The 228,134-nt window shown below is 37.9% G+C and overlaps 2 protein-coding genes across 8 annotated transcripts; one reads left to right on the top strand and one right to left on the bottom strand.

The window, feature by feature from the left end:
* Window positions 1-12,869: 12,869 nt before the first annotated feature.
* On the bottom strand, window positions 12,870-175,369 carry AP-2alpha (adaptor protein complex 2, subunit alpha). Of its 6 annotated transcripts, XM_083123673.1 has the most exons (22): window positions 130,571-130,688; window positions 128,163-128,215; window positions 78,873-78,970; window positions 60,201-60,412; window positions 57,352-57,440; window positions 55,418-55,522; window positions 54,679-54,910; window positions 52,971-53,079; window positions 49,646-49,796; window positions 44,158-44,326; window positions 43,133-43,270; window positions 40,632-40,814; window positions 38,184-38,315; window positions 35,021-35,218; window positions 32,504-32,674; window positions 31,388-31,593; window positions 29,445-29,522; window positions 26,930-27,059; window positions 25,361-25,499; window positions 24,198-24,342; window positions 19,350-19,554; window positions 12,870-15,370 (listed from the first exon to the last, which is right to left on the bottom strand). In XM_083123673.1, the coding sequence occupies exons 2-22, from the start codon at window positions 128,168-128,170 to the stop codon at window positions 15,293-15,295; spliced, it is 2,976 nt and encodes a 991-aa protein (XP_082979799.1). In that variant the 5' UTR covers window positions 128,171-128,215; window positions 130,571-130,688; the 3' UTR covers window positions 12,870-15,292. The 6 variants fall into 6 exon arrangements, with proteins under 6 accessions (XP_082979799.1, XP_082979795.1, XP_082979797.1 ...); XM_083123669.1 differs by lacking the exons at window positions 128,163-128,215; window positions 130,571-130,688 and adding an exon at window positions 175,137-175,369; XM_083123671.1 differs by lacking the exons at window positions 128,163-128,215; window positions 130,571-130,688 and adding an exon at window positions 175,137-175,369 and having other exon boundaries at window positions 49,646-49,793.
* Window positions 154,161-226,315, top strand: LOC145988636 (short transient receptor potential channel 4-like). Of its 2 annotated transcripts, none has more exons than XM_083123676.1 (14): window positions 154,161-154,521; window positions 169,371-169,582; window positions 187,940-188,118; window positions 191,519-191,712; window positions 192,597-192,770; window positions 196,036-196,186; window positions 197,246-197,393; window positions 199,315-199,472; window positions 200,325-200,445; window positions 206,640-206,840; window positions 209,635-209,854; window positions 217,693-217,884; window positions 219,402-219,503; window positions 226,099-226,315. In XM_083123676.1, exons 1-14 carry the CDS (start codon window positions 154,270-154,272, stop codon window positions 226,195-226,197), a joined length of 2,403 nt encoding a protein of 800 aa, XP_082979802.1. In that variant the 5' UTR covers window positions 154,161-154,269; the 3' UTR covers window positions 226,198-226,315. The 2 variants fall into 2 exon arrangements, with proteins under 2 accessions (XP_082979802.1, XP_082979803.1); XM_083123677.1 differs by lacking the exon at window positions 154,161-154,521 and adding an exon at window positions 156,795-156,867.
* The last annotated feature ends 1,819 nt before the right edge of the window (window positions 226,316-228,134 follow it).

Below are 228,134 nucleotides of genomic sequence, written 5' to 3'. Positions count from 1 at the left end.
TTATGTGGGGGCAGAGCCCCCAAATAATTTTGATAAGAGGATCTAATGTATTATTTTTCTTCTCTTGTAAAGTTTATTCTGAATTGTGCCACATGAACTTAACTTTAAATACATATTTGAAATGTTCTAGACCATCAACTTTGGGGGGGCTATGACCGGAGACAGCAAAACACATGACTTAATTACTTTATACTAAGTATATAATTATTATTTACTATTTTACATATATTAATCAGACACATAATGAATTTAGCCAAGGACTTGTTAAAGACTGTTTGGGAATCCCCTAAAAGAATGAAAATATTATTGATGTGAATGAGAAGGCTGGCCATACTGAACTGCGTCCACTTTGCCCTCGTCGGTGGACGTTGAGAGCCTCCAGTATGCAACAGTTCTTAAGGAACTATGAAAACCTTCTCAAATTTCTTGAGAAATTTTCTGAAGAAGATTCTACTGACGCAGCATCAAAATGTGCTGGATTCCTGGAGACAATGCTTCACTTCAAGACATTTTTCTTTCTCTCCCTCTACTGCCATGTGATGGGTCCAATAGAAGAGGTAAACTGTAAGATTCAGTTTCCACGCATTGGTGCTACAGAAGTGGAATCAAAACTAAAATACTTGACTGACATCTTTCAAGAAAAGCGAATGGGTTTTGAGCAGTTCTGGCTGAAATGCACAGAGGGCAAATCAAGCCTCCTTGATGAGCCACAATTGCCCCGGCAACGTCACGTCCCTAAGAGACTTGAAAATCCTGATGCTGCCAAACATCACAACTTCTACACTCCAAAATAGTATTATAAATCATCATACACTGACGTGTGTGACACAGCAAAATCATGTGTTAAACAAGGACATGAATGTACAGGACTACAAAAAGTAACAGCCATAGAGAAAGAATGCATCTCATCTGTGAACAGTTGCACAACAAACTTTCAGCAAACGCGAGAATTCTTTCGGCAAGATTTGGATGCCGATAGGCTCTCCTTACACATGTCCATGCTTGGTGTTATCGCCGAACAGAAAAAAGTGGTTCTAACTACCATGCGTGACATAAGGAAGTTTCTTTTGCAAGATACCACCCTCCAGGAGCCAAATTCATGATGGTCCTCCGCACTGTGCCAGTGACGACAGCCACAGCCGAAAGGTCATTTAGTGCTATTAGCCGACTAAAGACATATTTGAGATCTACAATGACGCAGAAGAGACTAAGCAGCTTGGCGGTACGAGTATTCCACATACATCAAACTGTGCTTGATAATTTGGACCCGAGACTCGCTCGTTGATGAGTTCATAAAAAATAACCCACTGCGTAGAGCAACTTTTGTTTTATTTTTAAATCATGTTCATATGTTTTTGTTGTTTATGTCACTCTATATCTTAGTGTACATGCTATTTTTTTTATTATTACAAAATTAAATTTAAAAAGTAATATATTGTAGCAAGAACAAACAAGTAAAACTATTTTCCTGCGATTTGTGTTAGCATTTATGTAAATAATTAAATAAAACTGTTAAATATTCATTATTTGCAACCCATCACATGTCTGTTGCGGACATTAAAACACACCCATGCCCTCGCCGGGACTCGAACCCGAGACCTCTGGATCAAAGCGAGTTGAGTCGACCACCCAACACGCTCGGCTACCGAGGCCGGCATAAAACTGTTAGGTTGGTCTCTTAATGTAAATACATACTTTTCAATAAAAATGTTAATTGTTATCTAAAAAACAAATGAGCAGACACAAAAGACATAAAGAGACTTTGAAACATTTTCTAAATGTTTTTCCTGTTACATTTCATTTGCATGAGGAATATAATAGCTGTTTAAAAACTGCTATTCGAGGACGCAATTTTTATTTTTAAAAAAAGGGAGTGAGTGAGTCATTCATTCATTTATTTATTTCAGTGATCAGAGCCCCCCCAATAATTTTGACAAGTCGGCGCCCCTGCCCCCCCCCCCCTCCTCGAAAGTTCAATTTGCCTTTACACTTTCCGTGCCTATGGCACAAGTGGTTTCCACTCCGATTGTCTCCTCCCATAACCCGACGAGGTGAGGGCAGGGCCAGCGCTGGACATTTTGCCGCACTGGCCGGTTGAGGCAGATGCCGCTCACTTTCGATGCCCTCTTCATTACGTAGCAACGGGGAATTGAAAATATATTTTTAAATAAAACATTTAACTATAAAATAAATAATTATTGCAATACTATACCACTGACTATACAGAACAAAGTGATGTCTCTACTACAAGGGGAGGATTGCCCCACCTCGGACGGGAAATCGATTCTAGGGGAGGCAAACATTGACGGCAAAGTGCACCTACAGGGGGTACATAGGGACAATCGCTCCCATCGATTTCAAATTTTTATGCAAATTAAAATAGGCTACATTGCATAAAATTTGACAGTGTCTGCTGCCACGTTCTTTTTCTGCTGAAACCTCAAAAGAGATGCGCGTGGCTGCAGACTCGGTCTTTGTTTTATCGTGATTTCATCATGCTATGTATGCAATTACGTCTGTAACACATGCTGTGAAGTTGTAGCGATTACTTTCACAAAAATGTTTTAAGATTAGGTGCCTTTGCAACTTCTAATAATAAACCTAAATGCTCTCGTAGTTAGGTTAGGTTCTGTTAGCATTAAAATAATATCGCTAAATGCTTTCTAAAGAAAAAAGTTTTAAATTACTTGTACATTCATTCCCACTAATCACGAACTTGCATTTTTATCGTCTTCTTCTGTTCTTAAGACTTGTAACATCCTCTTAGCAGACGAATTACGTAGCAGGAGCAAATTTGACGCTTATTCTTACTGCTGACACGTGCGTGGCAGCAGACTCGGCCATAAAATTTTCTTGCTCGCAATCACAATACCTGCTTTTCTTGATTCAGAGCCCTAGCTAGGGTCATAGAATATTCTATGCTAGGGTTTGGGAGCCGACCGATCTAAATGAAGAAAGTTGTAAAAGAGAATGCCATGGTGGCCATGAAATTATTTGTGCCATATTAAATCAACATTGCTTTCAGTTTGCAAAAAATTGTATCTGAAAAATGTCTTGATCGCTTCGCTCGCAATACATTATTGTTTTCTCTAATGCATTGTAATAATAAGAAGTAAGACTTCTATTAATTAATTTTGTCTTAAATGCATTTAACAATTCTTGTAAGGAAAAGGAGCACACACATATTTGAGAGAAAATTTATATAGTTTTTTGTTTATTACGAGGTTGATGAATTGATTATGTATTTAACCCTTAACCAACACATTAAAACCCAACTTTGTATTTATTTTTATGTTCATAAAAATTTGGAAATATCCTATATTTGTTCATCATGCTGCCTTGAAATGTGTTTATTGGTAGTTGAAACAACAGTATGTTCAAGAGATAAAAATAAATATTCACACTAACAAATAGATATCTTTTGATAAATATATTTACATCATGACAAAATATGAATATATAGAAATGAGTGTCTGAAAAACTATCTGCGTCATTCTCTCCAATATTCATATGCGAGATACCTTAATGCGCCAGTAATTAAATGCTAATTATATTAATTATAAAACATAGAAATAAGAAAAGTAACAACTACAGTTTAACCAAAGCCTCACTGCGAGAGTGCTGGTATTGTATCTTTCTCTAGGCGATTTTTCTCTTTTTTCAAAACAATTTAGGCAATGTATACAGGTTTTTACCATAAAAGAATTAGATTTGTCAGTCTTACTGCCATATTCAGCTTCTTCGACATTGGCAGATTCACCTTCATTACCATCTTCCTCTATGCTTTCCCCTGTATCTCATTCATGTTCATGGCAGAGTGGTTAGCACATTGTGCTAAAATGCCAGGGATCCCGGGTTCAAATCCTGGCATGGGCATGGATGTTTGCGATTGTCCATTCCTCAACTCATTACTCATCTGCAACTTCGCAAATTAGCCAAAAAGTGGCACAAAAAGCTGAGTAAAATTAAAGAAATCAATCAATCATTCATGTTCACTAACCTCATATTCCTTCTCAGCACCACTGATAATCGTTAATATCTTTTAGGGGATTATTCAAGATTGCATGGATGTATTTTTCTTTCACAATGCTTGATTTAGCTTGGTCGATGAAAAAATAATGTTAACGCAAAAAGTAACACTAACCACACTCCTGGGCCCTGGGGACCCAATGTTGGAGGGAGAGAGAGTGTCTTAGTCCCACCCTCCTCCCTCTCCACCTTTGTTTCTTTATCTTTCTCTCTCTCCTCTTGACAGAAAGAAAAGGAAACTGAAGGTGAGAGAAAGAAGTTGATTGTGGCACATTTAGTACCCACACAACGTTGACGACTCCATTGGCTCAAAGAGAACAAAGGGCTAGGACACTACTGTGCCAGTCACTTAATTGCTGCCAACCACTTCATAATGTAGGGCAAAATAAATTTCATTCGGGTACATAGGACCCAGCTATGTCGGTTAAGGGTTAAATAATATACACTGCTCAAAATAATTAGGGGATCAGGCAAAAATAAGTAGGGGATCAGACCAGATATGTTGTCAACACCTGTATGAGCTACAATCAGCTGCTGAAGCCCCATAAACGAAAGTTCCAGTGCCTTAAACATGATGTAACCTTTGCACTGGTGATATCAAGGGGTAGAGTGGAGGAGTGTGTGCGTGCTGGTGTTGTATGCTAGTCATCTCTGGTTAGCGATACAGTTCAGTTGGGGAAGGCAAAGGTTCAGGTGAGAAAGGCAATGCCGCACCAACGTGATTTACCGGAAGCTATGGCTTGGAGAGCCATAGGAAGTATTGAAGCTGGGCAGTCACAATGCCAGGTAGCACACGCCATTGGAGTGTCGCAAAGTGTAATTTCCAGACTATGGAATCGTTTTGAAATGACAGGAAGTATTCGCAGAAGACAAGGCCAAGTTCGTCCACCACCAACAACATCGAGGGAGGACCGTTATCTCTTAATCACAGCCTGTCGGAACAGGAGGCAGAATGCAACACTACTGCAATGTGCCTGGCAAACAGCAACGGGATGCAGAGTGTCATCGCAAACTATCAGGAATAGTTTTCATGAAAGTGGCCTCTATGCACGTAGGCCCATGGTGTGTGTTCCAGTAACGTTACAACACCGTAGAGCCCGTAGAAACTGGGTGGAGGAACATCGTGGTTGGGAGAATGCAGAATGGAGGTCCGTTCTGTTCTCTGATGAGTCGTGATTCAGTTTGGAACCTGATAATCGACGTGTTCTCATCTGGTGGGAACGCGGAACACGAAACAACCCAGCTTTTGTGCACGAAGGCTCCCGATATGGCGGCGGTGGACTGATGGTGTGGGCAGGAATCAGTATTGGTGGACATTCGGACCCGCACATCATCCGCGATGGTACTTTGACAGCTCGAAGGTAGAGAGACTAGATCCTCCGACCTTATGTCGTGCTTTATGCTATTGCCATTGGTGATTCTTTCTGTTTCATGGATGATAATGCTCGTCCACACCGAACTGGGTTGGTGGACGACATGTTGGACAAGTAGGGTATCAAGTGTCTGCCCTGGCCAGCTTGCTCTCCAGACTTAAATCCAATCGAGCACATCTGGGATGCACTAGGCCGACAAGTTGCAGCTCGATTAGCACCTCCCACAACTCGTGGAGGGCTGGAAATTGCCCTTCTGGCAGAGTGGCGACGTATCCCCCAACAGCTCATTGATTCCATGCCACGCAGGTGTGCAGCAATATTGGCCGCTAGGGGGAAACATACACCGTACTAGAGGAGAGTTGCTGTAGTGTTTGTGTCTATTTTTGTGTGCTGTTCTACTGATGCTCTAATTGTCATATCTCGTCACATGTCATTAACATCAGGTATCATGGCAGCATATCTTGCTGTAACTTATCTCAGAATGAAATAAAGGATCTGGTATTAGTATGCCTACATGAGCTTTGATATCTGGTCTGATCCCCTAATTATTTTGAGCAGTGTATGTTGTACATATATGTATTAAAGAAGCTTTGAATACGTACACAATTAGTGTTAGCATATTACACATGTAGTTTCTTATTTTACGTCACTGCATGTTGTGTATGTATAAAACACGTGTTGTACATGCTAGTTATAGGTGTAAAAAAATATTCAGAAGGCATTTATCATGGATTTTCTGTCTTTCAAAAAATACAGTTTGTGCGCTTGTTTTCCACTATTAATATGAAATTGAAAGTTTTGAAAATAAAATTCAGAGAGTTTGTGCCAACACAAATGCTTTAGCACAAACTTCTACCCCCTTTTTACATGATTTACGAGGATAATAAAGTCTTTGATACTACTACAATAATACAACGCTGTTGGTATTATTATTATTATTGGTACGTTTATCCTGGTACTTGTGCCCCCAAGACAAAAATTTGTGGTTGTGCCTCTGACTACAGGCAAAGTTTTAAAAATGCGACACTAAATGCAATGTATCTCAAATGTAACAAGTATTAGGAAAGCAATGCTTTTAAGACTTCACCTCATATTTTTATCGTGGTAGGTCTATGATGATTGAATTTTTTTTAAAAAAAATACATGTAATATTCTTTTTCGCTCTCATAATGCAATCTTGATGCTGACAATTTTGATTATAATACAGTTCTTAACATAATAAAAATAAACGAACGTAGGTTTTAAGTGTAACTAAAGCGTAACAACAGATCCTATTCTAATTTTACTTTGACCACTACACTAAAATATACTGATAAATAACTATAGTTGTTAAACATACCTTAATTGAAGGGAACTTCTCTGGCGTTGGCAATAGCAAATTCCTTGACCATATCGACGTAATATAACCTCTCAGCCAGCTGGTGTTCTATAGATTGATATCCTCACTAGACCACTGAAGCATGTTTCAGACATGGTTGACCGAATATAGTTTATTAGCAGCTTTAGTTTCGAGAAACTTCATTCGTCACTTCCCAGTTACAGCAAAGTTAATAAAATTTGAAGTGCAACACTCACATTAGGTGGAAAATCATGACCCTGTTATGAGTTTTAAGGTCTCCTTTGGTGTAATTGTGTTTTATTATAGTCGAAAGCACTTTGTAGCTCATTTTTTTAAATCAGTTGGGTTCATATCTTTAGAGCCTAAGTGTGTTAATACACAGTTCAGACAAAATATCAGCAGATGGTATGTCTTTAAGCTTACTAATATCATACAAGTCTTGCACTGTGGCTGTGCAGTCTAAGGTGGCTGACTACAGGACACGTGCAGGTTTGAGTCTCCTGGGAAAAAGCATTAATAACTTTTCTCCTGATATTTTGGCCTGTGTATGGGACCGATGGCCACCCACCATTCTGAGGAAATGGGAGCTATGAATGAGTAGCTTCAGCCGGTCATGGAAACCTACATGTACTGGGGGTTCATCTTGCTGACTACGCGTCACCCCATAACTGCTTGGATGATCTTCCACCTTGGCAGGTGGGAGTGAGGTTGGCAGTCAGTAGGTAGGCCTCGGCCCTCTCAGGCTGTTGCACCTCGGGTTATTTTTTTAATATAATTAAAAATCGAAAAATTCACTATGTTGTTTAAGCTGCTCAAATCTTCCTCTTAGAGGTAAAATAATCATGTCTAGGACCCGGTTATAAAAATCAACTTTGTGGATCTTCCAACAGTTTCGTCCTCTGCTTCAGACAAGCAGTTGCTTCAGTTGATTTCGGACCTGTATAGTATTGCCTATCTTTGGATCGTCTATTTCTAAATTCGATGCAAATTCTTTCGCATCAACTAAGTAATTTTCATCACTCCTGCTCAAAGCGTTCATATTTTGGAAGTGGTGAAATGGACAAGTCCAATGAGGGGGAAGGGAAGCGGGAACAGAAAGAAACTACCAGATGAATGGGAGGAACTGCACTGTTGCTACATTTATTACGTTTATTGCCACTGTAACGATTACATCAACGGAAACCAAGTTTCAAATCATTCACCATTTACTTATTATTGTGACTATATCGAACAAGTTTTAAACAGTAATACAGGGTGTCCGACACATTTTGATTATTAATATATCAGAAACTAATGACGATACAAACTGGTGGCAATGATAGGTAAACTCAAAAAGTTTTATGTCCTATATCAATACACTTCTATATGTGCTCCTTTTGGTGGCCGCGGTGGCTCAGTAGGTAACGTGTCTGACTACCATGCAAAAGGTCCCGGGTTCAATCCCCGGCCGGTTCAAATCTGGGAACTTTTCTAATGATGGAAGCGGCCCCGGTGCCCACCCAGCGTCGAATAACATGGGTACCTGGGGGGTAAAGGCAGTCAGGGGCATGATGCTGATCACATCACCCCCACTCACAACCAGATCAAGAAAGTGTGGGGCGTTACCCCCACACCCCCTATATGCCTTCATGGCATGGTGCTTTGCACAGGGGAGCATTTTACTTTTTTTTTTTTTTTTTTTTTTTATGTGCTCCTTTTGTCACACTGAGAATGTCAAGACTATAATCGATCTCTTCCCATGTTCAGGTCAGTATGTCGACATCCACAGTGGCTATCACATTGTTTTTTCTGGCTTTCAGTTCATCATAGTTTTTGTTTTGGAAACAATGTCTGTCACATGTTCCCAGAGGAAAAAATCCTATGTGATTGTGTCAGGTGACCTCGGGGGCCAAGGAATCTGAAGCATTCATCTTTATTGCTTGTCCTGTAGCATCCTGAGTGCTTATCACACACTCCACGTTTCTAAAACCCTTTTTCTTCAGTGAAGGATACTGGTTCTAGAAGGAAGACATTCTGGTCATGTGTTCTGAAGTTTATCTGCGTTTGTGTTACCAACTTTGTTTCCAGAAACCAGCACACAGTACAGTAAAATTTCCCTGGTAGCCTAGTCTGTGGACTCACTTGTGATATGAAAAGAAAGAAAAACATTTTGAGTTTCTCTGTTGATTAATACCAATATGTACTTCGCTTGTACCCACATCTAGGCTGTTATTATTCAACACTGAAATTGTCACACACTTTGTATACACCCTTTATTATAACTTCCAAATTTTCAGTAGGCTTATTTTCCCCTCTTTTTCAATTTTGCCACCCTCAAAATTCGCTACTAGAAAAAAATTCCTTCAAATTGAAATTTTTTGAAAAAATTGAAATCTGAAATTATACTGAAATTTTAGAATTGACAAGACTTTAATGATTTTCACCAGGTCTTGATCAGTGGCCGAGATAATATATTTTCAGGAAGTATCTAAAAAGTACCCTCAAACAAAATGTTAGAAATCAATTTTGAGCCATCCAGAAATTGTAATTATAAAAAATTGTGGAGCATTCATTTTACCACTTTGTGTAGAAAAGCACAATTATAATCACTTACCTATTTTAACTTGTGCTTTTTCTCTATTTGGTGAAAGGCACGTTCAAAAAAGCAAAAGTCTTTTTCATAACCTGAGGTACTGCAGGTGTGTCCGACAGCTGATTTGTCAAGGAGAGCTCAGACTTCATAGCAACCCATCGGGGGTTCTTCCAGGAAATTTGTCATGTAGGACCACATGTGCAGTTAACCCCTATTGTTTATGGTGCTGATAATATCGAAGTAGGAGGCAACACTGATTTTTATCACCTGGGAGAAGTGAATGAAAATAGGGTGTAGCTTTGAAACAGCCGCACGGCACACTAAAGCACTAGGGTGGTGGGGTAAAATAAGGTTTTCTTGCCTGTAAATGGGGAGTAAAAGAAAATTGCTAAAACTCACCCCGGGAGGGCAAGCTAAAATGCCACAAAAACTGAGGCCATTTGACCAATAAAAAGTGTGTTTTTGCATGGATTTCATGCCTTCGCAATGAAAATTAATCACATTTTCGATTTTCGAAATTGAGGTCTTGCTATGTCAAGAAAGGGGGTGTACCAGAAAAAATCATCCCCCTTTACTGGATTAAGTTAAAGCAGCAGTTTTAGCAGGCCTCCAGGAATCTGTCTTCCATGGTGATAAAATATCTCTGAAACATCATTTGAACAAGTGTACTGATATCAAGGAAAAATTTAATAATATGCAAGTCCTTATTTATAGATCATTTTCAGAAATTTTCAAATTACCTCTCTCTGCATATTTGACAGTATTTGTAGCACGCTACTATTAATGCCATATTTCCTTTCTTTCAATTAACGTATCTGAAAAACACTCATCCACTTTTAAACATTTAGTGGACAGGAGCCTCTTCTGTGCGCATGGCCCCTCTGGATGGGAACTTTCGAAACTTACCGAAAAGAAAGGATTTTAGCGGAAGTGAAATTTATACATTGTACCATCCAATAACGACAGTTAAAGGAAGAAGAAAATATAAATTTTACAAAAAAAAAAAAAAAAAATTGTATTAGTCATGATCCCCTGGGCAACGACAATAGACCAAAGTGAAAGAAAAATGCAGCATGTAGTGGTGTTGCCACAACCATGCCAAGTTGCATTGAAAATAAGCTGATACTACTATGGGAAAAAAATAATGTGTAAGCAAAGCATTGTTGCCGGCTTGCTGGAAACATTTTCATAAAATTTCTAGCATTGGCCCCATGACACCGTATGGACCTAATTTGAAGTGAAGCACAACAAAAGACCACTCTTTGAGCACATGTAACGCCCATCCCTCCATTTTGAAAAAGAAAGAATAATAAAAAAGGAAAAAGGTGCAAAATTTTTAGAAAACTAATTTTCGTAAAGATGCAAGATTTTTAGAAAACTGTAATTTTCGGTAAATTGCGAAAATGGAATGTTTCTCACTGCACCCCTAATTGTTGGATGTTGTGAACAAGTTTGTATGCTTTCATTACATATAAGAGTAAAATATAACATCAAAAAGTTATTGTCAAACATTACAGCTCATTTATTAATTCTATTTCATAATACTCAAGGGGCATTGTCAAACTGCGCTTATTAATAGTAAAAACAAATATATTAATTTGTGATTCAAGTGTATGTATGTATAAAGATGAACAAAAAATAACTGAAATATCATGGGTAGTTTTGAAGACGACACATTAATTGCTCCCACGTGGAGGTAGTAAACACTATCCCTTTGGTGAATACACATACCAGTCAACATAGCTAACTCATACGGATAAAGGTTAAAAAAATAATCTAAACTAAAATTCATGGTGCAAACTAATTTTCACAAAACAGATTCACCGAGTTCTCCAGTAAACTTTATGACTGTTTAGTAGCATTTTAACTTTGACTCCACTCTGTGTATCTTGGGAGAGTCAATATTACTGATTGACAGATATTAAATTCTTGCCGATACTGATAATATTGCACAATGTTCGTTGATGAATATCAATGATTCATTAATGTATGTAACTAGATGACTGGAATAGGTTTTACTTTAAAAAATTAGTGCATATGAATTATGTGTTTATGTCCATTATAATAATAAAACAGAACTTTGCACCAAATTAGAAATATCAAATTTGTAAAAATATGCCGATATCGATAGAGTAGCAATTACTCTGTCTCATCCCATGTACAGTGCCTTCTGATGGCGCAGTGGTAGCGTCGTTGCCTTGTAATCAAGGGGTCCCGAGTTTGATACTCTGTGGAGGCACAATGGTTCGGATCCCACTTTAAACTGTAGGTTCAGTCCCGATTATTATCATCATTTATTTGTTCAGCACAGGATACATTTCCCAATTATGTTGAACATAACACACTGTGAATAAATAAGAGAGAAAAAAAATAATACATGAAAGTATGAGCGTCTATGTATACAATATTTACATCAATTTATGAACTTATTGTTGATTCTTTTTTTTTCAGCACACTACGCGAGTCTGAACATATCGAAGTCTACAGCTATACTGTGCATAAACATAACATAACCCACAGCGCTACAGCACCTTGAAGGGCCTTGGCTTACCTACCGACTGCTGGTCTCCCTCCCACACTGTTCCTCCGTCACCTGTTATAGCTTGGAGGTCTCAGACCAGTATTACTGTGCATAAAGTGGACTTAAAACACCAACTCAATCAATCAATCATCCCATGTACATATGAGAGTCTGCGGTTGCAAGGAACATTTTTTATTTTACATTTATTACTTTTAATTACAAAGACCTATTGCATCAATTATGAGTTTTTGAATATGGGATAGTCTAAATTCACTGCAAGTGCAAGAACTGTATTTTATATTCCTTGACTTTTTACACCATCAAATTTCCAGGTTAACAGGAACAAAGTGTATTTCTTTCAAATAGCTCCTCAATTGTCCTCATAATGATGATCAACAAAATTCTGGAGCTTTCACTGGGGATCGAACATGGGACCACTTGCACCAAAGGCAAGAACATTAACCACTTGGCTATGCAATATTGCCAACAAACTTCAGTGGCATGAATGCAATTGCAACTTATAAAACTACAACAAAAATATATGGTATCTGGAGCATGTATACATATTTTCAGGGTGAAATAACTTTTATGCTTTAGACATACAACAGTTATTTAAGCAAAAATTTTCATTTCATTTACAAGCTACAGGAGTGATTTCATACTTTCCCCATCTATACAGGATTGGCACTACTGTCTGTGACTGCCTTACTAAAGTTATTTTATCTGCACATGACTTTAGTATCATATGCATAACTGGTCTATGAACATCTGGTTTGAAAATACAAGATTGATCATTTACACGAATAAATAGCAGTTTGTTTTGAACAGGTCATTTCCTGACTACAAATCACAATACAGTGAATATGTATAATTCCCAACAAAAATTGATCCCAAGTATTATAATCTTTTGTAAATATGAAATAGCCTTCACAGTGGAAACCAATACAAGGAGGGGAATTTCAACAATTCTGTTTCAACCAAGTGAGCCACATTTAGCCTCAAAAGGAATGCAAATAAGAAGATATACTACTGCCGTGAACCTGTATTTCTTTGTATATTTCAGTAGCACACAGAGCACATTTCCACTAGTCTTCAGCCACATTTGTAAGTACAATGAATTTATCTACACTTCTATGCAATTAAAATAGGTTTTCTTCTCACAAATGCAGAAAAATAATACTTGAAACAGTTTAAGCATGTAATGGGAATTATATTACTATTACTCTGTTAAAGGATCTCGTTATTGTTTCAACCATTTTTTCAATCCATTCAAAAAATTACTACTTGACACCAAAAGCTGTGATATTTTCTTTTAATGGCATATTCTTTCTGTATCTCACACTATACATATACTCGAGAAACTTTTTTTTTTTAACATTAATTTTTGAATTCCAGTGAGAATTGCTGAAAGTGATTTTCTTCCATAAATACGACAACTGATAACAGTGTACACATTTATTATTTTTTCCTCCACTGAATAGTACAATTACTCCCCCTTGTTTCTTTATAAGACACAGAGAGCCTGATTATATGTCATTTGTTCCTCTGCCAATACGCTGAAGGCAGACAGCAAAGTCTGCATTGTTGATACAACACACAGGGTGGAACCCCACAATGTTTTAGAACAAGTCTTCCACGTTTAAACAGCTACACTTTTTGCATCTATGTCTTATTACATTCAACCTGTTTATGGGGAGAAACAAATACAAGTAACACTGATACGACATTCGTATTGTGGATCAGGCTTTCAGTTCATTTTGCCATGCATTTGCGAACAGGTGGGCAAGCACCTGTACATACACAAAAGCTGTAAATTTTTAAAAATACAATAGATGTCCACAATTTGAAATAAGAACAAATTTCATTTAAAAAAAATAGTAATGTGTACAACCAAGATCTTACACTATGATACAAGAGCTCAATTCATATGCCAATATATATCTTTCTTACTGTCAATACAAAAAATAAACTTAAATACTACAAGATCATTTTTCAATTGTATCTAATTACATTCACAGCTAATGTAATACTGGAGCAGACAAGCTCTCTGATGGTCTTATGCACAAGAAAGATTATACAATACCTTTTCTTCAGGTAGTGCATAAAATATTATTGTCCCAAAAAAATTGTATTCTTCTTTTGTTAAAGTTTCTCACAATATGGCAACAACTGGAATTATATATATATATATATTTATATAATCTCTATATATAAATCTTGATACAATGGTCTACACCAACAAGTTACTGGTTACTACCAAACCATCTTTGGAACCTACGATCCTCCATGTCTTTCAACAAGCACAGCACAATCTAACTTTGATGGCAGCTTTGTGTATTTACATTGAAATCCGACAAGCCACTTTCCTCAGGAAAAGATAAATCAAAAATGGAATGTACTCATATTTATTTGCTATGGACTATCTGTTTATCGCAACTAAGTACTTTGTGTGGAACACTATTGTGTGACCTAGAGGGACTGATGAAAGAATTGCGAAAACAGTCCGTAAAAGATAAACCTTGCAAATGTTGGGAGGAAATTTGCAACGTGTACCGTTTTTTTTTACTTTGGCTGCATTTCAACTTATTATGACGAATTCATTATGTCCTAATGAAGCAAGACGAGGATCGAATCCCCAAACTTTATTCTACCACAGGGAAAGTAAGTCAAACACAAGAGCATTGCTACTATTTTAAATAATATCTTCAGCTAACATGAGATACATATATTTTTTCAACTGATATGTAACACACGAAAGTCGGCTACAGCTAGCACACACACAATCTCTCCTATTTCACACATGCATATGCACTCAAGACACACACACACAATCACGTTTTTCAGCATTTCACTGCATTGACATGCAAAATGCAAACAATTGATAAAGACAGTCAAATTAAAAAAAAAATATCGCCATCACAAATATATATATATAATATATACACATCCACATACAGGCATCCGACCAAACCCAATTCGCATGAGCGCAACCTTATTGCTACCCAAATATACCACATCTCCTGTACAAAAATGAAATAACAATGAGCATTCATAATATCCATGACCTTTCACGGTTTCAACATATTGGGGTATTACAATTTCCTATGAATAACAAAAAAAAAAATCACAAACAAAAGGGGAAATTCTGCTATCTCCACAAAAAAAGAAAGTCATTGAAATCAAACTGCTTATTACATTGTTAATGACACATTACACTTGTTTCCCATGTGTCAGAATTTGTCTTCAACATACACTGGGTTTTAACAGCAATGTTTCACCTCTCATAGCGATATCTTCACCTCCTCAAGCTACTTACACACACACACATTCTTAACAGTTAGCTCATCAGGTTAACAGAATGTCACAAAAACTAGCCTCATCTCTTACAATCTGGCTACACTTTATGTAACAATAGAAAACACGAAGTATGTTCACATTGAAGTCCGTGTTTTTTTTAACTAGAATTGGTCTGCCAATAAGTCACATACCTCTTGAGACACTGTCTCCTTGCTTGATCTTACTGTCAATCTATACATCTGGGGGAAAAGGATAAATTATTACATTAGCATGTAAACAAAACCCTCTACGAGGTCTGGCTAAAAGAAAAAACAAGACTGGTGGAAAAAGTGTGGTTTATTCCCACACTTAGCTGTGATCCCCTTCAACGTACTCCCCTGCCCTATCAATACACCATTGCATACTAATTTTCCATTGTTGGAAGTAGTTGTGAAAGTCTTCAGGTGTCACCACCTTGAGCACAGCCATCGTTTTCTGCTTTACCTCTTCCACAGTCTGAAAATGAGTTCCCTTCAATGCGAATTTCACCTTTGGAAAAATAAAAAAATCCACATGGTGCCAAATCCAGCAAATAAGGTGGGTGTTCTGGCACTGGGATCTTATTATCTGCCAGAAACAGTTTCATAATCAAAGCATTTTGCAAAGTAGCATTGTCGTGACGCACAGTCCATTCATTTTTTTTTTTTCACACATTCTTGTAGCCTGGTCAGAACCTGCAGGTAATACTGCTGATTCACTGTCTGACCAGGTGGTACCCACTCAACCAGGAGCACGCCATTGATATCAAAGAATACGAGCCTGGCCTTCACCTTCGAATTGCTCCTGCGTGCCTTTTTCATTCGAAGTGATGACAGAGTTTTCCAGTGCATGGATTGCCTTTTTGTTTCTGGCTCGTACTGGAAATCCACATCTCGTCACCAGTGGGGATTCTGTCTAATAAATCTGGTCCTGCTGCCAGACATTCCGTTGAGTCAATGTACACGTGCTCCCGCCAACACGATTGCGGAATCCACCTTCAAGCACAGTTCACGGACTAACTACCAGTGACAGCGACCCAGGGTTCTGTCGTCAGCTTTTCGAAGATTCAAGGTATTACCCACCCATGCAGTTCCCTCTGCTGGATGAATACTTCGGACAGGGTTGCCAGTCTAGTTTTTTTTAGCCAGACCTTGTAAGTATTACATCACATCCCTCGAGTGATGCTAGGGATGTTGAAAATATCAAGGTACTGAAACTGGTAAATTTAATTGAAAATTCTGGTAACCATGGTATTTAAAGCAAAGACGTTTCATTACACTGAAAATGGTTATTCACTGCATTATGCCCTCTTCAGTATTTCCATTACTAATGGACAGATGAAAATTTAACTGAGAAAGTACTGATGTAAAATTTGACAGTATTAACATTCTACATATTTGATAAAGTGCAAATGTTTCGCAGTGAACACAGATAAAGCATTAACCTCTTTAATTAATATAGTGGAACCTCGATTTCATGTTCCCACATTTTACATTTTCCTGCATTACACATTCAATCTTCATGATCCCAGTAGAGAAAAAAGTTTATTAAAAAATCCTGGATTTTACATTTTCTGCATTTTAAGTTGATCATCTCTGTCTGCCTGAAAAACGTAAAATCAAGGTTCCACTGTACATATAAAACTATGTGACCGCAACAGGACCTCAGAAAATGGAACTGCATTTTGACATTTACTTTAGAAAACTAGAATATGTGAATTATATCTTTAGATTCATGAAAATGGTTACAAAATGCCAAAATTTTGCACTCAATTACAGGTTAAAATTTATACACACATCAGTAACATTAATTGGTAATTTTACTGATGAACAGATACACTACTATATCTATATCGACCGATATTGATTAATCTGTCTCAACTTTAATTTTCATTTGTACCTTGTACTTAGATGCCAAATATTTAAAAAGGTAACACGTGTAGTTAAAAATATCAACATATGAGGGTGGGGGGGGGGGGCAGAAAAGTCCTCCACCTGACCCCCTTCCCAAAACATGTGTAATTTTGTCATTGTCGCAGTAAAGTGTGATTTTTCATAGCATGGTGTGCCGATTTGCAGGATCATAAAAAAAAGAAAGAATAGTGTTAAGTCATTGAAGGATCTCTGGCAATGAACTGTAAGGCATCATGAAGTTCCTGTTTGTGGAGAAAACTCGCATGGAAATTCATGTAGCATGGAAACATTTGTTGACCATTGACCGTCATATTCAATGATAAAGAAATGACGTGCCATCTCTATGCATGAGGATTTTTCAACTGATGACGAAAGATCTGAGAAGCTTGCATCTATGCCAACTCATGAAATTGTTAATCTCATTTGCATGATTTAGGAAAATCTGAATATCACTTCAAACAACTGCTGAGAATATACAGATATCCAATGAACGTGTTGGATTCTGGAATGCAGCTTGAATGATATGTTTTGGAATGACTGTTCTTGAAATATGGCTGTACTGCCATGATCCCAAGACCAAACAGCAGTCATCAAAGTGGTGTTGGGTTTTATGGTTGGGGTCTCCACAACCAAACAAATTCAAGGCCCAGAAGTCAGCAGAGAAGGTCACGGTCATGATTTTTTGGGAGAAGGAAGTAATTTTATGAACAATAGGACCAAACAATTACAGCATTGCACTTTGGTGAATAAACTAAAGGAGTTGCTGAAAGAAAAGCCAGAGAAAGATGTTCTGATTTTGCTGGACAATACTTCCTCACACAAGGCAGGCAAGGCATGGAATGTTTTGACAGATCTGGGGTTTCAGTACATAACAGTTGGGCTGAAAAGTTCGTAGGCTAACATAGTAAAAAATATTTTTTTGACAAAATTCGATTTTATTATTCAATATAGTTGCCTTCGAGGGCGATACAATGATTATAGCGGTCATACAATTTTTCGATGCCATTTTTATAGCACGATTTACCTTTAGCCTCAAAATAGGCCTCAGTTTCAACGATTACCTCTTCATCAGTGCTAAATTTCTTTCCAGCGAGCATTCTTTTAAGGTCTGCAAACAGGAAAAAGTCACTGGGGGCCAGATCTGGAGAATATGGTGGATGGGGAAGCAATTTTATTACGGTTGAATACCGCTAAACATTGCTCCGAATCATCAAAACGTTGTTCCTTTTGATCGATTGTGAGCACGCGCGGCACCCATGTTCAAATATTCATGCACAATATGTCCAACACGTTCCTTTGATATTTTTAAATCTCAGCTATCTTGATCAACTTCACTTTACGATCATTTAAAATTATTTTGTGGACTTTCTTGATGTTTTCGTCGGTAACAGCCTCTTTGGTGCGTCCACTGCGTGCATCGTCTTCGATGCTCATTTCGCCTCGTTTAAATTTAGCAAACCACTTCTCAACGGTTGATTTTCCTGGTGCAGAGTCCGAATAATGTTTATCAAGCCAAGCCTTGGCTTCAACAGTAATTTTTTTCGCCAAAAAGCAATGCTTTATTAACACACAAAATTCTTTTTTATCCATTTTTTCACAGTAACAAAAGCTGCTTCACTCACAATGCTATATCTCACGAACTAATTATCCGGCAGCTGTGAAATTTATACACGTATCTTTTGAAGGTTAGTACTAAGTAAAAATCACATGGATTTAATTCTAGTAACGCCATCTATGAGTCAGCCTACAAACTTTTCAGCCCAACTGAAAACCATCCAGCCTACTCACCAGATTGTGGTGTCCTGATATTACTTGTCTGTCAACCTTAAAAAAAGACACCAAAAGGACAAATTTTGCAAGAATTCAGAAGTCATAGCAGCAGCAAAGCAGTTTTCTTTCAGACCAGAAAAATAATTCACTAAATTAAGCACACACAGATGATGATGATTTCACACAGGTAAAACAGCAGCAGCGAAATATCAGGCAAAACCAGGCCGGCTCAGTGGTAGAGCAAAGGCATATTATGCCAGAGACCCAGGTTCGAGTTCCAGTCAAGCCTGCATTTCTTGCTGAAACTTCTACAGAAAAAAGAATGTGTTGAGTTTCAAGCCGAGTAAATGAAACAGCAGGAAAGAAATGGATAGTTATCTTTTGTATTTTGGTATCCAATAAATGTTAAAACCCAGAATCTAAAAGGTACTATATATATCAACTCCCATACGGAGGAAAATGCAAAAAGAACAGGTACTCTAAAATACAGACTGGAAAGGAAATTATTATATATTACCTGTGCTTGCTTGTTAGGTTCAAGCCGAAGAAGGCAACCAATCTGCTGGGTCCGTGTATGGATGATCCCTGCACACACAAAGTTCTCTGGGTTAGGATCAATGCCGTCAAGAAGTTGCATTCCAAATCCAAGCAACTTTGTGCGGGCTGCATTTATGTCCATGGGCTGAGTAGCTTTAAAGATCTTCTGTGACCTTTGTTGGTTCCTAGGGCACAAACACAAAATCATTAATACACATTACTCTTAAGAAATAAAAACACCTACAGCTAGCTGCAACAACTCTCTAATATCGGGGGAGATGGTAATATGATCAGATGACTGCAATAGGTTTCATGAAAAGAAAAAGACAATTGCATATTTAGACATTTACTTACAATTGGGTTACATGCTAAAAAAAACCACAGGATTCCATTTTAGGAATCTTCAAACCTTTTTTCTTTATTACGTACTGGAGGCGAGTTATATTTACTCGAATGTTGCACAACATTACAGGCTATTCATATACCGTATTTACTCATGTATAATGCGCACTTTTTTCCAAAATTTTTGCCCCCAAAAACTCTGGTGCGTATTATGCACGGAATAATTCAGACACCCAACATGAAACCGTACAGGGTCATTCCATGATTTTGGGACACTTGCATTGATTTTTCATGTTTACGGAACCCTATCATGTTATATATCTTTGTAAAGCTTGAATCTTGCAGTTTCTGAATATGCGAATATGCAAACAGTATTCCATACAAGATAACGACACTAATGTGAAATGCGGTTGAAATGAGTTCATCAAAAAATGAAGAAACGTTCTGATTTTTATGGTACTTTGGATGAAAGAAAATGTAAGGAAAAAGATAATAAAAATTAAAATGTATTACTGGCCAAATAATATGACATACATGGAGTGTGTAAATTCCTTAATGGAAGAAATCTTGTGCTGCTAACTGCTATTTGGAAGGTTCTGAATGTGCCTCGTATAAATGTTACATTAGTCATGGAAAGAAAAAGTATATATTTTGAAAAAGAAGGAATGAGCAATTGAATGGGTATGACGTCATTTACTCTTGATCAGCATAGCAACAGATTTACAACCTACAACTAAGAAAGCAATCATTTCTTGAAACTGGATTGTACTGCGCATTATATACGAGATATAATTTTTTGTCACTTTTACCCATCCAAAACCAGAGTGTGCATTATACATACATGTGCACTATACATGCGTAAATACAGTAAATACCAGATAGCTAAAATGACTGGTAATTTTACCAACAGACCAACTCTGTTCCTTTCCTAGTTGACTCTTGTAAACACAAGAAAATACAATGGAGAAAAAAATATCTAAAAGGATGAACTGGCCAAACTTCCGCAGCAATACCATGGTGAACCTTCAGCTTTTGTATGTAAAGTTCAAATCACAAACCCTGAGACCTTCTGTAAGCAAAACCACCTGCATGCAGAAAGCATTGCAAACTCATAGAAGTAAAATAATCCACTCGAAAATCCAGCGTTGTTACAGGATTCATTACGTAAGGTAAAACAATGGCCAATTTGTAGTATGGGATACGCTGCCGCAAATGATGTCTCACTTTAAACCCAATACTCTTTCTTTTTTACTTATTGCTTCACCTTTATGGTTAACTCTTTGCACCAGTAATCATCTCCCATAAATTTGGCTTCTTTCTTGCATGTGAATTGAATATATTTTACTTGCATTTTTTTAGACAAAATGATATAACATGGTAATGTATATTTCTAAGGATGATATAGATAGGAGTGTATTTGAAATTTGTTTGTAGATTTTATGTAAATAAAATATATAATGGGCATAAGGAGCCATATGCCTTGCTGTAAGTCCAATAAATATATTGATGATGATCAAAACAAGACAAAAAGTTCGTAAATTTATTGCAGTTGGAAACTTTGACAAGCATCCTAATAACGATTTTTGTTCCGCCAAATATAGTGCACTTCGTAAAATAACTTGGTGACATGGCAAGGCAAGATAAGTGTGAACATTTTGTAGTAATATGCATTGTAACTTTCAATGAGCTTAGAGATTTGTGTACATAATGATATTTTATAACATTGGTAATTTTCTAAAAATAATCATGTGAACAGCAAGGAAGTAGTGCAACTTAGTAATATTGCCTGACTTATCCTTAGAAAAATAACATGCAGAGTTCTATGCATGCGGGAAAGTCTCAGTGTTCGCCGAGCTTGTTTTCAAAACACCAGCAAGGACAGCCTTTGAAAAGGGGTGAGAAACAGATTCTACTCAATATTTATGTAACGTTCTGTTAGTGGTATCCTGAGAAACCAGTAAATGAAGTGGTTAAGTTCGTATCCCAGTGTAGTGGTGTGTCAGTGTCTGCAGTTTTAAGGGTTATGAAAGAGAGAATGACCGGGAGAGTAACAATGTATGCGGCTGCATATTCGTCTGATGTTTTGAGAGCGGGTTCTCACATTCAGAGGCTCTTATATAAAATGTATAGGTGTGGCGAACTATGAGTGTAACAGCAGATGATTTCGATCATGAATCAGCTGACTCGGAGTGATACATCGAATCGGTGAGACAGTTTGTTTACAGAAGGTCTCAGGGTTGGTGATTTACACTTTAGTACTAAAAGGATTTTTAACATTCCTATGGATATCTACTTGTACATTTTTAACATTGCAGTCTCCAACATGCAAGTGTTCCCGTCTCCAAATTATCCCTGAAGAAGCCAAGTGAACTTGGTGGCATACAGGACTATAACCATATGACATGCCAAGGTGAGTACCTTTTATATTGTTATGTATGCGCATGGCTTGAGTCAAGCTTTAATTACCAGAGTTTTGCTTTAAAAATACAGGATATTAAAATAGCTATGAATTATGAAACTCCATATTTGCCACACAATAAATGGTGAAAGTTCAAATAAAATTATGGACACCAGAGAAATATTTACTGACATCAGTGGTTACATTTGAACAGATTACCTTCCTGCACAAGTTAGGTGTGTATGGGATGACACTTTGCAAACACGCTCGAATATCAACACCTCTTCCAACCTAGACTGCATTTTGCAGACTAACGAGGATCTGGCATCTGAACTCAGCCAGTATAGCTTGTGTTCTGTCTCTGTTTGATTGTCCTTTGATCAATTTTTGGCAGGAAAGCAAAGTAAAACAAAAGAAATCAATCAATCTAGAATCAGTTAGTAAATGTGATACTTTCCAATATTGATGATTTATAACAAAGGAATATTTTTTAAAACCGTTAACTACTATGAATAGTCTCTCAGACCACTATGAATTTATCTTTCTCAAACTCTTCTCCATACGTTTCAGTTGGGAGTGTTACATGCTGTCAGTCAGGAGGTCTTGTCATTGTTTGTTCAAATCTTATTGAATTCTACAGTGCCTTTCACGGCTGAGTCTTCCGTGAAGCAGCGGCTAACACACCGGGCAGTGGGAGGACGTCTCCCAGCATTTCGACCCACAGCTGTACGCTGACCTTGGCACTGGAGACGTCAATGCTTCAGTGAAGTGTTAAGGTGTTATTAATTGTTTTAGTTGTTTTGTTTTAGTTTACATATTACTGGTGCTTTTCTGCTGTCTAATAATGCCACGTACAATTTAAAACAGCACATTTTTATCTACGACACTTACGTCATTACGTATTCTTGTAGGGAAGTTGGAAGGCGTTTGGCAGCAGAATTCCCAGATGTTCCTGTTCCACACAGAGACAATGTTCCAGAACTTATGAGCAAATTTAGGGAAAAAGGGTCTGTTCTTGATAAGGAGCGAATGGTGAAACGGCGTGTGCTTACTGGGGAGAAACTAGACAACATTGGAGAACGATTGGAACATACACCTAAAAAATCCCTCCGACACCTTAAACCATACATTAGATGAATTGAAGAAAAACATCACGAGAGAATTTGAAGTAATTTCGGAAGAACAACTTCGTGCGTAACTGAAAATTTCCTTAAAAAATGCCGTAAATGTGTGTATGCAGGAGGATATCATTTCCAACACCTCTTGTAACAAGGTACGTGCTCATTTTAATTTTAACTGTCTGTGTAATTGTACGAGCTTATTTCATTACATAGCTAGCGGTTCCATTTACACAGATGTAGCATCCACTTTGCCAGCAGATGCACTCCCGCTGCCCGGTGTAACAGGCACCACTCCGTGGAAGACTTGGCCGTGAAAGGCACTATATTTTCGGCGAGCGGTCTAATAGACATACAATAGTAGTTATGGTTGCTTTTGTTACGTTGAGATTCAAATGGCTCACAACTCATTTTCAATTTCAGCAAAATATTTCATATTACGTTGAACTCTCCCTTTTTTGACAACCTAAAAAATGTATGTATTTTAAGAACGTGGAATTTAAAAAATGAAGGAGCCGTTGTTGAAATTCTTCACTGATTTTCTTCCCCTTTGTATAAATTACATTATGTTCCTTAAACTAAACAATAATAATTAAAAACTGCTTTACAATATTCTTCTATATCATGTCAAGTCACATCAAACGAGTCTGAATCGACAATAGCAAAAAAGCCTAGTTCACAGATCAAAATTAAAACAGCAGTCTGACAGACCCTTTTATAGTAGTTGTGTGATTACCAATGTCCATAGTAGTTAAGGATTAATATTTCCATGCTATTATATTTGAAGGTCTGTTTTGCTATTATTGTCTCCAGATTGGTCGAATGCAAGTTGAAATTACCACTTTCTTTTGAAAGAAAGAAGCACAGAAATATACACATCTCTCTCTTTCATTGCCTGAACTTTAACTGGTTTATTTCAACAAGCCTCATGTATGCATTCATAGGCAACAGAAAGGATAAGCATACTAACCCTCCGAGATTCTTCCACCTGGCAAAGAAACTCTCTCCGTTCATCTCAGTTGGCTCAAAGAACTTATTGATTGTTAACGGCAGTTTTAAGTTAAGCTTCTGTGGAACATTGTTGTACAGAAAGGTTATCACCATTGTTGGTGCATCTGTTGAAAAGAAAGGAAAATATATCAGCGGTTGTAGCAAGATAATAAAGGCATCAAAAATATTTACATTCGTGCTCTTGCATTGTACTTTAGTTACATGTCAGTCCCCCCTTCCCAAGAGTTAATGGTGCTGCATAAACATCACTGGGGTTCACCCAGCCTCTCATCAAAGGGTCTGTAGAGAAGCACCAGATTGGTAATCTGGCAGTTCTGGAAAATGCCAGAATGACTATCATTTGCATGGTTTCTTGATGGATACATGTGTCACACTTTTGTAGATTTACTTGCAAATTTTATGTATATCTTGTCCAAACCAGTCTATCAAATTAGATTTATTACTATTTATTGCAGTGTCATACAAAATTAGTTAGTCAGAGCATGGGTAAGATATTTTGTGATTCAGTGTCAATGAGCAACGTAATACCAAACTGGCCTGGATCAGTGGGAAGACTTCTTCAAAGCTGGGCTGCTGTTGGTTGATACAGTCATTTCTCCCCACACCATCACAACAGCTAAGAATTATTTTGTAATAATTTTACACCCTCTTAAAATTTCGTTGCACTTCCCACTCAAATTCTGAACATATTACTACCTACAAATGCTTCAAGGTTGGCTCCATGTCGAGTACTGACTCGTGATTTCACCATCGATAGGTCCCCGTTTAAGTCCTCGTGTGGGCATGAGTGTTCCTTTATGTCTCGTCATCATCATCATCTCACCACAATTTATCCTCGTCAGATTAGCCAAAAGTTGCAGAAAAGCAACAAAAAACCACAAATTCAAAGTTTACAGAGCAGTAGACAGAAAAGGGTGGTTGCTCCAGGCATGAAGAAATTGTCGGTGGCAAAGACGCAGATCTAAAAAGTTTGCTTGCTTGCTTCACTTATAATTCTAGTTTCTGAAAAGTTTAAACATATTGCCTAGAAGACGTTACTACTGTACACGGTTTGCTCACAATGGTGTAATAGTTATGAAGTGATGACTTGTAGATACACAGGGTCATTCTTTTGAGACTTACCTACGAAATCATCTACACACTCAGCATTAACTAACTGCTGGATCTGGGCACCTGCTTCCAGTACTGGTTCCACAGGCTTCACCTGAATATTCATTTTTGCAGCTAAGTCACCTGGGCAGGAGATGCTTGGCGAGAAATTCTGGAAATGAAATTGAGATATTTACATTGTTAACTTTTGATACGGCTAGTTCTTTTTTGTTATTAGATATGAGAAAACACTTTACTTTCAATAAGCATTGAAATTATACATTGTTCATTAGCAACTGAGATAAGGTTTAGTTTAATTAGAGACATGTTCTCAATGTGAAATGGTTGAAAATGTATTAATTCCACTAGAAAACAACGTGGAAAAAACATAAATGAATGTGGGAATACTGCAGAACAAGATTCTGATTCAACAAGATTGTGAAATTGCAGTACAATAAAATAATGAAGACATGTAAAAGTTTATAACTTTAGTATACTCTTCATGAACAATTTGACAACACTTTCAGATGACATCAGGATAAAGTGCCAAAATGTCCAGAAAAATAACATCACAATAAAGTATACTAAAACATATGATTGAATTTCAGATTTAAATCCTGTACATAGAATGATCTCTTTGGGATTTGCAGAAAGACAAAAAATTGGCAGTCATTTTCAAAGATGGTGGCTGTAACCCAGCATGCATGCAGAAGTGTTGATTTTTGGTATTTAACCAATATATTTGGGGGTGGGGGGGGGCAAGCACTTCCCTTTGCCTGTGCCAGGTTACATCTATGCTTACCTTCAAACGTAGTGAATAGAAATTTTTGAATATTATACCTTCAAACATATTGAACTTCACACTTTGTGCTAAATACATAAGCATTTTTAATAAGATTATCTTTTAATGTAATTTGATGCAAATGATTTTTTTACCCCCCTCTCTGAACCGCCCATCCTGATTTCTTCATCAGGCATTAGTACATACTCTGAGCTACCTATATATAAAATTTGGGAAAAATTGAAGGGGGGATTGCATGAAATTTGGTGTTGAAATTAGTCGTTTGTTTTTCTAAAAAATACATAAAAATACATGGTTATTGATACACTCACCTGAAACCTTATCTAAATGAAAGCTTACACTATTCTGAACAAAAGAAAGCAAACTTGAGGGTTCTACGTCAAACCTGAGGGAAGATACAATAATTTATAACTTAATATGCGTCATTCATAGTGGATCCGCTTGTGGGGTACATGAAGATTTTAAAAAGTGTGTAAATTCTGAACACCTTGAACAATCTTTTTTTTTTTTAAAATAATAATAATAATAATAATTTTTGTAATCAGCATCAAACGTTCTATTCGTATACCGAATCTCATCAAAATCAGGCATGGTGGGTGACATTTCCAGAAAATTCTGGATGATTTGACATGGAATGGTCCGTGACATTTTCAGAAAATTCTGGATGATTTGACATGGAATGGTCCATCTGCTCACTACTGTACTTGAATTAATTCTCAAAATTAATTATTCTGATCTAAATTTACTAATAAAGGTTCTCAACTTAAATGACACCTCTGTGGAAGAGAAAACATACGTACCTGCAATGTAAATGAAGTTTTGTTCCCATAAAACAAGCCAAGCCTACCCAAGTTTTGTCTAAATTCAGATTTCACTCCAATCTGTATCAAGTCATTTTCAAATAAAACACCATTGTTCTTGCATATGAACCTGAAATATATCACAAAGAGAGTTTCTGTTTTAGTTGGAATTCCAAAATTTCCTTCCCACTCAACCACCAATTCAATACATTGACATTTATTTCAGTAATCTATCAGTATTGGCCCATACAGGTGTCTGTGTATGAGATTACAAGTGAAACTGCCGATAACTTTACTTATCTAATATTTCTATAAACATCCTGTAATTTGTATGAAATTGGGATACTTTTTTTATTTTTTATGAGTACCCAGATAAAAACTCATGTGTGATTGTTTTGTAACAATTTCTAAGGCAAATCTATTGCAATCACCTAAAATATAATAGGCGCTGCTTCCCACTGCAGGTGATTTTTTTCTGGCTTTTGAGACAGGAGTTCATTGCAAACACTGATTACATATGAGAGGTTCCGAGCACAAATGGTGTAACTCCACTTTTTGTGGAAATGGAGTTACATGTATAACTTAAAACTGTTCAGCATTTCAGTGCTAGAAACAAGTATATGGTAAAATAATTCTTGAATCTTTCCTGGCAGCGAATGTTGAAGGGGTTTTCTCGGGCAATCAGCCAGGTGATTTCCGGATAGGCTTCCGAGAGCTAACATCACTCTCATCTTCAGGGATTGAATGAGATGTGACGTTAGCTCTCGAAAGCTTGGAAGCCTATCCAGAAATTGCCTGGCTGATTGCTGCTCCAACAACTAAACATAGTACTAAGTTATTTAAATGTGCTTTTCTCAAAACTGTCTTGAATTGAGTTACACCACTTGTGCTCTGAACCCCTCATGTATTAAAGAGTTAATTAGGCAGCCAAATTCATGGAAAATTTGCAGTTTTACACACAAATAATTTAATATTGGCTATCATTACTGGTAAATATAATTGTTACTATAGAGTCAGCAAATGTTAAATCTTTGCACATTATCCATTCACAAATAGAATACAAAAGTTTACTATGTGAAAAGAATAAAAATACCCTTGTGAGATTTGAGCTTTCCAAATACAACAAATTAATATTTACAATATTAAATCAAATACACTTACTCTATTACTTCTTACATACCTGCACTAATTTCATGAAATAGACTGTAAATTATGCACTTCATTTCTGTCAATATTTACACTGTACTACTACATGTAAAAACAAGCCATTATTCACAGCTGATTAACTAAGAATATATTGACAGTATGCCAAACTTATAACATTTAATCCTACAATAATAGTGCTTATCCTAAAAATAATGCTGCATATTCAGCTAGAATGAGAGCAAAATTAAAATAATTTTTCACAATAAAGAAGCACCTGGCATTGAAGAAGAGGTTACGCTAGTAAAATAATGTTCTATTTAATTGCACTCAACTCCAAACTGTGATGAACTGAGGGGCAGCACAGTGCAACGGAAGGCAAATAAAACCTAGGCTTCTTATTTCTTCAATACAAGAAAGTAACAATTCTGTTCTAGGTCAGTTCAATGATATCTATCGCTCATTCTCATCACATTCACGCATGGTAAAGAAAATTTAATATAAGTACAAAATAATATGTAGAAATAGGCCAAATTAATCTGTATACTAGTTATCAGCTAGCATATATGTATATCAGTGTATAGGTTAAATTATATCTTCAAATAGCCTTTAACTTAGTGCAAGATTCTGCAATATTCTTGTTATCTTTATGGATATAATCAATATAATTCATGAGCTATGATTCTGTAAAGGTGTTAATTTCTTTTTGAATCACCTGTATCTCTTATAAACGTTACTGTACCAAAATTTTTAACATTCCTTAATTGCTTGGAAGTGAATGGAATATGTAACCTTACCTGTTAAGAGCAAATGACACACCATAATGCATGAAATTAAAGGTGTTTAGGAAATTTTGCATGTGTGTCAGGATAAAGGAAGGGAGAAGTGATAAAAAATGTACAGCTCTGTCAACTTTTCATTTTAATACTTTGTGGTTTGCAGTACTTTTATCCACATTTGAACAGTGATACCATCATATACTTTTCTGTACAAGGCAAAATACATTGAATTGAAACAATGCAAAACACTAACATTGTTAATCAGAATACTCCTCTATGCTTGAAACTGTTCAATTACAATATTTTTATTTATCCGAACAATCACTTGAGATTTGGAAATATTTATATTCACAAAGCACACAAACACACAAGCAAACACATATTCCCCTCACACACTAAAATTAACAAAATAGCCTAGTACTGTAGGTCAAGCATGCAGCATGGAACATGTATTCATTGTGTGCACACAAGTTTACATGAACTGAAAAATTTATCACGCTGCTGCAAATTATTGAAACATGCCCAACTATAGAATTTTTACCACTATCCATTCTATTTTACTACTATGTTGTAATAATATTTTCATACTTAACTCTTTCTCGACCATGTTATTAAATATGCACACAATTTCAGAATCCTCATTTTGACTTTCTGTTCGGACGAATGTAACTCTAAAATATGAAAAATAATTTTTTTCAAGAAAGGTTCTTTTCTTATATTGAAAGAATTTGTATTTTCAATATTCATCTTAACGACAAGCAATATTCTTATACAAGGTAAAATAAGTAGTCATTTTTTTAATGTTATCAGTAGGTATTAGCATAGCTATTACTGAAATTATAACTTTACTGATTCTATTTCCTAGTTTCCAAAACAATTATTTTGTGGTTATTATTATCCTTTTCAAAAGAAGACAACTTAATTGTATCCATGAAGGTTTTCTGTTTTTTTAAGAATTTATGTAAATGTAATAATTGTCTTTCACAATTATGCTTTAAATTATTGTGAGGCATCTTGTTTGTGCATTATAGAGGAAGCTTTCACGCTAGATTTTAAGAGTATGTATAGAACTCACAAGTAAGCAAGTTCAGTCTTCTTAATGTTGCAAGTAAGGCTACAAATCTTATTGAGAAGTACCACCACAGTCAATTATTTTGTGGACTGGTTGCATTGTGTCACTGTGGCGCACAACAGTGAATAGATAGTGCCATTTCAGTTCTGCTCTCATCCAAGCAAGCTGCAGTTGTATACATGTGGTGCATGCAGAAAGAAGGAAGTCACTGTTGTGAAGGGTAGTTATCTGTGAATGGCAGAAATCGAGAACAACACAGTTTGAACAATAGGCAAACGTTAAATTCTGCCAAAAATTAGGCAAATCTACATGCTGAATGGTTGATATGAAGGAAGTGTATGCGAAGAAACCTTGAGCTATAGTGCTAGGTTTAGGTGGCATGGACATTTTGCACAGGGGAGAGAATTTGGAAGATGACGAGCATACCGATTGGCCAAGAGGAGCAGGAAAGAACTAAAGATTTAAGTAGTTGCAACAGTGGTGTATGCCAACCACTCACGAACAGTATAGTAGGGATAGTAGTATAGCAGCACCAGTAGGGATTGGACAATGGTATCTTGTAATATGTGCCCCAAAACTACAGTCCATGAAATTATTGACTGTAGTAGTAGTTGCTTGCACCTTTAAATATTAACATGTGAAAAAAGAAACATACTTCAAATTTTTTGTGTTGTTAATGTGTGAATTTTTGTCTATAAATATAGTAAAAAAATGTAAACCTATCCCCACTGTGCACTGCACCATGTTGTGAAGGTTCTTAAGGGGTGTAGATGTAGAGCCTGCCTGGCATTCTCAATGAGTAGTAATAGTAGTACTCTCCAACTGCCTCCAGGTACCCATTAATTAGAGGTTATGTGAGCCACAGAGCCACAATATGCAGTGTTGATGGTAAAAATTCTCACCCATCTCAAGAATCGAACTTGGATCTCTTATATGGTAGATGTCCTACTAACTGTCCCTGCAGCCATTTTCAATATTTGATTTTTCATAAAGATTGGGGGGAGGGGTTTAAAAATTACTTTTGCACAAAAAAATAATTAAAATGTATATAAAATGTGAGAGAAGAAAGCGCAACTTCTTTAACTCTCACACCATTGCCAGGGTACAAAAATGAACTTTATGAAAATTTTAGTGTTTAATAACTTGGGGGCAATTACAAATTTCAGATAACTGTACCCCATTTCCATTACAATGAGCTTTTCATTAGCAAAGCAGAAGTATGCAGCTCTATTACTGGTACTGCTGTTTTAAGGAATTTGTCATCCTTATCAGCTTACGTCCTCTGTAATCCTTTACAATCTTATCGAATCAAAATACAAGTATAGAGTGAATTGATTATTCAACGTAATTCACATCAAAACAACAAATTGATAAGCAGGCACAACAACATGAATAGCAAACTAACATTCAACATACACTCAATGTGATACTCATTTTAAATGAACACATACAGAAACAACTTACTTTTTAGCATTGTATGTTGGCTGCGTTGGACCTAGGCTGTTGATATTGTTGACATGGGGCTGGTTGACTGGGGTTGGGGAAGAATTATAAATGTCACCCAAAACATCCACTAAGACGCCTGTGTTTCCAGGTGCTGCTGGCTGTGATGCAGGCGGTGTTGACAATCCCAGCAAGTCTGTCGAAGCACTGCTGTTGACATTAACAGCCTAAGGTAAAAAAAAAAGGGGAAATTTATTAGATATCTTCTACTTATTTATAATTCCTAGTATGTGATGAAATTATTGAACTATGTCTATTTTGACACAGGAAACTGCTACATCTTGTGCTGTCAAGCACATAATTCACTATTTAAATTACCCAGCACATTGTGAAACTTTACTTGTTATAAAAACAAACTTCTCATTTGCATCATTAGACGCAAAGAACTTAAAAAAAAATTGTCATGGATTCCACAGTCTGCTGAATGAGTTCCAAGATGATTACTTGACAATGTGCTTTGTAAACTATTACAAAATATAGTAAATATTATTAAAGTAATTTTATTCTTGTAGTGATGTTTCATACTGTTCGTCAGAACTTTTTGAAGCTTACACTATCAAGATAGACCCACACATGACATCACATGGCTAGTAGTGTAGTGATTGTATGCATTCTTAGCTACTAACTTGTAACATCAATAGGCTACTTAATAATTTTACTCAAAGAACAATAAAATAGTAATTGAAATGGCATAATGCAGAAATTTCAAACTATTGTAAAAAGCTATAGTTCTTTTAAAAAATGTAAAATAGTTGATAGTTATGATGCTGTAATGTAAAATTAACTTTGTAAAGTGAACAACTGAGAGAATATTGTACTTGAACTTACTGGAGGAAAACTAAATACAATTACAATTTCACATTCTCCCTGTAAGTCCTTTGTAAGAGTCAACATTACAATTGTTGCATAATATAATGAACACAGCAAAGTCAAAGTACTTAGAAATGGGATTTTCTTATCTTTGTTCAACATTTTGGTCATCAAAATTTTACTTACTTGAAATGGAAATGAAAGTAACAAACTCGCAACAAATTAAATATGCACTGACAAACTTCTTCAAATGACTCACAACTGTACCTGATTCTGCGGACGCTCATCCTGCTGGTGGTTGACAGCGCTGATTGGAGCAGGGCTCTTCCTCTCCTTGGGCTCGTTCTCTGGGACTCTGCCAGGCTTTTTCTTCTTCAGAACAGCCAGAATAGAAGACTCCCTCTCGGGGAAGGCTGGCATCTCCTCTAATACTGTTGCCTGTACATAACATAACACGAAATGTGAAAACATCAGGAAAAGCAATTCACTAGTGCATACTTGTTTAAAATTGCAACATTCAATAAATGCAGTTATGAGAACACAATGGTCAAATGGAATACCGCTGAAGTATAATTGAAAACTTTGTAGTTACAAGTTTCTACACTTCCATTGCACAATTCTTTCAAACAAGATACAGGATTTGGTCATCCCGTGTAGTATGGTGTAAACATGTTGTGTGGTATTATAAGGGAACCTTGATCTGACATTTCTCTCCACTGTATATTCAATCTTCATAGTTGCAATGAAGCCGTAGGTTTTAAAAAATCCTCAATTTTACATTTCCCTGCATTCAAATGACACCAAAACTTACACCAAAAACAAAGTGACATTCATTTTGCATAGACTACATAATACTTTGTTAAATTTTAGTAATTATACATATTGTATAAATTAGGGATGGGACAGATTAATCAGTACTTTATCGGTATCTGTTAATATAGGCGTATCGGTGTATCAGTAAAATTACTGATTATTCTACCGATCCCACGTATCTATAAATATCTCATAATTTAGTGTAAAATTCTGCCATTTTGTTTAAGTTTCCATACCCTACTTTTTCAAAAAGTGACTGTCTAAATATGCAACTTCTTTTGCACTGCAGTCACCTCAACACACACATTTATTAAGGAGGTCAACGAACCATTCAGGTCCTTCAAGAACCATTTGGTATTTTACATCGGATCGGTAGAATTTGGTTATTGGTAAATTTTATATTGGTACTTTATTGGTATCAGCCAAATTTGATATCAGCCCATCCCTACTATAAATGTGCAATGGCTCAGCCAGTAGGACGTATGATGCAATGTAGGAGACCTCGCTGGATTATCTCAGGCAGGAATTTTTCCAATCAGCAACTTTACATAACAAAATCTGGGGTTCATCCAACCTCTCATCAATGGGTACCCTGGAGGAGGATATCGGTGAACCATCATCTACATGATAACTAAGCTTGAGACTATGTGGACGGTGGTATGGCACAATGCCTGAAGGAAAACTTTATTCTATTAAGATTGAAATCCTGCAATAGTAATTGGGAAGGTGGGGGGAGGAGCTGTAGACAATTGCAAGAAGGAAGTGAATATATTACAATCACTGAGTAATGAGCCAGCATTGTAACTGAATGTAGCATGTGTATATTTGTCAGCAGTAACAATTACCAACACCACACAGGAACATTGTATTGTTGAAATTATCAGGAAGACTAGATTGAGAAAAATGGGATTTGGATGCGAAAGGAATCTTTTGCTTGGTCCTGTTTTAGGAACTTTGATATCAGTCCTCAGCCTTGTTGTGCATAACTGTGCATCTGTCTTTACCTACAAGGAGTACTGTGGCTTGCTTTTAACCACTGTACTTCTATTTTTATACATTGGCTTTTATATATATACACCAACCTTTGAGACTAGTTTGTGGTAGTGTATTGTGTTATGTGGTCATATGCAGGTAGTCAGTGAACACAGGATACATTTGGGCAAAGCAGTCAATGTGGGTGGTAATGCTTTGGAGGATTATTTAGTGGTGGCCAAGGTTCCCCCTTATTTAGTAGTCTGGGCAGGCAGACTTGCTTTGATGATGTGGATCAGTGCAAAGCGGAAGGCACAATGGCATTAGCATTAGCATAAATAATATTAATGTTAAAACACTTATTTACTTCCTACTATTTCTAACCTTTATCTTAATTTTCTTACCTTGTAGAATGATGTAAAGCCAACTTTGTTCAGGAAAACCGAACAAATTTGGTTCTTCACACTGGAGCATTCTTGCCAATGTCACAGTGAATTATTGTAATAAAAAAATGGTAAATAAAGGATGAATCAAAGAAAAGCAAGGGAATCCGTAGAAAATTCGCGGAACTGACACCCTGGGTTAATTTTCATGTACCAGGGCATTAGCGCATACCTCCGAAAGTAGTTTGACTACTTTTATTCGTATACATAAATAATAATCTTTCTATGTAACCATATCTTGTATACTGTTTAGGAAAATAAAATTATTTGTATTCCTTTAGCAAGAAAGCAGAATGCTAGGGATAATAATTTTGCCATGGCCAAGCCTCCACCATGTTAAGAATTAGTCAGGGTTGCCACCGAGTAGTCAACTTAAAATTACTTGTGCAATCTCTTCCTGTGCACCTTATGTGCTCAATAGTTTTAAGCAGTGGTTAGAAATCCAAGCAACATGGATAATTAATACAGAATTTTGTTACACCTGTAAGCATTGACATTTGGCGAGAAGAAAAGTTGCCAAACCTATTTTCAATCCTCGAACATTGTAAATACTTACCAGAACATCTGTAGATGCCACTATGCTTAGCTGGAGATATTCCGAAGCTCTCTGCTGAAGTTCTGCATCTGCACTGCGAAGGTTGCTATGCTGTCTGAACACATCTTGAATCTGTTGCTTGATTTCAGGGAAAAGGTTGACAAACTTTATGTATGTTGACAGCAGGAGAGCTCTTGTCATGGGTGAACATAAATGGTACTGCAAAATAAACATTTGTATATTTATTGCACAATATTTACGGCTACACTAGTACAGATATCGATGCATACAATTTGTTATTAAAGCATAGCATACACCTAGTGCCAATGCTATTACGGATAAATAATGTGTTTTTTTCTCCTGCTTACTTTTATTGGCATTTCTGCCACATAATTAAATACAATATTTTAATTACATCAAAAAGTATTCATCAGGTGAAATGGCAAGATTGTTAAGCTTGCCCAGCTAAAATTTAAACATCAGTTCGAATATTATATTTGAAAGTGTAAAAAACATTATTTATTCATAATTTTTATTCTGGTAAATTAAAATTATTCAGAATAGTTACAACTGGTAGCACATAAACATTACACTGGAACAATGTAATATCAATCTACCATTTTACATTAACATATGCATGGCAGAATTTAAAGATTGCCAAAAAGTATATGCCATTGTCAGCAGTCAATGCAAGAACACTAACAGAAATTTAGGTGAAAAATGCAGGCTGAATGACGTTGACGGTGCCTAATATCTTCCAGTGTGGAGCTACATGCATTACATCATCACCTGTGTGTGCCAAATTATAAGGTAATACAGTGGAACCCCAATTTTATGTTCCTCACGTTCACAGTTTCCTGTATTATACATTCAACCTTCATGGTCTGAAAAGAGCAAAATGTTATAACATTTTTCTGCATTTTAAGTCCTTTCACCTGAAAAACATAAATCCAAGGTTCCACTGTATAGAGCAGGGTACTGCATTGGACCACTTTCGCTCACTCAAACTCGATCGAATCTCCCACGTTCGAGCATGCTATGCTCGAACGCTCGCTCGTTGTGGAATGATTGGCATCGTCCCGTATTTCAGAGCCTAATAAGCAGCACTGTCAAAATAAAATCCACACATGGAAGGAAACCACTCTATGCAATTAAAATTCTAAATAATAATTTTGTATATTATGTAAAACTCAAATACAGCACATATGAAAGTACGCAATATCTACAGACCGAAATGTAAAATGGATACACATGCTGAGAGACCTGTCTAAGCAATTATAAATATTGCATCAGTGCAAGAAGTACAGGTACATCATTGTTCACTTACCGAAAAGGTTAATCATATTCTGCGAAATAATAAAATGCAGTAATAACATTCAATCGAACATCATTTCAATGTGAAAATAATTGTAGAAACATAAAATGTCAGCCTAGGTAGTTTCAGCCCATAATCATCTATTTCATTTTCACATATCTCGGTAAGATACACAAACCTGCATTTTAACCTGGAGATGTTATTTTTCAATTTCACTTTGTCTTTTACTTCACGGTCCATATTTGAGGGCCCAGTACCATAGGTAATGACAGAAACATGTGTACTAATAGGGTTCGAGAGTTCGAGTGTATTTAGTTCGTTTGGTCGTTTTTCGCTTGAGCGGAAGAACTATCAATTCTGTATGCCGTCTAGCATTGCCCGCGCGAACTATTTGCTGCTCGAGCGAAATACGCTCATTGCAGCACTCTAGTATACAGCCTCACACTGGGAGAGAAATGGCACCATTGACTTCATCAATGTTTAAAAGACAGGCAAAACAGTGGAAGCGAAAAATCAGGTGAAACCAGGGCAGACTCTGAACAGTTGGTAGAGCAATGGCATGGTATGTCGGAGACATTGATTTCTTGCCTAAGTTTCTACAGAGTGGTCACAAAGTGGGTATACCCTGCCCTTCATTTACAACACTACGATGGTTATGGTTGAATGCTTGATATGGAGACAGTCATTTTCGTAGCACAGCTGAATTCTGTTCCCATCCCATGTTCTAGCAGATGTTTTGTGGAGATTAATACGGAGTCACGCAAGTGAAGGCATCTTTCACAGCTGCTCGTAACTCTTGTGTTGTATTATATCGATCATTTCAGACTGTCAGTGATGAACCCCCAGAGATGAGGTCGGGACTTCTTGGAAGTTAGGTTAAGGGAGCTGGGTAATCTTCAGAACCTCTTTCCCAGGAAAGGTCTTATTTAGGTAATGACACACTTGCAACTCAAATTGTGCCAGAACATGGAACAGAATTTGGCCATGCTACTAAAACGACAGTCTCCATACAGATATTCCGAACTCAAAAAATATCAAGTATGTGTCCACATCAAGCATTCAACCATAACCACCGTAGTGTCAAAAATAAAGGGGGGTATGTCTACTTTGGAACCACACTGTACATACTACATCTCTTGTATGTACCAAATTAAAAAGGTAAGAATACTTGCATTTAAGGGCTAAAGGCATAACTGCTGGCTTCCTGCCTAAAGAGAAGATGGCAGTAGGGGGACTGTGTCGGTGAAAACCAATCACATAGGCAAATCAGCCACTGCCAAAGCTTGCCGCACCCTTCTTCAAAAGTTCAATGGTCTCCGTACATTATGGCTCTCTTCCCTTACTGGTGCTGTGTGACTCAAAATAGAATACATGTGTGATATGGAAGATTTGTTTGTTGTGCTTCTGGGAGGCATGGAAGAGGTTTACATTCGGATGCAAGGGAGATAGTGCTGAATGTGCAAAAGCAAATAGAGAAAACACTGTACGATTGATTGATTGAATTAGGATATTTTAAGTCACTTTTCTGACACTTTTTGCTAATCGTGACAATGAGGATGACTAATGAAATTGATGAAGGAACACTCGCGAAGAACGCAAGTGTCCAAATGACAGAGCACGGAGTGACAGGAAGCCGGTAGTTTTACCTTTTGCCCTATAGCTTAAATGTCTAATGTTCTACTGGATGTGAATGGAGGCAAGACATTAAAATTATGATCACCAGTGAGAAGTGTGAATAATGAGAACAATAAAAGAACTGCCACACTGTTCACTTAATTACAGACAATTTTCAGAAATATTGAATCAGTAACATTATCAACAGTGTTATCACCTGATAATGATACAGATATAGCAGGGCATGGTACCTACCTTGGAATGTAGAAGTTGGAACTGAACTAAGGGTGAGGAACGCTGATCGCCAGCGATGAGATTTCCAAACTCCCCAAGAATATATCCTCCGACTTTGACCATGTTCTCATGGCATGCAGGAGCTTGCAAAGCCTGAAATAAAACAACATTAGTGGTTTCAAGGCCATAATAAAAGTAACATTTATTTCTATATCTCCAGATATCAACTTTTCACATGTAAATTTAATAATTTTGTTAGTATTCCCACACATGCTTTTTAAAATGAGAACACATACAGGATGTTAGGAATATTTCCTTCCCTGAAATAAATTTTTTATAATATGTTGGCACAATGTAATTTGGCAAAATAAAGATTTTTAATTTTTTGCACTTTTCCGTGTAAGCACAGTTGTCATTTGTTGAACACTGATTTCTATATAAATAATGTTCCTTCTCTGGTACAACTTTTTATATTATCAAATTTTGATGCCACAAACTTGCATCTTTTTAAAGAGATTATGCATTTACTGGTAATACATTTTAACAATATGTACATCCTTATATCTTCACATCCTGATATTAAATTATTATGAAACACATTTACAATGTGTAAACTGTAGGTCCAGTCTTGACTAGCCGATCTCTGCATAAAGTGGACTAAACATTTACAAGGTAAAACAGGATTGTCCACATTGCATATATTTACACTGAAGAAATATGGTTCAAAATAAAGTTCCATGGTATAGAAGTACTAAGGCAGCTCACATAGGGGTACACATACCAGAATACCATTAACGACATCACAGCAATATAATCATTACACCAGTGACCACACAAGAACAATTAGTAATTTATCACCACTACATACTTAGGCATATAACACATGAAAACTAGTACTGAACTTGCTTCTCATGGCTGCCTAGTTGAAGCAGCTCTGAAGCCTAAGTTCAAAGTTTAAGCCCACATTATGCTCCGATAGGCTAACTGGGAGTGGTTGTCAAGTTTAAGGTGGGATCTGAACCTCTATGTGCATCCACCAGAATCCTTCGATTACAAGGTGATGGCATTGCCACTCCCACCCAGGAGGTCCAGCACAGTATCGGTTTCGAGTTGTGAAGCCTGACTTAAATTAGAAATCTTACCATTTTTAGTCCAGCAGTTATGCTCACTGATTAGCATAAAACACAATAAAAGGAATTAAAATAGCGGTAACACTTTACTATACTGGAGACGGATTTCTTCAAATTTACAGGAGAAAGTACTTACGCAAATCATTTTCTGTAGCGTTGTTGATGTTCGGGAATGTAGTTTTGATCCATTTTAATGCGAATGCATGTGGTTTTCTACGAAAATCTATTTCCGACGCGCTATTGCTGCTGCTACAAGATGACGTGTCGAGGATGCATCGTGAAGTTGTTGCCGGGTGTGGAAGATGCTATGGAATTTGTAATTCCGATGTTGTCCGTATAAGCTAAATTGAACGAAAGGAGTGCTAATGGAACCTAACCTAACAGGCCTAACCTAACCTAGTAGGCATACCTCGTCCCCGTGATGGTTCGTGGGGCTATCGTATGTAAGAAATAGACATTATTTTCGTTAGAAATCCATTATTTCACCTAAAGAAATGTTACGCAATGCAGAATAGTACGTTAGCAATGTAAAAAATTGCAAAATAAATCATTGATAGGTGTCTCCGGTATAGTAAAGTAGTACCAAAATAGCTTCAGTCAGCTTTCGACTGCATAATTCGCATATCATTACACACATATTTTCTATACAATTTGATTTCTATTCATGTCTATATCGATATACTGATCTGTCATTCTAATTACTTACTGTGTATTTCATGGGGAATGATTTTTGTAGCAGTAAGCAGCCGTTCGTTTACTATCTTCAATATGGACTACCATTTGCAAAGTAAGTGAAGTGTTGCTTCATTATAATACTGCTTCTTCTGTATTCTGGTTATGTAGGGTCGCTTTTCTGCCACTTTTGGTTAATTGTGACAATGAGGATGAAGGATAAGATAAAATTTATGAAGGGACACTCACAAAGAACATCCATGTCCAGACTCGATTCGAACCTGCTTCCTCTGATAATACAACTCGTATAATCTTATTTAAATAAGTTAAGCAGGTCAGGTTTGGGGCACTGTAGTCACACCCACCCTTATTTTATGCGAAACAAATGCACTTCTACTAGTTACATGTTTCAAGTAGGTTAGGATTGTTAGGTTCTATTGCCTTTGTATTTCATCTTCCTTCCTCTCCTGCACTTGAACAGGACATTTTCCATGTGGAAATAACACTTGAGATGGTGGTGTCATTGGAGCACAGTTGCTTGAGAGAAAGTGTGTGTGTGTGAGAGAGAGAGAGAGGGGGGAGGGAGAGAGAGGAAGGACAATAGGGAGACAGAAGGGGGGGGGGTCATAATGAACTATATTGGACATTCAGGAGAAGAGAAACTTACCTCGAACACAGTCTTGGCAGCATAACCCTGTACGTCATCTCTATTGATCACAATTTGAATAACCCTGTACCAGACCTCTTCAGATACATAGTCCCCAGCTATCCTTATAAGATTTAAGATCACATCCACATACCACGTGTAGTCTGTTGCATATTTTTCAGCCAAGATGGCCACTTTCAAAACCTAAGTATTAAAGAAAAAATATGGCATTTATATAATATTGAAATACTAAATACACACACACATTACCAGAGAACTGATATTATGAACATTACACAAAGAAGTATATCTTAGATAGCAACATTTTACACTATTAGAACTCTACAATCATTTCTGTTGACACAAGCAACACATTACAGTTTACTGAATGTTGTAATTAAAGAATTCATTCATACAACGTGCATTCAATAAATAACCGGAAAAGTAGTATAAAATATCTAAAATACAAGAGTGAGTTGTTATTTTGTGAAGGCATCTGTAAGCTATTCATAGCTGGGGCTGGCGACGCTGGGAAACAGTTATGCAAGATGATGGCACCCTTCCAGGAGTGCTCCAAGCCGGAGCAGCAAAGTGTCGTGAGATTTTTGTTGAGTGAAGGCGTGAAACCAACAGACATCGCCACATGACAGTTCAGTATGGTGACAACTGTATGAGTCGATCACAAGTGTACGAGTGGGCTAAGACAACAATGGAATGGCGACATCCTTCATCTCCCAGACCACAAGGGGTCAATTCTTGAACATTACATGCCTAGAGGTCATAATATAAACAGTACCACCTACTCCAACCTTTTGCGCAAAAAACAAAACAGCCATTCTGCAGAGGCGACGTGTACTGGTGTCCACTGGTGTTCTTTTGCTCCTTGACAATGCAAGATCACACACTGCCAATGTCACATTGCCTACCATCGAAGACCTAAAGTTTGAGTGCTTAACCCACCCTCCATATTTGCCTGATCTCGCACCTTCTGATTTCCACACTTTGGGCCCACTGAAAGATGCACGAAGTGGATCGAGGTTCCAGAATGACGACGACGTCCAGTCAGTGGTTCAAGAGTGGTACCGCACACGTTCAAAAGATTTGTTTTCCTGTGGAATCCGTGCCCTTTTGCAACATATTTCCGGTTATATATTGAATGAGCCTTATACAGGCATACATTCAGAGAAAAGCCTACTGAGAAGAATATGAACACACTCAACTTCAATTTGGTATAAGAATTGAATAAAAACTGGAGACAAAATATTTTATGACTTACTTAAAATTCACCTGTGTTGTTCAAGTGTCTCCCTCCTCCAACAGTGGTACATATTACCTTAGAAAGTAATTTTATGTTCTGAACCCACATGTACCGCTGATGGTACATGTTGTGTCAGTTTTTTTAATAGATCTTAAACTTTTTAATTGCAGCGACTATAGTGTTAACAGGAGCTTATCTTATGTTGGTATTCAAAAATGTAAATGACAGGATTTTAGTGTTTGTCAATATAATTCAGACGCTGGCTCAAAATATGTAACAACAAAGTCTGAAAATTTTGAAGAAGCTTATGTCCTATACCCACGAATATCAGTGTTACTACGGATTTTTTTTCTTTTTTTGTAAGATATGTATTCCTTTCTTCAATATCTCTGTTCAATGGATACAAAATATCATTAGACACTTTTCCTGCAGAAGAATCAACATTCCAAAACAGATGACCTGACAACAATTGTTGATTCATTTGTCCACCTCCTGTTAATTAAACATGATCAGTGCGCAAGGAATGGATCCGATCACTTACTGAAATGAATCCTTCCATCCCTGATGTGAAACACTGAAAACAGTGTCTCAATTCCTATGCTGTATTTACGAAAATGTATATGTGTGTGTTCTTGTAAAACATGGTATTATTGTACAGGCATATATGGCTTGACTAAAAGAAACAAGGTTATCCTCACAAAGTTTGTAGCCACCAGCAAGTTTCAGATAAGGCATTCTTTACTTGCTAGGCAGCTGATGTTGGTTCCATATTGAACGAGTTTGAAACTTTCACGTAGACAATGGACACATGAGGGTGGGGGTTACTTTTGAAAAGGAGCAAGCTTTGCATGGCTGGGCATTTGATAGATGTGTACAGATAATCATAGTGTGTGATAGGAGTGTTGTTGTTGAACCACTGTTCTCTTTATATTGCCAACTGAGAATTGCTCACTGAAATCAAAATCGTAGCTCCAAAAAAACATTTTAATTGTTGTACTGTCTGCAATATGGGAGGTTAAAAATAATAGCCATTATCTATTCCTACTGTCTATTGTGAGTTGGGCTGAGTGAATTGGTGAGGGAGGAAAGGAATGGGTGCTAGAGGTATGCCAATTGCTATCTGGCATGGAGTTAAATGAAACCTCTCCTCCACTGAACTTATAACTTCGGGCAGATAATATGTATTACATTCTTCACAAATACCCAGCCAATTAAAGCAGTGCAAGTAACCCAAGAAAAAAAAAGTTGTCTTACAGATACTCACCATTTCTTCCCTAATTGAGTAGTCAGCTGTCTCTAAGTAATTCAACATCTCTTGTACAATTTCCTCAGCGTTACTTTTATCACACATAGCATACAAGAGGTCCACTGCTTGCTGCCTCACAGAAACATCTTTCTCCATCTACACAGAAGAGAAACAACTTTAAACCACAATAATAATTAAATAAATTAATAGTAATTATAACACTATTCAGGAATTATACATTTAGGGGCACAGTTCATTCAAGACATCAGATTAATCCTTAGATGTGGAAACAGTTTTCTAACATTTTGACCTCAATGTCAAACTATTTTCGGTATAAAATTTTAAATTATGTACTTCTCTAAATAAAATTTTATATTGTGGAAAGTAAGAATGGTAAATTTACAAACCATGCCTAGTTTTGTTCAAAATGAATCCAGGTTCCAAGGTTTTGCTCCTACAAGCACATATTTTAGTAATGACAAAAAAGTTTGCTTTCCTTTTTAACGAAATTCAAAGTTTTTTCACAAAATGCTAGGGAGAGATCAATGTGAAATATTTACCGCTGCAGATAAAGTACAAATATAAAATTTCCTGACACCAATAACCGATATTCTACTCATATGAAATAAAATTAAAAATGTTCCATAATGATTTAGGTTTATTTAGACATCTATTTTACAAAACCAGTATATACCTAGGTATGAATTATACTTTTAAATTCACAAAAATACCTAATAAAATTATATCAACCTGTAACTTGGTGCAAAAATGTATCAAAACAGGAAAAATTATAAGTAATTTTCCTGATAAATATGTACACTAATGTGTCAATATTGGTTGATAACCTGTTCCATCCTTACAAAACACTGAAAATGTGCAAGAAACACATTTCAAAAAGACTAAATGAGAGAAGGTAGTGGCAATCCTGATAATAATGTGATTACCTAAATCAAGTGGGCTTTACACTACGCTATACGTCAAAGCAAAGAGGATAAATATCTAGTGTGTTACACAGCACACTCCAAAACTATGAAATCACTTACCTTCATGGAGAGAATTACTACTTCTTGATGTTTCTTCACTGCCTCGTGGGAAAACTCTGAAGTTGCAAGAAGACACATAGATTCCAAAGCCAGGTACCTTAAGTTTGTTTCCCTATTTGAGAGGAACTGTCCCAACTGATTGCATGCCCTAACCAGCAAGTTTGGTTCACTGAAAGGAAGATATAAACAATGTTTAAGCAAATTTTACTGTTGGCAATTTTCAAACTTGAAATATACTTTGGAACTTATTCCAGCCTACCGTCTTTCCGAAATCATTTCAATCTGTTTTGAAATTCAAGTAGTTATTAGTAACATTTGCAAATTAAAACAATATTACAGTGAAAATGAGAAACAGACTTAATTCACCAAACGTATATTGCTTCTGAATGACTGCAAAGCTTAAAATATACAAAACAGTAATTTTGCTTGCGACTATTGCACCACAATTTAGAGTTCTGAGTGTTCATAAATTTGTTGATTTAATTAATGTGTAAAACAAACAAGCAAAGAATGAAAAACTTGTACTGAATACCCAAAGTAAAAAAAATTACATTTAGTGTGCAATGGCAGAGAAGTGCAGGTTGTTGTCTGGTATTTGTAGTATGCAAAATCGCCAACAGATGTATCTTGTCTGTAATGCAAGTAAAATGATAAAATTTTAGTTTGCAACATTTCCAATTGTTGAATATATGTGGCCATTAATGTGGATAGATGCAAACAGACATTATCATTGTACTACACATACTTAAACTCTAAATAACTTATTTTATCAATCCCGTTAATATCATTGATGTTACACTTATGGTAATGGTCATTGTGATATTTCATTCTGGCAAACTATATCTTGCAAATTGTACATGTGTATGGTACAAATGCATTTAGAATGTTTACACTTTAATTCGGAGGTAATTGGTTCATGAATGATATTTCGTTCATGTAAAAGTGTAAATAAGAATTCTATCTCTCGCATACAAGTGTAAATTGTAAAGTTTCAGCTTTAATTTAGTGAACGAGGGTGAGTGCTGGCGGAAGTGTTGTGTAAAAACCTTCGACAGGGATAGAGGAAAGACGTGGGAGACGTGGAAACAAGTCTCATTATTGTTCCTAGTTATCACGGAGATGTATAGTGAACCTTGAACATTGTATTTTCGTTATTTGTGGTCCCAGGAGTGAACCGTTGCTGAACGAAGTTTGCAGAAAAAAGCAGATTTGCCATAGCCACCATTGTGAGGTAACAACTTTCGCCTCCATTAAAAACAAAAAAAGTGCAGACAAGAAATTATTTCACATATAGTAGATCTACCGATTTTGCTTACGTTACTGAAATAATATACGTAAACGACGAGAACTAATATTAGTTGCTATGCATAGCCAACATGCGTGTACAGTTTGTTGCTTTTTTGGCAGCCATATTGAATAGGCATTTTTAAAACAACCGAAGCAGTTGCGAAGTAAATTTGACATGCTTATAATCGCTTCGAGAGTATTTCAGTGATCACTCAGGGTGGCTACTCCAGGACCATGATAAAATTCAAGTATAATTCCCAGTTTTCAAGGGAATCTTTCTCCATATCAACCATATGTATAACCATGTCTCACCACTCTCACACATACAAATAATATTAACAATATAAAAGATCTGTGCGATTCAAATATATTCAAAAATTCTAATTCAATTAAACGGTACACACACAAAATTTAAGGTGTGGAGTTTAAATTTGTCATTTCACATTTTCAGACTAAATATATCTGCAATTAAAAGACACAAATGTTTTGGGCCATACTAATATTAGAAAAAATGTTACTTTTATATAAGAATTTCAAACTCAAATTTACTTCAAGGTATATTATCTTGCAATAATCTTCTGCCCGTGAGATAGTGTGTGCTTCAAAGGACACTAATGAACTAAACGGATTGAGAGATTTCTATTTTATTTTCCACACAGCTTTCTTTTTCTTCCTTCATAGAAATTAAAGCTAAACTGTGAAAAAATATGTATAAATTCAATGGGATTTGAATTAATAAAGTTGCGATTATTCATGTCTACGGAGAAAAATGTACGCAGAATTCCCGGAGCCAATAATTCACGCGTAATTCCCAGAATTCAAGGAATTCCCAGTGAGTAGCCACCCTGTCACTGCTACATTTCATATGATATTCACATTACATTTAAACTAAATTCAGCGACGTCATGTGACATAATTATTGCACAGTTCGCGTGAAGAAAGTAAGGAAAAGGAAGTATACGTTACATTGCACGGACTGAGTAATAATTTGAAAATTTACACAACATTTTGTGTAATCCGAAAGATGTAAAATCTTATTATTGTTTGAAATTATAGATGTAAAGATTGTAATGTTGCTACATAACATATATCATATTTTTTGTAGAAAATTAGAGTCTAGGACAATGTTTAAGAATACATTCTCCCTCATCAGCATTATGTAATTTGTAAGAGTACATTGTAAGAAATTGTGCACCGAAATCTTGTGAAAGATCAAAATTGTTCACTGTGATTCTATACATATTGACTGTTCACGAAGCATTTATATAGAGAAATGTTCATACTAGCCACTTAAAGGGCTTATACGTGATAAAAACTTGTGGATTTTGTCATGTAATTTCAAAAGAAAAATAACATTCCAAAGGTGTAAAGGACTTTATGCTGTAAGATTTGAAGTTTAAACTGGTTCAAAATACGAGGCATATTCGGAAAGTAAGTACCGAAAGGGTGTAAGAAATAAAAGTAAAATAGTTCTGTACCTTTTTTTTTATTTGCATTGCATTCTACAGACCTTCAACTACTTTTCTACGTAGTTTCCACCATTTTTCAAGCATTTGTCATAGCGTGGCACTGATTTTTGTATCCCATCGTCATAGAATGTTCCCGCATGTGATGAAAGCCATCCATGCACTCCTGCTTCAACGTCATCATCCTCGTCAAAACGCTGACCACAATTTTCGATATTCCAGGCGATATGTCACAATTTCATACAGGACTGTTTTCTTGAAATTTGTGGAAATTCCATGGAAAGCAACGATATTGTGAAGCGTCTGTTTTCACGAATTTCCGCGTCGACAGTGCACACCAAATTCTCGGTCACAACAGATGGCCGACCACTCTTTGGCTCATCGTGAACTGTCTCACGACCTTCTTTAAACATCAAAAATAAAGACCTCTCACAGTTGATGGTGGATGTCAACGGTTTCACGTTTCTTGCATTGAGAAAACGAATCAGACCGGACTTCACAGTCGGCGGGCAGATTGATTTTCTTGAATTTTTCAAACCTTCATAAACCTACGAAGAAAAAGCATGACCTGCTCCCACGACTGCCTGTGGCTTACTAACAGATGAAGGACGTCAGTGAGAACTCACACGGTCGCGATTGCAGCGCTACAGCGGCAATATTTGCAAACGGTACTTACTTTATGAATACGCCTCATAGATCAGTGGTCTGCACTAATGCATTACATTTTCCCCAGTAAACAATGGATCATGCTTTCTGGATAGTAACATTGTAGATATCATTGTACTAATCATGACATAAACTCATAACTTATGGTTGTGCAAATTACTCACAATTACAGAACAATACATATTCTTAAATAATATTTAAAAATACTAAAACTTATTGTACTTACGATAAGTGAGTATATATTATTTCCGAACAAAGATTCACGAAACCACTGTTCCCTTCATCAGGTTCTATTTTGACTATCTAAAACACTCCATAGCCTTGTCAAGTCAATTCAAAAGCCAGGAAAAAGGATATAGGTATGACTCTGGTAAAGGAGTAATTTAGAAAATTTGCCAAAACCTATTAAAACTTTCATTCCCACACTACTGTTTAAAACCACAAAAGTTAAAAAATCAATCTAAAATAAGCATTTCACTTCCCCATGGTGACTTCAGAATGCCTTCTCGCTGAATGCAGGAACTTGTCTGCTTTTTGCTCCCCTCTTACATACTTCCCCTACATTTCCCCTTCCTGCTTACGTCACGTCGTATTCAAAGTTGTGTGTTTCTTGAGCCTCGCGAATTACGTCCGGGGTAACATGAAAACCTATTTCTTTTTACTCGTGCTTTTCCCATCTTTTAAACATCCCAATCAAAATCTTGTCCACATTTCCATCCTCCCTGTTCAATTTATTATCCCTAACCTTGCAAATGTAGGCAGCCTCATACACATTCCTACTAATCTGTTTATTTTCATTCCGAACAACCTCCCGTTTCTTACATCTCCCTCTTCAATAATATGCTCAGACAGCCCTGTTCTAGGAACTCCCTCCCTTATATCTTTGTCATGTTCTCTCCATCTTATATCCATACTCCTACACGTTTGTCCGATATAATGCAATAAGGAAGGCATTCTGAAGTTAACAATGGAAAGTGAAATGGCACGTGCCTTTTTAACTTTTTAAGTTGAAATGCTTCTTTTAGATTGATTTTTTAACTTTTGTGGTTTTAAACAGTAGTGTGGGAATGGAAGTTTTAATAGGTTTTGGCAAATTTTCTAAATTCCTCCTTTACCAGAGTCATACCTATATCCTTTTCCCTGGCTTTTGAATTGACTTGACGAGGCTATGGAGTGTTTTAGATAGTCAAAATAGAACCTGATGAAGGGAACAGTGGTTTCCCGAAACGTTGTTCGGAAATAATATATTACTCACTAATCGTAAGTACAATAAATTTTAGCATTTTTAAATATTATTTAAGAATACGTATTAATCATGACACACTCTTTCAGTGGGGGGAAATGCCTGGGTGTATATTGGATGAAGGGACATGTCAGTCCCATTATTTGGATTTAAAACTATACTCTGAAATCCACATTCATTACAAATTTGCTTCAGAGCATGAATCTGTATGAATTTCCAGCAAAGTGAGAGAAAAGAGAGGGGATAAATTTATAGTTTATATAAATTAGTTCCTAAGTACGAATGTTCATTATGTTGGAATTAATTGGTGCTAAAGGTGCATTTGTAGATTACCTTGTGTAATTCACTGATACAGGGTGATCATAATAAAGGGGACCAAATTTAAATTACATTATTTTTATTTATTAATTGTGAAATATTACAGGGGGCTTGTTTTTACTTCCGCTCACTAGCAAATATCACTGTGAAACTGCCATGTCACGGAATGGTTGTTAAGTGAAATTTGGATTGAACTTCACTAGCAAAAAATGTAGACTGAACCAAGAGTAATAGTAATACTTTTTGCAGAAGGCATAAAAAAAATTAACAATAATAAAATTATTTATTTCTGTTGACCCATATCCATGGGTATGGAATATGTCATACAATACAAAGTTTGTAAAAAGAAAAATACAATACGAACAATACAATACAATAATCTATGTTCTCACATACAATCATGTTGCATGAATTCTTCCATCCATTTTTCCATTACCTATTTCTATTGGTTCAGTATAGATACTACATGTGATAATTATCAAAATTAAAGTTACCACAAGATACTTGCCTGTCATTGTGAATGATAAGACTAATAGCTTCAAAAAGAACAGCATTTTTAGCATTGGAGTGCTGCACTTTTTTGGATTTGGGAGGTTCTTGTGCTTTATTGAGTATTGTTTCCAAGCATTCATTCAATCTCCCTCGAACACCAGGATCTTCTAAAATAAAATACGTGGAATAAAGAAGGAAAAAATGTTATTTTTTTTAAAACAATATTCTGAATGAGATGAATAACAACATTAATGTACTGACCAAAGCAAGTTGCAACAATGCTAATCAAGTAAACCACACAACTCTCTTAATAGAATAGAATGCTTTATTAGTCATTAGATAACATGATTGCAATAGACTTCATCATAATAAGTATATAAATACTAATATAAAAATTACAAAAGAAAAGAAAATTAAAAAATGCATATTAAAATATTACACATTCAACAATACAGTTTGCAAATTAAACTACATGTTTTATTACAGCGAAAGCAATTGGAAAATAGTACTCTATTTTGATTACAATACAAGTCATGTACAAAAACCCATTTTACAGCTCTGTGATGCATTATGAGTAGACATTTACATTTTACAGGCCCTGACGGAAGTGTTCTTCAAATTCCGTGACACTATATATACAATATCGTACTAATATATTATTAATGTGTTTAGCAAACTGCTTTTTTTTTTTAAATTACGTATAGAAGCTGGTAGCAAATTGAATAATCTCATTCCATTGTGTTTAAAATTTTGTTGAGTCTTGCATAGTCTAGCGTATGGCATTTCTATATTCAGATTGTGCCTTGTATTATAGTCATGTACATTAGAACGCAACCTAAAACTGGGGAGGTTTTCCTTTATGTACATTAAACTATGATAAATATTTATAGAGGGCACTGTCATAATACGGTATTCCTTGAAGAATTCCCTACATGACTCCATATCCTGTACTCCTTAAATACAAGGTATAGCCTTCTTTTGCCATTTAAAGACTTCCTTTGCACCTGTAGAGTTTCCCCATAGTAAATTTCCATACAGTAAGTGTGAATGGAAAAGAACGTAGAGATCATCATTTCCTCACTTACATACCTTTTTAATTTCCGCAATGCATATAAGACACGGGCAAGTTTCTTACATATTTCCTGGGTATGAACTGACCAGTTTAATTTTGTATCTAAATATATGCCCAGCAATTTTACATAATCCAGATTATTTAAGGTGCATGGTGGGTTATTTAAGTACAAAAAGTGAGTTTCTGTTTTTGTCTTATTTAACACCAAGCTATTTGTTTTAAACCATAAAGAGGAAGCATTTAACATTTCTTTATTTTTGATACTAAGGTTAAGAATACTATGATCATTTGTAATAAAGGTAGTGTCATCAGCATAGATAGCTGTTTTATACAGTAGGCAATTAAGTAGGTCATTCATATAAACTAAAAACAAAAATGGACCTAATACTGATCCCTGGGGGACACCAGACAAAACGTAGAGCTCATCAGATTTCTTATTATCAAATTTTACTATCTGTCGCCGATTAGTGAGATAAGACTTAAGAAGGGATAGTTCGATACCCTTTATTCCATAATACTGTAGTTTTTTAAGCAAGATTTCATGTGCAACTGTGTCAAAGGCCTTACTTAAATCTATCAAAGTAGTACATGTATATGAGCCAGACTCGAAACCATTAATTATCTCATTTACGACCATCTCTACCGCATTATAGCCCCGATCTGAATCCAAAGTGGGCTACATTAATAAGTGAATTCTGTTCAAAATAAGGGGTCAATTGCTTTTTTACACAGTAGTCTATAATTTTAGAAAACACTGGAACAAGGGATATAGGCCGGTAGTTACCAGGGTTATCTCTATCACCCTTTTTGTGGATAGGGACTGTTATAGATATTTTTAGGTTATCAGGAAAAATACCATCATTTAATTTCCCATTAATAAGATATGTAATTGGAAGTGCTATTATGTCAATTATATGCTTTATAATAAATGTTGATAGACCGAAAAAATCTTCACTATAGGAGTTTTTCATTTTTGACAATAATTAAAATTTCATCCGTACTAATCTGTATCCACTTAAAATTTATATGATTAAATTGGGGGAAACTTTGCCTACCAAGCTAGCCATTAAGGTCATTGTTGACATTGTCTTCATAGTTCACAGGCAGTTTTCAGACCAAAATGACACCGGCAACACCAGCTCCTCTCATCTGTTATGAAGCATTCACTGCACATGGAGGACCAACAGACTGATGGTACAAGATGAACACTATTGAGAAAAAGGCCCAGCCCAAGTGACTCACAAGCAACCAGTGCTGGTATGAAAGGTTGCATTTATTTTATTTCCAAGTGACATGTGTCAGTTGCCCAAACTTTCGTCTGAAAGCTGCATAATGAAGATAAACTGGATGTGTGGTTTTCTAAAATATGTGAGCAGAAATAGTAGTACTTGAATTCAACTAATGAAAAGTAATGTTAAACAAGGCTGTAAATCAGTGACGAAAAGATACACAATAATTCTCTGGATGTTAGTGACAATGGTTCTACATTAGCATGCAATATTAATTGGATATTTTCCATTGTCTAGTGCTTTAAACTATACTTATTCTAACATTACATTTCAAGAGGGCACCTCTTCTCTTGTCTTCAGGTGAAATTTATTTTTCTGGTGGTGGGAACTAAACCAACGACACACTTGTATTTTTGCTACAAATCCCATTGCTCTAACCAACTACTCCACGGTGCCTGCTAGAATTCTGTACTAATTTTTTGCTTCATTTATGCTGCTATTTGTAATGTTTGAGGGGAGACCTTATAAACTATTGTTTTGGGAACTAAGGAAAATCAAAGAATCACCCATCATAGCAATGGTCCAAAACCCTATTAGTGTAGAATTCAAGCACATATGGTCCCCTCTCCTCAAAAATTACAAATAGTAGCATATATGGAGGAAAAAATTAGTACAGAATTCTTGGGAGTGCTGTGCAGTAGTTAGTTGGAGCAATGGGATTTGTAGCAAAAATAACAGGTCTGTCGTAGGTTCAATTCCCACTACCAGCAAAACAAATTTCACCTGAAGAAGAGAGAAGAGGCGCTCTCTCGAAACGTAGTGTTAGAATAAGGATAGTTTCAACACTAGACAATGGATAATGTCCAATTAACATTGCATGCGAAACCATGCATGTATACAAACAAAATAGAGAGAAAAAACATACAGTTTGACAGGCAAAATGGTTCCATTATGATTCACTGTTATGTTCTCAATATGAAGCATTCAGTCCCAACAAAATAATGCATTCATATCATGCTACATTGCTTTATTCCTCATACCTGGAGGTGTGTAGTTTTGTAGTAAACGTAAAAGTTTTACAGATAACCATGGAGCAGGCACAAAATAGTACGTGTAGTCTTGTAGATCTGTATAGCTTGCAGTAACTATCTGAAAAAATCAAAATTAAAATACATTGCAAATTACTGCCCTTCATTACAAAGAAATATTACTCTACCTCCAAAAATAATGTAGTAGAGACTTGAATACACATTCTTCAGATGCCTGTTGCTAACAACTTAAAATGGGGATAATGTGGGATATATAATGTGGGAAAATGTAAAATTGTCTTTCACTATATTATTTAGAAGCAAAACTGCCAGTTTGCTGAAACCTTCACTGTCTGTGCCAATAGGAATCTCTAACATCTTTATAATCGGGATCAACATTATTTATTGGGTTGTAAAATTCTTTTCGGAAGGTGCACTTAAATGTCAACTTCTTTTTCATGTACATTCCGAAAACAGCATTGTTACAGGCTAACAAAAATGTGACACATGGACCAACAGCCAAGATAATGAAACGGGAGTTCATCAAAAGTGGTACACAAAATGACAATTTGGTGCTAAAATGGTGAAAATAATCCCACATTTGATTTAAAAGCTATATTTATTACACAAAATAAATACTTCCTTTCCAACAGCACATTTATGCAGTTGTCAGAGTATTAAGTTTATTATTGTGTAAAAAGAATCCATTTATGTTTCTCAAATGTTTACAGAAGAATTAATCAATTTTCTGCTTTGCATAAATCACAGGATAATCCAGACTTTATGAAGTGTTCATGTTTAAGAGTTTATTTCGCATTTTGTGACAAAACATGGTAGGAAAATACGAGGCATATTTTTAAAGTAAGTTCAGTTTTGTTATTACATCAACAGAAGGACACATGTTGTAATAATTCTATTTTTACTTTACATGAAAGCCTGGGCCTACGTCTACTTTTCAACATAATTGCCACCTACAGTAAGGCACTTATCATATCATGCGACCAGCTTCTGAATGCCATCTTCATAGAAATCGGCCACCTGATGTGATAACCACTGCTGCACCCACAGTGATGCGTATTTTTAATTTAAGGGTACTGTCACAATTTCATACAGAACGACAATTCCGGAAACTCCGTAGATAAAGATGAAATCGTAAAGCGTCCGTGCATCTTTAAATGTCCTCACCCATCTTCTTACCATGCTATCGCTCATGTCTCCATACACTTCTGTAATATGCCGATGGATTTCGGCTGCTTTCATGTTTCTTGCACTCAGAAAACGAATGACAGTCACACTCCGCGGGACTTTCAATCCTCTGAGGCATTATAACCACACCTGAACAACTGCCTACTCAGGCAAACTGTTGCATACTGCCGTTTGTGGCAAGCCCATACATGCAGGTCCTCAACGTGCATGTGCGAAACTGCGACTAATTGCAAAACGGAACTTACTTTAAAAATATGCTTCGTATACCTCACGCCTTGAAAAATGAGATTCCACGTTATTTCACATTTCATGTTTGTCAAAAACGAAATATGCATGTCTAGCCATTAGCTATCAACTTAGTTAAATGCATATTTTCCCATTCTTTAGTGTACACACATCTACCCTCTTCTGATAGGCATCACAGATTTTTCAATGGCAATAGAAATTCCCAGGAAGGTAAAATCATTTGCAAAAAATTAGAACTTACAAATACCTTTGCATGAGGGACACTTACCCTGCTTAACCTGGAGACTGCTAAACTAACGCAACCTTTATACTCCTCTGGGTTCTTCTTCACTAGGGCATCTATTAAGCTTGTAGCTGCTGTCACTACACCCATATGCTGGTCATTTAGTAGATGTATAATTCTCGATGTCCATTCGCCACTTGGAATGATTTCTTGTGATGTCCTAAAAAGCCGTAACAAACACAGTCCAGCCGACTGCTTCACTACATCCATCGTGTCCCTGGGAAAAGAGGACATTTTTTAAATGTAAATTAAAACTACGGGCAAAGGTATGCGGAATCCAGAACTAAAGCTAAATTTGATATTCATGGGGAAGATGGGGATGTTTAAAAAACACTATTTCAGAAACCTCCTAGTATAAAATACAGATAATTGTCTGTATGTAAATAAACATGTACATGTATTCTAAAACACAAGACTTATGAGTAGTAATTTTGTACCAAATCATTAACATTACTATTATGTTTCTCATTTTATAACTCAACTCCTTGCTGAACATCATCCCCGATCTTTATTTTTACTCAGCTCCTTTTCATCAATACAAGAATTATCAGCATTCCCACTTTTTTTTTTGTTGTTGTTTAGCAAAACAAAGGTGAGAGGTTTTCCTGTCACAAAGTTTATTCTTACATATCAAGCTGGTACATAATATAAGCCTGTTGCCTCATTTGCTACTGTTTATGCTTCATAATTATCACACATACACACACGTTAAATTAACACTTACCCTGAAACAAGTAATTTGGGGATTTCATTTCCAAAAGCTTCTGCCATTTCTTTGCTCCCTATGTTTGCTATACACTGAAGTGCTAAATTTACATGAACAGGGTTCCTAGGGAAGAAAATATATATATATATATAGTAACAAAACTGGAAGTACGAAAGAAATATTCTAAGCAATGGAAAATACAGAGAAACTGTTGGGAATGTTCACTGACAAAAGTCTTTACAGTCTCTGTTAACAAAACCTACATATATTCTGGTCTCTTCTAATGCATTTGTACAGCTTTCCAGAGTAAGCACATAAGGACATTTACCTATACTGACAAGTGTACCTATTAATGAAAACAATTGTGTTGCCTTAGGAGAACTACATATTTAGAAGTGTGGCTACATGAAAATTATCCTTTGTATTAACAAGAAAGAATACTACTAAATTGACAGAATTGTAAATAATAGCGGTAATTATGCAGATAGATATTCATATGCCATTATATGCAAATGCTGAAGGGTAGTGATTAATCATATGTTATACAGATACGAGACATGTTGGATATCAGTTTTGTCACATCCCTACCACTACTTTATCAAATGCAATGAAAACTATAAACAAACAAGGACAGTGGCTGGCATGTGGTCAGCACAGGGTGTCCCATTGCTGCAATCCTCAGACTTTCTACACTGAAGTTTGTTACTATTTCATTCAACTAGCTCGCAAATTGTCCTCGCAATGCTGCATCAACATTGATATTTTGGAGCTCCCACCAGGGATCGAACCTGAGAGTGTTCAAACAAAAGGTGATTGCACCAAGCATTAAGATAAGCAGAAGCTCAAAATTGATGGGGCACACTGACTTTTAAGACTCAGCTGGACTGGGGCAGCTTTTTATCGAATTTTCCTCTTTAGAAAAACCGCTATGATATTCCGGAATCTGAAAAATTGCATCTGCTTAGAATTTCTTCTAGAGCATTCACGTGAATCTTCATGCAACTTTCTTCTGTTGTTGCCTGGATATTATCACTACTTCAATAAGACTTACGTACCCATGAAACTATTGAAAATATGTAGGCAAGAGCAAAAGCAAATTATAAAAGAAATTATAAGCAGAATTGTTCAGATTCTGGAATATCATAGTGTTTTTTTGAAAGGAGAGGAAAATTTGAAAAAAAAAAGCTGCCCCAGTGTCGGCCAAATGCCAAGTTGAGCCTTTAAGGGTATCAACTGATGCATATTGGTGTATGATAAATTGACAATTTTACCCATCCAATATGTCTTTGAATATCCTGTAATTGAGGGTACCATTCTACCATATTCCTTTTTTTTTATGAATATCAAAAGTACGGATGGGACAATTGAATTCGTATCAGCTAAAATGGGCATATTAACAAAGTTGTTGATAATTGTACCAATATGATATACTTAGAAATAGCCTACTATTAAGCTTAAAAGTGCCATATTGAAATTATTATGGATATAAATACATAATATGTGTCTTCGTTTTGTAAAGTAAATGTCTAAATATACAGTTTCTTTTACAAATCAAAACTAACTACAGTCATCTGGTTACGAATATTGACGAGGTTAATCAACCAATTTTCAAGGAACATTAGCAACATTTTATATTGGATCAGCAGAATATTGGTTATTGGTAATGATAAATTTCATATCAATTTATCACTAATAAAAATTGCATCTGATATATCCTGGTTTGGTAAATTAGGTGCCTAACATGCAGTCCCTTTTTCTGTATAAGCACTTATTAATACTGGCAAAAGTACTAATGAACTAACACTGCAATAACATTGAAGTTAGGAAACTCTGCATTAAATCATCAATAACAAGTATTTCAACTGTTTTTATTGCAAACTTATGAAGAAGTAGTGACTGATCGTGCAAAACTAAAGCTGAAACTTTTTTTTTAATGATGAAATGTGTCTTACCTGGATGATAAGTCATTCTTGATGCTCTGGATGATTAACTTTATGAGGTCACTATTTGTATTTACTAAAACTGAAATAAATAGGTAGCCCTAAGGAACAAAAGAATTGAAAACATTAATACATGTACTACACTCTGAAATTACTTCTAGACAATAATTCAAGTCATAGACCAGTGATTTATACACTATGTGGAAGAAAGTCATTGGACACCACATGTCAGCGGATACCATCAGTTTTCTTTCAATCAATAGGAGGTCGGTCCGCCTTTGACAGCGATAACAGCAGCTACACATCGTGGTAAACTGGCCACAAGATTGTGTAGTACATCGAGTGGGATATTCCGCCATTCCTCCTGCAGTACAGTCACCAACCCTGGAACTGTAGAAGGGCGAGGCGATCGCGACCTCAATTGGCGCTCCAGTTCGTCCCATAGATGTTTGATAGGGTTGAGGTCAGGGCTCTGAGCAGGCCAATCCAGTGGGTGACATTATTTTCTGCATACCACTCTGTGGTAGCCCTGGAAACATGACAAGTCAAATTATCATCCTGGAACACACATTCTTCGTTTCCATGGAAACGCCACAACATGGGGAGCATGGAGTTGTCAAGAATATCTTGGTAGGATGCAGACGTCATGTGGCCATACACCAGTACCAGTGGACTCACACCATGCTAGCTGAAACAACCCCAGAACATGATGCCACCACCACCATATTTCACTGTGGGCACTACACACTCGGGTAACAGATGTTCTCCGGGTAATTGCCATACCTACACTCTCCCATCTGATCAAAACAGTGTGAAGCGTGATTCATCGCTCCATAGGACCTTCCGTCATTGCTCCACTATCCAGTATCTCCGCTCTTTACACCAGCGTAGTCTCTGCCGTTTATTGTTTTTTGTTATCAGGGGTTTGTGGGCAGCTGCTCGACCATGATAACCGAGCGCATGGGCCTCCTTGTGAAGTGTCTTGGTCGAAACAGTCAAATTGGTCGCACTTTGAAACTCTTCTGCAATCGAATGCATCGGACGGGTCCTGTTATTCCGAATCTCCCTCTTCAGCACTCTCCTGTCCCGGTCGTCCAATTTCGTGGGTCTTCCACTTCGTGGTGCATTGCTGCAGTGTCCCTTTTCCTTCCACTTCTTGATGACAAAGGCTGCAGTTGATTTAGGGACCTGTCGGGCATCAGCTATGCTACGTATACTCATGCCTCATATGGAGCAGCCTACTATGATCCCTCTTTCAAACATGCTAAGCTCTTTCCTGTCCGTCATTTTATCTGCGATTGACTGAGAAGCCTCCTCCTGCCGTATATATACCCGTCTGTACTCTCTTTTCCATGAGGAGTTCGTTTCAGAGTTGAAACCGGGGTGTCCAATGACTTTCTTCCACATAGTGTATAAATCTCCCTACCATCTCCAAAATTTTTTGCAACACCCATCTCCTATTTTTTTTTATCATTTCATACACCTAAAATGTATTTATACTCTCCAGGTTGAAAATTCTATTGAACAAATGCTAATTATAACAATTTTAAACAAAATATAGGATAATTTTAAAATTCAGTCAAGTTGGGAGTTTTCAACTAAATTACAATCCAATACATTTTGGCACAAATTCCTGGATTCATTAATGTGTTAAATTGCACTTTATACTCAAGATAATAAAGTATATTCAATATTGTTAAAAACAAACTAAATAAACTAAAAAATCTATATAGAATATCTCCCATCAAGAAACTGATTGAAGAAAAAGTTAAATTTATTTTCATTCTCAAATCCTGGCAACTACATAAAAGCATTTGATTTCCCTTGACTTTTCCAGGTTTTTCAATGCATTTTCAAAATTCCCAGACTTTATCAGGGTTTCAAGATAATTAGGAACAGTGTAAAAACACTAAGTTAGAAACTAACACAAGTCTTTGGAGACACATTAATGGATATTTTTGCCCTCTCCCTCACAAAGACATCCTTCATTCCTTGATGTATTGTGCACAGCCTTACATGAATGCCAGCAGGTACAATGGAACCCCGACCTTCAGTTCCCAGATTTTACACTTTCCCACATTATACATTAATTTAAGGTGTTTCACCTTGGTTGACTGAAAAATATAAAAATCGGAGGTTTCACTGCGTATGCACACTTTCTTTTGGTTCACGTGTTCACCTTCTAATAGTACCATCGTTATGCAGAGGGGGCAATTCTTGCAAAATGTAAAGACAATAGCAAAAACACTGCGTATTTCACAACTTATGAACTGGCATTCAAAGCACAGCTTAGCTGCACATAATTACATTATAAGCAACTCGTTACATGAATTATACAAAATTAAGCGGATGGCCAGGATATATTCAGTATATTTGTCAGCATCAATTATTTTTTTGCTATGCATGTTACAGTTTTTCTTTATGCAATAAATTCTCCAACAAGTTATAACTTAACTTTGCATGACTGTAGGCCCATAATGGTAAGATATTTTATTAGCATTCTATTCACTTTGGTTAATGTGTATAACACTGACTGCAAATATTTCTTTGTACATTTTACTTATTCCTTTTTCTTCCCGGGAAGGCAATTTCAAAATTGTTCCTCACAAGACTGACACACACTCTAACAAAAAACTTCACAGTTGCTCTTGTGTGGCGATAATTTTGTACATAACTGCACATTTGATAAGTAGACACTTGAATCCCCTCCAGAGTGGGGTTTACACCACAAAGAGAGATGTTAAGTCCACTACAGGCGGCTAATGTCACTGCTCATGAAAGTAAAATAATTTTAAAAAAACATGCATATTGTCACTCAATGTATTTTAAAAACTTAATTCAAAGATATTTCAAGAACTTACTATTTGTTTTTCTGAATATTTATTTGAAGACAACAAGTTAACAGCCTCCATGTGTCCAAAGTCGATGTCATGTCCCAGGAGGAAAATAAATAATAATTTACATACATATTTCTTCTTTTGGTATCCATCTAAAGTCTTGTCTCCTTTAAATTTACTTCTAATATTTGCTAATTCTTTATTTATCCTTTTGATTTCAGCTTCTTTGCTTTTACCTGAAAAATAAAATAAACTGAAAATTGGCAAAGATAAATCTTTCACAAAAATTCATACATCAGTTCAGACACTTAGTAAACAATGAACCATATTATCAGAGGAAAATATTCATTTTTAAAAAACTGTACCTGCAGTGGAATCCTGTTTTACAATTTTATTCCCGATGAACACTTTTCTTTAGATTATCAATGTGATGAACTTGTTTGTTAATAAAGGATCCAGGTTAAATGTTATTGTTATTTTGTTATTATGAGCACAGTAACATGGAAAACTGTCAACATTTTTAATAAATATAAAACACAAAAAACAACCAAGCTATATCCTATGAATTGCAGCATGCCATGAAGTCAAATCAGGGATGACTTGATGACAGATTTTCAATCTTAGCTATACTGGAGGTGAAGTTATCAGCACCATGTCCTGACTGCTTTTATCCCCTCCACAGTACAAATTGAACCTCGCCCACGCAAATAAAGAATTTGAATTTGAAAAAAAAAAAGGCTGGGTAAACCTCAGAGCACATACATGCATGGACACTGTACGAAAAATTCCCAATTGGGCACTAACGTTCCAGACACCCCACAGCTTGGATTGTGGTGGAAACCCCCATACAACCCACACAACTAATATTATACCTTACTTTAAAACTTGTAATACACAAAGTATGACAACATAAAAGCAAATCGAATGAGCCCAACAGACTGGAGAACAGGAAATATCCTAAATTTTAGTAAATACACAATCTTGTGAAATATTAAGAAATGAGAAATTCAATCTTTCCCTTTTACATCACTGTTCTATCTGGGATAAGTGGTGAACAGTGAAAAGGATGAAGGGACTAACAAAATAACACAGCCATGCCTTACTCAGAATTCGAACCTGCAACATGTGGCTTTGCATCTGTTACGCTAAACATTCCATCATTGAGACCAGCTGGCAAAATATTATTTATTAGTACAGTATCATGAAGAATTATTTTAATAACTTGCATTTTAAAACTATGAAGAAAATCTGATAATACTATTTCCAATTTTTGCAGAATACTGAAAATATAATCTTCCAATAAAAAAAAGTGGCATAATGCACTTTATGAAGTTTAACAGAAGTAAGTTATTCAGATTTAAGCTAACAATAATCTATAACTAACCATGCACATATTTTGACAATGTGCTGTGAAGTATCATGGGTACAAGAGTTTCATGTAATACTGAAGAATATGGTGAACAGTGAGCTAAGTGACAAGAAAAACATTATTGTTCAGAGTACACCTGAAATGTTATCATATGTTGATCTTATTTCTGCACACTTACGGGAGGAAATGGTTCGTTTAAGACTTCCAAGTGGGGGGTGAGGTCGACCATTTCATGGGGGGAGGTCGCCCATTTCACACATCAAAGTGGGAGGGGAGGTCGCCGTCCATTTCACACATCAAAGTGGGAAGGGAGGTCGCCGTCCATTTCACACATCAAAGTGAGGGGAGGTCGCCCTCCATTTCACACATCAAAGTGAGGGGAGGTCGCCCTCCATTTCACACATCAAAGTGGGGGAAGTCGACCATGTTAGACAAAGTGTGGAGTCTGTTTATATTATTAATCTAAAAAGAGAGAGGACGATTGAATAATTTCAAAGCAAAAAACTTGGAAGGTGTTGACTTGAGATAAAAAGGAGAGAATACATTTTATTTGGTCTAAAATGGAGGAGAGCTTCAAAAATGAGCAAAATAAAAATAATGAAGCATAAAACCTGCAGCGAACTTAGAGTCGGAAACGTACAAAGAAGCCGAGTGCAAAGAGGGAATCGGCGTCTGAATGGACAAAATAAAGAAGGTGGAAGGAAAGTGGTTTATTTATGACGTTCGATTAATACGAGGCGAATCCAGAAAGTAAGTTTCCCTATTTTTTTCCCCGTGAAAGTAAACATAATGAGCCGTGTAAATTGCGAATGCGCAGCAGAGCTAAGACGTATCAATCATATGCCAGGCGGACAGATCCCGCCCGGCGTCAGTAGCGAGGCAGCAGTGGTCCGAAGTGGAAGCTCGTATTCCTTCTCCCTCCGCATGCGAGGTTCGGTCGGTGATAAAGTTCCTGAATGCACAAAGCATTGCGCCAATTAACATTCATCGTCAGCTCTGTGAGGTCTATGGGCCGAACATTATGAGTACGAGGGTGGTTCAGCATGCTCCGCCCCTGACATAGAAGGAACCCTCGTAGGAAAACCAAATCACTGTCACTTTTCAACATAGTCCCCTGCAACATTAACACACTTTTCCAATCGGCCTTCCAGTGCTTCAATCCCAGGAGAAAAAAATTATTTTGGTTGGTTCTGCAACCAAGCATTCACAACATCCATAACCTCGGAATCACTGGCAAAATGTTTTCCACAAAGGTATTTCTTCATGTTCGGGAACAGGTGGAAGTCACTGGGGGCCAGATCTGGAGAATAAGGGGCATGAGGGACAATTTCAAACCCTGCTGCATGAATTGCAGCAACCGCAACTTGGGAGGTGTGGGCCGGAGCATTGTCACAATGGAACAACACACCACGGGCGAACATTCCGCGGCGTTTCTCCTTGATGGCAGTACGTAATTCTTCAATTAGGGTTGCAAAATAAACACCTGTGATTGTCTTTCCCTGTTGGAGATAATCTATCAAAAGGATTCCTTCTGCATCCCAGAACACAGATGCGATCACTCTGCCCTTTGATGGTTGAACCTTGAATTTCATTGGGGGTGTTTCCATTGCATGCTTTGGCGTTTACTTTCGGGATCGAAGTGGTGAACCCACGTTTCATCCATTGTAACAAATCGCTTCAGAAACTTTGGCTTGTCAGCCTTTATTGTCCGCAACAGGTTCTGACTTTCACACGACGTGTCCTCTTTTGGTTGACCGTCAGCATTCTCGGGACCCAATGTGCAGAGATTTTTTCCATTAACAATTGATGATGAAAAATTGAATGCACACTGCCAGTTGAGATGCCACATGTGTCTGTTATATGGCGGACAGTCACTCGCCGGTCTGCCAAAATCATGTCATGCACTTTTGTAATCATTTCTGCTGTGGTCACCGTTGCAGATGAGCCACCACCATGCTCATCTTCACAGGTCTCCCGACCACATTTAAATTCACGGCACCATCTCTTCACTGGATCATATGAGTTGCTAGAGTCTCCAAGAGTTCACACCATATCTGCATGGATGTCTTTCGGTGTTAGATTTTTCTTGAGTAAATATTTTATCACTGCTCGGACCTCAGATTATTCCATTGTATCACATGTGGCTACATTTCTTACTGATCATCAACGTGTAACAAAGAGAGAAATTGTTGTAAATTCTTGAAACTTTGTGGATATTAGTCTCAAGAATGAACAATGTTACATATAAAATTACAGGTCTCTACTATCAATGGAAATGGGTCAGGGGCGGAGCATGCTGAACCACCCTCGTAAGCAGATGGTGCGTCGCTGGTGTCGGCAGTTTTCGGAAGGTCGTCAAAGTGTCCATGATGAAGAGCGCAGTGGGCGTCCGTCCCTCATCACTGATGATCTGGTTGAGCTGGTGCGGCAGCGCATCGTAGAGAACCGTCGCTTCACGATTACGGAGTTGAGTAGCCTTTTTCCGCAGATATCGCGATCCGTGTTGCATGAGATTGTCACGCAGCCAATCCTGATCTGGCTCCCAGCGATTTTCACGTTTTCTTGCACCTCAAGAAATTCCTGTCCTCCGGTGAGCGTTTTGACAACGACGAAGAGCTGAAGACGTCTTTCACACGCTGGTTCAATTCAAAAAATTGTGTGCCAGGTGGGTGCCGAAAAACCTGACACCCGAACACAAAATGAAACGTTCAGGAGCAGCACTGACATTCCTGCAACGGTACCATGATGACGGCGATGATTTCCTCGACAGGATCGTCACGGGCGATGAGACGTGGATTACGCACTTCACCCCGGAAACAAAACAGCAGTCAATGCATTGGCGGCATAGTGGATCTCCGGTCAAGAAGAAATTCAAACAGACGCTGTCGGTACAGAAAGTGATGTGCACCGTGTTTTGGGACAGGAAGGGCATTTTGCTCATTGACGTCCTCCCCAGAGGTGAAACGGTGAACGCTGAGCATTACCGTGAAACACTAAGGAAATTGCGACGTGCCATTCAAAACAAGAGGCGTGGCATGCTTACTGCAGGTGTTGTTCTCCTCCATGACAATGCTCGTCCACATACGGCTCGGCGCACAGCAGCTGCTTTGACGGAATTTGGCTGGGAGTTGTTTGATCATCCACCTTACAGTCCTGATCTGGTTCCCAGCGATTTTCACGTTTTCTTGCACCTCAAGAAATTCCTGTCCTCCGGTGAGCGTTTTGGCAACGACGAAGAGCTGAAGACGTCTGTCACACGCTGGTTCCATTCACAGGCGGCAAAGTTCTACGACAGTGGGATCCAAAAGTTGATACCACGATACGACAAGTGTCTCAATTCTGGTGGTTGCTATGTTGTAAAATAGCTGAACCTTTGCTGTACCTGTTGCCAATAAATGGTTTCCTGAAACTGTTTTTTTAAAAAAAAAATTAAAAAAAATAGGGAAACTTACTTTCTGGATGCGCCTCGTAATTAATTGTTGCGTTCTCGTACTACTTTCATCACTTTCGTGGTCAACATAAACCCTTTCCACATGACCTCGCTTCTGCCGTCTGCACTTGCTCACTCCCTGTAGTTTCTTTTATGAGCTATTACCCAACCCATAAGGGTTTTTTCCTCTGTAAACACGTATAACTTAACTATTATCAGTGCTCAAGAGTGACGGCGCTAGATGGGACAGCGGAGGCGGACGCTTCTCGGTCGACTACTCTCCCACTCGCAGCAAGCAAGAAAAACTCATTAAATAAACGCTCTTCTAGTCCAAAATTAGCATTTTTGTATGGTACATTAAATGTCTCCCCACGAAATATTTCCGCCCCCACTATTTTTTCTGTCGCAGTCACATGTCGAAAATATCCAGAAACATATACTCAAACTGTTTCCTCTTAGCAAATTTTGTCGTGAGTCACTCCATGTCCGCATTGGCTAATCGAGACGATGTACAGTTCACACTGGGATCCGAACGATTGTGCAATGTGTCCTTACTGGTAATTGAACTCGTTACCCCCCCTCAAAACAAGGTGACAGCGTTAGCCACTTCACTATCATGGAGGCCCACCCTTCTTCTATGATGGAAAATATTGTATACAGGTTGAGACACTGACGTTGTAACGGGATAATCTTTTCGAAACTAAAACAAAGTACATAAATGTTCAACGTCGCTGCATACAATGCAGAGGTTGATTATAAATGTTTACTGGTTACGGTTTAACAGATCCCTTTATAACAAGCGACATTTGAGAGTAAAATTTTTGGTACAGGCAAACGTTTGGGAGTGGGTGCTTTCTAGTTCACAGATTTTTAAATTTATTTTTTTTATAAAAAAAACTATTGTTTGAAAAAGCACTTGTGGGAAATCATCGACACTAAAAAATACATCCATACAAATTCAAGTTTATGTAATATCTTTTGCCGGTTCCGAATTACTAGTTTCTGGTCTACACGGTAGAGTACCCGACTGCCACGCGGTGGACGCAGATTAAATTTCATCTCAAGTGGGAATTTTCCTGTTCATGTCCCCGCGTACCAGAGGCGACCATGACGGTCAAGGTGGCCGGAGCGTGTCGCTGATCACAGCATCTCCGCTATGGTAAAAATCGAGAATGTGTGGAGCCCCGCCTCCACGCCCACCATCTGCCTTCGTGGCACGGGGCAAGATAAAGGGCACAACTTTCCAATTAAAGTATGAATCATCTTTTACAATGTGTGGGTGAGGGGAGGGAGGGGGGTTTGTTCCAAATCGTTTATCGAAAACTTCACTGGCAAGGAAACAGAATTTTTTATACGTGCCTGGCATCGGTTAGCTCTGCTCTGACGTAGCACGCAGACCGATCAATCGTATTTAAGAGTTGTATTAGCCACCAAAGAATACATGTTTCTGAAACAATGTTTATACCAACAGGAAAGGAAGAAAAATATGCACACTAACACATCTCAATAGTACTGTTATGTAAATGTTTGATACACCTTGATTCACTCAGTCGTCAATGACGTGGTTGTACGGATTAAGTAGTTAAAAACAATTTGATGACTCGCGCTATGCTTATCTCACGAAAGGCTTAGCTGTAAACGTCAGTGAAGCTGAACAACAAACATATTAGCGCTGCATTCTACAGACAAGAATTCGCAGAATTTATGCCACTCAATCTATCCTAATCTGGGGTGAATAAGCATGTTCGTAACAATAAGTAAGACGTCAACGACGGTAAGACGACGAAGCCAAAGTTCAATTTATGGTCAAACAAGTTAATCGGGGCTGGACGTACAGTATAAAGTGGGATCCGAAGCACTGTACAATGTGCCTCCAGCGCGGATCGAACGGATCGAGCCCAGGACCCCTCGATTTCATAACGAGAGCATTAGTATTTCCTTAGGAAGGCCCCAAGAGTAAGATGAAAAAGTTTGTTTTACGTTCCTTTTATATTCAGACTGACTAATCGGGAACAGACATACTGATTCGTATTCAGTACCACACATTCAATTTTGGGGATTTCTTCCCCATAATTATGAGAGGAAATCAACATTAAGCAGCATTTCCACATTACAAAACACGCAAAGCGTTCATGACCGACTTACTTTGTCATTCTCGTCGCTTTGCTTAATCGCAATTCGCAACGATGAAAATAATTAAAGCACAGTTACAGACACGTGGACATAACTGTTAAGACAACTCCCCCCCACACACACACAGAGGATTATACTGGCTGAGAGCCCAGATTGCACACCCTTCACCAGGGTATACTGTATGGAGGAGAGGTTGACATCTGAGGTCACTCAAAACCCAAAGCTCTGATAACAATTGCCTACCTCAGAGCCAAGTGGTTAACGGCACTTATAGCCAGCCTATCATGTATCATAAAGTTTATTTGCACTGTTAGGAACTCCCCTACTCCACCTCTCCTTTAGCGCAACCGCTGTTTTCGTATTTTTAGATACGAGGCGCATCCAGAAAGTAAGCTTCCCTATTTTTTTCCCCGTCAAAGTAAACATAATGAGCCGTGTAAATTGCGCATGCGCAGCAGAGCTAAAACGTATCAATCATATGCCAGGCGGACAGATCCCGCCCGGCGCCAGTAGCGAGGCAGCAGTGGTCCGAAGTGGAAGCTCGTATCCCTTCTCCCGCCGCATGCGAGGTTCGGTCGGTGATAAAGTTCCTGAATGCACAAAGCATTGCGCCAATTGACATTCATCGTCAGCTCTGTGAGGTCTATGGGACGAACATTGTGAGTAAGCAGATGGTGCGTCGCTGGTGTCGGCAGTTTTCGGAAGGTCGTCAAAGTGTCCATGATGAAGAGCGCAGTGGGCGTCCGTCCCTCATCACTAATGATCTGGTTGAGCTGGTGCGGCAGCGCATCGTAGAGAACCGTCGCTTCACGATTACGGAGTTGAGTAGCCTTTTTCCGCAGATATCGCGATCCGTGTTGCATGAGATTGTCACGCAGCGCCTGCTGTTCTAAAAATTGTGAGCCAGGTGGGTGCCGAAAAACCTGACACCCGAACACAAAATGAAACGTTCAGGAGCAGCACTGACATTCCTGCAACGGTACCATGATAACGGCGATGATTTCCTCGACAGGATCGTCACGGGCGATGAGACGTGGATTTCGCACTTCACCCCGGAAACCAAGCAGCAGTCAACGCATTGGCGGCATGGTGGATCTCCGGTCAAGAAGAAATTCAAACAGACGCACAGCAGCTGTTTTGACGGAATTTGGCTGGGAGTTGTTTGATCATCCACCTTACAGTCCTGATCTGGTTCCCAGCGATTTTCACGTTTTCTTGCACCTCAAGAAATTCCTGTCCTCCGGTGAGCGTTTTGGCAACGACGAAGAGCTGAAGACGTCTGTCACACGCTGGTTCCATTCACAGGCGGCAGAGTTCTACGACAGTGGGATCCAAAAGTTGATACCACGATACGACAAGTGTCTCAATTCTGGTGGTTGCTATGTTGAAAAATAGCTGAACCTTTGCTGTACCTGTTGCCAATAAAAGGTTTCCTGAAACTGTGTTGTTGTTTTTTTCTAAAAAAAATAGGGAAACTTACTTTCTGGATGCGCCTCGTATATTGTTTTGTTTGCAGAAATGAATGCACTTAAAAACTTCTATTTTTTAAAAAAAAATGTGAGGTTGAGTTACGGTACCCTACAGCGGAGTGTTGGAAACCAGTTTTAGATATTAAAAATAAAAAGTAAAGAAAAGTGCTTCCCTGTGCTTTGCACCACGCCATGAAAGCGTATAGGGGTGTGGAGTTAGGGCCCCATACTTTTTTGGTCACGGCCGACGGTGGGGGTGATCTGATCAGCACCATGCTCCTGGCCGCCTTTACCCCCCAAAGTTACCTCCAGGTACCCACTTTATACGGCGCTGGTTGGGCGTCGGAGCCGCTTGAAAAGGTGGAAAAATCCTGGTTCTCCCCCCACCCGCCGGGGATCGAACCCGGGTCTCTCGCATGGTAGTCAGAAACCCTAACGACTGAGCTACCGCGGGTTATTAAAAATAAGAATGTTTAAAGCATATATTTATCTTTCATTTGCACAACTAGCGATCCGCTCGTGACCTCGCTAGCATTGTACTAGATGTATACATCTCCCAGCAAAACGTAACCAGATCGAGATTAATAACTATAACTCGGATTTTTGGGTTCCTAAAATAGGTTTGAAAAACCCTAAAATAGGTTCTAAAAATCCTAAAATAGGCCCTAAAAATCTTAAGTTAGGCTCGAAAATCCTAAAGCAGGTTCAAAAACCATTAAAATAGTTCAAATTCCTGAAAAATACTGATTGGGTATAGTCACCGGCAAAGGAAATGGGACACCTATATCCTGAAATAAACACTATCTTGCATAACGTTGTGTGTGTTGCCTAACCCTACGGCGATTGCAAAACTTACACTTGGAAATTTGCTATTAAAATCCACTCATCACCGTATAGTTAAAACAATCGTTTTTCATGTTTTCCAGTAAACTCCGCAACTTTGTCCGAGGATCATCTTAAAAAAAGGTAAAGTAAAGTGCTTCCCTGTGCTTTGCACCACGCCATGAAGGCGTATAGGGGGTGTGGTGTTAGAATCATCTTATATTTTGAAAATAATCTTTCAACACACGCATAGCCAGTGGTGCAAACTTGCAATGCTGAAATGATAGTTTGCAAGGCGTGAATGCCACAAAGCACCGAAGTGACGCGAAAGTGAGTAAGACCACATGGATCAGAAGTTTGCGCTTTGAACTGTGCAAGTAACAGTGGGACCAGACATTTTACTTTGTTTAGAGCTTTGAAAAATCACAATGAACTTCGAGGAAGGGAAATCGACAGAGAGTAAGTTTGAAACGGGTTCGTCATTGAATGTTTTCGTGACCAAACATAGCAAATGCCTCTACGCGACATAACAATCCTGTAAAACCTTTAAAAAATATATAAAAACCTAAACAAAAAGGCTTCACTTAGGCACATAAACCTAAAATAGGTCCTAATACGCAAAATAGGTTTTTTAGGCATAATAAAACTTCATCAGTACTTTAATGCTTCTAGGTCGGGGGGAGGGCGCTATAAACGTTAGGGATTGAATTTTGGAATACCCTTCCTAGGAGATGCTTCCATTCAGTGGCGTGGCCAGAATGTTGGAAAGGGGGAGGGTTACGTATACTTACTTATTTTTTAGTAGTCTGTCCTCATTTTAACAATTTCACGCATTAAAAGTTTTTTTTTCCGGAATACTGGGCCAAAGGGAAAGTTATGACCCCCATCTCCCCCCTCCCCTTAGGTATACCACTGCTTACATCATAATAGGAAGACACACCTAAACTTTCAGGATGTGTGTTGTTGAGTCAGGACTAACTCTAATTTATGTAAGTTACATAAATATATATTTTGTTTACTACATTAACCTTAACGACTATAAATGCACTTTGTCGATACTTGCTTTCTAGTTCTAAACAAGCTTTTCTCTTAATTTCTGCCACCTACAGCTCACTTTACACGACGTAAGATAACATATGTGTCACCAGCAAGCATAGCTAATCCTCATATCACTGCTATTGTTGACTTATCTCGTCGCAAGCCCAGCGTCACGTGATTTTACGCCGGTTTCTCTCTCCAGCAGAAACACGCTTGGGCTTCGGGAAAGCTGATAACGACAACGCCCACCTCGCAACTATTCCTGGAGCTCGGTTTACACTTCCATTCCGCTAGTAACAGAAGAGAAAACAGAGCAAGTAATAAAAATTCACGACTCCCTTCCGTTATGGGGCAGCTCTAGACGTCAGTCTACCATTTCAGAGTTCCCACATACCTTGAGGTCAGTACATGTCGGGAACTACTTCTTCCAGTCGAAGTTTCCTTCTTGCTGGGAAGTCTTTTCTTCTCTGTCTCTTCTTGTGGTGGCTTTTCTTTAGCGTCATTTTCCACGCTACTTCGGAGACCTTCATGCTGAACACTGAGGCATTGATCTCTACGTCCAGACTCTAGAGGAAAGCAAGGGTGTGACGTTCCCATGAATGACCTCAAATGTCAACAGCTCTTCACACAGTACGCCCTGTAAAGTTCATTTTTATTGCAGGCTTATGACGACAATCCTCTGTGGGGCGTGTGTTTGTTCCTTATCCTTCTCATCACCATTCATCCTCATCGTCGCGATTAGCCAAAAATGGAAGAAAAGCGACGTAAAATAAAGTACATCAAATGTACGTCTGGAACACGAATATGGATATATGATGTTCAAGGCACTTTCAAAACTGATAAAAATATATATCTGTGCACTGCATAAAGGTACATGGGGTACGAGATGAGAAGATAGGCCGCTACGCATTCTCGATCTCGGTTCTGCTGGAGGTGATGTAACCTGTACCAAGTTCCAGAAGCATTGAAAGATGGCGCCCCTACCTTGATGACTACAGCTTACATTTTTAATGAACATTAAGTATGAATAGCGATCGACCTTTTGACGTCATCTGTAATATGCATAGTAGGTGACAAACGGCTCATCTTCCCGCGCATCGAGAGCAACCCGCAAACCTCTGTGGCAGAGTGGTTATCACACCGCGTTACGACGCCAGGGGTCCCGGGTTCGAACCCTGGCATGGGTGTCTTTGTGAATGTCCCTTCATCATTTCAATCAAATTACTCATCCTCATCTTCGCTTTTAGCCAAAAGTGGAAGGAAATCGAAGAAAAATAAACCCAATCAATCAATCGAGAGCAACCCGTAAGTCGCTGCTTTTTTGCCTTACAACAGCTCCTGTGACCGAGGGCGGTGAACGGTCGCTCCACAATTCCGAAACAGAAGGTTCCAGGTTAGAGTGGCATGACTGACTCTTCCTTTATAATTGTCCCGTTTAATTGGGTTAGGCCTTACAGAGTGCACGACAAATCTGTTAACGTTGGGCAAGTGAAGCACGTCCCAGTAGCATCTTGCTACGCCGAGTGAATTTGTCACATTAAATATAAACTAAATAATGATTACAGAGCAACTGTTGAAAAAGACTAACACCCCTGTCTCTCTGCCTCTCCCTTGGGGGGAAAAAGATTCCTGGACCTAGAACTGATAGTTTTCTTCGAATAATAATGAATAATGTATAAATATATAAAATACCGTTTTTGTCGAGGCGAAAATTACACAATCCTCTGTCTGCATTATGGAATTACAGCGATTAATTAATGTAATGGATGATTATCTTTTGAAATATTTAGAATATTAGAAGTTAATGTCTTTTTATTCTTAGAGCATAGAAATTAGGGTTCTAGTTATTACATGTATTTTTGACAAGTTTATCTTACACACGCGTGCATTCATTATATATATATATATATATATATATATATATATATATATATATATACACACACACACACACACACACACATAGGATGACCACATATTTGTTGACCAAAAAGAGTATAGTCTATAGGTTGAAGGTGCGCATGCACAAAACATAAAAAGAAAACTAAAATAATGGTGGCTAATTGTTATTGCTTCTATTATAGCCCCTATAAAATAGGCCTACACTCTACAGATTCAAATTACTTATGGGTCTAATGTAATTAGCTAATTACAAATACTCTCTCACCAATGGCCATCGTCATTCATACTTCTGGGATGATTTTGCTTTCTTGAGTATGTTTAAATCGTCCTTAATTGTGGTCATGTCCACATTAAATTTCACTTTCATTACTTGTTCGAGTGTTGACACCAGGAGTGTACGTTTTTCCTCTCGCCAAAAAGTTTTAATAACACTGAAGAGTTTTTCACAGTCAACATTTGTACCAGGCAGAGTAGAGTAAACAAGAATTTTATAAGAGGCACACTGACTTTTAAATTTGACCCAACCTGTACTAAATCTTTGTACACTGACCTCCACTTACCCATCATTGCTTCTTTTCTCCCCCCCCCTAATCTTCAAGATGTTTTTCAACGGCTTTTGAGATTGCACAGTAAGTGTCAAAAATATAATTATCATTAAATTCCAATTAATTTGAAATATGTTTTGCTTGTTGATGGATATATGAAAATGACTCTTGAAATTGTTCATAGGAAATTCTTGAGTCAAGGAGTAAATACCTCAGTTTCTTGACATCTTCAAAAAAAACGAAGTGACCATGTTTCTAAGTATTTTACCACTTCATAATACGGTAAAACCTATTTGAAACAGAGTATGCATATTCCTCCTTCATACTCCCTTCTTTTACGTGTTTCATAAGTGAACTTTTTGCTGAGAATGAGGAAAAGTTCTGTTCTATTCTGTAGGGAGTTGAAAATATTGAACAAACTTCAATTACTGTTATATCACACCTTTCAAATTTTAAAATAGTATCATTAAACAGGAGTAGCTGTGCATGCAGAAAATATAGCCATAGTTCACTTGTATCATCTTGAAAAAAATTGACATAGCAATTGGGGCATTTTCCTCACTCAAAAAATAGGCCTTTATCGCTTCATACTGACGTATAATTAAAGTAAAGAGAGGAATCTTATCTTTGAGTGGTATAAAAGACCCTCATAATGGCACCCAATAAATTCACAGAATCTTTTCAAATTTTCTGTTCTCACAGTAAAAATACTAAAATGATTGTATATTTTGAAAACCAAGTTCTCAACATCTATGGGTATTATTTTCGCACAAGATACAGAAATTGCATTATGTAGAATATGAGCCCCACAACCAATAGGCAAAATATTTTTTTCTAATCTGCACTAACTTTCTGTGCACATTTTTATTTCCTGATGTTGTCTTGTTTATGCTACCAAAATTTAATGGTGCATCCAACAACCTTAGTTTCCAAACCATATTGATTTACTGTATCCATCAATACACTTGAAGAAACTATCCAACTTACGTGTCTCAGAAACCGATGAACATTCTGTGTGTGACTTTGATTTTATATGTTGTTCAATATCATATTTACCTTCGTTTTTATGGAAAAGAGTATATTTTGGGATTTTTGCAAATTGAAAAGAGTATATGAACCTCTAGAAGAGTATAATACTCTTAAAAAGAGTATGTCTGGTCACCCTATATACACATACACGTATGTATACATAAGACAGATGTCGACAATCAGAGAAATGGTGACGGATTGAGTTCTATAGTTGATTCTTGGTGGAAGTCCACGTTCTAAACACTGTGCTGTCTGACTGAACAAGCAGAATTGAATTTTGTTTTTTGCGTTAGCTTGGTCTTGCAGCACAATGACAGGTAAAAGGGAAATAATAAAAAAATAAAAAAAATGCGAATCCTTGAACTCTCGACACACGATGACGAAAGCGAGACTTTTTTTTTTTTTTTTTTTAGGAGAGGGGGGATATCATCGAACATTCAGTGAAGACAATTTGAGCGATTTTCTCTCAGCGCGTAGTCTCGAACTTCTTTACTTCACTGACGCGACACCGTATTATAATAGTCTTCTATACTAGACAGTGGCGTTGTTGGTGCGGTAACAGGTTGCGGGGATGTTCCTGTCAGACTTCACACACAAATGAAAACGAATTATTCTATCTGAACTTTTCAACTGGCTAAGCATATTTGCTGTTAAGCAACAAGTCCTAAATGTAAGCGAATGTCTTCGCTAGAAAGCAGCTAACAGGCACACATTATTAGTAAATACAGGGTGATTCAAAAGTATCTTGGCATTTTAATCAAAAAGCATCATCGTATTGACAAAATTGACAGTACTGCTGAAAAGTACTCTAGAATAGAAAAACTCAGTACATTTCAATGTGGTGGCTCTAAGTCTAGGCACAGCGTAGGCTCTTGCGTAGACCGGAACACATGCTCCAACATAGCTGGCGTGATTTCCCCTGTTGATGCAGCTATTCGCTGGGTCAGTCGCTCTATGGTGTTGATCTTTACTTGGTACACCCTCGACTTCATGGAGCACCAGACAAAAACGTCTAGGAAAGTCAGGTTTGGGAGCGAGCCGCCCAAAGTTTTGGCGAGCACGGCCGATCCACCTATCGGGGAAGGTGTGAGTGAGGTAGTCCCGAACGATTGTTACGAAATTGGGTGGGGCACCATCTTGACGGAAAACAACAGGGTCTATTTTTCCCATCCTCAACACCATTAATTACTGATAAAAGGAAAATGTCAACAGACTTTTGAATCACCTTGCATACGAAATTATACTCTTCAAATTGCTGTAAAGAAGTTAAAGAATGTAGGCTTTATATCAACCAGACTACAGCACAACAATTTTTGGTTGTTCAATCTTACAGTCTATACGATAGTTAAAACTATCAACTATGACTTCTAACCCTTTCTTCAAATAACAATATATTTTTCCTTAGCCACGAGAGAAAATCTGTATCAAAGTTTAAAGCTAGTACACAAGGCGTACTTATATTAGTGCCTAACCTACAGACTGTCATTGCAATCAAGATTCTATCTGCCACTTCATGCCTCCCCTCCTCACTCTCCTCTTCTTGCCTTTCTCTCTTCTTGTCTATTTCCTCAATTATTGTATACCTTTCTATCCCTTTCTCTCTCGTAATCCACTACTATACTCTACATATCATAAATTATTTGAAGATGTGGTTTGTAAGCTTTCTGGAGGGAAAACTGAACGATACAATTTTATGGTGGGTCAAAGCTCACCCTTGCGTGTGTCCCCCGTGGAGGCGTCCCTGGTTGGACTTACAGTTTTGGAAAATATTAAGTCACCTTCTAGTTATTCCTCAAGGCGTTTCATATTGAACTACTACAGAAAGACATTAACTTATGTGAAAAAAATAAACTCATTTTCCGTTGGGAAAATGCCTAAGACGACACACTCAGGTAAAATGACTTAGTGTCTCTCCCTCTCTTTAGACACTGAGCGCCGATCGAAATGTACACTCCTGTTCACAAAGCGGCACATTTTATAAGATTAGACAGTTGAACAAGGGTTGGACAAAATTAAAAATAATTCAGGTGCCAGCTCCTCTTTCTCAGGAGCCAGCATATTGTTTTGCACACACGGGTTAAGGAAGTCTCGAATCCAAGGTAGTTAAAGTTACGCATTCTGAAATATGAATCTCAAAACATTAAATTTATTAATTGAAAGGCTCGGGCGGAACACATGGTAAGTGACATTTTGAGTTACAAAGTAATGTGTTCCATCCTTCAATTTTCGACTGAAATTGGTAAACACAACACGAAAACAATTTATCTACAGTATAGCTTCTCCTTTTTCTTATCGAACTCAGAAATGACCAAAATGTCACTTAGCATGATTTACACCCGAACCCTTCAAATAATACAAGCCTGGATTAAAATTAATTAATTCTTGCGCCAGCGTGGCATTCCTAAGGCAACTGGTAACAGTATGAATAACAATGCAATACATTCTAATATATGGCAGACTCTACCATATCGTTGTAGATTTTAAAATTCGGGTTGCAACAGTGCAAAAATTTATGGCATGTTTATTATTCAGACACATGATACAGAAAAACACACATGGAAAAACATATGCTCTACTAGTCATTAAAAAGGAAAGTAATAGAAATTTCCGTAAGTAAACTTGAAACATGTTTTTAAGAACTGGACTTTAAAATATCAGTAGCCAGTGCAAAGAAAATTTTCAGGCGCCCTGTATTTTTCTACCCCTGAATTGAAGTATGTGCCACTTTATCTGAACAGGAGTGTACATTATACTTCAATAGTCGGCTTCTCAGTCAACCTACTGAATATTCTTGCATGGCGATCAGGAGTGACGAAATCAGGACGGCGCAGACAGAATGAACGAGGAAGAGACTCCTCGAAGTAGCCAGGAGGGGAGAGGGACTCGAGCTGGCAGCGGACCAGAAACCTGACCAGCGCATGAACAGAGCAAAATAGTAACGAGGTGTCCTCGAGTAAAAAAGCATTATTTTTGCACGGATGACGCCAACTTCCTGTGGACTCTGCAACTGGTTGTGTAACTGCATTTCCGAAAGTCGTTCGCCGACTATACTTCGATTGGAACCTTTTAACTGACACGTAGAGGGACATGCTCTTGAAATTCTCTCTGGCACAACAAGGTGTTTACGTGGATTATTTAACCTTTCGACAGCGCAATTACACACGCTCGACCTTGGAGGTACACACAGTCAGGTCCAGATTTTGGGGTGCATCCATTTACAAAGGAGCCTCCACTGAGAAAAGGCTCTGCAAAGGGCCCTCAGTACGAAAAAATAATAATACTGGTACGAAATATGAGAAAAATACATAACTATGCACATAACTGCAGTATTTTTCAGTAGCTCGTATGATTAACTTTGCAACAATTTCTGTTTTGCCTATCTCCATTTTTGGTTATTTTATATCGATTTTTCTACCTATTGAGTTAATCGCGACGATGAAGATGAAGAATGTTTTGATGAAATTATGACAGAAAAACACAATGATACATAGATCTGACCATGTTTCGAAACTGAGACCTCTGGCTTCTTATCGTGTTGTGCTGACTATTCTCGGTGGCCGAGGGTGTTAAGTGGTCAACTTTCAAAGTCATCACCGTAGTTCCCGGGTTCGAGTCTCGACCTGGGCATGAGTGTTCTTTTGTCACTTCAGCAATTTCATCCGGTCACCACGATTAGACACAAGTGGCAGAAAAGCGACGCTAAATAACAAGAATACAATGCTGACCACTACTCCACGGAGTTTTTGGTCATTGTAGAAACCAACTTATTTATGAAGCGTGATCTCCCTCAAATACATAAAGGGGCCTGGAATGTTGCTAGTCCCGGGATTATAATTGTGTAAATTCTGATCTGACAGCCACAGAATGTCTTGTATATTTGCTCCCGTTCGCACGGTTAACTTCCGAGTACCAAAGGGGGACAAAATCGGAAATACTTTTGTTTGAAAACGCGATGTTTGCGCCAAGAATAGTAACGAAAACGAATTCCCACTTGTTAAAATGTCAAGGTTGTTGAAGTAGTTCAATTACACTATTTCCACTTTCGTTATTTTACGTTGTTTTTCTCCATTCTAGCTTAATCGTGACGATGGGGGTGAATGTTGGACTGATGAAATACACAATGGGACAAACACATCCATGATGTATCCAGGACCACTCTTGTGGCAAAAAATAGTAACCATTCGGCCTTGTACGCGGAAGCTGAATTGCGTATTATCATTTTCTTTTTGTACAAGGCGTTTTCTTCAGTCTTTGCGTGAACTATTATTACTATTATTAGTCTAAATGCGGACTCGAGACCTGAGGAAGACGTTCCAAGACGTTACTTAAATTCTATTTTTCTTTACGCTTTTCTTTGTTAAAAAATGTCCTTGCTTTGTTCCTTTCACCGATTGATTTAGTATGTTTCACGTCGCTTTTCTGCCGATTTTGGCTATCATGACGCTGGGGATGAATGAAATGGATGGAGGGACAACCACGAACCTATATGGATGAACCAAAACGAGCCTCACAAAGGATTATACTGGTGTTATGTCCAGGCGCCAATGCATCCAGGGATTTCTACGTGGAAGAGAGGTTGACATTTGCGTGTCCCCAGAAAGGGTTACTCCCTAATTTCCTTTGTTCCTCTCATCTACACGATACATTATATATATTGCATTTGCAGCATAGGATATTTGACGTACTGGCAGCACTACACATTAATTGCGGTTCACAATATTCGACGATTGCGTAGCACTTACAAATGTAAGCATACATCGCACCTTACTTCGAGTGGCAATATCGATTGATACGTTAAATCGTGAACAGCTCAAGGATACTGAGGTATTGGATATGAGCAGCGACTTTATGACTAATGCTTCCAGCAATATCTGTGTATCACTGCGTCAAATGTTGGTTACGAAACAATACAACCGTTTAAATTATCTACAGAAGTTCAGAGGAAAGATGACTACTTACAGTTTCGGATGTCGGAGATGAACACTGCGAGGCCTCGCATCCCATCTCCCCTGACTGCCGGCATCTTGCCCCCAGCCTCCCCGTGGTCCGCTCGCCACCTGTTATGGAAAAAGGAACTGTCAGTTATACGTACACAACACACAGACACATACTTAAATACACGCAGAAATGATGTAACAAATTAGGTTTTCAAAATGTTAGTTTGGTTTTAAAGAAACAAAGTATCAAGCACTCAGTATTTGTGTTACCTTTATGGAGGGCCGCCCTGTATAATAAGCTTCCTCTGAGCTCCGTTGGCCACCAGGGACTTGGACCAATTCGCGGCGGATCTGCCAAGTGTCGTCGCTCCATAAGAATCTGCGAAAAGCCAGGCAATTGTGGCTCCTCGTTTTTTTACATAGGTTTACCATTGGCCTATTTTTCAAATCCTTTCCCTCCCATATTTTTCAATGTCTATTCACACATGGCTTCTGAAGTTCATATTTCCAGCAATGATTTTTCTTCTTAGCTTATCTGTAACACTTTCAGAAACGAGACATAATGTCAGCTCTATATACTCTAGTTGTAAACTAGCAGGAATGAGATGCCTTATAGAAATCATATTATAGATTCAACTGAATCTTAATTTAATCTTCGAGTTCCCATTCGATAATCCTGGTGTACAAAAACTCTTCCACTACACGAATCTATCTTTTACAATGACCAGGCTCTGTGATGGATCGGTCATCGTAAAGCGCTACTAAGCCAAAGGTTCCAGTTTCGAACGCTTGGCAAGGCGTGGGTGCAACACGTAAAATAAATTTAATAGTAGAAAAACTGAATCTTAGCGCTGGCGTTTTCTTGCCTGAACTGTCTGCTTCCACCATGTCCAATTTAATAGCCCGTGCCAAAACAGCCTTTAAGGACCAAGGCGTACCTACCGACTGCCGGCCTCCTCACTCCCACATGTCTCAGCAGAGGTGGGCGATCATCCAAACAGGTACGGGATGACGTGTGGTCAGCACGATGAATCACTAGTTGTCGTAGGTTCCCATGATCGCGTTACACTGGTCATTCGTAACTCCCCAATTTCCTTTAGATGGTGGGTGGCCACCAACCCCATACACTGGCCGAACTCTCAGGGAAAAGGTTGTTACGCTTCCCCCGAGGAGACTCGAACCAACGCCCAAAGCCTTTACTTTAAAATATTGTATCTGGAAACTTGAGAACTATTAAACGTCTGACCTGCCCAGAATTCGAACCCAGGACCTTTGGCTTCGTAGCGTGATACGCTAACCAATCCGCCACGAAAACTGGTTACTTATAATTTATATGGAGGTGCGAGTAAAAATATACCCATCTCCTGGGATCTCTAACGCACTAGAACCAGGGCCGGATTAAGGTGGGTGCTATTGATGCTGCATCATTAGGCCCATTCCTGAAATAGGCCCAGATGAAAACAGACGAGAATTTTCCGAAAGCTGAACAGTTTTCTTTTGCTATATTAAACTGTAAATAAATCTTAGAATGAAATTTGGAGCCCAAATTTCGGACACCTAGACACAGCGTTACTTATTATACAGTTACTATTATTCTTTGCGCTGTGACGTAACTATAACGTCGTTCAAGCATCAGGCCCAATTTCGTCTTAATCCGGCCCTGACTAGAACCCATCAAGAAAACCTTCAAAGCCACGTCAGTGGTGCATTAGTTTTACGCCAACCATGTGTGAATTTACCATGCCATGCGTGGCTCAAAGAACTCCACTGTTGTATCTGTACGTGAAACGATGCCTTGTTTTCCAGTTTACTCGAGGAGAGAAAACCACTCTTGATTTTCTCTTCCACACGTGCGCTGTGATAAGTCAACCCTGCTTCTCTGGAAATATCAAACAGGAAATTTGCAAAGAGTCTATGTTGTTGCTCGGCCTTGCAAAGTTCCGATTCCGTGTGGATTTACTCAGAATGAGTACATGATCCATACAATACAACCTCTTGCAAATGAATGCGTTTCTCTCTCGCACAGTGAACCAAGTGTCACAAACTTGTTTACTTTTATACCTGAACATCCTTTACTTTTCCAGGAACCCCAGGTTAGTGGGAACGCCGAGATTTTATTACGGGTACATATATAATGAATAAAAATAGAACTGGGTTCGAACCTGAATCCAGAATTGCCAAGATGGAAGAAGAACAACAAAACAAGATTTAACATTCCAGTTGAGATTTGTTATCAGAGCAGAGGGAGGAAATCTCGTTTGGAAGAAGAATGCAATAAAATGTAGGGGAAACCATTTGTTGCCTGGAATTTATAGAAGTAGTGCTCCTTCGGCATCGAAACAATCTGGAACTTACTGGCTTCAAGGCTTTCAATGTACTTTCGAATGCATATAGAACCAAAAGCCAATCACGGATTTTTCCTCTTGAAAGTACGTCACTCATATTCTCGCACGCTACCTTCCTTCCCTTTATCTCGTGTGCACTTAACAGTGCAGGGTTCATTATCATGTTCGAAATAGTATCTTATCGTCTTTTAATAGCAGCAGGCTGCAACTGTAAACGCAAGCGTCATTGGTGCCTTCTTTTTTATCTCTGTCCTGGAATTTTTGTTCCGGCGTTCTTGTATGGTTATGAGAATCTCTGTCTAGACGTATCGTTAAATACATTCTAATTAGTTACTTCAAACATGTGAGGGTTTAATTGGTCGTCATTTAGCGTCGCCTTTTTGCCACTTTTTGTTTAATTGCCCAGACGAGGATGGGTGATGATATGATGGAATTGATGAAGGAACACTAACAAAGAACACCCACACCTAGGCCGGGATTTGAACCCATGACCCCTGGCGTCATAGCGCAAATGTGCGAGGGTAAACTACGAAGCTGAATTTGTAGTTCGTTCATATAATTTCAATCCATTTGTTTTTTTTAATCTTACAAGCCCCGTCTAGTTCGCTGGACTTTTTGACACACTGTGCAGTGCTGGTGTATCCAGTGTCAGGGTGGTGCAAGGAAATGACGTTCAACCAATTAGACGGAAAGCGGTGTTCAAGTTCAGAAGATTCAACAAATGCATGTGTGCTGCTTTAAACTGTCATTTGATTTGTTAGTGCTCACCACGTGACCGTACACCACACGTACACCGGTTCGGACGGTAGTGCAAACACCAAATACACTACTTGACTACAAATCAACGAACTAGCCGCTTCGGTGCAAAGAGTGTCAAGATGTGCAGCGAACTAGATGGGGCTATTATCTCAAAACAGGCATTTGAAACTATCTGACATTCGTGGACAGTTGCAACATCAGCTTCAACACTTATAATTGATTCATTTGTCCTTAAGTGTATAAGTCGAGGATCTGTATGCAGCATATATATATATATATATATATATATATATATATATATATATATATATATATATATAATATATATATATATATATGAAACATGTGGCAAAATATGTGGTTACACATGTAAAAAAACAAAAGCATATTGTACAGTCACGGACACTTCTGGGTTGTAACGATCACACTGAAATATTACAATCCAGCTGTGTCCGTGACTGTACAACCCCACTCATTCTCAATATTTCAGGGCCGGTCTTATAGGCACGGGTCCCAAAGCACATAGTGTGCACGGAGCCTACAACTAAAATGCTCAGTTGAACTCAGTCGATCTTAAAGAGTGGTGTCCCATATTATGCTAATGATATAATAAATAATATATTTAATAAACTATAACCCCCCTTTTCGTTTACCACTGACGCCAATTCGATACTTAAAGAAACTTGGACCTTGTCTTGCAATGCTAAGGGCGTAAAGAGTTTAGCCACATTCAGGATATTGCAAATTCATGTCACGGACACCCACGTGTATACGTGGTAGCAACACTCCACATCAACACTGAGGAAGATAAGTTCGAGGTTTTTTAAGTTTGTCCAGAACTATACATAGAATCCTTCCTTCAACTCGCGCCTGCTCCATACTATAGATCCACCAATCCATCTGAAACCCTGGCGTGGGAGCAGTGGCGCTAGTGTCGCTAGTTAAAGTTATGGGGAAACCTGTAGTTCGCATATTTTCCGAGGTTTCAGAAAACTTGGTTGATCTTTAGATTCGTCAGCACATAATGAATTTATTGGATTTTTTTTTTTAAAAAAATAGTGTCTATTTCACGCTCTGAAACATGGAAGCTTTACGCCTGAACCTTTGAGCAAACACTCTTTACAATTACAAAACCAGAGCTACGCTAACGAATTGCACGCTGCATCCGCATGAACAAAAATCACCAGGGTAATACACAGTGGTGACTCCTACAAACGGCGCTGGTTAGCGTTTCATTGCCACCGGAAAATTGCTCGTTGAAATCTCAACGCAATTTCGCCGCTGAAAATGCACCGCACGAAAAAAATAATTATGTAACACCGAGGGAGGCAGGCCAAGAACCCCCTAGCCAGCTCGTGGCACAAAAGACACACGTTCACTTATTCCCGCATTCTAATTATAAAAGCTTCAAAGTAACGGTGACAACTCACTAGATATTTCCGGACTGCCATGCGTTGTGTAGATGTACTACGTAGTTCTGCTATCGCAAGCACATGTCACCGTGCACTAGTTTTGTATTTCGGTTACTTTAAGTCTCCTTTGTTTGGGCCAATCATGACGAGGTTTTTATTTATTTATCTAATGTCGCTTTTCTCTCTCTCTCTCTCTCTTCTAAGTTAATGACGATGAATGACAATTGGATGAAACTAGCCGAAAAATGATTTATCTCACAGATATTACTTCTTGACTGGAAATTACGAGTTTCTAAAAATTAGAAAACTGTTAATTGCTAATGCAATGCCTCTGATTTAAGCGTGGAGCTAGAACTGTAAGCTTATAAACTAGAGAAGCAACCGTCAAGATATGACTGCTACATAAATAATTAAACTATCCATCCCAAAATAAAATTGTAAACACGTCACTTCCGGAATCGCAGCTCGCAAAACCTGACGATATAATATATGTATGTATGTGTGTGCGTGTGTGTTTCACTGAAATATTTCCGAAATGAAGCAAGCAAGATACTGATGGATTTTACTTCGCTTTTCTGCCACTCTTGGATAATCGCGAAGATGATTGATTGATTGAATGTGTTTGAAGTCCACTTTATGCACAGTAAGGTTAATCGGGACTGGACCTACAGTTTAAAGTGGGATCCGAACCACGATCTGTCCCCACCGAATCGAGAAGAGGATGAGGGATGATACGATGAAATTGATGAAAGAACACTCACAAAGAGCACCTATGTCCAGGCCTGGATTCGAACCCGGGACCTCTGGCGTCGTAGCGCGCTGTGCTAACCACCACGCCACGGAGGCCGGCACAAGATATTGATGTAATCACTATTATTTTCATATTCAGGTTTTGTAAATAGCCTGCCCCCCTTGGTGAAAATATGTGCATTTGCTGCGTGGGAACAACTAGATTTCCCTCTCCAAAAGCAAAAATCTAACTGACCCACTGCTTTACAGATTAGTATGTAATGTAATTACAGATTTACAGTTTCCATTTTCAGGAGAACTACCTCGACGAAAAGCAAACAGAAATCCACTTCGTCAATACAATGAACGCAGAATGATTCATGTTTGCCGGAGTCGTGAGACAAGACAAACTACACAATCGACGTGACGTCACGTGTGTGTTCGTTTGCTTATCGTCTCAAAGGAACGGAAGTCGAAGGCTGAATGACAGGCAGCTAGCTCCTTGTTGCAACAGCTGTCTGTACCTCTGGAAAAGGCAGTGGAAGTGGATGTTCCCCACCAACATAGGCGCCGACTCCATGGGACTTGGGGTGGCTCGAGCCCCCCAATGTTAATGATGTTGGGGCAGAGCGCCTCAAATAATTTTGCTTAAGAGGATCTAATGTATTATTTTGCTTCTCTTGTAAAATTTACTCTGTATTGTGCCACATGAACTTAACTTTAAATACACATTTGAAATGTTCTAGACCATCAACTTTGGGGGGTCTATGACCGGAGACAGCAAAACACATGACTTATATACTAAGTATATAATTATGAGAATTGCTAACATTTTTACTAGAAAGAGTTTCAAAATAACGAGGTGATATGACAATTATACCAATATGTTGTTTAGAGAATTCTGAACAATTTGAGGTCGTAAACACAACTTTCAGGCAATATTGATATGTACGATAGTTAGTTATCCTCGAACTCTCTTCCTCTAGTATAAAGAATAAGGGGGAAATAATTCTAAAGTCTTTTGAGTTTATTTAACACTGGCTTGCAGTAAAGTACGCAAGGAAAGCTTATGAAAAGTCTGTATTGCAAAAGTGGGAACGGCTATGATCAAATGCATTATTGCTAAAGCACGGTTTGCTATGTGTTTTTTTATAATTGCAAAATTAAATTTAAGAAGTAAAATATTGTAGCAAGAACAAAAAAGTAAAACCATTTTCCTGCGATTTGTGTTAGCATTTATGTAAATAATTAAATAAAACTGTTAAATATTGTAAATATTCGTTATTTTTATGGGTACATCAATACTAAGTTTATTTGCACCTGTCACATGTCCTTCCTTTACAAGTCTGTTGCGGACATTAAAACACACCCATGCCCTCGCCGGGACTCGAACCCGGACCTCCGGATCAAAGAGAGTTGAGCAGACCACCCAACACGCTCGGCTACCGAGGCCGGCATGAAACTGTTAGGTTGGCCTCTTAATGTAAATACATAGCCTACTTTTAAATAAAAATGTTAACTGTTATCTAGAAAAACAAATGAGCAGACACAGAAGACATAAAGAGACTTTGAAACATCTTCTAAACGTTGTTCATGTTACATTTCATTTGCATGAGGAATATAATAGCTGCTTAAAAACTGCTATACGAAGACGTAATTTTTATTTTTAAAAAAGGGAGGAAGGGAGGGAGTCATTCATTCATTTATTTCAGTGATCAGAGCCCCCCCCCCAATAATTTTGAGAAGTCGGCGCCCCTGCCCACCAACCTAGTTATCCCGACTTTCCTCGGGCGCCCGTGGAGGCTTTTTCTTTTTTACACTTTCCCGAATAAATTTAGGCAAGGTAACTTTTCGTGTAAAATTGTTCATTATCCCGAGAAGACACTAACTCCACGGTGGAATACAGTTAATGTCTGTTTGGCAGCAGAACTTTCATCGGGAGGGGCTGGTTTTGTAAAGGTGGATAGTAGAGGCCTAGGAATGGGTGTTCGTTGGTGGGGGGGTATGATAAATAATACTCATGCCAAGGCCCATTCCAAATGAGGGAACAGGGTGGGGGGGTTTGAGAAAGAAATTATATCCCCCTCACCTCCCTACGATTCGAACTCTGGACCCCTTGATTACAAAGCATTGTGGGGAGAAGGGAGGGTTGGGAATGGGGATGAGGGGTAGAGATAGGATAGGGAAATTGTCACATCTCTCTCTCTCTCTATCTGTTTTCGGGAGGAAAGCGAGACAGTGTACCAGAGACGAAGGGGGGAGCGAAAGCAGCAGCATTTATAAATATGAATTGATGGCCTCCTCTCTTTTTTTCCGGCTCATCGGATCCCATTGACAAACACATTCGCCCTTACCCCCACCAGTTGATATTCATCCAGGGGTCCGGGGTTCGAATATCTTAATGTGAGCTCCCCTTAAAATGGCCTGTACCTTACCCGGGGATCGAAACGGGACCTGTTCTGAGGCGCAAGAAAGGAGGGAGGGAGGGAGGGAGAACTAAAAGTGATGTTTGTGTGTGCATATGTGAAGACAGAGAAAGAAATACCGAAGCGACACACACTCTCTCTCTTTTGGGGGGGGGGGGGCAGAGGGGACAGTGAGACAAAGAAAAACTCGTGCCAATGCAAATACGATTTACCGTCCATCACCTTCCTAGGGACGGGTGGATCCCAATAACTGAAAATTCGGATATCGGATCCGGAAACTTGGATCCGACGTTCGGATTAACGAACTCGCTGCCAGGGTCACGGCTTACTGACCACTTTCCACATGTTGATGGTCTCTTACGCATCAAAGTCCATGACACTACACGCAATCTCTAGTTTCTAAAATTTATAAAAACATTTCGAGGAAGCAGAAACATTGCCTTCATTTCGAGGAAGCAGAAACATTGCCTTCATTTCGAGGAAGCAGAAACATTGCCTTTATTGGGAATAATTGGCTCAATTATTACCAATTGAGTATACTATTTTATGGTTATTCTGAAACTAAGTTATTAGATGGACCATGAACCTCCCCCCACCCCCTTTCGGCCCAAATCGAAAATTGAGAATTTTACAGTATTAAATCGATCAAGTCTAATTTTCATATTGAGGTTAATTATTTGATCCCCTTAATATCGAGCACATAGATTTTCAGATACTGTAATGCTCTATTTCTTTTCTGGAGGGAGTAACCTGCCTTGGCTCGACCTGTTACTTGTTTCGTTACTTCCCCAGGCAAAATAATTAGCACAACACTTAAAAAAAACTAACAAAAACGGTTCAATCGATTTAAAGACATAGAATAACTACCATATTCTTTACCATGGATATTAGGGAAAACTCACTTCTATTTTCTTGTATGATAACTTGACGTTCAGTTTAAAAATATATAAAAATACTATTTATTTCGTTGATTAAATATGTACAAAGAATCATATGAAATAACCACCACGTAAGAAATGACATGATCCTCTTTAATTGAAACACTGTAATGTGTGTGTGTGTGTGTGTATATATATATATATATATATATATATATATATGAGAGGTTCGTAAGCTGGCATAGACCAGCAGTACTAGTTCAAAAATGTATCTAGCTTGTCACTAGCATACATGACATGTTTCTCTAACTCACTCCCTTTCTTGTTTACAATGAATATTGCCTCGCAAAAAGACAAACTTGATTTGAATTACAACAACTAATTATGCGCTGTTCTTGAAATTATATATATATAAAAAAAAATTCGGTGATTTTATTTCTACCCTGTCACAGTCCCTTTAATCCCAGATTAAATAAAACCCGGACACCTTGACAAGTGTTGAATCTACAAATTTAAACTAATTTTCGCGCAACAAAGTACTTTGTTGTAATTAAACGCGTCCCTTAATTCCCTCGGATACGACGTATCTCTAAGAATAATACAGATGTCTACCGAAACTAAGCGTTGGCTTGTCACCAAAGGAATCAAGAAAAATTGCGGACTTATCTATGCATTTCGATGTAAGAAAATGTTTGATCCGTGACCGCTAGCCATTTGACTAGCCCCGCTACTCTACCGGCACCGAAGAACCTTCCAAAGGTCTCCTCCTCTTGCCCCCCCCCAAAAAAAAACGTTAAGAATGACAAACACCGTTACTCAATCGGTTCCCTTATATAGGCGATTCGAAAAAAAACCAGTAAACTGGGCTTTGTCCACCCCCTTCAGGATTGAAAGGACAAGATTTGGAAACTACCCTCCTTCTGCAAGCTGGCTTTCACCGTCACGTAGGCCAGCCAGAAGTATGGCTGTCACTAAAAAAATAACATTGAACATACATAAAAACTAATAATAAAAAAGGATCATGTACTGATTCTATCATTACAATACGCATATTATTTTCTTTAAAAAATGGCAGACAACAAAGGCGTTAGGAAGCATGGAAGTAATTTTATAATGCTTGACCAACCAGGCATAGTGCGGGTTATTTATGAGACCACTTGCAATTCGAACACGAGAGAGCACTGAACTAGTTAAGTAACTGATACGTCCACTCAATGAGCGAAAATTCTGTACTGTTCGGATACGTTAATTGGGCTAATGCCCCACCCACTCCCGCCAACAGCGTCAACCCTCACTGGTTGCAGAGATCTCACTATCTTCTTTCCCACACTTCCTCCTTCCTACGAAACAAATTTGCATAACTTTCAATCAAACAACGACTATGTTAGATGCTCTTACAACTGACTCCTATACTGTTCAGCTTAGTTGCGTGCATGCGTAGTGTAACATGACTACATGACACGCGCATTACGCACGCACACATTTTGAACTGGAAGGCACATCAGCGGTACTAATTTCTGATCGACCCAGTGTACCATAAAAATTCAGAGTTGTTACTGAACACGCACAAGAATTTTATGGTGAAAACCAGTAAAATCCTAATAGATACAATGTACTTTCATTATAATAAGACTGCTTTATATGGAGTTGCGGTAGTGTGGCATAGGGTGCCAACGAACAATACAAACTATCACAGGGTGTCAAGTAACGTTTGTTTCCAATGCTTAGTTTCAACGCCAAGCTCTCTAGGGGGTGGGGACTTTTATCCTGTACATATGCAGTGATGCATCACATTTTCGCGCAGCCACTGGTTGAACAATGTACAGAGTGAGAAAAAAGTCAGGTTACAAACAAATACCTGCGTACGAACACACACATGACTGATATGTAATTGTTACAGTACATGTTCAATGTGCGGACCATCTGCTTGAATGCATGCTCCCAGTTGCGTAAGACGTCTGCAGAAGACACCTGGGATCCTTTCTTTGAGGTGGTCCAGGATCTTAATGTTCTTAACGTAGAGCTTTACATCCCCACAAGTAAAAATCCAGGGGAGTTAAGTCTGGCGAGTTCGCCAGCTAGCATGTCAGCAACCTGCATCAAACGAAAACTATATGAGCTATGTAACCTGACTTTTCCCTCACTCTGTACATAGTACACTACGCAAACTATATCAAATCTGGAAATATGATGTCGTGGAAAGGCGGAGGGATTTATCCCCCCCCCCAAACTTGAATTGTGCCTGTATCAACTCCTACATGTATTTTCCAACTATACGTTGTTAGGATAGTAGAAGTGGCTCAATGGCAAGCTTCTAGCCCCGGGGCCAATTATTTCCCTTCTTTCTGCCTCTGTTCCAAACATAGTGACCGGGCTGCGAGGTTGCCAGTAGCACAGTATTCTCACCATAAAAATCTGTCCTTAGTTAGACTAAATTGAGTATATACAAACAAGTGAAAATTGTATATTGCACAGGAATATATTCATTCACAGCAGTCACAAGTCCATTTCCAGTTTCTAAAAAGGTTTCAATTCCGTTCAGCAACCAGTTACGAAAAAACTAATATATCGAGCGGAGGTGAGACGGTTACAATTTGCAGATTCTTTTAAGGCGGGAAGCAAGAGAGCATGGCCTTCACTCGACTAAGAATTCGTAACTTTTGTCCAAAGATATTCACACTTAGAGACGTTCCTTTCTCTGTTGGTTACTTAGTCTCTTCATGCCATAATACAGCTTTATTTTTTTACAGTCCAGGAGGGGAAAAATAAATCAGTGCTAACTGAATCTCTGTGCATGTCCTCTACACACTGTGAAAGTTTGCTGGTGTTGGTGGTGACGTGAATACGTAATTGTAAATTAATGTGAAGTAACACTTCAAATCCGCTTCTTAATCTCAAGGTATAATCGTGTAAAGAGGTAGACGAGGGTCAGGTAAAGTCACAGTCCTGTAAAACTACAATGCTTCTGTAAAATTTTATTTACTGAACATTTTCTAGTGCAGAATTACAGAAATCATGCATTTCATCCATTCACGGTGAAATATCTGACATTTCACTATCACTGGAGCCCTCACTATAAAAATCACCTTCAAAGTATTAGCATAAGAATTTCAGAGGGAACGGGGCACACAAAGCGGACAATCGATTTGAAAGCTTTCGTGTGAAACTTAAATATACAGCCAGATCCAGAATATACATGCAATGTGGTCGACTAAGAGGTTTACACGATGAACATAGAAGTGTGGGATCGGTCGATACTAAAATGCCTGGTTATGCATATACGATCATGAATGAATTAATTCATCATGCTGAGAAATACGCCATGTTTACTCTTAGAAGAAACGATACAAAGTCCGAAAGCAACATTGCGAAATAGGCCGAACTCCTCCACTAATCTATTTTGTGAAATCCCGACACGTCATGAGCGCACTGATAACTTTAGTAATTAATTACCATGGATGTAGTGACTAAAGTGACTTATCTATTCAAGTTCATTAGCTTGGCGAAAGTCAGTTGAAGGATACGGGTTATTTCTTGTGGGTTGTAATAAGAAGACGACTTAGTGACATCGGTGTAAATCGAAGGTGACGCACGTCACTCTCTCTTACAAAGTTTCAAGACAAAACAGCTCCTATTATCTTCAGGTCAATCTTATTCTCTTCTACTTTGCCCTGCGGTGGGATTTCCAATTTATAATATTTTGGATTGCTGATACAGTAATATACAAAAGATTTGTTTACAACACGTTGCCGAGGTCAATGCATCATTATTTTACGTCGCTTTTCTTCAATTTTGGTTCATCGTAACGAGGATGGGGGATCGATTAGATGGAGCTGACGAAAGAACACTCGCAAAGAACGCCCACGACGGGACTCGAACCCAAGAGACAAGCATGGAATGATAAAGGATAAATTTTAGCTTATAATTTAAGCAAATATCCTTGCTTGTCCCTTCTCAGTAAGTAGTACAATGTCAATTCAAGAGGAGGAAAATTTGTTCGCGAACACTACGCGACTAGGTAATTGTCAAGCAAATTAGGAAAATTATTATATGAAGACGAGACAGATTTTCACAATGTGTAAACTATACAGAGAAACCTTGAACTATGCTCAACTACGGATGCAAGTGCCAAAGTCATTCATCTAGTGACTTGCAAACATGATTTTTAATGCCATGTCTGTTTTGAGGCCTGACTGATCGAGTGATAGCACAGAGCTCCCCTTTTTTAGCGTCCTTGAGATTGACTCATTCTGTAAGAATAATTGCGAGAATGTTATAATCTCCCTGCAAAAATGCAACTGCAGGAAACCGATGCTTTGATTAACGACCCAAAACTGATTTCATAGTTTCATATGTACTGACAAGCAGAAAAAAAAAAATGAACAAACGTTCTGAAGATTTGAACCCTTGGCAACTTGGGAACTTTAGCAATGAGTTCTGAACGATCGAACTTTGTTCGAGTTTCCATGTTTCACAATTCCATATGGGTGTACCCAGTAACCCCAAGGTGTAGTTAAGCGTGTTCCAACCTTCCTTTCTGGATCAACCTACGTTCAGGTGTGTGGAAGTTTATATCTTCATGATGGTAAGGAAGAAAGGAAGTTCGACCAAGCCTCGAAATAGTAAGATATAAAATAAATAAATAAATACATATAAAAATGAACTTATAACACACTCCCAGGGAGTCAAATGAAAACTTTGTATTTGTTTTTATGTAAAGGGTGGGGCACGGGAACCGGACGAATTTTAAAAAGTCACTACAAAGTTAATTTTTGCTGGAAGAAAAAAATATTTACAGAAACATATAGTGAAGATCATAGCATTTTATGCTATTCATGTGCGGAAATTTACATCGGACAAATTGTGTCCATTTTCGCGGATGCAAACTTGAAGGCGATTATGGAAATTGGTCTCCACCTTCTCCAGCATATGTCTGTCGATTTGGCCGATGGTCTCAACAATAGCCTCCATCACCTGATCTAGTGTGCATGCCCCACTCTCGTAGACGTGCGTCTTCACGTACCCCCATAAAAAAATCACACATGGACAAGACTGGGGATTGAGAGGGCCATGGAACATCACCAAATCTGGAAATGACGCGGTTCGGGAACAGAGCACTAAATCTGGATATGACGAGGGTTCGGGAACAGAGCTCGAAGAGCACTCATTGAGGCTCTGGCTGTATGAGCCGTGGCACAGTCTTGCTGAAACCACACTGCTCGACGAGTACTCCTCCTCCTCCGTAATTCAGGTATCAAAAAGTTGTTTAATATCTGCGTTGAGAGTTGCAGTAACACTTTTGTCCTCAAAGAAATAAGGACCGATGATGTCAACCTTACCTACAGCGCACCACACGGTCATTTTTGGGCTGTGGAGGGGTTTGATGGAGTTGTCGGGGATTTTCCACAGCCCAGTAGCGACATTTCCGTTTATTTACAGAACCATTTACGTGGAAGTGAGCTTAATCACTCATCAACAACAATATGTCTTCATTCTCTTCACACCGTGTAAGCATTCCCTGTGCGAAGTTCACTCGCTGTTGGTAACCCAACAGAAACAAAACTGCTAGTAACTACTATTACAAGAATATTTGAATGTATATCACGAAATGCTACGATCTTCACTATATATTTCTGTAAATATTTTTCTCCCCAGCAAAAATTAACTTTGTAGTGACTTTTTTCAAATTTGTCCGGTTTCCGTCCCCCACCCTGTAGTAGATTTTAGCACAGATCTTCATGTATTTGAAAGTCCGAGTTAGTGCCTGTACATTCCACGAAAAATCTTTGATACACGTTCAGTCACTCATCATGAGACACTTAGAAGGTTTTCCCGCCAACCTGTTGAACTTCCTCCTGCATTCGTAAACTTGCATGTATATATATATATTGAATTTTCATTTGCCGGGAAGTTTGAACCTTCCAGAGGGCAAGAAACCACTTCTCTCCACTTGTGCAAGTGTGTGGTCGAGGCACCATCTTTAAAATGACATCAGTGTTACAGCCTTCTGCTCGTTTTGTAATAATAGTTGATATGTTCATGTAAATTTAAGCTGTATAGTCTATTCTACAATTCTTCTCGGACTTCAAAGGTTTTCATTTGACTGTTGTAAAAATAAGTTCTTCCACTTAACTAACACAAAATGTAGGGGAAGACACACTGAACTATTGTCTCTAGATTTCGTAGACGTCTGTCTCGTTCTCGATATCGTCTCAATATTATCAAAGGTCCTAGTTTCCTTCTTGGAGTATATATATATATATATATATATATATATATATATTAGTTAAGTTCACTTTATGCGCAGCTAAGCTAACCGGGACAGACTACAATTTAAAGTAGGATCCGAACCATTGTTGACATGTGCCTCTACCGTGTATCGAACCCGGAACCCCCTTGTTGGGTCTATTTTTAAACAGTGCCTATGTTATCACGCCTGAAACTGATCAAGTGCAGAAAATTACGCTAGAATCTCGCAATATTAATACAGAAGCATGAAATATTTCGTCCGCCTTTAGTTTTACACCGGTGCCAGTCAATTACGCCCTTGTTTGCTGCATGGGAAGATTTCAACCACGAAATTAGCCGCCTCGGTGGCTGAGCAAATTCTCGATCTTGCCACCGAAGGTTCCACGTTCAAGTCCCGGCCAGGAGACTTGAATCATTCATCTGCATCGTCCCGATTGGTCCAAGGAGACAAAAAATCGGTACAAAATGCAAATACAAGCAATGCAATCTTCAGCTTAGTGCATCCAGTATCACATGGACACACGTTACTACATTACAAGTCACGGGGGAGGAGGCACTCCCACGCACAGACACACGCTCTTACCATGCTATTGTCTTCTCAGCCTTTTCCGCTACGAGATTTGGGAAGCTCATATTCCCACTGTTTCTCCCAGGCGACACGTCCTCTTTAATGCTACATTGACGTGGCAGGCGACATCATGGTTCACAGCTTGCACTTCAATAGACACAGCACACAGACGCACACACTTCGACGCCACCGTTGCACGCACAATCATAGCACAGAACACACAACCACCTCATTGCACTTCCACCGAAAAATACGCACCCCGTTCCTTGAACTCGCGACAACTAAACGTCTGAGCATAAAATGATCTGGACGACTGCCTTCTTGATGACGTCAAGCATTAGTACAGACCGACGGACGATTATGTAATCCATTTTATACCAGGCTTAATGCCCCCGAATTGCTTCTCGCTAACCCGAAGAGCCTCTTGAAGAATGCACCGCCTCTTCTACGGCTCTTCAAGAAACACACTCCGCTCGGTGCTAGCTCGGACACGTTCTAGCAAGAGCTTTTTTTATGCACGCTCAGCTTCCTTCAACGAGGCAAAATAACTGACATCGCCGAGTTCACGGAAACAGTGCTGCGAGACGAAACGGAAGCCAATTCTCCCACCCATAAAAAGGCTCCTGCATTCCGTAACATAAAAGCGAGAGTTTAATCCCCCGCGCAAAATAATGCAACGTTCCTGCGCCATGTTATGAATTGTTCTACGGCTCCGGGGGAAGGGGGGAGAAACAGTTAATGTCTTCCACGGGAAACAATGGTGAAAAACACATCACGGCGAATAAAATGCCATTGCTATTACACGACTGCGTGAACAAAAGTCGAGCTGTGAACGTCTGATCACCACAAAAATATCCATTTCCGAATAACCACTGCATGGGTCATTGACTTCCGCAAGAGAAAAAAGGTGCAAAAATGCACTTTCAGGAATCGTAAAACTATTTTTCTCGCACCAAATAGAAATGCAAGTCACAAAATTGCGCAGCACCTCAATACGCGCTCCACTTGTAGAAGTCACGGGCACTTCTGGGTTGGAACTAACCCATTGATTTTCAATGGTATTCTTACAACCCAGAAGTGTCCGTGACTACATAATGGTATGTTTTGCAAAGGCAATGGCAAGGCTAACGGGAGGTAAGGTGGACAACGCTCCCCCCCCCCCAGAAAAGTTTCCATCTGCCCCATTTTTTTAGAATTGATATTTTCATTAAATGTGTAATTGTAATAATTACCACATGCAACTTAAGAATGTTTGTGTACCCCTTCAGCCTGTGCCTGCACCTTCCTCTTGTCACTTGTGTTCACTTAAGGAAATTAATGTTTGCTAACTGCAACCTGAATTCCGGATTTGCAACTGTGTTTAACGTATTCCATAACTGAGAAAATAATCGTTAACATAATTTACATAAAACTGGCATTAAATAAACTGCTGTAACGGCAATTACCTTGCATTTAGTGTAAATACCAAAGACACATTGAACAATTTACAACGCAATAAAAACAAGGCAGATTAGCCGGCCTAAAAAGTAAATCCTGTCTACTCTAAGTGTCAACCTCAGTCATTACAAAACTCTGAATAATATATATATATATATGCATGTGTGTGTGTGTGGAGTGTACTTTTCAAACGGAGTGAATACGGGTGGGGCTGCACACGTTCTCAATATCAACCACGGTGGATCTGTAATGCTGGGGATGGGAGACTTGTTGGTGTGGCCCCGTGCTGCTTCTGCGGGGATATCGACGGGAAAAACCCTCCTTAAGATCACTTGCCTTGAGAATCAAACTTGAGTCTCGAGGGCGCAGCAGTCAGACGCCCTACCGACTGAGCTCACCGTGACTCACGCCACTTCTTAGAAGCAAAGAAATTCTATTAAATCAATAAGTCCGATCCCCCCCTGCAAAGGCAAAAAAAAAAAAAAAAAAAAAAACCTTGCTCAATTACACACGCGTGTACGGTATTAGGAATATAGAATATGTCCACTTTGAATGCTGTCTTCCCACTTTTTCTTGCAGCATTGTCACTGAATCATGAGCTGTCAGTTGCCGGCTCTTATTTGAAGATCACCCGAAATTAATTTCCAGTTAAATAATCACCTTGTGCCATCCAATATTACTGCATCCTCTTAACTGCAATTTACATCGCGTTCACAATACTGCATTTTGTAATCAAGCTGCTCGTCATTAGTGTTAATGAAGCAACTTGACAGTGGGGCTTCCATACAGTTATTTCAAGAACATTAAATTTAGGTAATGAACATCCTTCACTAATGGTGAGGGAGTTTACATGGTTGAAACAAAAGTACTTCGGAAAAAACCAACACTGCAAGGCATATTTCGTTTGGCAAATTAGCATATGATACCCTATATAAGCAGCGGTTAGCGAGGGACGCTGAAAATCGCGATAACCTCCACTTCCGGCAAGGAAAGGACAACTGTCATCGCGGCCGTTCGTCTGTCCTCATCGTTGCGGTTCATTCAATGGTGTAAATATGCAACGTACAAATGGCACGCTTTTTTAATGCAATGCAAGTGCATTGATATCGTCAGTTAATTAGTCCATTAACGAACATCCAGAATTGATACAACGAAAAAAATATTTACAAATTTCATAGAATTTGTATATTACCGTCGCTTTCATACGTATTTTGGTTAAGTGTAACGAGGAGGACGATTAGATTAAATAATCTGCAATTAAACAGCCAGGTCCCACTTTAAACTGTACGTCCAGTCCCGATTAGCCTATCTGAGCATAAAGTAGACTTCCGCGAACAAGTCGTGCAAGAACGTGACCGAGACAGACAAGAGAGATAACACATTTCCCGTATTGCCTCTCATCTGCCCGGTATCATCTATCCAACAAGGTTAGAGGGAGCGGAAGTGACGATAATAAGCGACGGAAGTTAACTAAGCGAACAACATATATTGTAATATGAGGAATTCATTCCCAGTTCAAGACTTAATATAAGAAAAAAAATATCGGGTATTTGGATCGTACTGCTTTCGAAACGAGCGTACCCATCAAAGCGCGCAACTTCTCAAATTTGCATTCTTCTACCACTGGTGTCGGTAAGATCACTTAGGATAGGTTAAGAAGAAGCAAATAATCCTGGACTTAAGATTGTACAGAAGCCTCCCCGATGGCGCAGTGGTAGCGTCGTCGCCTTGTAATCAAGGTGTCCCGGGTTCGATACCCGGTGGAGGCAGATGGTGATTCGGATCCCACTTTAAACTGTAGGTCCAGTCCCGATTAGACTTACTGTGCATAAAGTGGCCTTAAAACACCAAATAAAAAAAATTGTACAGAAACATGTCACTGTCAGATGGATAGATCGTTTGTAAAATATATATATGAAAACTTCACAAGTGACGAGTAGTAAGAGTTGGTGAAAAATGGAGACTATTTTAAAGGGGAAAATTTTACTCTAAACATGACAAAGAAGGGAAAATTATTGCCGAAAAAAGGAAATTAAAAAGGAATAGTTTATTTTTGCACTCCAGTACAACATATTATTTTAAATGAAAGCAATATACCATTCATATATAAAAAGGGACATATTATATTTTGTATGAAGTAAAAAATGCAAGAATTTTAATGTATCCCTTTTTATATATGAATGATATATTGTGCTTTCATTTAAAATAATATGTTTGTGGAGTGCAAAAATAAATTATAGTCGTCCTATATCATTTCCTTTTTTTTTAAGGTAAAGTACATCGAATAACCATCTGTTTTTTGCTGTCGCAAGCTTTCCTCTAAGATGCACCAAATAGACAATTGTTGAATGTTTTGTTTATGAAAAATGCAGTCGTACAAAATATTTGATATATTTTCAATAAAGGAATCAAGGAAGATCTTCTCTTAAAGGAAAAAAGAGGGAATGTAGACTGAAAAACTAGTCAATAAAGCGACTAGAAAGGAAAATTTATTTAAAAAAGGAAAGTCAAAACCATATAATCTTGTTGATAGAAGATAATTATCAAATTGTTGTTGTTTATTCCATGATCCTGTTGAAAAATAAAAGGGATTACCTTTAAAATCCCGTCCAGTGATAAAATTAGGAGAAGTATAATATGCAAACTGCACCCTACCTCGCTTCTTATTTTAAATTGCAGGTGCGAGCGGTTCCGGGTTCTATTCCCGATGGGAGTCCCAAATCTCGGTGTTGACCCAGCATCGCGAAGGCAACTGGGGAGCTACTTGAAAAGAAGTAGCAGCCTCCGGTCTCGAAAGCCAGAAACCCGCAACGATGGGAGCCGACACAGCAGCGTCACGCAATTAAAAAGCCACATGGCAGACCCTGCGCTTAGAGGGCTGTTGTACAGTCAGGGACACTAAAATCTGTAGATTTATAAATATCTACGTATTTTACAAGTCAATACGTATTCAAATTTAAATATACAAAAGTCAAAGTCTGCAAACTAACGAATTCTGCACCGAGTTCACCTCATACACTAATAGGGAACCGACCTAGAGTTTCCAGTGTAATCCGAACATAACACGCACACCATTTCGGTAAAGTTAGAAAAAATTCGATACGAAACACTGAAGTGTGTCCTACCAGAAATCAAACCTTAATACAAGGCGACAATGTTAGCCACACTACGAAACCTGGAAATTCCCCCATGGGGAAGCAAGTTTCATGCACAAATATGTCAAACACCAGGAAATCGATTCCCACCTTCTTGCGCTTGAAGAAATTCTTTGGGACGCCGAAGGAAAGAAGAAAGAAAGAAAAAAAAGGAAGAAATCTTTCTTTCTTTCCTTCTCCATTTCTCTCTCTCTCTCTCTTTCTAAAGAAGGAAGGAAGGAAGGAAGGAAAGAAAGGAAAGCTCTCTCTCTCTCTCTCTCTCGTGAGAGAAGGAAAGAAAGAAAACGCCTTTCTTCTTCCCTCTCTTTTCGAGAGAGAGAGAGAAGAAAGAGAGGGAAAGAGAAGGAAGAGAGAAAGGAAAGAAACTTCTTTCTTTCCTTCCTTCTTTCTCTTTCGAACCCCCCCCCCCTCCTCTCTTTCTCTCTCGAAGGAAAGAAAGAAGGAATATCTCTCTTTCTCTTCCATCTTTCCTTCATTCTAACTATTTTCTCTTTCTCTCTTTCAGAGAAATAAAGAACCGAGACAGCAGACTAAGAGAGAGAGAGAGAGAGGGGGTAGGGGCATTTCTGTCTCTTTTCCTTGCTTCTCTCTTTCTCTCCCTCCCCCTCTCTCCCTGAAAGAAGGAAAGAAAAAGAAAGGAAAGATGGAAAGAGAGAGAAAAGAGAGGACAATTCTTTCTTTCCTTCGAAAGAAAGAGGAGAGAGAGAGAGAGAGAGAGAGAGAGAGAGAGAGCGTGCATCATCATCTTAGCGTAACATTAAACTTTTTCTGATCTGAGTTTTAACGGAAAAACAGCCAAATTTGACCCAATCGTGAAAATTACGCTGATTTCGAATTGTTTAATGATCAGTTTAAAATAATTCTTAGAAAACAAACATTTTATATCCCAAGATGACATTAGTATGCAACAATGAGATGGTTGTCATTTAAACTATGCATGAATTCCTGTTAAATACTCAATATTCGCTTTTGTATGCAACATAGCTAATAAATGATGCAATGATCTGAATACATTTTAATTTTCATAAGCAAAATTACAACAATATACAGGGTGTCCACAAAGTCCTGCTAAAGTTACAATGAAACTTAACTTCTAAACTATATGAGATAAATACATGCAGTTTTTTGCAACGTGTTCTACAGCTCTCAAAGTTTTATGTACAATTACAACACTTCAACCTGTTCGAGAACTTCTGCAATCCGTGTACGAAGTGTGACAAGATCTGGAACAGGGGTTTCGTAGACATGATCCTTGACGTACCCCCAAAGGAAAAAAATCCAAGGGAGTGATATCAGGGAAGCGCAGTGGCCAGGAGATTGGTCCATTGCGGCCAATCCATCTCCCAGGGAAATGGATATCCAAAAGGTCCCTCACATCTAGAGACCAATGAGGAGAAGAAACACGGATTGCAGAAGTTCTCGAACAGGTTGAAGTGTTGTAATTGTAAATAAAACTTTGAGAGCTGTAGAACACGTTGCAAAAAACTGCATGTATTTATCTCATATAGTTTAGAAGTTAAGTTTCATTGTAACAGTAGAAGGACTTTGTGGACACCCTGTATAACAATGTGATGCAATAATCAGATGACTGTCTTTTAGCCCATCTAGCATTCCCGATTTTAGAAGTTCAATATTCATTTCTGTATGGAATAGAGTTTAGAAATGGTACAATGATTTGAAAGTAAACCGTGGAAGAAATAAGGAATTACTGTGACGTAAAATGCAGTACAGTGCAATGTAGAATCACCCTTATTCTTCCCCATGTGTTTTTTTTGCAGACGAACTGTCATATTATTTGCACACGTACTTAGTTTTCGTATTCTTACTCATGTTACAGGTATGACAGCGTCGTCTCTTCGTTGATACTGCCTCATACCTCTCCGAGTGCTGCATGGTGTTTTCGTCTGTAGTGAATCTGCACATTACTGTTGCTGTTTCGATATCGCTTGGTATTCTAGGATTTTTGTATCATTGTGCTGTAATGGTGTCATCAGTTCACGAGCAATACTCAATAAAAAATTATTTTTTGTCTTTCTCTGGCAGTTATCCTTCCAGATGATGTGTTGTCCAATTCATTTGTAGCAAATATAAGAATTATCAGCAACACCGTACACACAGTCAGCATCATAAGCATATTATTTCTCTGTAATATCTTCTCATCTCTAACAGCATTATCATCCTTACACAATTAGTTTATTCAGAATACGTTCAAAATGTATAAGAGTATTTTTATAGGTTGCTGTTGCTGTAACAACGTAACTCACAAACATACCAAAAATATAGTAACACGAAATGCGCCTGGGGTCAAATTTGATCCCACTCACGGAAATCCCTAAAATGTACAAAAACTGTAATCGGCAAAAACACAAAAACTATTATGCTGACTTAATGGATAGTTGTGAGAAAGTTACGAAATTTGGTGTTAGGGTGAGGTAAAAATTTTTAAAAAATTACCAACGAAATGCTATAATCTGGTTTTCCGCATCCGCTGTTTTAAAGGCGGAATCACGGAGCTGGATTTCCAGTAGGAATGTCCTAGTTGGTGCTGGACTGGCTATCTGGCTGGAAATTTTGGCTACGAGACTGGTTTTGACGACTAGAGGGTGTTCTAATTGCAACTGGCTTTCCCTGCTAGATTCTGTGTAACAGCCCATCAAAGAGAAAGTTTGGTCATGTGAAGACAATCTGCGAGTTTGGCATGGGAGAGTTCCTTTTTTTCTGCGTTTTTTAATGTTTGTTGTTTTTGTTCGCTACTCGATGAAAGAAAAGGTAGCACAGACGATGTGCATTCATGTTCATTAATATTTAGGGATTTATCAAAAGCGATGAGATTAGCCGATAATAAAGTCATTATTACCGGTATATTAAATGTTGAACATAGTTTGTTGAAAATATTTTTTTATGAATGAATCTTGCGAATCTTATGAAAGAATACATGCCAGATTAAAAATCTTGTTGAGTGGACCTTGCACCATACTTTTTTTTTTTTTACTTTTAGCAGTTGTAAAGAAAATAGCAGCAACTATGGACTAGAAATTGCCTCGAAAGAAAATATGGTAATCAAATCGTTCATCTTTTTAGCTTATCTGCTCTGCACAATGCCTTTTAGGATCAAAAGCATACCGACAAGTACGGTTATTTAATCTGTGGTAACAAGATCGTATGAGGCGAAAACTAGCAGATGAAACAGTACCACACAACTATTATCCATACCAGCTAACTGTAGACCAGACGAACGAGAAAAAGTCTCTGCGCAAGTAGTGATGCGAGACGGCTCCACCAATGATCAGAGAGAGAAACAGGATTGTGTAATGGGCGACGGGAGATTTCCCGAATTCCTCCCCATTTCCTCCAGCGTTGGAAACTTTTGAAAAGGATAATACCGAACGCACATGGCAAACGGACCGTATTTTTGTCTCCAGGTCCGTACGATTTGTTTAAGAATTTTTTAGGGAAATATTAGGGATAAAACTGCAAGAGCAAATTTTCACAAGCCGTGCATTTAGCGTACGGACTAAGGTCTGGACCGTACATCCGTACATGTACGGTCAGGATCGTACTGTTGGCAACGCTGCACTTTCACCACTCAATTTTCCTCTTCCTCCTCTGCCGATATGCGCGGCCCTGCTCTACAGTTAGCTGGGACAGGATATAGTGCAAGTCAAATGGGAAAAAACCCAGCCTCGTGTAATTCAGGCATAACTTTTTGTTAATACCAATCAGTTACCTATTGCAATTTTTTTCTAATAAGACAGCCTCGAACGAGACAAGACTAACTAAAGTGTGTGTCGTCAAATCAGTTTTCTTTTTTTCAAAACGTGGTCTTGGTGCCATTATTACGCCAAAGTTAAGTATTTTCGAGAATTTCTCGTAAGGTGTAAAAATATGAGAAATGCGTCTTGTTGAACTGTTCTGACACACTTGAACGCACGAATTTTATAAACCATACCCGACAAAGGCAGCAAGCGTTTAGTTGTAGCCTGACATTAGAGCCGCCTGATGACCACGCTTGTTAACAGCGTTCCTCACATTTTACGAGGTCCGCTATGTGTGGTAAAATCCTAATTCGGTTACTTTCAAACAGGACTAAGAGGTCATTACAGACAGAATTCGCCATGACGAAGAGGAAAATTTTATTAGCTGTGAAGCGTTTTCGCTTTCCTTTGCTGAGACTTGGAATAACAAACAAAAAAGGGTAAATTGTTTATAAAATACTATTTAGTGTAGTTTCCAGTTATCCAGTTTGGTCAGCTTGATCACTGCTTAGTTCTTAAAATGTTTCTTGTAAGTCCACTTTATGCACCGATAGGCTTGGACCAACAGTTTAATGTGGAATCCGAACCACTGTGTCTCTCCACCGGGTATTGTGTCTCTCCACCCGGGACCCCTTGATTACCACTACGCCAGCAGGGAGGCCATGATCACTGTTTAGTAAATTTCCTTCGTGTTGGCGATAGCAAAATCTGGTCAGCCTCCGACCCACTCGTTTCGAAATTCGATTGATTGAGTTTGTGTTTCAAGTCCACTTTATGCACAGTATGGCTAATCGGGACTGGACCTACAGTTTACAGTGGAATCCGAACCACTATGTGCCCAGTCTCGAAATTCCCCCTCTTCAGAACCACCCCTACGTTTGATATTAATTCTGTAACTCTCAATCTAATGCAAGATATCGTCTCAAAATACATATACTTTATGAAGCCTTAAAAAGATCGCTTCGCAGGCTTGCAGCAGACGACTTGCTCCCTCGGCCTGTTTGTTCGGCTGAGGAGCATACGACACTGGAGTATCGGCAACAGTGTACGAGCGACGTCTGCTGTTAGCCCGCGAAGCGCTCTTTCTAAGGCCTCCTGCAGTATAGTACATTATACACTAGGTAATACAGGCAATCAACTTTTCTCAACATAATATTTTTCTCTTCTGAAGCCACGTTTCGACGGTACGTATTAGATAATATCAGATGTATCAGCTTTGTAAACAAATCGTATAATAAAGTAATTTTGGTTCAGAAAAAACTTTTAAGCATCGAACAAGACAGAGCGTTTTTTTGGTGCACTTTACGCACAGCTAAGGTAATCGGGACTGGACCTACAGTGGTATCCGAGTATCGAACCCCTTGATTACAAGGATACTACGTTACCACTACGCCATCGGGGAGGTCCTAAAGTCTCGAACGAGATCCCCTCACAAAGTATCTACTCTGCATCGTCCTAGGGAATGGGATCACAGGAAACAAGCATTATTATTCTTTAACGTATACTGTAGGTCTGAGAAGGTGCTCACTGCTCATGCTTCATGTAATCCCACTGGTCATAAACCTTTCTAAGCCTCGCACGCTATCATATAAGCGTTGCATAATTCATGATAGGTCGAAATCAACAGTCACAAAGTTAGAGACTCTTTAAATAGATAAAACACGACTTGGAAATTAAAGTAGTACGAAAATATAAAATTAAATCGCCTCTTCAAACAACTGAAAAAGTTGTACAATAGAAAGTTGTTTACCTGTGCTTCTGCATCGACTATTTGAGGTGATTTCTTCTATGGTTCAAAGCGTCATTATTATAGATGAGGAAATTGAATATCATAAACCGAAAACCGCATTTAGTCTCTACAGCACATGAGGCATCTTCAAAACGTTGCAATTACTATGGCAAGAGCTTTTATGGCCTAAACTCACCAAAATATGCAAAAAGAAAAATAATTTATAATTATTAAACTGTGTTTTCTTATATGACTTACGTTATGAAGTTTTGTGGGTCATTCGTTTTTCCCAAATAACAATACTATATTTTGGGATATTTTCACATACTACCTTAAAGTTTACTTTATAAATATAAATGATAGTAGTTGCTAACCAACAAACCCATGTTCATAGAAAAGCTTCTTTCCACCTCGATACACACAAGAGGAACAAATTCAAGGCCGTTCGTATACAGAAAATAAATTGAATATCATCGAAAAATGGTTAAAATATACTCAATCACGCAAATGGTCAAACATGCATGCATATGCCCCAACAAAAAACATAATTAGCTTTTTCACAACACAAATATTTTATATACTTCAAGGACATAACATATATAAAAAAATTAATGGATGAAAAACCCAGCACAATTATTTACTACAGGTTGCTTGATTTATCCTCAAATATGTAAACCCAATGCGAAAGGTTTGACGTTTACAGAAATTTGATTTTTCTGCCAAAAAGCTCTGTAGGATTACATTATATTGCTGTTGGATAAATACTAAATTTAAGTAGGGCCATATGATGCAGTCAACCCCAAGGCATATGTTTTTTCTTATATAGCTTACTCCACGCATTGATTTATTTATGTAAGAATAAAAGACAGAGAAACAAGTAAAGAAGTATGAAATTTGAAGATTTGAAATTTGACAGGACTCTTTAAGGGAGATGAAATTTACACACTTTACATTCCAATAAGGAAAGCACTGAAACTCCGATTGTTAGTCAGTGTGTTGAAAAATGGCCGGAGGGAGGGGGGGGGGTGCTTTGCAAACATTTTGCTAGCTGGGGGATACCGCTCTTCTCACTTCCAGTCAGTGGCGACTCGTGGCTTTATTGAAGTGTAGGAAGAAGTTAGGTAAACTGAGGAAGGTTTGAAAAATGCGTTCAATTACAGTCGCACAAATCGCTCGTACTATCCATTGCATTTAGAATGTTACCTGCAGGCCCACACACAAGGCACCTTCCCCCTTGTGAACCTATAAAAAAACGAATTTCGATTTTGTCCCCTCGCCCTGCCGTGTGGATTGAGGATAATAAAAAGTGGTGCTTAAACTCAAATAATGATAAATGCTTCTAAATTGTGCTAGGATTTATTATTAATTACTTTTTCTGATAACTACAGTTTTAAGTTCAATTATGCATATATTTTTCGAGTTTTGAACTTGCGTCACTTATTATTCACTACACAAAATTGTGTAGAATGGCTCAACAAACGTGTAGAATGGCTCAACAAACGAAATGGGTTGAGCATAGAACTTTAATTGGTTTGAGAAAATGGTTTGTTTACCGCCAACCTTCTATAGATTTACTGCCGTAAAATCTCCTCAGGAACAAAATCGACAGGATAAAGAAAATATAGAGGATGATGGATCGTCGCATGGTTGTAAAAAAAGCGTGTCGCTGTGTGTGCATACTTCCTTTTATTTGAAACAAGTCCGCTGGTGAAGTATAAATAAGATTTGAACGTAATTTTATTTCAATTTCCTGAAAACCTATTCCTTTGAATTTATTTCCCTTTCCCAGGGACTCGCGTTTGCAGGTTATACTAGATTTGACAATTATGCCAAAAGCAGGATGCTAGGGGCCAACGAAGATCAAACTGTGCTACGTTTAGTACCATTTTGATGGGGTTGGCACCACTGATGTAGGAACCCCTCGATGATTCCTCGCTGGATGCTTTAAATCCGCAACCTTCCCCCTGCCCCTTTACCAGCGAGGTTCCTCAGGTGGGCCAGCAAAGCGTGTGTGTCCATCGTCTTTTGGCTGAGGCTGGAAGGAGCGACACCAGTCAACTCTTGACAGTAGCTAACCTAGTCAATTGTACGTACATTTGACTCAATTTTATAACGCGCATTATTAAACTCCTAAAAACTAGAGAAATGGAAGCAAGTATAAATGAACTGTAGGAAGTTCCCCACTTCGAGGACTGACTAGAACAGAATATTACGAACCTTTGAACCTCCAGCCATCCACTGTTCTTACAAATCAATTTAAAAATGCTCCAAGGAGGGAGGGGCATGGGGGAGAAAATTTGCTTAAAACATCCACGATTTGCACAACCACCTGTTTCACCGTCTCCATGACCCCACACCTATTCTCCAACTCAACCAAGTGTCCGCTCTAAATCTAAATAGAAATTTCTACTCTACTTCCTGCACTGTGGGCTACAATTGCATTTTGTGATACCAAGAAATAATATTACAATCAAACAGAACAACATACACCGAACATCCACCTTCTGAGAGAGGAGAATCCTCTCATGCATGTGATATGATGGTACTAGCAGAGCATGTAAGCGGACAGTGCTTGTAGCCATGGTCATTGTGTCACTATCTTCTAACATGTGGCAGAGTGTGAAATTGGACGACAAAGTGAATGGGACACGATTGTTCCTATCCGAGTTACACGCGATACAGAATTGCTACACGTAGTAGGTTGTTCCTGACTGAGCAAAAACCCTCCCAGCAGCAAGTCATCTTTTGGTCATAGAATGTAAATGAGAGGGAACAGAGCAGATTTGGGAGGATTGTACAGGTCAATCGGACCTAGCACATCACAGCACATTATATGTTGAACTTTAGCAAATTTACTACATTATATACTCAATAAAGTAAGAAATTGAGTGTAAATAACACCATCAATAAATTACTTACTTCATCATTACACAAAACTAAAACAAACAATGTTACTGCATTCTTGACTACAAAGTTCGTTACAAATTAAAAGAGGTAGCCACCCACTAATGTTTGGAAAAGTGTCTAATGTGTGCAGATGATGTTAAAATATACAGAGAAACTTAAGATATTACAGATACTAGGAAATTACAAAATGATATAAACAGGATTCACAGAGTATAGAGAATCTCAGGTTTAATATTAAAAATGACAAAAGTTTAAATGAAATATGCTATTTCTGTATGCTCTATAAATATTTAGTTACAAGTAAATTAGAATATGGTTGCTCTGTATGGGTGACAACTTGTAAATCACAGAAAAGTAGGATTGAATGCATAGAGGGGGGAAAATGTGAGATTTTTATATTATACAAAGCATCAAATATTGAAAATGATTAGGGGCATGCATATTTCGTTTTTGCATTTTTTCATGATTTTGCGAGATGCATCTTGCTACCATGTTTTGTCATGAAATAATGCGAATGGATGAATGGCAAATGCGATACTTATGGTTTATTTACAGACGCGACAAACTTCCGAGGTCTGAATTATCCTGTCAGTTATGCAATTCATGGAAAATTGATTAATTCTGCTTATAACACCATTAAGCCTTGTTTCCATTATATTGAAAAAATATAAATATGCTGACCAAGGCAGTAATTTATTTTATTAAAAACAAACTAAACGTAACGTTTCAACCTTCTAGCAAGGTCTTCATCAGACTCTGTATCAAGTACAAAAGTAACAAGATACCAAAAACAGGGCATTATATATACACGAAACATTACTCCCTCCAGACTATTAGAAAGTTGTTTTGGAACTTTCTAGCAGGTGGCTTTCACTATTGAAGTGTACTTTCACCTAAAATGCGAAAAATATATACTTTCATATAGAATGTGGATTGGGCTTTGTATCTCACGCTCTTTTTCCTTCATTTTCTTCCTTCTCCTCTTTCTCTTGTCCTTTCCACTCTTTCTAACACTTTCTTCCATTCTTTGTTTAACTTCAGTCCCCCATTCCAGTTCATTGTGTCTTCTTCACCTTTCTTCTCTATTTCCTTGGCTTCCTTCCATTTTCTCACTAGCATTCTCTTCTCCCTTCCTATCTGCTTAGCCTCATCCCACTCTATGTCATGTCCTGTTTCTCTCGTGTGTTTAAATATCGCATTTCTCTCTCTCTTAAGTCGTACATCATCCCTATGTTGTTTCAACCTATCTTTCAGTCTCTTTTTCGTTTCTCCTATGTACACACTCTGACAATCTTTACATTTTACTTCGTAGATAATCCCTTCCTCTTCCCTGTTTTCCTTTTTCTTGTTTGCATTCTTCGCTATTCCTAAGATGCTTCTCCCTCCCTTCCTGTAAGTTTTAATGCCCGCTTTCCTAAGCACTTTGCATATCTTTTCTGTGGTCTCCCCCATACTCCTTATTCCAAACCACCTCTTTTTTTTTCTCTTCATCTTTTTCTTTCTCTTCCAATTCTCCCCTTCCTCTTTTCTTCCTTCTTCTGTTTATGTCCAGTCTATCCTGTTTCTCATAGCCATTCTTTTCCAGCTGTTTCCATAGGCTATTTATTTTGCCTTCTTTTTCACATTCCTTCGTGCATATTTTCGTTATTCTGTCCTCCATATTCTTTATGAAATTTCTTTTTGTCACCTCACTTACATTACTTCTTTTGTGGCAGAATACTCCTGCTGCACACTTCTTCTGATGCCAAGCGGTTTCAATTTTTTTTTCTCCTCTCTTCCTTTTCCTCAATATATCAAGGTAGCTTAACTTGCCTTCTTCTATTTCAAGTTCCAATAAAATCCCTCTTTCTTCATCATGTATTTCTTTGTCAAAAATGTCAAGCTGCCTCTTTGTTCCCTTCCATATGCCAATACATATGTTTTGTGTATATATCATGCCCTGTTTTTGGTATCTTGTTACTTTTGTACTTGATACAGAGTCTGATGAAGACCTTGCTAGAAGGTTGAAACGTTACGTTTAGTTTATGTTTTTAATAAAATAAATTACTGCCTTGGTCAGCATATTTATATTTTTTAATTCTGCTGTTAATATTGGAGAAGCAAAAGTGGACTCCTTTCCACAAAACTAAACTTAATACTCTGATAACTACATAAATGTGCTATTAGAAATGAAATGTTTTTGTGTAATACATGTAGTTTTTAAATCAAATTAAGGATTATATTCACAATTTTAAAACCAAAATGTATTTTTATGTATTACTTTTCATCCAATTTTTCACCATTGTAACACCAAAATTTTATTTAATTTACCACTTTTGAACCCAAAAGCGACTGTTTTTGTACCGAAATTTTGCTGTTTTACCAAAATTATGTGCCTCTATGAATGATACTTAAAATATCATAAAATAATTTGTTAAATGAATTTGATTTTGTAATTCTTTCAAATGGATATGAGGGTTTTCTGTACAACGTAGGTGGTTTTATTGATAGTTGTACTATACTAGAAAGATTTTTCATTTGATTATGAGTTGTTGTTTTTTTACATAGTGTTGCTTTTTCCATGTGTGCATATATTAGTGTTAAAACACCCTATGCCTACATACACGACAACATGTGATGCAAAAGCCTATGGAGAGCCAACGTATGCTGAGGAGAAAATAGAGTGGGATTACTTTTCTTTGATTTTCTACACCACGCTCTTTCCTAGATGGGGTAATTATGTCATGTACAACTTGGTTCCTAGTTGTAAAAGAACTAGCAAGCACTTAACAGATCTTCCCTTTACCAAATTTTAAACTCTCCTCCTATACTTACTGTATGCACTAAGAAACAGGGGTGCCCATCCCCCCAAGGCCAATGGCACATTCCCCAAAATCATGTAATGCATCCCCCCCAATCATATCATTCGTGCCCTCAAACCATATCCCCACGAAGTATTTATTTACGACAGCGTGTCTACCAAAAGTAACTTTTTCCTTAGCTTTCCTGAACACTATATTTGATCTGTCTCCTCCCTAAACAAAGGAGCCCATCATCACTCAAGACCGCCCCTATAATCCATCATAATCCCCCCAAAATAGTTTGGATGGCTACATAATCATTTATGTCTATATGAATGAAATACCATGCTCAACTGTCCATATTTTAAAATTGTTCGATTTTCGAACACATTGATTGATTAAATTTAGTAAATGAAATTATGTAAATATGCGTATGAATAGTGTTTGTGAGCGGGTTTATAAAACTCACGATTTGAGTATTTAACACAAATTGTTACACAACTTAAGATAAAGATAGAAAATTCAACCTTGGCAAACCAAATAACATGCTCCAGCCATATGATCAATTCAATTATTGTTTCATGAGACATTACAGAACCCTACCTACAAATTCTTAAGCTATGGGCGATAATATGGTTCCTCTTTCAAAGAACCCTCCCCCCCTCAGTTTTCTTGGAGTAAATATAATTATCTTAGAAACCCACAACAATAATTACATGAATTTTATCTTCAGTGCAAATTTAACTTGTCAAAATCAAATTTTCCTGACAAGAAGTTAGAAATGCGGATACAATATATTTTTGTTCCACATGATGCACCTGTTTTAAATTAAGCAGTTATTGTTATTAATGAATATCGAGAATATCTTATGTCCTGTAGTGCAACTATATAGTAAAAAACTTCACATTCACCTCAGTAAAGCGCCAAACAAACACGCATTCTCGCAACAAAATATTGCGAGCAACAAAAATTGTTTTGAATCCATTTCTTTGCAGGTTTTCAAGAATATTAATGAATTTATTTATTTATTTGTCTTTATTCCATAGACCCCTGCCTGGTGAAAGGGCATGGAAAGCATCACTTACAGAGATTGTTACATTATATATTTTTTTCTTTTAGTGGAAATATTACCTTGTATCTATTACACATATATTCTCAAACATCGATAAAACTACAGCTAGGAACATTTTAGGACTATAGATTTCCAATACAATGGAATGTCAATATTTTCTTAGGGTCCCGAGATAATTTAGTCTTTTTCAGCTTCTTTTTTGGTACGTTCAGGGTTGAAAACGTGTGGATACCATATCACAAAATACTGCCTCCAAAATTTAATGTTCGAACTCTGTCTCCACTACGGAAGTCCTTTGACAATTTAAGAATTAACACTTTATCAAGAGCTTCCTATCTCCCCCTTTAAATTTAATACTCAATGCTACCACCAAAATTTCCATGCCAATTTTAGACTTACTGTTGATATTGATGAGTGGATATTGCCTCCTCCAAAATAATAATTCTTAGTCCGTAACAGTCTAAGACAATAGTAATACACAAGAATTGGATAGCCCCCTTAATTTAATGCTCAACCCCCTCTAACTAAAATACCTGTCATAATCTAAAACCTAAAGTTGGATACTTTCCCCTCATCCTTTAATTCAGAATCCCCCCTCTCAGAACCCATGTGTCAATTAAGGCCTAATATGCAAGAGTTGGATATTTCTCCCCCTCCCCTTCGATAATACTTTCTTTTCTTCATCTAAAGGATTAAATATGGTGCATTTAAGGTGTAAAATTCTTACATATATTTTGGAAAAATATACAGCTACCGGCAGAAAAAGCTGACTGTTTTGAAATGTGTATCTAAATAAAACAATTAATGTAATGCAAATTTTAATAATCAAAATTGCCACAAAAATAATTGCCATTTTCAGTACTTATATTAATATTTCTTTGTTTTCAAAATTGTGTCCGATAAATTATGACCTCCATTCCTTACACATTCATGCAGTCTTGCCTTTAAGTTGGATGTCGCCCTCACGAGCATTCCATTCGGAATTGCCGCTATTTCGTTGTTGTTTTTCAAATGTTCAAAAATGATGTTTACCTTTGACACAATTGGATTGTTGTGTGAGGTCTTTCAGTCGGAATATGATACTGCTTTGGGTCAGAACTTTTTGAGAGAGAGGGTCGTCTGAAAAAGAAATCCACAGGCCGTTAGCGTACTGTTCGTACACCAGAAAATGTGGATGCTTTGCATCGGTCAGTTATCAGGAGTCCACGTCACCCTGCCTCACAACATGCCACTGCTTTGGGCATGTCAGACCATAGTGTTAGAAGGATGTTACACTTGGATCTTCATTTCCACCCATACAAAATGGTAACAGTGCAAGAGTTGAGTGAACGTGACTTCCAAACCCGAAGGGAGTGTGCACAGTCAATTTTGAACATCCTGAATGCTGACCATCATCCTAATGTCAGTCATTTATCCCACACAATTTTCAAAACAAAGAAAAATTCATGTAAGTACTGAAAAAAGCAATTCTTTTTGTAGCAATTTTGATTATTAAACCTTGCATTACATTGTTTTATTTATATACACATTTCAAAACCATCAGCTTTTACTGCTGGTCCCTGTATAAATGTTGAATTTCATATTATTTGAAGGGAAAAAATTCCCACAAAAATCTCGATGGCGCCAGCCTTCACCTTAATCTCCCCTGTACTGCAAACTGATGTTATTGTACAGTTACTTTCACTATGCCAGAGGATATCTATGAGCGTGAAGGCATAAGTAATGGCAACTATTTTTTTTTCTCAAGGATGCAGGACCAGCACAAAAATTCGAAAAATATAATTGGAAGAGACAGACTTCAGAATATATTACAATCACCGTGAAACTCTCACCTGATGAGGAGGATGGTATTAGACACCTCCTACAATGTTGGCAACGTGTTGTGGATGCTCTGTGGGAGTACTTTGAGGGTTCATAGTGTGCTTTGTTTGTGCCTCTATTTCTGTACTGGGGTCATTCCATGTGGTGAAATCACCCAATTGAAAGACAAAAAGTTGCTTCATAGTCATGGATTTGCTTCATATTTTTTTTTTACTGATAGATACTTGGTCCAATATGACAGTATGCAATATTAAACTTGTCCAACAAATATTTTGAAAGTTACGAATTTTTTAAAAATTTTAAGATTTTCACAAATTGGGTGGATGAACGAACGCACCATGTGGCACAAAACATGCCATCTCTCTGAAACTATGTGGAGTATTTTGATGATTTAGGTATTGTTGGAGGAGAAGGACATTCCTAACAGAAAATTACTATATCAGAAATCTAACCTACTCAGAAAGTAGAAAAAAACTTTAAATAAAGTAAAATGTTGTGATGAAAAACACTCAACTTCAGGTAATTGTTTGATAGGGAGTCCCAGGTTTTACCACAATGGAAATTGTTACATGGTATAAACAATACATGTCAAAGACAATATTAAAAAATCAGAAAGGTAATATTTTTCATAGCAAAAGTTTCACAGGTTTCAGTATAGGGTGTATGAACCAATTTTCCACTGGCATACAGCTGTGTTTTTGACAAATGGCCCCTAAAACACACAAAAATTACCACTAATATGAGTACGGATAATATTATTAGAAATGTTGAATAAGTGACAGAAGGATTACTATGATGTTCATCCACTTTTGGTTCATAAAAATTGTACTAAGACCAGAAATTTTGTCCAGAATGCATATGGGTCAATTCATACAGAATGTTCCAGCACTGGTTGCTTGACCACTTCTAAAATTTTCAATACTTTTGTTGTTTTAACACACATGCAGGGTAGTTCAAAGCAGGCATTATTTTTCTAAAACTTGACTTTGTTTAAAAATGTTGGCCATTTTTTGTTTCACGACTTCAGGTATTTTTGGCTCTTGCAGACAGTTGAGATAATTATGATAGCTCAGCCAAGAAATATGATATAAAGCTGTACTAAACAATATTGTTTTCAGTACATTTCAAGCATTACTTTTTCTTGTGCATTTTTGCACCATCTCTAATGAAAATGGCTGGAACTTAAAGCAAAAATTTACATTCAATTTTGAACAAAAGTCTTAAGTTTAGGATTCGTTTAGTAGGGAAGTAATATAAGAGATATATATATATATACCGTGCGTCCATTTCGATCTGCAGCCGAGAGATCGGGAGAAACGTGGCGGGCGGCGCTGACGGAGATGCCGACATTTGAGGCCTGTAATGCTCGCTTATTTTTGTGAACATCTTGCAAAACGAGCACTAACCTGTGTTATAACACGCAAAAGTTCTTCTGTAATTCTTCCAAGTTCCACCCTTATATACACAAATAAATACGCTTTAGAAATTATATTAAGAGCCACAGATAATACTCTGTAAAACATTTTAATCATAGTTTTGACCAGTAACGTCCTGCTTAAGTTTATATCCTTGAAAGAGTTTTGTGTCGATGGAGATCGTTTGGAGGTTTCGAATGTGCAACACTGTATCAAGATTATGCTGCAGACGAACCGTTAAAAGCTAATGGTGTTCGTGAGCTTCCTTGCAATCCGAAATCTCCTAGCTCAAGTTTTTTTGTTCCTTCGCGACTACAGAGCTGTGAATATAGTGGCAGGCAGATGTAAACCAAGAGCGTGTTAATTTCGTACTGTGCGTAAGAGTGTTATTCTTGGTTACTTGCCGTTACTTGTTTGTGTTATTGCAGTGTGTATGTGTGTTGTGTCAGTCAGACGATTGGAATGCCAGCCGCAAGGTTCACGTTAGAACAAAGAATTTTTATGTATGACACTTACGTGAAAACAGACTCGTGTCGAGACGTGTGTAGGTGGACATCACTTTGAACAACTCTTATAACACAGGTTAGTGCTAGTTTTGCAATATTTATATAAATGTCTGCATATGTCCATAAAAATATGCGGGCATTATAGGCCGCAAATGTCGGCACCTCCGTCAGCGCCGCCCACCACGTTTCTCCCGATCTCTCGGCTGCAGATCGAAATGGATGCATGGTATATATATATATATATATATTATTTATTTTAGATAAAACATATGGATCCAAAGTTTTGGCAGAAAATATCTGAGCTCTGCTACTGGTTTCTTCTTCTAGTTAAAGCTCTTTGAAAATGCTCAATTTTCATTTTTTTAAAATTTTCAGCCCCCTGTGTGTCTGATGCAGGAACTAAAAAAAATATTTTTATTTGCAGCGTAAAGTGTACTCTGAGAAGTACCTAAAAAAACAACACTAATACATGAATCCAGAACAAAACCTTTGTATTTCTTTTTATACTTTCCTACCAACCCCTGGTACACATGCCCTGCCTTGTTCATACATTGTTCAATTCCATAAAGTGTCCTCTTCCATTTGTATATTTCGAATTTTTGTGCCAGTCCTGCATTCTCGAGAAAGAAAAATTCTTGCCATGACTTATATTTATATATATACTCATATAAACTATCTCAGAGAAAATATGCCCACCAATATTAGTAGAAAATCTGAAAACATGCTGCACAACACTAAAAACTGTCAAAACATGTTTGACGTTAATTTATAAAAAACATGAAAGTAAAGTACATACATTCCACATTAGAAGCATGTCTACATAAAAGTGTTCTAAGATTATAAAAAAAAAACTTTTATTACAAAGAAAGGGGATAACTATGACCTCCTTTACTACAGATAAATGTTTACAATAAAGCTCACTGATATGAATGAATTGAAAACGGCTATTTTAATAATTTAACCTCTAGAAGACGACTAAAGCACGTCCCTATGGGTTAGCTTCTTGAGACTGGAACTTTTCAGATGTACACACTCTCACACAAAAGATAAATAAATAATTGTAAGAGAACTAACTGTCACGAGATAAAATCAATTTTCCCCCTGAAATGATAGGATAACTATCAATAAGAAAAGCAGTGCTGGCACCTTACAGGAAACAAATTACACAAAACTGTTCTAGCTTCAGCCCTATCAATGCTGAATGGGCCAAACTTGTAAGGGAGCACAGAAAAAGACCACTCTTCAAGGACATGTAATGACAATCAACAGAGTTTGGAAAAAATAAAAATAAATGAAAATATGTAACTAATTTTAGAAAAATCTAATATTCCAGGTGATTTTGAAAATTGAAGTTCTCCCACTGGATGCATAATTGCTGCAAGTTGTGAACAAGTTTTTAAAATAATTTTTGTTATAATTACATGTAAAAGTAACACACATAAGCAAGAAACAGCGGTTGAAGAACAATACCTCATTCATATGTTACATAGCATAATTTTAGGAGAAAAAAATCACATTTTTCAAAATATGTTTGTTAAAAATAGTAACAACAAATATATTGTTCATCATTCCAGTACGCCATACCATTATGTGCATATGTGAATTATCAGCTGTAGTTTAAGAAATGACAATTAATTGCTGCCATGAAGCATGTTATTTGAGGATATAATCTGAAATCAACCACTACCTAAAGGTTAAAAGTGGCGGAAATAACATGATAAATTTTCATTCATTCATGTATTGTTGTTGCTGGTGCTTGTCACATTCTTGGCTTAAGATGACAAACTAGTTAGTTTGTAACTATTTACTAAGGACCAAATTAAATTTGATTTTCCTGGGGGAAAAGCTGATCTTATCATCAATTTAAATTAATGTAAAATAGCCCATATTACAATTATCGTCCATAAATTTGCCAAAATATACCAGGTAGAAAGAAGTCAATAGAAGGTTTGTGTGCAAATTATTAATTCTAATCAAAATACTAATATTAGCAATCCGATACATGTTAAAAGAATTTACATGTATTTTTAATAATATATAATAAACACCGCATATTACTAGGTACTATTACTCTGACAGTGTTCAATTTTTTGGTCATGATTTATAGATAAAAAGCTTGTCATTGCAACTAAGAAATAATTCATAGTGAACACTGAACATTGGTCATGTTAGAGTTCGAAAATTCCTTGTCAGAGATGAGATGGAATCGTCACAGATTCTTGCAGTAAGTTAGTACTTAGTTCCTGGTCACTAACTGCATCATCAGAATTACTCAAAAACTCAATTTTCAAAGCTACACAGTTATAAATGCACCACTTTTATCACAAGAAATTAACCAGCAAATGTCCACCAGGTTTATCCAAACATACGCTAAAAGATCTGCTTTACCATGTGAATATCATCTATTGAGGAAAATTTGGTCACACAAAATGCTTGCTGACATGAAGTCTTTCATGATATAAACGAAGTTTTGAAAATGGTCCCAAACACACAAGATAATTTGTGAAAAATATATTTGACTGAAAATGACACCAGACTTCACTCAGAATAAGTACAGCAGAGAGTTAAAGTTTCAGAAACCGTACTTAACAACAAATTTTATTGTGAAGCGAAACAGCAGCAGAATCAATAACAAAAACAAAGATGGCACAGGAAAAAAAAAAAAAATTGAAAAGTTACATATACATTGCTAACTACTGTCAGAAACTATGTATATTCTGGCAAGAAAGTGTCAACATTTGGTGGTAAATTATAATTATTGTAAACGTGCAGATGCCTATACAAAACAGACTACTGTAGAAGTACGACCCTTGTGGTGGGATTGTGGTGTGGCATGTGGGTACTCAAAGATTAAATTGAATGCAAAATTCAGTTTTCATTTTTACCATTGATGAATGAATTCAGTTAATGAACAGTATAATTCCACATCTCTGTCAATGCTATTCAAGAATAGATGTGTGTGTGTGTGTGTGTGGGGAGGGGGGGGGGGTGATAGATCGATCAAATGTATGTACGTATGAATTCCATCAATGTTTGAAATTAAACTTGGAAATGGATCTTCCTGGTTGACAATAAGATTAAAAAATCTTTCAACAGAACAAATGCATAGTTTTGAACATTGCAAAATAACAAATACAATCATGATTTATTAACAGCAATCACTCAAGCTGTTAGATAGAAGCAATGTCATCTCTTTGATCGGAAAGCTTCCATTTATAGCAAAATGGGCCACAGTAATCCAATCTTAAGACAGTTTATTGAAGCCACAATGCACTGCATTTTACAGACAATCCACCAAATTTTAGTTTTTCTAGCTCTTGCAGCTCTACATATTCTGAAGTGTCTGAAAAATGATTGACTGATTTGGTTTATGTTACGTTGCTCTTCTGCCACTTTTGGCTAATCTCAAAGATGAGGATGAGTAATGAAGGGGCACTCACAAAGATGTCCAGATCAGGATTCCTTTGAACCTGTGAACCCTGGCATTGAAGAATCTGTATTGGTTTCAGACTTCCACAGATAGAGGGATAAACTGGGATATTAGGTTAATATTTGGAAGGTTTTTGAGCACCATGCTTTAAATATTTTATACTGTGGCAATTTCCAAGGTATTGACTGTATTTTTAACTCCACCTTACGCAGAAAACGGGCAAACGAGACTGAACCTACCTTTTAAGGTGATCCAAACGACTATGTGCCTCCTCTGGGTATCGAACACACTCCTTGATTGCAAGGCGATTATAGGTTTCAGAGATAAAGAAGTTGGCTGACATACAGATAACAATCATCACACAAGGATACAGCTATGCCATAAAACCATATGTTGGGTGTGGAGCTATGATCTCCACACACTATTCAACTTGGCTGTAGTGGAGGTAATGTGTTCAGCACCACACTTCCACCACCTACCCATTCATTAGAGGCTGCACGAGCCTCAGAGCCACTCTACGATGGGACATTACCAGACAAATTCCCACCATGGATCACTCATGCCAGGAACTGAACTCTGATTCTGGGCTCCTGTATGGCAGCCATAAGACTTACAGACTGGAACATGGCTCCACTAAGGATATATATCTGATTTATTTACAAAATGGCCCTGATGTTTTCTTTCGCAAACCTATCACTAAGTGTGAAGCACTGCATATACTGAATTTCATTGGTTGGTCCTCAAGAGACATATGTCACTTCAGTGAAATGTGCCTAAAATGTACACTCCTGTTCATATAAAGAGGCACTTGATAAGGTTGAACAGTTTCATTATGTGCCACTTTATCTGAACAGGATTTTACATTTGGCACAAACAGCAAGTAATCTGCTACCGGTATCATCCTTTGATGTTAGATGTTGTCACTAATGCAAAAAATGAGTTTCGAATGCCAGATGAAGGATTTCACATGCAAATAGTTTACAATGACATGTGAAGTATTAGGAGACACACAGACAGAAAGGAAAAGCAAACAAGAAGCTGAAAAGTATGTACAGCAATGAACATTTGCTTCATTATTTGTGAAAAAGAAGCATGGCAAACTGAAAAATCAAACGTTGTTTTATGTAAAGTACTCACATCAAGATGTTTGCAGCAACTGAAACATGGGTGGAAAATGGATTAGGTGAGTGCAATACAAATAATATAGCCTTTTGATTGAGACACTCAGATACTACAACTAAATCAATATTCAGTATTGGCTGCAACTTGCTAGAAACCAAAATTTAACAGAAAATATATCAACCATTCTTACTTGTGCATGCGGCAATCTTGCACTGTGAATGCAATCCCAAATTTAAGCCATTCATTTATTATTAGGTACATTGTGTAAATACCTTAATAGACCTAACACTTAAATCGCCACTTCACCCAAGTGTAGAAATCTAAGTTTCTTTTTGCACATGCTATTCCAGTGACAGATTTAACTTTCAATATATTAATAATTTAGAACGTTCTTCCTTTTCGATATTTTAAACTTCCTCCATTCCAAAATATGGAATAGAAGTTAGTGTAAGGTGGTATTGTTCCATGGAGAAAATCTTTGGGTATTCACAGTCATCCTCAAAAGTAGATATTTTTTTATGGAGCAAATTCAATTAAGGCCAACCACTAAACATGCACAAACACTGTGCGTCCAATTCTTTGCAAGATCGAGAGTTCGGTAGAAGTGCGGCAGGCGGCGCTAGCGGAGATGCCAACATTTTTGACCAGTAACGTCCTGCTTAAGTTTACCCTCGAAAGTATTTTGATTCGATCGGAATAGTTTGGAGGTTTCGAATGTGCAACACTGTATCAAGATTACGTTGCAGACTAAACAGTTAAAAGTCAATGGTTTTCGTGAGCATTATTTGCAATATGAAAGCTCGGAGCTTGAGTTGTTCTTTCGTTTGCAACTACAGGTGGCCTGGACAGAGCTGTGAATGGAGTGAGGAACAGACCTTGAACCAAGAGCGTTAATTTCGTACTGTGTGAAAGAGTGTGGTTTTTTGTTACTTGCCATGCTACTTCTCTGTGTAATTGCAGTGTGTGTGTGTGTGTGTGTGTGTGTGTGTGTGTGAGGTGATTGGAACGCCAGCTGCAAAGTTAACGTTTCAAAAAAGAATTTTTATGCATGACATGTGAAAACAGACTCGTGTCGAGACGTGTGTAGGCAATTTGCACAGAAATTCCCTGGCGTTTTACCTCCAGGTAGAGAGACTGTTAGATGTCTTGTCCTTACATTATGAGAAAATAGTCTACCGAAAAACCCTCATAGTATCGACGAACTAAAAGACAATATAAGGGTAGAACTTGCAAGAATTACGGAAGAACTACTTTTGCTTGTGAATCAAAATTTCATCAAACGATGCCAGGAATGTGTGAATGTAGGTGGACATCACTTTGAACAACTCTTCTAACTCAGGTTAGTGCTAGTTTTGCAATATTAATATAAATATCTGCATGCTAAAGATATGTCCATAAAAATAAGCAGGACGTTACTAGTCGAAAATGTCTGCATCTCCGCCTGCCACACTTCTCCTGATCTCTCGGCCTCGCAAGGAATTGGATGCACTGTACATACATATGCCTCTCACTTTCCACACACATGGACATGGGTGCATGTGCACTGGTTTAACAGCAACATTGACATTTCACTCGTCATTGTTGCAATCAATCATCAGAGGTAGAAATGCTACATTCAATACGAATACAAATACGAAATTCATACCTGACCAAAGTGACATGTGTGCATGCCTTTAGGATTATCCAGTGTGTCTTAAATTTCATAAAAACAACAATCCCTGACCCAGGTCTTTAACGTATGCAAGAAAGTAACTATGTTTTAGAATAACACTCACACTTAGAAAGTTTGAGAATATAAAAGTAATAATGAGAAGAGGAAACTGGCAAGGGGATAGGGGACAATTAAGAAGCAATAGTGAGCTTTTGTGTGTTACATGCCATCAAAGATTTTTTTCTAAATATTCATAATAATTATATTGTAAATTACACACACTTGGTAATATATTTATTTCAAAACTATATACCAAACACCATGAAAACTACAAGACAAAAATGTCAATAATCACATGTGGAAGATCATACACTCTTAACAGTTCAAAATATGATCCTTTTCCTTGAGTACTTAATATAAAATTACTATTCTTATTCAAGTATAGTTTGTCAACAACTTTGTTGACAAATGTAATGGCAGTCAAAAGAACCTGAAAACAAAGATCTATGTGGTAATGTGGAGTCCACAAAGCACGAGCTCCAGAAATAAGCATGTTTCTCACTGGATACGTAACACCTGTTGCAGCGAATGTATCCATGGTTGCTATGACTTTTAACCCGGGAGAATGCACATGGCAGGGATTTGACCGCAAATTTATTTCTTTGCTTGCCTCTTTCCCTCCCCCCGCCCCCACCTTATCCATGCAGGCCATGTGTTGGCCAACCAATTTTAACAGTGGCCTTCTACCATTTAAAAGGTGTAGTTCAGTTTCATCTGCGGTGCTTTTGACCCTGTGCCTTTACAAGTTATAGATTTAACAATAGATCTTTATTGGATTTTACCCTATAATTATGTGTACCATATAAGAAAATATGATCATATCCTCCAGACACCGAATCTTTTACAGACCAAAACATCTAAAAACCTATTCTAGAAATTAAAATTGAGAAGGGAAATACAAGACTACAAAACAAGGGGAAAATCAAACCTTGAGCTTCCAAAGCACACATTAGTGCTTTTCAAATCATCATTTACATATTCAGCTGCAAGAGTGTAGAATGAACTTCCTCCTTCCATGACATCCCTCACTAACCGCAACAACTTCAAAGACAAACTAAAAACTCTTATTGTTATATGAACAATATCTGTGTTTCAGCACTCGCGAATAATAGCTCTCATTTCTGAACCAACTTCCTAAAAACAAGGATTTTCATTTTGCTTCTTTACTTTCCCCCTTACATGTTGCCAACTCTTGACGATATATTGTCCTTTCTCGTATATTAAGAACATTCAAATGTTTTTTACATAATATTAATTTGTATCAGTCTTAACTATATCACACCAAGCACAATTATTTCAATTAATTTGTGTATCCCTTGTGTATTTGATTTCAATCTTTCATTTTATTTTTTTGAGTGTGTAGACGAGCCTTTGTTCTCAATTTTGTATTTGTTCTTTTTGTGTCTTCATTGTTTGTTTCTTCTTTGTTTATTATTGTACCTAAGTCTACCTAAATACCCTAAAGAATTTGTCTGTGTTAAGATTGTAAATGATATTTTTCCCTAGGGTGCTACAAGTAAAATCTATGCCTCAAAAACAAATCTGGAAACATTTAGTATATAGAAACTATTTTATTTAGTATGTGTATGCATCCATTGGGGTTAGGTGGTAGAACAGCCACAGGCTGAACCTCGCCCTTTAATAAAGAAAAATTGAAACTGAAACCCAAAAGAAGAAGATCGAATTCATAGGCTTCGAGGAGGAGGAACAATGTGATAGAGAGCTTAGAAGGCAATTTGAAAGAGTAAGATGACACCTTTTTGGCGATGAAGCAGACTCTACGTCTGCTATGAAAACGTTTTTTAATGTGTGGAATTCACAAATGGAAATCTTGATGGTGATGAAGTGGATCTGAATTTTGTTCTCTCTAAAACCTTTGCATCAAACTTATGTAAAATTATGTTGTTTCATAATTACATTGTATTCTTACAATAATAAAAATGAACAAGAACAATTACATATTAAACTTCTGTAAAACCTTTCTTTGCCTCTTACATTCTTACAAAAATAGAGAACAAAATACTTTATTTAAAAAGTGTATTAAACTTTCGAAAACTCACCAGCTTTATTTATTGTATTAAAAATAAAAAAATATACAAAGGAAAGAAGGAAACAAAAAATACAAGAAAACTAATTTTGAAATACGATGGAACAAACTCAATAGACCTAAATATTCAAGCGTGGGGCATGCACATCCTTATGTAAGATGTTGCGATGTGCATTCTCCTGAGTTAAGAAGGTAGATTTTTTAAAAAAAAGAATTCCCCCCTGCTTCTTTAAAAAAAATTGAACACTCAGACCTTTCCTAAACTTTCCTGACTGGAAGACACCTAGATGAATGAAGAGTGTTGAAATGCAATGTTGGTGGTGAAAACTAAATCCACTCTGCATACATAGCTTATCAGTGTACTGTAGTTCTGAGCATCATAATGTTGATGGACAACAGTATGCCACCTCATTACCAACGCTGGTGTTCCAACAAAAGCCTATCGACAATCAAGCTAATCAAATCTGAATAGAAAGTCTGCAGCTGCTACAGCTCACGATTTTAACATCCTTCCCTGGAGTCTTGTAATATTCCAGTAAGAATTAAATATATTGCTCAGTCATTTTAAGTTTATACACAGGATAAAGAATGAAATAACTTATGTTGTGTAAAGGAACTACTGGTAATAGAAGGCATTAAACATTAATATTCATAGGGGTTTACCTAGTGGCAATGTTGTCTCCTTGTAATCAAAGGGTTCCAGGTTTGATACCAAATGGACAGGGATGGTTTAAGATAAAATTTTCACCCGGGCAAGGTGGATTTTTGCTTTTCACTCCCAATAAAAACCTGAACCACATTACATATTTACGGTTTTAAATAAGAATAGCTTTCATTTAATTTTCACTTCATTTAATACCTACATAATATCAAAATAACAGTACTCTCTTATTGCTACATGATTTTGCAATGCGTGTATTGTGTTATGCAGCAGTAAATTCAAAGATTTCTTCCTTGGATGGGTGGTAGCATTAAATGTCATTGAGCTGTGCTTCTGCAGTGTAAATTCTTACCTTGTTCAATATTTCTTTGCACATGTCTAACAATTAACTATAAATTAGAGCTTTTTGAATGATGAAAAACACTTCTATTTTCCTTTCCATCTAAAATCTACTTTTGCTTCTATATATTTTTTACATCTTTTTACTTCAACGAAATCAATACTTATCTTCCAACAATTTATTTATATTCTTTCACCTTGTGCTGCCATCTATTTTTATTTTCCAAAACTATCATTCAATCGTGTGTTATTGTTTCCATATGGAATACCTGGTTTGTACCAACCCTTTAAACTGTAGGTTCAGGCCTAATTAGTCGATCTGTGCACAAAGTGGACTTAAAACAACTAAGACATTAATATATAGGAGAACTATGTTTACACACATGTGTATTCTTACTATAGCTTACTATTGACTAGCTTTTGGCGAGCGACCATGTGAAAGTACATGCTGGGTTGAAGTTGGCAACAACAAATTCTGTTATAACGGTATTTCGCCACATACTTTGACAACATCTACCACTGGTACCACATCAGTTCAACGAAATTGGTTCTGTATGTAGCTGTCATGAGATGCAGCTTCCCCAGGCAAATGACAGAAGGTTCTTCCTATTACTGCGCTACTCATCAAGTTATACGAATTGGTACAGTTCTGTGTAGACAGGCAAGCAAACACAGAATACCTTGAATGTGAATCTTTGTGATGCAAGTACACTGAGTTTTCATGCTAACAACATTCTAATATGATAAATATATCAATTTGTTTCATTCATTTATAATTACCCTGTACATTGACATTAAAAGTAAAATATTTAGTTCAGTGTATCCCAAAGTGTGCGCCAAGGTGTCGCTCCAAACTGATCCAATATTTTCACTGAAAAGATATGGTTGTTCCAAATATGTGCTTATTTAGTACCTTTTACACATAAAATGTTCCTGAATTTGAAATGTGTGTTTATTTTTTAACTTAAGGCAAGCAAACAAACTGAGCAAAAGTGTTAGATACGCCTACATTCTGACTTGGGCACCGCGGGACAATCTTGAAACACTAAGGGTGCCATGAAACAAAAAAGTTTGGGGGCCCTGATCTAGTGAAAGTGCAGAAATGCTTTCATATCAGGCTGTCTAACCAAAAATTACTTGACACATCACACGAGCATAATTTTACTGCCTCCTCAGGTTGGTATCTTGCAATATATTCTGGTCACAAGCAGACTATTCACTGGATCGATAGCAGAGCAATTTTTTAAAGTAGTTTTTATTTGACTATGCTATAATAAGTGGACCGACACTGATGAAATTCAAGACAATTTAACTTGGAACACACATCACGTGATGGGTAAAGTAACTGAAAGGATTAGGTAGTGAAATGCTACTTTCTTATGTGAGTATGAGGTGGGGTGGGGGGGGGGTTGCTCACCATTACACCAAGGAAAGCTCATTTCCATATCATGTAATAATTATTTAGGGCAACTATAAATGATTCATTCGATTTCAAAACATTGTATTTTCCAAAGTATTGCACATACAGATATGAATAATACATGAAAATAACTGCAAACTCACCAAGTTTTCCACAGATTCTACAAATGTTCTGTGTGTGCCCCTCAGGCCACACAACACACATCCAAGTGGTAGTCAAGTTTCACCCATACATTTTGTAGCAATCCACTGTCAATGGTCATAAGAGAAGCATTGATGCGTTCCCTGAGCTCTACCAGTGTCCCAAACAGTGGCGTGACTTTTAACGGCTATCAGTACGAGAATTATGCCTGCTAGATGTCAATCCAGCCTTGGCTCTGCAGTCTTCCTCTAGTTGCTTCACAGAAATGGTATTCCTATTTTAGGTGGGATTTAGCTTTTCTGTCAATCCGATGTGACAACACTGCCTGATCCGGTAGGTCTGAATGGCAACAGGGCCCCTTAACGGGCGTATGAATAACCCCATAGCACACTATGCTCCAAAATCCTTCCCCACTCTTCCCTTGCATTGGGGTCCCCTTCTCCCTTGTTGCCTCTTCAGGGTAGCAGAATGACCTCCCCCTTCGCTTCTGCCGGCTCCAGAAAAAATGTCCTAGGCAATATCTATTCGACGGCATAGGTGTTCATTAACGTATTTAACAATGTTGTCGCCCGACCCTGTGGCCGAGTGGTTAGCACATTGCGCTGCTACGCCAAGGGTCCCGGGTTCGAATCCCGGTCGGGCTTGGTTGTTTGTGAATGTTTATTCATCAATTTCATCATTTCATCACTCATCCCCATCTTCGCAAATTAGCCAAGAGGCACAAAACGCGAAGTAAAATAAACTAAATCAAACCAAACCAAACAATGTTGTCATTTTATTGAAACAAGTTTTAAATTCTTTACATTTTCCTGTTACCTGCGGTAACACAGGCTACATGCACACCACGCCTCTGGTCCAGAACAAGGTATCTTCTGAATGCACATTCAGTGGCAAAGCATCCTATGAGGCCAGGCCTACCCACGCCATTACTCTTTTAAAGGTGTATTTACTTATTTCGTCAAAACATATGTAATGCAATGGTAAAGTTCGGAATTTTCATTTATGATAATTACAAAAAAATTCTAACTGTTCAGTCTCGTACGAACATTCCACGGAGTTAGGCACATTTGCTTGGGCCCCTTCTCTTCACATTCCGTCGTACGGTCGTATATGCGGGAAGCCTAATCTTAAGGGAACTGTACGTATGCTTATAACGTGCTCGTGAGGCCGGCCTCGCCATGTTACCCACTAGGACAAACAGAATACCAGCAACACTGCATTTCCGCCAGGGTTGGAAATTTGTGGTGTACTAGCATTTTTTATAAACATTAGCCTGTGTTCGTGCAGAGAGATTTCTATTTCATTGTACATTTTCCATATTTTGTATGAAACTTAAGTTTTCCTTCCTTTCATCGACAAGTGTAAGTGAAAATTATGCAGTACCGTAGTTCTGACTGTTTTCTGGTGTCAGAAATTCATTAATGTAGAAAGCCAAGACTAGAATTAACTACAACCATTCCTTTAGTTAGACAACAGATAACAATGATGTTTTCCTAGGTGCGAGGAAGTCTTGCTAAAAAAAACTAAGTTGGCAGCAGTAGAACGTACCAAACTGACAGTCGCTGAAAGTGCAGAATTCTGTCATCTGCTCACGGCACAAACGTCAGACTGACCTGAAAATTACGGGGTTCTTCTAGCCCTTTTCACCTCAATTGCAAAATAAATAAATAAATTTAGAAAAAAAGTGATGAAGAATTGACAACAGGGCACGAGCACTATTCGTTGGATATTCATGATTGGTAGTTCTTTCTAGAGGTGTGTGCATAAATCAGGAGTTGAAAAAAATACAAACAAAAAAAAAAGCCGAAATGAACAAAAATCTAGATCGATGACATCTGGTGGGCGGGAGGAGACCGTCTAAGACATAATTATCATAATGATGGCCGGTAACAACACTTTTGAAAACATCACGAAACTGGCAAGTAAAGAAGTGGCCTGGAGAGACATTGAACCACTCTCCATGACATAGCCCCCTCCCTTTCTTTTTACAGATTTAAGCAACTAATGGAAATATTTGTGCCTACCCTGCTAGGAACTCGACGCTTCACCACTGTGCACATTGCATACACAAAAACTATTTTCTTGGTTTGCCACCATTTTGTACCGACACTGTACTCGTGCTGACAACTGGTGTGCCACAATGCAAACTTTGTGAGTTTACAGTCATTTTCATGTACCATTCATATCTGTATGTGCAATACTTTGGAAATACAGTGTTTTGAATTCAAATGAATCATTTATAGTAGCCCTGTATTAAATAAACTGCATTTCTAGATTTACAAATGTCCTAAAACCAATGGGGAAGTTGACTTTCTCTGAAGGCAAAATTACAAAGGCAGGCTCCTGAGAAAAAGGTGCTGGAGACTGAATTGTTCTTAGTTTTGTCTACTCCTATCTCGATAGATATTGGAATTCCTCCCAACTGCAAACATTTTGTCACACTAATCTGATTACTTGCAAATATAAATTTAATTCACTATTTTTTGGCAAAGACTCACCTTCTCATGAGGGTAGGACCTGGGCACTCTCCTTCGAGTCACCGCTGCAAACACTATGAAAGCACCATCACAAAAATGCATGAGCAGAGTTGAGAGGTTATTTTGAACATATTACGTGAATTTCAAATGGCAAAGTTCATCAGGTGACACACTATTTGACAGTTCTCTTAATTCCAAACCAATTCTGTGGGGGAACATTTTTCAGTTTCAACGAATAACTTCCCAACGTGCTAATATTTTTCAAAACAGAACAAAATGCAAAAACTAGTTTAAAAAAAAATTGTGGTGCCATAGGGAAGTACCATGGAGGCACTTTGGAAATTTTAAACATGAAAGAGGATCATCTGACAACACACTGAATTGGTCCCTTAGTATTAATATCAAGCAAATAACATAGAAAACATTTGTTGGTTGTGTGTTGATTTACAAACACATCCACTTGTACAGTCGTGGACACTTTTGGGTTGTAATGATCACATTGAAAGTTAATGGGCTTGTTACAACCCAGAAGTGTCTGGGACTGCACAGCTTGTCTACAAAGGCCCACAAAATCGCAGTTCAATTTCATGCACATAAAAGAGTGTATGAATGACACACATATTGTGTGCAACTATAAAACCGTGGTAAAAAATCATGTAAGTTTTCAGACTGAACTTTGTAAAAAAACAGTGCCTTTGCATCTCAATAGTTCATGTATGAAATTTTAACATGATACTTTAACTTAAGACCTGCCACAAAATCACTTTCTGTATGATGATACCTACACTCACAATACATACCCAGATCAACTCATTCAATGGCAATTGTGTGCAAAGAAAATATGTTATTTCTTTCTGCATGATCACCATACAGTGGAGATTTGTAGAACTGGCCCTCACAAGTTATCACATAGAATATTAATGTATTCATAGTTATAATGGAATTATTAAATATGAAACTAAATACATATTGTGAACCCACATAGCCAGTAGCATGTCCAGCATTTTATTAAAGGGGGTATGACTGCAAGGGGACAATGTCTATTTTAAATGTCAGTGCCATTGCTATTCATCTTTTGAACATTATAGAATATCCTTCTCAGGATGTTACACAACTCCTGCCACTGCAAATGCAATTTGTTAATATATTTCAACAATTTTAGTCACTATTTTCAATTACCAAGACAATGTAAAACGATAGGTCAAAATTTTCTATGGTTTTCATGTTAGTCTGTTCAGGTCTGTATGTTAGACAATATTAATTTAGCATCAAGATGATTATTTAATGCAAGTAAATAAATAACTCATCTCTCAGTTTAGTAATACAATTTTATAGCATGTGCTGTCACCATAACCATTATGACTAGTATGAAAAGCAATAAATGGAACTTGTAACAACTGTGACATGACTTGACCTTCAGGTAGTGTAAATGCTGTAATTAATTGTATTGTATAACACTTTACATATACATATTTAAGACCTGGAATTTCATACAATTATGTGTCCGAGGATCACTTCATGCTAAATGTCAGTTCAAATACGTCAATCGGTACCAAACGATGATAAATGCATCTGGACAGAGTAGGTCAAGTTTACAAAGATGTGCAAGATAAATCTTCACGATTTAACCAATACAATTGTCATGCTACCACAAAGATACTCGATATATCTACAAAATAATAATGCTGCGGTTAATGTCGAATTCGGGTAATGTATTTAGGAGAAATATTAGCTCACACCTACGCTCTCCATCAATCGAGTACTTCTCATCGGATGTTATCAAAGCCTATCGATACGTCATTCGTAATTACAAGACCTACAGTCATACATTCAGTCGTCACACGAATGTATAATGCATACTTTAAAAAATACATAATCTGATAAACATTGAAGTAGACAATATATTCAAGCTTGGAAACTAAACAAATCTCCATTTCAAGGCGACGAATTTGGGGGGCGTCTTTGAATAACAAAATTATGCTTTGCAACAAATTATTTTGTCAACAATGAATGAAACTGATCACACCTTATTTACAGAAGATTTATCTTCCAATCGTTTACATTACTGCATTAATATTAGCAGAAACAGCATTGCATTAATACAGAATCAGCACTTCCATCAATCCCAAGCCATCACTTTTTTTTTCGATCCGTGTAGTGTAAGGACAAATTTACTGCCAGTTCTATACAATATACACAATTTTGAACTGAATGATGTGAGATGTATAGCTACACTCTCATAGTAAATGGTCATTACACTCAAATTTCGGTTGAACCGGTAATACTAACAGTATAATTCGTGTCACAAAATTTACACCCTTCAGAAAAACGAAGCCGTTCAAGCAGGAAATCCAAAAATTGTTAACACATTGTCTTCCCTAATATAAATACAAATTATGAATGTTGAGAGTCCTAAAATAAGAACTTACCAAAAATTAGAGATGATAGAAGATATGAATTACGTAGAACAGCTAATCAAAGGACGTGCAAAAATAAAACTCTCGGTCAACACCTCACTGTCGCCATTTGCCGACATACAATCAGCGCACCTCCCTCTTCTCCGATACACATAGTGACATCTATGAAGATATTCTGGAACTTCAACAAAATGTTGCACAATGTGCCAAGTCTGCGATAAAGCAAAATGAGCAATTATATTGTGGAAAACACAAATGATGTTCAGTACACATTCTTTAAAACATGAATGTAATTTTTCAAAGTCTTATTCACACTGTATATACTGTTAAAAGAACCTATTTCCAATTCACTCAATAAAAAAAGTGTATATTATTTATAACTTACAAGCACTATCTTCCTTACCACAGGGACTCAAACCATTGTAAACTTATTCTACTACATTTTGTGCTAGCTACTATTTAGTTCATTGACCTGTGTTCTTGGAAACCTCTTTAAGGATATGAAAATTGTTTAAAATGTGTGTGGAACGATGGAATCAGGTAAAGCTTACTCTCAGAAAATCACACTCCAGAAGAATGCTCTTTTGCGTAAGGGGGGGTACTCTTCATCAGAAGAGTATATGGCCGACCTCCTTTTCTTTCGTATTTTTCAAATGGAATTTTCAGAAACGAAATACTTACACAAACGAGACGAGACACGACAGACGAACTTGGAAAAGGGGGTGGGGTACAATGTACTCCTGTACCTCACCCATAATTTTCATAGCTTTGTAAGAGGGTGTTCGGAAAACTATACTTAAACCTACATATTAAGAGATTTTTTAAAGTAGAGATTGTACTGAGACAAGAAATGTCTGCGTTTCCTCTCAATTTTCTAAACGAGACTGAAATAAATATCTGCAAAATCAAAGCGAGACAATCTCGTTCGAAACTCTGGTATCATATGGAGAAATTGCTTAAAATAAATTAAAATTACTATTTGTCTTATCCAGACATATCAAGCATATCTCTTATTGATTTTTTTTCAAGTAAGTTGTATATTTTGTTCACTGTAATTGCAAAGTTAATCCATTACTGACAATTGCGAGCCTATGCTGCCCGGTTTCATCTATTCAGGATAAAATTCCATATTTCGACGGTTCGCAGCGTCGAAACAAGACGTAAAGCAGAAACACGTTAAGAAAAGTTTTTCCTTTAATGGCGTATATACGTTGTGAAACTTTGAGTGGTGACACAATGTATGTGTTGCTTATACTAAACATTTCATGGTTCAGGACGAGATATCTTGCCTTGTAATTAAGGGGTCCACATGCACATTGCTTTGGATTTCACTTTAAATTGTAGATACAGTCTCGATTAGTCTATCTGAGCTTGAAGTGAATCTAGAATAAGTTCTAATAACTTCTGAGTGGAAATCGAAAGACAAATAAGCACAAGCAAGATCGAGAAAGACCTCGCCACACAAGAGACGAGTTGAGGCTGTGACAGTTCTCCACTAGTTGCATCGCGATATCATTGGACATTAATTGCATAAAATCTAATTTTTATATCGAATGCAATATAAACACAACGCCATTTTAAGATAAACTCTAAAGTCAAATGTAAGAAAATTACATTAGTCAGATGAATGCACGAGATAAATGTGACCCACTGCAGGTTGTATGGTTTGCCAGTTGGCTTGTCAAGAGCACTGTGATACTTAGACTTTATAATTTCTTGCAAATATTTCTGCATGACAGCAATGTACTGGGGATCTAAGGAAAGGAAAAGTAGGTTTAAAACTTCTAAATTATTTCTCTAATCAGTTAAGGTTAGGTTTGTGGCATTGAATCCGCTTTCACATTCCGCTATGTAGATGTTGGATTGGATTCACAAGATCTTTGAGTGAGATGGGATTGTTTGATTTGATTTATTTTACTTCGCATCTGCCACTTTTGGCTAATCGCGAAGATGAGGAGGAATGATTATATAATGAAGGAACACTCACAAATAACAACCATCCCAGGCCGGAATTCGAACCCGGGACCTCTGGCGTCGTAGCGCGCTATCACTCCTACAAGAAGGTCGGCGAGGTGGGAATGTGTTTTGGATTTTCTTTGGAGATGTGAAAACCTTTAACTGTGACGCGCACATGCTTTTGCTTACATTATAGTTCACCTTTTCACATAAACTAGGAATTGACATGTCACCCTAAAACACACGCATGTATCTGCAATTAATAATACTACATACGAAAATAAACCTTGACTGGCTGTTATGTCCTAATATTTATGACATAAACAGAAATAATTATCTCAAGATTGGAACTTTATAATTAATATATTAAAACTTGTAACAAGGTTGATTACATGATTAAAACTTAAATCATCCATAAGACACAATAACAAGATGCATAAACGTTGCTATGCACAGACTATGTACATTGGCCATAACTGCTAGTTCACCACATACAATAATGTATTTTATAATATATATCAATCTTCTCCCCTTCTAGAGAAAAAGTTATGAGGGGTAAAACACTCTTGGCCTTTTTATTCTTTCAGATTTCCTTCTTACAAAATCACTTCCTCCCTTCGAAGACAAACTTGTTCCTGGACCAATTCTGCTCGCTTCCTTCGAAAATGAGCTACTCTCTTGCTTCGGAGACGATCTCTGAGCATTGTGTTCTTCACTGTCGCTTAGTTCCTGCCGATGCATTTCATTTTTAATTGGAGGATATGGCCGCGGTGGCTCAGTCGGTAACGCGTCTGACTACCATGCTCAAGGTCCCGGGTTCGATCCCCGGCCGGTTCAAATCCGGGAACTTTTCTAACGGTGGAAGCGGCCCCGGCGCCTACCCAGCGTCGAATAACATGGGTACCTGGGGGAAACCCTGGGGGGTAAAGGCGGTCAGGGGCGTGATGCTGATCACATCACCCCCACTCACGACCGGATCAAGAAAGTGTAGGGCGTTACCCCCACACCCCCTATACGCCTTCATGGCGTGGTGCTATGCACAGGGGAACACTTTCTTTTTTTTAAATATGCATGATATGCACTATCGTCATATTCCTTGGATATTTCTGACTGATTTGAATCTCCTCCTGTTTCATGAAGAATCTTTAAAAATGAATAGTGTACATTTCTGTATCTGCCACTTTCTACATCTCTTACTTTATACACAGCAAAACTGCATCTTTCAATAATCTCTCCTTTTCGATATATCTTTCTTTCAGGGCAGTAATAATATACGTTACTTCCAATTGAAAATTTCTCACATTCATAATGAACATTTTTAGTGTCATCTTTAATGATTATATTACTTGCAGTGTTGTAAGAAAACATTAATGAACTTGGAGATGTTCCAGTTGATGGCAATGAAGTGTTGTTATGCCAGTGTATTACTGTACGCAGTAGTGATTCTACTTCAGTATTTAATTTTCTAACATCCCCTTTTGGAAAATCTCCTATGAGGGTTAGATACCTTTTCACGGTATTGACTGTTCTCTCAGCCAACCCGTTTCCCGAAGGTTTATATGGGCAGGAATGCTTTAGTTCAATGCCCAACCTTTGGCAGAACATCTTAAATTGTTCACTTGCAAAGGGTTGTCCATTATCTGAGACTAACTCTTTTGGAGAACCAAGTATGTAAAATTGGCTTTTTAAATGTCTAATTGCTTCCTGAGCCGTTAAATTAGAACATTGCCAAACATTCAAAAATTTCGTGTGAGCATCAACACACAACAGGAATAAATAACCATTGAAATAGAAATGATCGACATGTACACGTTCCATGGGCTGTGATGTCGGTGTCCATGATGTAAATTGTCGTTTTGCTGGAGCTCTTGCATTCGTCTGACAAGCATCACATTTTGCAACAAAACTTTCAATGTCAGAAGTCATTTTTGGCCACCAAACTAAATCTCTGCAAATCTGTTTTAATCTCACTACTCCACTGTGCAGACCATGAATTTGAGTGAGAAACTTGCATCGCAGTGTCTCTGGCAATACAATTCTATTTCCCCACATCAACAATCCATCTTCTGTTGACAGTTCCAGACGTTTCTTCCATAAAACTATTGCTTCCTCATTCATATGTGGATCAATTCCTCTTGGCCAACCATTCTTAACGTAAATTGTTATTTTAAACAACAATTCATCGCTTTTTGTATGCTCCTTGATCTCAGATATGCGTAACGGTTGTAACTTTTGTTCTAGATCTGCATACGCTGTTAAAACAAAATCTGATTGCAATTCTTCAGGTAGTGGTAATCTTGACAAAGCGTCTGCTATTGGAACCTTCTTAGAATACACTATTTCGTAATTCAGAGATGCCATGAATATTTTCCACCTCTGCCAACGTGCATTGTGTTGCATTGGCACTGGTGTATTAGAATCAAGCAAAGATTTCGCAGTCGTTGAATCAGTGTATATTGTAAATTTTTGACCTGCCAGATATAAGTAAAAATGTTTCACAGACGAAACAATGGCTAATGCCTCTCTTTCTCCCTGACAGTAATTCTTCTGAGCAGGTGAAAGTGTAGCTGAAAAACACGCCACTGTTCGATGTTCGCCATTTATCTTGTGCCCTAATCGTCCTCCAACACCGTAGCAAGAACTATCCGTTTCTAGGATTATTTCTTTTGAAGGATCGAAAGGAATTATAGCAGGTGTCTGAACAATCTTATCTTTAACAGCCTTAAATTCCGATACACATTGATTAGACCACAACCATTTTTCGCCTTTCCTCAGAAGTCGATATAGGTGTGGTATTGTAGATGACAAGTTGTGTAGAAAACGGCTTTGAAATGCAACCATCCCTAAGAAACTTTGCAGTTGTACCTTATCCTTTGGCTCTGGACTTTCTAAAATAGCACGCACATGCTTTTCAGTTGGTGTGATTCCATTTGCCGTGAAACGTCTTCCTAAGTAAATCACTTCTTGCACTAGGAATTCAGATTTACTTAAATTGACTTTAACATTATAATCTTTAAAGCGCTCCAGAACTTGTTTTGTTCTTAGGAAACATTCTTGTAGACTATCTCCAGAAATGATAACATCATCAATAAATGCTGCAACTCTTTCCAATCCTGTTAAAATTGAATCAATTACCTGTTGGAAAAGCTGAGACGAAACATTTGTACCAAATGGTAAACGTTGCATTCTGTACAAGTGAGAATCATAATTTAAACACAATATGTTTTGTGAGTCTGGATGCAAACTAACTTGTAAAAATGCTGAACGTAAATCAAGCCTGGTGTAGTACTTTCCTATTTTAACTTTTTGTAAAATATCAGGAAAATCTGGTAGAGGATACACTAAACCATCGGTTTGAAAATTGACCGTCTTCGAGTAGTCTACACAGACACGTATAGAATTATTTGATTTCTTAACTGGCACAATAGGACTAGCCCATTCTGAATGTTCTATAGGAGCTATAATATTCTGCTTACACATATTATCTATTTCTTGTTTTATTTGATCTCGTAATGAATACGCTATTCTGTACGCTTTCCTGAACACAGGCCTAGCATTCTTCTGTAAAGGTATTGATACCTTGAAATCTTTAATGGGTGTACTAATATCCTCATTAAACAATTCTGCAAAAGATGTCAGTAATTGTGAACGACAGTCTTCAATGTTCATTTGTTTTACATTACTTGAATTATGTACGTCGGCTTTACGTTTGTTCATAATCATGGCTTTGCTATTTTGCCCTTGCACATTTGATGTTCGTGAACATTCACCTATATCATCAATCCTTTGCTGATGTACCTTTGGAGTATCAATTATGCTTGAACGCTGATTTTTCGAACAAGCATCTGGTAGCGAATCTTTTGATTCAAGACCTAAGCATGCATGTGTAGAATCTTCCTTTTGAACATAATAAGTTTCAGGAAACTCATTTAGAAGTTTGCTGCGCCAATCACCAAATAATATGTTCATTCCAACTCTACCAATTAATATATTTGTATTGATATTATCGCCAACAACAAAAGGCATCATGTACATTTTGCCATGATAGTAAAGTTTTAAGCTTAATTGGCCTAATAAACACAATCTTTCACCTGATATCGAAGTATATGAATTTAATAACGGACTCAGTGTGAAGTTGTCAATAATATTAGTTAACAAATCTTTGGAAATGAAATTAGCAAAACTACCAGAATCGACAATAGCTTCTAACGATTGGTCTTGTATTATAATATCAATGTACAAAGGTAAACGTTCATTTCTCAATGAAATGTGATCAGATGCGTGTTGCAAATTAGAAATAGATTCGTTTGCTTTTTTATTGCACATTTGTTGCGTGTTTGTAGTTAAAAAAGTATATGCACTATCTTCTTGCACAGAGAATAAGCTATGTTGAGAATTGTATTCTCCATAACCATTAGCTTTGGAATCCAAATTACTGTTTCTCATTTCACAATTTTCTTTATACATACTAGATAAATTGACGGCAGGTTCCTTGCATTGTTTATTTCTATCGAAACATGCAGCCAAGAAATGCCCTTTCTTCTTACAGAAACTGCAAATAGCATTGAATGCAGGACAGTTCTCTTTGAATGTACAACCTAACCTTGCACAGCGTTTACATTTTATATCATTTGCCTGATTTTGCCGTGATACAAATTTTTGGCTAAATTCAGTATGGGGTTTAGATTGTGTCTTGCCTTTGGATGCATTATTTGTTCCGAATTTTGATTCTCTTGTATCTTGTTGATTCTTTGAAAAATGAGCTTTAGCAAACGAATTGTTTGTACCGAATCTACGTGAGCCTTGTATTTGCTTATTTTCACCTACCAAAAATGCATTTTGATTGACTTTATTTTTATTTGTGCGTATTATCTCATGTTGGAGTACTACATCACAAACCTTTTCGAATGTGTTGGGCATGTCTGACAGTAATCTATCTTTTAGTATACTATCGGGTATTCCAAACACAAGTTTTTCTCTAAGACGAGTGTCTAATTCATCTGTTGTAAACTCACAAGTTATTGCAGCAACTTTTAAACGATTTATGTACGATGTAGCTGTCTCACTTTGCTCTTGCTTTATTTGCATAAAAGCGAATCTTTGAATCCATTTATTAACCTGTGGTGCATATATTTTTTGCAGTGTATCAAAGAATTCCTCCAAGGTGCAATCTTGTGGATCCTTTGGACTTAATCTGTGTTCAAGCTCTTGATATGGTAAACTACCGATTACAGAAATAAGAGTAAACACTCGTTTCCTTTCTTGTATATCGTTAGCCTCAACAAAAGCCTTGAATCTTTTAATATACGAATTTATATCCTGGCTTGGGTCATAAGCCTCAAATGCAGGTATAAAACTTATGTGTTTTTCCATACTGGCTCACTTGGACTTAATTACTATAATTCTACTTACAGTAGTAATTATTTATCTTCTTTAATCCTCGTCGCCATTTTGTTATGTCCTAATATTTATGACATAAACAGAAATAATTATCTCAAGATTGGAACTTTATAATTAATATATTAAAACTTGTAACAAGGTTGATTACATGATTAAAACTTAAATCATCCATAAGACACAATAACAAGATGCATAAACGTTGCTATGCACAGACTATGTACATTGGCCATAACTGCTAGTTCACCACATACAATAATGTATTTTATAATATATATCACTGGCTCTTCATACTGTCCACCAAAGATTGAAAAGAAAAAGGAACTGTCGAGCGTATGGTTTTCCTTGCTTGCTCCGAGATCTCAACGATTTCGATTTGTACATGAAATGAATGATGCTGTAGTTCTTTCAGTGCTTGAAGAGCGTCATTAGGTATAGCTAATTATATTACAAATAAATGCTTGTCAAATGTTTTACAAATATTCCAAAGTTAGACCTCTTACGAGTTGATCGGGAATCATCTCGACTCATTTTTTGTTTTGTTTTATAATACAACGTCCTCTAGATGTCTGAGAAAATACCGGCTTCTAAAAGGCATTGGATGTGGTACACATCAGACAAAAATGGTTTACATATATTTTTATGTGTACCTAGGTAGCTATGGGACTTTAAAATTACAATGAACTGAACTGAATGGAACTATAAGTGTGATATATTCAATAATATGGTATCTATATCCAGTGGGTTGAGATCATTAATTTTGGTTGGAATGACTCAAGATAGAGGGGAGAATCCTCATTACTCCCTTTAATCTCACCCTGCATTAAAAAAATAGATTTATCTTTGTTCGCAATTTTCACATTTCGAACTCTTGATTTTCAGTTCCGTTAAATTCAAAATGAGCAAAGGGTCCAGATCTTCATGTTTCGGAATTGTTATCTGGTCTTAAGAGCTGTTTTTAAAATAACAATAAATTCTAAGAAAAACAAAGAAATAAAAATTACATTGCATTTATGCATTTAAAAACAACAACAGGAAATTCGTGTGTACTGTCCATCCATGCCCTCACATTATACCTAGGTATAAGCACCTGTGAAGTATGTGTGTGTGGGAGGCTGAATTTTGTACCCCCCCCCCAAATGAAAAACGTTCCTGCGACACTGCTTTCACGCACGTACCTAGAAATATATTTCTGGAAGCTGGTGCCCACAGGAGGGATTCATGACGCGCCTGCGTCATGGGAATTTTTGGGGGGATCGTTTAGTTTGACTTGTCACTAGTTTGATTTTTAGTTATGGTTATTAGTTTTTCTTCCTACCTGTGAGTAATCGCGGCAATTGGGTTCAAATAGAACAGCACCTCTTATGCCTTTAGAATCGGTTTGGAAAGGGGGCGCTGTTCACATCAATACAAGGTTAGTCAAGCAGACAAACTATTAAGAATAAGGTTGATTCAGTATACTAACAATGGCAGTGAGCCTGGGCAGTTCTATGTTAGCAGACATGGAAGTGAGCCATGCTTTTTCTTTCTTAATCTTTTAATTCCAACTGGAATGAAAGGATTCGAATTTCATGCGCCTTTCAATTGGCATCTTGACCAGTGCTAAACTATCTGGTGTTCCTTTGTGGTAGTTCCGAGTCGGCTCGGAAGTTCCGACACGCGGACTTCAGTTTTGTAATTGTAATTTAGTAGTGTTGGATGATTTCAGGCACGATTTGTTTCGCTTGTATGTGTTCCTGTGCTACGACTGACTGGATAATTGTAACATACTGTCAGCTTTAATTGTTTAAAACATAAGTATTTCGAAAATTTATTATTTAAAAAAAAAAGAGAATCAAATTATCGACATTCAAACAAAAATCAATTACTTCATGTTTATCCAAACTATATTTGTGTGTGTGTGGGGGGGGAGGTATGATGAATAATTCTTTTGGGGGGATTTTGATGAACGATTTGGGGGGATGCGTCCTCGGCCTAGGGGGGGGGGATGGGCACCCCTGCCTGGGTCCTCGCACATTAACTAATCTTATTGTATAATAAAGATAATATAATTAAGAATGTAGGGCCTATGAATATTATTAATTACACTTATTATATAGGGCATTATTTTGTTATATGAATGTCCATAAATATTCACTTAACCAAATTAATTTCTACTTAAAATCTCTAAAATTTGTGAAAAAACATCTGTTCTACCAAGGAATTTATCATCATAATAGAAAAATTGAATGCCTATTGTCTGAGGCATTGGCGTTCGTCGATTGTTTTCTCGGGGGGAGGGGGTGAACTTGGATGGTGCATGTGTGCGTTCAGTGGTACAGGAAATTTCTTCATCTGGGGGTACAAAATTCACCCTTCATATAATTTTGTAAATAAATAAACACACACACACACATACATATAATGTAGGGTCATGAAAAATTCCATTTTAGAAGAGCACACACTAATTTCCTATTTTTTAATAGAAAGTTTTTTTTTCAGAATTTCTGGTTATTTTAAAAACAGATAATTCCGAAACATTTAAAGCTCTAGACCTCGTTTTGGGCTCATTTCGAATGCGATGGAACAGAAAATCAGAAGTTTGTCATTTGAAAGAATCTAACAAATATTCATCTTCTATGCAGGGTGCGATTTGAAAGGACGATAGGAGGGATTCCCCCTTGTTTATAAATATTCTGGTTATGAATTGCACATCTCAATCCTCGGATCATTATTTCCAACCCACTTGTAAACTATATCGTAGCTACTTATGGTGTTCCAGTTGGAATTCAATTAACTGTACTGCACCAAAGGTACATACAAAAATTTGGTAACGCAATTTATGGCGACTGTGTACAGTGGCGGCAATTTATATGGGCCCGTGAGGCCCGAGCCCATCGAATAATTTTTGTGATTTTTTGTGAACTTATAAATTCAAGTTTTTGTGTCCACCCAATGTTTTTGAAAAGTTGGGAGCCCCTGGCAATAACCAGAGGAAACTTTCCATCACGCCCTTTATTTCGAGTACCATCCTGTCAATTGTGAGCGAGTTTTGTTTTAGGTCCACTTTGTGCACGGATAGACTAATCGGGACAGAGCCTGCAGCTCAAAGTGGGATCTGAACCACTATGGGCCTCCACCCCTTGATTACAAGGAGACGATATTACCACTATGCCATCGGGGAGGCATTCTCAAACGCATAGGCGGAGTTCTGGAGGAGCCAGGGGGGCCTGGCCCCCAACTTAAAAATACTAAAAAAATAACATGATTAAGTTCAGTTACTACATTTTTTATATGAAGCCATACCGCAAATCTTGGCGTTTGGCATGATGGCATGTGCGGTAATTGCGCCGCAATAGCGGGTCTTAGACGATTTGATTGATGTGTACAGTTTGAAGAAAGAAAAACGTAAAATGACTTTGTATTGAGTCAACAGTTACTGCTGAGGCATCAAAAGAACTTTTCAATTTAATTTTTCTAAAATTTCTGGAGCTTACTATTGTATAGTAACTTTTTCTAAAGTAATACGAGTATTGTATCAATAAAAAATTAATGAAATGCAAAATGCAATAAGCGTACTGTTTTGCTTATCTTAAAACTGACAACCAATATCCTAATTAATATTTGTTTACTTAAGCGAGAAAATTTAACATTTTCAAATCTAAAAGGCCTAGAACTCTGTGTTTTTAAGTTGTTGTGTTTTAATTTCTGGGGGAAGGTCTCCGGACCCCTTATAAGTTAGGAGATATTCAACGACCCTCACGTACATCATAAGCTTCTCCCAGAGTCTGGCTCCCCCAAAGCAAAAGCTCAAACTCCGCCCATGCTCAAACGATTTGACCTGTAAACAATTTCATGAATTATTCTTGTAACAAGAATATGAGATAAAAGTCAAATATTGTACGTTTAAAAATTCTTAACTGATTTCAGTCGGGAAGACTTTAGTATAACAGGCATGAGGCAAATAACTTGAGAATAAAATGGTAACACTACGTATTGCAAGGTTGTTCAAGGTCAAGGAATTTAAGTAAATTCAATTCCGGTCCAGGAGAGAAAATCGGCAACCGTAAATGGGTTCTGGATCGTATTTCAATTCTGTCCAGGAACCTTTTTTCTCCGGATCAATTTAAATATGATTTGTTCCAAGTTTCGTAATGAAATGTAACAGTACGCAACTTGTACCGAATTTAAATTGTGCGAGAGAAAAAGAAGGTTAACCCAATTACAATTTATAGGCTCCTGAACCTTTAACAATCGCTGATATACAATGCGTTGGTTTTGGCTCTGGGCCGAGATAGAGCGTGAACAACTTTGAACAACTCTTAAACACAGGTTAGTACTCGTTATGCAATATAAATATAATTGTCTACATGCTAAAGATACGTGCGTAAATAAGCGAGACGTTACGGGACAAAAATGTCGGTACCTGCGCGATGTCACGCACTATCTCGACCCAGAGAGGGTAATTAATTGCCTTTTCTTGCGGGGAAGGCTGGATATGCAATAACGTATTTTAACCATTGCTCTGAAAGTTGTTCAAGGACAAAAATGCTAATTGGATGTCATTTTAAGGGTGATAACTTGATTGATATGTTTGACTTTGGTAACGTGATTGATTTTACTTCGCTTTCATGCCACTTTTGACTAATCGCGAAGGTGAGGATGGATGGTGAAGATTAAATCAGAAATGTGTGATGGGTTAAATTAGATTAGTTTACGTCGCTTTCCTGCCACTTTTTAGCTAATCGCAACGACGAGGATAAGCGATATGATGAAATTGGCTAAGGGATACTCACAAAGAACACCCAGGCCAGGATTCGAACCCGTGACCTTTGGTTTTACAGCACGCTGTCGCTGTGATAACCACTCCGCCACGGAGGTCGACAAATGATGAAGGGATAATCACAACACAAATCCCACAGAGGATTACACCAGATAATATAAAACTAGTAGTTTTTATCTGATTATCTTGGCTGAGTCTCCAGACGCCAGAGCATTGCTAGTATGCAAGATGCAGTCAAGGGTATTTTCCGATTTGGTTTCTTCCGTTCACTTGACAGTTTTAACTTTCTCAAAATTTCAGGAGGGGCTGTGACCTCATATGCTTCCCCCACCCAGTGCCTACAGAGGAAGAAAAGCGACGTGAAATTAGAAAAATACAATTAATGTCTTACAGTAAATAGCACCTAAGAACGACCTAATATTCGTGTTAGCTTTTGTTATATTTTATTCTATAATATTGAACAGGGGCGGCGCCAGAAATTTTCGACCGGGTGGGCAGAAGCTCCATATTAATAGATTAGGGTGGGCAGTTTAAATTTAAGAACATATATACGATGTGCATGTAAGACGTATATGTATCCCCACCTCTCTTACACTCCCGATTTTCTTCTTGCTTCTTTTCTCTTTCCTTTTCTTGTTTTCTTCTTTATTCTTTTCTAATCTCTTCTCGCATCTTGTTCCATTTCCTTTCGCTTTGTCTCTGCTGAACACAATTATTTCAACGAAGTGTTTACCCATGCGCAGCCATACATTCTAATCACATTCTTTCGTGCATGTTAACACAGTGAAATAAATGTGAATTAGTTTTAAGCTTGTGTTGCAAATACAAGGCACATACTTCATTTTATGTACTCGACGACAGTGATAGAAAGTGCGTTGGTAGATAATCGTGAAGTTTCTCGTAATTTAAATGCATGTCCTGAGCATACGGTACTATTTTCATTGTATGAGTTTTTGACTGAAAGTTTTCTTACTCCTTGGGGGTCATTTTTCTGAGCTTACATGGTTTGTACAACTGACAAATCTATCTGAATATTTGTATAGGTCTTGTCAGTTCTTACGGCGGGCGTTCTAGAAGCTGGTAAGGGAAGTGGGAAGCGGGGAATTCGCCGCAGACCAAACAGGTAACAGCAGTGGCGCCGAGAGATACGACGTGGTGGAAATAAGTACTACCTTAACCTCGTTCTACAGGCTGCTGCGTTTCTTATCGCGCTGGATTGGTCGCTTCCCCACTTCCCTTGCCAGCTTCTAGAGCGCCCGCCGTAAGAACTGAAAAGAGCTATAGCAGCGGCGATTGGGTGCCAACATTTGAGGGGCAAGTACAATATACTTTTTCTTGGTAGAAAAGGCATAAGCATAGAGAGGCCATAGTGCGGGGGCAAAAAGTGGCGGGGCGAACCCGCTCCTCCTAATCGCCGCCACTTAATGTTTGGATTAAAATGAACGTCTTATTAGGAATGATTTGAAACACACACGGAAAACCAATTATTCTTTGTTCATTGTCTATGAAGTATTTCTAGGCTAATGAAAGGCTATTTTGACAAAATATCACTCATAAGTAATAAACAAGTACGATTGAGAAATCTGTTCAGAATTCAAAACATTATTAGCTAAGTTGCTATTCGTTTTCTGAACTGTCATGTTACTAATGCGGGAGAAGCAATACACGTATTGTTGGTTACATGAACATATTTTTTGAGGTAACAAAATGATTTAGGACAGAAGGAATTTATCGAAGTTGATCACCGCACCAGTAATAATTTTTCTATTTTTCATAGTTTTCATAGATGACTTGGGTTGCATGGCTTGACCATTTCGAACACGAATGTCAACCTCTATCCTGTGCAGCATACCCTGGAAACTTTATTCTTTCATTTCAACCAGTCCTGGCGCCTGGAACTACAGTCGAAGTAATCATTTATGGGGGTTTGTACTTTGAGTGTCAGCATGTGTTTGTTTTCGCCCCTTCGTTACTTTCATCTGATCACCATTGAACCTTATCGTCGTCATTATCAAACTTAGCAGAAAAAATACTTAAAATAAAACAAATAAACCACAACTTACTCCTCCAAAAATGGAGTCTCATTACTTCATACCTCTTAGAAAGTTGAGGTGGTAGTTTCAATTGTACAGTGTTTCATTAGTGGATCAAGGCAGGCAGCTAATTCCGTGAACAATGACGTTTGCTTGCAGAAAGTCTGAAATATTTATCTCAGGCAATCACCCTCTTAAAATGGACGCATCTTTTGTGGTGATAAAATTACACGTTTGGTGCGAGTTCTGTCTGTATATTTTTCCATAATGGCATAACGCTGTCGCATTATAATGAAGAGGTCATGTGTTCGACCCCCGCCTCCTCTGGTGGAAGCACAATGCACACTGGTTCGGACTACATGTTAAACTGTAGGTTTAGTCCCGATTAGCCTATGTGAGCATAAAAGTGGGCTTAAAAACAAACTAACAAAATCGTCATCTGGATACTTCGTAACTTGCTTTTCTTTAATTCAGCTGCATCTACAGATTCTGTCGACATTTTCGGCTGATTCGTATGGAACGAGGATTTTTAAATAGGATAAGCCACTCATTAGCAATTGAATAATTCTGTAGCTTTTTCCATACATAACTGGTTTATTAAAATTTATTCACTTCGGTATTGTAGTGACTATTGTGATCCCTTCTTATTAGTAGAACGAATAAAGTTGATATTTCGCATACCTACCATATTTGAAGATGACAGGTATATAAAAATTGTAATGAAATTAAAAAAAGAACACTTCTGGAATTTCAATGCAGAGCTAATTAAAACTATACTATACTCTCTGGCATACTTAAAACCCGAAGGTTTATGGCTGCAGCAACACAAGCCTTCCATCTGTCCCTATCCGGGGCAAATTCAATCCATGATGATGTTTTTATTTGTTTGTTTGGAGATTATTTTAACGATACCCTGGTCGGGATTTATATGTGTATGTGGAGACCGGAACTTACAGCAGAAAGACCTCACTCCAATCTCCTCTACACAGTTTCAGTTATAACTTCTCGCCAAGTTACATGGTGTCGTTTGTTATTATATTATTTTTCACCACATCCGAACTACCTATTTTTTTCATTATGTGGTACTTTACAAAGCAGTCTTTTCCAGTTAAGGACCGGAGCTGTAATCCTCAAGTTCACCCTAAATTCTGATCTAATCTTGATCATACCCTGCATAATTTTGAGACTCCTAAGCCTACTAGCTGCTTATAATCATGAAAGTATTCATTTGGTCACAGTTTTTGTTTCAGTAGCTGTAGTAATTACTTTCACTTTCTAATGACTAAATTTTCATGGGTTGATAATATGTGAACATTTCTAGCATAGATAATATTCACAAGTAAAATATACATGTTATGAACACCAGAATAAACTTATTTATTGAATCATTCATATATCCCCAAGTATATGTACTTATTGAATTTGATTGGGTGGGCAATCGGGTGGGCACAGGAATTTTTGGGTGGGCGCTTGCCCACCCGTGCCCACCCCTGTCGCCGTCCCTGATATTGAATACGCTAATTCTATGCGCTGGAACTGACTGATATTTTCATCCCTACACTTATTTTGCGCCCGACACTCGCATATCGCGTTCAAAATATTCTCAAACATCAGCGCCATCGAGTGGTCTAGTGTTATTTACAAAGTCTTTGGTGTCGTCTACATGAAGATTTCAGCGCCATCTCTGTGCCAAATTCAGGAACTACGTTAACGATACTTCTGCGCTCACGCTGGTGGGCATTGAACCGATTGAAGTCACTCGCATTTGATACCACAAATATTTCGCGGTTTCAACTCACGTTCCGCGAATTATATTGCGTTTTTGTCACTCTTCCTGATTCAAGTTGCTAACGCACACACACTGATTTTAGAATAACAGAAATACCGAAATGTCCTTTTAAAGATACCAAGTTTCTTAAAAATGTATTTCGGATATCAACAAATTGAAGTGAAAACCTGATCATCTTGGTATTTTATTTGTACGCATTTTGGTCGTCTTACGTCATTTTTCAGCCCCTCTAAGTTAATCATAAGGTTATTAGAGCCCCAATTTCCCGGAAATGTCCTATTTTAGTCATATCCGGGAAGAATTGGAAGAAAAATTGTAAATTGCCAACATTTTGAGGACAATAATATGAGAAAAACTTGTTTCCTGAAAAAGCACGCAATATTGTTATTGACAGTATGGAAATTGGGGTACGTGAAGGAACGCCGTCGTACTACTATGAGATTTTTCAAATTACGAAAGCAACGAAATGTAGTAACTATACCGAGTCCCAGTGATCTCTGGAGCGAACGAACGAAAACGAGTACCTATCTGCTCAAGTCGTGACTCGAGAGTGCTCGACCAATGACCTCGTGAGAGATGAAGTGAGTGCAGCTATCAGCCGTTTGCAGCAGCGTGTACTGCTTTGTTCCGCCAACTCACTTTCTCCCCTTCTTCCGTTATGCGCAGCCTTGCTCCAAAGATTCCAGAGAGTATAAGTATGTATGAAAGGAACGGAATTGAATATCTGAATTAATTATATTTTTATATTCATGATATGAATAACTTCACCATAATAATACAACACATTTGAAATATGATATATAGCGATCTCGTACTTTAGTAATCTCCACACAAACTGTGCAAATCATAGGCTATATTAAGTATCAGACAGAATGGAAGGAACAAAAGAAGCATACTTTTAAGAATGCTGACCAGAAGCTGGGCTAAGATGGGGCCATGCTCCATCCTGTCAAAATGTAATTAGCTATTTTCGTGACAAAACAATATGGAAGTAAATGATAGATATGATTCGAAAACTAGGCCTCTATTCAATCCTGGATCATGTCCAGGGGCGCCGACTTGTCAAAATTATTAGGGGGGGGGGGCTCTGATCACTGAAATTAATTAATGAATGACTCACTCCCTCCCTTTTTTAAGTTTTGGCATCAGTGTTCGGAATCTTGTAAAAGCCAATGAATTCCTCAAAAATATCAAAATTTTCATTCACAGTTCGAATGCAGAATGTCAATTGTTCACGGATAGATATGTCACAAGTTTCGTCAACCATAATAGCAAAATATTCCCCGCTTTTAATATCTGCTACCACGGAGCGCAAAACAGATCTCCCTAATATATCGACGATCTCGTTCTGAATGTCATGTGAGAGCCATTTGTAGCCCGAACTCCCATCCACTCCCCTAGTTCATGCACATCGTCTTTTGAAACTCTTTTTAGTAAAAATGTTAACAATACTCATAATTATATACAGGCACGTATCCAGAAATTCTTTTCGGGGGGGGGGGCTAAACATATATTTTTTTACAGGGGTATAGATAGAACATCGCAAGGTTTAAGGTCGATGGTGACGATTCAGTTCTAAAACGGGGGGGGGGGGGCAAGAAAAGTTTACTTTCTCTTGGTAGACAAAGGTTAGCATTAAAAAGCCATAGTGCGGGGCCAAAAATGGAGAGCAACTGTCTCCTAAATCTGCCACTGTTTAAGCTGCTGTTTTTTTTCTTTCAGAACGTGATATCGGGACATTTTTTATCACTCGACTCCTCTGTTGCAATGTACAAACGTTGTGTTTGTGCCGAAAAGATCTCAGTATATGTATGTGTTCGTTTCACGAAGCTGTTATGCAATGGACAATCCATTCGAATGTTTTGATTTGATTTATTTTATTTTACTTCGCGTTTTGTGCCTCTTGGTTAATTTGCGAAGATGGGGATGAGTGATGAAATTGATGAATGGACATTCACAAACAACCATGCCCGAGCGGGATTCGAACCCGGGACCCTTGGCGTCGCAGCGCGATGTGCTAACCACTCAGCCACAGGGGCCCATTCGAATGTGTCTTCCAGGTTTGAATATGATCCTTTATGGTGTTGTCGCCTGCCTTCGAAACGTAACCTTGACAAAAATCCTAATTTTCCATCCTTGTGACTTGGATCTTCAAGATTTAGGAAGAATTCAGTCTGAAGGCACACGCACGTCGTTTGCAATGAGTGACCCAATCAACATAAGCTTTTCATACCGTAGCGGCACGACAGGCTGCACAAGCCTGTGTTCGATTTGTGAAATCCTCAAGCGACACGTATAGCTTGTAGCTTCGGTGTGAAACGTGGTGGGTCAATCTCATTGTCACCTTCAAACGACAGCTCGTGTTGACCACAGAAGAAAAATATCTTGTCAACCGGTGGGAATGTACCTTAGTTTTATTCAATCTCCTTTTTCTGTGCTTGTTATTTAAACTGGCAACATCTTACGGTTGGGATATACAAGAGATGTGCCATGCAGAAATTTTAGCGGAAAATGCAGGCTCCACCAGGCATACCGTGCCATTGCTCTACAGCGACAGCAAAAGATCAAGCGAAGCCAAGGGTTACTCGGTAGCTCACTTGGTAGAACAAAGAATGGCACGGTATATGCCAGATTCCCTGGTTTTGGCGTCATGGAGAGCTTGCTTTTTCCGCTAAAATTTCCACATATGCAACATCTTCTTGCTTTCTCTTCTCGACATTCATAAAATTTTTGGCCTTCATGGCTGCCCCTTTGTGGTAGTTACTGTTTGAGTGTTTTTCCAAAACAGTTGACTTAAAAGTCCATTTTTAACCCACGAAACTCTCGGACTGCATACAGGAAACTTGGTCCGGCCACTAATAAATCGTCACTCAAAACTTAGATTTTCAGTCGATCTGTGCAGCTTATTTCCTTTTTTTTTTTTTTTTTTTTTTTTAAATGATGGTCCAGTGCCCGTTACTGCTGAAATATTTACTTTAGAGACCTTCGATCTCTTCGGCTCATGACCCGAAACTAGCACTACACTGTCGGCAATGTCTTCAGCTTTGGACCCGAACCTGTAATCGTGGTCGACTTCAGCACTTTCCATCAAAATGTGTCACTAGTTCTCCCCCCCCCCCCCCCAATCTCTACGTCTTATAAAACTGTCAATGGACACTAACGGATCATTAATCGACTGTCACACTTACTCCTGAAGTCTTATTGAATGATTCTGTTGTACAGACCAACCGTGAAATTGAATCCGCGTATTTATATCCATATTATATTCTGGAATGTTCCGCACATAAAATGTTTTGTAGTTCGACTCCACCTCCTATTCAAGAACGTTCCCTCTCGAGCTTTTCAGAGAATTAGTAATCCAAAGAATCGCCCGACTCATGGCGCTGCCTTCAACAGTGCTTTGTTGTGCAACTTCCAAATGCTGACAAATCTTTAAATAATGCTAGAGTTCGTTGCGACAACACCGAAAGAGCAAGAAAAGTTTACATACAATATTAATATAACAGGGTTATACACTCCTTATGGTCTCCGATGCGTATTTTCTCCTCAGATAATTAAATATGTCACTGGTTGGTCAATCCTCGCGGGCGCCCACAATGAGGGGCAAAGTCTTCACATGACCCCTCCTTGATTATAGAAAAAAGTATTTACTTACTATCAATTTTTCTTATATTTTAATTTCGTTTACATCTTCCTATTTTTCTTACTTTCTCTGGATTTTTCTTCCTCTCAGTGTCTTTAATGTACGTTGCTTGCTTATTATTTTATTACCTCCCCCTTCTTGTGTGGTTTTTCTTCTTTATTATATTCCCTCTTGTTACGTACCCAATAGGACCAAGTAATGTGAATAGTTTGCCAAAGACGAATAGAGATGGCAGCACCAGGCGTGCAAGGTTAAGAATTGGCACAAAATATGTGAATAACTTTATAAATGAGAACAAAGCAAATTGGAAAGATGAAAAACAATAGAATATATTATAAGAAGACAAAAAATAAATATGAAAGAAGTAAATTAATATATATATCTTATAAATCAAATCAATGATCACATGTAAGTTAATATGAAAATTAAGGAAGTCAAAGCACTGATACAAGTTTGTGTCTTTGAACAGATATTACATCTGTATGATTGATTTACCATTCCTATAGGGGAAATTTTGTTTACATCAGTGGCGAGCGCGTTCCGATCGACGCCCCACAGCACTTTTTGGTTGCGCAGTTTAACTGTAGCACCTACTTGGATGCGCGTGTAAATCGTTTGCACCAAGTATACACTTTGTTGTTGTACCTAGTTAGTTGTGGCGCGTTCTGATCGACGCCCCAAGGGAGGATATTAGTATTATTCCCAAAGCTTGGAGGAAAAAGTTGGAAAAGGATAAAGGCATTCGTTAAATAGTCAAAACCTAAATAAATTGAAATCCAGAGGGAAGTTTACAAAGAAGATAAGAAGGAAATCCCGATCCAGAACGCCCATTGAGAAGGAAGTCCATATCCTCCATATTAAGAAGGAAGTCTAGATCCAGACCGTCCATTGAGAAGGAAGTTCCGATCCAGGCCGTCCATCAAGAAGGAAGTCCCAACCCAGAACGTCCATTAAGAGGGAAGTCCAGACTGTCCATTGAGAAGGAAGTTTCGATCCAGATCTGCCCATTACGAAGACAATGAAGGAAGAAGATTGAGATGAAAATTGACTGTAAACGAGAAAATTATAGAAGAATGTAGCTTATCATGTAAAATTCTTACTCCATGTATCCTGTGTTTAAATAATATATTCGCTTAAACGTCTCCATTGGAAGGCATCCTGTCTGGTTTCGTTGTCTACAAAGAACCCTACCCTGTAGATAAGCTAGCTGAGTTTTAAGTTTAAGGTTTATGTACCTTTGCACCAAATGAAGGTAGCACTCTACATTTAGCTTCTCTCTCTGTTGATTATATCTCTGCCTGTCCTCTCTCGAGGCCGTGTCCGAAAGGTGCAAGACCATACTTGAAGCGAGCATACTTCGAGAATTGTCTCGCAATGCGGTCCTGAATTCGTGGACTGGAAGTGAAGATCTTTCGAACTGCACTTCGACTTCAGCGCCATAGGCGCCGACTCCATGGGGCTTGGGGGGGGGGGGCTCGAGACCCCCCAATGTTAACGATGTGGGGGCAGAGCCCCCCAAATAATTTTGCTTAAGAGGATCTAATGTATTATTTTGCTTCTCTTGTAAAGTTTACTCTGAATTGTGCCACATGAACTTAACTTTAAATACACATTTGAAATGTTCTAGAATCTAGACCATCAACTTTGGGGGACAGACTGCTAAACCATCAACTTGGGGGGGGCTATGACCAGAGACAGCAAAACACATGACTTATTACTGTTATTATGAGTATTGTTAAAATGTTTACTAAAAAGAGTTTCAAAAGACGATGTGCATGAACTAGGACGTTCGGGCTACAAATGGCTCACATGACATTCAGAACGAGATCATTCATATATTAGGGAGATCTGTTTTGCGCTTCGTGGTAGCAGATATTAAAAGTCAGGAATATTTTGCTATTATGGTTGACGAAACTTGTGACACATCCATCCGTGGACAATTAATATTCTACATTCGAACTGTGAATAAAAATTTTCATATTTTTAAGGAATTCATGGGCTTTTAAGGAGATTCCGAACACTTAGGCCAAAACTTAAAAAAGGGAGGGAGTGAGTCATTCATTAATTTATTTCACTGATCAGAGCACCCCCAATAATTTTGACAAGTCGGCGCCCCTGTGCAGCGCCAAATATGATCAGTAGATATAACCGAAGACACGTTGGTTTCCACCGTTTTAAACACTTATTTTTCACCACAGAAATCACATAGCATTTGTAAATGCTCTAATACATACATTTCCACACATAAGAAGAACTGCAACAAACAACTTGCTGGCTTTCTACCTCCGCGATTTCAAACAAATGAACAACAAGTCCACTTGTCATGTGACCGACCGTCCAAATTCGTGTGCTCTGCCCTGTGGTCTCGATTCCTCGTGAACTTGACGCTTTCGAACTGTACTAAGTGACGTCACTTCCGCCAAGACCATACTTCAAGTATGTACTTTGTACCTTTTGGACAGAGCACGAGTCTTTCATTCTCTCCTTCTCAATTATCTATCTTTCCTTACTCTCTCTCTCTCTCTCTCTGTTTCCGTTAAACAGTTCTCTTTCAGAACATCATCAAACGAGCCACTTTGTACCCCCACAAAATTCTTCAAGAATTATATACATTATAATTAAAATAAACTATATTGTTGGTGGAGCACACTGTGGTGAAATTGGAGAATAAGTGTGCTGTAGCCAAACCGAATATCATGGCAAGCGCCAAATTCTGCCTTCTTCTACATTACGTGCATTTCGCTGGCCAGTGGCCAAGTCGTCACCACACAAACGGCAAACTGACCCAAGAACTGTGGGAACTTTCCTTCGTTTTCTTCCTCCACATAGCAATAAACAGAGGTGAAGAATTGACAACTGGGTTCTTAGCCAGAGCCTTTCTGCTAATCGCCTTCCTAGTTGGTCGATTGATTGAATTGTTGTTTTAAGTCCACTTTATGCACAGTAAGGCTAATCGGGACTGGACCTACAGTTTAAAGTGGGATCCGAACCACTATGCCATGCGCCTCCACCACCACCGGGTATCGAACCCGGGACCCCTTGATTACAAGGCAACAACGCATTCCTAGTTGGTGTTGCCTCTTGCTATGGTAACTTTTCGAAGACGTCCAGAGGATAATTGGATTTATGGCACAAATTACCTAAAAAATGTGTAAATATAACAGAGCGAATTAAAAGATGCATTAAAGGATGGAATATATAACGCTCACAATAAAAAAAATCCAATTTAGTGCGCTGAAACTATGCGCCAACCTGAGTAGCAATGTGCAGTCTGCGAAGATTATATTGACATCAAATTGATGAGCCCCTGAGATAGTGTCTCCTACTTTTTGATTACAGTGATCTGGACAACCCAGTTAATTGCGACGGTGAACTAGGGAAAAAAGGGAACACATATTCATGCCGTATCATTGAATCGAACCTAGCGCGATACGCTACCCACAGAGGCAAAAATCCGATTTGATTTTCGCTGTGAAAGTGCACCATTTCTCCAGTGACAAGTTCAGAACTTCAAATACTACAAACAAATCAAATAACTGTACAGTGACTAACACTTCTGGGTTGTAACCAGCCAACTGACTTTCGGCTGTTCTTTTAATGCTGTACGGTGGAGGCACATACTGACTCGGAAGGATCACACTTTAAACTGTAGGTCCAGTCCCGATTAGCCATTCTTTGCATAAAATGTACTTACATGAAACTCAAGCTTTGGTGTGTAATTTGTATACATTACTATTGATAAATAGTTAAATTGTTACGAGTTGGCATTATGTTGGACTTGTTCGCGGGGTGATATTTGTTGGGGACCGCGAATTCTGTGTTCTTAGAAAGACCAGCGATTCACTCGTAAAGTTTCCTCAGAAATCTGTGGTGGGGATAATCGTTTTGCGCGGCTTGTAAATTTTTGTCGCCCGCGTAATCGACAAGCAACGAACAACAACGAGGAAATCCGAAAAGCACCGAGCACAGTTAATCTGGAACGAGTTACAACGAGTCCGCAGAAATCGAGCGAAATGGAAAGAGGAAGGTGAGGTTCCCGTTCGAGTGTGAACGCGGACTTAAAAGAACTTGGGTGAATTTTTCAACTCTGAAGACAGAGCAATGCGATTTCAGCTTGAGTGAGTGTTTGGGATGTCCACTCGCGACATGACGGACGAGGGTGACTTGGGGGTACCTTTGCGACCCCTGTTCATGAGCGATGGGTATCGGCAGTTCAACGGACAGGGAAACGGAGTTAACCTGGAGGATTGTGGCGTGTGGAGCAGAAACTCGGAACCCAGGAAGAAACTGAACCGTGCATTGAGTGCCGGAACGCCGAAGGAGAAGTGGTTCCTGCGGTTGGTTACTTCAGCTTCCTTCGTGGACGTGCGCAGTTTTTTGGAAGTAAGTATGAGCTTTTAGAAGCAAGTTTCCTTGTGGAAACGTTTTATGTCGCGTAATCGTTTTCGTACATGTGTTTCTCGAAAAGTATTTTAGTTGGCACGAACAGTTTTGGGTTGTAACAACCCTGATAATTTTTCAATTAAATCATTACAACCCAGAAGTTCCCACGACAGTACAAGCTGATTCCGAGCACAAATTTAATACGACTAATTGCTGAAAAACACCGAGCTCCCTTAATCAATATAATTCCAACCTGCAAATTGTTGGCAGAGAGAACAGAGTGAGAAAGAGAAGCATGTGTGTGTGTGAGAGAGAGAGAAGAGAGTGTGAGAGAAAGAAAGTGTGTGCGTGTTTGTGTAGGTTCGACTTTTATTCTTGTAGATTCCTTTTTATATTTTACATATTTATCTATTTCAAATATTTCCCTTTATATAACGACGTATTGGTTTTCAAAATTTCATGCACATGGTTAAATTTTAAAAAAAAGGCTTCTCGCCCTTATCGGTGAAAACTAACCGAAATAAATAAAAAGTAACAGAGTTACTTTGTGCTAGATATAACCGTGAACCTGTTGCGTTCATTGACTGAAAACAAATTGTTCCTTTTATCAAACAAAAATTTAAAATAATTTTCATTAAATTATAATTTACCTCTTGTGTTTAAAGGTAAGAAAATTCAAATTATCCAAAATACATAAAACACAAGTGTAAAAGGAGCTGTTCATTTAGTTACTAGTTACTTATATCCAAAAGTAACAATTAGATACTCACATGAAAAAGTATGGATATGGTATGTGCATAAATATATCAACCACATATGCATGCTCCATACCCTCCAAGACGCCTGACATTCGCTACGAGACTCTGCGACAAGCGGCCCGGCGTCAGAGATTGTCTTCCCCGGTGAACGGGGTCCGCGACAGTCGCACGCTACAGTCTGTTTTTTTCGTCTCCCTGCCTTCGCTCTCTTTCCCTTTCTGTTGACGTTTCAGACTGACGCCAGTATAATCCTCCCTCGGAAGTTGTGTTGTGTCATGTCCGTGTGTTGAAGATTGTGGCTTAATATGGCACCACAAAAGTTTACATTACAAGAAAGGATTTATCTTGTCAAGAGTTACTTCGGAAAGAGAATTGTGGAGAAGTGCGACGACGTTTTGCAACGAAATTTCCTGGTGTTCCCGTTCCACATAGGACCACTATACACCTCATAAAAAAGTTTAGAGTAACAGGGTCAGTTCTGAATAAAAGTGGGGGAAAAAAATGGGGAAATCTGAAAAAATAAAGTATACAAAGACAATCCGCACACCATCCGTGAGTTAAAAGAGAGTATTGTACTTGAAATCTGGAGAATTACAGTACACGAACTTGCACGTGTAAATGCCAATTTCCTTCGGAGATGCCAGGAATGTGTTGCAGCAGAGGGACATAATTTTCAACACCTTCTGTAGTCAAGGTTAGTACACAATATGAAAACTGTAATTTTAATAGCCGACTCTAGCGACTGTCGCGGACCCCGTTCACCGGGAAAGACAAGCGCTGACGCCGGGCCGCTTGCCGCCGAGTCTCGTAGCGAATGTCAGGGAATGCTCTTATAACCTGTGTGTACGGTGACATAATTGTCAATCAGGCTGATACGAAAGGAAAACAGTTTTAGGCTACTTTATCTGTAAGAAATCTGATTTTGTTCTTGGGAATAAAAATGAACGGTTCTTAATTTTGCTAAGTACAGTCACGAATTGTACGTTACAGTTAAAATTTCGACGAATTGATATTATGGAACTACTACTCTAGAAAATAATTGCGTTGTGTACGTTTGACAGACAGACGTCCTGTTTTTACAGGATGTCCTGTAAAAGTTTTATATTACACTGTTGGTAGTGCGTAGAAGCTGGTTTTCACAGTCCCGTCCAGTGTGTATCCTGCATTGTCCAAAGAAATATGTTTACCACGGCCATTAAGACAAATTTTCTATGTAATTTTATAAAAGTTCAGATCCAACTTTCCAGATCTTAGGAAATATTCGAGAACATACATTTTCATAAAACTCGTTGCAAGTCCAAGCTCCTTCATTGTTGATTATGAAACTTATGCATATACGAATTTCTGTATTCACCCCCCCCCCCCCCGAGAAAACAAGTACTATGATTGAAATTTTAATCGAGTTTTCATGTTATCAATGCAGATACTCATATCGCACACCATTGATAAGTGCTTCACTGTTATCAAATCAAGATCAAAGTGTCTGAATATTGCCAGCTGTGAGTAACTGTTAAAACATTTGAATCTAGCTAAGCGTGTGCCGAATGCTTCAAGGCTCCATGTAAGGATGATACCTGGGCCTTCACAGGTATAATTTCCAATATTTCTTAGATATAATATTCTAGAGTGCGCGTCAAATCTCCTGCATATGACCTTGAACTGTTGAACAGCACCAGCGAATCACAGACGTGCGGCGTTGCCGTGCTCTCCTTGACAAGGCGTTTCGCTCAATCACGCTGTCTCGTTTTCGTGTGAGATTTCGACATGGCACCGCTGCAGTGCGCTGCTATTGGCTATCGCCATATGCAGGAGATTTGACGCGCACTCTAGTGTAAATGGCATTATAAATGTAGATACGGATCCAAGAACACAGAGATACAAGCGCATCAATTAAGATAGAAAGTGCGTAAAAAGCTGTATAGCTTCAAGCAGGCATGTAAATGCCTTAGGTATTGAAGTAAAATGCATCCGCTTAAAAAAATATTATTAATCAAGTTACACGAACCGCTTAATTTTTTAGATGTTTTATAAACTTACTTCCAAACAAAACTATACGATATTGAATTCTTAAAATATACTTAAGCCCAGATGTTTAGAATAACATTTCCCTTTTTAGTGCAGCAAAAAAATGTATGTATTGCATAACGTACCAAATGTTTTCGCCATCTCTCACTTGCTATGTGGGAGCATTTTCATATCTTCAGCGACAAATTAACAAGAATAATATTAATAGGAATAACAAAAGAATGCAATAAAAGTAAATCAGTCATTTGAACTAATGATGCGATGAAATGCATAAATGCTTTAAATTTTGATTAATGTATAAAGAAGCGTTCTAGTAACACTTGATTCAGGTTCAAACTTTCATTTTCTCTTAATGTATAAAAAATGCATCGGATCAAAAGTTTCGATCAACGACGAACCAAGAAAACAATTACACGGATGATTGGTATCATTTCATGCATTTCAAGTGAATAAATTAAACTTTATGCATTTTCCTTTGTGTGAATGAGAAGAGTGAGCAGTGGCTCCTTCCTGAAGATATGAATATTACTTTCCACACTTGTATTATCAATGAAACTATATGCATTCAGCTTGGATTAATTAGCTAGTTTCTTCTCTCAAAATATTACTTTCTGAAATTTGATACAGTATTCATAAATAGGATAGTCCGGCAACAGTTATTAAGCTACATTTTTTTAATTCACTGTTCGTTGAATTAACCATTAAACATACACAATGGTTCGGATCCCACTTTAAGCTCTATTTCAGTTCTCATAAGCCTGTCTGAGCATGCAGTGGACATGGAGCAATCTTTCGATTATTTAATATCCTCTTTATTGTAATCGTGACAACGTAATGAGGGTAAATATTGCAAATATTAAATGTATCAATGACTACACACAGGTCAAACCCAAGGAGACGTCAGTCGAACATTCAGTATGCTCGGACACGGACCAGGTCATATATCTGGGGTTGGGGAAGTTCCAATTACTTAAAAACGTGAGGATAAATGGTTTGGATTGGTGTAGTATAATGCCAAGCAAAAATACATGTAAAATACCGTTTATCAATTGCCGCGCCCGAAGTATTCTAGAAGTAACGACAAAAATATGGGAATATGTGAAATATAGAAATAGAGAAATTTGCTACTTTTACACGCTAAAAATTCAGTCTCGGGATTAATATCACAGCCTCAAGTGAATATCAACAAATAAATCAAAATTGGGCTAGAACAAATTACTTAAGGTTTATGTTTTTCAGAGCTTTACACACGTCCTTGTGTTCAGCAAGTACTGAAAGTGGCCACAAGGAGAAATTTTGCGCGACGCAACATGTTCAGGATTGCAGGAAATGTTACGTCACTGATTATGAAATCCTCTAGCTCTTCTACGGTTTTAAGGTTGATGACACTTTTTACCTAATACTTCCTCACAGATAAAAATCTCATGATTACTAATCAGGCTATCGGGTTGGCCACAATCCTTAGCATTTCGAATACGGGCCAGTGACTTTGTGTGACACACGTGACTCCATCTTGCTGGTAAAACGAATATGTCACAGCACTGCGAGGGGTCGGGGGTGATGAGGCTTCAGTTCCCTTCGAAATTTTGAAATAATAAACATTTTCAAATTAAATCATCAAAGAACTCTTTTAAAAACCAAAGTAGTAAATACCGTGCGTCCATTTCGATCTGCAGCCGAGAGATCGGGAGAAGCGTGGCGGGCGGCACTGACGGAGATGCCGACATTTGCGGCCTGAAATGCCCGCTTATTTTTATGGACATATGCAGACATTTATATAAATATTGCAAAACGAGCACTAACCTGTGTTATAAGAGGATGGTTTTAATTTTAGTAGCTTAGTGACTGTATGTGCCGATGATTTTGACACGCCCACCTCTTGTGAAACACGGCGTAGAGGTTTGTTTGGAGAACGTTCTAACGCTGCACAAATATCATCGAGTTTTGCTTCGGTTAGAATCCGTCGTTTATGCTTAGGTGTTTTAAAATTTAACGATACAGTTTCTCGTAATTTAAGGACAAGATGTCTAACCGTATCTCTGTGTGGAGTTGAAACGCATGGGAATTTCTGTACAAATTACCTACGCACATCTCGACACGAGTTTGTTTTCACGTAGGTACGTGTCATACATAAAAAAATCTTTGTTCTAACGTGAATCTTGCGGCTGGCATTCCAATCGTCTCACTGACACGTCACACATACACACTACAATAACACAAACAAGTAACTGCAAGTAACCAAGAATAACACTCTTGCGCACAGTACGAAATTAACACGCTCTTGGTTTACATTGCTCACCACTATATTTACAACTCTGTCTTCATCTAGTCGCGAAGGAACAAAAAACTCGAGCTCGGAGATTTCGGATTGCAAGGAAGCTCACGAACACTATTGACTTTTAACGGTTTCTTCTACAGCGTAATCTTGATACAGTGTTGCACATTCAAAACCTCCAAACGATCCCCATCGGCACAAAACTCTTTCAAGGATATAAACTTAAGCAGGACGTTACTGGTCAAAACTATGATTAAAATGTTTTATTATCTGTGGCTCTTAACATCGTTTCTAAAGCGTATTTTTTTGTGCATATAAGAGCAGAACTTGGATGAGTTACAGAAGAACTTTTGCGTGTTATAACACAGGTTAGTGATCGTTTTGCAATATTTATATAAATGTCTGCATATGTCTATAAAAATAAGCGGGCATTACAGGCCGCAAATGTCGGCATCTCCGTCAGCGCCGCCCGCCACGCTTCTCCCGATCTCTCGGCTGCAGATCGAAATGAACGCACGGGTACGAATCCCACTTAAAATGACCTAATACAATTTTTGTCTTTGAACAATTTTTAAAACGAAGGTTAATGGCAATTACGAAACATTTTATTGTTTCCCCCACCAAGAACGCAGCTATGCAATATCCACCTTAACAATTGCACCCCCTCCCGAAAAAATCCTTGCGTACGCAAGTGTCACTTAATGAGTGACTTGACGACAATGTTACGGAGTTCACACTCTGTGGTCGCAGATTGTTCATTTGTTTCCGGGACTAGCTACTTTTATGTGAAAAACCCTGTATAAATTGACGAATGTCGGTGTTTTAATATACTAGATATGGCCCCCTTTTTGCGGTTCTGTAATAGCTCCAAAATTTATATAGGCAAGAACTACATCGACCTGCTTCACTAAGCACGATATCATATTTTTCACTCAGTGCTTCTCGTAAATGTATAACATTAGGAGTTAGTCGTAATCTTGTTTCTCAATCAGAGCACGTTATAATTGTGGTGAAGTACAAGTTTAAGCTCAATCATTTTAAACATTTTTCTGCTGCAAGCCCCCGGCCTCCCTTTCGTCCCTGGTTACATGTCTTGCTTAATTGTAACAAATACTTGACACACCTAAAAAATCGACGGCAATTCAGGAGCGTGGTAACATTTCTCAGTCGCCTAATGAGAGGAAGCACTGTTGCCGCAACAACAAAGCACGATTTCCCTTTTGCAAGTGCAAAACTTTCTTTTCATCCAATTTTTTCAGTTATCTTAGAAAAATGGAAATCGCGAACGCGAAACTATCAACTATCATTAGATTTTATACAAAACATCACAGGTTCCTGTAGGATACGGAGTATTGAAGTGTCGTTTCTGATGCTGCGAGCACAAAAGGCGAAGCTTGAAAGAAACAATGCAACGGAAGACGGAAATTGCAATGGTGACTCGCATTGCAGGAAGTTCACGTGATATTGACTTATCCGGCATTATACTACGGTTTTGTCCTGTTATAAATTTCTTTTCTTTTTCCTGCTGTTTTGTTTTTAAATGCAGTGTAGTAAAATGGCTTTGTCGATTCCAAGTTTTAACACCAGGGTACCCCTGTGTTTATAGGGAAATTATGAGAGGGAGGGTTCAAGTTTCAGTAATAATAACTATTGAATTTACGTAGATGTTTTTCACTAATGGTAAATAGTCAATGAAATTTTTCCAAATATTTTACTGTACATGTCAACGTGCACTAATTGTATTTACACTTATATTATTTTTCATTATGTTTATTTCAATTTGTATTTTCAAATTTTATGTGCTCTTATTTTTTTTTAAATTACACAAATTATTGCCATTTTACAGATTTATTACGTAATGAATGCCGATACAGTTATTCTGAACATACAAATAAAATAAAATTATTGTTCACGAAAAATATGAGAACATTTATGCCTCTAAACTATAAGTCTTATTTTCAAAATGATTTCAAATATGATTATTTGATCAACTGTTGATGACAATATTCAATTATTGTTTTCACTGTTATCGTGTTTGCGAAAAAAATAGATTCTAAATGTAGTGCATACGATACAACATTAGCAAGTGTTTTAATTTGCATTCTTTTACATAACATGAAAACAATCAAGAGATTATTTTGTTGTAAAACATTGCATACAGAATGGATCATTCGAAATTTTTGAGCAATGTAGAAAAATATAGGTTACCTGGAAAAAGCTGGAAAGTTCCCGGATCCTTTCGATGAAGATTTAAAGGACAATACTACTCTGCACTTTCTCTTATTAAACAAGAAAGCTCATTCACTTATAAATTAACTGTTTTATTAGAAAACAAGTATAATATTAAATTCTCAAAGATAAAAAGAAGATCAAATGCACCAAAGCGTGCACTTTTTATTTCACATTAATAAAATCACAAGTCAATTTTTGCATGAACGTGCATTTTAAGTAGGTTCTAATTTATGTTACGCATTTATCATTCTTTATAATTATGAAGTCCAGATAATCAAACATATGTATGCTAGTCGATTTGTAATTTCACAAAAACGAGAAACATGTAGGTAGTTTGAATATTCTGCAGGTTGAAATCAAGCTTATATTCAATATTAGAAACATTCAAATATTTATATTACAGTATAATGTATAATTTTTCGACGTTCTGTAGATACGTTGTGAACACAGCCCTCTTAATTGTTATTTCTACTACTGTTAATAACAGCATGATTGTAAGCAGTTCAGTTTGTTATGTCAACACCTATGCGTATAATTTTGAAACACGTAAAATATTTCATTCGGATTACTTACCGGCGATGAAGTGCCGACCCTAGACCCTACTCCCTCGTGTGGGTTCTCATTCTTTTCGCTTTATTGCCTGAATCTACTTATTTTTTCGTATCGGGTCTGTCGTAAAACTATGTATGGATACTTGAGAAAAATTATTCGTTCCCGACCTCGTGTTGCAACCAACAGACACGCAATGACTGTCGCCATTTCTGAAATGCATGTTATTTTTTCAAAACCGGAAGTCAAGTTCCCGCCCGCGCCAAACGCGAACGAGAATGTAAAACATCCAGTGAATAGCCCCTGCAGTGGCCTGGTCGCTAATGTACGCCTCCGACGTAATCTATTCTTCGTCCGCTGTAAGCATGGCGCCAATATAAACAAATACCCGTGACTTGTCGCAGTGGCCGAATTGGAAATAAATTACTGCCGGTTTGCTCAGACCTGTCTTTTGATACAATCCTATTTGATGCGATTTCTTAAATAATATATCCATTCTCATTCTCTTTTACCACCACAAAGAGAGAGAGAGAGAGAAAATGAGCGAATATATTGTTCGTCATTGCGTAGGTACTTGTGCGAACAGCTCAAATAAATAAGTGCCAATTTTACAAATTCACTGCCGGTATATTTTTTGGCATTTGAATTTACTACCGGTATGACATACCAGCTCATACCGGCCGAATTCGATCACTGGTTTTGTGCGAAAACACATTCAGATGGAATATAGTACTATGATAAAGCCATCATTAGTGTATTGAAGTTGTACAACTAGTAGTTGTCAACTACGATCAATATACAACGGTTGTTCAAGGTTGACCAAGACTTTCATGCGTAAAATATCAATGAATCAATGTAGCGCTGCATTACTTCGGCAGGACAGACCATGATTTATTGCGAGTAACCATGGTCCTTTGCGACGCATTTGGCGCATGCGCAGTAGTGTAAACAAAGATGGCGGCAAATAGTGTATCTGTTGTCTGTTGCTGTGGAACAGCGGTGTATAATGACATTTCTCGTGAAGGAGAAGGTGAAACCTGCTGAAATTTGGCGTAGACTGCAAGCACAGTATGGTGAACAAACACTGTCACGGGCAAGAGTGTACGAATGGTATCGTAGGGTTCCCCTCCACCCAAAAAAAAGCGAAGCGCTGCCGTCTGCCGATAAGATTTTGGGAACTGTCTTCTGGGACATGAAATCCATGTGGATTTTCTGGAGAAGGGTGCCACAATTAATGCCCATTATTACTCAACATTGATTCACCGTGCTGTACGTAGGGCGTTCGGAAGAAAAGACTTGGAATGTTGTCGAAACATGTCATTCTTCTCCATGACAATGCCAGGTCTCACACAGCTCATTTGACAAGCACTGGCCAACTTGCACTGGGAGGTTTTTCCACAGAGTCCTTGCAGTCCAGATTTAACCCACAGTGATTTCCACTTCTTTGGAGCTCTTAAAGAGCATTTGAGCGGGACGCACTTCTTTCTACGCCAAAGGCATCAAGGAACTACCACAATGATGGCAACGGTGTCTGGATGTTCAGGGGGAATACTTTGAAAAACTGACAGTTTGGTGCTTCTATGTATGTATTTCCTGTCTACAAATAAAAGTCTTGGCCAACCTTGAACGACCCTTGTATTTGTGGGTAAAATTACAACAGAACTAACGAACAAGGGAAATATTTGTCACAAGTCACCATACTAAGAGTGTTGCATCTTCATCGTCGTCGTTAGTCAGACGTAAAATACAAATTAATTCCATTGCATCCGGGTTTCGTAAGTTTTCGAATGAAATACAATGTCACGGACACTCAACGTTTAGGTTACAATTCAGAATGCGGGCCTTCCCCATGGCGCAGTGGTAGCGTCATTGCCTTGTAATCAAGGGGTCCCGGGTTCGATACCCGGTGGAGGCACAAGTGGTTCGGATCCCACTTTAAACTGTAGGTCCAGTCCCGATTAGCCTTACTGTGCATAAAGTGGACTTAAAACACCAACTCAAACCAAACCAAAACAATTCAGAATGCGACTGCTAAAAGGTTAAGGACGTTTTTAGGATGCGCCGAAAACGTTAGAGAGCCGATTTCAACACTTCTATCGAACTTTGTTTTCAATTAAGCAAGATAAGTTAAGCAACAACGGAAGGAGAAGCTCGAGTACAACACATTTCCAAAGTTTCCATTTGTTTCGTCCGCCATGAGGTAATAAAATAAGCTTTTTGAGATTTGTAATTTCGTAAGGTGTCCGAACAATACCGCAAGTAGGTCAGTAGTATCAAGTTCAAAAAGGAGTATTTTTAAAAGCGGATTCGGGACACGGGTCAAATCGTAGTCTATGGCTGCCACAACTTCATTTGCATTTGAGCTTTTCAAGACTCGATAATGGAGATCAAATCCATCGAGGAGGAAACAGTGAAGTATGACTTCTCTCTGAAGTCGAGCTACAAAGCAGTTAGGAAGTTGAGCACTTACGTTGCATTGAATCCTGTAAGTATACTGCGGCAGGAAAATAGCCTTAGTGTTTTGTGCGTTTCGTTTGTGAGTGTCTTTTTCAGGGGCAAATTTACCACCAAAACGACCACAGATTAGGACTTTGTGAAAACGTTTTGGGGGGCGTGATGAAAAACTCGTGTGTGTGTGTTAAGTGGAGTCTCAGGACATGTGGATAAATCACGGAACATCAGAATCGCAATGTCCAGAATCTAGCACGTTAATAATTCACAAATAGACATCAATAGAAAACATTTGGAGAAGATATTTGAATAAATGATCCATGGAAGGGGGCATATGGAGAATGAGATACACTTTTGTATTTCACATTAGTAGTGTCTTTTCACCATATTTTCACATAAAAAGTAAAGTAAAGTGTTCCCCTGTGCTTAGCACCACGCCATGAAGGCGTATAAGGGGTGTGGGGGTAACGCTCCACACTTTCTTGATCCGGTCGTGAGTGGGGGTGATGTGATCAACATCACGCCCCTGACCGCCTTTAACCCCCAGGGTTTCCCCCAGGTACCCATGCCATTCGACGCTGGGTGGGCGCCGGGGCCGCTTCCAACCTTAGAAAAGTTCCCGGATTTGATATTTTCACATATCCAACATTTTTGTGAAAATTCGGAAAAGGGAGGATAAATCCCCTTTTAGCCATCGCACAGGCACACCAAGCTAGCAACTGCAATTCCAATATTAATTAAATTAAAGCAGCAGGAAATTACAATAACTCAACACTGCAGGTAATCGCCTCAAACAATTTTTGAGTTTTTTGAGTGCGTTGGGTTTAAAAACGAGCTGTTGAGTCCCAAAGTATCATATGACATACTGGGTGAGGAGATATCACCAAACACGATCAGCTTTTAAATCAATTTACTTGATTTCATTTACATGACATTCAGGTTTTAAGAAACGTGTTTTTGTGAACATTATGAAATTTCATTAAAAATCCAGATATATTAGTCTTGATTCATACACGCTTAATTGAGTAAATATACATTTTCCTAGAAAAAACTGTAATCTGCATACAAACAAGAACTTAAACTATGCATTATCTGAGGAACATTATTGCTAACCCAGGAGCAAACAGTTTCTTTTCAAGAACTGACGCATTGGGCAAAACTTACTCAAGGTAAATCTGTTACATCGGGACTGGACTGAGGTTAAATCTTTTTATTCATTGATAACACAAATCGTTATCCGAGACCAGATATGCGGTGGCAGTGGCGGCAAATGTAGTTTGTCCCTTTTGAGTTATTTGGGTAAGTGCTCCCCCTCCCCCCCCAAAAATAAACACTGCATCCTTATTTTGAATGCAATGGCGTGTAGCTTCCTGTGTGACCATTAAAAGGTATAAGCATGGTTATGGGTCTGGAAAGGTGGCTCATGCTTCCTCCTGAAAATAAAAGTCAGCTTAAAAATTGCCCATTTAATTTCGGTCATAAACGCAATGACTTCAAACGGAAGCAGTGTTTTGAGAGGGCAACATTCTTTTGAGGGAAAATTGGTTACTCGACCCCCTTCCCTTCTGCAAAACGTTTTCCTGATTGCTTGTCCCTAGAAAAGAAATATATGCGGCCTATGCATTTCGTTAGAGATAATGCATGAAGATCAAAACATGAAAATTCAGGTCAAAACAGATATAATTGTGACGTGTGGCAACTAGCCTTTCCTCAAGTTTGACTAAACGGTAGGTCCATGTTTGTCAAACATTGTCCATGGCTCATTTACTTAGTTGGCGATGAACAATTTGTCTATTATATTTGCCGTTGGCTAAACTTGACGTGGTTTTACTTTTTTGTGCTACTTTTAAGTGAAATAAACATCAAATTTCAGAACTCGTAACCGGCTGGGATATTTATACAGGATGGCCACTCAATGACCATGATAAAATTCAAGTATAATTCCCGGTTTTCAAGGCTAAATTTCCCAAAATTCAAGGGTACAAGCAGAGGTTCTCTCTATTTCAGCCTCCCACACACATACACACACAAATATATTGACAATATGAAGGGTATGTGGGACTGCAATGTATTTTAAAATTTTAATTCAATTCTTAGATTCTTACGGCCCACCCGGAATATGTACCGGGTGGACCGTAAGTCAGTTGTCACTAGCAATCGTTAGACTTTGTTTTGCCTAGCGTAGTGGAAGTCAGTTGTGAACTTGACTAGTGCATATTACCCAATACAAGAATGCTGGGCAATACGCACGCACTAGTCAAGTTCACAACTGACTTCCACTACGCTAGGCAAAACAAAGTCTAACGATTGCTAGTGACAACTGACTTATGGCCTACCCGGTATTATGTTTAATTTAAGGTGCGGAGTTTACATTTGCTATTTCACAACCTCGAAATATATTTAACAACACAAGTCACGAATGTTACGGCATATACTAATCCACGAAAAATTGTTAATTCAACAAGAATTTTAAACTCAAATTTACCTCATCAACTTCAAGAAATCTTGCAATCTTCAGTCTGTCAGATAAATTGTTCTGTAAAGGGCACTAACAAAGTGAACAGATTGAGAGAATTCTGTTTTATTTTCCACACAGCTTTCTTTCCCTTCCTCCATAGAAATAAAAGCTAAACTATAAAATTGCCACAGGACATTTATAAATAAAAATAAATTCAATGAAATTTGGATTAATAAAAGTTGCAATTGTTCACGTCGACGTGAAAAAAATCACGCAGAATCCACGTATAATTCCCAGACCTAATAATTCTCGGAATTCAAGGAATTTCCGGTGAGTAGTCACCCGTCCTAGCTATAAGCAGTGTCAAGGCTTTCAAAAACCATCACAAAATATTAAACATTACATGGAAAATATTGAAAGACCGACTACACATGCCGATATATCCACGTAGACAGCTACAAAGCCTTAGAAGGCAGGAAAGATAATACTTATCATTCAGAGCCTTGGGAAACAACAGCAAGGTATTAACAGGGAACAGGTTTCTTAAAGCGGAGGTGACGTGCTGAAGCGATAGCTGCCTTCAACTTTTATCTGTACTGGACACAGTAAGACCTCTTTGCGAACTTTGTGTGAAGGGGAAAAAATAGGCCGCAGTTAGATTTCTTTGCCAGGATTTAATGTAAGTTGCCATGTTTTTTCGGTGACGCAGGAGCACGCCACTGCACTAAGTTTCCTGTAATATGAGCGAAACAGAGGGGTAACCGAGGATTTAAGCTGTTGTGGCTCAATTTTAGTTCACAAATCGTATTTAGAGTTTAGAAATTTTTAATTTTTGGCAATAAAAAAGAATGGACTAAATCGACAATTTTGATGGAGTATCAGTTTGTCAGTGCCACTAGAGTACGCATGATTTTTTCCGAGGGGGCTAGGGGGAGGGATATACAATGAAATATTTCGCATTTTCTATCAGTTTTAAAAGTTGATCGAAGACAAAAATTGTAATGGGGACATTTTAAGCGAGGTTTGCATTTACCGCTTTGCTTTTCCAGAGATATTTACTGCCTTCATTTGAAAATTTTTATTTTCTCAAGATTTTCGGACGACGGATGTAGCCCGCACAGACTAAGGAACGTCATTAAGAGAGGGTCCAGGGGGCACTGGCCCCTCAGAAACTTCCATGTGGACCTAAATTTCCGTGGTGTCTACATATGCATACCACGGAAAATTAATATATTAAAGTTACTACTACATGTATATATCAATAAAACTTAATATGGCACAAACAATATGTGCAGTATGTGATATTATTAATATATAGAAAATATATACACACATTCAAATTTGCCTCTCCCAAACATATCAGTCTAGATGTCCCCGCCGGCTCTACTACAATGGCACTGTTGTTTTGTATCATTGTATGTTCTAAAGCCTGGTTTGCATTGGTCGAGTAAACGGGAGAGTAGCTGGAGCGAGTAGGGTAAAGCGAGCTACTCTCCCCGTGTAAACAACTGGGGAGAGTGCTGGAGCTAGTACTCGCTCCAGTAGTCAGGACAGTCGAGTGGCTGTCCACGGAAGACAGCGACTCGACCGAATATACGCTTTCTGGGGACAGTATAGAGTCTGTTGTGTTGTGTCTGTGAGTGCCCATGGAATTTGTGTCGATTATAGGTAGAACAAACAAAATAAACTACGGGCGTATGAAGTTGAAGAGATGGGACTGATATATTTGGCGTAGGAGAAATAAAATTAAAAATAAGGAATTTACGTTCAACCAAGAATGATCGAAAATAGAAAAATCAAAGGAATTAGTTTCTTTTTCGAGACGTCCTTGTGCATTATTGTATTCACTTCTCGTGAGAAAAAGTGTGTAAACAGTTTCAGAACTTTTTTTTTTTAAAATCGACAACGACGTCGATGTGTTCAATCTGTGAAAAGAGCACCAAGCAACTGCAGCTACTATCCCACTTTGCTGGAGCCGAGTAGAAAGTGTGTAAACAGCTACTCGCCATATAAGGGTCGAGTCGAGCAGACAGGCCAGTAACTGTCCCGCTCACTCGACCAATGTAAACCAGCCTTAATGAAAGTTTGTCTTCTTGAACAGGAATACCCAGACACCTTCCTGGGATGCTCCAACCACAGGGGCGAGACGCCGCTGCAGGTGGCGGTGCTACGAGGGGACCAGGACATGGTGCAGCTCCTTCTGGACAAGGGAGCTGGGGACGTGGAGGACGCCTTGCTGGTGGCCGTACATACCAACGACCCAGAGATGGTGGAATGGCTACTTCAGAGGAAGCAAGCAGGGAACACAAAGAGGTATGAAGTTGTTGACAAACATTTACTTGTTACCATTCACAACCCTCGAAAACAAATTTTGGGCAATTGATTGATTGATTTGGTTCATTTTACTTGCTTTTCTGCCACGTTTGGCTAATCGCGAAGATGAAGATGAGCGATTATATTGACGAAGGGATACAAACACCATGCCCAGGCTGGGATTTGAACCCGGTACCCTTGGCGTCGTAGCGCGCTGTGCTAACCACTCCGCCACGAAAGTGGGCTAAATGTTGGACGAAAACGTGCAAGATAAATGCAGGTTTATCATAGCAACGGCCCATTTTCAACTCAAGTAGCATTTTGCGAGGGAAAATCACAAGGTTTGGGGAAGAAATGAATCCCTTACACTGTAAAAAAAAATACACTTCTTGTACACTTTTGGTACACTTTCTTGCATATAATATGCACAAGATGTGTACTGAAGGTGTTGCAAAAGTGTACTTAAAGTGTTCTAGATGTGTGCGACCCGAAATGACGAAATTTTGTACACTTGTTGCACACTTTGGGGACACATTCAAAGTTGTGTGCACTTCTTCAACGCTTTCTGTACACTTTTGTTTAAAGTAAGTGTACACTTCTTGTACACTTTTGTAGCACATGATTTCATTTGGTGTTGTTGGTCATATCGATTGTTATTTTATACTTTTTTGACAAATGAATATCTTATGAACATAAATCAATTCCATTATATAAAGCAGCAACACACTTGAAAGCAAGCAACATTAAACAATAACAAAATATAACTATTTTTTTCCTGGAACACATGGAAATCGCATTGCATCATGAAACTATCAATACTTTTTTGTTTAATGTACCAATTTGATAATTGGATATATCTCATTAAAATTGAAGAAGGAGCAAGTTGAATGTTCCGAGGAAATTAATAGATTTTTCTTAAATCGAACTATTCATCTTTAAAGCACACCAAAACAGATTGTTAACTTCGGGGGGCTGGTTGTTCCTACACCGGCCGCTAGATGGTTCTGTCAAAATGTGTACAAGAAACATAAGTTTTTGTACAACAAATAATGATACGTTTGATTGTAATCATAGTGAAAAATTGTACTTTAACACTCTTCGAAAAATATGTGAACATCTAAGATACAAATTAAAGAAGAAAATGTACTGCAGTGAATAAAAGTGAATCTCCCATGAGCAACCTTTTTGATTCTGGACTATATAAGTAGAAGGTACGTGTGTCGCAGAAAAACAAACACGCATCTCACAAAATTTAATGTTCACAGTTGAAAGTTGTTGCTTTTTCCTCCTTCAATTGTCAAGTTAAATGTGAGTCAACTGCATTTTTATTCTAGAAACTAAGTCTGAGTACTGAATTGCGTTATATTTTCATGTGTGCAAGAAGTGTCGCTCAAGTATTTACACAAGTGTTCCAAATGTGTAAAGTGTACCAGAAGTGATCAAAAGTAGTTTCTGCAGCACACTTCTTACACACTTTTGGGATACCTTTATATTGGAAGTACTTCTTGCACACTTCCTGTACACTTCTTTTGCTGCACTTTTTGTACACTTTTTAGCACTTCGTGTACACTATTGAAGCACTTCTTGTGCACATTTAATGTGTACAAGAAGTGATCAAAAGTAGTTTCTAGGATGTGTTCCAAAAGTGTGCAGAAAGTGTATTTTTTTTTACAGTGTACCCCTACATGGCTAAAATCATAGACGTAGATGGCTTTCTTGTTGCAAGGCCCAGTAAAGAAGAGAAGAGATTCAGTTGTATCTTGAATTTTCCTTAATTTAAATAGGATTTTGCTCCCTTTAGATTAATTGTGACGATGAGGATAAATGATGATTTGATGTAGCAAGGCTTTCGTGTCGGGACTCTAACCCGAGTCTTCACCATCCAGTCAGCCCAGGATTATTATTTTTTTATGCGGCTGTAGACCTATTTTTCGGAATTTTCGACACGACCTCAAGATAATTTCAGAAATCGTGAAACTTGGCCTAAATTTACTAGTTATTTGGGGTATTAAACATTATATCAAAAGTTCCTGTTACTCCAGGTTGTGAATCGGTAGGAATCTTGGAAAATTGCAATTGCTTGTTTACTGATATAGTACTTAGACAGGTGAGCTGTAAATACAGAGCATTCCCTGACATTCGCTACGAGAGACTGCGGAAAGAGGCCCGGCATCAGCGCTTGTCTTTCCCGGTGAACGGGTTCGCGGCTGTCACTCGCCAGTCTGTTTTTTTTTCGCTCTCCCTGCCTTCGCTCTCTTTCCCTTTCTGTTGACGTTGCAGACTGGCGCCAGTATAATTCTCTCTCGGAAGGTGTGTTGTGTCGTGTCCGTGTGTTGAAGATTCAAAAGTTTACATTACAACAAAGGATTTATCTTGTCGAGTGTTACTTCGGAAAGAGGAATTGTGGAGAAGTGCGACGACGTTTTGCAACGAACTTTCCTTGTGTTCCCGTTCCACATAGGAACACTATATTAAACCTCGTAAAAAAAGTTTAGAGTAACAGGGTCAGTTCTGAATAAAAGTGGAAAGAAAAATGGGGAAATCTAAAACAAAGTATACAAAGACAATCCGAACACCATGCGTGAGTTAAAAGAGTATTGTACGAAAAATCGGGAGAATTACAGTAGAACTTGCACGCGTAAATGCCAATTTCCTTCGGAGATACCGGGAATTTGTTGCAGCTGAGGGACATCATTTTCAACACCTTCTGTAGTCAAGGTTAGTACACAATATGAAAACTGTAATTTTAATAGCAGACTCTAGCGACTGTCGCTGACCCGTTCACCGGGAAAGACAAGCGCTGATGCCGGGCAGCTTGCCGCCGAGTCTCGTAGCGAATGTCAGGGAATGCTCTGTATTTTTAAGAATAAGGTACCTTGGCTTTGGCACAAATGTAGTGTTTGTGGTATTAGACATTTCGGAAGTCAGTACATCTCCATGTTGTAAAATCGGTAGTCATGTTGGAAAATGGCGATTACTTTCACCTAGATTATTTTCACTTCACTTGTGTATAAAGATTATGAATTTCTCACACAAACGAAAAGTCTAAATTTAATCAACCAAGCAAAATATCTAATTTATTAGATTCGCAAGCTATGCTGAGGACACCATATTGAAAAACTGTGTCCGCTTCCAAGTTCTTTGAACATTACCGAAAATATTATTATTACTTATTTGGATTTCTTTTCACGTCATTTTTCATGCTTAGTGCACGGACACTAAAGACGTGAGCATAAATATCTATAAAGTTATGTGATTTACGATTGTTCAAATTCTTATCTCTTCTAACACATTTCGAGAGTAAGAGCTATTGACATTTTTATTTGTTTTACATCAAGAAAAAATGCATTGCAATGCGTCACGTGTTGCGTAATATACAGTATCACGAAGTGACAAAAGCGATCATGGATTTCAATATTTTTTCTTTCATTTCTGTGATCATATTAGTTTATTTTTAGAGAAGTTCTCGAATTTGGGGGGCACGGAAAGGTAACTAATTCTGAGAACAAAGGAGGTTAATTGAATATTATATATATATATATATATATATATATATATATATAGGAAAAAGTGCAACTGCATCAGATATTGAATATGCATTAAACTGCATCTGAATTTTATAATCATTATTTATGTAATACTCGACTGACTAGAAGGGATCTAATATTTTACAAAACTTACTTTAAAACAAAGTAATTTTGAATTATTAATATACAATTATTTCATTCATTCTGCTGTTCAGGTGATTTCCTTTTTCGGAATGCAGCAAAAAATGTTATACCGTATGTTACATAACGAATTAAATATTAGTTATTTTGAACTTGCTGTTTGTTAAGATATTTAATAAATTAAGAATAACATTACAAACAAATGATGCAACGAAACGTATAAATGCAAGAAAATTCAGTAAATTTTGATTCAATTATATGAAACAATTCGGTATAAATTTACAATACCGGATCTATCTCCCATTGCTTTGAAATTACGCATACTCACTAATTTCGGCCTCGTAATCAAGAATCTGCAGCTAAAAATTGGCGGTCACGTCCAGAAATTGCGAAATTACGTGAACATATTAACGCTATGATTGTCGATACACTGTTATGGTAGCCATGTTTGATGATGTGAACAAGTGAAGTTCGCTACCCGTTGCATGGAGCTTTGATTTGCATTTGAGAAAAAGGCGTCTTGCATAAGATGGAAAAAATGTTTGCTCCACAAACCATTCACGGTACGGTAAGGTTAGGTTAGGTTAGGCAAGCATAGTAAGAATTAAGGGTCATCATAAACATAGTTTTGAAACGCTAATCATTGCAAAAAATAGTTTTTTTCTTCATAAATCAAGGGTGTTTACTCCGTTGAGGGACCCACCTATTTAGTCTTATTTTGCAATTTCTAGACGTGACCGCCAAATTTCAACTGCAGATTCGTGATTAGGAGGCAAAAATTAGTGAGTATGCCGAATTTCAAACAAATTGGAGATACTTCCGGTATTGTAAATTCGCTCCAACAATTCAAATGTTCCACTTTTGGCTAATGATGATGGAAGTATTGTGAATTTATATGTCGCTGAGAAGTGACACTCGCAAAGCAAAGGAACACCCACGACCAGGTCAACCTTACGGCGACGAGATATGAGTCGAATCTTCAACGCGGCCACAGACTAAATGAACTCTCATTTGTAATAGAAAGAAACAAACAACACCGATGACCCATAGATCTGAATTTGACTGTACAGTAAGATCCACAAGTATTGCTCGGCAAATTGTCCATGACTATACTTTCATTAATTTCTCTTGTATCATGTTATTTTTTAAGAAATTAATTTTTACTTAACGCTGATGCAGAGGTTCCCAGCAGCCTATTTGGCGTTTTGTTCGAATTGTTGAAGTTTCATTGCGTAAAATAAAGAGTAAACTTGGTACTGTTCAATTTGTTTGGGAATACTTATGGATCCCACTGTACGTATAGATTTTTTTTTTTAACTCTTCAAAAAGACTTATTACAGCTGAAGCTTAAGAAGAGCGATAACTTTCGCAACCAACTTTTCGGGAGAATATATCTTTGAAGTTAATAATTTCTGTTATTTACAATCATTACTTTCTCAAAACTTCAGATATGATTTGACATAATTCTTTTTACTCGCAAACGTTCATCCTCGCGAAATTTCCCAGTATACCCAAGTCAGACCATGAAAAACTGTTGGCCCATATTTACGTATATGCAAAGACAAATGTCCCATACTTTTTTTTATGGCGACCCTCTACACGTTAAAATTGGCAATATCAAAAATATTCAATTTATTGTATTATGTAGTTCACCTGAATAGTTCAAACGTACTGCTGCTCGTGTGAATTTCCGTCTAATATTACCCCTCCCCCATTTTCACTGAGAACGCTACAGACACAACACTGAATATTATTATTTCCTTTAAAAAGTCAGCAAAATTTCGACTTTATGCTGCACTGGGCATTTTAACACCAAACAACAAAGCTCGTCAAATGCACAGGCAGTTGGTTCTAAGTAATCTACTAAACGAAACCATGTTACTCACCTTACAGCACAGGCTTCGATGAAATCTTGCATCGAACTCGATTCAGGCACAGTTCCGTTCGCCGTCTTCATGTTTCAGTGAATATTAAATGAAGCACAACGTGTACAAAGTTTTTCAACTCATACGCACGGCAGCGAGGAAGAACACGGGCAAAAGCCTACACAAGGAGATCGCACCTTGCCCGTATGCAAAGGCAACGTGACTGAGGAATGCTGGGAGGATCATGACGTTACTCCTGGAATGGAAAAGAACACTGACTTTACATGTCTACATGACGTATTGGTTAGCTTTCGATTCAAACACAACGCCACGGATCTTTCGATATTTTAACGAATATTCAACAGGTTGCTCTAGTTTTTTGTCCATCAATTGAAACGTTCAGAATGTAATGAAAATGAGGCGTTTTAAAACATTTGTTGCTGGTTTCCACTGTTATTTACGAGATTCAAACTATTATCGTTTTGTACGAAGAATTATGGAAGTGCTATTAAAGCTACATTAATTTACGTCGTACTTCTCGCCGGCCCCTGTGGCGGAGTGGTTAGCACATCGCGCTATGACGCTAGGGGTCCCGGGTTCGAATCCTGTCCTGGACATGGATGTTTGTGAGTGTTTATTCATCAATTTTCATCATATCATCAGTCATCCCCATCTTCGCAAATTAGCCAAAAGTGGCACAAAAGGCGAAGTAAAATAAAGCAAATCAAACGTCGTACTTCTCTAATGTTATGACGACGACGAAATCGAATTACAAAGAAGTATTTATATCTTCCCATGATTTGAACTCAAGAGACAGAGTTAAACAGCTCGTTACGCCGTTAAGGCACAAAAGTCTGATTTATTCTATTATTATCGTAATTTATACTAAATAATTATTGCTATGTTTTTGTTATTTTCCCACTACTACCACAATTAACACTTCTGTATTGCAATTTTATGATTATTAGTTTTCGTTTTAATTTTTGAACCAAAAGCGTTATTTGTAGGAGCGGACTTTGAGGCCGAACCCAAACCTTTCTATTATATGAAGCTCACTTCATGTACAATTAGTGTTGGCCGATACATTGTATAGACTATATATACACCGCGATATTGAAAAAAATATCGACCAGGCGATATCAACTAGACGATATATCGTCACGATATTTTAGGGATATATATATCATGAAGACGATATATTGCCGATATCACGATACGTAAAAATATCGGATCGTCTGTGACGATATTTTCTTACACACCATACACTCGATATCAAATTTCCGATATCGTCCATCCCTAATGCTAATCCGAATCTGCAATGCGCCTCCACCTTGGATCGAATCCGGAACTCTTGATTACAAGGCGACAACTACGCCATCGGGGGGTTACTTTATTCTATGGTGTAGTTGCTGCCATTGGACGTACAAAAAAATGGTAACCCAAAATATTAAAATCTCTTGCCATTTTTACGAAAATTAAGAATATGCTATTGCATACCTATGTGAAAATTGTTGCTTTCAACACAGTAAAAAAATCAGAAAATAATCTTGTTGTATGTTTCAAAAGTTAACACAGACACTTTGAGGAAGAATTCTTTGTTGACGACCTCGCAGGTCGGTTGAAGGAAAGGTTTTTCTAGCAAATATTGCTCCTTTTGAGGAGCTGCTGCTTTTGGCAGGCTGTTCTATTCGGTCCACCAGATGAACGAATATGCAGCACAACTATTTATTTATTTATTTATTTACATTTCAAACAGCTACAGTTAGTGTACTGAAATGCAAAGTACTATATTTTGTTATTTACATTCACACGCCTTGTTCCAGTGAAAAATAAGTTAGGAGTAAATTTTGGTCATACCTGTATAGTGAGACCTCTCACATAAGAAATCTAATTTTTGGAATTTTGAAAACTTGAACCACCTATTCCTTGGATTAAATAATAAAAATATGGATCCTGGATTTTACATTCAACTTTTCGATCTCGCGCATTTTTTTACTTTGATTATTCTGTTGGAATCATGGGCGTCTAAATTGGCATCGTTCATTTCAAGTAGAAAAAAGAAGACTGCTTGTTATTGTTATTGTTAATAGGAGAAATAAAGATCATTAGTTAGTATTTGAACAGAATATAGCGATAGTAGAAAGTGTGTTAGATCAAAAAAAATTAAAGGAAAATATAAGAACCAAGCTGTATCTCCATGTTCTGCCATTTAATCCAAGAAATAAATAGTTCCACAGTTTTCGATATTCCAAAAAATATAGTTTTATGGGAGAGGTCACAACATAATCCTTATGAGTAAAATTTTCTCCTACCTTTTACAGCCTTTTTGCGAATGATGAATGCAAAAGTTAATAACAAATACAATAACTGTGAATTTTAGTACAAACAAAAATGTATGAAATAACTTTGTACTAGATATTCACTTATCTGTTTATTTTTATTAGTATATAATATTTATCACTATAAAATTAAAAAAAAATATTATCAATTTTTATTATTTCTACTATTCAAGTTTTATAATTTCCCGAGCTCCAGCAAAAAATTCTGGCAACGCCCATGGTTGGAATTATATCTAACTGAAATTTATTTCTGTTATTATTATTTACAATAAAAATAATATACCTTCTGTTTTTTGTAACTATAATGAACGATGCCAACTTCTAGAAGCTGGTCAACGCACCGGTTCGTTCGAACCCCCGCCCTTCCCGACGCTCATTTGCATTACATACATTTATTTCCAGCTACGCAAGAAAAAAAACCGCTGGTTTATACCGTAGTGCAAAAAGACACTGACATTTTTCTTCAGGTAAACTTATTGCACTGCAGTAATACCAGCACTACTAATAACTGAAAATTAGGAATGATTGCTACTGAGAAAAATCTTTCAACAGAATAATATTAAATGATCTTGAATAAGCTGTCGATTAAAGTAAACACCATGTCAAATTTCCCTTGCAAAACTTAACTCGCTGCTTTCGCTCCTCTTATCTCTGGTCCATCCAATATCAGTTGTGCAAAATATGCAGCTACCGTGAATGCATCTGCACATGTTAGATTGCCGGCATTGGCTTTCGTACATCTCTAGCATGTCATAATCAAAACGTTAATTTTGAAAATCACAGAGAATCCTCTTCCAAGCGTTACAAACACGAGGAGGAACGAACGCCTTCGTGCATGTACTTCTATAGGGGCTATCCACCGGAAGGAAGTGCCTTCGCGCGGACGCCATACTTGTAGCACAACAACTTCCGGTTCGTAGGCTCACAACATTCAGCTAAAGGGAGCTGAGATTGTGTCATGTATGAAAGGAACGAATGAGTGTGTACGAGGAGGATGTAAACTACGATCAGGGCTAAATAATCTTTCATGGATCTCTCTTCATCCATTTTCTCGAGATCTAGGCGCCAAATTATTGCATTGAAGCTGTCAGGCGTGAAAATTGGAAGACCATTAGCAGGAGTAGACTTCGCAGTAATGACAACGGAACGAAAAAAAACAAAACATTCCTATCCAGACTTCGGAAAAAATGATAGTTTAAAAGTAGTTTATTCACTACATTGTTTTTGTACTAAATGTCCGAAATTTATTGAAATTAGCAGTTTTTATTCCAGAAATGCAAAATAAATCATCACCCGAGGGTGAAATTGTGTGTATATATATATATATTTTTTTTTTTTAGTATCGGGTAATGTTGAATATTTTCCGCTCCTATAATCTCCCAATTTAGTCGGGAAATAACATTATTTTTCTCGTTTTGAACGTCAGGACTTTAAAAATACCCCGTCCTGTTTCCTTCCCAACCAAAAATTTTGCGTCCCGCACCACTTGCACTTCATTAAAAGTAGAAGAGAAATCATTCAAATCTCGATTTTCTCTCTGTTTTAGTGATATGAGCAAAAATATTACTTTTTCCTTTCAAAAGATGGTCGGTCATGGCCAGATAGGTTACACGTTAAGTTCTTGAAGTACACACGAACTGTATTAAATTTTTGTGTAACCAGATTTTTTTTTTGTGTGTGTAACCAGAGGAAATATTTTTTTGTGTAGCCAGAAAATTAAGTGCGGTTACTATTATTAATTTTCGTCTTTTGCAATGGAAATCTTTTCAACATTGATAGATAGAGTGCCTTCCCGATGGCGCAGTGGTAGCCTCGTCGCCTTGTAATCAAGGGGTTCCGGGTTCGATTCCCGGTGGATGCATGTTGTGGTTCGGATCCCAATTTAAACTGTAGGTCCAGTCCCGATTAGCCTTACTGTGCACAAAGTGGACTTAAAACACCAACTCAATCAATCAAATCAACATTGATGGAGAAGAGGTCCTAGGTTTGAACACCATGGTGAGACAATGGTGTGTCATTGTGTTTGTCCCATCATTAATTTTTCCAGTTTATTATTCATCTTCATCGTCATGTTTAACACAAATAGCAGAAAATTGACTTAAAATAACAATGAGCGTTTTGTATTTCTGCGTTCAAATGAGAACGAAACCAGCAAGTGTACATTATCGCATCCCTCTGACTCGTCCTGACTGAAGAAAGAAGAAAAGAAGCTCCTTATTCCGTTTTTTATATGTCCGTACATCTCGCACTTTTTCACTTAAAACATAAATGTATGCATTTAAGCTCTCTCGCTCTGTAGGAAAAATTATTTTCTATTTAATATGTAGGCTACAAATATCGCCAATGAAACGACGATCAGCAAATGGATCTCATCTTGGAATAATGGCGTATTACTTCCTAGTTGCTCATTCAATTGATATGCAAAAGCCTCTACTTTGCCCTGATATATCTTATTCTCCTCGTCGTCAAGTGCTTTTATATGATCCATTTCATCCGGTATACAAAACGAGAAGAAATGCCACAAGTACGCGCTTGAATTACCCGGCCGCCGTGAACCGGAAGTTGTTGTGCTACAGTTCGACAATCGATTGTGCCGTTCGATATGTTTTTGTTTACTCGTGGATAGCCCCTATAGGGATGCTGCTCTAGGAATCTCAGGTATCTCTTTGAGTCTCAGGATCAGTGACGGCCGGCGGCTACTATGATGGGTAGTGCCAACGTGATAAAGATATCGAAAGAATAAAAACTCCGCAATGACCCCCACCCCTTCTTTGCGGTTGCGCTACTGGCCAAGATGTTTAACTTATAATTTATCTTCGTTTGGTAATGTGGAAAACAGTGTGTGTAATAAGTAACAACGCACTAATCCGATTAATCTTGACTCACAAACCTATTTCTTTATACACTACAGGACACTTCCCTAAAAACACAACAATGCACACGTATTCCAACTGGACGTCGAAAATTGAAATTTCAATTGGATTGAATTGGTTTCAATTGGAATGTACTGGATGCCTAATATAGCTATCGGAACTATTCGAATGAACACAAACTATTTTGCACAACGTTAATATAAAATGAATGACCTGCAGTGATACAGTTAAAATCGTATTTTAGGTTAGAGTGGAAATGTCCATTGTCCCCTTGATCTCAAATTTTATACAAATAAAGATACGTTTCATAAAATTTTCTTGATCGCTTCGCTCGCAATGTCTGCTTTTCAGGAAGTCTTGTCAAGTTTAGAGCAGTAGCTAGGGGTCGGCGGGAGTTGGTCCTGGACGCCGAACGATCTAAATGAAAAGATTGTAAAGGAGGATGTCATAGCGTTCTATGAAAATTTTGGCGCCATATTAAATCAATATTGCTTTCATTTTGCAAAAGTTTGGATCCGAAAAATTTCTTGCTCGCTTCGCTCGCAATTTATTTTCTGTAATACATTACTAGGGAGACAAGTTCTGCTGCTAAACGGATTTCTCTTAAATGCATGACCAATTGTTTGGAGGCAATTTATATGATTTTTGCTGTTGGTTGGTTTGTTATGGGGCGGATGAATTTATTATGTATGTATGTATGTATGTGTATATACACACACATCCATCAACGTAATAAAACTTACACAGTGAGATAAAATTAGGTTTTTCTGTCCCGACTGAACTTTCATCAAGGCTCTTGTCCCCCCCCCCTAATCAGAGGGCCTGCGCACGCCTATGATCAGAACATGTGATCTGGAGCACGGCCTTATCGCTCACCGAACACACTAAGTAGGTGAACTAGGTGCTATTTTAATGTGCAAAAGGTCAGAGGAAAGTGTGTCAAATTGGCATATACTACGTACATTTTCCTAATCGAGGAAGTCTGTTGCAAAATATTTTGCTAACCGTTGACGTGACAGGGTTTTATTTTAAACAAAACCTAAGGTGGGAGAGGTCTTGACACGCTGCTCATTCATGGCTAGATCAGCCACTATAGTTAACTTTACAAGGGGCACAATTTCGTACTACTAATACTATTACCCTAGTTTAGTACAGGCGGGAACGTGGCTATATGGTAGTAGAAATATAGGCAACATGGGAAACTATATTTTAGCGGTAAAATATGAACATGCGTAGTTAAATACAGTCTCTATTCGATTCTAAGGACCCTCGATAAACCATATTCTTATCCTGCATTATGTGAAACGTGTCAACAAAATTCCATGGTAGCCAATTGCATTTTTCCTTTCTTACAACATACTAACCTATATGAAACAATATCAAACCACAAACATACACCCCTTCCAGTCGGTGAAATTTCGTCGCTTTCATCTACAAGTATTCACACTCCAGGGAACAATCATTATCTTAATTGGTCAATCTGTCTCCAGTGGCGGAGATTGGGTTCCAAAACTGACGAGCAAAGTAATAAATAATAACTTATTTGTGATTTCGCAAATGAAATTTAGTAAATAACCTGAACGCTATTTTAACGAGATGAAAACCTTTCCGAGTCTTCCCCGCCAAAGTTAAGCCCCAAATTCGATTCTGCCCCCCACCAAACTTGGATCCCAAATTACGCCCGTCTCATCTCTCAATTCCAAACCAAACCAAACCTAAAATTTCCCTCAATACTCCATCGCCTCATACAGTTTTCTCTCCAGCATTCCCAAAATTTCCCTTATCGTCACATAAAATCCTACAAGAGCGCATGGTTTCTGAACACTTTGGGTGAAAATTTACCTTAAAATTTACTTTATACCTGCTGCTTTAAAAATTGCTGCTGAATTACTTTTTTGGAATGTGAAGCAACAAGAAAACGAAACAAAACTAGACACAAATCAATTTTGAACACGTGCTCCGTTGTCAATCATTAACAGTAATTAGAGACTATCAATTCTTCCTTCTGCTAACGATTTTCTCAAGTTCGGTCGAGGTTGACTTTGGAAGTCACTGAACCTGTGTTCTGCCTCAACAGAACAACACTCAACAATCTACCGTGTTAGCGCGCTACAGATTTTCCAAGATGTACTATTCGATCGATACCCAGGGTTCGTGGGAAAGTGTTATGATAATGAAACCTATAAACAGGCAGCACGCGAGAGTCACGCGACTTCCTGAAGGTGATTCAAAATGATTCCAGTCTCCGTGTAAAAGATTTCCTAAAGGCAGGTCATCGACTCAACGAGCAGAAACTGACTTGGGTGGCAGGCAGTGATGTGCCGTAGACTATAAGTTTACGTCTACATGCTGTCTACGCGTAATCTACGCTAAGATTACATTGACTTATAATTTACATAGTCTACTGTAGGCAATGCAAACGAAGGGGAAGAAAGAAATCCCGGCGGTCTTTGAAAGAGAAAGTATTTTTTTCTTCAAACATGTCGATAATCTGAGCCTATAACCAACTGAAGACCATCCGACGTAATCAAAGTTATCGAATTTTCACTAACGAAGGGAAAAGGGACTATCGAAAAAAAATGACAGCCATAGTGAAAACTGACATTATTTTTCTACACTGATAAAAGGGGAGGCTCAAAATATTTATTTGTCTTGTTACTGCATGAAAGTGCATGTGTCTTTAAAGCAAATTTTTACACGTGTGAAATGGTGGATATACAGGGTGGCGCATATTGTATCTACCAATATAAGTTGGCAACCCTGTCGGAACGCAGGTGCGCATGCGCAGAAGTTTCCCATGCTTAGGCTGTTGCAAATCTCGCAATTAGTCTGCCATTGAACGTTGGCCGATTCAGACAGGAATCGTGGCAGTAGAGGCGTTCATCCGAATGGGTCCCATTCAGGAGACGCAGTACGTATTGCACTGGGAAGCATCAGGGCGCCAGAGAATTCGCCTTCTTCGACCTGAAGACTTTTGTTTCTGCACGCTGCCATTGGATCTCTATTGTGTGACCCATCGTATCATGTTGTGACGCTCTGGCACTGGTTGATGGCGACCCTCATTGGGCCTTTGTCGCAGTGACTCCTGCGTCTCCTGAATGGGACCCGTTTGGATGAACGCCTCTACTGCCACGATTCACGTCTGAACCGGCCAACATTCCATGGCAGACTAATTGCGAGACTTGCAGCTGCCTAAGCATGGTAAACTTCTGCGCATGCTCACCTGCGTTCTGACAGGGTTGCCAAGTTATATTGGTAGATACAATATGCGCCACCATATAGAAGTAAAACAAATCTTGTCATTCTACCATATGATTCTACGGACATCTCATTTTATGGGTACGTCGCGACAAGTTTATTTTGCAGTTCAATTAATACCTAGTGAATTGGTTGAACGCAAATAAATACTTAAAATACTTATTTCTGGGCAGTGGAATACTTCACGCTCTCTATGTCCACCTGCTGATGCTTGTTGCTAACGATGCCCGTGCCTTGCACGGAGAACGTCGAGCGCCATGTTGTCTACGTTGATTACGTAGATTACATACTCTACACGTAGAATGTAGACAATCGTTGTTTACGCGTAGACGCACATCACTGGTGACAGGGCAGGTTCGGTCCGAACCTCGCCAACACCTTCTCTAAAGAAGGCCCGAGCAAAGACTGTTTACATGCAACGTCATCACCAGTAGGTCTTGAATTGAATCACAACACAATTGGAGAGTTTTTTGGCGCAGTGTTGCAACATGAAGGGAAATTTCCCCTTTTGCAGGGAAATTCGGACCAAATTTTAAGCAGAAAGGGAAAATGAATGAAAAAATAATAATTTCAGGGAAAATGTGAATACATCAGACAGACTCAAGTAGTAGAATTAGAGATTCTGTTAGATTCCGGTTTCATATCCACTCTCACCCTCATAAGTCTTCGGAGGGTGAGGTCTGCCCTCTGGAGGGTAACCACCTCTGCTTAGCACACGCTTTGCAATCTCCCTGTCAAAGAACTCGGCCAATCCATATGTTTTCACTTGTCCATTTCTTGCAATGTTTAATTTTTGGTAAAGGTGGAAGTCTGAAGTTGCAAGATCAGGCTTGTAGGATGGATGGATGATAATGATTTCAAGCCAAACTTTTCCAACAACACTGTCATGAAGAAGACAGACTCTACCTTCTCCATACACTTCAATCAGTTGATGATGGATTTCTGCGGGCAGATATTTTTAGTATTCAAAAGCCAAATATCCGAATGCACCTCACAATTAGCTGGATTACTGGTAGACACGCCTCTTTAAAAACCATTCAAAAGATGAACCAAGAAACTACAACTCAGCAGGCACTGCAAACTGTGGATACTGGAATGGTGCATGCACTTGACATTGAGATAGCTATGGTTAATGATCTGTGCAGACTGGGTGCATGCACAATTTTTATTTTAAAAATGGCCAAATGAAACCATTTAAGCCATTGCAGTCAAGTAAATGACGAGTCTGTTCAAAAAGGGAAAAACCTTGTTCAGTGAGCAACACTCGGATACTTACATGCCCTGGATTACTAAATGTATATCAAACAGAAGGAACATGTAAAGAGATGTACAAAGGCTGTTGCAGTGAAGGTGAGACTAATTCCTGTATACGAAAACAGCGACCTCCATTGGCTAGCAAATGTACTAGGGTGAAAATTTGGTTCATTAGCTGCCGATTGAGACCAAAATGAGCGCAATAGGTCAAAAAGTCGTGACTGCGTAGCAGTTAAAAGACAAGCATGTACATGGACCTCTCCAAGAATCATTAAAATGAAACAAAAAAATTACAAACCACAAAATTTTTATTCAGAATCAGCCATATAGAGTAGACATACACCTTTTTCAAAATAGGCACCATTGACAGCTAAGCAAGCGTCCATACGCTCCTGCCACTTTGTGAATGTCTGAAAATTCATTGTCAGGTAGCGGTGATCACTTCTTTGTTCGTCATGAAATGACGACCACGTAAAGCGGTCTTTAAAAGTGGGAATAGCCAAAAGTCGCAGGGTGCAAAGTCCGGACTGCATGCTGTATGCGGGAAAATGTCTATTTTTCTCTTCGTCGCGTAATCCTGAAAAGCCCGCGCGGTATGCGGGCATGCGTTATCGTGGTGCAATATGAAGGAGTTCTTCAAATGCAGCCTCTTTCTTGCTATGTGCTGGCGCAGAGTCTCAATGACTCCTTGGTAATACTGTGACTCTACTCAGTCTGTCTTGATCGGCATATGCCTGTTGAAACTGCGTTTCCGCAGCACTTTTCCCTAAACGCCAACAACATTTTATGGCATGTAGCTGTTCATCTTGAATACTCATCGCGAAAAGCAATGTTATACACAAAAACCTGGAGGGGTAAAGGAAACACGTTCCATGCAAATCAACACAGCAGCTCACTAACGTGGTTTCGCAACATGTGACAACTTGCTACGGAAACAGAATGAGTCATCCTACGCGATGCAACTAGTGCCAAAACCATAGGCAGGGTTGCCAAGCCAGGAAAAAATCTGTCTCACCTTCTCTGCGACAGCCTTTGTATTTTACACACAGACACAGAATGAGGTTTTCATATTACTATCAATCAGAGTAAGGTCTACAGGACTTTTGAACCACTGTACTATCAGGGTGGGGGAAGAACTGGAAGTGAAAACTACCAAGTTGGGGGGGGGGGTGATGTTCGTTCTAGTCTTGAGGCTAGCAGGGTGGCTGCTCCGATCGATTAAAATAGTAAAAATGGGATAGCTGGTGAAATGCTTTACTTATATTTTCCTAACTACAACCCACGGCATCCCCTAACACTTTGAGCACTGGGTAAGTCTGAAGTCAGTTTTAAGGAAAGAAAAGTAAATTCTACCCATGGGTGTCAGGAGGTGGGTTGAAGCTGTTCTTTGACCTGCTCCTATCTGGAAATTGGAATGTTCATTTTAAGTTACAAAAAATCAGAAAGCTTGTTATTTTTATTGTTAATAACAGAAACAAAGTGCAATTAGTTAGTATTCGAACTGAATAATGAAGTAAAAATGCATTAAGTCAAACATAGGTAAGACATTATATTTTCAAATTCTACCATTTAAACCAACAAATAAATGGTGCCACAGATTTCAAGATTCCAAAAATTAGAGTTTTATGTGAGAGGTCTCACAACAAAAGCACAATTAACCCCCCCCCCTCTAACTTTTAAAGCTTTATCTTGAATGAAGTGTGTACAATTTAATAACTATGGATTTTAGCACTCCAACTGTATAAAATGTAAAAATAAAACTTGCGTATCACTAATAAAAATCAGTTGTGCTAGATATGCACTCATCTGGTGGATTGAGTATATAATAATAATAAATAAAGAATAAAATTGGTTTATTTTATTACTTTATAATAATAATCACAAGATTGATAATAATTAATAATGTTACTAGTCATACCTCGAAAAAATATCCTAAGTATTACCCAACTCCCGAGAGCACTATAAAAGGGGTACACAACCTGCTTTGGGAGGAGAAGGCAAGGAGAATGGGAGGAGAAGGCAAGGAGAATGGGGGGAGACGGCAAGGGAAACAGGAGGAGAAGGCAAGGAGAATGGGAGGAGGCAAGGAGAATGAGAGGAGAAGGCAAGGAGAATGAGAGGAGAAGGCAAGGAGAACAGGAGGAGAAGGCAAGGAGAATGGGAGGAGGCAAGGAGAATGAGAGGAGAAGGCAAGGAGAACAGGAGGAGAAGGCAAGGAGAATGAGAGGAGAAGGCAAGGAGAATGAGAGGAGAAGGCAAGGAGAACAGGAGGAGAAGGTAAGGAGAACAGAAGGAGAAGGCAAGGAGAATGGGAGAAGGCAAGGAGAATGAGAGGAGAAGGCAAGGAGAACAGGGATGCACGCCAAGTCACGACAGCTGCTGCCAGAAGCCATAGTGCCCAAGGCAGTGCCGGACCAGAGACGAGACCCCCTCAGACCAGCCAGCAGGACCAGCACCCAGACAAGCATTCCAGCATCCAGACTCGATCCAGAAATAAGTACCTGCCTCTTTATGGTGCTAATCCTTTCACCTCAAACTTCTCTCCTTTATATTGGTCTAATTGATTGCCAACTAAATAAACGTAGACAATTTGTAATTGTGTTACGTAATTTACTTGTTCTACCTCTGACTCGTCACCTGTCTGTCAACGGGTCCTACCCTCCAATACAGAGGGTGAAATCCGGTGCGACTAAGGTTTAATGCCCCCATTTAAGTCTCCAGGGACCCATCCTGGGATGGAACCTTAGCTCGTAACGTTACTGTGGTTATTATTTCTACTTTTCAATGACCTAATACCCCAGCAAAAAATTCTGGCGGCTTCCATAATTCTACCCTCTACATTTATCATAAATTTATTCCCCGCAGAATATTTTAAGAGATGCCTCAAGAAAATCTGATCAACATTGAAGGGCTGTGAATAATCAGTGCCCTTCTGTAGACACACCTGCAGACTATTTTGTTTACCCAGTATAGATATAGATCATTAGGATTAAGACTTGGACAAAGAAGTCAGATTAAACAAAATTATTGGTTTACTTTCAAGAAAAGTAACCGTTCATTACAAAGACAACAATATACATGGTTTATTTCTGTCTTTTAGGCTTCGGGGAGAAGAAACTCCAGAATCTGGCTCAGGGAACAGTTCCCTGCAACTCCACAGCAATCTCTTCAGTCCTGATATGACACCGATCATAATCGCTGCTCGAAACAACAATTATCAGTTGGTGCAAATGTTGCTTCTAGCAGGACAACATGTTGAGGAACCACATCCACCCAAATGTAAGTAGGTGATGCTTATCTCTGTTGTTAGTTCATTAACTTACGCATTCATTATGATAAACTATATTCATCGCAAATCAACAGGTTGATAATTTTCAGAGAGCAAAAAAAAATCATGGCAACTAACACTTTCACAGGATCTATATCCTATTTTTTATGCAAAATTTACAAGTTCCATTAATTCTATGCCAGTATTGTGTGATGAAAGTACATTATATTATTAAAAATATTTTTTTCATCTGCCGACCTTCGTGGTGGAGTGGTTAGCACAGCAAGGGTTTGAATATCAGCCTGGGATTGGGTGTTACTTGCATGTGTCTTCATTAATTTCATCCTATCATCACTCATCCTCATTGTCACGATTAGCCAAAAGTGGCAGAAAAGCGACACTAAATAACAAAAATCATATAATTTTCTTCTGGTAAATTGATATTCGTGATTAAAATTAACCGATATGCCATCTGGTGGGACTTTTAGGAACTAGTCTAAGTAGGATACGTTGTGTTGAAGTTGTTTAAAGCATGGAGAATATGCGAAAGAGTAAGGTCTCCTGTTCTGGTTTTTTTGTGTTCTAAATCGTTTTATTAGTCAGAACAAATGAAAAGTTTTCATGTATTTCCACCCCGTGGAATCAACAAAACGAAATTTGTAAATAAATCAGGGGAAATGTAATTCATTGACAGAAGATTGGCATGGGGGAATAACACTGTAATTCGGTAAGGAAATTACGAAGAATGCACGAGTCTATTCACTTTATTTTTCGAGAGATTGCCATGAAAGTAAAGTTTTAAATTGTACTTTATAAATAAAACTTTTTTCTTTTTCGAAAAGTCATGAAGCATCTTACCCAATGCATTCATGTATTATGTATGTGTGAAATTTGGAACAGGTGCAAGTCGATTAAGAGAGAAGATGAAAATAGTTTGAGAATGAATTAATGTCAAATGTAACCAGAAAAAGAAAATGGAAATGCTAATGTTGCTGCTTAATTCAGTACAATATCCTTTTTCAGTGAGGATAGCCTGGTCATGAAATTGTGAATATTATCGAGAAAGAACTGCAACGATATGTTCACAATTTTCTCCTACCAGCTTTTCAAGTATAGGTTAATTTCAATTTCTTTATTTTCAAATAATTTCCGAGAATCTCAGTTACAACATGAGGTGCAGATGATACAGCACTGCTTTGAAGAACCAGTGTGTATACATTAGTTTCGTATGCATTTTCCCTGTTATTTTTGCCTATCATAATTAAATGCTTCGTTCTCATCACAGCTTCACCTTCGTCAGAGTTCCTGGAATTCACATCGCATTTGCAATATTTAAGAATATCGCGTAATTTAAACGTTTCTCCTCCATAGCAGCCATGACAACACGCTGCTGTTTCGTACTACTGCTGAAGGTAAACAAAGAGTTATCCTACTTAGAGCGGCCATATTTTAAGCGACACTAGCGCTCAGGTGGTAGTTTTAATCGCGAATAGTCGAGTTGCAATGCAGTCAAGCCACTAAAATGTCCAAACAGAAGTACTGACATGACTGACATGGCATAGAGATATAATAGGAGGGGTTAAACTTCAATATATTGCAGTATATTTTTTCCGTAACAAATTCATGCATAGATTATGAAGAAATAAACATTATTGTAGTTGAAGAATATGTGATCATCCATTACAAATAAACCATGAACAAACTTTTCAAAATTCTTCAAAGTAATATAATATAATTAATAGCAAATGTTTACTAAACCATTGGGAGGGGTTTAAACCTTCCCCTTATATATGGTCATGAATACTGAGTATCAGTGTTGATATCAGTCATGGTTGTATCAATTAATAAGTCCCATCCCGATAACATCCACATCAGGCGCGGCTCGTGCATTATTTACCCGGGGGTTCACTGAAGTGATGTGACATATATTCACTTTCCGCAAAATATACTTCCTTCGCCCAACAAAAGGATGGGGGAGAGTTTAAAAGCTTTGTCAAGAATTCTTTTTATCTGGGAGTATAAGGTTTTGTTGTAGGGGTGTGCGAATAAATTTAGGGCTGAAACTACAATAAATTGTGCCTTTATGAAAAAAGTTGAGTTTTGTTGGAATATCATGGACGTTCTCAAGTAGGGGCAAGTAATATATTTTTTCCCCACGAGGAGCAAAAAACACTCCTTCAGTCTGAAGTTACTGCAACGCTTTTATAATAATTACCAAAAATTTATGTGACTGAAATTAAATTATATGCGTGTAATATATAATTTTTGGTTTACATTCAATTTCCATGGGGAGGTGGCCCCCTTTTCCCCTTCCGGACGTCCATGCTGACTAATCAGAACTGGTCCTACATTTGTTAAAGGGAAATGGCAACTAATGGCATGCGCATACTAGAAATCGAACCTGAGACCCTTTCATTTATACGCGACAGGTTTGTTCAAATTTGGGGCTGGTCGATCAGCACACGCTTTTTTTCAGTGGACAAGGAAGTTTGTTTACGTTAATTATGTGCATTTCTATCGGTCATTTCTTACCTGCGCGGACAGCAACGCCTACACTGCATCAAATGACATAACCTAGGTAAAGTCCATCCCTCGTTTCACTCGCAGCATCACTTAATACTTTCCAACAAGTATCCAAGCACTTCAAAAACTAAAAAACTTGAGACTTTGACACCGAGCGACAGCGAGTCACGTCTTCGCGCCATTCTTTCTCTTTCGCGAACCCGAAGTGTTTCCACCTTTAAGGAAAAACCTCTGAATGCATGCACAAGGTATTTTGGTAATGTATCTCCTTTATTTTAATTCATGGCATCTAATTCCAGCTTCTATTTGTTTCCACTCATCCATCTCTGACACAATCTTGCATTTATTCCAAGAAGTTCGGTGCAAAAATGATACAAGAGAAGATTGAATATGTAATGTGTGCGCTTCAAACTTGAACCGCACACAGCAACACTGGAAGGGAGGAAGCAGCGAGAAAGGAGCCTTGTCCCGCGGCTTCTGCGAGAGAACGAACTGCGCATGACCGTTGGGTAGAGACATAGGTTCTGGAATCTCATCTCCCATGTATTTTGTCCTATACTCTCCTCGCGCTTCTGCTCCCGCACGAAGCTTTCACAATGGCACGAGCTGTCCTGTGGGGGTTCAACTGAGGGTCTGTATCAGGGCGGCCGATTCGCGGTTTCTTCTTCTCAGCAAGAGAGTTCGCCGTGTTACGGGCACAAATACATGACTTATTGTGTAGAATTTTTAGCGAAATAATGTGAAAATTTAAAGACATTGTTCATTGTTCATTCTCGAGGTGATTATCGTATATTACTGGGGGTTCACTGATCCTGTGCGCTATAGGGCCAACCGCGCCTGATCCACATACAAATGGATATATCAATATCTTCTTTTAATGTTTTTCAGGCACATGCTCAGACCACTGCAAAGAGCTCTGGACAATTGGTGAAAGCCTCTATTACTCCTTGGCTAGACTCCATGCCTACGAAGCCCTCACTAGTCCTGTTTACATGGCTTTGGCTTCCAAAGATCCTATGTTAAAAGCCTTTAAGCTAGGAAATACCATGAGGTCTTTGGCTTATATTTTACCTGAGTATAAGGTAAGATTCAATAAATAAATGTAAAGGTACATTTGAACAAATATTATTTGCAAGAAGGAAGTAATGATGTATGTAGTCAACCATGGTTGAATTAGGGAGATGGGTGGAGGGGGCGAGTGCCCTAAAGAGACATCTAAACTAACAATAAATCACTTCAACATCGAAAATTAAGGGATCAACCCACAAAAGGTGTATTGTCATGCTTCCCTTGATGCCTAAAATTTCACAAACATCTCATGGGATGTCTACAACCAACAATAAATCATCAAATAAGATGATATCAAAGATTACAGTTTCACATAATGTATACATTTGTTTCAGTTCTGTGAAAATTATCTAAATATCTTTAAAAATTATTATTTCCGTAAGTGTCCATGTAAAATTACAAAAGAACTCTACAAAATTGGTCCAATCTTTTATCAGAAAATTAAAATAAAACTTTAAAAAAATATTACTTAATATAGCACTAACCACTTGTAAAGAACTTTCCTACTGATTTCAGTGATGGTCTGTCCTATTCATCTTTGATGTGGTAACAAAATGTCACCAAATAAAAAAGCATTTCAAATATTTTTTGCAAGTCTTGTTGCTTTGTGCATGTGCTTCTGGGCTCATAAAGGAGACCGCTGAATAATTTTCATAACCTCTGTGATATTTGAAAGAGTGAAGTTCGGAAATTTTACCTCATCTCTTTACATTTAAAAATAAATTTCAGAAATAGTACATAATCTTCATGTAAAATGGAATAGAAAAGCACAAAAACAAACTTTCCTGTGCATCTATGAATGGAACTAAGTTTCAGGCTCTATCTGAGTTAAGATTTTTATAATAATGGTGTATTTTCTGTTTAGTATCTTACCTTGAATTGTTTGTCTTTCTTGCAGATGGAATATCTCAAAATGGCAGCTAACTGCACACAATTTGCAGTGAACCTATTGGACCAATGTAGAACTACAGAAGAAGTACAGATTATTTTGAAGCAGAAGCCTGGTTGTCAAGATCCAAGACCCCACACCTACTGTCGTCTTCATGTGGCAATCAACTACGGGCTGAGAGAGGTAGGATTTCATCCAGCAGTTGAAATGGAAAATGTTAGCTGGGGGGATGTTTGGTTGAGCCGTGGGGTTATCTGGGGGATACTTTTTAGTTTAACATGGTGAGAATGCAGGCCCGTAGCCAGGCAGGGGCCGGGCTCAGGCCCCCCTGGCAGGGCCGCTAGCCCCCTTGACATTAGGTAAAACTATTTTGTATTCTAATTTCTTTGAGGTGAAGAGTGAAAATGTAGACAGCATATATTATTTCGTTCACAAGTTTGCGAGGGATAAATTCACAGAAAATGAACAACAGCTATTATATTTGTTCATCTTGTTCTTGAGCAGAAATCTAAGTATCGGCAAGTGTTTAGAAGATTCTCTAGACTTTAGAAAGTTCATTCATAGGGGATCTTCCCTGCCCCTGTTGCAGCCTCTCGTTTGACAAATATCTGGGACTTTAACGTCATCATCCACATTTCTTCCACAGCTGCGTCAAATGCCAACAGATCCATAGTATTGGGAACGAAGAGGAGTTTTATTGCTTCGGCCAGGGCACGGTAGGCACTATGATTGAAGTGATATGATATAAATATATATGGTATAAATACCTGTGTCATCAAAAATAGTAACGAGTGTGTATTAAGGGATGGTGTCAGTAGCAGTCAATTAACACATCAACAGATGTTTTAGAAGATATAGAAAAAAATGTAGTATTTTCATATTTCTAAATTTCATGTTTTATAATAATATAATGCCCCCCCCCCAATTTACCTTCATTTAATACTGTTAAACTTTTGAAAACTGGACTTGGTTTACACAGCCCCCTGGTAACCCATGAGCCCCCCTTGATAAGCTGTGAGCCTCCCCTGGAGATCAATTTTAGCTACGGCCTGTGAGAATGAGACAGCTGGGAGGATGCTTTGCAAAAATTTTGCTATCTATTTTGCATTAGGTAAAACTATTTTGTATTCTAATTTATTTGAGGAGAAGAGTGAAAATGTAGACAGCATATATTATTTTGTTCACAAGTTTGCGAGGAATAAATTCACAGAACATGAACAGCAGCTATTATATTTGTTCCTCCCTCACTTCAAGCACTGATTTAATTAATTGATAACGATGCAGAATATTCCAATTACTATGTATATTTACTAAAATTAAGACAACCATTGTATTCTAAAGTGTGACACAGACACAACCAGAGCCATAGCTAGAGATTTCAGTGCCCAGGTGACCTTACTATGAGGAAAATGAGGAAGAAAATGTTTAGGTCCATTTCTTAGCAAACTGCCAATAATATTAATTTAATAAAATGTCAATACTTTCGGGTTCCATGACATTTTCTTCTTTCCAACTTTTCCACTTTTTGTTCACTCCATGCCCCTTTGCTTCAGCATCTAAAGTAACCATCCCCCACTCAACCTTCTTAGCTACAGTTCAACACAACTTATAGCGTACCTTCCTGTATAATGTCATTCAAAGAAAATGGTGTAAAAGCAAGATCCATAACAATAGTGGAAAAAAACGGTAACCAACCACTCAAAAAAGAAATTAAAAAAGTCTCAAGTTCTTGCATGTGTATATGTGCATACTTAACTCCCACTATTGGGAGATGTATGTTCAAGATGGAGATATCGAGGCAACAGAAGGCATTTTGAGGACAAAGCCTTTTTTGACTGCACAAACACTTCCAGGCCGTATCTGGTAGAAGTACACCACAGCTTGTAACTTCTTTCTATGGGGATATATTAAGCAAGGAAACTGTATCTGCACCCAATACCACAGCTCCTGAAACAATGCAGATAGGATGAAGTGAACTTGATATCTGTCATGTTATTAATGCCATCCTTGTAAGGTGTATGCATCTCTTACACCATCATGTTTGAATAGCCATTTCTTTATCGCTACAACAATAAACTAGTCAGTTTTTAAAGTCCACTTTATGCAAAGGTTCACTAATTGAGACTGCACCTACACTATGTGCCTCCATTGGGTAACAAACCTGGGAGCCCTAGATTAGAAGATAATGGCATTACCACTATGCCATCGGGAAAAAAAAAAAGGTAAAGTGTTCCCCTGTGCATAGCACCACGCCATGAAGGCGTATAGGGGGTGTGGGGGTAACGCCCCACACTTTCTTGATCCGGTCGTGAGTGGGGGTGATGTGATCAGCATCACGCCCCTGACCGCCTTTACCCCCCAGGGTTTCCCCCAGGTACCCATGTTATTCGACGCTGGGTAGGCGCCGGAGCCGCTTCCACCGTTAGAAAAGTTCCCGGATTTGAACCGGCCGGGGATCGAACCCGGGACCTTTAGCATGGTAGTCAGACGCGTTACCGACTGAGCTACCGCGGCCACCACTATGCCATCGGGAAGCAACAATAAATTAATAAACTAAATCTTAGGACTGATCTATTTTGAAGTAACATCTACTCTGAAGCCAAGACTCTTATTGATTCTTGACAATACTGGCAGCAGTTCAAAATTGTTCAGCTTATGTGTGTATATATATATATATATATATATATATAAACGTATGTCATATTCCATTGGAACTACAGGGTGGGGCCAAAAACAGTTAACCGAAGTAATATCTCATTTCCATGTTTTAGTTACCTTTTTTTGCCCCACCCACAATTTCATTCTTAAATATTCATAATTTTACACATGAGATCACCAAAATATTAAAACATCAGTAATTTCATCACAAAATCTATTTTTTCACTGGTGAAAAATTAATAAAAAGATATGCATTCTGCATAATATCCAGGATATATAGACTCTTGAAAGTGTCATGTAGAATTTTTTTGCAGCCCTCATGAGATATCCAAACTGCAGAAAAGTATTATCTTGTATCATTGATTAAATTCCAACCAACAATTTTTTTACCTACACAAATAGTATCAGTCGATACCAACACATCGACTGGTATTGGGTTCTAGTTTTTGTGCATGCCTAGGTTTTGTGAATAAATTCTAAATATGCAGCTTCTTTTTTGCCATGTTTGCCATTTAATATTGGATGCATAGACTTTCGGTTATTGGTAAGTTTTATATCAGTTTTGTTTTATATTTCATATTGGTTCATTCACACCAGAACTCAGGGTAAAAGTATTAATAAATCAACTTAGGGTATAATCAAAACATTAAAAATAATTAGCTGTCAGTAACAATTAATTGATGATTAAATTTAACTGATACTCTCTGATTCTAATACCACTGTTATCAACAAATATTACTACACCAGTTCGTTTGTATTAAAAATGTTTGATTCCTGTTTTATCCTTCAGTTCATCACTCATCCAAATTGCCAGCAAGTCTTGAGATCTCAATGGACACTGAAAATGCATAAATGGTGGCATTATTCGATTGGAATGAAGCTTGTTCATGTTCTGTTTTGCATGTTGTTCATGCCTATCATATCAGCGATATACATACTTGGTAAGTAATATAATCGTTCCCATAACTTTTCAGTGTTTTTTTAGCATTAGTAATGTATACCCAAAAATGGAACCCAGATATATATACACATTTTCAGGATTGTGGAGAATGAAACCTAAGTCTCCCACATGACAAGGGGAGAGAGATAACTCTTTGAACACTGCTCCGAGCAGACACATACATCCAGGCCTTTATACTGTACATGTATGTATGTGTATGTGCATGGAGAGCTCTAGGGCTAAAATCTTCATGACCCAAACTTAAACAATTTAAAGTTATAAGCAAAATTTTGCTGTTGAGCCAGCATCATGGGAACAATTGGGGAGCTACCTGAGAAGCAGAAGTAGTGGTCTTCTGTCTCGAAAGCCAGAAAACAGTGGCCACATGCTCATCCTGCTGACCATGTGATACCAAAAGATATCATGCCCTGGCCCTCGCAAGACTGTTCGAGTTTAGTTTTTCAATCTCTTACTGTACAGTAGTAGCAGAGTGATTCTGCATTCATTAATAATATGAATAATGTGCAGGGTGTATTTGATGGGGGAGATGAGAGGAAATCTCACTTGAATATCATGATACTTCAACCGAAATTTCCCATTCACTGGAATATGTTTCAAATACTAAAAGTATTTTGTTTTGGCTATAATGTCCAAATCAGAAATGAATGGTCCTGCAATCCAAAGATTGAAACATGCTATTGAATAAAATTTAAAAACTCATACAAACGTACCTTATCTTTTTTACAAGGAACAAGCTGAGATGAAAACCACAAATCTGCCTACGGAACAAAAACAAAATATTCATGCATTGGGCATGCACTTACATCAATGGATTCACAAAAATTACATGCAGGATTCTCTTTCTGGGAGATGAAATGGCCTCTTTTATTGCCCTCGTAGCAGAACTTGTGAGAGGGGGAGAATTTTTCTGAACAAAGCTTGGCTGAAAGTGGTCACAACCGTATCATAAATGCGACAACCTTCCAAATCACCAGTATCAATGGAAACTCTGCTCCGATCTGAAATTGTCTAATTTGACACTCCAAATTTTCTGTTTCAGTTCCAGAAGCTGTAATCAGTAAGAGACCATTTTGTGTGCCTCTGAACAGGTTCCTGTTCATGACCAGCTCGTATCTCATCTTCACGGCATTCTTATTTGTCTCATTGGTGGAAAAAAATGCAAGAAGCTATGAAAATTCCGTTTCCTGGTAAATATACTGACATTCTTTATATTTGAATATTGATTTTGTAAAGGTAACAAGACCTCTGATTCTCATGGTAGGTGTTACCAAATATTAGAAATAATACTACAAAAATGTTAAAAAAAAAGAAAGAAAGAAAACAGAAAGATATTGCTTTATTACACTAATTTTAGATGAGTTTTATAATTACGCTTTTCAATATATTTCATGCATTCACATTTATTTTCTTCTTTTTGATTGAATCAGATCTCTTTCAAGGTGTAATAATAATAATAATAATAATAAATAGAAGGTTTTTATTTCTTGTATTGTTCTTATTTAGTGCCACTTCTCTGACATGTTTGGATATGAGAGATGAGGAAGAAATTTTTGTTACATGAGAAGTGATGAGGGGGGAGACTTACAAAAATGACATGCCTAGGTCAGAACTTAAATCCAGAATTTTTGGTGTTGATATTGTGAGTCAACTGCTCAATATGCACTGTTAACAAGATGGCGAAAAAAATCAAATAAACATTTATAGTTAGCAAAGTTATAAATCTACTAGCTTCCCGCCACTCTGTGCTGAGTCACGTGGATGTTGTTGCTGATACACTCATGTCCTCTGCTTCACCAGAGAAGTGCTTTCTACATTGCAGGAATTCTACACATGGTTCTTTTACTATTTGTTTCTACTCATTCACTACCATCTCTCTCTCATCTCTTCCACATCGAAAATCTCTAAGAATAAAACACCACAACAAATCCTGCTACAAATAAACTCTGTATGTTACACAGTTAAGGATCCAGAAGTTACAGTTGGGAGGAGCGAATTTCAGTTGGGTACCTCACCTCATCGAGAATCAATTCTAAACTACACTTGTACTTTTTTTTTACATAAACAATATATAGTACTGTAAACAGAAACCAAGCTGACTTCCATGGTCTAGAGATTAGGGTATTGTTTTGCAAAAATAGGGGCCCATGGTTGGAATATATGGTTATTATTGTATGTCATTATCATAATGCCTCCCATTGTCATGGTAAACTGAATAATATAATGAGGAGTAGAGTGAATAAACAATGTAAACAAAAAACTATTCCCTGCAGGAGTCTCAGGTTCTATCCTCTTTTGAGGCACATTACACAGTGATTCGGATCCAAATTTAAACTGTAGGTCCAATTCCGACCAGTCTATCATGAGCACAATCAAGCTTCAAAAAAAATATTCTCAAGCCTGTTAAACTTAGCGATAAAAGAGAGAACACTCGAGTCTTAAAAAATATTTGGCATAATAATATATAAAAAAAATTGGCAGTTGGGAGGGGCGATCACCCCTATCGCCCTCCATGTGGATCCACACCTGATGTCACACATGTATTCTGTTTTGAGCCACATAGTGCCAGTAAGGACACAATGTTATTGACCCCTTCCGCAGTGAATGCTGTGAACTTTGGCAATGGAGATGGTTGGTTTGCGCCACTGATTCTCTACTCTTTTGGCAGGAAGGCAGTTGAGCTATACCTTTTGCCCGACAACCCCAAATCAGTAGCTGTATTAAAAAAATCCTCACACATTTTATATGCTAACTAAATTAGTTTACTAATGTTTCACAATCCTCTTCTGAAGATGGGGAATTTGATGAAGGTAGTCAGTAATCTAGTCTGTGAACTTGCTCCACTCACAATTCATTAGCATCTTTCTTACACAACATTCATCTATGCATTGTTTTGCATAATTAGCTTAGTTTTATATTGCTTTGGTTATGTATACTATCTTAGGATCAGTGCTGAAAGTAACAAATTAGTTGTAACACAGAGTATGTATAACATACATGATTTCATTACAAGAAGGGTTAAATATTAAATTTTATCTTCCATGTAATTTGCACATAATAAATTTGTGTAATGTGTTTTATAATTCTGATTCTTTATATCTTTTAATTTAGGTATGACTGGGCAATATTTGCATGGCTCGTTGGAAGTACATGGAACATATTTCTTAATGCCATTAATCAAAAACTGACCTATCTGTTCTTCTTCTGGCATCAGTATGATATAGTCATGCATCTAATGTTCCTGTGCTACTATGTCGCATGGCTTGTAGGCAAGTTATTATTAAATTTAATTTTGTAAAATATGTGTCTCGAGAAAGATCATGAAGTGGGGAATGTGAGGAGAGTATGTCAGGACTGGAATACAGTGGAATGAGAGGAGTGGTGGAAGATTAGAAGATAGAATGACTTGTTGGCCCAACTAGATTGGAAACAATGAAAAGTGATGATGATTCAATGATTTCAACAGAAATTACTTCCTTTCCTATTCATAACAGCATGAAAATCTGTTTAACATTAATAAGAACAAAACAAAATTGTAATATTGTGGAATTAAGTTACAGACTATTAATAGAAATATTAATCAACAACTGGTAATTTTGCCAATAAACTGATGTATTGATACATAATAATAGGTTGATAATCATGTCTGCTGAATAGTCAATCCCATCTCCATAGAATTAGTAGTAGACTGATAATGTTCTCTCACATGGGACAGATGCCTTACCCTGCCCCCCCCCCCCCCCCTTCAGCACACAGGGCACATGCCCCCTAAACTACAGTCCTTCATTGTACAATGTTTACTGTGTATGCCACTGATTATAGTTTGGTGACACACAACATTATTTCACCCCCTCTGCCACTTCCCCTTTTAACCTGTCCTTGCCTGATATATGTAACATTCAAACGTCAATTAATTATATTAAATATTAACATGTGCGGAGAGAGAGAGAGAGAGAGAGAGAGAGAGAACATAGTTTCTTGATTGACTGTTACAAATTTTCTTCTTGAAACAATATGATTACATAGTGCTTGTAAATGTGTTCCTATTTTTTGCATGTCACTGGCTTCTTTTATGTATATGTTTATTACATTCGTGATTGTAATTCATTCATCGGTTGCAGGTTATTTGTTGAACAACTGTGCAGTGGACAGAACTGATATAAATGGATACAATCCAATTATAATAGGAGAGTGCTTCTATGCATTAGGCTGTACAATGGCCTTCTTAAGGATCCTGTACTGGTAAGCCATCATATGTTTTGGAGCTCAGTGTGAAGATAATTGAGGAGCTATTCAAAAGAAATACTAGTGAACTCCGTTCTAGAAACATGGATAACAACAGCGATGGGAGTCGATGCAACTGATTATATGAGTTATTTCTTTTATTATTATTATTATTATTATAAAAAACAACAACCAACACCACAACTCTGCATGCTTGGTGGCTGAGCACATTAAGTGGTCGACTTCCAATCTTGCCACCAAAGTACTCAGGTTTGAGCCTTGATGTGGGAATTGATGTTCTTTGCAAGTGTCACATAAAAAAAGTCAAAAAGTTTCTCGAAGCTTAAGTCTGCTATCGTAAAGGAGTAAGCTATAGTGCAACTTGACTGGCTTCCTACCAAAAGACCAGACACAGGCTTGAAAACTAACCATGTTTACGAACTGGCTGCCGCCATTACCAAAGCTTGCCACACCCCTGTTGAAAGTTTAATGGCATATGCATGTTATGACTTTCTCCCTGTGGCTAAAAATAGAAAAACCTCTTGCCCTATAAACGTTATTGCACCTACAGTTTCAAGTGGAATCCGAACCACTGCATATGTGGTCCCATCTGGGACCTTTATATTGCAAGGCAACAGTTTTAGCCACCATGCTACCAAGGAGATCCGTCTACATTTTATGAAAATTCCTATTTCTGGTGATCATTCATTTCACCTTCGTCACATTTAATTTGTGATAGCACAATAGATAATTAAATCACTCATAATGCAGATCTAGATATACATACATGTATCTCGATTTCAGATATTTATTGGTATCCTGATTTGTCCTCCCAACAAATTAACCTAATTGCTGTTCTTCATCGTAATAGCACAAAGAGGTAGACAAAAGATGTAAAATGGAGAAAAATCGAACAACTTATCCAGTCTTGCTTGTATGCAGTGGCGAATCGTGGTATCGCTGGAAGGGTAGGCACAGGCATGTGAGTTTGTGTTGTCATGGGTGCGACTTTTTTAAAATATTAAAAATATAACATTTAAAGTTATTTTTGAAAATGTAACAACATATTCTTGCATCTATCAACGTACCTGAATAGTAACTCTTGGTGTGTGCCAACTCGTAAATCGTATTTCTTGATTTTATTGTAAATTGATGCTTTAGATGTCATTTGAGTGGCAGTCCTCAATGTTCCGATGCCCCTTCTTTCTTCCTATGCCCGGTAATAGGCTTTTATGCTTGTTTTTGTAGCATTCCAGAGTAATACAAGTCATTATCCCCTTTCTCACTTCACGGTCACAACAATGAAAGCCAACCCAAGTGGAGGAGTGGTTAGCACATTGGGCTACGATGCCAGGAGTCCTGGGTTGGAAACCCGTCCTGGGCATGGATATTTCTGAGTGTCCATTCATCAGTTTCATTATATCATCACTCATCCTCATCTTCGCAAATTAACCAAAAGTGGCAGAAAAAGCGAAGTGAAATAAAGCAAATCAATCAAACAGCAATAAAAAAATAAATGAACGAAGGAAAAAAAACAAGATAAAATATAACAATAAAACAACAACGCAACAGGAGTAAATCGAGAAACTAACGAAAATGCAGAACACTGGGATAGAAACATTTTTTTGCCCTCGGAACAGGTTGTCTTTGCCTTTCTACCCTCACCTTCTCTTTCCACTCATTGGACACCCCGTGCTGGACAAGAAACGGATGTGAAGCCCAGTTTGTACCGTGTGTCCAGCATTGCCAACCTCCCAATCAGGAAAAGTGTGCTGATTAATCTCTTAAAATTTGCTAAACGCAACTAAATTGTTCTCGGATGACTTAGGTCTTATGTTCATTTTATGCATCTATTTTGGGGGGAGTTGTGATGTGAACATGCGTTGTTGATTAGTTAAACAATATTGCTAATTTCCCCCGTTAAATTAATTACAATGGTTTAACTAATATAATTGGTTCAATATAACGCTTGCGAATTTGGATAGTAAAAAAGTGTGGTCTGCCTTGTGAAATTGCAGTAAACGATGGGAATATGTTTGCAGATCAGTTCTATGACAGATACTTGAAAACTCGGAGTGCTTTTCCAACGCTTTGTGCCCTTCGTGGGGTGAGCGCGTGCAAGGATGCTTCGAAGAAAGCATCGCCCGGGACCTCTGCCAGGAAGTGTGTGCTCCAGCACTTCTTCCTCCTGCTGTTGCTGCATGGAGACGTCGAACTTCAGCCTGGACCAGGGACATCTACGGGGATAACAACAAGTGATGGTGCCTTTCACCTATATTATCAAAACGTTCAGAATCTAAAGAATAAGTTTTTGGACTGTGAATTAATGACGACTGAGTTCTCCGAATACGACTGTGTGTGCTTTTGTGAGTCTTGGCTCAATTCTGATATCTCGTGTGTTGAAATTCCCCTCTATGAGCAGTTCGATGTTTACCGTAAAGATCGTGAAATGCGTAGTGGTGGTGGTGTTATGGTGTGTGTGAACAAGAAGTGGCACAGCAAGATACGATTGGATTTACAACGAGACTGCGAATTACTCTGGATAGAAGTAAGTACTAACCACCGTAGAAAAATACTTATAAGTTGTTTCTATCGGCCTGATAGGCGGAGTCCCAAAGAACTCTTAGAGTGTTGCTATGATTCCACTTTGGCAGCTCTGTCCAGTCACGAAGTTATTTTGTGTGGGGATTTTAATATGCACATAAAATGGAATAATCCTGTAAATGGCATACCAACCACTGGAGATGAAGACTGGTTCATAGACAATTTTATTCATGGACTGGGTCTTCTTCAACACAACATGTACAATACGAGAAAAGATAAAAACCTTGACTTCATATTGTCCTCTTTGAATCTGCTTCAGTCGGACCACGAGTCGCTGTGCGCTACCTTCAAAATCCCGGCGAACGTGGGAGGCTCCCCTTCTGCACCCCCAAGGCATAAGATTCCGCTGTGGAAGAAAACGCCGTGGGATGCCGTTTGTCGAGCCATTGACTTTTTCAACTGGAACCTGCTTTCCGAAGGGATCTTGACCGAGGCTGTCGAACTGTTTACGGACGTTATTCATGCCCTAATTCAGGACTATGTGCCACATAAAACAATGAAAAGTAAAAAGTTTCCCCCGTGGTTTGATAAGGAGTTACAGCATCTGTTGCACAACAAAAAGAGAGCATGGCAGCTGTGGAAAAGTTTCCCCAATCCCCACACACAAAACACTTTCAAAGCACTTCGTAAGCATAGTAAAGACCTTACGAAACAGAAATACACAGAATATGTAAACACAGTCACAAATTAACTCCTTACTAATCCGAAGAGATTCTGGACATTGATAAATTCACGGAGACAAACCAAACTCATCCCTTTGGAAGTAACACACAATGGCATTTCAGCTGTTGGTAATGATAGAGCTGAACTATTCAATCAAACATTTCAAAATAATTTTGTTTCGAATGATGTTTTAGATCACCCGCCTATTAAATCTATCTGCTCTCACTCTCTTTCTACCATCTTTACAGAGCCAGGTGAAATATTGCCCTTCCTTACCCCCTTTCTTCTCACCGAGCATCTGGACCAGACAATATTCCTACTATTTTCCTTCAAAAAACAGCTCACTCGCTAGCTACTCCTCTTGCAATGTTATACAATAGGTGCTTCTCTGAAGGCTGCTTTCCCACTCAATGGAAGAAAGCAAATATCATTCCTATTTTTAAATCTGGCAATGCAAACGATACTACATGTTACAGGCCCCTCCTTTCCACACTTGCTATTGTCTGTGAAAAGATTCTAAAAAACAGACTTCTGAAATTCACATCCCCTTACATTAACCCAGCACAACACGGATTTCTTCCAAATTCTTCATGCCTTACAAATCTGTCTTCTATGCAATCCTATGCCATAAACGCAATTACTAATCGTAATCAGTTGGATGTTGTGTACTTTGATCTGTCCAAAGCTTTTGATTCAGTGGATCACCATTATTTACTGCATAAATTAGCTAACAGATTTAATATAACTGGAAACACGTTAAAAATATTGAAAGACTATCTAAGAAATAGACAACAACGTGTTATACTTCCTGGAACTAATTCTAACTGGCTTCCTGTTATATCTGGTGTGCCGCAAGGAAGCGTTCTTGGCCCTCTGTTATTTGTATTATATCTGGATGATCTCACAGACCTCTTTAATTCCCCCATCTCAAGCACTATTCTAATGTTCGCTGATGATTGCAAGATTATGAGAGAAATAAAACAGCCATCAGACATGCAACTTCTCCAAAATGACATAAATAGATTCTCCGAATGGTGTAAGCGATGGAAACTGTCCACAAACCCTTCGAAATGCTCTTACATAACAATCTCATTGAAGCAAAACATTCTTGAAGGTAATTATACACTCACCGACATCACTCTAGCAAAAGAAGCACAACACCGAGTTCTAGGTATCCACATAGATTCTAAACTAACTTTCGATAATCACATATCAACCATCATAAAAAAGGCAATGCGTATGCTAGGCTTACTTTACAGATTCACCGAAATCCATAACCCGAAAGCACTTTATATTTACTTCAAAACATTTGTGTCCCCCATTCTAGAATACTGTTCACCCATCTGGAACATGGCTGCCCCTTCTCATACCTCCAAGATCGACAATGTTCTCAGCTTTTTCCTCTCCATCGTTCGATATAGAGTGCCGGCCCTGAGACACCTACCTAAGAGAGATCTGCTTGTAAACTTAAACATAAATACTGCAGAATCACGTAGATACGTTGCAGATATGAAACGTTGCAGAGTGCCCAGACACAAAACACGGAGCAAGGAAACTTTCCACACTGCAACTCCAAGACTCTCACTCATTCAACGTTCACCATTTCATAGGCTACCAAATCAGTTCAATGTCATATCAAACCAAACCGATATATTCAGTTCATATCCAGCTTTTATCACCAACATAGAAAAAATTGTATATAAGTAATGCTTTTGTGAAACACATCTGTTTACCTTGGAACTGTCTTGACTTGTTTATGTTTATATTTATATTTTGTTTATTTTATTTTATCTTGTTTCGTGTGTTCATTTTAACACTAGTGTACTGGTTTACTGTTGCTTCTTTCCAGTTTAAAATGGCTTCTGCTGTACTGGAAATTTGAATAAATAAATAAATAAAATAAAAAGTTTGAGAAAATTCGACGACTACGAAAGGCGGCGGCTTGTTTTATCTTTGACCCTAACTTTCTAGCAATTTCCTTCCATAAAATGCTCCTCATGAACTAAGTAAGGAAAGATAAAGAAAAGAAGACGTGGACCAGGTGTGGCTGGATCGGCATGCTACCTTTTGTTTGAAACAAATAAGATCTGCGATTTTTTTAATTTTTTTTTTTTTTTTCAAAATATATTCCTCTGAATCCAATTTATCTGTCTCCCAGGAACGCATGTTTGTAGATGATGCTATATTTCACCAATATGCCAAACTCAGGATGCTAGGTACCAACAAAGTTCAAATTGTACTACGTTTAGCACAATTATGCTATGGTTGGCATCACTGCGTGAGGCCACTATGTCCATTTCGGGCGAACGTGCCCCTGAAATTATGCTTTTCCGGATGTATCACATATAATGTTAGGTGACCAGCTGAGGCCCACGGAGAAGTGGCTCGACATGCGACGATAGAGCCCCTGGCAGGGATGGAAATATGTGGAAATTATCGGAAGGCCAAGAATTTCAGTTTTCTTATATTAGGGCGTTGTTTAATGAAATTGTAAGTAATAAAATAATCCGTAATAGCCAAATATATTAGGGTAAGCCCGGCCTCCGGGCCTCTTATGAGGCTTCGCCACTGCTTGTATGAGAAATGTGGAAAGAGTGTTCTTTTTGCATGAAAAATTTAAAAACATTGAAATATTTTTTTGACAAACACAGAACATAACTTAAGTACTTAACAAGAAAATTGCTGTCTCATTATTAGAAAACAACACTGTTTTTATTTGCCCATGCAAATGCATTAAATATTATAGTAGCACCAAGTGTAATTATGTGTATTTGTAACGTTTAACAGTAATGGAAATTATTGCAGTTTTTTAATATATGTACAGTGTAGTTAAAAAATATGTGTGCAGGGTGCAATTTTTACACTGGTGTAGGCGAGATGACACTTTTTTAAAAAAATAAATTTCACATTTGAATGTAAATTCTTACTTGTTTGATTTTCTTCAGGTTCCAACTACATCATCGAATGGGTCCACTAATTATTTCGCTGAGCAGCATGATGTACAATATATTATTATTTCTGGTCGTTTTCCTTCTTATTATATTTGCCTTCACTATGGGTCTCAACTCTATTTACAAGTATTATGCTCAGAATGTTGTAAACCGCACAGATGGGTCGCAGATTATGCAACCTGCACAATTCACAACGTGAGTATTGTAGATATGTAAGAGTGCATTTCTAGTATTAAAGACATTTAATAGGAATGTACAAAGAAGGGAGGACATAATATATATTAATTTTAACAGGAAATTATGATAATATAAATATTCTATCTAATATGGTATTCAGAATTCTGAAATATATTAAAAACCACTACTAAATTCAAGTAAAAATCCAAGAAAAGTAGATTATTATAATGATAAAACTTTACATTTGACTTTGCTGTTAGTAATGCCCTATTTTGATTTATTTTCATTAGCCCTATTAAAAAAACACTATATTTTAATTATGGTCATGATTTGTAGGCATGTTCTACTAGTTTTTCTGGCATAATGAATTGTATGTTGATTATTTTGGTGATGTGCTGTTTCAAGATAAGTGCAAATGCTGTATTGCAATTGCTTTTTTACTCTTATATGTTACTGATGATTGTAATAATTATGCATATATTGTATCAGGTTTTGTGGTTCACAACACTAATTTTCAGTTTATTTATAATAATTGATTTTAAAATTATGGTTATATCAACACATAATTTGGAGACGAGCTCATTAACACTTAGAATGCTAATCATGTGTATATATGGAGTTCCCGAACTTCTCTAGTGTGCGGATCACGTATATATACGCAGTTGAATTCAAAATTTATTTCAACGGTCATTTTCCGTACATTTACGGAGTTAGCAATCCTGAGTAATGTTTGGACATCGCACTTCCTCATACTGCCACTAGATGGTGGGCAAATGCTCATAACGGTTCTGTTTGCATCTTTGTCTGATAGCGATATGCTTGCTTCTCTTTTCTAGAGTGCCGGTGATTAGGGGGGTGAAGGGGGGCAGTTCCCCTCCTAATTTTCGCCACTTTTGGCCCCGCACAATGCTAAATCTTATCTACAAAGGGAAATATACTGTCTTTGCCCCTCTAGTTTTGGCACCTTGCCCCCCCCCCCCCCCTTAGTTTTGGGACCCAATCGCTGCCACTGCATGTCATATGTCTTGTCAACTTTTTATTTTTAGTACATTTCATATCATTTATGATGAAACGTCCAAGGTAGCCATGTGGTTAAAATGTACCATATCATATATCAAAATAAAGAGGAAGAATCAAAATTTTCAACAGTGTATCATACATATATTTTACATTTTTAGTTTTTGAGATATGATTTTTTAAAGAGTAGTGAAAATGGTCAGCATTCTTGGGACAGCAAGCGACTTAGAGTTCAGCACTGTAAGTGTTAACAAAAACATAGCAGCTCCGGTAATCATACAATGTATATTCTGTCAAAAAAGTACCGGGAATTGTTAAATAAAACGCACAATTTTCATTTATTCATCACTATTTATTTTGTCGCCTTCAAAGTAGGCCCCATTTGATGCAACACACATATGCCAGCGCTTTTTCCAGTCTTGAAAATAGTTTTTATAGGCACTTTCCGGTATGGCCTTCAGCTCCTTCCACGAATTTTGCTTTATGGCTTCAATCGAGTCAAAACGGGTACCCCGGAGCGGCAATTTTAGTTTTGGAAACATAAACAAGTCACACGGGGCCAGATCTGGTGAATACGGTGGTTGTTCAATGGTATTTATTGTGTTTTTGGCCTTAAATTTGGTCAGAACTGTCGCTCTATGCGATGGCGCATTATCGTTGTGTAAAATCCACAAATTGATCTTCCACAAATATGGCCGTTTTTGATGGATTTTCTCACGCAAACGCTTCAATACGGCCAAATAGTATTCTTTATTGACCGTCTGCCCCTCTGGAACGAATTCATGATGCACCAAACCACGAATATCGAAGAAAACAATGAGCATCACCTTGACTATTGAGCGACTTTGACGTGTTTTTTTTCGGTTTCGGCTCGTCTTTTGTCCTCCATTCTGATGACTGTTGAGTTGTTTGCATGTCAAACTCGTAGACCCATGTCTCATCACCAGTTATCATGCATTCCATGAATGTGGGATCAGAATTGGCGCGATCCAGCATGTCTAAAGAGACCTGCTCACGGTACTGTTTTTGAAGAAAATTCAGCTCTTTTCGAGCAAGCCGTGCGGCGACGCGTCTCATGCCCAAAATATCCACCAAAATCGAATGAACAGACTCGTGAGAGATGTTAAGGTCAGTAGCTATCTCTCTTAAGCTGGAATGGCGATTATCGAGCACAATTTCCTTCACTTTTTCGATGTTTTCGTCGGTTAAGGAGGTCGAAGGTCATCCAGAATGAGGCATGTCTTCAACGATCTCTCGGCCCTCCTTGAACGCTTTGTACCAATTGTAAGCCCGTGTTTTTGATAAAACTGATTCACCATAAGTCTTTTCTAACATTTTTAGCGACTCAGCACACGAAATTCTGTTCGCAACACAAAATTTAAGGCAAACTTTTTGTTCAATAATTTCGTTCATTGTAAAAATCGTGATGCACTACTGAAGTGGACTGATTCAACCTTCTGCTGTAAACAAACTAGTTGACAGATCGTGCTGATGTTTGGCATAGTAATTAAGTACAGAGCTACCAACTTACGGGGAAAAAAATTTAAAAAATCATTTGCGCGGGGCCTTTTAAATTACAGATTCCCGGTACTTTTTTGACAGAAGGTATATTCTTGGAAAATTAATGACTTCAAAACAAATACAAACAAAATGATACCCCCTGTATCCGATTACTAAGGTCTCCATATTTTAATAAAAACACACATTTCCAAGATTATATTAATAAGAATGACTATAAGAATGCAAAGTAGATGCCACTATTCTACACATTTCTAATTTATGGCTTTTGTTACAGCTTTGGAGAAGCATTCAAAGCCCTTGTGTGGGCAGTGTTCGATGAGGGAAATCCAGAATATGCAGACATTGTTGTCAATAAAAATATTACAGACGTTAAATCCCATAATTTCACGCAGAGGTTTGGTATAAGTCTGTGGGGCATTTACCAATTCATAGCATCTATATTACTAGTGAATGTAATGATTGCTATGATGTCAGACACTTTTCAGAAAATTCAGGTAAGATTTTCTACACATTTTCCTATCATAAGACAAAACAACAACTAAAGGACTGTGCCAATTATGATACTCGAACAATGCAACAACTTAAAATTGCTTAAGTTAGTTTAAATGTTACAAACTTACAATATAGGGCAGATTAATAGATACTCTGCTGCTATCAGGTATCAAGGCATATCTGTTTATCAGTAAAATTATCTGTAATTATAAGGGGTGTCTCAGAAATATTTTTGTTTTGGAACCCGCCCTCTGGGGCAATTTGCATATTACGAAGAAATGAGATAGATCGCAAACGCTTGGCACCATTGTTAATATTTAGTTGCAATAGAGCGTTTTACGGGGCAGCAAAGGGCTTTTTGTGTTCGTGCGTTTTATAAAAAATAATGATTCTTATGTTGTTGTGAGTCGTTTGTACCGGCATCATTATAACCTGACAAGAACGAGAGACGTCCCAAGTGCAAATTTAATGATTTAATTAAATATTGGGTGAGAAAGTTTGAAAACACTGGAAGCACTATGACGAGTAAACCGCCGGGACGTCCAAGGTCAACAAGAGTCTGTTAGTGAAACCAATGCTATTCCTCCTGCAATGCTTCAGCGAGTGATCGAAAACTTTAGTTCAAGAATAATTGAATGTGAAAACGTGAACTGTCACCATTTGTCCAATAAATAAAAAAAATAATTAATGTTTAAGCTTTCTCTTGGTAATAAATTTATATTTATACAAAAAATTGAAGTATTTATTTTAATAGTTTTTAAAACGAAAATATTTCTGAGACACACTTTACTTATCCAATACACACAAATCATTTGCAATTTAGTGTAGAACAGTGGCGATTTCTCTGGGTGTGTAAGTCGTGTGTCAACGGCCAAAGGAAAATGAAATAAAGAAGAAAGTATCTGTACTTTTATAAATTACGATTTTGAGCGTTTTTCTTCAATGGACATTTCCACTCAATTTTTTTTACAACAATTTTAAAAACTACACCCTGGAAAAATGACCCATGCAAGTTCTCGCGTTTCTCTGCGTCCAGTTTAAGGCAGAAACGAGACTTCCAAAGTTGGGAGGCTAGCGTTGCGCTGAAAACACGCCGCCGCCATGTTACTACGTCACTCCTTAGGGAAAGCTCGTTTGTCGTCTGCTTCGAGCGTCCAGTTCCGGATGGGTAGCCCACGGTGAGCGAACACGTGCAGCAGTTTTACAAATCTGTACCGATTTAAATACTCGAAGAAGGAGCGATATGAGAAAGGAAAGCTATGCTTTGTAATGATCATTCTTCTATGAAATATCCGTGCTGCTCACGTGCAAGGTAAATGGAAGGGTTCAGTTGCGTGTGTGTTCTCAGGCCATGCGAAATATATTGCTTATAAAATTGGTTGCTGACCAGACACTCAAAAATATTTTTTAAACTTATATTTATCGATATTTACCGTAACCTATGTAGTGCAAAATAGGAATTTTCACATTCTTCACTTTATTTATAAAGCCTATTTAACTTTCTTTTCCATAAAGCAATTTCAGTTTGTGTTCCATTTCTGTTGCGCAAATTATGATAAAATATTTTTGTGCAGATAAGAGAAAATACACTGAGAAGATTACATTAGTTGCACAGTACACATCTATACTTAGTTTATGTATAATTATTACAAGGAAATAATGTGTATAACCATGGGCGTATTTAAGGGGGATTCAACGGGTCCAACCCCTCTTTTTTTGGTTCACTAAAATTACCAGTTTCCTTGTTCTATCCGCTTGTTCATGAAAAATTCCTTAAATTAGAGACGTATAGGACGGGATACGGATGGGAAGGAAATTTCGTAATTCCACACACCAGATGGGACTGCAGACCAATATCTGCAATTTCCTGATAGTTTCGGAATTTCTGCGATAAGAAACTACATTGAGACTGTCAAATCAGTTATTTCCCCCCCCTCGAATCATATTAAAGAAATTTGGTTCTTAAAAACGTAGTGACATAAGATGAACAGAAAAGTATCAATATTAATAAGTAGTGTGACTACATACACACAACTTTGTCGGGACCAGCACCCCCTTCCCCCCCCCCCTGCTCCCCAACAAGCTTCCGGCCAGCAGTGTCCTGGATTTTCACTTACGAAATAAAGCAACCCTAATCATACCAAAAGTTGATCCATCCCTCCCCCAGTGAACTATATATACGCCCATGTGTATAACAATATCCCATACTGAAATGGTACGATATAATTATTTTGAATTTTGTACTGCGAGAAAAGCCGCCTCATCTCGTTACCTCGCATTAATTGGTTGGTTCACAACTTCACCACTAAGGATCCTATCGAGACGAGACATGGCAGCCTTGGTCTCGTTCTCGTTGAGAGTTGAAAATGTCTGTCTCGTGTTTATTTGTAAATGTCTCATTGACAGTCTCGTCTCAATTTATAAACATCCGTCTCGGTTTGGGAGGGCAATTCTCGTTCTCGTCTCAAGTCTAGAAAAATATAGAATTAACAACGTATGCAAAGGCTTATCATTATAAATACAAAAAAAAAACTTTCATATATATAAATATATAATTTTTTGACTCCTCGTTTCGACGGTACAGCCCTCGAAAACTAAATATTATCCTGCTCATATATGCAAACCAAACTGCAGATTCAGAATTACCAGGAATGAACTGGCGTTGTAATTATTATACACAAAATTCATGCCTATCTGAGGAAGTCGCATGTTCCAGGTTTGACTCGACCTGGGCATGACTGTTTCCTTGTGAGTGACATTTCATTGAACTGGAAATTGTTACATGGGAGGATGTTTGCTTGAGACTTTGGGGACAGCTAGGGGGATACTTCTATTGTTGATGTTAGTGTTGATCAGGAGACGAGGCATGTTCCGTCTCGTCTCATAAAAGGAGATGGGACAAGTGAATGATTTCGAAATGAGATGGGACAGAAGAAAAAGTTCGTCTCTTATCATGGCAGGTTGGGTGATACTTAGATTGTGCAGTTGGTGGTAGTGTGTGTGTGTGTTGGGGGGGGGGGGGGTGTACTCCTGCACTCCGACTTCGAATACTGCTTGTAGTTATTCATCTTCATTGTAGCGATTAGCCAAAAGTGGGAAGAAATGTGAAGTTAGAGATGATACATAATAAATTAACCATGCGTTCTCATCGTTGCGGTTAAACAAAGTGAATGGAAAAGCGACGTAAAAGTAGGCTAAATACAAAAATTTGCAATATATATTAAATGAAGAAAACTGTCATTTACTGCAGGAAATTTAAAAACTCACCGTACCTTTTTATACCGTATCACCTCTTATATTGCAGAAATTGGCGTGTAAACCAGTGTGTTCTAAAAGCATTATCTTAAAATTTGTGAAGAAAATATTATGACGAAAATAATTGTAATTCCAGAAAAGGCATTCCTATAACATAAGTTCTTGCCAGTCAGAACTAACCTATGTATTCGCAATGAACAAGGCTGTTCACGTGTTCAGCCATTGACTGTTACAAGGTTTGCTTTGTCAGCCTAATGGGAAAACCCTCTACCGAGTGGCTGAATTATAGTAAATACTACTATACTGCTAGGGCATAATTCATCTCCAAGAAATGGAGCACAGATTTTTGCACTGGAAGTTGTAAGATTCTTGTTTTACACAGTAACAAGTGAATTTTCTGTCGCTTCCGCGGCTCAAGCTAAGTTGACGGGACGAGTAGAAGCCCCGCCTCCACGCATTTCTAAGTGATGACGTCAGAGGACCTCCTGTCTGTGGAGAGAACGTTTTCAAATCTGTGACGTAGGAGGTGAATTTCAGCGGTGTTTGAAGGCGTGTTTCTCGAGAACCGAAACAAATATCGCCGAGATATTTTGCACATCTCATGTTTGTGTCATTATCTGTAAAATGAATGGATTTAAAACGTTTTTCATGTCAAAGTGGAAATGTCCATTGTCAGTCACGAGCGCCCGGTAGTTTTCGAACGCGGAGCAGCGCGCAGTGGTTGTCAGGCAGGCAGATCGGTCCGTGACGTCAGGGCGTTGCGAGGAAATCCAACGTCTTACCACTGCCAAAACATAGGATGACCGCGCATGCACACCCTGCCACCCACCAGCATGGTTACCTTCTCAAGGCGTTGTATTTGTTCCCAACGCTTTGGCTTTCATTCGCCCCGCGTTCCGCGTTGTTTTGCTCGTGATTGTTGTGCATTATATTTTAAACGTGTGGTGTGAAGTGATGTGATTATTTTAAGATGGAGAATAGTGAAAGTGTTGTGCAAAAGTATTTAAATAATTCATTTTCTTCGCTTTCGTATTCAGAGAAGAAACAAGTGATTGACAATAGTCGACCATGTTCAAATCTCACGATATCAACATGTGTTAAAGGAAAAAGTTGTGCTGGAAAAGGTTTTGAGAGACATTTTCGAAAAGAACTCTATGAAATTTCAGACTGGCTTTGCGGGTGTGGTGTGGTGAATAAATTTTACTGTTGGACATGTTTATTATTCTACACTAAAAAAGGTGTTAGGAATTATCAAGGGTATGCGGATTTGAATCATCTCAATACTGCAGTGAAAAAACACAGCGAGTCTGAATTGCATCTTTATAATAAAGTTTCTTTAAATTTAGTAGTTTTGTTGCCACCCCTACTAGAATTGACGTTCTTTTGGATACTCAACGAAAAGCTGAAATAGAGCTACACAATGAAAAAGTAAAAGAGAACAGAGAAATATTAAAGAGGTTGATTAACGCCGTCTGCTATTTAGCAAAGCAAGAACTGCCATTCCATGCCATGATGAAAATGCAGCATCTCTAAATAAGGGCAATTACATGGAATTCCTCATTGCAAGTGCCGAGTTCGATCCCTCATTAAAATAACATTTATTAAATTCTACAGTTTTTCGCGGTACTTCGGCAGGAAATAAAAATGATTTAATAAATTCAGTTTCGGATGTTCTGAGAGATGAAATCTACAATGAAATTCAAAACACAGACTTTGTGGCTATCATGGTCGATGAAATATCAGACATTAGCAAAAAATCTCAGGTGTCAACAGTGTTACGTTTTTTCTCGGCTTCACAGAAAAAAAGGCATTGAAAGATTTATTGGATTTCATGACATGAGCGCCGATAAAACTGCAGGAGCTCTTTTTAGTCACGTGACTGAAATAATGGATAAATATAAGTGTGGGGATAAATTAATTGCCCAGACATACGATGGGCATTCTTTAATGAGTGGTCATTTGAATGGCCTTTAAAGTAAAGTTTTGGAAAATTATCCGAAAGCTTTTTATACGCATTGTTATGTTCATGTAATGTACTTGGTGCTGCAACAATCGTTAGAATGTAACAAAGAGCTTAAGGTGTTCTTTTGTGGTCTTAAATCAGTTAAATCTCATTCTCCAAAGAGGTTACACGAACTTTCTGCTTTCATGTCCAGAAATCTCCCGTCATTAGCTCCTACCAGATGAAATTTTACCTCTAGGCTAGTGTGGACAGTCAATGACAACAGAGAAGCACTGCTTATGTTTTTTGAACATGTTAGTGAAAGTGGAGACTTCGATCATTTGACTGCAATGACTCCAGAGGATTTTCTAGCTTCTTGAAGGACTTCGAAAATATATTTTTAAAAAAGGCTTTATCCAACTTGCTTGCCTTTTCAGACGTATTATTCAGTATATTGCAGTCTAAAAATGTTGATATTTTGTATTGCAGTAATAAATATAAAATAACTGAATTTCAACAACAGCTGAAAAAGGAAAGTGAGAATTTCGAAACAGTATGGAATTCTATAACTGGTGCAGTAGAAGAGGAAGAGATTGTTGAAATGAAAAGGAGGCGACTGAACAACGAACCACAGGAAGATCACTGCCGGAGGCTTTCCTTCGAAATCATTGATAATATCAGCAACCAGATAACAATTAGATTCGCATCAATTGAAAAATTGCAATATTTTGATTTACTAAATCCCACAAAACTTGAATAAAACTTGAATAAATGAGAAAACTTTCCTCACCATCTCGTACATAAATTGTAGGACATTTATGGCAGTGTGTTTAATTTAACCAAACTGCAGAAGAATGAACTTTATGTTTGGTATGCTTCTACTGAAAGATCAGAGAAAACACCAATTGAGATTGTAAATTATCACGAATCTAGTGGGTGGGTTTACGGAAATATATAAATTAGCAGTGTTGATCGCAACAGTTACTTCCATGACATCATCTGTCGAGAGATCGTTCTCATCACTGAAGAGGATCCACACATTCTGCCGATCTACTCAATCTCAGAACCGGATGACGAATTTAAGTCTTATCTCCATCCAGAAAGAATTACTTTCTAAGCTGCGAGAAGGGGATAAATCCAAATTTTATGAGGCGGTGATCAGCGCATTTCTCTCTAAAGAAAGAAGAATAGACTGGAATTCAAGTAACTAAATAATGAGCAGTTGATTTTTCAAATTTTACTTTTTGGAAGGATAAATGAAGGGTAAGGGGAAAAACCGGGAATGTGCATTTTAGCGATTTTTCAATGGACGGGTCATTCTTATGTCCACGGTGTTTTTATGGGTGATAGGTAGGAGTTCCACCAACCCCTCTGGTTGCAAACTCGTGCTTTAAAAATTAATTGTATGGCGAAGTATTGAACATATTAATTTTCTCCTTACCCTTCAAATATATTAATACTTTAAATGAAGTATTTACTTCATTTAAAATAATTTATGTAGGTTAATGTTTTTCTAAATATTTATAAATTTACACCAAAAAGGTACGGAGAAAATTTGTAATATTGGTTCACAGAAATGAGAGGGGGAGGGGTTAACATTCCTTCTTTGCCAACGCCTTAAGTACAGGGTCAGGAGACGCCACTGGTGTAGAATACTGCAATTTGGTAGTTATTTTCGTGAATACTAACACATGATTTCTTTGTAAAGTAAATGTCTAAATATTTTGTTTCTTTTTCAAAGGCAAAACTGTTGCCTGGTTAATTAAGCATCCATGCTGTTTGTGGAACATTTACAATTTTAAAACAGTAATTTAACTCTATGTGCAAACATTTTGGATCAGTTCATTTTTCATAAGCAGGTAAAACATGGTATCAGCAAAATTGCTGTTCAATATTTTTTTAAAAAAGGTGCAAAATTTGATCATTTTGTTATTGACTTTAGGAATTTTTTAGATTAATTCATACACATATACAATTGCATAAAATCGTTCTTACTTTCACAAATGTGACACTTTTTTGGTCTCTCTTTATTGCTATTATTTATGAAAAATTGAAGCTTGCATTTCAAATAATTCTACAAGTCATTTTAATTAATAATTTTAAGCCCATTTTGTTTACCCTAGATTTTGGGTTGATTTGGATTAATTCCATATGAATCAGTAATGTGTCCAATTTGTTGGACTTAAAGGTCGTACAAAATGACCTACAAAGGTTAAGCCTTTGATTCCTTCCTATCTCTGACATCATCAATTTCCGAACCCTGGTTAAATTGCAAAATAAAAGTAAGGAAATCTTTTTAATAAATGCGGGTTGTTTTAATGTTATTTGTTGCGTTTGCCTACAAAAAATGTAGAAGTGCATTTTGTCTTTATTCTTTTGTAGACATTAAGATTTTTCTTTTGAAATTCACTTTGGCAACTAAGTTTCCAGTCTTCGAACTTTCAAAACTGGTGATAAGTTTACTGTAAGTCAAGTTACTGGTAAAGGGAAATGTTAACTGCTTGGATTTTGTTTGCTAGATAGGTGTAGTGTTTCATTCTCATGCCTTCTACTCAGTTTACACATTTGCTTTGTTCATGTATTTGAGGCACATATTGCTAAGCATCTGGTGCTGAACATGATTAACTATTTTCAAATTTTTAGGATCAAGCGGATTGTCAATGGAAGTTTGCAAGAACCAAGATATGGATACATTACTTTGAACCTCACAACACAGTTCCAACGCCATTTAATTTAATACCATCTGCTTCTGCAATTCAGCGATTCTTTAGACATTTGTTTCATCAACTCTATCTGAGGATAAATTCTGTTAGTGCTTCTGCGTGTTCATCAGTGGTAAGGAGTAATCAATTGTATTTCTTGTACAAGTGAGAGTCAAATGCAAACCTTAATTTGTTTTCGTTTCTTGTCTAGTAGATTTCTTTGTCTAGGGATGTGCAAGTTTGCTGCATTTTAGCACAGATCTATTGCTGATCTACATATATTTTCACTTTGAGTTAGTGTATGTATACCTTAAGAAGAATAAGTCCTTGGGGTCCACGTGCAGTCACTTATGAGCCACTGCGAAGGCCTTTCCACCCATCTGCCTGTGAACTGAGGTCATTATCGAACTTTCTCCGCCATTAGTAAAATTGTTGGTGTGGTAAGCATGCACGGAGATATTGAATTTTCATTTGCCCAGAAATTTCTGCAAGTTTTAGGCTGACAGAGGGCAAGAAACCAATCCTCTTCACTGGTGCAAGTGTGTAGAGGAGGTGCCATCTTTAAAATGACATTCTGAAGCCCACTCGATTAGACTTGCAGCCTTGAGGTTGTTTTGCAAATAACAGTTGATACCTCATGTAAATTTGAGCTGTATACAGTGTGCCCTACAATTTGTTACTGGACTTTTAAGGTTTTAATTTGACTATCCTAGTATATTATTTACTTTACGTTGCTGTTCGTCACTTTTGGCTCGTCACAAATAAGGATGAATCATATGAAATTAATAAAGGGAAAGTTACAAATCAACACCCATGCCTAGGTCAGTACTTGAATGTGAAATCTATGATGGCAAGATGAAAGAAAGGAGGGCCACAGTAGCTAACCCAAAAAAAGGAAATACTCAACAGACACTGCAAATGTTTAAATTTTCATGGGCATATAGGCCATGTCTTCAGACATATGTAGAAGATGGCAGAAACGGAAACTAAATGGTTAGATCCCCGGCCTTTGGTGTGAGTAGTCTTGGGTGCAATGCCCAAAATTTAGGCGCTGACCAAGCATCTAAAGGACCATTGGGAGCTACTTGTAAGCAATAGCAGTGGACTCTCAAAAGACAGAAAATAGTGGCAATGGGACTCAAAGCACCGACTATCTGTCACCCATTGGAATGAATCAATGAAAGATAAGTCACCCAATGGAAAACACTTGGCATGCCTTGAGCCTCAAAGGGCCATTTCCTCTTGCAGAGCTTTGTTTTTAGTTTTAGTAATCTATTTTTTTTTATTCGATTGAAAAATACTGCAGCTAGATTCTAAAAAAAAAAATCTCTTGAAATTCAAAACATATTCATTTTTATTTATTCCTAATGGAAAACTACTGCAGCTGGATTAAAAAAGAAAAAACAAAGGAGAGAAACTAGCCATGTTTAGTAACACACTGACATGTGACATGGACAAACTGCCATTTCATTTATTGCTCCAATTTTGCTGCAGGCTACCTATCCATCCAAGTGATTATATAGTCCATGTCACCATACACACACATTAATTGAAACTGTAAGCATGCCATTTTCCAGTAGGAACAAACCGAAATAGATCTTTTACCATATAACCTGGCTTTACATATGACAATGTATATTTAATTTATAGGATTGCTGCAGCTGTTTGAAAGATCACCACCAGGAAGACAAAGATGCTGTGCAGCAGGAATATCAAGAGCTCATGCAGGATGTAATTAAAAGATATATGCAGGTAATGTAAAGATCTGTGCTTTGTAATTTACTGGAAATTTATGTGGAAACTGCAGCTTAAAATGGGATCAGATCTGGGTCTTTGATATTCTGGACTAATGCTCTATCATTGAGTTGCTTCCAAGGGGGTGTGAAAGGGTGCTTGCTTCTTGAAACCTACATTAACCCTTTAAAGCCTGATTTTTTTTTCTTTTGAATTTTAATTTTTTCTATATTACCATGTTAGTTAGGCATGTTTAGAAGACTTTTGACATTATTTTGGCAAATTCTATTTTTCAATTTCGAATAGGAAGGTGGTACATTAATGTACCGCTAGGCTCCTGAACTGTCATATTTTTGTTGTCTTATTTACAATGATAATTTCATAAAATGTTATAACTAAATTTTATGTGTTCCTTTAGATAAACATTAATAGGGTTTTATGTTTTGGTCGGGGATTGAGTTTAATGTTAATTATATTGTATTTTTATGTAATTATATATATATATATATATATATATATATTATTTTCAGAATGCTAAGGCATAGAAAATGGAGAAAGATGAATATTGTCTAATTATATGTCATTAGTAAATAATATACTATATTGAAGTTCAAAAAAACAAGTTGTTACAATTAGTAATATAATAATGAAACTAAAGAAATACACAAAATGTGAACATACAAGAAATCATTGCCTATGAAATGGCTTGAAACAAAGCAAACAAAGTCCAATTTTACACTTGCTGCACTCAGTTTGTACTCGTTTCTTGCATTTTTCTCCTTGGCATCTTCTTCTGGCACTGTCTGTTTGCTGGATGAGGTGGTCCAATCGGTCATATCGAATGTCATCGGAGATCTGGCTGTTTGTTGCACTGAATCTTGACATTCCAAGGGGACGTCCAGGTCCTCTAGGAACAGTTCTGTATCTTGAAAGGTACGTCTGAACTATATGTCTTCTAAACTCAAGCTGTGTTATACTTGATCCACTTGCTCTAGAGAGGACCCATCCATTGTGAACAGCTGCATCTATAAACCAGGTAAAAATGCACCAATACCATTTCTTCCCTCAAATTCCTATCCTATAATTTCCAAGATCTTGATCCATCCGATCGACACCTCCCATATTCTTGTTATATTTGAGAATGAGGTGTGGTTGGGATATTTGTATATGCTTTTTCTCGGTTCTAGAATACCTTTCTGCTTTTGCTACAGGATCCACACCATAGCCAGTAGAAGCAACAGTGACCACAGAGTTATCCATCCACCGAACAAAGATAATTTCTTCTTCCTCGCATAACATCATATCGAAAGATCCTCTCTTCCTCTTTTTCATTTCACGAACACTTACTAACGTACAGTTTTTAGGAACTCGAACTTCGCGAACAGTTCCTGTGGCTGTATACCCATTTTGTTTCAAGTATGCAAGCAGATTCACGCTGGTGAACAAATTATCAAAATACAATTCATACGGCAGGGTTTTGAATCGATCTGGGATCCGGTCTAGCATTCTCACCAAGGGTGCAGATGATTTCCCAAACATTGCTGCATCATGTGGACTGAGGTTCGGTATATTTGTTTGAAATATTTCAGAATTGACCAGGTACCCTTTAGTGTTGCACAGACACCATGCCTTGTACCCAAACCTAATGGGTTTGCCTCGGATATACTGTTTGCAACTATGCTTGCCATAATATTCAATCATAGACTCATCGTAGCAGAGCTCAATATCGCCTTGAAAATGTTCTAGGAATTTTTCGTTTAGTAGATTCATCAAGGGCCTTAGTTTGAAAAGCTTGTCTTGTTGAGGGAGAAGAGTATTATCTGCACAGTGCAAATAACGCATAATTTGAAAAAAAGTATCCCTTCTCATTGCATTGCGTACAAGTTCATTACGAATATCTTCAGCATTTTCCCAATAGTGTCTTTTACTAGGCACATGATTGTAGCCACTCAACAACAAAATAGCAATAAAGCATCTAATTTCTTCCGCTGTAACATGAAATTCGTTATTGTTTTTCTGTCTGCTGTATTTTATAGACTCGCAGACTAGAAGTTCAATAACATCATCGGACAAGAAATATTCAGCAAGCTCCACAGGACTCTTGTTACCATAGTGGGAATAATTTGGGGTTGGTTTTATTGTAACGGATTGTTGAATGTCTTTCCTTTTCCATGTTAGTATTTTGGTGTCAACAGGAGTGAATTCATTTTCTCTAAATTTGGCTGTAAGCGACAAATTTGTCTCAGTTCTTCTTCGTTTAGACTCAGATGGGTCATTGTCAGAACTAGGCACTTCTTCAGTGGTAGTACCATCTGCAGCACCATTCTTACCTTGGTCTTCTCTGTCATCCCCTGCACCTATTCTTCTGCCATCCCTCAACAAAGCTTCTCCTTGTCCGGCGAGTTGATCCTTAGAAATGTTGTCTAACGTTCCACCTGTGTCTTCCTCTGCAGAATCAGCACCAGACAGGTCACCTTCATCTGGGGGTTCTATATAGAGCTTGTCTAATTCCAGGTCATTTTCTTCTAATAAAGTGGCTATTTCAGCTACTGTCAACCTGAAATAAACAATACATAAAACATAAATCAACTAAAATAAAATGCAGGTGCTAAAGACACTAATGCACATATGCAAATTGCTGAACCTACAAACTTACTTATATAGCAAAACAAGTAGAACTGAGACAAACACACGTTGCAATTTATCTATTACAAAATGGAAAATATCCATATTTTGGTTCACATCCCAAAATCAATGAATAAGAAACATGTAATGATGTTTGTGTTCGTGTTTTTTTTCTTTAATGTAACTTGATAAGACCATAACCAAAACTCACTAACTCATTGAAGTGAAATAAATCATATTTCACATTTACATTACAAACAATACAATCCGCGATAGTGGGAAAGCCTAGCGGTGCAGAAATGTACCAGCGGATTTTCAGTTGTAGTTCATTAACAAAGAAAAATTTAATTAGATAATAAGTGGAATTTAGGCTTTCTCCAGACTGTTCATGAACTATTTAAACACTTCAATTAGTAATACTACTAGTAAATATGAAGAAATTAAGAATAAATTATCTTACCTCTTACCAAAATCCATGTTTTTAGGAGCTCAAAGTTTTGCAGCTTCACACTACGCAAAACAGAAAACACAAATCAGTGGTACCAGCTGGAAGAAAAAGATTTATGTAATAATAAGCACTGGATGTTGAATAAAAACAGCAACAACTACCTAATATTAATTTAAAACTATATATATAACTTCAAATGTATTGGTACATTATTGTACCACTAGGCTTTAAAGGGTTAAACCTAATAAAATGTTATATTACGTTATGCTATTAAAACAATGTCATCACTTTGAGCGTAGAATGTTAGGTATAGTATGTTAGGTTATTGCATATAACAGGTAATCCTGAAAGTCCTGAAAGAGAAAGTGAGTTGTTCCCATGTTTTCTTAACATTTTTGCCATTGTTGATACGAAAGTTTTATTTTCTTCTTCCTAAATTCTCAAAATCGCACTGCAACAAAAATCATCTGGTTGTGCGCACAAAATTATATAACGCTAGTTCTATCAAGACTTTTTTTTTCTTTGTTAATGCATTCTGCAGGCACCCTTGCATGCATGATTGATGTTTTCTATATTTTCAACATCACACCCCCTAAATTTCATTCTGCACCCTGCTGCCAACATTACTCTCTTCAAACTACCACGTCTTATAACTTAATGTAAGTTGACTCCTTTGGGAAAAATGTCTTTGGAAAGGGTCATAAAATGTGAAAAATATTTTTTTTTAATGAAACTGACCGTCTGACATAAGTTGACCTAAAATTATACTTGAAATAATTGAAGTTATGTAATTAAAGAATTGTAGCTCTATACTATTAAAAAACAATTAATTTTAAGACAGACATGAGCAATTTCTTCAGTTTTTGTTACTGTCTTGTTTCATCATCTGTATTTTGGTTATACACTATTAGTGTATAATATATTAAGTATGAACATGACACTTTTTATGTATGTAGTACAAAATGCTAGTATGCATGGCTATTGTAAGGTAAAGTTAAAGTTCCCTGTGCATATAGCACTATGCCGTGAAGGCACATTTAGGGGATATGAGGGTAGGGTCCCCACACATTCTCGATCTCTGCCATTTTGGAGGTGTGATTAGCACCATGCTCTGGCTGCCTTGACACCCCAGGGTTGCCCCAGGTACCCATTGGTTTGAGATTGAGTGAGCCCCAGAACTGCTTTATGTGGGGACATAAATTCCAACCTTTGATCACCCACCTTGAGAATCGAAACCAGGTCTCCCATGCAGCAGTCAGTGCATAGCTTTTGTATTTAGGTTAATTTGTCACTTTTCTGCCACTCTTGTCTAATTGCAAAGATGAGGATGAGTGATGATATGATGTAATTGATGAGGGACACTCACAAAGAACCCAAGCAGGGACTAAAAAACATAGGAACTTTGGCAGCGAGAATACACATAGTTATAAAATATATATTACACAGAGGCTAATCGGGACTACAGTTAAACTTTGGATATGTCTATAGCAACTAAAAAACAGAAGGGATCACTTTATTGCAATGTGCATTATCATGTACTTGCTTTCATGTTGTTTTTTTTTATTGATTGATTTAGTTTATTTTACTTCGCATTTTGTGCCTCTTGACTAATTTGCGAAGATGGGGATGAGTGATGAAATGATGAATGGACATTCACAAACAACCAAGCCCGAGCGGGATTCGAACCCGGGACCCTTGGCGCACTTATTTTTATTATTATTATTACTAGGGCCCGGATTCTCAGGTTTTAACCTATTTTATTCCTTTATTCCTATAGGTCCTAAAAACGGCTAAAAGGAGTTAAGATCCTAATAAAAGGCTAAATTGTGTCAAAAACAATTAAGTTGTGACAAAAAATGAGTTGACAACCTACAAAAACAATATCACAAGAAAGCAGAAAACATTGATTCAACCATTTATTTCTTCAACTGCGACAAGTTCTACGGTGGATATTTTTAATATGCGGTTGTTTCTATGAGGCATTTGAATCAACAAACGTGCCATTGAATGTGTTGAAGAACAAGGTTTTACACAGTTTCCTTGGAGATATTAGTGGTCTCAAAATTCCAGATGAGTCTACCTTACGGATTGGATTGATTTGTTGTTTTAAGTCCACTTTATGCACACTAAGGCTAATCGGGACTGGATCTACAGTTTAAAGTGGGATCCGAACCACTATGTGCCTCCACCGGGAATCAAACCTGGGTCTACCTTACGGAAGAACTATTTGAAGCCCCTCTATGAGAAGACACTAGATACCACAAGAGCCAACATAGGTGACCATTACATGTGGCTTTGTGTTGACGAGACCACGGATAGCTGCGGCCATTACATTGCCAATGTTGTCATCGGGAAGCTCGATTCTGTCGAAACTGGAAAACCGCATCTATCCTATGCAAAGAACTAGAGAAAACAAATCACAGCACTATAGCTTGTGTTGTTAGAGAAGCCCTGCATATCTTGTGGCCTACAGAGAATCAAGATGAAAAGTTTCTTCTCCTGCTTAGTGATTGTGCCACCTATATGATTAAAGCAGGAGAGGTTCTGTCAAATTTTTATGTCAATATGATCCAACTAATGTGCCTAGCCCATGGTTTACATCGGTATGCAGAAGAAATAAGAAACAATTTTCCAGGAGTTATTGATATTGTTTCTTCTGTCAAGAAAGTTTTCCTGAAATCACCAAGTCGCATTCAGACATTCAAACAGTTGCTACCAGAAATACCTCTTCCTCCAGAGCCAAACATCACTCGCTGGGGAACTTGGTTGTCAGCTGCACTCTGCTACACTGAACATTATCAGGAAATAAAGTGTTGTGGATAAATTTGACAGCAACGAAGCTGCTTGCATCTCGACGGCGAAGAATGCTCTACATAATAGCAAAAATATTGCTTCTCTTGCATTCATAAAATCCAACTTCGCTGACTTTCCTGCTACCATTGAACATCTGTAAGGTGCATCACTTCCAATAAACGAAGCAATCGAACATCATTGAAACACTTTCAAAGAAGGAAGTAGCAGTGGTATTGGGCAGTGTACTCTCTTCAAAGCTCTCTGAAGTCCTGGAACGAAATTCTGGATATGTGAAGATGAAGGACATATCTGCAGCTCTCCAAGGAGAGCAAATAAATGGAGAATTACCATGGGGACCTAAAGAACTTGCATCCATGAAGTATGCACCAATCACTTCATGTTGTGTGGAACGAACCTTCTCTCAATACACAAATGTGTTGAGGGACAATAGAAAATCTTTCACAACAGATAATGTGGGATTGTACATGGTTGTTCATTGCAACACTTCATCTTAAAAAAGTGACAATTTCGTTTACGCTAACCTTTAACTTGGTTATTACTATTAACATGAAAATTATAGCTGCTGAAGGAGGGTGTAATTTGAAAACAAGGTATGAGCCTCTTATGATTTTTCCTTCCACTCACAAGACAACTTATTTTTGGACTAAACCTTGCACATATTTGTTATATTACAATAAAGGCACAAGGCAATAGCTATAAATTAACTTTTTCTTTTTCTGTTCATAGGTTCAATCACAAACGAAGGAGAAAACTGCTGCTAAATTCTCCATTCCAAATGGCAAGGGACGAGAGAGTGTTGAAGTTGGTCAGAACGTAGCATGGTGAAAAATGATTGCAACAATTATATTAATAATCTACACAACCTTGAGTTACTTTGGATTTCACAAGTATATTTGTCAAGTTGTCACAAAAAAATGTTGATGTTTATTTTATATATATAATAAACCTAATATTTTTATACCTAGAAGTCTTAATTTAATGTAACACCTTGAAGAAAAATCAAACCCAGGTGAATTGATGAAAGTGCACTTGAAGACAAAAAGTGTCAGAAAACAGTAGTGGTGTATGTACGATTTTATTTTAGGGAGAGTCTAAGACGCATTGATTAGTGTGTACAGTTCATGCAGCTCACAACTGTACTGTATTTATACATGGTTAATAATAAAGTGCTGCAACATGTACAGTTTCCACATGACTGTTGAAAACAATTTTCAAGTGTTCCCCAAAAGTTAAAAGCTACAGGGTTTGTCCAGAAAGTAATCAGACTGGGTCCAGGAAATAAAATGTATTGCTCCAATCGGTACATGTTAAAATTCTTCAAAGAACTCTGCTTGGCTATCGACACACCGCTGCTAGCGAGATTTCCAAGCAGCGTACGCCTCCTGGAAGTCAGCTCCGACAACCCCCTCAGAACACCAGTCGTTGCTGCTTGGATGGCAAAAACATAGTCAAAACGGCGACCTTTCAAGCTTCTTTTGAGATTGGGGAATAGAAAAAAGTCCAATGGGCTCCTGTCGGGACTGTATGTTGGCTGCGGCAACGCCGACTCTAGCCAGTAATGGTTCTTAAACATGGTTCGCACGATAAGCGACCCTTACTCTACCAGAGTTCGGAAGCGACTGATCCGGGTAGCGTTGGTTAGCTAAGACACCCCACCACCAATCCCGATCGTGGCGGACGCGCAGTTGACGACTGGAGCGCCGTGCGGTGGCCAGTCTCATTACTTTCCGGACAAACCCTGTACAACTACTCAAACTCATGAAGAGGTGCTTTCCACATTTTATCCTGGCTGAAGTTTTTGTTTAGCATTTCTATGGTTCCTCATTGTACCACTTATAGGTGTATTCTTCCACTGAGGGAAAGATGTGTAAGACAGAGGCACATGTTGGGAAGTTTCTAAATTGCTACAAACTTATGTAAAATGCTCCTTGAGGCCACCTAAAAAGTTGCTCTATCCAGTCTTTGGCCTGAACACACTAATCCATGAGAATTCCTGTCAAACCATACGAGAATTAACCAGAGTTGAATTATTATCAAAGAACAATTACTCAATATCTGCAATATTATTAATTTACATAATAATTTTTCTTGTATGTATGCCTTGCTTGCTTTGTAGAATTATTTCTCTTGTAGTCTACGGTTATTACAAGCATAAAAACACAGTTTTACGTTGTGACATTTCAGGAGAACACACGCTTCCTTCATCAGACATTTATTTTTAGTTTGAATAAAGATACAGTTATTACAATGGTTAATTATTTTAAACAAAAAAGGGTCAGTTATACAATGGATGCTGTCAATGTTACATTGTTGTAATATAGCAACTTAACTGAAAAAAGCAGTCTGTTTTATTTTTACTTCAGATAAAAATTTTTGATCACATTTTTTATTTAAAAATTATGAATCCCAAATATCATCAGGCAATTCAAGATCTTGATAATAATAATAATTAATTTACATAATGTTTCAGATGTAGTACTGAATGGCTATTTCATTCTGGAACTGTTAACATTGATTGATTGATTTGCTTTATTTTACTTAGTTTTTGAGCCACTTTTGGCTAATTTGCGAAGATGGGGATGAGTGATGACATGATGAAATTGGCAAGAAAAAATAGCTATGGACAAAATCAATCCTGCAAAGGGTGCAACACTTGGTGAGTGTCGGTGCCATACCATCTTGAATGACAACAATGTCATATGTGGACCTTTACTTTCGCACCATCTCTGTGTGTATGCCCAATGAAAAGAGTGGCTGAGTCG

Source organism: Lepisma saccharinum, chromosome 6, assembly GCF_977018435.1.
Source record: "Lepisma saccharinum chromosome 6, izLepSacc3.1, whole genome shotgun sequence".
In the NCBI taxonomy this organism is placed as follows: Eukaryota; Metazoa; Arthropoda; class Insecta; order Zygentoma; family Lepismatidae; genus Lepisma; species Lepisma saccharinum.
This window is presented reverse-complemented; position numbering and strand designations above follow the sequence as displayed.

Coding starts and splice junctions, on each gene's coding strand:
- LOC145988636 (XM_083123676.1), top strand. CDS start 154,270: ATGTCCACTCGCGACATGACGGACGAGGGTGACTTGGGGGTACCTTTG. Junction 199,473..200,324: donor CTATGTCGCATGGCTTGTAG/GCAAGTTATTAT, acceptor CATCGGTTGCAG/GTTATTTGTTGAACAACTGT. Junction 219,504..226,098: donor TAATTAAAAGATATATGCAG/GTAATGTAAAGA, acceptor TTCTGTTCATAG/GTTCAATCACAAACGAAGGA.
- AP-2alpha (XM_083123669.1), bottom strand. CDS start 175,207: ATGAAGACGGCGAACGGAACTGTGCCTGAATCGAGTTCGATGCAAGAT. Junction 31,594..32,503: donor ATGAGCGTCCGCAGAATCAG/GTACAGTTGTGA, acceptor TTTTTACCTTAG/GCTGTTAATGTCAACAGCAG. Junction 29,523..31,387: donor CCAACATACAATGCTAAAAA/GTAAGTTGTTTC, acceptor TTCATATTTTAG/AGTTACATTCGTCCGAACAG.